The 243,793-nt window shown below is 46.3% G+C and overlaps 6 protein-coding genes and 1 long non-coding RNA gene across 18 annotated transcripts; 3 read left to right on the forward strand and 4 right to left on the reverse strand.

Moving 5' to 3' along the window:
- Positions 1–3,373: 3,373 nt before the first annotated feature.
- Positions 3,374–14,538, forward strand: LOC146767093 (uncharacterized). 2 transcript variants are annotated; one of them, XR_014956194.1, is made up of 3 exons: positions 3,374–7,481; positions 13,037–13,145; positions 14,165–14,538. It is a non-coding gene; the product is annotated as an uncharacterized LOC146767093 (long non-coding RNA). The 2 variants fall into 2 exon arrangements; XR_014956193.1 differs by having other exon boundaries at positions 3,374–13,145.
- A 36,396-nt stretch (positions 14,539–50,934) lies between these two features.
- Positions 50,935–62,640, reverse strand: OAT (ornithine aminotransferase). Of its 2 annotated transcripts, XM_085582938.1 has the most exons (11): positions 62,565–62,640; positions 62,219–62,273; positions 59,249–59,475; positions 58,540–58,764; positions 58,317–58,412; positions 56,538–56,665; positions 55,115–55,237; positions 54,352–54,480; positions 53,581–53,694; positions 52,719–52,863; positions 50,935–51,831 (listed from the first exon to the last, which is right to left on the reverse strand). In XM_085582938.1, exons 3-11 carry the CDS (start codon positions 59,445–59,447, stop codon positions 51,671–51,673), a joined length of 1,320 nt encoding a protein of 439 aa, XP_085439064.1. In that variant the 5' UTR covers positions 59,448–59,475; positions 62,219–62,273; positions 62,565–62,640; the 3' UTR covers positions 50,935–51,670. The 2 variants fall into 2 exon arrangements, with proteins under 2 accessions (XP_085439064.1, XP_085439063.1); XM_085582937.1 differs by lacking the exon at positions 62,219–62,273.
- Positions 62,641–75,447: 12,807 nt separating this feature from the next.
- On the reverse strand, positions 75,448–77,749 carry NKX1-2 (NK1 homeobox 2). The gene is made up of 2 exons (XM_085582939.1): positions 77,092–77,749; positions 75,448–76,160 (listed from the first exon to the last, which is right to left on the reverse strand). The coding sequence occupies exons 1-2, from the start codon at positions 77,597–77,599 to the stop codon at positions 75,592–75,594; spliced, it is 1,077 nt and encodes a 358-aa protein (XP_085439065.1). The 5' UTR covers positions 77,600–77,749; the 3' UTR covers positions 75,448–75,591.
- Positions 77,750–80,320: 2,571 nt separating this feature from the next.
- On the forward strand, positions 80,321–153,213 carry LHPP (phospholysine phosphohistidine inorganic pyrophosphate phosphatase). Of its 2 annotated transcripts, XR_014956196.1 has the most exons (8): positions 80,321–80,457; positions 91,505–91,692; positions 93,883–94,036; positions 96,320–96,383; positions 97,259–97,351; positions 102,645–102,736; positions 126,759–128,048; positions 152,492–153,213. XR_014956196.1 is itself a non-coding variant. In XM_021526364.2 (7 exons), exons 1-7 carry the CDS (start codon positions 80,330–80,332, stop codon positions 152,580–152,582), a joined length of 810 nt encoding a protein of 269 aa, XP_021382039.1. In that variant the 5' UTR covers positions 80,321–80,329; the 3' UTR covers positions 152,583–153,213. The 2 variants fall into 2 exon arrangements, 1 of the variants encoding a protein (XP_021382039.1); XM_021526364.2 differs by lacking the exon at positions 126,759–128,048.
- On the reverse strand, positions 82,679–201,257 carry FAM53B (family with sequence similarity 53 member B). Of its 8 annotated transcripts, none has more exons than XM_085582946.1 (5): positions 183,976–201,006; positions 180,882–180,933; positions 173,185–173,879; positions 121,312–121,455; positions 82,679–89,625 (listed from the first exon to the last, which is right to left on the reverse strand). In XM_085582946.1, exons 1-4 carry the CDS (start codon positions 184,042–184,044, stop codon positions 121,336–121,338), a joined length of 936 nt encoding a protein of 311 aa, XP_085439072.1. In that variant the 5' UTR covers positions 184,045–201,006; the 3' UTR covers positions 82,679–89,625; positions 121,312–121,335. The 8 variants fall into 8 exon arrangements, 7 of the variants coding, with proteins under 7 accessions (XP_085439072.1, XP_085439071.1, XP_085439070.1 ...); XR_014956195.1 differs by lacking the exon at positions 82,679–89,625 and adding an exon at positions 92,599–108,802 and having other exon boundaries at positions 109,625–121,455; XM_085582945.1 differs by lacking the exon at positions 82,679–89,625 and adding an exon at positions 92,599–118,754.
- Positions 201,258–208,192: 6,935 nt separating this feature from the next.
- Positions 208,193–216,696, reverse strand: EEF1AKMT2 (EEF1A lysine methyltransferase 2). Its single transcript, XM_021526380.3, has 6 exons — positions 216,627–216,696; positions 215,696–215,761; positions 215,049–215,163; positions 211,815–211,922; positions 210,783–210,999; positions 208,193–210,036 (listed from the first exon to the last, which is right to left on the reverse strand). The coding sequence occupies exons 1-6, from the start codon at positions 216,680–216,682 to the stop codon at positions 209,909–209,911; spliced, it is 690 nt and encodes a 229-aa protein (XP_021382055.1). The 5' UTR covers positions 216,683–216,696; the 3' UTR covers positions 208,193–209,908.
- A 3,417-nt stretch (positions 216,697–220,113) lies between these two features.
- ABRAXAS2 (abraxas 2, BRISC complex subunit) lies at positions 220,114–235,759 on the forward strand. 2 transcript variants are annotated; one of them, XM_085582941.1, is made up of 9 exons: positions 220,114–220,405; positions 222,043–222,133; positions 224,967–225,003; positions 226,596–226,662; positions 227,052–227,242; positions 227,817–227,936; positions 228,614–228,698; positions 230,239–230,353; positions 233,536–235,759. In XM_085582941.1, the coding sequence occupies exons 1-9, from the start codon at positions 220,379–220,381 to the stop codon at positions 234,003–234,005; spliced, it is 1,203 nt and encodes a 400-aa protein (XP_085439067.1). In that variant the 5' UTR covers positions 220,114–220,378; the 3' UTR covers positions 234,006–235,759. The 2 variants fall into 2 exon arrangements, with proteins under 2 accessions (XP_085439067.1, XP_021382034.1); XM_021526359.3 differs by having other exon boundaries at positions 220,114–220,214.
- Positions 235,760–243,793: the final 8,034 nt, after the last annotated feature.

Here is a 243,793-nt window from a genome sequence, read left to right on the forward strand (position 1 = left end):
CAGCTTTTAGTAGGTTCAGAGAGAGTGGAAGTCATTAAATATACACTGGTAGCGTAAAAAAAAGAGAAGATATGGGTGTGTGAGAAGTAACAAGGAAAAATAAAGAAGTAGGGAAGGGGAAGGGCTGGAATGGTTACTGAAAGCAACTAAAGGCTCTAAAGAAAAAACATGGGAAGTAATGACATGGAATAAAATGTAATTCCACCAGATGATGAGCAATAGGAAGTGTTTCCAACGTGAAAGTGTTGATGAAGGAGACTGTGGGCTTTTCAAGGCAAAGAAAATAATTTCTAGACAATAGACTGAGCCTCGGCAAGAAAAAAAAATTAAATAAATTCCCTGCTTCAGTGTTCATAAAGGATATGGAACAGATGCCAAGAGCAGATGTACAGTTTCAAAAAGAAAAAAAAAGAGAAACATTGCAGAAAATCATTGCTGTAACAGCTGATCAAGAAATAAAACAATCTCAGCAGTGGGGAAGAAAGCCAAAATTAAACAAAGATTCATCTCACTGTTCTGAAGACATCTAGAAAGGAAATATGAGCCTGGGTCACAAATGTTAAAACAGGGAAGCAAGGATAGACTAAAGGGATATTAAATAGGGATATTAAACTCAATGCCCCAGAGCCTCATCTTTCAACTCAGAGAGAATGAGAGGGAATGAGCCTTAACTTGTGGTTTTCTTATAAAGGGCTTGAGGTGTTATGACAATAGAAGCATCCCTTTAAAAAGAATAAAAACAAAAAAAAAGGGAAAAATAAGAATTTGTTCTTGTTTATTTCCTCTGAAACATCCATTTTGTGGCTCATGACTTTCTGGATCGTGTCTTCCCTCTACAGCATTAGATGTGGATCAAATACATCAGAAAATAATTGGTTTTTTTCCATTTTTGGCACATTCAAGCCACTGAGTGTTATGTTTTCAAAATGAAGAAGGACATTTTTCCCTTGTGTTCCCGTGCTTCACAGGATTTATAACAATAAATATGAGCTGGTAGCTGAGGGGAATTGTGCTTTGCAAAGTGGCTAGCACAAAAGTAAAGCATCACGGACTAAAATTAAACTTGGGGTTTGGGCTGGTTTCCAGCGGTGAGATCCAATTACTGGTGATGAAGGGAAGGGAGCAGAGTAAATCAGAACAAAATTATTCCTGCAGCCAGAAACCAGAGCTGGGCAAAACCTTCTGGATGAGGTGGGGCACAGGCTGAACATTTTGATTTAAGAAGGGAGCTGATGCAAAGGTTCTGGGGAAAACACTTTCCTGTCAAAAACCACTCAAACTAACAGGACTTTGCACTTCAGCTGAAGTTGAGTGGATTGTTTTGAATTTCCTTGGGAAGCAGCCAAAACACTTCAAGAAGTTACAGTAAATTCATAAACTTATCAAGAGAAAAATAAGGTGCGTTATGATATTTGCAGGGAAGGAAAATGTCAGCGCGTGAAAGGACTTGTGCAATTATCATATGCATTCAATTTATCTTTGAAAAATAAGTCAAAGGTTAAAACAGAGAATAGAGAAAATGTTGTGTCCTAGGTGCCAGGTGACATCTCTGAAAACCATGGGTTCCATGGGTGTGAGAATGTGTTTTGGCTGGTGGAGGACTTTGAAAAGATAATTACCACTGGTTTTCTTTTTCTCCTGTTATAATTTTGCAGTCAGAAAAGCACTGGGGCCACATTCTGCAGCCATTCCTATGTAGTATCACCAAAATTACTGGCAGTTTTCTTTGTGTGGATGCATGGCACAGGTGAAACTTCCTGCATTAGTAAGAAATTTGTGAAGAAAGGAGCCTCAGGAGGATTCAGGAGGTCTGAGACACTTGCACTAGCTACTGATGTTTTGTCATTTTGAACAAATAATGAAGATATTTTTCCCCATGTCAGAGACTGAGAAGTAGAAACCATTTACTGCAGAGGAGTATCTGCCCAGAGAAAGGATAACATCATGGCCACTTCAGTAAACAAATTTTGAAAGAAACTTGAGAGGGAATAAAAATAAGATTTAAGAGGGAGGGAGAGTTCCATCAAAGTGGGTACTATGTGGGAGGGAGTCGTGTTTGTCTTTTTGCTCAAAGTGCAATAACTCCCTATCATTTCCTGCACTTTATTAATAACTGCTCTTCTGTTTAAAAATATTTTAATCCCTTTCATAGCTGGAATGACTCACCAAGTCTTTTTTCATTGTTAAAGATGATTTCTTCCAGTCTCTCAGCCACCCGAACAGCGTCCCCAGGGAATAGCACGGTGCTAAACCAACACTATGTCTATTTTGTTCCCCTGGATCCAGTCTAATTATTCTCATTAAGCTTAACAGACAGCTAAACATCTATGGTTATTAAAAATAAAAGAGTCAGAAAGCAATGCTGTACTCTGAGCTGTAAAAGAGATGTGAATCTGTCAGAAACAGATTCACAGCAGAATTTGAGTCTGCTGGTTCTCAGAAACAAGAGGATTCCTGCTGCATCACATGGAGATGTGGTGCTGTTTTATACCCCAGGAATCACAGTTTTGCCTGGTTTTGCTCTCAGCACTCATGAATAGATAATCTTAGGGAGGCTTCATGCTTTTCCCAGCAAACTGTGCCGGGGGGCTCAGGCCAGACCCTCTACCCTGCTGCCCCAGCTGGAGTTGTGCCTCCAGCTCTGGGCTCCCCAGCACAGGAAGGACCTGCTGGAGTCGGTCCAGAGTTTGGAAACCACCAGGTTGATCAGAGGGATGGAGCAGCTCTGCCATGGGGAAAGGCTGGGAGAATTGGGATTGTTCAGCCTGGAAGGGAGAAACTTCAGGGTGACCTAATTGAGGCCTTCCAGTAGCTGAAGGAGCTGAAAACAAAGGTGGAGAGGCTTTGGACAAGGGTCTGGAGTGACAGGACAAGGGGAAATGGGTTCAAACTGCCAGAGGGCAGGGTTAGATGGGATTTTGGGAAGGAATTCCCAAAGGAGTTCCCTGTGAGGGTGGGGAGGCCCTGGCACAGCTGTGGGTGCCCCTGGATCCTGGCAGTGTCCAAGGCCAGGCTGGACAGGGCTTGGAGCAACCTGGGACAGGGGAAGGTGTCCCTGCCCATGGCAGGGGTGGCACTGGGTGACCTTTGAGGCCACTTCCAACCCAAACCATGCTGGGATTCTCTGCTCTGCCCCAAACATCCATTGTCCCAGGTTGCTCACCCAGTTCCACCCTCAAGGCTGGGGTGGAACTGGGTGACCTTTGAGGCCACTTCCAACTCAAACCATTCCAGGATTCTGTGGTGGATGGAGCCCAGCACAATTATTTAGAGCGGAGGCTTGGTCCCAGCTCATGTTCTCACCCTGGTTAGTTATTAACCCTTTTTTTGCCCTCCTGTGAGGGGTGTGGAGCTTGAGGAGAGGCTGCAGCTCCTGCCAGAGGACAGGGACTGCCAAAAGCCTGCAGCCAGGAGGGGAAGCTGGTCACAAATGGCACTTCCCAGCGATGGAAAATGTTGCTTTCCCCCAAGCTTTAATTGCTTTATTTCCATTCTCACCAGAGCGTGGTGCAGAGCTGTGCTGTCACACGCTGTCACACAGAGGAAGGGACCTGGCCACCACAGCTCCTCCCGCTGTGAGGTCTCCCAGTGAAACCAGAGATGCCTTCAAGTCACAAAGGTGATGTGGGGACACAGTTCTGGCTGCTGGGCTCATGCAGAGGTGCTGGTTAAGTGTAAAAGGGTGAGTTTATCATGCTACGTCAGACAGGGATATCTTAATTTAAAAGCAATTCTTTTTGCAGCATATTGAAGTTATTTTCCCACTTGTTGTCTGTGTCAGTGCTGTATGCAGAGAAAATTAGGCCTAGGGGATGGTGGCCCACCAGTTTTTTATTTGAAGTCTATGAGAAAGGAAAATGTGGTGGAGTCTCCATTTTTTGAGGTCTGTGTTCCAATGCATCAAGACAATAACTCCCTGAGAGATAGGCTATACTTCAAGTGTACTTTATGAGCTGAAGACAGAATTATTGACTTGGTTCCTTTAGCCTGTGTTGTGCAGGAGATCAAAGAAGGTGTTGGCAATTGTATTCTAGGAACCTGACCAATGTCACAAACCCAACATAAATAACCAGTGTGTGCCACCAAAGAAGTCACAAAGACGGTAAAAAAAAAAAAAGCGACACTGAGGAAAATGGAAATAATAGGATAAAAAATCTGACAGCTTTCCAAGTGAGAAATTTGTTTGAGAGTAATTATGTAAGAATACTATGCATAGTTTATTCCATGCCGGATCTCCTGGTGAGTGTATAAACATATTCATGCTGTTAATGTTTCCACTCAGAAGCAAATTGCCATTGCACTACTTAGAAATTTGTCAGCAGAGAGGTGGAAAAGGTGGGAATTAAGGTCCTGCTGCAGTAAAGACAGTCCCACTATGAGCAGTGAGCCAAGCTCAGGCACAACCCTGCAAGAAGGTGTTTGAGGGAAGATGTTTGCCTCAAATTGCTTGATCCCAGCAAGAGGGGCATTTCTCCCAGGAAGAAGAAGCTACCTGTCTTCCTCTCACCCAGAACCAAAGCCCTGGGAAAGCTTCTTCAGGGTATCAAACAATGGGGGTGTTCCTTCAAGTCTGAACATTCCTTCTATTCAAATCTGAACACAATGGACTTTATCTCCACTGGGCTCACTGGGGCCCTCGAATGTCAGATCTGTAACCCTGCAAAGCAGATCCTCATCACTCCCCATTGTTTTCCACCAGATGAAGATCTTCCATAGAAGCTGCATAAATAGGCCATTCATAAAAATATAAAAACATCTTGTACCAAGACAATAGCCCAACATCATCCCTGGTGAAGTTAGCAGAGTTAAACATGCAAAGAATTTCCCTCTCTCCTCCTGCTCCAGTGCAGAATTCCAGCCAGCACCATCTCTGCCTCATCTCCATTCCCACCACCACTTCATAAAAACTGGGAAGTAAAGATCAAGAGCAAAGGCTTTGGTTACCTGGAGAGCTCCTGTGCTCATGATGCAAATGGATTGTGATAATGGACACTAAAAGAGAGTCTATTATCTTGTCCTCTTTAAGAGGACTTCTTAGGAGATTTCTTTGATGTTTGCAAATTGGACAAGTTATTGATTTTGCTATTCATGATCCCATTTCTTTTTTTTTTTTCTTTTTTTTCCCTGCTTTCCTCTATGCTCCACATGCCCAGAGAGGAGGCAAATAACAAACTAGGACAGAAATGAGGGGTTAATTAATTTAATCCAAGAGTGGGTTTCCTCACACTATTGCCTGCATGGGAACATCTGTGTGTGCTTAGCCTTCCCTCTTCCTTCCACATGTGCCACTTGTATTTTGCTTTGTTGAAAAACTGAGGAAAAATTGAATTATTCAAGGCCTATTTTCAGCCTACATTTGATCACAGGAGAAGTTTCCTTCAGTCCTTGCTTGAAAAAAATGAAATGTGAGAAAGGTAAGAAGGATGTGGATGTAGCCCACTCTTTTACTCACACATTTCCAGGTTGTTTGCCTCTTTCTTGGACATATAATGTCTCATTTATTTATGCCACATCACCGAGAGCATCGTGGCAGCCCTCAGTGGTGATTTACTCACTGGCCACTTCTTCAGATCAGCGTCAGCCTTTACACAAAGCAGAAATGTTCCTTCCACCTGATTAGGCACCACTCAGGAGAGCAGTGGGAGGCCAGGGATTCTCTGGTTAAAAAGCTGATTAGCCTTCCCTAAAACAAACTTAAACTGAACCAGGGGTGAATGATCTAGAAAGTAACAAAGTGCATATAATTGGAGCAGAAATGGAACAAACTGTGCTCTTCCTTTTTGGCTTCCTTTCATGTTTTAATGAGAAGTGATAAGCACCATGTCTGATGTTATTGAAGGGCTTGAGTGGATGAGCCCCTTGTCTTGGGCCAGATGCTGCTATCCTTGACACCAACATAAACAAGAGCTTTCCCTGGGATGGATCCAAGGAGCAGAGCCCTGTCCTACATTGCAGCAGCCCAATTTTGAACCTTGAAAATCCCAGGCTTCTTTTCAGCCCTCCACATTGCAATGAGAACATCTGACCTCTCCGCTTAACCCTAAATTAAATTTGCCCTTGGTTTTCCTGGGCAGGAGAGTCAATTTACAAAACATTTGGAGCTGCTTGCTTCCCACCAGCATAAAGTTATGGGGAGGTCACCTCACAGCAGTGCCACGGAGCCCAGCCTTGTACATCTGCCCGTTGTCACACGTGGAGCTGCACATCAGCTGTGCTGAGGACAGAATTCACATGGTTTCTCCTTGGGGCAGCTTCTTATGCTCAAAGTGCACTGAGGCTGAAGGAGGATGCACAGGAATTCCTGCAGAAGTCTCTGGCTGAGTTGAAAAGGATGCACTGAAACGTGCTGCTGTAATGGGAATGTAATGAAAACTGTAATATCAGCACTGGTGAAATGATCCAGTTTTTTAATATCATGCTACAGATTGCTCTGCTGTCCTGTACCTTCATATTCTTGTGGGACAGCTTAAAAGAAATAAAGGTGCTGCACCAGAGATTTTTGGGGATCTGATAAAAATCAGTCTCTCATCAATATCCCTTAACTATGCAACTAGGGACAATATATTAATTTCCAAGTGGGGGGAAAAAAAAGAGGGTAAAAAGTCCTTTCCTGTGTTTAATCCTAAAATTATTTCCTGTAGATGCTGGATATTCTCCTTATGGCCCTGGAGGTGATTCAGTAAGAACATATTTGACTGTACTTTGAAGCTCTGTCCCCTCACCAAGCACACAGCTGTACAACATCCTACACGAGGCAAGAACGAGGATCTGACTTGGATTTGAATGACTTCTTGGTCCAAACAGGAATGAGGCTGAGCCAGCTCCCTTGCCTTGGTGTATTTTAGGAAGCTGATTTGGATTCTGGGGAGCTAAGCCAAGCCTTTGTCCCCCCTAATCTGCCCACTCTGAGTGAGGGGTAGCAGTGCCAGCCCTTAGAAATGTGCCAGTTGTGTTCCTAAATGCATTCAGATTTTCAGGCTGAAGGTGTGGGGACAGGCCAATCATTAATTCTCAGTTTAATTTCTTTTCCAGGGGTGTTGTGACCTCCTGCCCACGGAGGTTTGGGGCTGTGCAGCTGCGCAGGGCTGGGATGTCAACACTGGCATGCACAGCTGCCAGCATTGCTCAGAGGTCAGGCTCCCCAAATTGGGAGACAGTCCAAGAGGGGAAGGAAGAAACCTAAAGCTTGGAAAAAGGTGGGGGGAAGAAATGTCTGAAGCTTAAATGTTTGTGGCAGTTCCTAAACTATGGTGAGAGGTGCTCCTGTCTCTGCAATCCAGTTCAAAGCCAGGGTTCAACCAAGAGCCAGGCTTCATTCCCAACTCCACCCTCAGCTTCAGCAAGGCCAGACCAATTCTCCCAACACTTGACAAAGCAGATCTATCCCAGGGAAGAGTTTTTCCAGCATGCTGGGACAAAAATCTGGCAACGCCTCTGGACAGCTTCAGCTATCAAAACACTCTGGGGCCTCTCATTTATTGGTAAGATTTTCCAGTGATTCCTTGTTTCCTATGCTTTTCCTATGATTCCTTGTTTTCTCTTTATAGATTTTTGTCTTGCCTGTGAAATGACAAACCCTAAATGTGTTTGCTTTATTTCTGTCCTTTTAAAACTCTTCTTAAGAAGGGTAGCAAAGAGATGCAGGAGGATGGAAGAGGCTGTGGAGGGATCAGCTGCTGAGCCATGTCAGGGCCATGCAGGGATCCAGTGCCTATGGACCAGTCTAAAGCTTGGCTCCATCATTCAGGACACAGGCGAACATTTTTTTGGAGGCTGAGAGATATTGGGGTGTCCCTTTTGTGCTCCCTCTATCCCAGCTGATGCCATCCCAGCTCCATTTCACAGTGTAGGGCAGGAATTCCCTTCTCCCGCAGAGTTTAGGAGAGCATTAAAAGATTGCTTCGTGCCAACCCAGCTCCAAAAAGCAAGTGAAGGCTTTGAACAATTTGTGAGTGAGTGGTATTTTTATCTCTGTGGAAATGCTCAGACCTTCCAGCACAGGCTGTATTTCTGCATTAAGTCAAAGTGAATGATCTCATACCCTTGAATTAAATTACTGGGGACCATGTTGGTAAAGTTGGCTTTATATTGATGGTGTCACTTTATTGTCCCTGCTCTGTGGCTCCTTCCCTGTGTCAGCGTGGCAGTGAAAGTCCATTGTGGATGTTCCAGCATCCCTGTCACTTAATGCAACTGTCTCTGGTCTCACAGGATAGATGGCTCCATCCTAAACAGATTAACTCCTTCTGAGGAGCAACACAAAGGGGATTTGTTTATTTTTATTTATATTTTGGATATGCATGCAAACACACAGCTGTACAACAAGGCGATTTGTGTGCACATCAGGGAGAAAACAGACCCTGAAAAGTCCCTCCCCACATCCAAAGGCCTGCAGAGAGGATGAGCAGGAGGAACAATGAGAAGCTGAGCCCTGCCCTGGGATTGCATCAGGCTAAATAATATTTATCTCTGCTCATTAATCCACCAGGTTCGTGTGGAATAAGACACAGGTGACTCACTTGATGGGATTACTAACACTGTTAAAACTCTTAAACTTCTGGAAAGCTCCCAACACTAAACTCTCACTGAAGTTTCTTTTTTTATATGTACAAATATACAACAGCAAACAGGAAATTCTTGAAGATAGACTGGAGGCCTGTCCCTAGAATACAAGATGATATCACATGAATTTCTGTGTTTCAGCTTCATTTAATAACACCCAATTTTTCTAACCCGATGGCAAAATAATTTTTCTAAAACACCAGCAAATTTATTCTATTTTCTCCTAATAAAAATTGAGATGTCCTGATCAAGGGTTTGATGCAAAAGTGAAAGAAAGCTGTGATAATCTTTCCACTGACCTCAATAAGCTTGGATAGAGACCCTGAAATAAAAGTTAATGTGTATCAGGAGAAACAGTGAGCTGGAAGTGAAGCAACATAGATAAATCTATTGCCTAAAATTGCTGCAGGAATAGAATTTGTCTGATGTTTTAGAATGGTTGGATTCTAAAATACATTCTCTATGTGGTTAGAGCAAGCATTTTCCTTAAATGAAAAAAAATTGAGCCAGTCAGACCTCTCTGTTTGAATGCTGATGACATTTTTCATTTTTATGCCCTTCTCCAAAGTAGAAAAGCAAGAGATTTTGCTGAAGCGATAAGGGAATTTATACATTCACAACAGATCTGCACTATTATGACTCCAACATGTAATGCTGAGGCAATAAAATTTATGACTGTCTTCCTCAGTGCTTTAATGAGGCATTGCAAGGCTCACTGTATATTTGCAAATGTCTTAACAGATAATGATTTTAAAAAGTACTGGAGTACAGCTGCCAGCACAAATGGTCATAACACCAATTATCTTTGCAGGATTTAGTCATTATGTGGAATCAGAGGCAAAGCTGAATCACGGGCCAGTTTTCTCCTCCAGTTTGGGAGGGAAGTTAAGGGAATGTGTTTCCCCAGACCCATCTCCCATTAGCTTTCCTCTCCAGTGCTGGCATAATCCTAGCAATTAAACTGAGCCTCCTGATGAGACTTATTCTCTTTAATCCGGTTTGTTAGGGGCGTCAGCGGTTTCACTAATCCCCGTTTGGCACGCCTGCTTTTCCCAGCTCAGCCCTCCTTGGGACAGGAGCAGGGGAGCTCTGGGAGTGCCTGGCAAAGGGACGAGGGGCTGACACCCCACCCGAGCGGCTGATCCTAAATCCACAATCAGCTCAGAGTCAAGTGGCACCAGGGAGAGATGGGGAAGCGAGTGGATTGACAGAATTGGTTGTGGAAATGTATTCCTGGCAGAAAACTCTTCATTTCCATACATCTGTGGGGCTGGAAATGGCAAGAGAATGAGTGGGATCCTCATTGTCGCCTATCTCCAAGCTCCCCAAACTCTTCCATGGTTTTTGGAGTGAGTCTGTTCGTTTGGGAAGGAAATGGCAAACCATTAAAACCTTCCATCCCCTCTATTTCACTGCCAAGACATGGCCAAACCCACGGGCTTCTTTCAGGTTAGGCCAGTGTGTGGGGTTTGGAGCGTTCCAGAAAGATGCAATCATAGAATCATGGAATGGCTTGGGCTGGAAAGGACCTTAAAGATCATCTAGTTCCAAACCCCTGCCATGGACAGGGATGCCACCCACGAGATCAGCTTGCTCAGGGCCCCAAACAGCATCAGGATTTGATGCTAATTCCATTTCCCCTAAGTTCTGAATCAAACAATAGGGAGCAGCAACTTCTTTATTTCCCTTCAGAAGAAGGACGTGTGTGGCCCATTGACCTCTTCAACCTCCCCTGTCTGCTTTTAGAGTCAAGGGAGAGCCTTTTATGGGTCATTTTTCCCAGGTACCACACAAAGCCTTCCCCAAATACCTTACACTGTGCATCTCCATCCTCAGGGACCTCCAAGAGCAGCCCTTGGCAGAGGACTGGGTCAGCAGCTCCTGGATTTCACAGCACAGGCTCCTGGGGGGTTGGTGAGGAACCCAGGGCTGCTCTGCTGAGCAGTGACTCAGCTCCCCACCAGAAAGGCCAGGGCTTTACTCATAGGTCGTGATGAAGTCATTAATCCTGAATTTCCACCACGCTGGACTGCAGTTCGAGCAGCTCCCACGGCCTCAGAGTTTACTTAAGCAATTCCCCCTGGCTGCCATGGGTGAAGCCATGGAGAGATGTCCAGACACTGGTGTGCCCTGCACCCCTCCAGCACCCCCAGTTACTGCCCAGCTCTGAAGGACAAACCTTCCCCGTGCTTTCTTGTCTGCTCCCACACCTGACTGGCCAGACAAGGCAGAAATCTGTTTATTAATTTAGCTTCCAGGTCAGGCATGAAAGCAAAGGATGTGATGAGCTCACTGGCCTAATGTCCTTAGCTGCTTGGGTTGATTTAAGGTATGTGTTTTGGTAAGGTCCAGAGACCAATTTTTCCTGTCTAATAAAGCAGATAAATGAAAAGGAAACATTTGCCTCAAAATAGTTTGTGCAAATGCCCCTGGTTTTTCTCTCTGAAATAAATGAGATTTTTATTTTTGTCTCATGCACTTGGATGCATTTCATAGGGTCATAGAATAGTTTGGGTTGAAAGGGATCTTTAAAGGTTACCCAGTGCCACCCCCTCCCATGGGCAGGGACACCTTCTTCTATCCCAGGCTGTTCCAAGCCCCATCCAACCTGGCCTTGGACACTTCCAGGGATGGGGCAGCCACAGATTCTCTTCCATCCAGAGACAGAGCTTCATGTGGGGCTCTAAGCAGCAACATTTTGGTGATTTACTTTAGCTGGAAAATCCTGAAGACAAAAAAAATGATGCTGTGTGTTGCAATGTTGCCCTACAATTTCTTCTTAATCTCAATATTCCATAAATACATCCACCTTAGAATATGGTGCCACTGCAGGATGAAAATTGCCTTGAAATAAGTGCTGTATAAACCATGGAAGGCAGAGAAATTCCCAATCCAACCATTAAACATGAGAGGAAATGGTGACAAAACAGCCTGGCAGCTGCCTGCTCACACCTGAGAGCAAACAACACTTCTTGAAGTGAAGATCCCTCTGAAATGCCCATTTTGGAGCAGCATCCCATGAGCAGGTAGAATGTGAGCATTAATTTGTGGATTGCAACATCCACCGGGGTCACAGTGAAGACTCAGCTCTTTTATGCACTCACGTTGCTAAGAGCAAGGGTTGCTTTCATTTACCAACCCACAAATCCCATGTGTGGTATTATTTCCCTGTTTTTCAGGGCTAAGAAATGTGTCTATATAAAACCTCTCAGAAATATTGCTCTAAGGATTCTGTAATTCATTGTAACTCCCAGCTCTAATAACTACAAGGTGATTTTTCATAGATTTCTAAAATTGGCAGGCTAATATTTCTTGGATCAGTCAGAAAAGAAATACTGCTCTATCCTTTGCTTATCCTTTCCTCATCAACAAGTGTAATTACAAAACCATATTTCCCCAGCTCAGGATTTCAGGATTCCCTGTCAGAACCATTTTCCCATCCTCCAGGAGCCAATCTGAATTTTATTACGCCAGGGAAATGTCAACTGATTCATCTCCCATCCCTGATGGCCATACCTTCCACTCCTGCCTATCAGATATCTGTCACAGCTGGAATGGATGAAAAGAAGAGACATTCTCACAAACCTAAAACTGCAAGATATTCATACTGAGGAGAAAAAAAGGGGGATACAGAGGTTTCCATCCTCCCCAGAGAGAGTGGGACAGAGCAACCTCTGAGCTCTGGGGAGGGAACAGAGCATCAGCTTCAGAAAATAAATAAATAAATAAATAAATAAATAAAAATCCAAACACATTCTGCTTATGGAGGGATCTGTGTGGTACCATTTAGTGCTGTCATTTAATCAGCTCAGAGGTTTAACCTGCACTGGGAAACAGCCACCTCTGTGGAAGCCATGAGGAAGAAAAATGGCATTCCTAAGCCAAAAAGAGGAAGGCCCTTTCCACGAAAAGGTTATGGATGCTTTTAATTCCAAAGCCCCATGTGCCAGGGCTGCAATAATTGATGCTGGAACTTGACAAGCCAGATCAGTGATTAATGGTGAGTTTGCTAGTTTTGAACTAAGAGCTGCAGCAGAAGTTAAATCCATTTGTAGCCTGTCATAGGAGGGGTGTGCTTTTAAAAAGACAGGCAGAAAATTGGCAGGATGCTTTACAAGGAGTCTGGTGGAGGGAATGATTTTCTGCATCCTTTAATAACAGCTTAATTTCATTTAAGGCATGCCACATATTCAGGTTACCACAAGCACAGGGTGGCTTATCTGACAAGTGGTTGTGATGGATCTCCTGTATGTTAAACACTTTCCTTCAGGAAGTGTCAAAAACATGATGGATTTCCTTTTATCCCTGTGCCGTGGGGAGTTCTGTTGCAATTCCATGCACTTTGTCAGAATTAAAACAAAAATCCAGGCAGGCAGGAATGAGTAAAATGGAATGCAGGCAGTGTATGTCATTGCTTTTGGTGGGAAAGAAGGGGTGGCATGAATCTCACCTTTTAAAAGATCTTTACCCACAGGTGGAGCACCCCTTTGCCTGAATGGCAAGTGGTCTACAATTTCCAACCCTTCTCTCTGAATTGCTGGATGTGAAACCAAGGATCAGCCCTGAAATGTTGCTAATCCCAGGTATAAAGCAATCAAGAGTTAATCTTCAAGTTCTCACGCAGGGAAATTACCTTTTGTCAGCAGTGGGCTCCTGACTTGTGCACACAGGTCAGGATTTGACTCATTTGTGATGGTTCACACCAGAGATGCAGCAGTGAGAAATGTGGCAAATGTGTTCTGAACAGCAGCACCGTACTGGGATGGTGCCAATGGCATGTCCTCCTCAGGGATGGCTTTTTGGGAGCACCCTCTGCCCTCCCTGTGGTGCAGGAAGGTGCCACCATGGCATGGCAGTGGTGTTTTAAAGCAGTGACACAATTGTCACCGCTCACACTTTCACCATGTGAACCCAAAGTCAAGGTAATCAGAGCACAGATTCTCCTTCCCTGCAGGAATGAATGCCTGTTGCTGAAATATTTCCAACACAGTGAAAGGTTAATGTATGCATTGCCATGCATGTAATTAACACTTCTCCTCGTGTAGCATATCACCTTTTAAAATTAGCATTGCTTTTGTCCATTTGTGGCAGGAGCTGGCATTTCTGCTCATATCTTTAATTTACAGCGCTGCTTTTCTGTCCTCCACATGTACCTGCAGCTCATTTCTGAGCCTGAGCTGATTTCTCAGTCTGTGCCCAGCCCTGGGAGTGCAGGGAAGGATGGGGAGGATGCTCTGCTCGTGTTCCCTGTGCACCCACAGCTCCCAGGGCTTCCCTTCAGGCTTCCTGCCAGTCCTGCAGCAGCTCCTCTCTGCCAGTCCAGCCCCTTGTCAAAGCCCTGCATCACCCAGGGATGCTCCAACCCACCCTGCCCTGTCATAGTCGAGATGGTCACAGTGCAAAGCAGCACACTCCATTTTCAGAAGGCTTCCAACTGTTTTTATTCTAGCATGCACGCTTTTTATACATTCTTACAAAGCTCATAAGTTTACACCTTACTCACTGGTCACAAGAGACAAAGTGCTTATTGGAACAGGCAGCTGCAGGTTTCTCTTATTTATCTTTCTCTCCCTCTTGGTTTCTATGTCAACGACCTTGGCAGAAAATTCTTTCAGGGGTGAAGATGGATCCTCTGATCAAACTTCTCCCTGGCTCACAGAAGTCACTGTGAAACCTCTTCCACCCCGCCCCTGTGTCCCAGCTCCCAGCGCAGCTCCTCTTGTGACATTTTGACATTTTGGTTCACCTGCCGAGCTGATGACATTGCCAGAGCTCCCAGGGGATGCCAGCTGAGTGCTCTGCTGCAGCCTCAGCTTCTTCTGCAGTGATCAAGGCTTTACTAGACCCGGACTAGGAGCTGGCTCAGTTCGGGGCTGATGGAAACGTTCAGCCCATTTAACATCTGAAAGCTTCCACAGTGTTGGATGTAAGCCATGTTCGTTCTTGGTTTTTGGATTTTTTTATTAAGGTTGGCACTGAAAGTGTTTGAGATTATATTTGGTGGTTAGATTTAGATGTTTATTATTTTATATTTATATTATAATTGTGAGTTTTGTAGTATTTTACTAAAAAGTTATAAAATGGTTTTGTATTTATAAGAGTTTTTTTATCTCTGTAAGTTTATATCTATAAATATATATTATAAATATATATTATAATTATATATTATAAATATATATTATAATTCTATATAAATATATTTTATATAAAAATATATATGTATATTATATATTAAATATATGCCTATATATTTTTATATCATAAATATATTTCTATATTTATTATATATATTTACAGTATTATATATAAATAAAAATATATATATTCTCTATTGTATCTATATAATCTGTATTTATCTCTATCTCCTCCTACAACAAAATAAAAGTGAACAATATATAGGTATATATACAGTGAACAATATATAGATGTATATATATACCTATATCTTTTTATACCATAAATATATATTTATATATTTATTATATATTTATAGTATTTATATATAAATAAAAATATATATATTCTCTACTGTATCTATAATCTGTATTTATCTCTATCTCCACCTACAACAAAATAAACACTCCTCAACATATAACAACAATTCAAACACCTTAAAAAAATAAATTCAAAAAACTTCTAGAAACAACAAATCAAAAACTCAAAAATCCCCCCCATAACTCTCCATATAACTCTTCAACGAAACAATTCCACAAAAATAATAACAACAAAACTCACCAAAATACCATTCCTCCTCCTGCTATTCCCATCCCTGCATCGTCCTTCCCACCAGGGGCCATGAGTGCCCTGCCATGGGAGTTCTCTCCCTGCAGACAGGATGCACGACTCCCTTCCAAGCCCCTGAGGAGTTTCAAAGTCAAAATATTGGGAGAAAAAGCAAGGTAGAGGGTCTTATTCTGTTGTAGTTTTCTGAATTATTATTATATCGTAGGAAAAAAAATACAAAACCAAAAACAGAGGAGAAGGCTTTTAAAAGACCAAAAGAAATAAACATCAACTGAAATTTCTTTGCTCCAGTTGTCAGACTTGGAATTTTTAATATTTTTAACATATCCGAAATGCCTCTGGAAACCCAAAGGCCTTCTTGGGGTTTTTGTATTTCATTTTTGCTTGATGAAAAATGAGAAAAAGCCCATGTTTTTGTTTTTCCAGCCTAACACAAAAGTTCTCTAAACAAGGAGGAATATCCAGGTCAACAAAGCAGGAACAGGCTGCACCATGGAAAAATAAAACATCAGCTCTGTTTCCAGAGAGGTGAAGAATCAAAGGCCTTGTCCCTGCCAGGAATTTCTGTCTCCCAGAGAAACTCAACAAATTCAAAAATACCAGCAGAAAACTCTCCAAAATGGAGTTTTGTTCCCCATGGGAAAAGGGGATTTTACATCTCCTGCCTCTTGCAAAAACCCTCGAACTGAAAGCTGGACACATTTTCAGTGTGTCTCAGTGCTTTAGAAATCATTTTGCATTTTAGTCTCCCTTGCTCCCCTGCCACTGGAAGGGCTGAATTTTTGATTTATATTTCATAGGGGTAGGTGATGATACTTTAAGTCATCTTGGAAAGCTGTTAGTCCTGCAGGAACATAATCCTCTGCAAAAACTGCCTCTTCATGAGAGGCATTTGCAGGCTGGCTCCCACCAGCAGGGCTGGGATAAATCACAGCCAGTCATAAAATATCATTGGAAGGTTTGTTCTCTCACAAAATTGACTATCTTAAGGCAAAAATCCTTCAGCAGGTATTTTAGCCAGGGACTAAGGATACTTTATCCCACTTGAGTAATCCCATTCCCACTCATAAAAGTCCACATTATCTCAAAAGCAGCCCTCTGCATTTAGTCGTGCTTAGTCAGTAAAGCTCAGCCTATTTATTTTTGTTCTTCTGCTGAAAGTAGTCAATAAATTCAAATACATCATGAAAATTGCACCAAACCAAAACTATTTTTTAAAAAGTCATAATAATAAAGGGAATGTGGAAGGCTCCCAAGGATTCCTTAGGAAAATTCTTTCAAATTCATGTGCATTAAAAGAGCATTATTCCATTCCAGGCACACTGACAAAAACATGTTAGGAACTAGAGCTGGGAAAAGATATTTTGGATTTGGTAAATGGTGGCAGCTTTTTTTTTTTTCTTTTTCTTTTTTTTTCTTTTTTTTTTTCTAGTTCAGTATAGACCAACTTGTAAAAATCATTTTCATCAACTGCAGAACAACCCTGGCTGAATTATCAACAAAAAACAGGTAAAAAACAGCAACTTCCTTGGGAATTTGCAGTGAAAACGTCAGGCTAGTTCAGCAAACATATTTATTTTTGCTCTGCATATTGTTCTAAATTTCAGCAGTGGCCAGGGTGAGCATATTTATCTGAGGAGCTGATTCTGTCACTCTTCCTTGGCTGGCATCTAAGAAATTGCACATAATTACTGGAAAATACAAGGTGGGAAGCAACATTTTTTTCCTTGGATTGAAAACCTAAATCATGACACGTCCTTAGAACCACAGAATCATAAAATGGTTTGGGCTGGAAGGGACTTTAAAGATCATTTTGTTCCAATTCCCTGTTATGGGCAGGGACACCTTCCACCAACCCAGGTTGATCCAAGTCCTGTCCAATCTGGCCTTGGTATTGATCACTGGGAGGAAAGTCATGTAAACAAAAAAATCATGGCTCCAAAAATATGTTTTACCCCTTCTTTGCTCCACTTTGGCTGCTCATGTCCAGCTTTAAGTCCTGCTGCATCCCTCTGTGACTGTCAAACCTCCCAAATGCATCTTCCATTGATTTCCCTCTTTTTTGCTGGGTCCTATTTTATCCTTTTTATGAAGCTGGCAGCTGCAATAAAATATGCAAAGTCATTAAATTCTCAGGGCTGCTTTGAGCTCATGGAATTTGGCACAAAGGGCAGAACCTTTTCCATGATGGATGTACAGAAAATTATCCTTTCCAAAGCTGGACAGCTACAAGATGGGCAGAAAACCCCACCAGGCATCACTGAGGACCACAGGGCAGGGCAACCCCTCTTGTGGAGCAAGAACAGTTGAGAGCAGCAGGATTGTAAAGGACAGGAAGATGCAGGAGGTGGGGAAGCTCCAGCCTTTCTCACATGGCTTGTAAAAATAAATTCATAAATAAAAAATTGTCTCTGGGTGACCTCATTGGCCGTACTTTCATCTGGAGACACTGCAAATTGGGAACAACGAGGCACTTCAGCAAATTGGAAAAGTCACTGAAATAGAAAGAAGAGGGAAACTGTTTCAAGCAGAACATTGTTATTTTTGTCAAGTGTTTACCAAAATACAAGTGGAAAAATTATTTTGAAAATCCATCTCTGACATCACTCAAGGCTCAGTGAGGGCAAGGGGATGTGAAGTAGTTTCTGTGTAGATGTGATTTACTCTGTATTAGAGATGGATGTAGAGTGTCTGACTTCATCAGGTTAATTAATTATACACTAGCCCGAGTCAGATTAGGTAACTGCACTTCTAATTGATCAGCAGTCTTACCAGAAGGTGGATGCAAGCCAGATATTTTAAAATATCCCCACTATTCCACTCGCTTCCAAATAGATGTTTTAGCTTTGAATTTGAGGTCAGAGCAGCTCCCAACAAAGCAACAAGCACCAGTTCCTCAGTGTGGTGATGCCCTCTGGGCTATTTGAAGCACAGATGCATTAACAGGGTGAAACTTCTGCCTCAGCAAAGAGGGGCATCACTCTGAGGTAATTATGGATACATACCTTGAATGTCAGGGACTTGCCACAACAGATCAAGATTTGAGAGTGGGGTTTTTATAAATAACGTGGCACTTGGCACACTCCCACTGCAGCAGGAACGGGGCTGTCATGCAAACACGTCCTCACGGTGCCTTGGAGGATCTGCAGAGCAGCCTGGCTGCCACTGGCATGTCCTGCTTCTGGAGATGTGTTAACCAGCACTAAATTTGTTCTGATCCTATCCTGGCTGTGCTGTACCTAGACAAGAACTCTGGGTCAGGAGCTGCTCCATCATGGTTGGAACATATGGGCTCGAGCAGTGCCTGGCATCCTCAGTGGGAAATTGGAGGAACGAGCTGTAGTGACACTGCTTGCTAAATGCTGCAAGGAGATCACTGGAATTCGTTGCTATTTTCATATCCCTGTGACAGGGGAAACTCATTCAAGGCACTTTGAGAATGCAGCTGATGTGCTCTGAAGGCTGAGACAATACGGGCTGAGAGCAAAGGCCAAGAGCAAAATTCTTTCCGAGGAAGCTGAGCATGTGCTAGATATGCAGGGACCTTCTAAACCAGTGGGAAATGCAACTGCTGCAGAAATTCCCCTGCCACATACCCTCATTTCCAGTATTCAGAAGGTTTTGAAGCCAGCTTCTCCCAACCTCACCATTCTCCTCCCCTCTACATTTCAGCTTCTACAGCCAGCAAGAAAAAACGAAATGATTAAATATTTTGAAAAAGGACCAAAAAGAAGTGGCAGGAACTAAGGAGATTATCAACTCAGATAGAGAGCAATCCCCTTTAAAACGTCTGGCTTTGATATGCATCCCTCGAGGTACATTTAGGGCAGCTCCTGTTGAAATTGGTGGCAATTAGGCACTTAGGTACCTCGGTGGTACCCCGGCCTTCCCACTCCCCGGCAGTGAACAAAAGCTTTGGAGTGCAGCCCCTGCGGGAAGAATTCGTTTGGAAAAGGGAAATGGGTTTACAAGTTGTGAACTCAGACAAGGATATTCAAACAACAAAAACCTGGCCGACTCCTTTGTTGGGTCACAAAAGCCAGCCACCATTTGGCTGAAACCTTCGGGTTTTCTTCCACCGCAGCTCCTTAAATGAGCTTTTGGAAGGTCAATTTGCAAGAAGCAGATAAAACCAGCTGCCAGTAAGGAAATGCCATCTCGTAGTGGAGAAAGGACGTGTTGGGAAGTGAGTGCAGATGCTGGGGCTCAGCAGGACCAAAAAATGTCCCCACCATCAAGCAGGAGCTGAGTGAGGGCATGAAGCTCCTGCAGCAACTGTTCTGTGGGACAACCTGCCCGTGCCAGGGCTTCAAAAAAGCACAACAGAACCAAAAAGTTCTTTTCTAACACGAGCTTTTATTAAAGAAAAGCACAGACCACTTCTTGATGGATGCCTTCCTCTACTTCTCCCCCTTTCCTCAAAAAGACACATGGTTTGAGCTCTCTTTTTACTGCACAGCTTCTCCCAAAGACTTTCTTCCTCACCCAAAACCCTGCTGAAGATAGAGACAGGACTTGCAGAAGCAGAGGCTTTTCAAGAAAGTTTGAAGGAAAGTTCTGGCTGCATAAATGCTGAGAAGAATGTGAATATCTGCCTGCCTGTGTCTGAAAATTGAAAGAATGGGAAGGAACTGTTCAAGGTGTTTCAGGAGGTTATAAAAGGAAATAATGAGATGGGGTTTCAGAAAATGTTAAGGCTGAATATCAAAGGGAATTTTCTGACAGTGGGTGCTTCTAGTGGTTTCTTAAGGAAAAGTGATGGATGAGTTATCACTGAAGGCATGAAATGGAGGAGGCACATCAGTCAACACTGCAGCACTGGGCAGGGGTGGGCAGACCCATCTTCCTCCACCTCCCCTGAACACTTCTTACCAACAGTAATGTTACCCTAATGCAGGTCCCCAGCTAGCCAGGAGCAACTGAATTTTTGTCACACAAATGCAGAAGCTTGTGGAAATCTCATTGAAGTGTGTGATCCATGTTTAGCAAGGTTTCTGCTAAGTTCAGTTTACTAAAGTTTCTGAATCAGGTTATAGAGCTATTCCTTTCCAGATTTCATTTATATCAGCATCTTTAGCCTCCACTTAGAAAGTCCCATATTTCTCAGAAATCATGGGGGTTTTTTGCACAGGTTCAGCAATAAAATCACAGACCAGTTTTGAAGAATTCCAGGGATGGGGGCAGCCACAGCTTCTCTGGGCAACCTGTACAATTTTCCTTTTAAATGTAGCCCAGGGTAGGAGGAAAAGCAGGAAAATTAAAGTTTCTGCACTTGTCACATGTTTTACACACAAGATTTATGAACCACACCATCTGCACATGCACCAGCCCCAACCACATGAGAGCTGGATCCTCTCCAATAATCTGTTCCTGATTTAGCCAGTGACCTTGAAAATCATTAATCTGTGCATTAAAATCAATATAATAAATTTAAAATTTTTAGTACTTCACTGTCCTTTAAAGCTGTGATAGAGATGTTGGAAATTAAATTAAATTTGTAACAGATTTGATTCTGCACCAAACAAATTATGTTGAAACTAATGCCAAATTCCTGAATTAGGCATGTAACTTCTCTTTCAGAATTTGGGCCTTTACCTATGGACCTGAAATCAGATTTTGTCTCAGCCCTGTTATCAGAAGGGAGACCAGAGAGGTGCAGTTCTACTTTTAGTCTCTGCCACTACAGCTGGGACCTCCTATTGGTGATGCACTGTGCTGCAGGATTAGATGATAAATAAGACAGTAAAGCTTTTCTATCCCAGAAACAGAAGATAGATGCCCAGAGATGCTTGCAAGCATCCCTGTTCCTTATTTGAATGTTGAAACATCAGTTTCTAAATCAGTATCATTCAACTTGCTCAGAGAAAACTGGGTGCAAAGACAGGGCTGTGTGATAAAGTTGTGTCATATTGGCTCTCCAAAAACCTTTTTTTTCCAAAGCCTGTTACAATTGTTCTGGGTGTTGCATCTAATCCTGAAAGATCCCAGTGATTAAACATATGAATATCAAAAGAGGGATTACATTTACTGTAACTTCAGAGTCTTTTTCCTGTTCCCTCCAGGTGGATTTAGAAATGCTTTTTTTTGTTTCCATTCACTATAAGTTTTAATCTCCCCAGAAAACAAAAGCACACTTAAAAATTACTGAAATGGCAAAAATATTTCTCCTCCACACTGGTCACCAGTGGAATTCTTGACATTAAAGCAAAAGAGGGAATAATGTATTTAAGTCACTTTGTGGCAACAAAATACAAGTCTGATTAACCATATACTCTCCTCCAGCTGCTAGGAAAAATGTATAAAAACTTCAGTGCTGCCCATTAAAAGCTGGGTATTGCAATGAGCTGGAATGGCTTGGCTGTACACAGAGAGTGTAATGACTTGGCTAAAGTCAAAGAGCAAATCAAAATTACTCCCAGGACAAGGACGTGGGCATTCACATCTGTCCCTGTGTGTGCCTACAGAGGTGATGATGGAAAAGCAAATTCCTGCACCACTTCTTTCTAAAAGTGTCCTGAAAATGTTGTCATGCGTCACTACTTAGCACTTGTCCTGTTAGTAAATACGAATGTCAATGAAATGTTAATGTGGCATTTTACCACAATCAGGGCATTAATTTAATTATGTAAAGATCCTAATTAATTAGATTCTCTAATTGCTAAGTTTTTTGCTTCCTGTGGCTGTAATTATTAGTAGGATCTTCGCGCAATAGTTTCCATTCAAATATCTGTGTAAAGCCCCTGGACCTACAATGTTCTCCATCACCTAGTTAGTAAAGTGAATTACTTTCACTGACATCCATCATAGTTGGGGGTTGTCATTGCACCTGCTACTTTTGATTTTAAAAACCAACACTTAACCAGGTAGCCTGAACTAAGAGTATTCCTTGATTTTACAGAGCATCTTTATAAAGGGGAAAGCTTGCATGCATGATCCAAAATACATTTGAAAACAGTGTTTTTCTCTCTTTCTTGCTCCAAGCCACCTGCCCTGTGTGCTGGGAAAGTGGAACAGAAGACTTTGCTGGCCTGTTTATGGTAAATGGGCTCAAAACAAGAAGATCCTGAAAAGATTTCCAGGCTTGGTAGAGGACCATGTATTTTTGTGCTTCGAATTCAGCAGTGTGGGGATGTGTTTGTGTACATTAACCACGCCAAAAGTCCAGCAACAGAAGCTCCCATTGCCATCACTGCCAAGGCCATTCCAAATAAATTCCAAGTGCCATTCCCAATAAATTCCAAGTGCTCCCTACAGCAGCCAGAAGCACCATCCCAGGATAAAATGTTATTTTTTCTTTCACTTTAACAAACAGATACCCAGGACGGTGGAGGGCTGGCTTCCTGTGTTGTCAGAAAAATTCATTTCCAGCTGATGATGGCAGGGAGCAGAGACCTCTGTGATGACAAACATCCATTTTCCTTTGAGGAGCTCAGCACCACGGTGAGTTGAGGGAAGCTGGGAAGCAGCTGAAGTTTGGAGCTGGAGGGCTGAATGTCCACGGGGCAGTCAGGCACACAAATCCTGTGATCATAGATTGCTCAGCAGACAGGGAAGGGAACAGCAGGGACTGTCAGTCAGAAGCTGCTGTTTCTGTCTGTCTGTCCTGTGGGAGCTGAGGAAGTCCATCAGTGTCCTGGCTTGTAAGATCAGTATGTATTCTATTGCCATCTATTGGAGGTTGGGCAGTTTTCTTATCTCTTCCAAGAACAATGTCTCCCTCCAGGGAGATATCTTCTGTTAATGGACCATTAATGACTTATTGCATGACTGGTAAAGTTCCATCATCCCATGGTGAGATGCTCCACCCAGAGGGAGGAGCCAAGCATTCCTACCTGCATAAAATCAGCACTTTTTGGGACAACAGAGCAGCCTTTTGCTGGATTCCCAGAGAAGCAGCTTCTTCCCTGCTGGATCCCCAGAGGAAGACCATCTACTCCACCACCAGACCCTCAGAGAAAACTCCACCCTTCTACAGATCCCCACTTCAGCAGCATTTCACCTGCAATTCCAGGAGGAGCAGCCACCATTTAACTGGACTATTCCCAACAGCCTGACTCCTTAGGGTGTCAGGTTTCTGACTCTATCAGCAGTTTTGTTTGTACTAATTAATTTTTTTTTAAATTTTCATTTAGTTTTTTCCTAGCAAAGAACTGTTATTCCCATTCCCATATCTTTGCCTGAGAGCCTTTTAATTTTGAAATTGTGGCAATTTGGAGGGAGGGGGTTTATCTTTTCCATTTCACAGGAGGCTTTTGCCTTCCTTCACAGACTCCTGTCTTTTCAGACCAAGACAATCAGCACGCTGGAGCTCCTTGCAGGGGACACTGGGATGCAGTGGGGACACCGGGATCTGCAGAAGTGGGACCTGCACATCCTTTCTGCATGAAGAGACCACAGCCCCACAGGCCAGCAGCTCTGTTCCCACCACCTCCTTCTCATTTGTTTTCCCATTTTTTTTTCTTGTTCTTTCAGGTGGAAATGACTAACTCCTTCCAAAGGATGCTGGTGGAGAACAACTTATTTATGTCTCTTGCACAGCTGGCCTGAGCCTGTGCAGGAAATGCAGGTGATTTATCAGAGGCTGTTCACAAGCTTCCTGCACAGCTCAGGGGCTCTTCCCTTCTTTTATTTCCTCTCCTTTTTCACTCTTCCCTGTCTATGAAGGTTTGCAAATTCCTCTCCGAGGGTTCCAACCATGTTGCTGTAAAATTACTGATTCCTGTCATACCTAACAAAGTGCTCTGCCCCTTTCAATGCAATTTTTTTCCTGCATCTCTGTGTTTCCTCACATCTCTCCTGGTTCACAGCCCGCATCCTTCAGCAGTCACAACCACAGCTTTGAGCTAAAGGCAGTAGGAAACCACATGAACTGTGTGGTGATGAAATGAATTCAGTACGCACCATAAATCTCAAAAAAAGTCCAAAAAGCATCACTCAGCACATACTGCACGTATCCATTGTCACCAGGATCCCACAATCCTGAATTTAAATGTTTCCTTCTTGAACAAGGAACTGGGTGAATATTTTCCATATTGTAGGTAGCACAGATGTATTTGCAAATCACAGGGACAGCCCCAGGCTCAGCAGAGGGTGCCCTGATGGCACCTGCAGATGGTTTCTCACCTCATGCCATGGCCCAAATCATGGCACAAATGTCTGAGCTCATTTCCAGCAGTTCTTGCCCTCCTCAGCAAACCTCAGCTTTCCCCTCATTCCTTTCTCCTCCCACCAGCACCCTGCACTTTCTGAAACAATGCCCACCCTCAGTTTGGCATGCCCTTGAATTGCTAAGACGCCTGCTTCCAAAATTTTATTTTTCATGTTCCAAGAGATTGTCCAGCTCCCAGTAGTGTCACATTTCCCAGCACTAGCTGTTATCACAGAATACAGAATCATTTACCTTGGAAAAGATCTCTAAGATCATCAAGCCCAGCCATCCCCCAGCAGTGCCAAGGCCAGCACTGCCCCGTGTCCCCAAGGGCCACATCCACATGGATTTTAAATCCCTCCAGGGATGGGGGCTCCAACACTGCCCTGGGCAGCTGGGCCAGGGCTGGACAGCCCTTCCTGTGAAGAAATTTTAATGCCTGTTTAGAAACATCTAATTTCTCTCCAGCCATACACATTTACACAACACAGGCAGTGCTTTCTGCTATTTACATGCTTCCTGGCATCCTGTTAAAAAGGATGTTCATGTTTCAGTGGGACTCCTCCTGTCAGAACAATTCCCACATGCTCTGTATGGGTTATGGCTGTTCTGGAAGCAACAGGGCTCTGATGGTGGAGAGGGAAGTGTCACGTAATTTTGGAAGCACGTGGAGTGGAAGCACAATTCAAAATCTTTCTCCTATTAATATTTGATGTGTTGTTTTCTTTCATCTGTGCTGGAGAAATCAGAGGAGTTAAAAGAAGCAAAATTATTTCAACCCCCACTTTCCTGTCCTGAGGGACTATAAACACCATTTTTCTTCCTTGATGTAGCAAGTGAAGTCACTGACAGGTACTGCACTAGGGAGCAGAAACACTCTGTGCTTCTCAGTCTGCTGTAAAAGAAGGAAAAGCAAACCCAGGCAGGGTTTGCAGCTGGCTGGTGGCTCCCGTGCCTGCTGGTGACAGCTCACGTGTGAGCCAGGAAACAGCTGCACAGGAACGGGGCAGTGACACTTGTCAGGCTCCTGGTGACGCTGAACCTCAGGCCCAGCTGACTTGTTATTCTGCTCCCGTGTGCTTTGGCTTTTACACTCTCCCTTCTGGAGTTATTTGTTGGTTTTTAGCAGCTTATGGCTGAGTAGATCTGTGTGGAACGCCCAAGGACACAGCCACCTTCTCTTTCACTGCTGTGCACCCACTGCCATTCCACCCAGGGAAGGACCCAGGGATAAAGGTGGAGTTCTCCTGATCCTTCACATCCCACTCCGTGTCCTGTTGGAAGCCTGGATACTGAAAGCTTTGGGTTTTCTGTGCTGAAAAACACAAACCCTCAAGAGAACACTACATCTGACCTGAGGCTGCGGAGAAGGCTTCCAAAATCAAATAATAGACAAAAAAAACAACACATACCCATCAAGAGAAATACTTACACATGGTCATTCCACTGGCACTGGACTAAGGGGTTTCCTGGGAGCAGCAGTGGAAATGTGTCCTGCTTGCACTGCCATTTCCACAGGACATCTTCCCTCCCTGCAAAACTTGCTCAGAAAACAGGCCACACACATGTCAAGCTGCTGCCTGACTGAAATTGTGAGGAAAAAAGCTGATAGGCCAAGAAACCCTTATAATATATTGTAATTGGGAAATAATTAGCTTCTGATTGTAATGGTGTGAAGTATAACATCTGTATTGTCTCACCCTTCACATGAGACTGAAAATGGAATAATAGCTTTTAAAACTCCTCTCAGTTGCTCCATCTCTGAGTCAAAAAAGGCAATAATCCAACAGCAAACAGAATTTTTGATGGGTCTATCACTGTAAAGTTTCAGCTTTAATTGCATTGGGTTAAGTCAGCTTGTCTTGGCACCAGGTCACAAGGAAGGTGTTTTAAGTAACTGTGTCAGGTAATGATGAAATGATCACAAAAGTCTCCCATGACCAGCAATTTACAGAATGGTACTTTATTCTTAAGGGGAAAAAAATGGCAAATTTGTGCAAAATCATCAGGTAGGGCTTTGAATCTCAGACAAATCTGTGTTCAGTGCTAGAGGGTGGGAAATAAGCACTCCTGGGAAGTGGTGCTGCTGCTGCTCCCCTCGCTGGGTATCACCTCTGTAGCTCTTTTTCCTGGCAAAGCCTGTGCTGGAGGCATCTCTCAGGTGGAGACACAGGTTGGACCCTGTGTGGGAGAAACCTCAGAGCCTCCCAGACCTGCCAAGTGCCTCAGTGCTCCTCAGAGGAGCCCCTCTTTGCAGCACCAAAGTGCAATAAATTAGGTGAAAGACTGATTGGTGCAGCTAATGAAACCACTGCTCTGGAAATAGCAGGGCAGGCCATGGGCTGACTGCTGAATGGCTCCAGTGGGATCACAGGGACTGACACCAGAGCCCACAGACAGGCACAGAATACAAGTTTCATCTCTGGCAGCAATTCTGTTAATCCACATAAATATTTAATAAAATGAGCAAGCGAGAATGATATTTTCTTAAATGCATTTATCTCCTTACATGGGAAAAAAACCAGGATGGAGATTAAAAGGCCACATACTAATGGTAATTTTCTCCTATGCATTCTAGTTTGCCTGTGGCAAAAAAAAAACATTTATTCAGGGTGGGAAAGCACAGCAAAATGCAGGAAATATCCAGTGCAAATAAGACACCAAACGCTTCCAATTTAAATGCCCAGCTGGTTTCCGGCCATTTTTGTGGACACAGATCAACTGTGGAAAATATCCAGGAGAGATCTGTCCCTTCCTTTTCCCTACCTATGAGTGTCTTCATAATTCTGTGTTTGCAGAAATCGCTGGTGAGTTTTACAGCTGAATAAACTCAGGAGTCCCCTTAAAATGCTCCTCCCTGGGCTCAGAGGACTCTAGCTACCAGGGACACCACAGTCCCAAAGCATTTCCTATATTTTCCCATCTCCCTTCTCCCAGGAGGAAACTCCATGGATTTATCTCTCTTCTAGCCACAAAAAGCCCGGTTTGCTTTGATCACCAAAACCTGGCTGAGAATCATCCAGGGACGAGGCCTTGAGCTGGGAGAGTTCCTAGTTTTTTTGATTATGTTGGACATGTTTTCTCTTTTCTGCCTTTGGTTCATAATTGCTCATGGGAGGGGAGTGTGTGATCCCTTTGTAGTCTTTAGATAGCCAAAGCTGGACACAGTAGGCAATCCACACTGGATTCAATCCCAGCCCACAGCAGGGGCTTTGCAAGACAGTTTTATCTCAGAAAATAAGGGATTCATGCTTGACCTTCTCATGGCAGACAGAGTTCAAATACGAATCTCTCTGCAGATTAAGATAAAGACTTCGTTTAAACTGGTCTAAAGGACACATCCTCCTGCTAGAGTTTTCCCAGTAGGAGCAGGGGACTTGCCAGGAGAAAGTCTCCTTGCCAAGCTGCTTCTTCTTTGGTGACTGAAAGAACAGATTTAGCCATTCTCCATTAATGCAGACCAGTAATTAAAACCGTGTGACCCAAGTGTGATTACAATAACAAGGAGAACTGTGCTAAGCTTTTATACTTTATGACAGCAGAATCCTTCACTGAATCACGGGAATAACCATCCCCCTGCAAAGCTGGGAGTTAAGTGGGGAAGGCTTCAAAACCAGAGACAATGAGCTAAGAGGATGGGTTTATTTTAGGTGAGTTGTCTCTCAGTCTTTCTCCAGAAACCACAGGGATTGATGCTGCCCAAGCTCAGGTGGTGCTGCTGGACAGACAGACAAAGGATGTGACCCCCACTGGGCTCAGCTGTCCAGTCTCTAACCCACAGAGGGAACAGAATCACTGCAAATCACCATCTTTTCCTTCAAATTAGTTTTTCTTTTGGTCAGGAAAATCATCAAAGTTTTGTTTTGGCTTCTTCTTTCACTAAAAAAAAAAAAAAAATGCAGGCAGATGGGAGCATATGTGAGAGCATAAAAAAGGGCTGTCCTGCATCTTTGGAAAACAGACTCTTCCAAACCTCAGACCACACTTTCTTTGGGAATATATACTTTTTAAAAAGAGTTCATTATAGTCTTATCTCAGAAAGTAAGGGCAGCTAGATTACACACGTGAAACTCTGAAGATTCAAAGACTCAGTTTACACAGGTGTACCCCAATCCTCTGCCTAAACCCTGCTGAACTTTTAATGGCCCTGACACCCCCAGCCTCCCCCTGTAAAAAAAAGCCTTGGGTGTCTGCCTGCACACAGGGCAGGAAAGTGGGACTCTTCCAGGAAATTCTGTGTTTTCATTCCTCAAAAAATACCCCAACAACTGCCTTCAGCAGATTTTTGCTCCCTGCACCTCAAGTGGACACCCATGGGTGCCCAGCATGTGTCATGTGTCCAGCCTTGCACTGGGGTTGCCACCTAAGCTCCCAAACACGTCCCCCTGACTAGGAATGACAAGAACAACCATTGGAGTGTCATTTCCCCTGCACAAAAGTTCCTCTGCCTTCTTCCTCCCCCCCAAAAAAATGGAGCAGCCGTGCCTTTTTCAAACACAGCTCTCCACATATGGAATTGCCTTCTGGATCCTGTGGTGTGACTTCTCACTTGTGGATTTTTTCCATTGTCCTTGGCAGCTAGAGGAGTCAAATGCCAAGGGGTGGAAGATATTTTCTATAGCCACAGCATCTGGTTTCCTGGCTGGTTGCTGTGTCAGTCGTGCTGTTGACTGTGGAGATACCTCTGTTCCTGTTTGGTGTGTAAATCCATGCAGTTGATTCATCCCCATATGCTGTTTTCCTTTCTCTCTTTTCAACTGCTTTGAACATTTTTCCAGAAATTAATACTTCCTTGCATAGTTTCCACATGGTTTCAAGATGAGAGCTTTCCCTGGAATGGTTTTTCTCCTCATGTTGGGAAGGTTCTGGAGAAATCCTCCAAGTTCATCCACGGTCACATTAATGATATTGCTGAGAGTTTTCCCATGGCTTTATGACAGATGGTATTTGCTCTAAAAACAGCCATATTTTCTGTTAGTTCAGTGCTGCTCTGTACTGGTGGTTGTCTCCTTTGGAAAATTGTGCCTTCCACCCCAAATCACTTTTTATCTAAAACATTTGGAGTGTTGTTTTGTAGGAAGTGTATTAATTTGATTTGTTCTAATTACCAGGGGGTACAACAGGCTGGCTCTCAATGGAAGATAATTTAAAGACAGAGTTTTCATAAAACACAAGTTGGGACACAACTTAGACAGAAGAAATGCATAAAGCTATTGACAATAAAACTACTTTGTTTCCCTGAAGCAACCAAGGATCAGTAGGATCAGACTCAGCAATTTTGCTGGGGTTTAGTTGTTAATAAGTTTTGTATAAAACTAGATTCTCAGTGGCTATAAATCAATATATCTTTATTGAGTCAAGTGTAACCAGCCCAGAACCCAGCCCACTGCTTTCTCATCTATTTGAAAAAATATGTGAAGACAATGCTGGGAACAAAGAAAAGAGGGGGGAAAAAGTCTTTTGACAACATTAAAGTTCTGCTACCTGGCGAGCAGTTCAAAGACTGGCATTTTTTACCCATAAAAGAAAGCTGTCCTGCTGCTGCTGAGCTCAGCACTGCAGAGGGCACACAGGAAAAGCCAATTTCCCACCTGCTCCTGATTAAAATGAACATTTCTGCTCCTCTGCTAAAAAAGCAGCTGCACTCATGACACCAGGAGCACTGCCAAGCCAAAATCTGCAGTGGAGAGGGGGAAAGATGGGGAGATAGTGACAGGACAAGAGGGGATGGCTTTAAAACAAAGGATGGGAGATTTAGATTAGATATTGAGAAGAAATTCTCTCTTGTGAGGGCGGTGAGGCCCTGGCACAGGTTGCCCAGAGAAGCTGTGGCTGCCCCATCCCTGAAGTCTCCATGACCTGAAAGAAAGGAATAAGGAGATGTTAGACACCACAGTTCTCCAGCAGACAGGAATGAGCACATGTGAACTGAGAACATAAATTAATAAAAATCTCAGTATCTTTTTAATTATGGCCTGGGCCATGTATACTCCACAAATCAGTAGCTCTACAAAGCTGCACAACTCTTCAGCATTGCAATCTTTTCTGGTTTATACTATAACAGGGAAAATTCTTTTTTAGGGATTTTTTCTTAGGTTGTCTTTTTTTTTTTTACGTGATGTGGTTATGGGTTACAATACCTAGGAAATTAAGGTTTATGCTACAATGTCAATGTTACTTCAACTGCAGAGGAGAAGATTGCACAATCTCAGAAGACCATCTGGCAAGAAATTGTTTTTGAAAGACATAAAAGCCAAAAGATAGCACTGTTCATCAGCTTCACACCACCAGAAATCATCAGGTTTATCTTTGTACAGAGACCATCCGTGTCATCAGTCACATAATTTAGAGTGAGAAATATATAAAGATTCTGTTCAGTGGCAATTACAGTTATAAAGACCAATAGAGAAATCATTTGCTGTGCTGTCAGCTGTGGGATTATAGATTTCATGTGAGGTTTTAGTGACCTTAGGGCATTAAAAGTGATATCCTTCTCAGCACAGCAGATTGAAAAGTATTGATGAGAAAGTCAAGATGAGAGAACATCAGCTTGCTAAGGCATTCCTCTGCCTCTGCCCATTTACTGCTACATTAATCTTTCCTTGATCTATTAAATTCCATTTTCTTGGACGTTTATTCTGGGGACATGTAGGAAAGGAGCTGAACCTGTATCATCATGTCAGCTGGCACCCTAAAAGGACTCCAAAGCCATGAACCCAAAAGGATGGGAAATATTTCACGTGGCAGAGCAGGATGTGAGCTCTCCACCAACAAATGAGCGAGACTGTGACTTCCTTCTCCCCCAGTGGCATTGGCATCAAGGCCCTTAACTAAAACTGAAAGCATTTTCATTTTGCCAGGTCACAGAAGCACACCACAACCAATATTATCTTCACAGCAAAAATGATCCTGCACAGACGGAGTGAGGGGCTGTACTGACTTCATGAGGGTCAGCCGTCCATCTGCTCGTAGCTACTCTCTACAATGTTTATTCACATGAAATACTGAGCAAAGCATTCCAAATCAGGTGGACTCCCATCCTTGGAAGTGTTTCAGGCCAGACTGGATGGGGCTTGGAACCACCTGAGATTGTGGGAGGTGCCCCTGCCCGGGACAGGGGTGGAATGAGATGATCTCTAAGGTCCCTTCCAACCCTCTACTCTCTGCAAGGGTGTGCTGCAAAGACCTCCAAACAGAGAGTAAAAGGCACCAAAAAAAAAAAAAGAAGGCAGACCATAATTAGCACTTTACAAGCACTGAAGGAGAGCTGCCAACAGCTTCTTTCCAAGTTTTCTGGAGGAAAATCCAGGAGGGTGATGTTCAAGCAGATGCAGAGGAGAGTGTGGGTTTACCTGCTCTTGCACTGTAACTCTGATGGGAAATTAATTCACAGCTTTAAAAAAATTGCAGTTTCAGCATTAATTCTTGAAGAGATACTAATTGTCTTGGAGATATTCAGTCTGATTCTGTTGGTCATAAGCTTTTACTCCTTAATACCCCTCAAAATGTGCTCCTCAAGGCAGCAAGTTACCTGCCTTGCTGAGATGATGAGCTGTGACCATGAGTGGTCCCAGCAGGACTGAAGGACATTCTTTTCTGCACCTTGTCCCTGTCTGGAGGAACAGAACCTCCTCTTCTGCTCCTCATTACACCCCCCAAATCTGTGTGTGAGCTGCTCAGCCTGCACAGCTGCATTTCAGAGCAGAACCACTTCTCCACCAAGCTGCAGATGAGCTTAAACTCCCTGAGTCATAAAGCATCAGCAGAGGGAAAGGTGAAAAGAAACACTTGAAAATAAAACAGGCTTTCAGCTGGTTAGATTCCTTGGAATTTCATATTTAACAGAATGAAAATCTTATTTAATGTCTTTTTCAGCAGTGGCAATGCCCAGAATGCTTCATAACTTTGCTGCTCACAGACCCCACCGAATGCTAAGAGGATGGAAGGAGTGGCAGATTTGGCAGTGCTGGGTTAATGGCTGGACATCATGATTTTAAAAGCTTCTTCCAGCCTAAATTATTCTGATTCTATCCCTGCTGATCTTCACTTGCCCCATCCAACTCTCCAGCTGCACATCTGCAGCCCATTGGAGCAGCCTCTTCACTCTGTGGCTCAGGGAAAATTGTTCTAATTTAAGCCAGTGCTACTGGTAAAAGGATGAAGAAAAACACTGCAGTGTCCATAATCAAACTGGGATGACTTTGAAGGGGCTACAGGTGCAAATGGCAGCAGCCTCAAGCCCTCACAGCCCTCACCTCAGGCTGCAGGTGTGCATGGAAAAGGGTGGATGAACACAGCACTTAGAGGCCAAGAGGCACCTGCACTCAGCTAAAGTACTCAGTTAACCAGATTTACCTGGCTGTGCATCGAATTTCTTTTTCTTCCTTTGTGGTGCCTGATTTGTATTCCCCAGAAACAGTCACTCTTTAGGATTTAGAAAATAATCTGCATGTTCTGGAGAAAATCGCATTTTCGTTTTCATCTCTTTGTCTCCCCTGCTGTCAAAATCTTATTTTATGCCTTCCTCTTGCAATCCATTTTAACAATGGCAGTGGCACAGGTAATATTTCTCTGTGCTTGATGAACTGAGGGACACTTGCTTATATAACTGGGGGACAATGATTATGTCTGAGTCTTTGTGAAAGATTTGAAAGCATAAGGGGAAAATGCTGTATCTCACTGCTCTCACTTATCCTCACATAAAGAAAACAGCTCTGCAAACCAAAGTGTCTCATCCATATTCAAAGTTAAAATCAAATAAAACACCTCAACAGAGTGAGTCCAGCCTGCCAGGGCTGCCTCACCCAGGATTAGCAACTCTCCAAGTGGTATTGTACTCAATTTTCTTTATTCCAGTTAGGAAAGACAAAAAATTAATTCTCACCAGTGGGATTTTGGGTTAATGGATGTCTCAAAGCCCCTGGCTGTGACTCCTCCTGATCATTCATGATGTTTTTGGTGTAACACTTATATCTGTGCTAGAAGCAATGGGTCTAGCTGATAAAATACAATCCAAAAAGGAAATGCAGCCTTTCGCAATGTGACATGTACCTCAAAATCATTAAACTAAGACACAAAAGCACATGGCCTAAATCCATTTTCCATTATTTCTACACATAATTGTGTTTATCCTCAGAAACCAGCCTGTACAATGTACCTAGCAGAAAAAAAAAAAAAAACAGAGGAATGTCCATCATACATCACAAATGGCAGGGAGTTTTTATTCTACAATTTTGACTTACAATTCTCTCACTGCATCACTCCAGCTCACAAAGTTTTTAGCAGATTCCACCAGTGGGAGTAGTCATGATGCTGAGGAAGTTCCAGGGAAAGGATATGCATAACCAGCCCGATTTTTTCATTATTCACTGCACTTTTCTAAAAGCCTGAGAAGGAGAGAGATTCCAGGAATATTCTTGTGCAGTGAAATTACAGGGAAGGTCCTTGTTAAGGATAGTGATGGCAGTGGTGAATGAGCACTGATTGTTGTTACCTCTTATAATTTAAAAGATAGTTATTGCAGATGAATAATGCATGAGCTTGGAATCTCTTCCCCAGGCACTTGGAGACCTGAGTTGAGATGCACAGCACAGGCACATGACTGTGATTGCCTTCAGTGTGCTGCCTTATTGTTCTGAAACACAGCATAATGATCCCTCTTAAAGCATCAGTTTATAAAACTCACACCCACAGGAATGGGGAGGATTTGTAGAAATGAACCTCTCACAGCTCCTGTGCCTCAGAGCCAGGCTGGTCAGTGCTATCTGTTACAACCAGGAAACAGAATTTGGGTTTTTAGACAGAAATCATGTTCCTGCATCACCTCAAAGGCTGCTACGTGTCCTCTGCTGGCTTTCCAAAGGTAATGGGTTATTGATCGCTGCTGATCAGGCAAATGTGCCTCCTGATGAATATGCAGACACAACATCAGGAGTGCTCTGAGCATCACAATGCGTTCACAATGTTAGGCTGGGTTCCTCAGCCCAGTATTTTGGGCTTTTTTTAAATGCCTCTCTTTGCAATCTCAATTAAAACGGATTAATTTATACAACATCCAAGAAATCACTTAAAGCTCTTCAAAAATGCCATGTCAGCCCTGAAACCTTGCTCTGCTACTGCTCTTCTGGCAGATCTCTCCTTCAAAGGAGACACACCAGTGAGCCTGGGTGATGCCTTATTTCAAGGCACTGAGAAATTCAGCATCCCTCCCTCTTCCTGCATGAAAACCTCTGCAGAACAGGCAAAATCAAAGTGTCACCTAATTCCACTCTTAAACTTCTGGTCATGTGAGTGCTTCTCTGGACAATCTACCTTCTTTTCTCAGTGTTTCTTATTAAGGGACAGGGTTTTCATGGCTCACAGCAGCAGCATTCAGTGATGCTTCAGGTTTGTACTTAGGAAAGTGGCTCCTTTTTAAATAATGGAGACTATTCTCTGACTTAAAAGACCTTTTTCCTATGGGGAAGTATCAGGGGGAACTAGGAAGAACTATGGAACTTAAAGCACCAAGTGTTTTCACTGACAGAGCCTTGAGACAGCACTCCCAAAATGTTCTCTGTAGCTTGTTCAACACACAGGGAATTTTGGATAAATAGGATTTCTATTAGTGTCTCAATTATGAATAGAAGTCAGGCAACATTAAAAGCAGTTTCCCAGCTGTTTCAGCAAAACAATTTCTTTGTAAATAAGGTGAATGTTATGTCAAAACAGCTGTGAAAGTGACTTTATTGAGTCACTAGGCACAGATATCATGTAACTTACCCTTTAATCATTCTGCAACTTTGTAGATTTTGCTAACAAATAATATGTGACAGCAGGATATTTATGGATTCCTACAGATTGCAGTGAAATAAACCCTTAGAGAGCTTTGTGTTGCGTGTATTGTGGAATTGTTACATCTTTATTTTGGTACATTGCAATTTTAAATCTCTGAGGCATCCCCTCATTCACCACCAGGCCTGGCAGCCTCTTTGCATTCATGTCAAGGGAGGCTGTCAGGGAGCAGACACAAATCCTAACACGTGTCTTCTCTGAAAGAATTGACTTTTGCTGTGTTTCTTATTACTCTCCTCCCTGAAGGGTAGTGGAAGTCTTTTAGATTGAAAACAACATCGTTGTGCCATGTGTGGAGAAAGCAGAGCTGGCTTCAAAAGTGACTTTAGTGCAAACTGTGCTTCTGTTTAGGTGACAACAACAGCCTCCTTATAAGCTCTGTGTGGAGGGACTAGGGATGAGAGTGTGATTTGCACAGCAGTTAAACTGTGCCAGTCACAGTCCAAAACAAGCAGCTCAAAGCAGCAAGGACAAACCCCCTTGGTTTTGGCAGCGATATTTGGTGGGGGCACGTTCAGAAAGTCCTAAAATGGTTTTGGTTCAAAGGGAATTTCAAGTTCATCTCATTTCCACCCTCTGCCACAGGCAGGGATACCTTCCGCTAGACCACGTTGCTCTAAGCCTTGTCCAGGTTTTCCTGGGAAGCTCCCAAGGGAAGATGGTGACAAAAGCCATCACTGGTTTTTGTGGCTATGCCAGCAGCAAACTCCTCTCCTTCCCTAGGGTGTGTTAGGAGAGCTCCATGTCACCACAAGTGATACGAGGGTCTCAAGGATTCTGCAGGTCAACAGCAGCTCTGCTGCTTTTAAACAGAGCTATCCAGCATTTCTGCTCCCTGATCTGGGGGCCCTGAGACTGGTGTGCCTTGTTTGTACCCGTGCCATATTGATGTTAAAAGTTTGGAGGTGGTTGCTGTCAGCATTCCTGGAAAAATGGGAAAATATGGGGCCCTGGAGAAAAAGTAGATGGAAAATAATAAATAAACTTGTGAGAAGATTGCAGTGTGAAAGGCATCATGTTGTTCTTTGAAGGTCTGGGAACTGACTGAAACTTATTCAATAAATTTTTGACTAATTCATCAGTAGCTCTTCAAAATCAAGCTGTCCTTTGTTGTTGTTTTTTACTTAATAGTACTTTTTCATTCACTTCTTAGTGTCACAGCTTCCAGTGGGAATATTTTCCATTAGAAATTTGGTATTAATTGACTGTGGATATTCTTCAGCTGTTCCTAGTAAGACACCCATTGACTAAAGCTTTCATGGAAATGACCATCATGCATTTCAGCTAAGGGAAAAGTCTTGTGAAAGTGACACCAGTATTATTTAGTCAAAATAATTACTGACACTCTAGGAGGACATTGGAGTGCCAGTAATTATTTTGACTAAATAAACCACACTGTGTGAGGCACGATGTCCTGTAATAATAAAAACTTTATTCCTGATAAAATGTTATTTGTCAGTCCCCTGATTGTTATCCATGAGGTTTCTTTTCCAGTCAAATTAAGACATACAGCTCAAGCACTGCGTAGATTTGCCCAGGAAAAAAAATCAGGAAAACAGAAAGAGAAAAAAAGTCTCACTTACTCTTTAGCTGGCTGTGTGTTTCCTAGAAATCTTAAGGAAATTATTTTGATGCTGTGGCCTGGTAAAAGAGATCAGAGGAGGCCATGAAGATGCTCCAAAGGATGAAGCATCTCTGCTAGAAAGGCAGGCTGGGAAGTGCTCACCTGGAAAAGGATCCAGGGACACCACAGAGCCCCTTCCAGTGCCTAGAGGGGCTCCAAGAGAGCTCAAGAGGGGCTTTGGACAGAGGCTTTGGACAGGAGCTTTGGACAAGGGCTTTCAAAACTTATGTCACTGGCCTAAACCTGATCCCATCATCAGGCCACTGGCAGCAAAAATCAAACCAAGCCTTTTTTAACATCGAAGTCTCTTCCTGACTACTCATTTTTTACTGGCCTCATCAGCCATGAGCAATACTTGTGTTCACAACTGATTACACAGTTCTGCCAGCCCTGAGCAGAATGAGAGCGGGTTTTGAAGAGATCGAGCAACAATTGATAGATCAAGACTGGGAATAAGCCTTCTTTTATCTAGAAAAACTGTAATGGAAATAATTGGAAAAATGTAGTTTATTACTTTCCCAGAGGAGACGATTAGGGAACCTGAAGGCAAAGGCTGCTCTATGGAATGAATTACTTGAATTTTAACTGCAAATGTTGAGGCTCAAATGAAAAACCGTTTTAGACAGCAGGAGAGAGTTTGCCCTTTTTTTTTAAGTGTTTTTATTATTTGCAGTAAATATATTTGCATAATTTGTACATCCAAAATATCCCAACTGGGATTAATTATCCACTGTGTTAGACAACATACAAACACACAACAGAGCCAACCTCTGATCTGGGAGTCACAATCCAGCGCTCAGTTTCAGCAAACAACACTTGATAAGCCAAAGTGTTCATTCTCTTTTCTCTTTTTGCCCCCATTTATTAAAAAGGGCTCTTAGCCAAACCTTCAGTGGCCTTTTCAGAAGGCAGAAGAACAAGGAAATATTGTGCCCTTGTTAGTGCAGAGGGCTGGGGTTTGCAAATCAAAGCCAAGTCTCCATGCTCTGGAGCAGACTTTATGTCTGACAAGAAGCAGTTCAGACAACCTATTTGTAAAAGGGTAGCAGCACTCCCCACCCTCTTCAGGGCAGGCTGAGAGGGAAGGCATGAAGATTTGTAGAGAAATTCCTAAAAGAATTTAAAAGACTAATATTTTAGGATTTTGTCACCTGTGTTATATACAGTGCCTCTTGCTTTCTTTGGGATTCCTAAAGGAAAACCAACAAACTTTAAATTGCAATAGATTCTCTTCAGATTGCTTCACCATTGCCTCAGTAGCATTTGCAGCCCATCTTCAGTGAGGGCAAGGCTGACACAAACACATCAATCTATTTTTTTTTTTTTTTTTTTGCCCTGTAGGTCTGTAAATACCAACTACTCCCAGGCAGCTGGTGAGAAAGGAGTTGCTGCGTTGAGTCAGAACCTGCAAGCCCAGGCATTCAGCAGGAATGTTACAAATGTGTGCCAGCTACTGAGTTACGTGTTTTTGTCTGAGGTTAGGGTGGGGTACAGCTGGTTACCTGCTGGGGTAGCCCAAATTGTCTCCTTGGGAAGCAGAGACACTTTGGCCAAGGCAGCTGCAGTACACAAACCACTCAAGGATTCTGTGAGAGCCACGAAGAGCAGTGTTCAGCAGGTAGCACTGAGTTTCACAGTTCATCTGGTCATTTCTTAGAACACATTTATTACACCCCTACTCCAGATGATGAATTTTTACCATAAGGTTTCCCCCAGGAAAGGAAACCAAGACATGAGATCTGGGAAATGATAACAGAGGGTGCAGTCACAGCACATCCTAGGCCTGAGAGGATGCTGGGCTGAGTAATCTGTATATAAAGAAAAAAGGTCATTCTGAGGGATGATGTGCATGAAGTAAAAATGGTTTACGAATAGTAGAAATAAATAATCCTTGCAAACCACCGGAGGTGATACAAACCAGCTGAGATGAGCAGACAATGGTAAAAGCAGATTTTCCTCTAGAGACCCAAGAAACTGTAACCCCCTCCCTGCCATCCTATCCCAACCCTGTGATTTACACACAGCTCTAGCTCAGGAAAAAAAAATCTGCTGGGTTTTGGAAGTCTATAATAAAGGGCACATTTTTCCTACACGGAGGAAAAAGGTTTGTTTCAAAGCCTTTAAGCCTTATGTTGGGGTAAACTTTCCATAGGGCAAGTAATTCTAATCATATTTGGAATAAATTTGGTTTAAAAGAGAAGTATGATCTGGGGAAGAGTGTCAGGCAGTGGAATGTGAGTCAGTCTAACAGACTGCTTCTGATGTTCATTGCTTTATGAAAGCAACATGACCCCTTTGCCCTGTCAACCTAAACCCTATCCATTGTTCTAGAAAGTTCCCTGTCCCTCATCTCCAGGACCAGTCCCAGATCGAACCTTCTCCCCTCCCCTTACCCTGATTTGTGGCATCCCTGAAAACCACACCCTAAGAGTTGCTCATTGGTTGCATCGTTTTGTTCACCCTCTGTTTTTTAAAATGTTTTAAAGTGTTTAAAGAAAAACACTTTAAAAAAGCTTTACAAAGCTTTTAAAACGTGAAGTTTTAAAAGCCTTTGCAGAGTTGTACCCGAGGCTCTGCTTGCCTGTGTTCCCTTCTGCTCTCGTCTCTTGTGGACCCCACTGTCATCCTTCCCAATAAACCTGGTGGACTTCCCACGTCAAGAGAGCCTCTCCTGCCTCCTTCATCCCATCCTCGTTGCAGCTCCAGGGGTTCCCAGTGCTGGGCATTTGGCTCAGAGGTTCTGGCTCAGGGAATACTCTAATCTGGCCAGTTCCCCACTCTTGCCATTGCCCCCGGACCATCTTGGAGCTAGCCTGGGCTCCAGAGGACAGTGACAACTGATCACCACAGAGCAGAGCTGGCCGTGTCACAGTGGCCCCATTGACATCATCACCCTGGCCTAGCCCTTCAAACGTGGCTGCACATCAACAGCACCCTCAGAGGCCAGGACAGGATCCCAGAGCAGCATCTCACCCAAGGCTGCTCAAACACCAGAGTAAGTCTGAGCTCTGCTGCCTCTGGCACAGCTCACACACAGCTCACACACTCCTCTCCTCTCTTTTTAACTCAGGCTGGGTGCACAAGTGTCAAGAGGAGAAATGCCAGTAGAGCTGCGCAAGAGACGCTCCAGGAACTCACCATCAACCTCTTCTGGATCCAACAGGGCACAGACAGAAACTGTCCCCAAGGAAAAAGGTGACAGCAGAAGCCTCCCTCCCCACAGCTCCCTGTCACTGGCACAGGGGGTTCTGGGGTAGTCAATGAGGAGCCAGGAATGATGCCAGGCTGAGGCAGGAGCTCCCCAGCCCAGCTGGGCTCTGGGCACTTGCTGGGGCACCCAGGCCTGACCTGCTCTACCCTTCAGCCAGCACAGCACAGAACCAGCAGGGCCCTGGGGCTGATCCTGCTCAGACACTTGCCCAGCCCCACAAAGGTGCTCATGCCTGATGGGGACTTGCTCTGTCTCCAGAGTGCATGCTGTGCCACCAGAGCCAGGCGGACACCGACATCTGCGGGGACAAGAGAGTGAAGTTCAAGCTCTGTGTCCACATCTACTGCCAGGTAGGTGAATTCTCCTGGGGAATATTTACCTGGCAGTAGGTGTGGACACAGCATTCTAGGGCCCTGCCTTCCTGACCTAACAAGCTCCAGAACTTTCATGCCTTGCAGATCTTCGCCAGCGGGCTTTACCCACAAGAAGACACTGGAAAATTTCTTGTTGGGGACACCAGGCGTATCATCAAAGAGGCAGCCAAGAAGGTGGGGACAACCTGGCAGGAGCAGGCAGCTTTGCACCACGAGCTCATCCTGCTCCCCAGCAAAGAATCCCCAGGCCCAGCTCACACAGGAGCCTTGTGTGCAGGCGGCTCTGGGGGCTTGGAGTTGGCACTGCCCACATCCCACTCCCTGTCTGGAGATTCAGACTGGCCACAAAGCCCCAGCCCTGACACACAGGGGGCTACTCTGCTCTTTCCAGAGCTGCTTCATCTGCTGCAAGATGGGGGCCACCATCACCTGCTGTGGGACCGGCTGCGACCGCACCTTCCACCTGCCCTGTGCCCCACACGGCCAGTGTGTCACCCAGTACTTTGGGGCCTACAGGTGAGGGCTGCCCATCCTCACCTTGGAGCCCCCACGTTCATCTCCAAGCGCTTTCCACCCTGGAAGACACGCAAGGCAGGAGGCCATGGTTGCCAGCAACCTGGCACACGTGGGCAGAACCCACACAGGAGCTGGGGCTCCCTCACAGCTCCTGCTCCCACATTGCCAGCACAGCCGAAGGACTCCACACTTCCCTCTTCCCAGACCATCTCCTCATCTTCCTCACAGGTCCTTCTGCTGGGAGCACCGCCCACAGCAGGCACTGCAGCCACGTCCAAGCCAGGACAACACCTGCAGCATCTGCCTGGACACTGTGGAAAATAAAATCTCCTACAAAACCATGGGGTGCCCCGCGTGCCAGGATGCCCGCTTCCACCGGCACTGCATCCAGAGACTGGCTCTACACTCTGGCATCGGCTTCCGATGCCCGTGTTGCCTGAACCAAGACCCATTCATGATGGAAATGCTCATTGTGGGGATCCGACTCCCTAAGAGGTTGGGTTTTCTCCTCCCATCTCACAAGGCACAAGCACAGTGCCAGCCTAGGGACTGTCCCAGCAGGCCTGGCCACTTCTGGCCCATGCCTTTTGCCCCCAGCTCCATCGAGTTGCTGGAAACGGGACAGGCAGAGGAGCAGCTACTGATGGGATATGTCTGAGGAGGGCTCAGCCGGGCTCAACTCTTTCCCCTCTTTCTCTGGCAGACCCCCATCGTGGCAGAGTGACCAAGAGGTCGGACCCTCAGATCAGAGGCACGGCCGCTGCGATGCTACAACGTGCCTTTGTCCGGGAGGCAGGGAGCACGTGAAGGCAAATGGGTAAGCTGCCACAGCACCAATGCAGGGATCTAAAAGGGATCTGCTCCCCACAGGCTCAGCGATGTAGAACCAAGAACAAGGGTTCTGCCGTGGGCATGGCCATCCCTTGCTGTGTCCCTTTGTCCTCACAGCCTCCTTGCTCCTCCAGACCCTGGCAACTGTGGCTGTGCAGCTCCTGCACTGCTGAGGGCACCCACCAACTCTGCTCCTCTTTGGGGAACAGCACCTGCTCCTGGGAGTGCAGCACCTGTGCCGCCACGGACACTGGTAGGCATCGAAGCACTCAGGGCTGTGCAGTGCAGACAGGGGCCAAGATGGGCCTGACAGCAGGACCTGCAGCACATGGCTTGGCTCCAAGAGGGCTCTGGATAGCCCAGTGGCCTCTCTGGCCTGCAGCCTGGGGGCTGTCCTGACCACCTGCCCGCTGCCCCTCTCTGCAGGTTCTTCTGGAAAATCAGAGCTTGTGAGCACCAAAACTTCCAGCCAGAAACTGCTGACAACGTTCCAGAGCACGGTGCTCCTCAAGAGCAGCTCCTCCATCAGCCCTCAAGGGCAGGCCTTGAAGCAGCACTCCCCTGAGGAAGAAACAACATCGGGGACAAAGGACAGCCCTCCTGCCAAACCCCGCAGGGACGAGGACGAGCCAGCACGCAGTGCTGACACCTGCAAGCCCAGCACTTCCAGCCAGGTGGCATCACGGCTGTCCCAGGGCGAGTGTCCCGTCAAGAGCAGCAGCTCTTCCTCTTGCCCTCGGCAGGCCTTCAAACGGGGCTACCCAGAGGAAGACGATGACTCTGGGATATCATACGGCCCGCCCGCAAAACGCCGCAGGATTGACAATGGGCTGGCCCCCAGCACTTCCAGACAGGCAGGGTCGGGGCTGTCTGAGGCCACTCTGGCTGCCAACAGTCAAGCAGCACAACGGCCACGACGCCCATACAGGCCTCCATGGATCTTCCACGGATCCACCACGGACAGCCGCTCCCAGCCTGGGCCAATCCGCATGAGACACGTCTGGCGGCAACAGCGGCGGGCAAAGAAGCCCTACAGCCGGCCACAAAAAAACCAGCACAAATTGTCAGCCAGCCCAAAGCCCCCATCACCCTTAAGCAGCAAACACAGAGAGACAGATGGATAAACAGAGAGAGACAGGCAGAGTGATACATACACACGTTCATAGGTACATAGATACAGAGATGAGAAATTAAGACACAAGGAGAACCCCCGCATCTTTTCCAGCAGTTTTCCTCAGCCTTCTTTCAAGGCTCTCTTAGAGGAATGAACACAGATCTATGTCCTCCAGCTGGCACACTGGAAGGTGCTGCCAACCCTGGCTGCCCAGCACCATGGCCGTGCTCTCCAGGCCTTGCTGACCTTGAGAGGCTGCTGCTGTCAGTGGCCCTGCAGGGCAGTGCTGGCTCCTGTGCCACGTTCAGACCCCAGAGCTTGGCTGCACCCACAGCCTCTGCCTGGCCAGCAGCCCTGTCCAGGTCCCAGCACCCCACCATGTCCTGGGCACCATCAGCACCCCAGCCAGGCTGCTCTGGTCTACTACAGCAAATATCACAGTTGGTACAGGAGATGACAGGAAAAAGACTTGTGGGCTGAGACACTTCAATCAGCAAAAGAAATCACAACAAATCTTACAGATGATGAAAAGGCCACAACCAGCAACCCCGTTATAATGAACAAAGTTCCCAGTGCCACCGGGGTCACTGGAGGGGGGGGGGACACGGCCTTCTTGGTTCCCATGGCAACACTGGAACTGTTGCTATCTCTAGTTAAATACTGATATTGAAATGTCAATTAGCTAATTGCTCTGTTTGTTTTCTCTAAACTACCTGGAGATCACCTACCCCCACCCACACTGCCATTCTAGGACTAAGATGCAAATACGAAAACCCATGGAACCATGGGAGCGTGTTTTGGGGGATAAGGACACCCCTAAATGGAGCACAGAGGGGGCTGGACAGGTGCCGTATGCTGGCTGAGAAAGAGGAAAACACATCCCCCGATCGACGTTTGACCTGTCACCATAACCTACGGAAAACTAGACTAGAGTGGGCTGTGGAAAGCAGGAACAAAGAGACAAGATTTTCCTGGTGTTCCCACGAAGAAAGGAGAGGGGACAACTGCTGTGGGACTTCAGCAACAGACTCTGCATGCCTCCTGACCCTTTGGCTACCTGGAAAAGCTACAACAGCAGAGGTGAGCTCCGTGTCGGGTCCCCTGCCCAGCTAACCTTTTAATAAAGAGCTGAACATTAGTAAAGGCATAAGCCCTGTTCATTTCACCCATGAGTAGCAACTCCGAGAGCAGCAGCCACTGCCAGCATCTTCTTTCTTTTTTTGCAAAGCTTCTTCATCACTCTGTGCAACCTCAGCGAGCTGTGCTACCTTTTGTTGAGCTATGCCAGATTTTCGTGTTCTCATTGCTTATTCTTTACATAAATATTGATCACATCCCAGGTTTCTCTGAAACTGCAAGAACACATTCTCCAAAGATCCAAATTTTTGCTCTGTTGAGACAAGGGAGACCCTCAGGACTCTCTCAGGAAGCAGGGCAAGGCAGACACCAGTACTTCTCTAACAGTGCTGGATTTCACCCCAGGCCTTTTTCTCCCAATGAAACGAGGAAAGTTGTGCCACATCCGTTAGGAGACACCCAGACACCACCATGGTTGTTAGCCCTTTTTGTTTTAATTTTCTTGCTATTGGTTTAGCATGTGACCACCCACCAGTCTGCTGAAGAACAGCATAGGCAGAGGACTAGATTAAACCAAAATGTTCCTTCTCAAACCATTGTTGTGTCCATTACAAAGTGGTGACTTTCAGCTCAGAAAAAGCCACCCCCATCCACTCTGAGCACACTGTGTTCCCTGGCCTCCCACTCCCCATGAGGACCCTGAAAGCCCAAGGGGCCCTCCCTGCCAAGGATGAAGTTCATCCAGGTTGCCTCATGACAAGCTGTACCTCACACTTGTGGACATAAACAGTGGTACAGCTTAGCCCTGTTACATGACCCCACAAAGAGAAAAGCTGTCCAAAATTATATTCTTTCAGTAACTCCTTCACTAGCAAGAAGCAGCTGTGCTTGGAGAGGCCACTCTGTTGTCACCTATGTCTGTAATGATGCAGGTATGGACTGCTCTGAACCACACAACTAGGAATGTTCTGCTAAGTCTAAGTCCTGACCAAAGTCTGTGTGTTAAACATACTGAAATACATGTAAAAGTGTGGATTTTTTATCCCGAGTCTCTACAGTTGCTGCTGCAGACACCTGTGATGACAAAGCTGGCCAGTCCCTGTGGGACTCACCTTACCCTCATGATTAAAAAAGGGGAGTTTTTATCCTCAGAGAAGGCAGGAGCTACCACACCACAGCACTGGTGGCAGAAGTTGTGGAGCACAGGACAATCACTGAAGCTTTCATGGGTTTTGTGATTTCCTCAGTTTTCCCACCTCCCTCAGGGTGGAAATTAATGTTTCTGTCTTACTTACACATTATTCAGAAATGCTTTCAAAACACCAAGTAACTCGTATTTAATGATTTCTGATATTAAGGATAAAAGATTAAAAATTACTAAGGAATACTGGCAAATAGATGTTCTTGTCCCAACACCGATGCATGTAGGGAAGCACTCCTGGGCATCTTCTCCCTCAGTCATCTTAGGATGATTTCTGAAGGCAAATTATTTGAAGTCTCCCACCACATCCATGTGAGCCCAAGCTCCTTCAGCACAGCCCTAACTTCCAAATACTTCATTGACCAGGCATTGGCCATCTTGCCAGCAAGAGCCAGATGGAATTTACACCACTGTCATTCCTCCCAGGACAGCCACTTTGAGCCATGGTTTTACACCTTACACAAAACTAGCACAGCTCATCTGAGGGAGGGCAGCCTCAGTGTCTGCTGGAAATATCTATGGCAGACAGGGAACTGAGTGTTTAGAAGATAATTATTCCCCTTTCTCATTTGACAGCTTTTCCAAATGACTCTGTTAGTTTGAGGATGAGGTCTCCCATGTGTCAGACCCGGGGAACATCTGGGAGTTCATCCAAGGTCCAGGCCTTTGTTTGTTGTCTGCATTGTGCCAAGGGTCAATACTCTTGAGGGGCTTTCTCTGCAGCCTAAATCATAGCAGATTACTGGGATTTTATACAGGAATGAGTAGGATTTGCTCTCTACCCGTATTTGTTTGGACTAGTGCCGATAACAGCCTGGGGATTTTCCAGACAGCACCATCTCTGCTCAGATTTCTCCCAGCAAGCCCAAGCAGAGGGACAGAAAGCTGTGAGGGAAACAACAGCTGGAGAGGATTCCTGATGGTCACCTCTTATGTGCACCACAGTGCATTCAGCACGCAGGGCTGCCTCAAGGATGAAAAGTGAAGCTCAACAACTTAAATTGGAAATTAAAAACTAAGGAGTGTTCCAACCTGTGACCTAAGTCAGCTGCTTTTCCTCGAGCCCTGAGCAATGTGACTGCTGTAACTCCCCGTGTTCAGCAGGCAAAACAGAAAGGTTGGACTTGATGATCTCAGAGGTCTTTTACAACCTTAATGATTCCATGAAATCCTACCACTTTCGAGCATTTGGTGATCCTCACGACCCCTTACAAGCGGTGCTTGACACAGAAGCTTCGTGAGCTTCCCACCAGGGTACTACAAGGAATTTTTAATCTGAGAATATTTTCCCCTTGATTTTCCTTCTGTAGGAATGTTCAGCAAAACACCTCTTTTCACTGTGCAAATACAGCAGCTCCAAGTGGTTCAGCCTTTGCACTCAGGATGGAAACATGACAGGGAGGTCTGGGGAAAGCAGTTCACAAGTTTAAAGGTCTACTTGAAATTTTGTCTCAAATCTCCACCCTCTCATTTGCTCTACTTCAGTGATATGAGAAGGAAAGATCCTTTTTCCCTCTCTCAGCTGTCCCTACATCCCTGTCAGTCAGAATTGCTACACTACAGGTACAGAAATTATTCTAACGATCCCTTCACGATCAGCCACTGGAGTGCACAGCACAAGTTATGCACTGAGACAGCGCCCAGAGCCAAGGCTGAATCTTGTGTCACACCTTGGTGTTAGCAAAGCCCAAAAGCAAGCCCCCAGGAGTTCCCAAACTCCAAAAACTCTCCACTCAACTCTCAGTTTAAAGCCGAGCTTCTGGCTCCACCTGCTGCTGGAAGGCGGGAAAAGATGAAGAAGCAGCTGCAGACAAAACAAAACAAAACAAAAAATAATTAAAAAGAACAAAGAAATCACTAAGGCCTGCTTTTCTACTTAGCTCATCTTCCCAACATTGTTGTTAGAAGACAAAACAGAGATTGTTTTATGATGGAAAATTCTAACGGGTCCAAGATGTGCAGCTCTTCACCCGGTCATGACCACCAGGCACTTGGGTCCTATTAAAAATTACCAAAATAGATTACTTAACTTTAGAAAATACTGCCTAATAACACAAATTCATGGGTTTTGTAGCTGAAAAGAACCCAGGTCAAGGACAATGTCATAAGCATGATTCCTAAGATTACCAGCAGGAAGAAGGGGGAAAAAAGGGGGGAAAAGGATCCCCAAAACATTATCCCATCTTCCCCTGTACACTGTGTGGCTCTTGCCTCTCAGTGTTTCATGTGGTCCCCTTAAATCTTGGTTTGCATTTACCCACAAACAGTGAAATTTTTTCTTTTTACGCCAGTATATATATTTAACGATTTCATGCCAAAAGCCACACGCTTTTCCCTTGCCAAAGTGCACAGGTGCCAGCACAATTGAGCATTATTTCCATAAACAAAGCTCCCAGTGAAGCCAAGGGCTGCCCTGGGTGCCTCAGGAATGCTGCTTTGGCTCTGGGGTGCTTGGATTACCTCTGTGTGTTTGCACAGCACTGAAGGCAGGATCACTATTCATTTAGAAAAGCATTTTATATACCTGATTTAAAGAAGCATCACAAAAATATGTGCAAGTGCTAGGATGGAGACAGATTAAGCTTTTACAGCCAAGTTCTTATAGCAACATTTTGCAGATACATATTTGTGCCTTTAAAAAGTTTTATTGCTGTACAGCTCTTGCTAAAGAAAACTAAGCCCTTTGGATAGGCAATACAGAGTTCTTTCAAGTGGCATTTTAAAAATAAATGTCAATTACAGTAGAAAAAAAGTAATGGCATTTCCACACTTGAATCTCTACCTAATGCAAACTTAAAAAGAAATACACTAGGAAGGTTCAGAAAGGAAATCCTCTGAGATTGCACTTCTCAACTTTTCACAGCTTACAGTTATGATGCAAAAACCAAGCTCATTGCACATTCCAGCATGTGTATTACACTAATTTGTAAATTATTTTCAGTTTCACCCCCTTCAAGTTAAAATTTGCTCAGCACCAGCCTTTGGCTGAGCTACCTCCACTTGAGCAATCACTGGAACAAGTACAAACCCCAGAGCACTGGATTTCTGGCACTCAGCGGGTAAGTGCACTTTAGTTGTCTACATTTTTTTGGGATAAAAGCCCTGAAGACATTTCTAAGGCTAATTAAGATCCCAGACAACAAAAGCACAGGCAGATTTTACAAGCATGTTAGTTATACAAGCAGCAGAATTTGAGTTTGAGAGGTTTAGGCAGTGTCACTGACAACTGGCCAAATCCCAGTTTAAGATTGCCAGAAGACACAAAAACCACTTTCCATGATAAAGCAAACCCCAAAACAGACACAGCATTCACAGGGCAGATGAACTTTCTGATAGCCTATCATTTTGTCACTTTGCAGAGAAGAAGAAGAGTAGCTTTGACATTTCCTTTGGCCATCCAGCTCCACCTCCTAACTCACAAACAGCTGCCAAAATGGTTTTTAGTGTTTGTGAAGTGGAGGTTAGCTGCTGACAGGCTTAGTGTCTTACAGGAAGAAACCTCCTGTATGTGTCTTCACTTCTGAAATAACACATGTAATTTTGTACTTGTTCTGGCTTTGAACTGTAATAAACCAAACCATCAAAACCTTCTGTCTGCTCTAGCTCTAGTTCCAGACACACACCCAGGACCTTGATTACTTAAGAGGGCCAAAGAGCTTTCAGGTTAAAACAGAAAACTCAATTACCCCATCATTAAATAAAGGCAATTTAGGATGACTTGTCTTGGGAAAGGCTACACATACTCTGATTTTTATAAGCTTGCAAAAAAAATTGACTCATGAAGCAACCAAAAGACAAATTAAAAACTCAGAGATTCAACAATGGCGTGCTAAAGGAAAAGAAAAAATTCTCAAGTTGTGAAAAGTCTCAGCCTATTAAAACTGCAACCAGAAAGTGGGTTAGGTAAAATCTGAGCTAAAATTGATCATCAGCAGAGAAATATTCTCAGAGAGTACAAATGAGTAAAGTAAGTCACAGAATTTTGCATACAATTCTTGCTTGTTACACAAATAAAATAAAAACTGAGAAGGAACAGCTTCAAAGCTGTTCTTCAAAACAGCTTCAACCAAAAAATAATCCTCCACAATATTGGGCATGAACTACAGGCCAGCACCCAAATCATGTGAACTTGACTGGCTCTTCCAAGCTTTAGTGAGGGAATGGGGGAAGCAGGGAATTGCAGAACATCGAGGGCTCTAGAAAACGGCACCTCTCAGGGAAAACAAAGAGAATTTTAACCAGAAAAGGAGTAAGAGATGAAAAAGAACAACCACAAACTTTATGGATGGCTGTTGCACAGAAGGAAAATGTAATGCTCTGTGGCCTGAGGAGCACAATGGCAGGAAATCTGCTGACAGTGAGGACAGGGAAGCACTAAAACACAGACTGGAACCTTCTGCCCCACTGCCCCTTTTAGCAATTAGGCAAACAGTGGCAGAGCTGGGGCAAGGAACAGACCTGAGCATGTCCTTCATCCTTGCCAGCCTTATAGCTCTAAAAAAAGCCAATTTTTGTGCTGCCAGGGGTTTTGGAGGTTTACCTGTTGGGGCTCTGAAAGGTCTCCAGCAAGTGCTGTTTGCCCCGTGGTTTCTCTCAGGTATTTCTCTCCTTGCCCATAAGCCAAGCTTTCAGAAACCTCAAACTTCCCTGGCAACACCTCCCTGCATTTTTATCTTATTCCTAACATGAGGAAAACCACTCTGCCAAAAGCCAGTGTCCACAAAGGCGACAGGGAAGCCCTGCAGAAATCAATTTTATTGGAACACACGAGAAGTTCTCCCTGCAGGAGCCCTGAGGCTTTTGGAACATTCGGGGTGTACGCAGCTCCCTTTATCCCAAGCCCAAGCCCCAGTGCCCTCCTCTATCAGTTTCTTGGGCCTCTCCCTGGGGGTTCCCCTGTCAGGGGGAAACCCTCCTGGATTGGTTCTGTGTCAGGAAAAGGAGACACACAGGACTTTTTTGGTCTTCAGCTTCTTGTTTATTGTTATCTTATCTAAAGTTTTGCACGCCGTCTATACCAGACCCTGCATGCTGGAAAAGCATTGCAAAAATGGCCAACAAGCTCTTGTTACAAGGTCTTTTGAGACTAAGATATCGAATTAAGAAAGGACACCTAGATTATTTTCCCTTTTAACCCAGTAACTGATCCCTCAAAGCCCACAATGCAGACTTTTCTGCCCAATTACAAGACATCACCCAAACCCATGAAGAGGAAGAAAGAAGAAGGTGAAGAACCACCTGCCTCCGCCCTAAAACCTCCATCTTGTTCCCATCTACAACATACTAAAAGTCCCAAAAACCTAAATTTCTCACCCAGGTAACATGCCGTACTGCTCTCTATAATCTATTTCTAGATTCTTTTCCACATTTTTGTGGACTCTAGTCTATCTCAAAGTCTTGGAAGCTTTCATGAATGAGGGTCAAAGTCAGTGCTTTTCTGGGGGTCAGGTCCCCTCAGAGCAGAGAGAGAAATATTCCCTGTGCCCTTGGTTCCCCACACTCCTCCTTTCCCCATTGGCTGTGGTCCTGGTGCCTTCCAAATCCCAAAGGATTATTTACCCCTTCACAGTAGGAGCATGTGACTGTATTTAACCCCTATGCTCAGCAAAGGGAACATTTTGCCCTGTGTGATTAATCAGGGAGAAATTACAACTTCCAGGTTTCTAAGAAGTTTGCTCTTTTTTTGAAGACTCAGAGTATTTTCATTGCACATCAACGTGTATTTTTTTTTAATGCAAAATGTGTTTTAATATAAACATCCAGATAGAAAATTTTGTTACAGTGAAAACAGATCTAAATGTTCAGATTTGTTTTACAAGACTGCAAAGCCAAACACTTGAGACCAGGCTTGAAAAACAGCATCTCTTGTCATACAATCAAAATATTGTACATAGAGAACACAGCTCGATGCTTCTCGAGTCCACCAGCATAACACCCAGTTTGTCAAACCTTCAGCATTAGAAATTTTTTCAAGCTGCACATGAAAAACACAAATTCACCCACTATGGTAAGTGCTTCCATCCTACAGACATTTTGCTGAGAGGCAAAAGTTGCCAAATGCCATGTTTTGGAGAGTGATATGAGAGTGCAAGGCAACCTAAAATATATATATAATATATAAATCATGCTTTCAACTTTAGCCAAGACTTAGAACAATTAAGCATATTTCTACAGGTATCTCCCTAAAATATTCCAACTTAGTTGTTCAGTATATACAGAACTTTATTTCCAGGTATTTCAAGACTGGAAAGTCTTTAAAATCATTCTGTATTTTCTACAGAGCCATTATAATTTAAAGATACAGCTATGTTTTAATAGTCAAGTCCTCTTAGTAAAAGGAATGAGAGATGCTTGCTTCAAGAGCAGGCCTTCATCACACGCATTTCAGCACACCCCTTTGGACCAGTCAGCAGCCAGACTGTAAGAGCCATGACTTCAGAAAGACAGGATGGTCTTGTGGATGATTTCGATGGACTCTCTGATCTCATCCTCCTTGATGACGAGGGGCGGGGCCAGGCGGATGATGTCGCCGTGCGTGGGCTTGGCCAGGAGCCCGTTGTCGCGGAGCCGCAGACACACCTTCCAGGCATCGTAGTCTGCAACGGGAGGGAGAACATCAGCAGCACACCGAGAACATTCCCAGCACAGCAGAAGAGGTGTCACACCTGCAGCACGCGGTGCTGCTTGCCAGCTGGCAGAGGGGGGATGCAGGGCGTTCACAAAGGGAGATGTCGCTCCGAGCAGCTCTCCGGGATCCGCACAGAGTGACGCTGCTCCGGAGCTGTCCTTTGCCTCAGCACACTGAGTTCTGCTCCTTCACAGCTCGCTGCTTGTGTGGCATTCAGACTTTAAAATAAATTTTTAAAGGGGAACCATGTGAGGAGGAGGTAAGGGAACACGTGGACAGGACTTCAGACAAAGTTACGTTTATGTAACCTGGGTTTCAGCGCGTCATTGTGGAAAATGACGCCACCTTCCTGCAGCACTGTATCCCTTGATATTCAGATTTCTGATATAATTCAATATTATTCTGATATAATTTATCCCTAGAAACTTGTTCTCCATCATTAATTTTTTTCTTCTTTGTACCCTCCTGCATCATTGTACTATCCTGTATCTTCTGAAAACAACTAATCCCAGCCCATGCTCCCATAATCTAGCAGGAAGTGATGTTCCAGATGTAAACAGTTTTATTCCAAGGAGGAGAGATAAAAGTACTTGTTGTGAGGCAGGTTCCCCATCAGGCTTGAATGTTATCAAATCATAAAAGCGTTCAAATAATTTAAAAACAATTATTTGGCTTTTCTTCATTCAAAACCCTATTTTTAATGGCACACAGTAACTTAAATCAATTTTTGGTGGGTACTATGGTACTATAGCCATAATCTGAACACGAACATCTCGTCTACATGCCCCTACCTACAATTTAAGTTGAAAAATACTTCTCCATGCTGTGTTTGTGCAGCTGATTTTATTTCCTCACCTTTGGTTTCCCGAATTACGATTGCATTTAAGAGCCCTTTTCCTCTTACAGCAGTTACAATATTAGATGGAGTCTTCATGAGCTCGCTTCTTAGCAGATTACCCATTATTTCCGCATTTTTTGCCAGATTTTCTTCTTCAATTACCTAAAGAGAAGTCAGATCTACAATCAGCTGAAAGGCACTGCATTTGTTTTATTTACCATGGGGAAGGAAGGATAATGACACTGAACCTGCTGATTCACAAAAGCCACAGTGTCCCTGCACGGGCTGCAAGTCCCAGCAGGTTGGTATTGAGCCTTTACTCATTCATGTCTACAAGAAACAATAATGTCTTTGAAATTTTATTCTAAATTAACTGCTCTTTGTTTGCTGTTATTTGCAAGTAAACAGTAAACCTCTGAAGGCTCTGAGGTTTGCTGTGTGACCTGCATCAATACAGTCAATTAAGCAACCACAAAATAATTGAATTGCACCACCTGGACAGGACATTGTAGTTTCTGTTTGAGATCCATATCTGTTCTCAAGCTCACAGAGCAGCAGCTTCTGCTGATCTAGTAAAATAAACCGATTTCAAAGTCTCTTCATGAAATTAATGAAGGTATTTGGCCAAATTTACATTATTTCCTTGAAACTTCCCCTAGATGAATCTTGACATTTAAGACATTAAGATTATAACACAGGAAGTGGGCCACATTTCCAATAAAAATTGTTTTATGATCTACAGATAACCACTACAAAATTTCCATTCTTATTTAAAGCTGGATTTCTACTTTTAGCATGAAAAATAATACCATTTATTTAAGCAAAGATCATGAGACCCTTTTAAATTTTGATTCCAGATATCTAACATGACACACAAACCTCCAGTGCTGTCATTGCCACACGGCAAGCTAATGGATTTCCTCCATACGTGGATCCATGTTCACCAGGTTTAATGGTCAGCATGATTTCATCATCACACAGCACTGCTGAGACCTAAAATGGGAAGGACAGCAAATTCACATATTTAGAACAGGAAACTTTGATATATCTAAAGCAAACCTTCCCTCAGAGCTCAGGAAATTTTCAGCCTATGGTGATAAATTATATTTACGTTCCCTGCTCTGTATACAGAATAGCAGATCTGACAATCCCATAATTAATCCCTTAAATACACTCAGCTACAGTGGTAACACAACTTTCAATAACAGCTGAAGGGAATTTCTCCAAACTGAATATTATTTCAAGAGTTTAAGCTTCAATACTTGGTTTAACAACTCAGAAATCCTGTCAGTTGGCCAAAATAGTTCAAGGCATTGTAATTTCCAGCCTAATCAGCAGGAATTTAAGTCACTCCAAGAGGATAAAATCAGCCATGCAGGCATTCCAGACAAATGAAATAATGCCAGCTGTTCAGCTATAAAGGTAGTATTTGGTATTCCATTATTTTATTATGTCTCTCTCAAGTTGGACTGTCTGGTCATAAATCACAGTCTTGCAAACAACGATTTCCAAGTACAACAAACATCAGATTTATTGTTCTTCCAACTGGCAGATTTTCAGTGTTGATGACTAAGGAAAAAAAAGATTACTCAACAAATGTTTGAGTAATTTTATGTTACTTTAAATTATCGGTATTTCTTTAATACTCACAGGGTATAAGCCACCAGAAAGGGCCTTTCCAAGAAGAATTATATCAGGTCTCACATTTTCATGGTCAACAGCCAGCATTTTCCCTGTTCTGGCTAAACCAGTCTGTATTTCATCAGCAATAAACAGAACCTTTAAAGAGAAGAAAAATCCAAGCAGAACAGGGAATTACTTTCACTGTCATTCCTAACACAATTCTAATACAATTTTTGGAGGTATCACAGCAATAATGAAGATAACTTCATTAATAATACATCAGTGTCTTCCTTTGAAGATATGAAAATAATTGTGAGGAGCATTTACAAATTAGGAATCCGAATTCTATTGGAACAGAGACCCCTGATTTTTAAATCAGAGATCACTGATAACCATTTTCCTCAGTGTTTTATTCTGTGACCCACTATTGTTACTGATTCTTGGTAGCAGTTATGCACATCAGCAACAAAGGTCTTGGATAGCCATGGTAATTGGAAACTTATAATGTGGAAAAGAAATTAGAAGTTAAATTAATCTAAAATAAATCCAGTTGAAGAATAACAATTAGAAACTTAAATCAGTGACAATATTAAGAAATAGTGAAAAATCTGCACTGCTAAGAAGTACGTTTTAATGAGATATTACCAGGAAACACAGGAGGTATCCCTGCATTATTCCACAGAAAGAAAAGGGAATTATTAAACACCTTGCATAGAAGGGTGACCTTTACAGGTTACACCAGTAAACACAGTGTGCAGTGTTAAGTGTTAATTTTACACTGAATTCTCACGTTGTGTTTTGTGCAGAGGTCCCTCACTCCTGTGAGATAGCCTTTGTCAGGAACAATCACACCTGCTTCCCCTTGAATTGGTTCCACCATGAAAGCTGCCACGTTGGGGTCTTGAAGGGCCCGCTGCAACATTTGACACAGGGAGAGGAGAGACAAAAAGAAAAAGCTTTTACTCAGGTCAAATACAGAAAATACATGTAGCAGAACCTGATTCTAGCCCTGGTGCTCTTCCTCAAAGGGTGAGAACAGCATTCCTGTCAGGCAGCTCTCCCTGAGTGCCACTTCAGTTCCAATGCTGCGTCACCATTGGCAGTGTGAAATCAACTGCAGTGCTGGCTTGGGAAGGTACAAACCTTGCAAACTGCAAACCCAGTTTTAAACTGCAAAGCACTTTATCAAATCAGTTCATAAATCACCTCAGAAATACCTTCAGTTTCATATTACCCCATACAATACAAACAATTGCTAAACTCTTCCCTTAAACAAAAAAAAAAGGAATTGAGCCCCTCCAGAACAATTTTACCTTAAAGCGAAGTTCACAGGTGCATTCCTGCACTATCAAGTTCAAAAAGGTTTAAATAGAAGTTCATGAGGCACAAGAGATCTAATGATTCCCAGCAGGAATTTAGTACAGCTTTTCTCAGCTTTGCCCCATGAGCAGAATGAATTCAGCTCTAATAAAGGCATTAAATACTTGCAGGACTTTCACCATGGGCAGCCTGATGTAGGTTCAGACCTGAACAAGCTTTTCCACACTGCAGCTGTGGCCCACTGAGAGATCTTTGTGTCCCCTAACTCAAGTCCAAGGAGAAAAGCAGCTCTGTCCTATAATCCCTCAATCTCCAAAGCCCACTCACTTGTATGAAGCTGACCCAACAGGTACAGAGGTTTTTACTCACAGAAATGGTACCTAATCAAGGTCACCCCTCCTCACCTGCTTGACAGGATTAACCTCAGAAAACACAGGGAAATACTGGGAATCACTGGCATTTCAGGAGCTTGTGAAAGTGAAGCAGCAGCCTGGCATGGTTTTAAGGATGCTGTGGAACTGGTAGTAAATATTTACAACTGCAGTGAATTCTAGTCATAGAATCACAGGATGGTTTGGGTGGGGAGGGATCTTAAAGCTCATCCCATCCCACTTCTTGCCATGGGCAGGGACATTTCAACTAGATCAGGTGGCTGAGAAATCAAACAGATCATGTAGTTTTCCTTTCACATCCTAAAGCATAACTGAAAACCAAAACCAAAGCAGAATTTTCCCACATTTCCTATGCATAATTACAACACATTCCTTATATATATCTACTTACTTAATGTCAAACCACATGTTTCAAAGTATAAACTTCTGATTTTCCTTGCTATTTACCAAAGAGACATTGTAAAATTACTTCATACAAAAGAGCAAAAAATTGTCAAATACCTCAAGAGCTGGTAGATCATTGTATGGGATCACTTCAAATCCTGGCATGAAGGGTCCAAAGCCATCATAGCTGGATGGGTCAGTAGAACTGGAGATGGCAGACATTGTCCTGCCCCAGAAGTTGCCAGCTGGAAAAAAAAAAAAAAAAATAAAAGAGGGAAAAGAGGGAAATTGTTTCAAAACTGACCAAGAGCCAGAACACTTTAAAGGACATCACACTTTCCACTTGATGATGTATTTTAAGAGTTATTTAATAAGCTATTAGCATCTCCCTCCTAATTGTTAGCATTTTGCATTGATGCCATAAATACACTCTATTGCTATATCAAAAACCAAAATAAAATTATAATCTAAGACCTGACAACTATACAAAATAACTCCCTTCAGTTTTGTTAGTAGTCTGGAAAATTGAAAATAACTGTGATAACATTTTTTATTGATAATGTTCAGTTTTAATGCAATTATTACTTATAAAATGTAGGGGGGAAGATAAACACCATTCATAATTTACATCCTAAAAATAAAGCTGTCTGTAAGCCCAAATCAGAAAACATAATTCTGTGCATTTCAAAGTTACAGAAGAACCTATTTACATATCTAAAAATACTGTGATTTACACTATTTTATTTTGAAACATCAGTTAAAATGTCCAGGAGTCAACATGTCCATTACCAAGACAATCATATCCTCATTTTAATACTCAGTTAAAACAAGAGACTCTGACTAATCAATAATGAGGTGCTAATAAGACTAAAGAAGATTAAGGGTTCAGTGCCTTCACAGCTCACTGTCCAGCACAGAGGCTGTGTCAAGTTCTTTGAACTGATGTTCAAAGTAATTTCTTAGCTAACCAAAAGAGCTTTTTTTCTGCAAAAATGGGGAGCACATCCCCTTTGTCAAAATGAGAAAACACTTACTAAAAGTTCTCTGAAGTGCAAAATTAAAATATAGAGAAAAAATTAGAAAAAATTGTTCAAAGAATTCCCAGAAGAAATGAAAAGAAATTTTAAAAACATATTCATTTCCAGAAACCAAAAAGCAAAATTCAAGTGTGCATTGCAATTTATAAATGCTGCCTAATCACACTTATGGCTTTTATATGTACCAAAAGTTAAAAATAGTGCTTGCAGCTACAAAAAAAGGTCAGTCATTATTTAAATAATAAACTTTATTCTGGAAAGTTTTCTAAAATACAGAACCATTAAACAAAATTAGTATTGACAAAATTGCTTTATCTGTAACCAAAGAATACTAAATATAAGACTTTTTTTTAATTGTATGTGGTTTTTAATATTTTTTTTCTGCAAAAAGATCAGAAGTCTCTTCAGGGCCTGGTAACTTCTCCCTGTTACAAAGCCAAGCAGAGCAGGCAGGTAAAGGGAGGAAATATCCCACCAGGGAATCAGGGTTCATTATTTACTTTAGCAATGTTGCTTTTACTTTCATTATATGATCAAGGCTCCAGTATGGCTCTACTGGGTTAATGCCAGTTTCTGGAAGACCTGGAAAATGCAGGATAAAAGTCCTGGTGGGTGAAGCCAAGAGGGAAGCTCAACCCTGTTGTGCAATCTGTGAGAGGCGTGACACCAATCTGAAGAAATAACCCACAAAAAAGTTTTGTAGGAACAACAACTCAGGAATAAAAAGTACTGGACTTTAAGTGATTAAAAGAGCATGGAGGACTGAATGTTCTTTCTTTCCCTGTGACCTCAGGCTGCCTCCCAGTAACCCAGTGTTCAGATCCTCAAGTCCTCAACTCATAACACACACTTAACATACCTGCAAAAATTATTTTAGCTTTGTATTTTGGAATTCCTTTCACAGTGTAGGCCCATTTCCGTGCCAGTTTACAGGCAGTTTCTCCAGCTTCCACTCCTGAAACATAAAGCAGTAACATTATCACTCTTGCACATCAAACAGGCCATCTGTGCAGCAGAAAATGTTATACAGCCGTTGAATCTCAGAGACGAGAACTAAAATGGAAACAAAATATTTTCTTTACCTGTGTTCATTGGAAGAACTTTGTTGTAATTGAACATTTTGGTGACCAGCTCCTCATATTCCCCAAGGACATCGTTGTAGAATGCTCTGGATGTCAGGGTCAGTTTTTCAGACTGGGTTTTCAGAGCATCCACAATCTTTGGGTGACAGTGGCCTTGGTTGACTGCACTGTAAGCACTCAGAAAGTCAAAATACTTCCTACCTTCAACATCCCACAGGTAAACACCTGGGAAAACATACCTGTGGTCAGTACACAAAATAAAAGAAGACACAAGACCAAAAAAGGCTCCTCAAACATAATTAAAGACCAGAATAAATTTAAATTAAGTGATAATATATGAACAGCCCTCAAGGACTTAGAGTTCCAATGCACCATTTCCTGCTCACATTAATGTTAAACCTCTCCACACAAGGTAACAGAAGAAGTTGAGTTGCTTAAAATTTTTCTTGCTGAGTTATTTTAGAAATTATCAACCCTCCAAATCATTTTAGAGACATCACAATTTTTTCAGGTGCCTTTATGTATAATGATCCAGCTCTCTAATCAACAATTTGCTGACTTTGTTTCATCAATGATTTCAATCCCACCCAGAAAAAACCCCAACAAAGATTCAGAAATCAATAGGTCAAAATCATTCTGCTGCGTTCTCATTCACCTCCACAGACACACAACACCTACAACTTCCAGGAAAAAAACCTAAATAAAATACCTTTTCCTCTTTCCAGAGCAACAGGCAGTGGGTGATAGTTGTGAGCACCATATTTGGCCTCACGTTCAAAGATTAAATCCGAAGAGAGAGGCCTCTGAATGGTTTTTTTGGGAGCAACTGAGGTAGCAGAGCTCAGGGAGGAATGAAGACCTCGGCAGAGAACAGCAAGGTGCTGGGAGCGGGTTAGCTTGGAAAGCATGATGGACTTCAGGAATTCCGATACAGGTCTGGAGGGGAAAAAAAGAAAGAAAGTTAATAATTAGCACTAAGAACACTTCACAAGAAATGTCTGACACGATTGACGTGGTTTTACTGCCAGGATTACAGGTTCCTCAACTATTTTGCAATTGTGCCAAGAAAGCTTATATGAAGTATAAATTAACATAAATTAACATAAGTGGGATTAACATCGAACAAGTAATTTTTCTATTCTCTATACTTACAGAAACAGAAAACTAAACTGTGTGACTCAGCAAGTCTATTAACTAGTTACATAATTTTTCCTGTAAGTGTTCTTTTTTCACTACGCCTTAAATTCTGATTTACTAATATAAACTACAGTAAGAAAGTTAAGTTCATCAAATATCTTGATCTATTGAAATGCCCATTTTCTACCAGATTGTCATTAGACAAATCATGTCACAAACTTCCATGATATTGGCTATCCCTGGAAGCGTCTAAGGCCAGGTTGGATGGGGACAGTGGAAGGTGTCCCTGCCCACGGCAGGGGGTGGCACTGGATGAGCTTGAAGGTCCTTTTCAACCCAGACCATTCTGGAATTCTGTGATCAAAAAACAGATGTAAAATTAGGAATATATCAGATATTCATGATCACTATTCATGATCTGTATTCTCCCAGCTATTTCTCCTGAATACATAACCTTGTAGTTTCACCATTTATGGATAATCTGAGGGTTGGATCTCATGAGGAAATTGCACTTTGATTTCTTCTCTGTGCCTGCACCTCAGTCGATATAAAGATACTTCCCAGAGAGGAGGACGTGAGCTGGCACCTGAAAAGCTGTTTGAGGAAGCTCTTCCCACAGCAGGGAACAGCAGAGAGCCGGGAGTTCCCAAAGCTCAGGTTTCTGGTCTCACAGAACATCACACTGACAAACTGGCAAAAGGTTAAATCCCCAGAGGAGGATCACAGATCACAACAAATGCTCTGCTTATCAAATGCAGCCTCCCTGTAACACACTCCACAGCAGAGTGAAGAGCTGAGCACCTGGACACTGCTGCACCACCTAACAGAGGCAGACTGCAAAACCCACCCTAAATACCAACAGCAGGATGCAAGGATGGCTTACACAAGGGTGCTGTTATTTCAGGCTGCCTGCAGAAGACAGAAGCAGTAAATCATGGATTTACCCCTAATTTATTTTGGAAAAAATCCACACCCTGAATGTGCTGCCTTGAACAGAGAGGCATTTCGTTCAGCAGACTCCCCAGGTATTACATTTCTGCTCCTCACTTCTGACCAAAGCCAAAAGACTTTTCTCCATCTACCAAAATCCAAATGTTTAGGAAGTCAGTATTCTCCATTCCAGGAAGAGATGAATGCTGCACAACTCTGGGCATGTTACCAGCTGTTAAAGATTAGCCCTTTGTGGTAATACTTTTCAAGATTATTATTCAAGGATTTTGCAAAGAAAAAGACAAATACTTCTTTGTGCAAAAAAAGTTTTGCTGACTCAAAATTTCAACTTGCTCAACCCCTAAAATGTAATTGTTCTGTGACATCCTGGCCCCTGGCACACCTCCATGGCAGAGCAGCAAATCCTATCACAAGGCTCTAGATTTTGGAGATTTTCCAGACATTCCTGAAATGAAAGGTACAAAGAAGTTCAACTCTTATCTGCCCTGCATCAGAGGTACCTCTCTGCATGAAGGATCACAGATCCCCAGTTTGAGGTTCTTGCTTTACTTCTTGCATATTGGAAAATATCCATCAGATTTTTCTAAAAAATTCTTTTTCCTCCATGATGGGAATTGCCCTGCAAACTGTGCTAGTGAGGCCATATCACTTTAGCCAAGTGTGGAAGATTACATGGAGAAGAGCTGAGTAAAGCTGAGAATTACAGATGAATCTGGAGTTAAAAGGAGGGAGAAAATTTGGGGTTGATGATCAGCAGGACAAGGTGAACAGAAATTTCAGGAAAGAGGAGGGGCATAATAAGGAGAAAAACCCAAGCAAACAGAACGAAATAAAATCAAACTCATTACCAAGTGTGAGAAATATGATTGTGCACTAGAGCAGGCAGTAAAGGAATCAGAAGCCAGGAAATTAAACCAACAGGAAGAGGTCTTGCATCAGAATAGAAAACCACTCAAAACACAGCTGTAAAACAGCTGAACAGCTTTGCTCAGCTATTGAGCAAGATTATCCAGACAGGAGCCTGCAGACTGCACAGGTAAATTGAATGGCTGTATGAACCTGACACTGAAAAACACCCCAAGCTAAAGGCGGGGGGGTGTTGTCAAACACATGAAAACACTCAGGTTCACTTGATAGAGCAGAGCGCAATCGGTGCCTCACTGCAGCCTCTACCAGCTGAGTTAAAGGAGTGAACGCTCAAGGGGACAGGCAAGGGGGACATCAGTGTGGACATGCCAAGCTACCTGTGCAGAGCAGCACCGCAGCAGGAACGGCTCAGGACCTAGGCTGGCAGACAAGAACTGCAGAGTCACTGAGGCTGGAAAAGACCTCTGAGATCATCGAGTCCAATCTGTGCCAAATCCCCGCCTTGTCCCCAGCCCAGAGCACTCAGGGCCACATCCAGCCCTTCCTTGGACACCTCCAGGGATGGGGATCCCACGACCTCTCTGAGCAGCCTCTTCCAATGTCTAATCATCTTTCCAGGGAAGAGTTTTCTCCTGATATCCAACCTGAACCTCCTCTGGCACAGCTTGAGCCCGCTTCCTCTCGTCCTGTCACTCGTCCCCTGGGAAAAGAGCCCGATCCCTACCTGACTATAGTTCCCTTTCAGCGAGTCAGAAAGTATGAAGTCCCCTCTGGGCCTTCTTTTCTCCAACAAAAAAAAAAGAAAAAAAAAAAAATAAAGGAAAAGCAATAAACCCAGCGCTGAAATTTCAGATCCCGCTGGCCATCTCCCCTCCACGACCACGGTCAGAGACAGCGCCGAGGCGGGGACGTGGCATCGCGGGGCTGACACAGGCACAGAGGAGGGGAGGGACTGTCAGTGACAGCGCTCCCAGGGCCTTGCCGACGGGGGCGGTTGCGGCGGGACAGAAGCGGGGCCCGGTGGCGCGGAGAGGGGCAGAAATGGCCCGCGAGGGCCGGACGGGCCGTACCTGGTGCTGCGGGAGGAGCCGGAGCGCCGCAGGTGCCGGAGGTGCCGGAGCTGCTGCCGGTGCCGCGGCTCGCGGGAAGAGGCGGATGCGGCCGCGGGCCACTGCCGGCGCCCCCGCCCCGCCCCGCCCGCCTGACGTCACGGACACAGCGCCCTCCGATTGGCTGTCGGGGCTGATTGGCAGCCAACGCCCCCGCGCTGCGGCACCTCCCCTTGTGGCGGGGGCTCCCCATTGGCGGGCGGGCGCGTGCCAGGGCCCCACCCACTCGCGGCTCCCAGGGGCGGTGCCCCCGTCCCTCAGCGGCTCCCCGGCCCTCAGAGCGATGGCTCCGTTCTCCTTTCCTTCACCGCCCTCCCCTGTCCCTCACAGCGGCTCCCCGGCCCTCAGAGCGATGGCTCCGTTCTCCTTCACCGCCCTCCCCGTCCCTCACAGCGGCTCCCCGGCTCTCACAGCGAGGGTCCGGCCGTCACACCGGGTTCACTTTTGCTCAGACTGAGGGCTCCGACCGGCTCATCCCGTTCCCCCTTCCCTCACCACCTCCCCTTATCCCTCACACGGCATCCCCGTCCCTCCGACCGAGGGCTCGTCTCCGCCCTGCCGAATTAGCCTTGAGAGCAATCTTTGTGGCCGCACTCCCTGGGGGGAGGAACTCCTCCGCCTCCCGTCGCTGTCACCGCTCATCTGCACTCGTGGTCTCAAGGAAGTCACTGTAGAAAAGGGCGAGCACTGACAAAAAAATTGAGAGGAATTGGGAAAACATTCCTGGGAATAGGAAGTGTGGGAATAGGCGGTGGTATCTCTGCTGGCGGCTGCAGGTTCCCCAGGGATGTGATGACAAGCGCTCTGTGTGTGCTCAGCTCTGACCTTTCTCTTCCCAAGAGATGTGCATGAGCTTTTCCCCAGTCTTTTAAGATATAGCTATCAGAAAATAATTTTGAATAACAGCCAAGGATTCACTGAGGTTGCTAAGGAATTGCTCACGGAGCTCCTGTGCCAGGTGTTTTTGCCTACGCGCACCAACCTCCTCCCAGTCTGTCACGGTCCATCCATTGTCCCCGTGCCTTGCCCTTCCCTGCATGGAAGGGCATCGATGGAACCCCGAACTTCACGCTCTGCTGCCTTGGGAGAGAGGGAGGGAACGTGTGGAGAATGAGGGCTCGGAGTGCTCTGAGCAGGAGCTTTGAGCTGGGACCAGCAGGTGAGCAAGGGACAGGCTGGAACGAGCCAGCACAACCCTGACCTTTCCCCGAGCTAAATTACACCTGGAGAACATTTTGTAACCAGAAGATCTGGGCGTTTAAGGGGAACTGTGTGGTGTGTTTCATAAATACATTCTGGTTTTAGCAAAAAAAAAAAAAAAAAATCATAGACTAGTTTGGGCAGGAAAGGACCTTAAAACTCATCCAGGTCCATCTGCTACCATGGACAAGGACACCTTCCACTGTTTCAGGCTGCTCCAAGCCCCAGTGTCCAGCCTGGCCTTGGACACTTCCAGGGATCCAGGGCCAGCCACAGCTGCTCTGGGCACCCTGTGCCCTGTGCCAGGGTCTCCCCACCCTCCCAGGGAACAATTCCTTCCCAATATCCCATCTAACCCTGCCCTCTGGCAGTGGAAGCCATTCACTTGGATTTTGGTGTCCTGTTCCCCCCATGCCCTTTTCCCCAAGAACCTCTCCAGCTCTCTTAGAGCTCCTTTGGGCACTGGAAGGGGCTCTGACATGTTCTTGGAGTCTTCTCCAGGCTGAACAATTCAAATTCTCTCAGCCTTTAGTCACAGGAGAGGTGTTCCATCCTTGTAATCACTGCTGTGCCGTCCTCTGAGCCTGCTCCAGCACTCCAGTCACAAGAGCACAGTACAGAAGAAAACAAATAATATTTCACTTTATATTTTATCCACCTCACTAGGAAGAGCAACAAAAAAACAACCCAAAAAAAAAAAAAAAAAAAAAGGCAAACCAAAAAAACCCTGTCTTAGCAATGGTAACTTCTTAGTGCCTCTTGTTCTTTGTCCATAAATCGCCCTGACAAATTTATCAATGCTGGAAAAGAACGTATTTCTTCCACAAAGAAAGCATGGTATCCTAGTTGATACACAGAGAATTTGCATAGCTTCCCCACACTAAAGCAAGCAATTTGAAAATATTCCTGAACCTTGTCTAGATTGGCATATCTTCTAGCCAAATTGCTCAAACCTTGGACGTCAGGGAGCAGCACCGCTTATGCCTTTGGAGAACAATGCCCTCAGAGAAAATCTTCCCAATGTGCAGTCAGCTTGATGCAGCGAGGGCTGGGAGGAGAACAAATGATGTTGAGCTCTTTGTAAACACAGAGAGACTTAGGCTCAATTTGCCAATGCGTTTGTGTCTCCTACTAGCCCAATTCTGCCAGCAGGCAGTGCCCTGCATCTGCTGCCAAAGATGAGTTCATAAAGAACCAAAAGGTTGTGCCTTAGGTGCTAAATTACAAAATACATTTCAGAGTCATGACTGCTGAATGAATGCACAGTTGTACAGTGTCCAGTTTCTTAAGTCCAGAAGCAGTTGTTGTCTAGGAGCTATTGAAACCCTTTATTTTTAGTTGAAGTTACGATTTTTTGTGAAAAGCCTAAAATATTAAGGCTGAGAATAAGCAATACTCTCTGCTTTGAGTATTACACGTTGTCCCAGTTCATTCTGCTTCTTTACTCCATTCTGGTGAAATCCTGCATTGGGTTCTGCATCCAGCTTTGGGGTCCCCAGCATGGGAAGGACAAGAACCTCCTGGAACAAGTCCAGAGGAAGCCACCAACTTGATCAGAGGGATGGAGCAGCTCTGCTGTGAGGAAAGGCTGGGAGAATTGGGATTGTTCATCATGGAGAAGTTTTGGGGTGACCTAACTGAGGCCTTCCAGTGCCTGGGGGAGCTGACAAGAAAGATGGAGGACTTTGGACAAGGGCCTGGAGTGACAGAACAATGGGAATGGCTCCCCACTGCCAGAGGGCAGGGTTAGATGGGATTTTGGGAAGGAATTGTTCCCTGTGTGAGTGGACAGGCCCTGGCACAGGGTGCCCAGAGCAGCTGTGGCTGCCCCTGGATCCCTGGAAGTGTCCAAGGCCAGGTTGGACAGGACTTGGAGCAACCAGGGAGGTGGAAGATGTCCCTGACCACGGCAGAGGAGTTTGGAACTGGATGATCTTTAATATCCCTTCCAGCCCAAATCATGATTCTACAATCTCTGGTGTAAGGAAAAAATGAGTGAGTTTTTTGCATACTCACAGTTCTTAAATAGGCTTATAGGACATGGTCCAGGATTTACAATCCATGAGATCAGTGGGATTTTTCCAGGTAAGAAATGCTGCTTTAAGGTTAGATTGCTTTTTACTTTGGCATTTCATTAGCATCGCATTTTATTAATATAGATCTGTTATCTCAGGTCATGCTAATGATGTCTTCTACCTATTTAGCCACAGAAATAACATGCTGGGAGCTACATCGCTTTCATCTTTCATAGATTCAACTCAGGAGGTGCCTTTTACCTGCCTTTAAATGTTCTGAAGCTCATCTCCAAATTGGTTTAGATTCATCCAACCATGTTCTTTACACAATAAGCAGAAAAATATAGAAAGAACAAAACTTGTCCAAAGGATTAAGTAGCACCTATCATATTAGGGAAATACACATCTGAAAATGTAAAGAATGCAAACTAAAGGCAGTCAAGATCGATTGAAGTGCTGAATCTTGGGTTCAGCTCTGCCTCCTGGAGCTGGAGGCAAACTGCCTGAAGAGGCGATTTCAGAGGCCAGACATGTAGGAAAACAGCAGATTCCTGTCTGGAAGGAGGAGATTCAAAAACAAGCAAATAAACAAACAAGCAACCCTCAAGCAAGAAAAGACTTGCTTGCTTTTGGATTCTGTAAGGTCTGAAAGAAGAAGAAATAAAGACATAATGTGGAATGCACAGATACTATATGAAAAATGTACTTTTTAAAAACTGATAGGAAGTGTTTCTGAGATTAAAAATTATAAATATGAAATACTCTCAAACTGAAGTCTGATTAATAAAGACCTGAGACAAAGTGCCTTCAAAGTTCTGTTTAATTTAAACCTGATCAGTTTTATGTAGGATTAGTGTCATGGCTCACTTTCTTTCTTCCTTTGTTTTTGGTATTTATTATTAAGACACAGAAAATATCCACTTTTCTTCTTTAAACACTATTAAGCTGGAATTTTAAATAATTCCAATTGTGCACAGTAGCAGCTATTAATGTAAATCTTGGAGGAATTGCTCTCAGCTGGATGAAGTATTTTATGTGAATAAAAAAGGGAAAGAAGAAGCTTAATCTGTACTATTTAGTTACCTGTAGATACCTAAAAGACTCTGCATGACAGTAACCAAAATATGGAAAAGGGAATCCATAAAATGTTCACATTTTACAGTAATTCGCCCTGCAGAAAAGAGGAAAACTCTGACCTACTTGAAGAAAGAAGGTTATTTTATTCATTTTGCTAATCCAGAAAATACAATTTGACATGTAAGTAAACCATAAAGTTATAAGAAGGAACAAGTTAAGTCATGCCAGTTGTTAGGAGTAATTCCACAGCCCTGTCTCTGGCAGAAATGCTCATTGGAGTTGTTGGGAATTAGGCATGTGAGGAGACTGAGGAATTGCATCCCACTTATTGTGGTTATTTAGAGGCACAGTAAATAACAGGGAATCGTGCATCAGTTTGGCTGCACAAGCTCAGCGTGTGCCAGGGATTCACATGCTGCTCGTGGGAGCAGCTCAAGCGCTGGTGCTGAGGCAGGATTGCAGGACCCTCACTCGAGTTTAACACTGTCTTAGGAGTGCTGCAGGAAGCACCCAGCATTCCTCAAGAGCTGATGATTTGCCCCTTGGCAGCAGTGTTCAATTCCTCAATAGCATGGGACAGTTCCTCACCTCCGAGCACAGGCTGGATATGGAGTTCACCCAAGCCACGAGGCTCAAGGTGCAAGTTCATCATTAGCTAAAACCAGCACAATTCTGTCCAGCTGGCACAAGGACAGTCCCACCTCTCTTCCCACCCATAGCAAAGCCACAAGGACAAGCTTCACCCTTTCTCCTCCTGTTGAAACTAAGCTGCCACTCAACAAAAATTAAAAATAGGCACTTTTCTGAGCCAAAGGCAGGTTTGAAAGCAAACCTCACAGTTAGCATTGCTGGGGAACTCAACCTTCAGTCGCAGTCTGACAATGAAGGATACCAAGCTACTGGAAAGTGGCCAAAGGAAGCTGTGAAGATGGTGGAGAGTCTGGAGGGGAAACTGCACAAGTGGCAGCTGAGATCACTTGGTTTGTTCAGTCTGGAGAATGGGAGGGGAGTCCTTACAGCACTACAGCTTCCTCATGCTGGGCAGAGGAGGGACACGGATCCCTGCTCCCCGGGACGGGAATGGGGCTGGGCTGTGTCAGGGGAGGTTTGCACTGGCTATCAGGAGATTCTCCCCCAGAGGGGGCTGGGCCTGAACAGGCTCCCCGGGACAGTGGGCAGAGCCTCAGCCTGACAGAGCTCCAGGAGCATTTGGACAATGCTTAGGCACAGGGTGGGATTATGGGATTGTTCATAGTGTCTTATATAGAAAAATGGCTTTTCATGGCCCATGATTGTGTTATTCTGGTTGTTTGCTGACATTAAGACATATCTTGCAGGACAAGAAACCTTAGCCCTTCCTGCAGCACAGCTAGAATATTTCACAGTGCAGTGTCTCAGAGCAGGGCAGCAACAAATTGTAATGCACGCAGAGCAGATCTGCCTCTCAAGTCCACTTAGAGATTTCTCTTTTAGTTCATATCTTTCAAGATAGTTTGGCAAAGCATAGCACAGCCCCCTCAAAATAATGCTGTTTTATTGGATGGGTGCTAGTTAACCCAGCGTAAAGCACCACAAACAACCCTTAGAGCTGATATTCCTTTTGCAATATCAACCTTGAGCTACACTTCATACTTATCCTCCCTGATTTGTATGTTGGCTTATTTTACAAAGATTTCCATGATACTCTGTTAGATGACAACATGGATGACTGAATTACAGAATCAAAGGAATTTAAATTGCTATCTTCTCTCAGGCAGTGTTCCCCATGTTTGAACTTACACTGTCATTTTCCTCTGCAGCTCAACAATACCTACATCCAGAGCCTCCCACAAATGAAGGGAGATGTTTTATTTCTGTGTGAAACCTAAAGGTGAATTATAAGTGCTTTCATTTTTTGGACTTGTAGTTAATTTAATGAGCCTTTCTACACACATTTCTTGTGAGCATCACATTCCTTGGATATCATACAAGCAAAAAGACAAATTGGAGAGAGCTTGGGAAAAACAATTTTTTTTTCTGGCTTTCCCAAGACAGATTAAAAGAGCTGTATAAATGGCATTTTATAGCATAAAACTCACAAATGTTAAAATAAAATCCAAGGAAAATTGGAGTGATATTTGGTTTAAATTTCAGGTTTTCAAGTGCTTTGGATGTGACCTTGCTTCTTCCTTGAACTAATGTATTTTGATTTGGATCCTGAGGACCTTGTGCTTCTTAACTCACAATCTTCGTTCTTGGATTTTATCAGAACAATGATTTCTGGAAAACTCCTTTACATGCTCTCCTGACTTTGAAAATCTGACCCAGATGGCAGTTCTGAGAGCACACAGAAAACAAACATAAATACTTCTAACTGGATAATCAGAATAAATACCTTGTCAATTTGGTTAATCTCAGGACTGAGCACTGAACATCTGGATATGCTTTATCTCAGGAGCTGGGAAACTTCTCAAAATTCCAGCATGAACACGTCCCCACCGGCCCTGCTGTTGCAGAGTTTGACATTGCTGCCACCAGGATTGCCAACCTGGCTAAATGGTGAGCACTCAGCTCTGACCTCAGGGCTGCTGTGGTCAGACACTGAACAAGTTTTCACTTGGCATCATCGCTGAGGTGAAAGATCAGCAGGGTGACCTGTTGCATCACCTGCCACTTGGCATTACCCTGAGACCTCCTGCACTTCCCCAGTCAGGACTTTAAATGGTCTTTAGATTTTTCTAGAATATTAGATAATTGAGAAAATTAAAGGTTTTCTTGATACATCTTAGGACAAAGGAATTTGCTTTCAATCCAATGTTTCAAGACAATTTCTTTCATCATAACTCTTTTCAAAAATCACACACCTTGAAATATGGAAGTATTGAAAACATAGAGAAGGAAGGAATCTTCAGAAAGACCTTGACAGACATTATCTGCTCTTTAACTGTGATGTGACTGTTCCTTAGAAGAGACAAATAAACTGCTAAAGAATTTAATTCATTCTTAGCTCTCTGCAGCTCATCTATCAGAGTTCCCTGCCCATGACAGGGGCGTTGGAACTAGATGGTCTTTAAGGTCCTTTCCCACCCAAACTATTCTAGGATTCATCAGTTGCTCTTCTGGAGCAATTCCAGTGAAATGCAGCAAATCTTGAATTTACTGATGCTTGTGCTTTGCAGGGTAATTCCATGGAAGGACTGGGTGATAAGGGAAGTCATCAGTCCCGTTGCTACCCACAAACACCACGGGAGGTATCAGATGTTGGGACATCATCACAGAACTGACCTCACCTGAGAGGACAAGGTTTCAACTCACCCAACTCTCAGTTTGTTGTGTCAGGTTCTTAAAGACCTTAAAGACAGATACAAAACCTGACATTTTGCAAAGTTGATTAATTTCATATGTTGTCTCTTTTTTTAAATGAATGTTTACAACATCTTTCTTTAAACAATAGCAGTTGTTTATGATCAAAGCTACTATAGTAAATCAGCATGTGTAGAAAGGAGAAAAATCTTTTATTTGTATTGATCTTGTACATAGATCTGGTATTACTCAAGGTGGTTTCAATCTGTCAGAGGTTGCTCAGTGGGAAAGCACAGATCTTAAACACTGCTAAAATCCCTCTTCAGTGTTGCAGCCTGACTAAGCCCCACGGAATGCCACATTTTTAATTACATTTTTCCTGTAGCATTACAAATAACACAGAAAAAAACAATGATCAGCTTGAGAAAGAAGCCAGCTTGGGAACTCTTCAGTGTTTGAAGTGGAAAATCTAAGAGAAATGGAGTTTAATATTTGTGCTACCTTAGAAAGCAGTTGCAGTGTTGCTACAGGCTTCATGAATCACAGCCACCACAGAACAGCTCCTGTGAACATGGTAAAGATGCCAGCTAAGAGGATAAAGCAAACCTGTAACAAGCAGCTCATAAATTAGTTGTACACATCATTATCTTCCCAGAAAGTTTTTCTGAGTGCACTACCAGAAATGGGGCCCACAACATGAGTTTGCCATGACAACAAAGTGCTGTAAAGATCAAGGTGGCTTCAGCTGATACAGGGTCATACTGGCAAACAAAAACGGTGTTCAGTGATGCAAGAACATAATTATCAATTTTTCTTCAGGAGGATCTCACCCATCAAATATTTTGCTAGATATCTCGTCTGCCTGTGAGTTGTAAAGCTGCTGAAAATCAGACTTTGCTCCCATTCCTGAGACGTATTTGGGAGCACAGCAACACTTTTCATTCGTTCCTGAGTCACCAGAGAACGCTGCCATGTACCTCTCAACCTCTGCTGCCACCAGGAGGTGAGACTCGCATGCTCCACAGTGACCACAAAAATCAGTGATGGCATCTCTTCTGAGGGAGCTCCTGTTCTGCCAGAAGCAGGGATGTCCCTCAGACATTTTTGGATGTTCTGGGTCCAGGTCAGAAGCATTTGAGACCCTGGCAGGCAGCTGGAAACAGCTGTGATTTTGGGTTTGAGCCATGGAATGATTTACCAACCTTGCAGGAAGAACAAGAAATCACAAAAGTTTAGATGTTATAGTAGAAGTAGTCACAAAGTAAAGGGAAGAATTTTTGACTGCTGTACAGGGGGGTTTTAGTTTTGTACATGGGGGTCGGAAGTTTTAAGATGGATTTGGGATTTGGGCCTGTCTTCTCCTCCCTCTTTCTTCTTCCTTACCTCCATGTTCTTGGTGTTGTTGGCACTCACAGATTGGTTTAGAGTAGAAAGGCACCATTTAATATAGGTAATAGGCATTGGGGAAAAACTGTAAACATGTAACACGCAATGTACCATATAAAAGAGAGCAGCAGCCCTGGGTGAGGAGAGAAGAAGCAGTCGGGGTCAGAGAGGATGTCAGGGTGTGTGTGTGCCTCTGCCTGAGCTGTGAGCAAACCACAGCAGCCCCAGGAGAAAATCTTTTAGATAACTCACAATAAATTACCTTGAGACCGGACAACAGAGGACTGCTGGGTTTTTCTTTGGAAGCTCAGGTTGGAGGAGAGACTTTTCCACCACATGGATCCACCCCCAACCCAGGGTGAGCTCCAGCAGGAGAGTAGGAGACACCTGAGCTCTCTCTGCTCCTTGTCTTGGGTCGTCTCTGGCTCTCTCATGGTTCTATTTGTTCTCAGTGAGGAAGAATCCACAGGTGGAAAACGGGAGTCTGTTCTCACCTCAAGAACCTGTGTGTAGGTAGCACAAACCTTATTATATATCTTCTAATAATAATGAGAGAGAAAACAAGAGAGAGATTGCTAGGAAGGAAATAAACTTTAGTTTGATTTTCCAGTCATGTATTACACAAGAAATCCCATTGATTTCCTTCAAGAAAAATGCTTGGTCAATGACATTCCAATAAATACATTTTATCTTTTGTTCCTCCATTAATTTAAATTTATCTTGTTTTCTTCCAACTTTGCAAACTCAACTGCATGAATTGTAGATATTTTAATTCTTAAGTAGGGTTCTGAAATTCTGGTTAAATTAACATTTTTAACATCTCCCTGTTATGTCACAGTGTGCCTCCCTGTACTTGTTTCATTATCAGGTTAAATTAAGTCTGTTTCCAAAGTGATTTTGTGGTTCCTGGACTCAGAATTGGCAGTAGTTTAGGCAGTTTGACCCCGAGCTGCTGCTGCCTGCTCACTGCAGACACTGTCAGGTGCTGAATCACAGAATTGTTTGGGTTGGAAGGGGTCTTAAGGATCACCAAGTTCCAACTCCCTGTCATGGGCAGAGATGCCACCCACTAGACTAGGTTGCCCAGGAATGAGGGAGGCTCCTAACTTTCCTGTTCTCCCTTAAGCATTTGAATTCAATGCTCTTTTAATTTAATATAGATGCATTTTTTGCTTTTTACACTTAGGACTTACTCATGATTCCTTTTAACATCTATATTCAGCTGTGAGTAAAGTCAGTTTCTGTCTGTGCCTGAAAATATTGCACAAATCTTTATTCAGAATTGTTAGAGATAATGGATACTCAGTGGGGCATTTCTAGAAGTGTTACCAGTGCGAATGGCCTCATCTGGGCAACGCAAAGTTTGACTGCAATTGCTGTTCCCAGGGCTGCTTGAAACCTCAGCTGGAATAAGTGCCCAGCCACCACATCCCTAACAAGAATCATCCACCCAAGCAGCCCCCACTCAACAAAACAATGAGGGAAGGCTCTGTCCAAAGGGCTTGGAAGAATTTAGCCAGGAAAACTTTGGTGGCCTGGGATCAGAGCCACAAAATCTGCATTCCCATTGATGTGCATCCTCCTTCCAGTGCCATGCAAAGGTGCAAGTCATGCAAAATGGGGACTATGACTGCTATATTCTCTGGAAATAACTGTAAAACATCTTTTGGGAATCTGGGCTAGGAGTGACTAAAGAGATTGATAGCAAAAAGAAAGGCTAGACCATCTTGCATAGGAATCAATATTTCCTCTAAAGTTAATACAGTTTTGGCAAGGGTAAAATTGCTGGCAAAGCAGAGCCTTGAAAGGTTTATGAACAGCAAAGCCACATCTTGAAGGAAGAGACAATTTATACTATTTATTTTGACTTGTAACATTCCCTGTGGGTTTTTTTTGCTGTGATTTACACTTCTCGAGGAAAAGAAGTAACCGTATGACCATACCAGGGCACAAGCCTGTGTTTTACCAGAGATCTGGGAACACTGTGGATAACCAACCCTATCATGCTCTGGGAACCTCTTAGAGTGACAGCAAGGTGACATCAAGACCTGTTTTTTGTATGGACAGTGATGACAATCACAAATAGGAGGCCATGAATAGTCAAGAGGATTTAGGTCTAATTAGTGCTAACTTGAGGCAGAGAAGGTGGACTAGGCCAGCCTGCAGAAATGCCCTTCCCACCCTGCAGGGCTTGAGCTCTCAATTGCCCAGGAGTGGCCAGAAGTGGGCACAGTTTGCCAGCAGTGGTGGGACCTGATGGCTCAGGAATTTGGGAATACTGATTGCCTGGCCAGAAAGGAAGGCAACTCTGGATGCACCCTAAGCAGCTGGAATGTTCCCATCTTTTGCAACTCTAACTTAAATTAGGGTTAAAAAGTTACTTTAATTAACCTCCAAGTAAATGCATTCATACAGCAGCCATGACTTCCAAGCCCATGACCTGAGGTGAACTTTGTGTTCTGTTAATAGCTCTGCAAACCACTCTGGAGCCACTGGGTACCTCCTCTCCTGTGGAAAGACAGCCTCAGGTTGTTTCAGCAGGTCCAAGCTCAGGCTTGTGGCTCTCACACCCATGATGCCTGCAAAGCTGGAAGTCAGGAGGATGATTTTTGCAAGAGAGGGTTGTCCCATCACCCATCTCCTCGCAGCCAGCCCAGAGGAGATGAGGTGTCACCCTCAGTCACTGACATGCAACACAGGGACAATCAAGACCCACACCAGGTGGGCAAATAGTCCACAAAGCAGACAGTGCCTCATCCCAGTTAACATTAAAAACAATTAAACAGGGAATAATTTAAAAACCCTTTTTATTTAGACCAGCACAAGAGCTAGATAGGATTTATGAGCTAAGATTTTTGGTTGGAAAGACAGTGTGCACTTTAAAGCATTGTCAGAGACCGAGAGGATACAGTCTGGAATACTGTGTTGTAATAATTTGTAAAACTGCATGAGACAGATTTTTTTTTAAACCAATTACTTCCCCTCCTTTCAGGGACAGATGAGCCCCCAGCTAAAATTCCTTTTCATTCCAATGCTTGTAACGATGAAGATGAAATGTGATTTTCCTTCTAACAAATGCTCCAAAAAAGCAAAACCAGAAAAAGCATGTGTTTCTCTGTTATGGAAAATAGGTCTCAGCATGCTGGAAATTCTGTGTTTTACTTACTTTCTACCACAAATGCCCCATTTTTAAAGAAATGAATAATGTAATCACTTTCTCTGATTTATGTTTTCTTTTCTGCCTCATTTGGCACTAATGTTGTGTTATTACAAGAACAACTGGTCTCTGCAAAAAGAATGATCTTTAGACTTCTTTCCCAAAACCTGTGAAGACATTGGGACTGAACTGCAGAGAAAGGCAGAGAGGCCGTGGACATGAGCAGCAGTTGAACATTTTCCCACTGACCAGGCAGATTTCCTTCTTGTCTTGCATTTTCCTGCACTTTCCCAAACAAAGCTTTCTTCCAGCTAGGATGTCGAGAACGCGACTGGCAGTTTCAGAAACGACAACGAACCGTGGGTCAAACAGAGCTCAGGAGAGTCCCACGAGCACAGTCAGAGCCTGGGGACACCTTCACTGCCGAGCATCCCTGGGATCCGACACGGCCCCCTGCACCCTCATCAGCATCAGGATCGCAGCAGTGCTAACGAGTGCCACAGCTCCCGAGCCCCCGAGGCTTCAGACGTGTGCTGGCAAGCCGAACAGCAACGAGGAGCATCTTAACAATGAACTTGGAGAAGAATCTGCAGGGAATTAGTGTCAGGCATGTGTAAAGAGGGTTACTTTTCCCATCTCCAACACCTATAATTACATCTCAAAGGTGCTAATAAAATCCAGTGGTTATAGAGGATTTTTTTTTTCTCTCTGTGTCAAAGTTAAGCATGCTGCCGTGACGCCTAGGAAAAATCAACTTTCTTACACTTCAAATGGCCACGCAAGCAGCAAGAAGTGATGACGGTGTTCCCCGCTGGCTCAGAAGGGCTGAGGTGCGCTCCTGGCTCCCGGGGGCTGCCCCGGCGCTGCCGCCTCAGAGGTGCGGGGCGTAGAAAGGGCCGAGGTACGCGGGGCCCAGGAAGGGTGCGAAGGGGCCAGCGCCCAGCGGGAAGGGGGCGGCCGGCGGCACCAGCACGTTGGCGGCGGCGTAGGAAGGGAAAGTCTGGAAGGGCAGAGCGGCGGGGCCCGGCGGGCTGGGGCTGCCGCCGCTCGCCGCCGCCGCGGGGGATGCTGCGGGGGCCGCCCCGTCGGCGCCCGGGTGCTGCTTCTTCCACTTGGTGCGGCGGTTCTGGAACCAGATCTTCACCTGCGTCTCGGTGAGGCTGAGGGACAGCGCCAGGCTGAGGCGCTCGCAGACCGACAGGTACCGCGTGGCTCGGAACTTGTTCTCCAGGGCCACCAGCTGCTCGTAGGTGAAGGCGGTGCGCGCCCGCCGCGGCTTCCCGCAGCCCGGCTCCGGCCGCCGCCGCCGGGCGCTCCGCGGCGAGCCCGGCTCCTCCGGCCCGGGCGGGATCGCGGTCCCGGTCCCGTCCCCGCTCGGGTCCTCCTCGTCGCGCTCCTGCTCCGCGTCCTCGGCGCCGCTCTCCGCCGGGGCGTGCGCATCTAGGTGAGACCGCGGGGTTTATCAGGGGATAGCGCATCCTTCCTCTTGTTCCCCCTCCGAGCCCCGCGCTTCTGCTCCCACATCCCTCCCTCCCCTCGACATAAGGACAATCATTAAAAATAAAATAAAGGGCAGAAAAATTCCGCCCGTCGTGCGAGACACCCCCCCCGCCCCGCGCGTCCCCCGCTGTGCCACCGCATCCGCGGTGGGGAGGGGGGAGCCGTCGATATGGATTTCTTACCAATTAAAAAAGAAGTTATTAAAGTCCCCTTCTGAAGCGAAATAAATCCCCTCCCCCCCTCCCTATCCCTGCGCTAATGGAGTTTCAGATTTGCGAGGGCCAGATCGATAGATGTCATCTATTAAAGGTAAGTTTTAATCGAACAATATTAGGATCAGGCCGGGGGAAGGAGGTTTGAAGTGGGCACCTGCAAGCTGCGGGGAGGAGATAGGCGGGAGTCGGTAATAGGATATCGATCACCGGGAGCTAAGGCATCCTCCGGTGGGGACGGGCTGAGCAATTACTCAGCCGGCCGTCCCGCGGGCCGGGGCATCCGACCGCTGCCGCCCCGGGGAAAAGAGCGCCCGGGGGCTGGGGGAAAGAAACCCGTGCGGTGCCTCGGTAAGAGCCGCGGCCCGTCCGGCGCCGGGGTGGGGCGGCGGCGCGCCCTGATGTGCGCCCTCCTCCTCAGCATCCTCAGAGAATGCTCCGCACGCGCGGAGCCGGGCAGGGCACGCGGATATCGAGAACTTTCCCCTTTGCATCATCAAGACTTATAATCCGGTTCCAGCCCGCCTTTCCCTCGCTCCTGCGGGACCCCACGCGGGGAGCGCGTCCCGCCGGGCGCGGGGCCGGGGGTTCCCGTGTGCCGGCGGCTCCACCTGCGCGCCCCGCCAGCGCCGGCCGGAGAAACGCGAGCGCGTTCCTACCATGCGCCTCTAGTTTATTCCTCCCGCTGCCGGGAGCAGCAGCGTCCTTTCCTACTTCAACTCGTCCCAAACTTTTCTCCCGCTCGCCCGAGCGGGGGGCGCTGCCCCAGCTCCCCGAGGCCGGTTCGCGTCTTCTGCTGAATTTCTGGGGATCCAGGATGTCTAAGATGGAGAAGGAGATTTTATGATGGATGGGGGCCGCCTTGGCCCCGCGGTCCGGGCATTCCGGCATCCCACCCCACCCTCCGCGCTTCCCGGAGACCTGCTGGCTCCCAGCGCGGAGCCGGCGGAGCGCAGCGCCGGGCGCGGAGCCGGGCCGCTCCGGAGCCGCACGCTGGGCGCTGGCGGCGCGGAGTGAGCGGCGGGGAGGAGGGTCGGCCGGGGAGGCGGAGGGGCCGGCGGCGGGGTGGGGGCAGAGGAGGGGGCAGCGCAGCCATTGGCACGCCGCCCCCGCGCCCCCTCCCCGCCGCGCTGGCTCCGCGGGGGCGCAGCGGGCGCCTCCCTCCATCCCAGCCTCTCGGCGACGGGGCTTTCCCGTTACCCGCCCCGGGTTGGGCGGGGGGACGTGCAGAGGGGGCGGCCAGGAGCCCCTGGCACCGGAGCCGGGACCGCCGCCGGAGCAGGGATGCGGCTGCACCCGGCAGCCCGACGGCAGCCGGTGTCCCCCGGAGCCCGGAGAGCCACCGGCTGCACTGTCCCCTCGCCCTCCTCTGAGCCACCTGCAGCTGTCCCGATCCGTGCGGGTCCAGCGGGGTGAGCTTCGTGTTCAGAGGGACCCAGGGAGGAGGGGTGGCTCCTGCATCCCTCTCCTGCGCTGGGCGGGATCCAAGTTCCAAGCGCTCCCTGTGCCAGCAGCCACTGTTTGAGATGTGAAGCTACTGCCTGGTTCTCAGGGAGAAAGGAGCAGCTTTTCGTTTGGGAGCAGTTTGGGATCAGTGTAGATCAGGCTCTGGGCCACTCCTGCAACTCTCCCGTGGTGTTCAAACTGTTACCAGTTAGTAGGCAAGGAAACTGAGGCCTGCCTGTGCTGGAGGAGCTCCTGCTGAGTAATCCACTAACCAACCCTCCTTGTCTTGGGGGAAAACACTTTGTTGCCTGTTCACTAAAACTGGGACAAGGTAGGTGACAGCAGGCCAAGCCTCCCCACTCTGCACCAACCCTGTGACCACTTCTAGCCAGTCCTGCTTATTGAAAACGCATTTACAGTGTATTTCTGCACATCTGTATCTGTTCAGGGGGATGCTTTTCCCTCTCCTTGGCATTTCAGCGTTTGTTGGTGCCACAAATCATCAGGTAGATTGGGGAAAGGCACCCTTCAGCCGGGGAAAGCTGCCCTCAATAGGAATCTACTGCTCCACCTGCTTCTATTCCAATGGAGAGATGCAGAGCACAGTCCTCCTCCTCCTCCTCCTCTTCATAGCTGTCTCAGCCTCAGCAGAATTTGGCTCACAAATAATTCTTGGCAAACGTTTAAGATAAGGGGAGAGGAGGAAGATGAGATGATGATGTGCAAGGGTGATGTGATTAAAAGTAACTGCTAATTATCCAAGAGCCCATTTGGCACTGGCCTCTGGGGTAGAATACCACAAGAATGTAGAAAAGAAGGGAGCTCAGACCTGAGGAATTCACACCCACAAGCTACAGGTGGCTAAGGCTTAGTTTTGGGGATGTGGGAGGTGGTGAACCAGGAAAAAAAATCTGATATATTTGAGACTACAAATACTTCTGTTTGAGTTGTAGGGTTAGCAGGAGCTGAGAATATAAATTGCAGCGCTGAAATTAATCTGTGAACTACAAGACATTTTCAAATCTCACCAGTTTCACATGTATATACGCAACAACCTACAAACATGCATGCATGTGGAACGACACATACTCATGGATTAGTTCCAACGCTCTGAAGTTGGTCTGTTTCCCAGCTCAGGCATTAAAATTCAGCCCAAGTGCTGTCTTTAAATTGCTTTGATGCTAGGTGGGTTTCAACCCTGACCTGTCCTGACGGCAAGTGATGGCTGTAACAAGCTGTGGATCAATATTCATAGCGGGTGTCCTGGACTGATAACACTATCCAAGACAATGTTCGCTATCGCGGCAGACAGCTGAGATATTGTGCCATTAGTAATGTTGTTTTAAATAACCTGATCCTTTTCTGAGTCTATTTAATGAATTTCACAGTTTAGATATTATCTTTAGGGAGAAGCCAGAAGCTATTCCAGAAGCGGCGATGCAAATCAATGCTGCCAAGACTCCTCAGCTTTCCTTAAAACAAAATGGACTATAATTCCACCGCAGCTCCTTATACATTCTGGGAATCGTGCCATGCTATTGATGGCATTAGCGACGAGAAGATATTTGGGAGAAAACAATACTATCCGTAAAGCTGGAACACAGCTGATAACATCTTATCTGCGATTGTAAAATTCTTTGCAGGATGAGCCAGTGGGCTTTTTTCCCTTGGTTGTCACATGAATCACAGAACGGTTTGGATGGGAAGGGGCTTTAAAAATTTCACTCCGCTGCCGTGGGTGGGGATGCCACGCACTTAGGGCAGGTTGCTCCACACGCAGCTCGGCCTTGGCCGCTGCCAGGGCAGCTCCAGCGCGATGTGCCCGTGCCGCGGGGCGGGCACGGGGCGGAGCGGCGCCGGGACTGCATTTCCCGGGAGCACCGGGACTGCATTTCCCGGGAGCAGCACCGGGACTGCATTTCCCGGGGACACCGGGACTGCATTTCCCCGGAGCGGGGCCGGGACTGCAATTCCCGGGAGCACCGGGACTGCATTTCCCGGGGGCACCGGGACTGCATTTCCCGGGAGCGGGGCCAGGACTGCATTTCCCGGGAGCACCGGGACTGCATTTCCCCGGGGCACCGGGACTGCATTTCCCGGGAGCGGCGCCGGGACTGCATTTCCCCGGGGCACCGGGACTGCATTTCCCGGGAGCGGCACCGGGACTGCATTTCCCCGGGGCACCGGGACTGCATTTCCCGGGGGCACCGGGACTGCATTTCCCGGGGGCACCGGGACTGCATTTCCCCGGGCCCCGGGACTGCATTTCCCGGGAGCGGCACCGGGACTGCATTTCCCGGGAGCACCGGGACTGCATTTCCCGGGAGCGGCACCGGGACTGCATTTCCCGGGAGCACCGGGACTGCAATTCCCGGGAGCGGCACCGGGACTGCATTTCCCGGGGCCCCGGGACTGCATTTCCCGGCACGCCGGGCGCGGGGCGGGGCGGCGATGGCGGAGCGGGGCCGCGGCTGGGCCCGGGCCGTGCGGGGGCTGCTGCTCGATGTCAGCGGGGTCCTCTACGACAGCGGCGCCGGCGGCGGCGTCCCCATCGCCGGCTCGGCCGAGGCCGTGCGCAGGTGGGTGGGTGGGCAGAGGTGGCTCCGGTCGCCGCCCCGAGCGCTCGGTCAGTCCCGCTCACGGGACACGGGAGCTTTTGGGGGTTTTTATAGGGAGCGGAGCCCGCAGAGCTGATGGACGGAAGGGTCCGGGGAGATGCGGCGTGGTTCTGTGTTTGCTGGTGTCACTGCACGTGTGTGGGAAATCTGGCATTACCCCCTCGGCAATCATTTTTTAGCTATTACCCACACTGGTGTTTCTGTAAATTGATTAACTCTGCTGTCAAATTAGCTGGAACTTCTTGCAGGGCATTTGTAACCCTGCAGTGGAGAGTTTCTGTGCTGGGTTAATGATTGCGCAGCTTGGAAGTGACTCAAAAGCAAAGTGTGGTCTTGGTGAGTTATTCCCGGTGCCCACAGGTAGGGAATTCCTTCCCTTTTACCTGGGTGATGCTGTCCAGGTAACACGAGCTAAGTAACACTAACTTAACTAACTTGAATAAGTTAGGTTGACTTGCCAGTGTGTCTATATTGGCCCTTCTTGAGCAGAGGAGCAGGATGGGGCCAGGGGAAAGCAGTGGCCACAGGGACAACTTTGTTCAAAGACAAATATTGATTGTGTGGTGGTGAATTTCCAGAAGAGCCTTTTGGCTCTCTGTATGTTTCGTTCGCCCACTGTGGGAAATCCAGATCTATTTTACCTGGCAAGTGCTGGATGGGGCTTGGAGCAACCTGGGATAGTGGAATGTGTCCTTTTCCATTTCAGATCGGAGCTTTAATATTCCTTCCAGCCAAAACCATTGTGTGATTCCGTGCTGCTGCATGTACCCCATTTGCAATGTTTTAAATGTCTAAATTCTGAACCCCTGTGAAACACTGACAGCTCTGCTTGGTGAGCACCTCTGCAGCTTCTGTTCTCTGGGGCCACTCAGCACACACACACTTGGGACGAGTGCATTATTGAGCAGGAAAATATGCAGGAAGAAATATTGAGTTCAAGATAATTAATCATATGAGGTTAGTTAAATATGTGCCTAAATGTTGATGGAACCACCATGGAAAGGCGGGACTGGAGAAAATCCAAATGAAGTGATAATAACAGAACTCTTTGCTGCTTGCTTTTTCCCCCCCATAATTATGTCTTTGTTCATATTTCTTGAAACACACGTAGCATGCACAGAAGATGTTGTCAGATGGATCAGAGTTCCCAGTGCTGTCAGAGAGGAATATTTGAAGTAAGTTTAAGCCTTATTGAGGCTCTTGGCCGGTTTTTGTTGCTCACCTGGCAAGGAGAAGCTGCAGGTGCCAGGACTGCCAAGGGGAGAGCAGCATTCTCAGGGAGTTCAGTGAAACTAGGCAGAGGGAGAAGTTGCTTTTATTGAAATCCTGTGGCCTGTGATTCTCTCAGGAGATTGTGCATGTGCACAGCACAGCCTGGGACAGTCCAGATCATAGCCAAGGCCTCCAGGCATGGTCAAACCAAGGATAAATAACAACAACTGCACAATTACTGTCAGAGATCAGATCCTTCCTTTAGAAACCAGAACATATTCAATAATACCTGTGGTTCACCAGGTGCTTTTGATGTTATTTTTTTGCTTTTAAATTTTAAACTACATCTTTTGTCAGGTTGCAGGCTGTTGTTAAATAACCTTTGTCTCTGCATTTGCTGAAACCTCCTGCATGAAGGCAACTTAAACTGCAGTTTAACTTATAGTAATGTCAGAAATATGCTGATAGAACAACAGCAAAACTCTGGCCTTGGGCTAAATGTAGGAAAATTTTCACTGGAAGTTTGTGTAAGCTGTTTTTGCCTGTCCAGGAAGCCCTTGGCAGTGAATCTGATCTGTCTGCCTGTCTGGAAGGGCTGTGGTGGTCTTTGAGGAGGGTTTGGAGATGCAATCCAGCAAAAGGCTCTGGAATGCTGTGCAGGGAAAGCTGATCTCATCTGGGCAGGATTTGGTGAGCAGTGGAGAAACTGTGGATGTAGATGAAACAGTAGAAGGGAAAAAATGCCCCACCAAACCACTTTTTTCAGGTCATTCAATATAAGTGGTGAAGAATAATAATTTTCCTTGGGTAAAGTCAAGTAGCCTTATTTATCTGCCTATTAGGTTAGTAATTGTTCTGGCTCACACCATTTAAACTCTTTATTGACTCATTATCCTATTGCCAGTTGCTCATTAATATTTGTGCCTGTGTCACAGTACAGCTGGGTGGTTTCAAGCAGATGGATCAAAGCTAAAAGGAGCTCTTTTTTAATTAATTCTTCTTTTTTTTTTTTTAATCAATTAAAGAGCCATAATTGCAGATAGCAGGGAACCTTATAACTAATTCAAATTGCTGTGGTCCTCTGCTAAAGGAGCTGTCTAACATCTTTTAGTGCATATATATGTCCAACAGAAACCTTAAATCCCATTTTGATAACTCAGAGTAGAGATAAGGACTCTTACAACAGGACAGCTGACCTGTTCTTTTCAGACTGTCTTGCTACATCACCTCCCCATTACAGCAATTAACTTAGTGTAACAACATACAGTACACTCCAATAAAAATGATAAGTAAACATACTAATATGTCATTGGTCTCATGTGACTGAAGCTGTCTTGACCTCCTAAAACTACATTTGCTGCATTATTTCTCTTGTTTTCAGCTGAATTCTGCTGTGCAGTTGTGTGAGTTAGTGTTTGTGAAAGCATCAGCCTAATTTCTGCCAGCAGAATTTGGCCTGGTTTCTATTTGTGATGGCTGCTTCCCTCTTGTTTGTTTGTTTTTAGCCAGCACTACAGTCAGATGGAGCAGAAACATGGCCAGAGAAGCTGATGGACACTGGAACACCCTGAGCAAGGTGGCATTCACTGCTGTAGAGACCCTCCTGAGCAAGGCATCAATAATTGGTGTAAGCTGTGGTGAAACACTGAGTGTAGCAGCTGGGAATGCTTTGTTGAATGCTGATGTACCTGCAGCCCTGATAAATCTTACCTGTGAAATACTGAAGGATTCAGTGTACCCTGAGAGGGGTTGGTGGGTAGGAGGCTGAGAAGGTGAACCACAGGAGTGTTTGTTGAGCAGAGTTTGTGTCCTGTGCTCAAGGGATAAAGTGAATCTGGATCCCTGTTACTCATCCAGACTGTGGCAGCCAGGCACTCCTGTGCCAAAGGGTATTGGCACTCCTGGAGCCAGGAATGTCTCTAAATTCTCCAGGGGCTGTTGTTATCTTTAGGTGGGGATATTACAGCAGTGGATGGCTAAAAAAGCCAAAAGTGGCTCGATCAGATAATTTATCGCTTTAAAACTTTTAAGACATAATGTTTCTTGATTGTTTAACTTACTGTGGCATAACTTTGTTGCTTTGAAAAAGTTACATCAACCCCACCCATGTCTTTCCAGCGTGTGCAGTTCGCTGGCAGATGCTTTGGAGCAGATCAGAAGGCCCAGGGATGAGATCAGAAGGGCCATCGGTGACTTAAAGGCTTCTCCTGGAGCCAGCCCTAACAGAGCCTTAGTGCCGTGCTGTTATTGTCTTAATCGATTTACACAGCATTGACACGAGGTGAGCTAGCTGCTTTTTATCTTACAAATAGCAGGGAGCTGCTCCCTTACAAGACAGAAGGTGGTTAAACACCCATAAAAGATGCTCAGCCTGTGCTCTGGCATTTGCATTTACAGCTCTGTGCTGATAGTGTGGCCATTAGCATATCCATATGAAAAGCACACAGTAGCTGGAGGTTTACAACATCCTGTTGTTGGGCTGGGATAGTGCATCTGTTAGCACAGCTTTCTACAGAGCCCTTGAAAAGGGCAGCGGAAATCTGGGGAGCAGCTGGACAGTCCTGTTAAATAAAATACCTGGAGAGTCTAACAAGAAGAAGATTGTGAGGAGAACAAGGGAACTAGGACTGTAAAACAATTCAGGGTGTGGGGGTTTAGAGGAGTTGGGAGCTCTCAAAGAGCCTTTTGGAACTGTGCGTGCCACGAGGAGGAGATCTTTGTTGTCACAGCAGATAATGTGGCTTTAGCACAGGCTGTGCAGATGTTCAGAGTTCCAAGGTTTGCTGTGCCTTTGGGACATTTGATAGAAAAGGAGTTGTTCCTTCTAGAAAGAGACCTTCAAGTAAAGTATACAGACTCTTATGTAAATATCTGTTAATTTGTTTTTGTACTTGACTCTCTTTGCACTTTCTACCCAAAGAAACCCGGTGACCCAGGTGTCACTGCCCTCCTGAAGCAGCAGACACACAAAAAATGAAGTATTCTGTAGCTGTTCCTGGCAGAACCAGAAGGGGATCTAGGAATTGATCCTCAGCTGCACTCCAGTCTGTAACATCAGCTGTGGTCTCAGTTTTCTGAGAGCAGTGGGTGTTCCTAAACCATATTTGCTTTCCTAATCAGCAGTGTTCATTATTTCTTTAAAAATATTTGCATCCCTGAAGTTGTGGGTGCTCACCTGCTGTCTGCACAAATTGCATGAGTAAGTGCTTGCATTTTTAGATTTCACACATCCTTAACCTTTAGGGTCTCAGAAATAGAATTCCTTCTTTACAAACAGGTGCTCTTTCTGTGCAACCCTGTCAAAGATAACTCAGTTTTGAATGAGTTTTTAATGGAGCAATTAGCAGCCTCATAGAATCATGGAATAGTTTGGGTTGGAAGCAACCTTTAAGATCATGTATGTACCCCCCTTTTCTGCACAGAATAAAAGCTATTGGAGTATCATTCACTATGTTGTCCATAAAAATATTTTGCTTAATGCAAATAAATATATCCCAGACCTGTTCATGCTAACTGAATCCCTAAAGATCTGTTTTTGGCAGCTCCCAAAGTGGAGATTTACCAGCTATTTAAGGTCTGCCAGAGTTTACTTATTGAACCACTTGCAGTGTGGTTAAAGTCTTTTAGGTGTAATACATTAAACTGATTTGGTAGTCTGCACCTTAAATGCATCTTGTTACTGAACTTAATGGACCAGAGAGGTTTTTCTTGTATTCTGCTTTGTGCTTCCTTTTTGCAGATTCCCTTCAGAAACACATGTTATTTTTATTAAATACTCAATTCTAGATTTTGCTGTTGTGGCGTATTGCTGCCTACAAATTTGTTGTCTTCCCTGCTGTTCAGGGAGATGCATTATGATTTATGGTGTTGGATAATTTGTGCAGTAATTCTGGTATCCAGCTCTATTCAATGGTCTCTGTAGAGAATTCAGGATAAGATGGACTTTGTGTTTGTTTTAATGTTAAAACTTCCAGGATTTCCAGTTAAAACTTCCAGGATTTCTTTCTACCTCTGAAAAATTCTGTTATTAAAACACCTAAATAAAGGCATTGGTGGCTGTTTAAAGTTTGCTTTGAGCTACAATTTAGTGATTTTTTTTTTCAGTTTTTACTGTCAAACACTGTTGCAAAGTGGTGTTTCCAGACTCTTTACTCTTATAACTGTACCTTTCCTTTTATCACCCTTGCCCACCCTTAAGTAACATTGGCCTCTTCTTGTGGCTCCTTCATGTGTGTCTATTAATCTGCTTTTATTCATGTGCAAAGGTAATGCCCTCCTATTTTTTAATCCCTTTTGCAATCCCTCCTTTGGATTGCCTCCAAATTATCCCTTTCTATATTTAAAGAGAGGTGAGCCATATGGGACTGGAGAGGAAATTGTGCTGGGGAGGTGGCAGATGTAGAGATGAGTTTCAGGAATGCAGGAGGGACTGGGGCCAAAAAGTGCCGTGTGTAAGGATTTGTCAGGGCTACGTGGAGCAGAAAGTTGGATCCCCAGAGAATCAGGGCTTTAATGAGCCTGCCTGCACTCAGGAACCCTGACAAGACATCAGTGAAGGGAAACACCAGGAGGTCAGGGGGCAAAAGTGGCGTCAGAGATGTGACAGCAAGATTGAAGCAGTTTGGATGTGCTGTGATGGCAGAAATCAGAGGAACTGAAAGTTTTGGGCATTGGGAGAGAGAAGGAAAATCCTGGAGTTTAATCCTCTGATTCCATTGCACCTACCAGGTTAAAAAACACCAGAGAATCCAGTGTTTGCATGGAATTAGGAGAAGCTTGTACCATGTAAGGATGGGCAAAGGCACTTAACAGCCTCCTTCAGGCTTCTGAAATAATGACTTTGCCTGTTGTTATTGCAGAAGCTGAAATAGCCACTGGAATGGCAGGAATAGAGATTTTCAGAGAAAATGCAGCACATTTTTGCCAAAAAGACACTTTTTAAGCAGAGCAAATGTGCTTTCCTCCCACCAGGCATTTCCACAGCTGGACCCCAGAAGGTGTTATTGCTCTGAGCCAGTGCTGAGCCAGAAAATCCTTTTTGGATCCTCAGGTGTGTGTGGTGCTCCCAGGGAGGCTCTCCTGGGAAAAAACTTCAAGATCAGGAGAGGTTTTACCTGGAGTATTAGTAACCTGGCCCTTGCAGAGGCCACTAACATTAGCCCTGCCCAGGTGGGAGGATGGTGTTGCTGCACAAGTCCTGCTTTTACTTTTTGGTTTGGTTGCAGGTGCTGTTGGTTCCCTGTGTTTCAGACAAGGTATCAAAGAGGTTTACAATGAAGCACACTCGTATTTGTCCACTGATGCAAAAGAGTCAAATAGCAAAAGTGCATGCTTCCTTTTAAATTAAAAACCCCAAGGCACTCTGAAAGACCAAAAGCAGGATAAAAAGCCAGTTCTGGAAATCTCATGTAGCAGATTTCCAAACCCCTTTGAAGTTGTTTTGGACAGTCTCCAAGCTCAGGTTTGTTGCCTGTTCCAAGGTTTTGCTTTCTGCCCCACTGCCCATCTGCACAGGACCTCTGGCTGTGGGCTGGACTTTCCCCCTATTCCCATCTTAGGAAAAACCTTCACTGCAGAAGACAGTGGGAAAAAATGGGAAATCTGAAGTTTAGCCTTATACCTTTTCCTTAGCTGCTTCAGCCCCGTGCAGGATAATGTGAATTTAAGTTTGATGATTCCCAGTCCGGGTTCTAAGACCATTGCTTTTCCTATGGGTGTCACAACCTTTACATCATCTGAAAGAACAGGTTTTGTGTTTTATGTGCCCAAAGGCTGCCCATAAAGGTTGGCAAGGGCAGTTGGCTAAGTCTGCACAAGGTCAGTGAGGATGTCCAATAATTGTCCTAACACTTTACCTGTTATGGAGCAATAATGAGAGGTTTTTTTCATTATTTTCGGGTGAGTGAGCCTGGCAGATGCTGACAGGCAGCAGATGTGTAAAGTTCGAGGTGATTTGTAAGGGACTGGCTCATCTGACGCATGGTAATTGCATTGTGGGACATTGTCACTCAGCCCCGTGTCCTGCTCCAGCAGAACGAGGTAAAGGTCAGTTCAAAGAGCTGCTGAGGCACCAGGGGCAGCTCAGGGCTGAAATTAAACCCCTCACATCCACTTCTCCCCTGGGCAGGTGCTCACAGCATGCCCAGGGCCAGGTGGGTGCTCCAGGTGTAGATTTGGGGATCGTTTGGGTGACCAGGTGGTTGTTTGGATCTGGAGTGGGCTTAAATCCCTCCTCTGGTAAGGCAGGTGTGGTAGCTCAGTGCTCACCTCTTCACTTTTAATTTGGGGCTAGGAATTTCTTTTTTGTCACTTTTTCCTTCAGTGCCTGTGTGCTGTGGCAGCTCCCTGGCAGAGCAGGCCCTGGTGGCAGAGTGACACATGGCTGGAGGGGACAGTGGCCTCTCCATCTGCTCCCTGCTGCCAACTCTGTTCTGCCATCCCCTCCAAGAAGGGCTCTGACAAGTTTCTTTTGCCACTTCAGCTGAATTTGGCGTTTGTCACACCCTGGAGGGTCAGAAGCTGCTCTGCCTCGCTCAGGTGAAGCTCCCCTGTTCCTGCTCTCAGGGTATAAGCAGTGATGTTGGAAATTGAGTGGATTTGGTGGAAAAAGAGGATTTGTCTGATGCTGAGCCTGCTGATGGCCTCAAACTGAGGGAAGGCAGCCTTAGGATGTCCCAGGTACGTGGGCCGTGCTGGTCCCTGCAGCATGGGGAGCAGTGCTGCCTGTCCACGTGCTCTCATCAGCATCAATTTTCCTGGTGTTTGAGTGGGATCTTTATCACAGCCATGATGTGTGGAGGGCAGCTGAAGGCCTGATTGACTGGGTTTCCTGGGTGTGCCTGTGCTTCTGTAATGGACCTGCTGATAAATCTGTAATACGCCAGGGATCTCGATAAAACCTGTGTCTTGTATTTCATCTCCTGCTGCCTCATTCTTCTGCTCTTGCAGGTACCTAATCCCATGCTCCTTATCTCATAGGACATCACATCACAAATCTTGTTCTTTATTCTTCTCTTGACATCTCCACACCTGCCAGCAGTGGGAATTGCAGTGCTTTGCCTTGCTTTGCTGGAAGTGTGAGCAGTGGGTCAGTTCAGAGGCTGGAGGTTTCTCTTGAAGCTTTGCAGCCCTGCAGACTCACTGAGCAAAGCATCCCACTTGTGGGACACAGACCTTCAAGCCGCTTCTTTTAGTCTCTCCACGTGCAAAACCTGCCAGGCCAGGGATACTGAACGAGAGTTTTGCTGTAAATGTGATTAGAGGCAGGTTTTCCCCCATGTAGGTAAAAGCTCTCCCTAATTATTTAAGCTCTGAGTTAACAGTTGTTTGTTGGCCTGCAGTCTCTGCTCACATCCCTGTGCTGAGCATCCAGGGGTGGATTCATCCCAGTGTGTGAGATACTGAATGTACAGGTGAGCGTGGCTGTTCTGTGCAGGATTTGGCAGAGTTTACAGGGCTCTTTTCAGAGATGCTAATTGGGAAGGAAAAGGTGACTTTTCATTGGAAAGGTATTTTTGTAGCAACAAGTCTTCTCTAGAGTTTTGTGGATTTTTATTTCATTCAGTGTTCCAGGATATTTTTAAAAGTCCTTTTCATATGGCACCAGAGGACTCACAATTTTTTGTCCAGCCTGGCCTCTTTGTAGACCTGATCCTGAGCATTTCCTGAGCTCATTTGTTGGGGTGGTACTTGCTGGTGGCCACAAAGGCATGAACTAGTCTGGGATGTGTCCAGTCTCCTGCTTTGCTCCTTCCTTTCAGAAGTGTCACTCTGGTTTCCATCCAAAATGCTGAGAAAGAAGTAAAATTTGTAGAACAGGAAAACTGAATCTGTGCTTTCACCAAGCTGACCTGTGAGGGTGCTGCTTTGTCTGTGCAGGTCTGTGGTTGGTGTTGTCCCTGGATTCATTATGTTGACCTTTAGGAAGAGAAAAAGCAGATTCTAATTCAGCAAATGTCTGCTTCTAGGCAGTTGTGATTAATGGGATTTTTTTTTTTTTCATCTAAGAGTGTGCAGGGGGACTTTGCACTTAGAATAATTTTTTTTTACCCATGGCACACTCTATTAAAGTTTGTTGTGTATCCAAATTACACTGCTTTGCTTTTTAACTCCAGCTGAAGCCGTGTCTCAAATAACAGATGTGGAATATTGTCATCCCACTGTCACACCGATTGCTCATTGTTCTGAGAAGGTCACATCATAATTCATTAACAATAATTATTCCCTGGGTACACCCTGCACTTCTTCACTCAATTGCTCCATTAACTTGAGAGTGAATCTCACATTCAGTGCTCCAATCAATGAAGATATATTTATAATGTACAAGTGGGTGATATTAGTTACAATATATTAACTGCCTAATTTAAAAGAGAAAAGCTATCTTTATGAAGGGCAATTAACCACTAAGTGTAATTGATAATTCACATATCTATGATTAGGAAAGACAAATAATAAGAAAGAAATTGATCACCAGCATTATTAAAGAAGACACTGGTGTGCAGTTTTGATGAGCAGAAGGTGCTCTCTGGGTCAGGACCAGATTTCCAAGAATCCTTTGATGGAGAGTTCATCCTCAGATCTGTTGTCTCGAGGTGGCTTTGGTGTTTGCACCAACCAAGTGAGATCATCTTCCCTACAAAATGGACCCAGCATGTTTTGTTGTCTTGAGAATCAGTGCAGGGACTTCCTTAATAGGAAAGTCCTTTTCCATTTTAATGCAAAGAAGAGTCATAATATTTTATAAAAATTGATAAAACTGGTTCCAGATTTACCTAAGTATCTGAATCTACATGTGCTCAGGTCCTCAAAGATGATTTTGCACAAATTCACATGAAAACTGACAAAAAGTGGGCATTAGAGGAGCTGAGCGAAAGTCCCTCAGGCAAATGTTTATTTTTTATTAATTGTGGTACATTTTCAGTGCTTCTGATTTTCTGTGGCCACTTTGAAGTACATTGGGTCTCCAAACAGCTGACAGCTCATCCTTGGGGAAGAGGCTTTTTGGGGACATCCACAGCAGGTCACCAGCTTGGGAAACAGCTGCTCAGAGGCAGAGGGTTTGCAGGGGATTCACAGAGTGGTTTGGGCTGGAGGGGATCTAAAAGACCCCATTCCACCCCCTGCCATGGCAGGGACACCTTCCACTACCCCAGGTTGCTCCAAGCCTGGCCCAACCTGGCCTTGGATGCTTCAGGAATGAGGCAACAACGCAACTTTTGCAGAGTACCAGTCCACAGGAGCCATGTCCTTGGCTCTGGACACTCGTGGCCATGTTTTCTTCCCCTGAGAAGACTATTACCTGTAAATATTTATTAATGAATCAGTTCAAGTGCCATATTTTTTGGGATTATCCACCAAGTAACAGCACAGGTGTTTTATGAGAGATTTAATGATAAATTTGACTGGATCCACCCCAGTGTTGATAAAACATCATTGAACTAACTGGCAGCTGCAGTGCCCAGAGTCAGGATTTCAGGTGCATCCAGTCACAGCAAAGGATCCTGCTCCTGGTTCGGAATATCATCTTCACCTTTTCAGCAGAATTCACAGAATCACCAGGCTGGAAGAGACCTTCAAGATCATCAAGTCCAACCCGCCCCAACACCTCATGGTGTTGCCTCATCCAATCTTTTATCAAACACACCCAGGGGTGGTGACTCCACCACCTCCCTGGGCAGCCCATTCCAGAATTTTATCACCCTTTCCACGTAAAACTTTTTCCTGATATCCAACCCCTTGCCACGGCTCGAGTCTTGACGCGAGTCTCATTTCCTTCATCCGCTTATCTCCTCCACAGGATCAAAGCCTCTGGGCTGAAGCTGCAGCTCTGCACCAACGAGACGCAGGCGACGCGGGAGGATTTTGCGCGGAAGCTGTGGGCCATGGGCTTCGAGGTCTCGGCGGCCCAAGTGACGGCGCCGGCGCCGGCCGCCTGCCGCCTCCTGCGGGAGCGCGGCCTGAGGCCGCACCTGCTGGTGCACGATGGTGGGACAGCGCTGCGGGCACAGGGAGAGGGGGAAATGCTGTTTTACCCTTTGTTTTAGCATAGATGAGTGGGTGTCTTGGTTTGAAAAGACAGGAGTCTGTGAAGGAAGGCAAAAGCCTCCTGTGAAATGGAAAAGGTAAACCCCCTCCCTCCGAATTGGCGCAATTTTAAAAAGCTCTCGGGCAAAGATATGGGAATGGGAGTAACAGTTCTTTACTAGGAAAAAAACTAAATAAAAAAAAATTAAAAAATGTAATTAGTACAAACGAAACTAGTGATGGAGTCAGAAACCTGACACCCTGAGGAGTCACCCCAAGTGACGGCGCCTGAGGCCGCACCTGCTGGTGCACGATGGTGGGACAGCGCTGCAGGCACAGGGAGAGGGGGAAATGCTGTTTTACCCTTTGTTTTAGTATAGATGAGTGCGTGTCTTGGTTTGAAAAGACAGGAGTCTGTGAAGGAAGGCAAAAGCCTCCTGTGAAATGGAAAAGGTAAACCCCCTCCCTCCGAACTGGCGCAATTTTAAAAAGCTCTCGAGCAAAGATATGGGAATGGGAGTAACAGTTCTTTACTAGGAAAAAAACTAAATAAAAAAAAATTAAAAAATGTAATTAGTACAAACGAAACTAGTGATGGAGTCAGAAACCTGACACCCTGAGGAGTCACCCCAAGTGACGGCGCCTGAGGCCGCACCTGCTGGTGCACAATGGTGGGACAGCGCTGCGGGCACAGGGAGGGATGGGAAAATGCTGTTTTACCCTTTGTTTTAGCATAGATGAGTGGGTGTCTTGGTTTGAAAAGACAGGAGTCTGTGAAGGAAGGCAAAAGCCTCCTGTGAAATGGAAAAGGTAAACACCCTCCCTCCCAGTTGGCGCAATTTTAAAAAAGGCTCTCGGGCAAAGATATGGGAATGGGAGTAACAGTTTTTTACTAGGAGAAAAACTAAATAAAAATAATAATAATAATTTAAAAATTAGTACAAACGAAACTAGTGATGGAGTCAGAAACCTGACACCCTGAGGAGTCAGTGTTGGTAATATCCAGTTAAATGGTGGCTGCTCCTCCTGGAGGGGCAGATGAAATGCTGATGAAGTCGTGATCTCTAGAAGATCTCTAGAAGGGTGGAATCTTCTCTGAAGGTCTGATAGTAGTTGGGCCTGGTCTTCCTCTGGGAATTGAGCAAAGAGGGCTGCTTCTCTGGGAATCCAGCGAAATGGCTGACCAGTGTCTCAAAAATGCTGATTTTATGCAGGTAGGAATGCTTGGCTCCTCCCTCTGGGTGGAGCATCTCACCATGGGATGATGGAACTTTACCAGTCATGCAGTGAATCATTCAATGGCCCATTAACAGAAGATATCTCCCCTGAGGGAGACATTATTCTTGGAAAAGATAAGAAAACTGCCCCACCTCCAACAGATGGCAATAGAATACATGTTTATTTTACAAGCCAGGACAGTAGGTGTTTGAAGAGCACTTGATTCAGACCGAGATTTGTTTATTTTTTCATGTATTCTAATGAGTGAAAGGAAGCACCAATCTGGGGAAATGCTGTTGCTTCCATGGGGTCTGAAATGGTGAGGTGTTAGAACCCTGGATGCTGAGAGTTTCAGACTTTCTGTGCTGACAAGCACTGGCCCCCAGGAGAACTCTGCATTTGACCTGAGGCTGCGGTGAAGTCTTCCAAAATTGAATGGTAGAACTGGGATTGTGGGTGTGAAGTTTGAATAGAGGTGTGTGATATCACATGGTGGAAAACTTAGAATTTAAGGTTTTAGAATATAATATCGATATAAAGCAAGATGGAGGTTTTAGGGCAGTGGCTGGTCCTCCTTCACCTTCTTCTCCATGGGCTTTGGTGGTTTTGTGTAATTGGATAAAAAAGTTCACATTGCAGGGCATGGGTGATTGGTTATTGGGTTAAAAGAAAAATAAGTGTCATTTCTTCATTAGACAGTTTATCCTTAAAAAGCCTTGTAGAGAGAGAGACAGGGCTGCATTTTTAGTTTGTTAGAATGAAATGCTGCAGAACTCAGGGTTTGTGAGACTGACAGAGATAAGAATTAATAAATATCTCAGTCCCAACAAGAAATACCCTCTCACACATTTAATCCTGACCTTAGCAGAAAAAAGAAGCAAAGAATCCACAGTGAGGGATTTGTGGTTTTTTGGTTTTTGCCTCCTTCTGTAGATCTTGTCCCTGAATTTGCTGAGATCAATAAGACAAACCCAAACTGCGTGGTTCTTGGAGATGCAGCAGAAAACTTCACCTATGCAAACCTGAACGAGGCTTTCCGACTTCTGATTGGGATGGAGAAGCCTGTTTTGATCTCCCTTGGAAAAGGGTGAGTTAAGCTCTGTTTTTTCCTCAAGTCTCTGCATTTTTTAATGACATCTTCAATGGAGGCCAGAAATCAGTGTGGGCACTCCCAGTACCAACCCCTCAGTTTTTAATCTGTGTGCCTGGACTGAGAGTCTGATCTGATCAGGTGCCTGACAATGAAGAGGACTTCTGGTGCTTTAAGAGAGCCTCAAACCCTCCTAGGACTCGTGGAAAGTTTGGATTTTAATATGTGTGACCCCCAAGTGAGTGAGTATTTAGTATCTCAGAGGTGAGAACTGTTGGTTTAATTACTGCCTGTAGCCACATGTTCCTCTCTGAATATAAATTATTTTTCATAGTGAAAGAAACCCAAAATTTCCACAGGCCATGCTTGGGTAAAGGGCTGTTGGTGCAAGTTTGTGATGCAGTTTGATGCTTTTGAAATGGCAGATCAATTGTTTTGGTAGTTTTAATATTAGACAGCATTTTAAATTATTCTCTGTCCGTCAAGGGTAAATTTTGACCTCCTGTTTTCACACAGAGGAAAAGATCCAGTCAGGGAATTGGAATGTTTTCCTGCAAATAATGAATTTAGAGGTATTCTAAGATTTTAAACAGGATGTTATTAATTCCTGTGCTGAATAATGACAAACCCCAACAGGAATATCAGGAGTTATTCTTATCTGTTGTGTGATGCATGGGTTTAAAAGAGACTATGCATGTTTATCTTGGGGAAAGTGCAGTGACAACTTTGCTCAGTGGTTCAATAGACTGTAATGGGCATGAAACCCTTCTTAGTTTGTGGGTTATTGATCCAGCTGGGCAGAACTTATCAGTGAGAAGGAGCAGTTAAATTCATTGTGCTGCCTTACCTGACACTCTAATCCTCCAACAGGGGTGAAAAATCCTTACTGTTTCTCAGAAGGATAAGAAGAAAATGTTGAGCCAACAGGAGAATGGCTAATGCATAGAAAATAATCAAATTTTGTGTTATGTAATACCATATTTCAAAATTAAGTATAGAATCAACCTTTGCTTAGGATCTGTATTGTCATCAATGCAAAAATGCTTTGTACCCTGTACATGTAAAAGTATTTATTTGGTCATTCAGTGATAGAAACAGCTCTTTTTATTACTTCTTTGAAATATTGCTTTTTTGTTAAAAAATAAAGATTTTGGGATATTCAGAGCTCAGTTTTCAACAAGAGCATATTGTTTTTTAATGGCTGATCATTGAGGTAATGGGAATACAAGTGCTGAGTTCTCTGACTCAGAGAAGGAAGATTTTAAATTATAAGAACTGCTCTCCTGACTGGAGCAGCCTCATGGATGCAAAGGGCCATCTACAAAACCCAGCTTCATTTTCAACCTGCAGAACCAGCACAGCTGGGTGGACCTGAGCAAGGTGCCTTGGTCCAGCACCTTGGTTTTGGTAGAAGTTTTAGTTCATTCCATGGAAAACAAAAGTGTCAGAGTCACTGAAGCAGAATGCCCTGCTCCTGGAAATGGAGTGATTTACATTTAGCATCTGTTTTGGGCTGAGAGTGGGAATTGGCTTTGTAATTTCTTCTGTCATGCCACTGTCAGAAAATTAAGCTGTTTACGCCAGACTATAGAAGGTTAATGGCTGTTCTAGCAAAGGTCAAGTGGTCATTTTAAAGGAAGGCTATGCTGAATAATCGAAAATGGCAGAAGGATAAGGCATAAAATCTTAGCTGACTGCCCATCCTACCCTTTTTCCTGTCATATAGAAACCTGATTTTGCTCTGCCTGGAGCTTGGAAGACCTGCATGAATGTGAATTACTGTTCCAGAAAAATTCTCTAAAGAAACCTTCTAATTCCATGAGCTTCCTGGCAGTGGGAGCATTTTTAGAAAGAACAACACTCAGCTTGGAGGGTTTTTAGCCCTGATAAATAGGGTTTGGGAGGCTGAGGCAGCAGTGATGTCTGGGGTGTCCTTGCAGACACACTGAGGAGGGTTCCAGCTGCTGGGCCAGGGCTCTGTGTCACTGCAGTAATGCACAGCCCAGTCCATCCTGCTCTGAGCACACTGAAATCCCTTTGAACCACTGAAGCTGTTCCCAGATGGGCATCTGGGATCCTTTCCCCCTGCATTGCACAGTCCTGAGCCTGTCCTTTCCTTAACTCCTGCTGTTAAACCAAGACCTGGCATTTTCTGATTACTTGACTTTTTATGCAGCCATATGGACACCTATAAATGCCCAGAAATAATAAAATGTAGTTTCTTTGTCTTTAACTGCCAACGTTTTCATTTCATGGGAACTTTATCACTTTCATTTCCAGACGCTACTATAAAGAAACTGATGGTCTGAAACTTGATGTTGGAGCATATATGAAGGCATTAGAGGTATTTTATAGATGGAATTATGCTTACTCACCCTGTGCACCTTGTTACAAGAGTAACTGGCATAAATATGGGTCATCTTCTGCAATTACTCACCTTGATGGAGGGACTTTCCACACATTGAAACTCATTTGCTGCATTCTAAAGATGGGTGGATTAATTTCTTTTCTGCCTTTGTTCTTTTTTTTTAATTTGTTTTATTTAAACGGTGAGCTTTTCCCATTTTGATGCCTTTATTGCAAATGAGGCCCTTGAAAGGAGGAGTCAGACAAGAAAAAAGTGGAACACTGTGTGCAAGATGCTCAGGAAAACATGAAGGTCCATGTTACCTGTTAGGCTTTTGTCTAGGAACAAGCAAGAAACAATTTATTTCAGCATAGCACTGATATTTAGTTGCAGGAAAATGTAACTTGTAAACTCTGCTTTTTCAAATGCAACTTTTCAAAACCCAAATTTGAAATTGGATTTTTCACTTCAATCATTTAAATCATGCCTGGTGGTTGAAGAAATCCTCTATAGCTTTTAAAGGTTCTCCAGTACTTTTGATAGTTTTATATAAAGGATATTTGTTACATCTCTAAGAGAGATGACCCTAACAAAATGAGCAGTACTGGAACAGAGTTTGAAGTTTACTCAGTAATAGAGAATGTGAAAGATTTGTACCTTGAGGTGTTTCAAGAGCATTTCCTGTCCTGCCAGAAAACTTTAAACACTACTATTATCCAAATTCTCTGATATTCACCTTCACCTGCTAATCCATTGTGTTATTTAAGGGCAAAAATCAATAATCACAAAGGTTTTACAACTGGAGTTACGGAATTGAACAAATCCTTTTCCAGTCACCATTTTTTGTGTTTCTGTCTCTTTTTTTTCCCCAGTATGCTTGTGATGTGCAGGCTGAGGTGGTGGGGAAACCAGCAAAAAGTTTTTTTGAGTCAGCCCTGGCAGAACTGGGAGTTCCACCAGAGCAGGTAAGGTTGAGGTGCTGTGCCCACGGGCTGTGCCACATATTTGTGCCCACTGGTGCTTTTTTCCTGCTTTGCTGTAGTTTTGGAAAGTTTGTGACTTCTCTCAAAGGAGAATATGACCAGACTCAAAGCCTGGCAGAGGCAGAAAAGGTGCCCTAATGCCTGGTAGTCTGCTTGGAGACTGGTGGCTGCAGGGTGATGGAATTGATCCCAAAATGTCATTTATTTCCTGTGCTGCCACACTGACTACCTGTTTTTGGTTTTTTTTTTAGTAAAAGGGAAAGTCAGATGTAAAATATTTTATCATTTTGGTGAATAGGAAGCACTGACTGACCCCAAAACCCCCTCCTGTATTTCTGGCTTTCCAGAAACATGCTGAATGTGTGGTGCTTCCTCAGTACAGCCAATTTTCCCCCTCTCTGTAGTTGTTCCCAGCTCCTCTTTATTAATTTGTTGTTCTGTCACACAGGACATAGGGATGAGTATGAGAAGCCTCACAAACAGCAATGAATTACAGCACAATAATTCCATCAGGGGAGTTTGGGTGACATTATAAACAACAGGAGTGAAGTTTGGGGTGGCTTGTAGGTCCCTGGAGCCTGGAGATTAAATTATGGCCCTGTAATTCAGCATGTGCTTGGGTTTTCCTTTATTATAGAGTGGGGAGATGGAAAAGACCTAGTGGTCCATCTAATCCATCTCCTTCCCCATGCAGGAATGTTCCCTGCTCCACAGTTATTAATGTTTTGTCCACAGTAGTTTTCAGAGAGCCAAACAACTGTCAGTGCCCTGGGGATGGTGTTCAGCACAGTGGGTCTGGTGGGAAGGCAGCTCTTCCTGAGATTTATCAGGATATTTCCCTTTTAAACGGCATCTCCTTATTTCTAGTTTTAGTCTAGTTAACTACCAAAATAACTGCTTGGACATTTTCTCCATCCAGTTATCTCTAGATTTGCTATCCTTGCAGGAGTTTTTTTTTTTTTACTAAAGTTGTGTTTTAGTGCTGCTGCTTTTTTTCTGTGCTCCCTTCAGTCTGTCCATATCTCCCCAGGAATAAGACAGCCCAGTCTGGACTATCCCTGGGACATGTCAGGTGCAGAGCTGCTGTCTCTAAATCCTTGCCCCAGGAAACAAATCTGATGTAAAGCATCACCAGGCTGGCAAAAATGGGGTGAGCCTAGGGAGTGGTTCCCACCAGCTTCAGGAATATTTGTTTTGGGTATAGAAGAGCAGGAATAGTTCCCAGAAAAGATTATTTACTCATTCTCTGTTGTTTGCCATGTCTGTTACTCATGCCTCACTTTATATTTTGTCAGAGTTTTGGCTTTTTATCCATATTATTTCTTATGTTAAATGCCATCAATGTGTTGCAGCGATATGTCTAGTTTGTAGGTATAATATTTTATATTTGGAGAGTTTGGAAGTGAGGGGAGTGTGTTCTTAACCAAGGAGGAGTGCAGCAGACACCAGTGGATAATGGCACCAGTCACTCCATGCTTTCCACCATGGAAACCATAATCCACACTGCTGGAGTTAAAGCCTGGATTATAATTCACACATGTGTAGGAAGAACAAATTCCAAACAAGCAAACTGCTCTAATTCTGACATCTTTTCTTAACTTTTGAGTGCTTAACCTTGTGACTTTAATGTATTTTTGGAGAAGGCTTTGCAGGTTGGTTTAGTTCATGGTACACAGTAATAAAACCTCATTATTTTCAGTTTAAAACCTCAGTATAGTCACTTCAGTAAGTTCCTGTAAAGCACTGCTTTGTCTGTCTCCTGGATGAATTCTGCATTTGTAGAGACATGATAGGGGCTGGTTTTACTTTCCTTTGCTTTTACAAAATGTTTATTCCAATAATTTATTCCAACTGTGGAATGCATTTAATCCACACCATCATTAAACCATTTTAGATGAGCTGTGCTTTTGAAAACATACTACAATTTTCCTTCACTTGGCTTTTAATGAAAAATACCTTTTTAATAAAGCTGTCTCACCACAGTAATTCGAGACAGTGGCAATTCTGAAATTCCTCAAGCTGCTTTAATCAATAAAGTTATCACCAGTCATTTCCCTTGATAACTGCTTCTTACTGAGACCCTGACTTTGCCTTCTGCTGCTGAGATGTTTTCAGCCTGCACTTAGAATAAGAGGAACTCCCTAAAGTCCAATTTTCATTTTAACCTTTCCTCAATGGCCTAGAAATAACAGATTGCCAGTATTACTTTAATAGATTGGAAATTTAAACCTCTTAGATGTAACCAGAGCTATCTTACAATTCAGTGCTATGACAAAGAATAACACATCTTAAAGGTTACTGAAATGTCTAATTCACGTGTTTTAAGGCAGCTGTTAACAGTGGATGATTTTTACAGCTTTACAATAAAACCTAAATAATGTTAAGGTTCTGGTAGTTTTATATAATCATAAAAAGTTCTCTCTGTAGCAAATTATCCTTCTTTAATGGGAGTTATGGCAGGTCATACTGGAGTCCATAAACCACTGGTAGTTAAACAATTCCCTTTCCTGCCACCTGCAAGCCTCAGGTGGGAGTTAGTGGTGCATGAGAGCAGAGAGAGGTCACCCAGGGGTGGCACAGGGGACCTGCTCCTGGGCCAGTGTCCCCTCCTTGCCCACCAGCTACAACAGATCTTCCATCCCAAAATAAAACTTTCTGGCCCTGCACATTTGGAGTTCCTAAGGTAGAAACAAAATTAACAGTGATGTGGTATCCTGGGGCCTGGGATATTATTCCTTGGGTGAGGGAGGACAGGGAGAAAAGTAAACGTGTTGTGTTTCTTGTGTAAAGTGATTTAATAAGTCGAGGTTTGGTGTATAAGCTTTACTTCCTTATGGTCCTGCCACATTTAACTTGATGAAGGTTATTAAATCTATAGCAAGAAATTTGTTCAGGCATGAGTATGTCTGATTCTAGAAGTATTCTCTATGCTAAATATTCTAGTGGGGTTAGCACACTTTTTAGTTAATTTGTAGCCAATCTAAAAAAAAAAAGTAACTTTTGCAGAAGGATTGAACAGATTAGTGGTGTGATCCCTGTGTAAAATGTGACCAGGAATGGAGATCTTTTAATTCCTGCTTTCAGTGGCTATGTGACCTTTCAGTTTTATATCTTTCTCTCTCTTCTTACCATATTGCAGTCAGAGAGGAAGTTAAACCCAGGTTTGACAGGTAGAGTTTTTTTTATTTCCCTTGACAGCGCACCTTTTGACCTCTATCTTCTTGCCAATGATTTTTTTTAAATCCTAAATGATTTTGGAATAATTGCTCCTCCTTTAGTGATTATTGCCCTTCACTGATAGTAAATCTGTGAAATCCCTGGGGCCTGGAGCACATTTTTGTATGCGTGTGCCACAAGCTGGCCTGGACAGGCATCGCTGCTCAGCTGCAGCTGCACTTCCAGAGCTGCCAGAGTCTTGCAGGAAAACTTCCCTGGATGAGGTAAAATTCAGCCCTGGCAAGCAGCAGAGTGCTTGGTTGGAGAGGCTGCCCTGCTCTGCCCTTTTCCTTTGTCAGAGGAAATTCTTTTTAGGGTTATTAGGACACAGGACTGAAATTGTCTTTACATCCCGAATGTTGGGATTTGGGCTGAGCAAGGGCATGCAGGTGGTGCAGGTCTGTTCCCTCTCATCCTCAGGGAGGTGTTGGAAGGACTTTTGTAAGAAAAAAAATATAATTTCTTAAAGCCAATGGTTGAGAGTGATTAAATATCCTGCAGCAGCTTGGGGGGAATTGGTAATGGTGCTTGACTGGGGACGGTTTTGCCAGGTTCTTGCAGCTCTCCATGCAACAGTGGGGTTATTCTCTTTTCCTTATCCACATTTACATGCTTCATTTCCTAATTACTTAAATCTAACCCATCATTTTCTCCCCATTTCATGCTGAGTTGCTGGTTTGGAAGAGCACTAAGGAAAGGTGAACTATCTACAGGAGAAGCTGTCCCAGATTTACATGTTTGTAGCTCACTTTGGTTTACGAAACCTCTCAGAAAATTTAGGTTTATCCTGAGATTTCTTTTACATGCAATATAGTATGTGGGAGAAGATCCTGTTGCAATTAGATAATTCATAAAAATAGCTCTGGAGGTTTAGTATTTTTATTCTTTCTCAAGCAAAACAGAGCTGGGGAAGGGATGAAAATTCAGGCAGGAATGTCTAGAGCTGGGAAGTACCATGGTTGTGAAAGCCAGGCAGTTAAATTTATGAAGTTGATTTAAAAGATGAAAATAAAATAGTTAAAGATGCAGCTAATGCTGTATTAGACAAAAATTCAACTTTAATACAAAAGGTAAAAAAAATCTGATTGATAAACCACATTAGACTTTCAAACCTGAGCTCCCCCAGTTTTAGGTGCTGCCTCTGTTCTCTGCAGAATAATCCAGAGCACCTTTGGGAGGTGTAAAGCTGATTTTTTGGATCATTAATGGAAAACTGCTGTTTTGTGTATATAATGGGTTTTGTTGAAACTATAAAATGCCGTTCCCCCAATAATTTTAAATTTGAAGAATAGCATAAATACAGTAATTTTTAACACAGGATGATAAGCACTTGAAATTTTGGTGATGTGATTGTCAACAGAAAGGATCCCTTGGCTGATGCACTCTGATCTAATAAATATCTTTAACAGAGGCAGAAAGGTGTTCTGTGCACTCTTTTTATCAAGCACCAGACAAATCTTAGCACAACCAGTTACTTTTTTGCTAATCTACTCACTTTTGTTTATTAATATTGGCATATGCTTAAACTGATGGTAAGACAAACAGTGCTAGGCCTGTACACATTGTGTCATACTGTGCAAAAATTAATAAATTCCATTTTACAGTGACTTCCTAAATTTCTGTATCAACCTGGGAACACGTTGGGGATCAAGCTCTCAGTGATTACAGGCTTAAGCTTTTGACCAGCCTGTAGAACACCAGATTTAAGAAGTTAAGCTTAATTTAAGCTGCTTGGAGCGTAGCAGGAATGGATTGTTAGGAAAAGAAGAGGCCTAACTTCATAAAACTCACCATTTTCTTTCAGCTGTGCCCCAAATCCCTTTGATTTCTGTGATTGATTACAAATTGTACAGGTGTGTGCTGTGCCAGTGCACTGCTGGAGGAGCTCTGGCATGAATTACCCTCAGCGCAGGATGACTTTTAATCAATACCATGACAATATTCTCGTGTTTAATTTGTCCAGTGGCAGCATTAGACCTCAAATCAAGCTGTTTGTTATGTCAGGGGAGGGTGACAAATGGCAGAAATGAACTTTGGCTGTATTTCACTGCCCTGACAGGCCATCATGATCGGGGATGACATCGTGAATGATGTCGGGGGAGCGCAGCAGTGCGGGATGAGAGCGCTGCAGGTGCGGACGGGCAAGTACAGGTCAGTGCTCCCCCTGCACATCCAGGTCACAGCCACCAGGCCAGGCTTTTCCATGCCTTTTCCCCACCCTTTCCCCTTGCTGTCAATGTAGGTTTGCATTTGTTGTCCACCCAAGCACTTCCTTGTGCAGCACAGACTCGGGTGGATGGTGATATTTTCTTTTAGGAAAACACTGTGTGAAAATAGCAGGAAGGAGAGGACAGAGTATCTTTGATCCTTGAAGAAATACTTTCTGCTAAATTCCTGCTCTATTTTTTTTCATCACACCACATAGAACTGGTGTATTTCCTGGGGTTTGCTTATTTTTTTCCTGCTTCTGCATGAAAGTGTTGTACACTTGATACAAGACGTGTCTGAAACCTTTGGCAGGGTTGAGATTATAAAATTAGATTGTTGACTCAGCCATCCCTGTGGGTCATCTCTCACAACTTTAGGAAGGTCACCATATGTCTGCCCTTCCATCCAGACATATATTCAGCCCTGAGGTGTCTGAAACACAAGAGCTGCTTCCCCAGCTCTCACCTTCCCAGAGTGCAGGGTCCTGTAGGGTCACTCATGGCTCCAAATGCAAACCCTTCTTTGTGCAGCTGTCCCCAGGACCCTGTGCTCTCACTGAGCTGTCACAGGGCCAGCTGCTGAGGGGGACACAGAGTGCACCTCTAAACAGGACATGACCCAGTGCTCAGCAGGTTGGGTTTGAGGTCAGCTCAAGGTGACTTCAAATGCAGTGCAGAGATCTGTCCCTCCATTTGACATTCTGATCCCAACATCCAAAATCTCATTTTAACCCTCTCCCCTTACCCAGAACCATGCCACCTTGTAGTATGGTTCAGCCACACCCTTTGTCATCTGATGTCATTTGTATTGTCACAGTTTTTCTTCACTTTCAAATCCTGAGACTCTAAAAGAAAGATGCCCCTTTGGGGAGCGAATGCAGCACATGAAAATTATGCTTGCCATAAACTATCTGAAAAGTTATTTTGCTTGTTTTCAAGTCAATCTGTTCCTAAATTTTCCTTTCTAGTTTGTGTGAGGTGATAAAATAATACCCTGTGCCTTAATTCTAATGGACCAGTAGGTGATGGTTTCTGAGGAAAAAAAAGATACTGTGTTTTCTATAACTTTAAGATAGTACATCTAAAAATTAAATATGCATCTGATTAAAGCTTGGGAAATCCCAAAGATTAAAAAAGAAATTATATAGTCTGTGCTTTTAGGATTATTTGTCTGTAATCCCAGGAGCTGGACTTGATGATCCATGCAGATCCCTTCCAATTCAGGACTTTTGTGACTCTAATCCCATTAGGTTCCTAATGGAGAAAATAGGGATTCAGTGGTTGATTTTATTCTCGTATTAATGGGATCACTTTGCAAATCCACATTTTGTTGCTACAGAGATACAGGTGGCAGTGAAGAATGTGTCTTTGCACACAGAGGTGAATTAGGTTTTTGTTGCTGCTGACCAGAACTCTCCTGTCCCATGCTTTACCCATCATAAAATGCGCCCCAGGTGATGTTGCATCCACACTGCTCAAACAGCTGGCACAAATTCCATGTACACAAACACACATAAATATGTATAATCACATGCTAGAAAGGCATTTTCTTGTGTCAAGTTTGAGTCATGAATTCACAGCTGAAAGGGAGTAGCCAGCTGTCCTAGATGGGGAACAAAGATTGTGTTTCCCGTTTCAGTGTGTGGCTGGTGCTTTCTCAACTCAGGCACTATTGCAGAGCAGTGAAACAGAGATGAGTGTCTCTCTCAATTCCCCATCTGTCAGCAGCTGGGAGTAAAATGAAGTAACTCCTCTTTGCCAGGAGAGGTCAGAGGTGTATCTGTATTTTAAAGAATGACTTCTTTAGTATACTCAGAAAATCAAGGCCCATGGTAAGGAGAGACAGAAAATAAACAAGCAATGGGCAGGATAAGTTGAAAATAAACAAAATTCAATTATTTGGTGGTGAGGTTAGTTTAAAATCTGATAGATAAGATACACAAAGGTGCTGTTTTTGCCTTTAGCCTTTGATGACACAGAGTTCTGTGCTGCACCCGAGAACCTGTGGATGGCATCATTGGCTCGTGTGTCACTGTCAGCCACAGCCTGGGGCTTCCCCAGCATCCTGGGCTGTTTGTCCAAGAGTCTTGCAAAGCACAAAGCTCTCAGGGTTTTACTGCAGATGTGGGGGGATTACCCCAGGTTTCAATAACAGCACCACTGAATGGTTTGGGTTGGGGTTGTCCCCCTCCTTCCTCACCAGAGGATGTCCCCAGCTGGCATTGTCACCTCCAGTGCACAAAGGTGCTGGGGCAGCTTGCAGCTCTCCTGCTTTCAGGGCTCAATGCAGTTTACACAAACATTTTAGGGAAAGGTTCTTCCCCCAGAGGGTGCTGGGCACTGCCCAGGCCCCTCAGGGAATGGGCACAGCCCTGAGGCTGCCAGAGCTCCAGGAGGGTTTGGACAGTGCTTTCAGGGACAAGGTGGGATTGTTGGGGTGTCTGTGCAGAGCCAGGAGCTGGGCTGATGATCCCTGTGGGACCTTCCAGCTCAGGATACTCTGATTCTACAGTTCTGTGGTTTTTAAGGTCTGCTGCCCACCCAGTGCCCCCCCAGGTTATGCAGGGATGTGCCCTGGGGCTGCCACTTTCCCAGGCTCTCACCCTCCTGCAAAGTCTCTCCACTGTTGCCTGCTCCCAGCATGAGGTTCAAAATATGGATTAAACTTTCAGTTTTGCACCACCTTGCATGGAGTCCTGCAAGTTGGCTCCTTTGTCTTGCTTCTTTTGGATCTTTAAAATCAATTAAAATCTGTGCAGCCTGTTTCCTTCAGTATGACACACTTTGCCTCTTCCCCCTCCATCTCAAGTGTTGAACTCTTCCCCAGTAGCCAAAGCAGGCATGGCATAGATCAGTCCAAGAAAAGCCATAAATCCTCTTTGCAGCATGGGCTAAAACTTCTGCTGGCACAGATCAGGGCCAAAGTTGGGAAGGTGAGGGGATAAGTTTGGTGTCTTGGGGTGACCTGACACAGGGTGAAGAGCTTTGGCCAAGTCTAGCCTTGCCTAGGTGCAAATTCCAGATGCAAAGGGTCAGTCTGGGCTGCAGGTTTCTCCTCTCTGTTTGTCCCATGTCCAGGACAGATCAGGCCATTGCTGCAGGCTCCTGAGGGCTGGGAGATTTATCAGCATTGGAAAATGTGATGCCAGTTCCAGAATTTCTGTGCACACCTGGCCAACATCTTTCCCATCTAGGGAAGAATGTGTTCTTGTCTTCCAGCTCAGGGTATGTGCTAATTCCACTTCCAGCTAATTGGCCTTGACATCAAACCAATGATTCCCACAATAACTATTGATTCTGCAATGCTGTGTAATATCCTCATTCCTTTTTGTAGCCTGCAAGTTAGAGCAGGGAAAAATGACTTTGAGGCTTTTCCAAGTGTCTCCCTGTACCTCTGGAAACAGCTTCCAGGTGCATCAGATTGCAGCTGGATCTTGGCAGGGGGCAAGAATTGCTTCCCCTTTTCTCCTTGTTGTTATTTACAGGTCTTGATTTGTAAATAATGAACTTTCCATTGCTGGTGTGTGGCAGCAGCCAGGAATATTTATGGCAGTGCTGCCCACTGCCCCTGCTCACCTGTGAGCTCCGGGCTGGCTTTGGAATGTGGCAGTGTGGATTCATCCCCTCTCAGTGCCCACCTGGGGTTTCCTTGCTTTGATTTGGGATTTATCTGATGGCCATGGCTGATACTGACAGCAGAGTCAACATCCCTGAGCTGCCTCATTACAGACATCAAGGATTCCCCAGGGATGGAGGCCCTGAGAGCTGCCAGCTCCGCCACTCTTCTCCAGAACTGGGTCAAGTTACTTCATGTGTCCCTACTTTTTAATTATCCTCTGAGAATAATTACCCTGACTTCCTTAATAAAGTGGCTTGTGATCTGTTCCTCTTGCCTGATTAAAGAAAAACACACAGAATTTGTAGTAAATTGGCTTTCCAGGAGAGAAATCAAAACGTGACTATTACAAAAGTTGGGACAGAGAAGTCTTTTAGGCTGGCTAAGGATTGGGAAAAACAGATTGTGTCATTAAATGAAGTTGTGAAAGTATTCTTAAAAAGCATTCCACACGTGGATAAATTCACTGCTGTCACTGTGTAATTCAGTGAAACTCATGACAACTTCTGTGAAGGAATAGTCACCTCTTGCTGCTCTGCAGGGAAGGAGCATCCCTCCACCCTCCCTTTCTTGCTCCCTGTGTTACCATCCCTGCCAAGATGAACAATTTTATGAGTTTTTTCCCATCTCCTGGGTACCAGCAGTGTGAAAATGAGAACAAGCAGGCAGAGGCACTCCCTTTGTGCAGAAACACAACCAGAGGCATTCTGAGGGCCTCACATCCTGATAATGAAGCCTGTTTCAAGTATTAAGTGGAAAGAGTTCCAACCCATATTTGCACTGGGCAAAGTTGTATTATAATTCATGTTGGTTAATGTCTTAAGCAATGTTTATTGAAGCTGGTGTCAGTGAGTTGGTTGTGATAGCTGATAGCAGGCAGGCCCAAGGCATAGCCTCATCACCCTTTATTGCACATTCAAATTATGGTTTGCTCTGTCCATGAGAGGATATTCACATGTTTTTATCAATTTCTGGACCACAATTTGGTTGCCATAATATTTGAATCAGCTTTGTAGAGGAAGCTCAGAGTAAATCCTGCAGTGCCTTAGCTTGCACATCTGATCACAGCCTTCCACCTTCCCAGTACATTCCAGTGTCCAGACACAGAAATTACTAACTCATGCATGAATTTAATTATCTTCAGTCTAAAAGAGAAGTGTGAGTTTGAGGGGGGTTTATTAGCAAGTTATTTATTTATTGGTAGCATAATAAACCTTGAGGGAGCAGTGTGTGCTCAGGACACAGCCATGCTGTGTGCTCATGTGCTGCTCTGAAAAAAATTAGCCTGAATATCAGAAAAGAGATCAATCTGCAATGAGAGTAGGCTAAATAAAGGTGAGTGAGGAAAAGCAGTATTACTCAGGAGCCTGACAGTTCTGCTCTCTGCCTGTCCCATGACTGGCTTTTCCTCAGCAGCCCCACTGCAATCAGCTCTCTCATCTGCAGCCCTTGGGAGGGGAGGCAACGTGCACTCTGCAGAGCAGGCTGGCAGTGACCACATCAGCTGCAATTTTGCTTCCCCTCTTGCCTCACCTCCTCCCAGCTCATGCAGCAGCAGAGACAGCTCAGGTTTCTATTTCTCCTCTTCTGAAGCTGATAAAGGGCTGGAAGAGGAGGAGCTGGTGCCAGTTTCTGCTACCTGAAGTCAGAGGCAGAAGGACCTGGGGGGACACGTGGCTCAGCTGGTCTTGATGTATGGGATTAAAGCACTTCCAGGCCCTCTCTGACAGCATCCAAAGCTAATGGCCTTTCTTCTTTCATTCCCTTTTGCTCTGGTGCCTGAATGTCTTGGCAGGACGTGTTCTTCCAGCCTGGGCTGGCAGCCACCCTCCCTCCACAGCTCCTGCCCTGCCTGAGCTACACCAGAGCCCTTGGCAGCTGCTTGTCCAAAGTGTTTTCCTTTCCCTCCTCCCTGCAGATGCACAGTTCCTGAGCTGAGCTGCTGCTGGTGGCAGTTCAGGGCTTTTGCAGGCCTTCCACAGGCTGTGTCCATCTGCACAGCACCAGCACCTCTGACCCAAGCAGCACAGCCCAGGGTATGGTCCTCACTTCTTTTTATCCCACTTTTTATCCCTTTTCTCAGCACCTGCACAAGGCTGCAGTGAAACATTCCCCAGTGAAGGAGCCTTTCTCAACACTTGTCCCTTGCAGGACACTGAGCTCTGTTGGCTTGTCCAGCCTTTGACAGCATGGATGAATTCCATACCAATGGAAAACCACTTTATTTCTGTGAAAGTGCAGATGAGAAATGTGCTGTAGAAAGGGCACAGCTGGGACAGCTGCACAATTTGGGTTTCACTGGAGATTTCCTTTTTTTTAAAGCACAGGTTCCTCCTCTCTGCTTGTCTTTTCCTCCAGGCTCTTTGGTGCTGTGTGGAGTCCTCTCAGACTGCTCTGACAAAACCAAAGCAGAGAGAAGCAAATAAGAGAGAGACAGGCCAAGTCAGCTGCTGATGTAACTCCCTTGAAGCAAAGGGTTCAATATCTGAAATTTAATCTGGCTTGGGCCCTTGCTCATGCTGTAAACATGCTCAGGAGCAGAAGTGCCAGGACAGTGCCTTGTGCTGGCACCCTGCAAGCACAGAACACCTGAGCATTCCTGTTCTAATGCTGTTCTGTGTGCCCATGGATGGTCCCTGCAGGCTTAGCCACTGACATTTATTTTCTTTTCCTCTAGGGCTTGGTTCAGCCACCAAAGCCAGAGTTGGCTGCCTTCCACCCCTGGAAGTGTCCAGGGCCAGGTTAGACAGGGCTTGGAACAACCTGGGATAGTGGAAGGTGTCCCAGAAGGTGGAACTGGATGGGCTTTAAGGTCCCTTCCAACCCAAACCATTCTGTGATTCCAGCAGCTGCAGAGGGGCTGCAGATAGGTTTGGTTGGGGTGCAGGGGACAGGGGACAGGGGCTTCCAGGCTGCTCAGGACAAGGGAGCAGCAGACACAGGACCTGCTGCCCTCCAGCCTCTGCTGGGCTGCCTTCCACCCCCTTTGGGAGGCATGGTGGGACTCACAGAGTTAAAAACAAAGCACCCAGCAGTGCCAGCTCTAGGTCTGGGATGTGTGTGTGTGTGTGTGTGTGAGTGCTCTGTGCTGCAGCAGGGGTGTGAGAGGAGGGCTTGGGGTGCAGGGCAGCTCCCCGGGCTGCCAGCACTGCTCCTGCCTGAGTGCAGACAGTGACTCACATTCACACTTTGCCCCCAAACCATCCCAATTCTCACTTGTCTGTGGTTTTCTGTGGCTGTCAGCAGCGGGTTCCACCTGACCCTGCTGAGATGAGCTCAGGGGCTGGTGCTCTTGCTTGGGGTCTGCATCCTGTTGGGCCTCTGAATGCCACCCAAAAGCCTCCCTACAAAGCAGGGGTGAGTGTCTGTGAGGAGCAGAGAAGAGCCTGGCTGCTCTCTGTGTGGATCTGCTCATCTCAAAAGCTTTTCCTTACTCCACTGCTTTGTGTGCACAGAAACACATCACTTGCTTAAGTGGCCAAAGCACAGCACAGGCACTGGCTGATCAGGTGTGCAATTAGGGAAATTAGTGCAGTGACTCTGATGAGGAGCAGATGGGGGGCTCATCCTGGAGAAAAGGAAACTCAGGGGGGCCCTTCTTGCTCTGGAACTGCTTGGAAGGAGGGTGCAGCCAGGTGAGTGTCAGTCTCTTCTCTCAGGTGACAAGAGGAAATGACCTCAAGCTGTGCCATGAGGGGTTTAGATTGGATATTTGGGAAAATTTTTTCACAGAAAGGTTTGTCCAGTCGTGGCACAGCTGCCTAGGGCAGTGGTGGAGTCCTGACCCTGGAGGGATTTAAAAGCCATGTGGATGTGGCCCTTGGAGACATGGGTCAGTGGCACTAACAAGAATTTGGGGAGGCAGGGTGGGGTGATGGAGCTGTCAGGGCCAGGAGGGTTGGTGTGAGCTCACAGGCTGCAGCCACAGGGCCCTTCTCCATCCCCATTCCCAGTGCAGAATGGGGGGGAACATTTCTCACTGGGAATTTCCAGAGGGCAGGACACAGCCAGCAGACTTGTGGAATAACAAGAACTGTCCAGCTCAGCTGTTGGCTGCACAACAGAGTCCAGGGCTAAAAATAGGAGGATGTCTGACCCCAAAGTGAAGGATTTTCACTTGAAACCCAGCCTGGCACCCGCCCAGGGTGACATCATCCAGAGGGGAAGTTGGAATAGCTTCCAAACTTGTTGCTTTCCATAGAGAAGTGCTAAATGCATGTGTCAGCAGATAATCAAGCAGCACATTTGCTGTGGCCATGAATCGGGAGAGAGGGAAGGGGGAAGGAAGGACCTGAAGGATTGGAGCTGCACATTGGAAAGGAGTTTTGGGAGTTGTCTGTGTATAACTCAAGGATAGAGGATAAAGTCCCATTCAGGCTGAGTCTGTCCTGTGAAGATGACATTTTTCTTTCCTTTGAAGTGTGCTAAAAGTTACTGTACTGCTCTCAAGGTTCTGGCTGTGAAACCACCCAGTAGTATCTGGTGATATTGGCCACAACTGTGCACGATTTGGATTTGCAAGTGCTTGGATAGTGCTAGAGGTGGCCATGGAAGCATCTGAGATGGCCAGGTACTGGCTGACTCCCTTGGTTTCTGCTCTCTGATATTTGAAGCAGCTTTTCCCCAGGCTAACCTTCAGGGATTTGATCCAAATCTTTGCACACATGGCGTGGATGACCTTGCTGGTGTTGTTCTGTGCTTGAACACAGTTCCTCATGCTTCTGTGCTAAGTTGCCTTTACTTCTTTAGAAGTGACAGTGTGTATAAAATGTGGTGGCAGCTTTCCTCTGAAACTTGACGTCTTTTCCCTCTGGATGCTGCCAGGCAGCTCCTGTGCTCACCCTCTAACAAGGACACCTTTCCCTCGGTGCTGATGAGCACAAGCTGAAATTTGTAGCTCTTTTCAGATGATGAAAGCTGAGTGTGATAAGGGGAGTCTCCTCTGTCTTCCTTCTGCCTTTTAAATTCTCATTATGTATTTATAATGCTGTTACAGCAAGGATGCCTGGAGCACAACCATGGGCACTGTTTGGTCTCTGGGTCCCCAGTGAAGCTAAAAAAGCTGCTGTTGTTGTGTAAACACTGTGTCAAGAGCTGATTTCATGTGTGCTGCTGGGCATTTTCACCCAACTCTGATAATGAAAAGAGGAAAGGAGTTTTACCGTGTCAGTGTAGACATCTGAGAGGAAACCAATTTATTGTTTAGATACTGAGAATAGGGTTCAGCACACCAGCCCTTCCTTCTTGGGGTTTTGGCACGTTTAGATCATCACAGCAGTGAAACTGGCTGTCTGCTGGGAGATGACGTGGCTGTGGTTGCAGAGGTGCTTCCTTGGCTGAGCCCAGGCAGGGTCAGGACTTTACTTCCATGCCAGCATCAAATACATAGCCCAGACAGGAGCTTGACCAGTTTTTCCTCAATTTGCCCTTTTTCTGCATGAAAGCCTGAAGCCTGCCTGACCCAGGGATGAACCTCTGCTTGCAGCCAGACTGTGAAAGCTCTTAGCTTTTGATCTCTGGCACTCTTTATAAGGTACAGCCTAACTGGAGCAGCTGGGTGAGTGGCAGGGGCCTAAACCTGAGCAGCTGGGATAAATCTGGCACTCCAGGAGTGAATGGCAGCTCCAGCACAGACCCTTCATTCCACTGAGCATTAGTGGAGCTGACAGACGTGAGAGTGAGCACACACTGGACGAGCCAGCTCTCGTTCTTGCAGACGGAGCACTTTTATTTTTCCTTGCTGCTTGAGATGTTCTAGCAAACAGTCGACTTCCTTGTCATCCTTAAACTATGTGGAGAGGTGGGGAGTTGCCTTTTACCCAAGCAAATGGACTTCTGCTTTGAAAAGTCCCTTCCTGCAGTTTTTGGCATGACTGATCACTCTGCTCTCAACAGCCCCTGAGCTTTGTGATACAGTGGTTTTGTACAAAGCTGTATTTTCACGTGCCTAAGCTTTTAGAGTTCTTTGAAAACACATCCCTAGATGTCTTTCCTGTGGTTTTAAGGGAGAGTTGGAGATGGGCCTTGCCTGGGAGGAGGGAGTGGGCTCTGGGATTGTGAGACAGTGGCCAGAGGTGCTGGCAGATGCACAGCACTGGCCAGCACTGCTGCACATAGCACAAGTTGTCAAATCACATTCAGATAAAAATACTGCATATTCAAAGACCATTACAGCATGAATTGAACCATATTGTGCATTTACTCTGAGGAGCAGTGCTTGATGAAACCCATCCCCTTCCCTGTGCTGAATCCTTATTTCCCCATTGCACACTTGTGGGGGGACTCACAGAGCAACACCTTCCCCTCTGCAGTCGTCTCTGTTTTTCTGCCATGCCTTTCTGGTTGTTAAATACAAGCATTAATGCATTTATTCCTGGAGCAGAGCTTTGCAATCCTTCCCTGTGCACCCAGGGCTGAGAGGCACAGCTTAAAGCTGGCACTGGCCGCAGGGCTGGGTGCTCACGTGCTGGGTTTGAAAGGACTCGAGCATTTTGTGCAAACATATGTTGGAAATGCCACTCGTGACCGCCTCAGGGGCTCGGCCCTGCTGCAGATGGACTCCCAGCTGGCCCTGGGCAGGCACTCAGAAAATCCCAGTGCCCTGAGGAAAGCCTGGGAATCACAGTGGAGCAGTGTGGCAGGGCAGAGGGAGAATCCGCTCCTCTGCGGGGCAGCACTGACCTTTGTCATCACAAAAGCATCTCTGACTCCATCAGGCATCAGTGCTTCAGTCAGAGGTGCTGGAATCATCTGGGGGCTCCCAGAGGCTCTGCTGAGGTGGCTCTTCCCCCTCTCCTGGCTCCTGGGAGAGGAGTGAGAGGACAGGTTTTGGCTGAGGATGTGGAGGCCGGCTCCTGTTTATACAAAGTGGCTACAAAGACCTCAGTGGAAAGGGGAAAAAAAAAAAACCAAAAAACCCTGTCTGCATTTCAATCAGCCTAATTAAAGTGGCTTATTGCAGGGGCTGGCAGGCCCAAAGTGATTTGTGCAATTAATGCCTTTTGTGTTTGTCTGGTGGGTTTTTTTCTTACCTCACTCATTTATGGGACTATCACTATGTGTAATCTGTGGTTTTAAGGTTAGAAATAAGGGGCTGGATCCTCAGCTGCTACAAGGAGTAGAGTAAAGGGTGAGAGCTCTGCTGATTTACACCTGTGCTGCTCTGGATGCCTGGAAATAGCTTAGCAAGTGTAAAAGGGAAAAAAAAAAAGAGGTTTCTCCATCCATCTGGAACAAATTGCATCCATCAGGGGAAGGAGAGGCATTTGTGAGAGTGAACGCTTCATTTATCAGTGTATGAGCTATTGAAAAGCCTGGATGTAGCTGGGATAATTATAACCCAGATTAGTCTTCTTGGAATGGAAAAGTAACGACAATCCTAATTTTACCAAATCCTCTGAAATTTATTGCCTATTTGTTTAACACCCCAGACTCTTTCCTACAGCAGGGGACCTGGTAGATTTATGGAGGTGCATTTTGGTGATCTGAACACTTGGGAGTTCATCTGCATGGGCTGCTCTGGTTATTTTCACTGTCACCACTTGGAGGCCATGGGAATTGGGGATGCAGATGGGAGCACAGGGGAGGCACAGGCCAAACATCAGCTCCAGCCACTCCAAACATTCCCCTTGCACTGGCTCTGCAGGTGAGGAGGACCTGGCCAGCTTCAGCTGTGGGTGGGAAGGGAGGTTCCATGTTAGGAAGGGAACAAAGCTCCTTCCTTCCTCCCTTCAGGACCTGCCCATTTTTCTTTCCTGAATATTTGGGGTTTTTTTTCCCTGCATGTTTCCCCCATCCCTGGAAAGGCCAGGCTGAATGAGGTTTAGAGCAAGCTGGTCTAGTGGAAGGTGTCCCTGCTGGTGTCTGGGATTGGAACTGGATGGTTTTTAAGGTCCTTTCCAGTCCAAACCATTCCATGATTCTCCATCAGGAGAGGCAAGATGTATTCAGAAATTCCCCATGCAGGGAAGGTCAGAGTATCCAATATTTGGAAAGCTGACTGAAGTTACTCTGTGCCAAGCCAAGCACAAGAAGGAAAATCCCTTTGGGACAAAACAGGCTTTTTTAAGAACAGAGGTCATCCAAAATCTGTGAAAAGGCAGGTAAAGGAGCAGAGCTCTGGACCTGGAAGCTTCATTTGCTGCCATCATTTAATAAGAGAGGAAAATGCCTGGGCTGGGTTTCTGGGTTTTAATACTTGTTTCTGGTCTTTTTTGTAATAAGTTCATCACTTTTAAGCCTATCTGCATTTGTGGCTTTATGAGCTGTGCTGCCTTTTGGCTGAATATTTACTCTTTTCTTACCACAAAAGTCAATGTCTTTCCAGTGCAGCAGGAGCTGAAACACAGAGTCTTGATTTCCTATTCAAATATAAAGCTTTTAGGATTTTAGATTTCTTGCAAGCACTCACAAAACCCCAAACAACAAACCCTGAAAGATTAAAATAATTGTCCAAAAGACAGAAGGAAAATTTACTTTCCCTCCTTCTGAGTCAGGGGGTTTAATCTACTTTAAGGGGTTTGGTAGCATTTTAGGCCTTCATGCTTCAAGACATTTGTCAAATTCTCCCTAATAACATTCAAAAGGCCTTTTTCTTTCAGGGCACAAATTCTAATGTAAAATCTCTCACTTTTTCCTGAACCCCTGTCAGAAGCTGGCCACTGTTGAAGGTGGAGTGCACACTTAGCTCAGGCTGCCTGTCCGAGCTGGCCTGGAGGCTTTTTCCTGCTGCACCTTCCATGGGAGCACACAGGGAGCCTTGTCACCAGGAGTGCTGTGTTGTCACTGGGAAGGCCACCAGTTCAGATGGGATAGGTGATCAGGGGCACAGGAAGGGTTGGGATGTGTCTGGGGGGGTACCAAGAGGCTTCAGTGTCCTCGCTGCCACAGCAGTGTCTTCACAGTCCTGTGCTGCCATCCCTGTGCCTGACTCACATTTCTGCAGGCATCCAAGTCCTGAAAAGCTTGGGTGAGCTGCAGGGTGGTGTGGGGCTGGTGCTTTCTGAGGAAACATCAGTGCTTTGTTGTCAGAACTCAGAATGTCCCTCAGACATTTTTGGAGGTTCCAGGCCCTGGTCAGAAGCATTTGAGACCCTGTCAGGCAGCTGGAAACAGCTGTGATTTTGGGTTTGAGCCATGGAATGAGTTACCAACTTTGAAGGTGGAACAAGGAGTCACAAAAGTTTAGATATTATAGTAGAAGTAGTTACAAAGTAGAAGGAAGAATTTTTTTAGTATTGTATAAGGGGGTTTTAACACCTGTACAGGGGGGGTTTTACTTTGTACATGGGGGTCAGAAGTTTTAAGATGGAGGAATGTAGGCCGGTCCTGTCCTCCCTCTTTCTCCTTCCTTACCTCCATGTTCTTGGTGATGTTGGCACTCACAGATTAGTTTAGAGTAGAAAAGCACCATTTAATATAGGTAATAGGTAAAAACTATAAACATTTAACATGTAATGTACCATATAAAAGAGAGCAGCAGCCCTGGGTGAGGAGAGAAGAAGCAGTCGGAGTCAGAGAGGATGTCAGGGTGTGTGTGTGCCTCTGCCTGAGCTGTGAGCAAACCACAGCAGCCCCAGAAGAAAATCTTTTAGATAACTTGCAATAAACTGCCTTGAGACCGAACAACAGAGACTGCAGAGTTTTTCTTTGGAAGCTCAGGTTGGAGGAGAGACTTTTCCACCACACGGAGCCCCTGAACCAGGCTTGGGTTCTGAAACTTTGTCACCTGGAAGTTACAGAATGGTTGGCTTGAGTGAGGCAAAGGAAGGAATCTTTGCATGTGCTTGGGAAAACAGTGGGGCAGTAGCAAAAAATGAACCTCCCTTTGTCCAGAGCAGAGCAAGTCCCCTCAGTGCCAGCTCTGCTCCACGTTTAACCCTCCTGTTGGCAGATTGCTGGTCCTGGGAGCCAACAGCAGCTCCAAGGGTTAGGAAATCAAAGTGACTTCCTGAGGTCTTTTTATCTCGCAGGTTTCCTGCTGCAGCCTTGGCAAAAATGGTGCCAGTGAGGGCTGTGGCAGGGCTGTGGCTCGTGCTGCCAGCTGTGCAGCAGCTGTGCAGCAGGGAGTGTTGCCATCTGTGTGTGGCAGCCTTGCCAGGCTGGAGAGATGAGCAGGTCTGGTGCTTCCCTCCATCACTCCCAACAAAAACATCTTGCACCTTCCAAATCTTCCTGTTCTTTTTATTACTTTTAAAACATCACACCCCACAGTCACAAGAGGCAGGGCTCTTCCTGAAATCCTGACCTGGGATTGTTTTCAGCTGCAAAATGCTGTGGCAATATCCATGCTGTGTGTTGGGAGAGGATTTTCATGCCGTGTAAACGTGAGGTGTCTTAGAAGTTGCTCTTGGGAGGTTTTGGGAAGTGCATTACAGGAGATGTTAAATAGGGTGGTTGAGGAGGGTGGGATGGAGTAACTCCTTCACCTTCCATCAGTGCCTTGGACCTTCTGTTCCAGCTGCAGTGAGCATCATTCAGCTCCACGTGCCTCCTCCCACACCCTTGCATGGCCATTCCCAGGAGCTTTGTCCCTGCCAAAGCACAGCCTGTCACCAGGAGGAAAGGCCAATTAAAAGGAAGCAGTGAAGTCTGCCATATAAACATTTAAACCCTACCCAGGCTGAATAATAATGCAGAGTGTAGTTCCATACAGACAGATGCTTCCTGGATGGGAAGGAGCCACTGGATCTGCTGGGAATGGATAAACAGCTTTGCAGCTCCCAGTTTCTGCAGCTCAGGTCCCTGGTGTTGTCCCAGTGACTGTCCCTGCCTGGCTGCAGGTGGCTTAGGGAGGGGATTTTGTGAGCAGCCCAAATCCTGGTTGTTGAGGAATCTTGATGGAATTCTGTCCCAGCCCCAGCATGGGCTGTTCCTGCTGGCTTCAGGGAGGGTCATCACCAGTGCCAGCAGCTCCAGCTGCCTCCTGACACTGTCTGCCTGCTCTTAGACTTCCTAGACACAAAATTCACAGAATCACCAGGTTGGAGGAGATCTTCAAGATCATTGAGTCCAACCCAGCCCCAACCCCTCAACTCAACCCTGGCACACAGTGCCACATCCAGGCTTTGTTAAACACACCCAGGGAGATACCCTTCTCCTGGGAGCAGAAATCATCAGTGTGTGGCTCTGGAAAAAAATCAAAACCTTCCCTCAGTGCCCTCTGTGATGCTGGCATTGTGCCCTTCTGCCCTGCTTCCCAGACCACTCCTGCCCAGGGTGACACTGCTGAGGAGGGTCCCCCTTGCTGGTGGCTGAGCTGTTCCCACTCTGTCCCTGTTGGGTGGTGTGGGGACAGGCAGTGCTTCCCAGGAAAAGCTAGGCTCTTCTCAGAACCCCTCAGGAACAGGCTGTGTTCAGCCTCCTGAGCCACCTGGGCAATGGGAAAGGTGCAGGGAGGTGCTTGGGGGAAGAGCAAACCCAGCCAGTGCTGGTGGGGAGGAATTTGGGGCTGGGATCAGAGCGCTGAGCCAATCCCCCCCACACACAGCCAGGTAGGGTTTATCCAAGAGAGCAGCACTCACAGAAAAACAGACAGAAAAAGCTTTGCTGCTTGTTCCAGCTCACGTGCAGCTGTGTTTTCCAAAGGGAGAATTCCACACTCCTGTAGGAGTGGCTGGAGACAAACCCCATCCCTCAGCCCCCTCACAGAGCATCTTGTCCTGACAGCATAACAACCTCCCTCCTCCCAGGTGGCCATCCTCGGGAAAGGGGCTGATTGCCAAGTAAATCCAGGAGCTGCTGCCTTTATAGGAACCTCCTAGAGGATTGACAAGGCAGTAAAACAACAGTTTTCTATAGCAATTGCTCTGTGGGGAATTTGGTCAGATCGCTGCGTTGCAAATGTACAGAACAGCCTGCCTGTAGAAATCCTTGAGAGTGTGATAGGATTTAATCAATCCCATTTGTTTGGATGGAGAGGCAGCCCAGATCTCTGTGGCAGATGCCCAGGAAATGCTGGAGGCAACAAAACCTGTTAAACAGGGCTATGTGTGGCCCTGTGAACAGAATATACTGAATTTGCCTTTTTTTTGGACTCAGTCAACCCCTCCCTTTATTACACCTTAGGTGTGTCCAGTCTTCACTCATCCTGTCATTTTCCTCATTTTTTTCCCTTCTCCATCTCCTTACCTCAGACTCCTGTTTTTATTTATTTGTTTCTTTATATACAAAATGTGCCTTGATTCCCTCTTATGCTTCACTCTGTGCTGGGAGGCCACAAGAGGCAGGTGGATGTGGTGTTCTGCAGCCCTGCTCACTGTGGGACACAGGATGAACCTGCTGGGGGTCCTGCTGGGTTCCCAGGGATGCTGTGCTCTGTGATGTCCCTTCAGGAGAATGTGACATGCTGCAGAATGGAGAGGAGGTGAATGGAGTTACAAATTCCAAATATGATCCTAACAAGCTGTGTTGTTTTAAAGAGCTTTTATTTCCAGATAAGTGACTTTCTCAGGCTTTTTTTTTTTTTTTTCATTCCCTTTGAAAACTCTTGGTTCTGCTGCTTGTCCAAGCTGTGCACAAGTAACAAATAGTGATAAAGAACAACCTATTGGCACGGCAATGCAGGGGCCAGCTGGTTGGACTGTGTATTTATTGGACTGGAGATACTGGCAGCACAGAATTATGAAGATTTGCTGTTTAGGCTTCTCCTCTATCTGGTTTGGCCAGCTGTCCTTTCAAACAACAGGGAAGTTTCATGTAGTTACAGCAGAAAAGTTTATTCTCGTGGTTTATCCGAATTTCCTGACCACGCGCTGTCTGCCACCACCTTTACTTCTTCCCCGTGGCAGCCAATTCTTCCCCTCCCTTTGTTTGCTGGATCTTTTGTACAACAGAATGCAAGAGGAGCTTTCCAAAGGCTCAGCACTGTTGTAAAGGCACAGGAGGGCTCAGCACGGGGCTGATGCTCCCTGGAGCTGCCAGGCTGCTGGAGCAGCCAGGCCACGTGGCTGTCACTATGTTGTCAAGCTTGTTTTGGAAGATAGTGTGGGAGAAATGTCCTTTATCCTGAGATTGCTGGGTCTGCCATCCAAGGGGACACTCGTCAGCAATTTCCTATCTGCAAATCATAATTACTGAGACAGGGAGACAAACAACCCTGGGCCAGTCTTGGTCTTACCTGCTGTGGTTCTTAAAGAAAAGGCACAACCTCCTGTAAATAATCGCCCCAGGAAGGGAAATACAGCATTTAACATCTTTCTAAAATAGCTAGGACTCAAAAAGCACCAAAGTGTTGTCTCTTTGTCTTGCAGAATGTCTGCATAAGGCAAAATCCGGTGATTTTGGTTCTGTTAGAGGGGAAGCAGCCCCAGCACGAGTGAGATAAGCAGAGATCTGAACCTTGCTTTTCCTGGCATAAGCTGGTCTGGTGCTCTGAAAGGCACATGGGGGAGGAGGAAGGCTTAGGTGGTGCAGTGCAGTGTCTTGATGAAGACAGGCCCATCCTCATGGGGAAATCCCAGGGATTTCTGACACACCATCCAAATCTCTCTTCCTGTCATTTACAGGCAGCAGCCCAGCCTGGTGTGCTTTCAGTCTGGTACCTGCACTGGGCTCCAGCTGGAAATGGAGGAAGCTCTTCCTCCTTTAAAGAGCTGCTGTGTCCCTCCTCTCCACTCTTAAGAGTGCCATTATTTCCTGCAGATTAAACCTTACAGCATTCCTTGGGCTCTGCCTCCCTGCCAGCTTTTCCTGGGCATCTGTGGGCTCGCAGGACCAGCACACCTGGCGTGGAAATCCTCTGAAAACTTCTGCTGCTGCAAATCCCACTGCCCCCCTGGCTCCTGCAGAGCATCACTTTGGCCTGGCAGCCTTTCCAAGCCTGCATCCCACTTGCAGCATCCATCTTCATATGGGAACAAACCCTAATTTTGTGTCTCCAGCAGAGCAGCAGGTCCCAGGCCCTGGAGCCACCATTCCAGTAGATGGCATCAAAGACACCTCGTTCCTCTGCTGGATCCAAGGGCTGTTTTCCCACTCCCCACAGTCCCATTTCCCAGCAACTCTGGAGCAGATATTCCTGTAAGCAAAGCAAGCTCCTTGTGAAAAGTAAGCTGTGCATTGCTTTTCTTTGGCCTCACTGTTAAGTGGCATGTCCCATGTCACACACCAACGTGGTGCCCAGGTCTTCACCCAGCAGTGGGGACTGGGTGCTTTTTGCTTTTTGCTCATCTTTGGCCATTCAGCCACAATCTCACCTGAGAAATACATTGAAAAATTAATTATAGGCCTTCAGGTGCAGGTTTTGATGTCTGAATTTACTTTATATTCATATGTGTAATATTTGCATATGCAGTGCCTTGCATAGTAAGGAGATTTAATCTTCTTTTTTCTTTATTTATTTATAAACTGTGAAGAGACCTCATAGTTGCTGGAGGTCATTGATCTACCAGACATGAAGAAATCCCTCTTCTTGAGTCCAACCTGTAGGATTTCCCACAACCAGCAGGTCTAGCACGCCGCCAGACTTCAGCTGACACATCACACTGGAAAATCCAATCACTGCCACATCACATCTTTAAAACTTGATCACTGACTCACCATTATTTCTGATCTCTTTGGGAGTATTCCAAAATCAGGCTCCCTACATTAGCAGAAGGAGGTCAGGAGCAGTGAGTGAGTGCAGGAAGAGGGAACATCAGTGTAGTTTTTACTTTTAAACTTAGACCCCTGTGACTTTTAAATGTAATGATTGTGACATACCCTGCCCTTGGGAAGTGTATTCCAGCTGCCTCCCAGTGCTTGCATTAGCCAGTAGACTTAGCAGGATTTTATGGATCTATTTTCAATTAAAAGGAAATAGCTGGGATTTCTTCCCACTGGGTTCATCTTCTGCTTTATTTGTAAGTTCAAAAAGAAAAAAAAAATTACCCTTCCTTCTTTACCAGGCCATAGATACCACTTACCCTTTGGGCTGTACTCTTCAATCTTCATTTGCTAAAGGTGGCTTTGGCTTCTTCAGGCTGGGGCAGGCAGGATTTGGGCTGTAGGGTGAGGTTTGAGGGAGGCAGAGCGTGGCAGGCACACAGCAATGTCCATGGCTGGAGGTCCTGCAGGAAAAGTCTGTGAAATTGCAGCTGCTTGGTCTGTGCCAGGCAGATTTTGGATCATGTTCTGCAAAAACCTCGTGTGACAGAGAGATGTGACACAGAGCTTTGCTGGAGCTCCAGGAGAAAAGCAAATCTGCACAATGCATTTGTTTAATGGATTAGATCTGAAAACAGGATTAAGCCCTCCTCAGGGCTTTGAGGTGGCAAACACAAGGCTCAGCTGGGCCAGTGGATGCTCCTGTGGCACGGTCCCGTTGCAGTGCTGAAGGTGGTGTTGGCACTGGTGGCACCTTTCAGTGGGTGCTGCTGCCTTGGTGCGCCCTGGGGCTGTCAGGCTGATGGCCACAGGAGCAGCTGGGAGCCTCCAGCTGTGCCCCTGGCCTCCACCTCAGCTGGGAACAGCATCCTCCAGGATGAGCAGTCCATCAGTGCTGCTCCTCAAACATCCCCTCTGCAGGGTGGTGAGGGGGGGAATCATTGCAGATTTAACACGTGGCTTTTAAGGCACGAGCTTAGCCCAAAATGCTGGCAAATTTTACAATACCAGCAGCTGAAACTTTCACAGGGTGAAGCTGGACTGTGTTTTCTAGGTGGGATGTACCACTGTGCTGCCCAGGGTCAGGGAAAAGATTCCTACCCAGGAAAAACAATGAAAGCTGCCAGCACTGGTTATCCTGTGCCCTGGGAATGAGTGAGCAGAGCCTGAGGAACAAGTGTTGTGGGGAGAAGGGGATTAAGGGAATGAAGCTGAAAGAAAACCAGCAGTGCCTGGGGCCATTCAGGTGTTATCCTGGGTAGAAAGGCTGGAAAGCTGGGAAGAGTGAAAGGGGAGGTAGGAGGGACCTCTCCAGGTGACACTTTATAACTTGGAGGTTTATCAGGCACCTGAAGTCTACAAAAAATACAGTATTAGTAATTGTGCTGGGAAGGGACAGGGGGGTGTGGTCTCAGAATGCTGCTGTGCAGTGGCAAACCCTCTGTCCCAACATATTCCTTCCCATTTGTAGTTTCAGGAAGGTTTACACACTAAAACACCTCACTCAGCACTGGGGGACTTCAGGGATCAGTCCACAGCCCTTGGCTCTCCCATGCACTCCCAGGAGACAGGGAAAGTTTGGCCTTGCCTGCACTGAGGAACGAAGGAATAAATAATTAATTTTTCCTGCCCTATGCAATTCACCATTTATAGCAACAAAATCCTGCATTCTGGTTTTCAGAGAGCTGGGGACAGGGAGAGGGGGATCCTCTCCATCCCTGTTGTGGGGAGCCTTGTCCCAAACATGGGGCAAAGCCTGATGAGAAAAGATAAAATCAGCCTGTGTTCTACAAGCTGGAAGTTGTCCAACAGCAGCTCCAATTTGACTTATCCTTGTCTAGTTTCTATGTTGTTTCCAGATCCATCCATCCATATATATATATATATATAATATATATATATATATAAATATTTTTTATATATATCCTGAGCTTCACATATTTGGCCACTGCATTTGGGGAAGTCTGGAAAATTCATCTACTTGTTTCAGCAAAGGCAGCACATCTCCTGGCTGGAATGCTGGGCATTGAGAAGATGCTGCTTTTCAGCCTGATTTGAGCAATCTCCTTTACATTTCAGACTTTGCAGAGATCTGTGTGAAGGTTTCCTCTGTAGCTGTGCCAGGGAGGGGCAGGTGGTGACTCAGAGCCAGCTGGTTGGTGATGGGGTGTCAGGAGCACGGGGACATGTGAGGACAGAGCACAGGAGCCCAGGCACAGGGAAGGCCAGAACAACCTGGCAGCAGATGTGGGGGAGCTGCACTGACCCTACAGCTCCACTTCCCCAAAAACAGCACCATGGATGGCCAGGTCTGACCATGCCAGCCTGGCCTGGGCCAGCCCAGCTGAGCTGCTTGGGGAAAGGATGGGTGGCACTGTGGGGTTTGGGGTTTTGGGGCCAGCTGCTGCCTCTGAGCAGCCTCTACAAACTGAGTTTAGCTGCTCATGACACAAAATGCAGAGCTTGAGATGATTCATCATCTCCCCCCTCGTCACCTGCTGTGAAGGACAGGCACACAGCTAAAAGTTTTCTGTAAATGCTAATTAAAATGGACTTAGCTAATGAGTGATTGGTTTTTTGATTGCATTAAGATTCTAAGTGTAATGAATTTAACTGAAGTATGGATTACAATCTTGTTCTAATTAAAACAAAAATGTGTAACACACATTAGCACATATCAGAAGGAGTTTTAATGGTTGTTTGGGATCAAACTCTTGAAAATATTAATGTGTTGTCTAAAGCCTCCAGCACTTAATTAAATTCTTCATCTAAGTGGAATTCAGGTTACTTCAAAGGGCGCATCCATTCACCACTTTCTTCTGCTCTCAGAAATAGAGGGAATATAGATCTGAATTGTTGCTTCCATGCTACCCCTCCAGCTCTGGATCCTGACTTTCTCAGTCCCCTCCAACCCTGTGGCCTGTAGAAGAGAGGGGGAATTTGTAATTCTGAGCCTTTTGCATATCTAATTGCTGAGCAAGAGGTGCCATTTTCTGCCTTGCTTTGGGCACAGAGAGTAGGGGAGTAGGGTCAGGAGGTTGTTGTCACCTTGCAGTAGATGGACAGAGATTAAACACCACACTTTGCTGCCAGCAGCCACAGGGAAAGGAGTTCAGTGTTGCTGCAGCAGCACCAGGGAAAGCTGTGATCAGAAGAGTGGAACAGAGCTCAAGTTGAAATGTCAGAATCCAGGGGGTCAGGAAGGGCTCACAGCTCTTGTCTGGGCTGGGCTACAGCTCTGCCTCTCACCTTTGCAGCTCTAGAGGAACTGCACTTTAATCCAACTTTTGAGTGCCAGATGATGGAGGGATGGCAAACAGGGTGTTCTCCCAGGAAAGCACTGCATTTAATTTCTTCCACTCTTTTGGCAGCACCTGTTTCTGCACTTCTTTAAGACAAAACACAGCCTTTTCTTTTTCTCTGGATGCTGCCTGGGGCAGGAGAAAGGCATTTGCTGTAGGTGGTGCCTCCACCCAGCTCCTACCAGAAGTGACATGTTTGCAAAGCCAAAAAGTCACTGCTTCTGAGGCCTCTCCAACCACCAAAAACAAAGTATTTTTGAATATCTGTGATCCCTTTTCTCCCAGCTGTGACCTTCAGCTGTCTGCAGTACCCCTTCCTGTTTCTAAATCACCTGGAGGTCCTTGGGAGGGCACAGGGGAGATGCAAACTCACCTGTGAAGGGGAGCAGGATCCCAAAACTACAGGTGAGACATGGGAAGTTAAGGCATTGACAAGCTGGTGCATCATTTCTATGAATTTGGTGTCAGGGCTTGATTTTTGAGGGACAGCCGAGCAGATGTCAATGTTCCAGGTGCTCCCAGTATGGACAGGTCAGAGGCTGGTGGAAGGGATCTGCCCTCTATCCCCAAATGAAAGACAGATCCACAGGGAAAACTGGGAATGTGCAGCTGCCTCTTGCTCTCCTGGCCATGAGGAGCAGGGAAGAGGCTCTGAAAGAGCAGCCCTTGCTCCAGGGCAGGGCTGGGGAGGAAGATGTGTGAGCTCAGGAAGAGCGTGTGGTTATGAGTCAAGGTGTCACCAAGCAGCTTTGAGGTGACACTCAGACCAGAACCAAAGGTTTCCTGAAGTCAGAACATCTCATCTGGGTCACACTTGAAACAAACCAAGCTCAGCTCAGCCACACAGCAGCAGCTCACACCAGCTCAGGACTGAGGTGTGGCAGTTCTTGCAGCAAGTCTGACAGTGCAAACCCTTCTGGTCTGGGTGCCACAGCACCTCCAGTGACACATCTGTAACTGGGGCCATACAGCTCCCCTCACGCTGTGACATGGCAGCATATCACTGGTTTTATGGCTGCTCTGGTCACGTCTCCCTGCCCAAATCACTGCCTGAATGGTAAGTCTGGGATTGTCCCAAACCCCCCTGACACCACTCCACAGCTGCTGAGCCCTGCCATGGCAGTGGCACAACATCTGTGAGTTCTGCAGTTCCAGGATAATCTCATTTAGAGAGCCTTACTGGCCATGTTAACCCAGTCAGTAGCTGGTGTTTACTCAGTTTATCAAGTCCTTGACTGTGTGTGCCCTGCATTGATAGAGGGAGGAGATTTGACACTAGAATTTAGAGGTTGATTTAGGAGTCCTGCTTGCCTGATGTCCAAGTCTGTGGTATGAGTTTACAAGCAAGGCAGAGAGGTTTGGAGCCCAGTGAGGGCTGAATTGCAGCCATCACTTCTGCAAAGAGAAGTACCCAACCCACTGAGCAGAGAGGAGGAGTAGCACTGAGTGAGTAAACCTAATTATGTGCCAAAGAGGTTGCCAGGAGCTGGAGGGACAGAAGATGCTGGAAGGTGAACTCATGAGCATAAGATAATGTCACTCCTGTGGTAGCACAGAGGAGAGAACTTGCAGCCAGAAGAGGCCATGGCCAAATACCTCAGCACCCTGAGATGTCCAAACACCTCAGCACCCTGAAATAAAGTTAAGAAGAATGGGACAGGCCACCCAGGGCAGTGGTGGGGTCACCATCCCTGGAGGGATGTAAAAGATGTTCAGGTGGGGTTTGGCAGTGCTGGGGCTGGACTCTTTGAGGTCTTTTTCAACCTAAAATTGCTTCTGTGATTCTAAGGTGATTCAATCTAATTTCAGATAAAGACAGGACTTTGGGACATTGAGAAGCCCCAAATGGATGTGAGTTTGTGTCTGTGTGTGTGCAAACATGGCCATATAACCCTGGGGAGAACTGGGGAAGTTAGCAGGCACCTGAGAGCTGCAGCTGAACAGCCTGAATGTGATTTACTGAGAAAAAACTCCAGCTCTGTGTTCCTCCAAAAGCCACAGATTTTGCTCCTGAGCTTTCTGTGCCATTAATCTCGTTAGCGGCAGGATTTACATGTTGAGATGAGGAGAGGTAAAGTAGGGTTAAAAAAAAGATACCACAGATGCTATTTCATGAGCCCCAGCTAATTTTCATGCAATTCTGGTTTCAGATAAAGAGCCTTCCCTGGGTTTTTGTAGGAGAACAGCAATGCAGGCTATTCAAAGGGTGATAATACATGGCTCTTGTGGCTAAAGCCTCCTGCTTTCTGAACACACATCCTCCAGGAGCACAGCAGGGAGCAGGGATGTGCCTTCAACTACACTGCTGCCAGACTCAATCTCTTCCAATCTCTTGCTCTGCTCCAGCTTCGGGGCAGACAATGGGAGAAAAATTATTTAGAGTGAAGCCCTTGCTCACTAATTGCAATTTGTGCTGAGAAGCAAGCAGGAGCAGGCAAATTTATTTGGTGTTTTGGCTGTTTCAGGGAGTTGTGCTGAGCACTGAACCCTGCACAGATTCAGGAAGAGGCAAGATTAAGGTTTTGTTAAAGCAGGATAAATGCATTAGAGTTCCACTGAAAACAGAGGAGGTGAGTAACATCTTCAAGTGTTTAACAGAACTGCAGCCAACCACATATGGCTGTTTTCACAGATCCATAAACTAGATATTATAAAAAAGGAAAAGAAAAATAAAACAAAGGAAATCCACTTTAGCTGAGATAAACTGAACCTGGACACATGTGCAGACCCAAAAGAGCAAGAGGCACCTCACAAGGCTAAAATGAGCTCCTCGTTCCCAAGAGTGTCAAGTATGATCATCTGCAAAAAGGAATGCAAGCCAGTCATTCTTTTAGTAAAAGGGTGAAATGAAATGTTAGTTCTGAAAAGTTTACATAAAGTTAAGTGAGCAGGATAATCCAGGCTCTTACAACAAACCTCTCAGGCTTGACAATGAACTCAAGAGCTCTCTCCGTGTCTCCTGTATTGTGTCCCTAACTCATGACCAGCTAAACTCCCTCTGTAGAGGTTGGTTAGGAAAGACAGCAGCTGGTCCCAAAACCCCAAACCCCACAGTGCCACCCATCCTTTTCCCAAACAGTTGGATGGAGCTGTACAGGCATTGTGGTGGGCTGGACCAGCTCAGATCTCACCAGTGGTGCTTTGGTGGAAAGTGGAGCTGTAGGGCCAGTCCAGCTCCCCCACAGCTGCTGACAGGTTATCCTGGCCTTCTGCTGTGCCTGGGTTCTTGTGGCATCCTTTGTCCCCATTATGACCATGGTCCAGGTGGGATTTTCCTGCCCTGTGTGCAGCATCCTGGTGGGACAGCCGTGGTGAGGGAGTGTGGGGAAGCCGGAGCAGTGAGCCCTGTCCTGCTTCACAGGATGTTTTGGGTTGGAAGGGACCTTAAAGATCTTCTAATTCCACACCTTCCATAGCCCAGGCTGTGCCAGGGACACTCCCAGGGCTGTTGGGAGGGCAGGTCCAGGAAGGCAGCTCTGGCTGCTGGCCGAGCCGTGGCAGCAAGCTGTGCCCTTCTGCACTGGCAGCCCCGAGATCTTCTCCAAAATTGCTTTTCTGCAGATAATGATGAATAGTCCCTTTATGCAGAGTAACTGAGTAGTGCTGGTGTCACCTCCCTGAGAAAAATCAGCAGCCCTCCTCGAAGGGATGGAATTATGCTCCTTTGGCCATACACAGGCCACATAATTCACTGTAATTTTATTATCTCTGTGCACTCAGAACTACACCACATGGCTCTTCTGTAAGTGGTGAAGGTAAGAGGCTACACCAGCATGAATTTCCTTTAATAAGATTATACCATGATAATAGGCTTTGAAAATAATTCAGCTTCTAATGATTTTGTTCTTCCTTTCTTCAACACGATCAAGGGCAATATGCATTAAAGTTGTGGGGGCTTTCTTAATTATGGAGTAGTAAGTATATATTGTCTCTATCAGCTGTAATAGTCAAAGGAAATTTTTGGTTTTGTGGGAAAAACTTATTTGGTGTTGCCATTTTCAAGGCTCTCTGTGTAGGCATGTGCAGACCTATGACAAATTTCTGCAATATAGTTGTGGTGTTTTTGTGGGAAAAATCCAAGTGTTGAAACACAATGCAGCCAACCAAGCTGTCTGGAAGGGGATCAAACTTGTAATACTTTAATCTGATTAAAAAAAAAAAGAAGTAGTAGTAAAAATTATAAATGATTTCTTCATGCAGATGAGTTGCCTAACATCAGGCATTCAAATTAGGAAATGTTGGCTCGACTCCCCCGGGGCCTCAGTTTCCCTTTCAGTAAAACAAATGAAAGTCATTGGCACTTTCAGACCTGCCTCGCTGGGTTATCCCAGCTGGTTTGTATTGCACCCTGGGAGCACCGAGAGATTTGGTTCCCTGATGTTTGTAAAACTCTCTTTAAGATCTTTCAAGAAACTCTGCAAAGCCTCATTTTACCATTCCCAGAGGCAGTGCTGGGTAACGGCTGTCACCGGAGTTATTCCCAGTCCTTGGAGATTTTATCCACAATCCCAAAAGCTTCCAGCCCTCCATGCTGCAGCTGGCTTGACCTTCAGTGCTATCTGAACCTGCTCTGCCATGTGCCAGCCTCCCTCCAATCTCTGCTCTTGTGGATGAAACATGGCTCAGCGTGGCCCGTTCTGAACAATAGCTCCTCAGTTAAATCCATATCAGCATCGTTCCTGACACAAGTGGGGAGGGTGGAGGCCCGGAGCCACACATCTATTAATCAGGGCTGGGTGTCACTTTGCAATTCAGAGATGGTTTGTGCGGAAGGAAGCCGAGCTCTGCAATGAAAGAGTTTTGAGGTTTGCTCTGAAAAGGCTTCTCACCACTCGTGACGTGCTTCCCCAGCCCAAGGCTGGGTCTCTGTGGCTTGTGTAGAGAACCAGGAGGGCAGGATTCACACCAGCTGCTGAGTTGTGGTGAAATTTGTCCCTTCTTCAAGGACCTCCCTGCATCCAGCTGGGGAAGGAGGGAGACAGGTGTCCCTGCATCTCACAGACCTTTGGGGTTCCATAAAGAATGAGGATTTGCAGCAGATGGAGCTTGCTCTGCAGTTGTTTGATCTAAGGCTGCTCACCACTTGGGCATGGTGGTTTTCACTGGGACCTTGGGGTTTTCACCTGGGAATAGCAGCAGAAAACTGAATCCAGGTGGGATTTCAGGTTCAGGGTTGGAGGGAGAGCACCAGCCTTTCAAGGACTGCCTTGCTCTGCTGGCTGGAAGAAGGGTTGTGCAACCCAGCACTGCAAAAATCATCAGCTCCTGGGCTCTGCCTGCACTGGGTCTCTCCCTCCTTTTCCAGCAGAGGGGAAACAGCAGAATTTTCCCAGCTAGATGAGGCAGTGGAGTTGGAAAATGGGAAAGGATCAGGTGAGTTTTCCTCTGCGGTGGCAAAGGCCCTTTCCCACTGCTGTTAATCAGGAGGATTAAAGAGTGAGTTCTTCAGACACTCCTCAGCTGTCGACCCTGAGCTGAGCCCTTGGGTTAGGAGCTGACTTTTCATTTGGGACTGTCAGACTTGAAAGCTAAATCAGAGCCCAGATGGCTTAGAAAAGCCCAGAGAGCTCCAACCTGAGCACGGCTCTTGCCACGCACGTTCACATGTTCTTTCAACAGGCCGGGGCTGCTGTGCCAAGTGTGATTTCAGAGGAAGCTTGGAAAGAAAGTCCAGCCCCGTCTGTCATCCTTTTTTTTTTTCAGAGAACTTCTGGTGCCTTTGCCATGTGCAGAATAGCTGAGAGAAAGGATTTTTACAGAGCTCAGAGCTGGGCTTCTGTGCTTCCCTTCTTCCTAAGATGAGTTCTCTTCCTCCGTGAGTCACCCCATGGATGAGAACAAGAGATTTTTTAAGGAAAAGGAGACAAAATAGAAGCTGGCTCTTCAGAGCTGCTGTGCCATGGCCATTTGCTGGTGGATCTGGAAGCTTCTGTCATCTTTAGCCCAGGGAGTTCAATCCCAGGGCTGAATTGCTGCGGCGTGTTTGTGTTGGGCAGTGGCTGCCGGCCACCCCTGGCCCAAGGTGGGTGTGTGTCCCAGGAGAAGCAGTTTGCACATACACAAATACTCAGTGCCTGTGGGTGAGCTGCAGCCTGTGCCAGTCAGGCTGTTAAAAGTATTTCCTGGGGTTTGCTGCCAGGGCTGAGGAATTTGCTTTGTTAACACCTGAGGAGTCCAAATCTGTCCTGCTGTGCGGGCACCTGTGTCTGGCCACATCCCAGGGAGGTGTCTCTGCTCTGACATTGGTCTGGAAGGGGCTTTGGGGGCCTGGTGGCTGCTCCCTGCTCCTGCACGATGTTTTAGGACTCTAAACACTTCAAAAGTGGCTTTGTAGGTGTCCATGCAGTGTCTCAGCACCCAGTGTGGTATGCCAGGTAAGCACACCTTGGCTCTGAGCAAGCACCCCTGCCGCTGCTTCATGGAGCTGTGAGCTGGAAAACTTCTAATTAAAGCCAGATTATTGGTCTTTGCCCTTCTTGTCAGTGTTTTGATTTGGGGTTTTCTAAGTCCCTTTAAGATGTCTGGATAGATGATACCAAGGTTAATTTGTTTGTGATGGAAGCAATGTTTTCACATGGTGGCTAAATGTTGCTGGAAAAGAGCGGAATTAATAGCTGCTCACTTAATCCTGATTAAACTGGCAGCTGGGAGATATCGATCACTGTGTTCACAGCAAACTATCCCTCTCTAATGCTTAGGGTAAACAAGCCTGGGACTGTGGTTATCTTAACCCTTCCCACAGCCTCCTGCACTGGGCAGGACCTGAACCTGTGCATCCTCCTGCTCCCCAGCAGAAGGGCTTTTCCTGGGGTTAGCTCCCTGGGTATAGCCAGGCTGGCTTTGCCCCAAAATCTCCTGGGGTTGCAGAGCAGTCACCCAGGTCTGGCTGTTCCTGGGGAGCCCTCTCTGCCAGGGACCCTCGGTGGCCCCCACGCTCAGGCACTGCCATCACATGGGGTGCTTGGATCAGTGTTTCACAGAACCCAAAAAAGCTGCTCAGGAGGTTAGCAGCAACTGATTTCAGGAGTTCAAATAAAAAACAGGGCTTGGCCAGAGCGGGCACCAGCTTGGACCTGACCCCAGCTTTGCTGATGCTCCCGGATCCTGCCACTCCCATTGCTGTGGGTCATTTCTGACCCACGATTTCTGGGGACAGATGGCAGCATAAACCCTTGCTCACCTCTCAGCCCACCTGTCTGATCATGCTCTCACCCCCAAAGTCATAAACCAGCAGCAACTTTGAGGCTGCCAAGAGTGGGAAGGAGGCTCAGCAGCCCCAGCTTTCCTGCTCAGGCTTTATTACTCTCAGCAAAAACGTGTTCCACATTCGAGTCTCTGCATTCTTAATGCAGCCACTGCCAGGCTGGCTCCAAACAGCACCAATTGCTCTGGCTTGGGTCTGTCTTTGCTATTTCACAAGGTCATTGCATTTTTGCACCTCTGGCTGCTGCACTAGGGTTGACTTCTTGTTAACACAGACCAGGTCTGGAAATACCTAAAACTGTCTTCAGCCTCCCAGGGAATGAGGGGGACTCCTGGAGTGGATGGGGAGTAATATGACAAGGAACAGCTTTCCAGAGGCCACTCAGAAATGTGCATTTCTCAGGGAGATGCAGGGGCTCAGTTTTATCCTTGCTAGAAATTCCATTTAGAAGAGCACAATTCCTGTTGGAGGTACCGTAACTGTAACCAGTACTGGACCTGGCCCAGAATTAATGGCTCAGTACTTCTGGAAAAGATCAGTGTTTCTTGTGTGGATGTCAGATAAACTGTTTTTCCATGGGGTGAATAGGAGCTGAGGAAGGGAATTGACCTCCCTGATACCTTGGGCAGCATTGCTCCCAGAAAACAGCAGCTGGCTCCCCCCACCCTTGCTCTGCTTCTCCATCCTGGTGCTCTGCTCACCTCACACTTGATGGGATGAAGGTTCCTCACCCTCCCTGGTAGCCAAGGAAAGTATTTTCCCAAATGTCCCTCCTCAGGTGGCACACGACAGTCTTGCAGGATGTGCACTGTATGCTGTGAGGACAGGCACTGTTCCAGTCACTGTCTCTGGGCAAGCAGGCTCAGGCTTCCTGTTCTCTTTTTATCCCTGTTCCACAAAATGTTTGGTGCATCCACACAGTAGCTGACTTCCAGCCCACTCCTGTGTCTGTGGGCCCCAGCCTGGGTGATGGATTGCCCTTTACCAAGCGTTGTCTTGCTGACCACAGGGCCAGCTCATCCTCCTTGCATCCACATTTACGAGGTACAAAGCCATGGCAGATGAAACCCATCTGCTGCAGGTGAGTGGAGTTAAGCTGTTTTACAGCTGAGGGAGCAGGCATAAATCACAATGGGGAAATTGATGGAGTTCTGGCTTTATTGCAAGGGCTGATGCTCTCTTTTTCACACAGGCAGGAGCATTGCTGCTCCAAGCTTGTAGTTCAGTTGTACCTGCAGGCTTCAGTGCCCTTCCTGCACTCCCTGGGGTCGATGGCATCACTCAGCTCTCCTTTGGGCACAAACCTAACTCCCAGACACCACCGTGTTGGCAGAGGCTCATCCTGCCACTCCCCAGGGAACTTGACTCCTGCAAGTGACCCTTTAGCATATTTGCACTTGGATTTTCATCATTCCAGCCTGGGCACGTAGGGGTTCTCTCTGCTGGCTGCTCACCCTGGGGCCCACTCAGGACTGGCTGCAGCATTTTTGTGCTTTGTAGGATTTTTTTCAAGCCCCAGGGAGGTGCTGGGTGAGTGGTGGCAGCGTGTGAGGGCATCCAGAGGGATTTCACGCCTCACACTCATCAGAACCTCTGAGCCATCAACAAGAGGCTGCATTTTTTCCTCAACTCCTGCCAAACCTTAGTCCTTTCTTCCATCCTCCATATGCTGCCTTGTCGGCCTGAACAGCCATTTCTTAATCTAAGCCTGTCTGGGGAGAGCCAGTTAGTAAAACATCCTTAATTAACCTTGCTGGGTTCAGCCTGAAAGCAAACCAGAGCCACTGAGGTGCTGCTGTGCTGGTGCCAGCAGCTGTTCTCATTTGTAAGAGAGAAGACACAGGTGGTGTTTGCTCCTCAGAAGCAGGGATTGGATGTGCCTCCCAGTGCTGCTGGAACAGGTTGTGGATCTCCCAGTCCCCATCCCTTTTGTCTCCTTTGATTTGCAGGAGCCTTGCCGTGGCTCGTTGTGTCTCCTTCTCACTCGGTTAAAAGCTAAACCAGCTGAAGCTGCAGCACTGGAGGCAAAATTGTTTTCCTATTCAGAAGCAAGAAGGGTGGGAATTTGGGGTCATTCCTCAACAGCCCATTTCCCTTGAGTAGGAAAAGTGACTCTGTTCTTTGGGGTTACTTACCCCAGACAGCTTCCCTGTGGGAAATCTGATCCTTTTCCCCTCTTCTGGAACAGAAACAGGAACGGGAGATAGAAGGGTTTGGCCAAGTGGATTGTGATTTGGACAAATAAATGAACACATGGGTCAGTGGGCAGATAGGTGGTTATTTTAACATCTGAAGCAGAGAGAAATGCTCCCCTCTTTTATTATTATACCTGGAGACATGGAGCAGAAGAGTCTTGATTGTTTAAGCTAGGAAACTTTAAGGTAGCTGTTAATTCCAGTTTATGTTTGGAAAAATCTGGTGAAGCCACAGAGTGGATTCGTTCACAATAAATGAGACCTCAAGACAGTGGAAGGTGGTGGGTGAATTATCCATCAGATAGGACAATGTGGGACTCCAGAGCTTCCCTCTGGCTGCCCTGGCAGGTCTGGGACCCTGGCAGGGGTCAGGAACCCCCCTGGACAGAGCCCCCAGAGACACTGGCTGTGATCTCTGTCCATAGAAAAGAGTTTTCAATCTTACAGGATGAATTACCAGCTCTGAGTGTTTGATATGAGTAATAATTAAGTGTGGCACGGGTGCAAAAGTAAAATTTTAGGATTCTAGATAAGGGGTCCAAAGGGACAAGATGGAGGAAATTGGGTGTGCCTTGTCCTTTTTCTCCTTCTTCATGCCCTCCATGTCTCACTGTGGTGTTGGCATTTTTCTGTTGGTTCAGGCTGGGGACACACTGTCCAACGTAGGTGACAGATATTGGCACGTTCTTGTAAATGCAGCCCAGGGAGTTTCTGGTATTTAATGTTTGTCACATCCCACTGAGGGCAGAGCCCCACACGCTGCCCTGCAGGACAGAGCTGGGCAGGGCAGCAGAACATGTGAGAGATAAACAGAATAAACAACCTGGAAACCAGCACAGACCAATTCTGGCTTCTGCTTTGGCAGCGGGGCTGACAGACAGAGACTTTCTACAATCTCAGAATCATCAATACCTCAGATTCCGACAGAACAAGGCTTTTGAGGGAAATGAAGAAGCTCCTGCTATGATTGCTGAAGTCAGGGCATTATTTCTGTCTCTTTGACTCCCCTCCACTGTGCCTGGAGTGACATGTGCTTCGTGGTCCTCCAGAGAAAGCAGCTCGTCGCTCACGGTGACAGCGCGCTCGCGTTTCCCCTTCCTCGTCTCACAGCTCAGTCTCGCTGATATTATGACAGAACGTGTTCAGTGCACAGAACTATTAAAAATGTAGCTCATATGGTGCTGATGGGAGGCTGACATCTCCTGAATAATTTATTTTAACTGGAAAGATTTGTACCACTTAAGCGTTAGCGGGACTCTTCGTTTTAACTCTTCCCGAGGCGGCTGCTTGTTGCGATTCTCTTGTTTGGGCAAAAAGTGGCTCAGCCTGTTCAAGGCCAAAGCCACCTCCCCCAGGGACAGTCAGACTGCTGGCCGTGGTCCCTTGGAGGCTGGAGAACCCCAGATGAGCTCCAAAAGGAAGCTGGAGGTGTTGGAAGAAGCAGTCTCATTTGGATTGCCCCTGCCTTGGGAATAGCAAGCCTTTTCCAGTGTGGGGCATTGAAACAGGCTGCAGAATATTTACAGTAAGCAAGGAATGGCTGGCTGCCTTTAATTCCTGGCAGCAGCTCCCTTCCTTGGGGCAGTGAGTGTGAGTGCCTGCTCTGGGGAGTAGCTGCTGCCATCCCCCTTGTCCAGGGGGAAGGATCTGATGTGTTGCTGGGCCAGGGGTTTGCACAGAGCTTTTCCAGTCTTAACAATCCTGTGATTCCATGGGCATGGATGGAAGGAAGTCAGGGCCATTGCTTTTCTGTATACATTCTGTAGAAACTTTGTGCATTCTTGCACACAAGCCAACAACCTGAATTTCTAAATTTATTCTGTCAGAAATGCAATCACGAGTGGGGCTTATCAGTTGAATTCTTGGTATCAGTGTTAGAAAGACCAAGATCATTTCTGTGATGATCATCTAAGAAGGCTCCTCCTCTTTTTTATCATTACACATAGAGAGACAAATCCTGTTCTCAGCTGCAAGGAAGCAATTCCCACTGAATTCCCACTGAAAAGGAAGCTGCTCAGAGAGACCAGAGTTTATCCCATGGTTTATGTACAAATTTATCACTGAAATTGCTGTGCCCACACCCCATGGCTGCTTCAGCCCAGAGGGGCTCAATGCTGACTTACAAACAGCTCCTCCTCATTTTGTCTCACTCTTCTTCCTCTTGTTGCTGGTTGTGTTCCTTGCAGGGTTTATTTCACTGCCTTTCAGTCTTCCTTCAGGTTCTACCAAAACTGAGTTTAACACCTTAGGTAAGACACAGTCTGTCCTTAAGGGGTGCAAAATCCATGTTGGTGAGAGGGAATGGGAAGACAGAAATCCTGCTATTTCTGGTTTACACGTGAGGTCCTGCAATGTAGAAGGTCAAACTCTGAAGTTCTTCAAGTCAATGCCAGAATCCATTTATGGCTCCCAGCTGGCCAGGGCATCATCCCAAACAGTTTGTGGCTGATCCATTCTCTTTTTGGCCACAGATTCATCCATCACTCTGAATCTTCTCCCTGCCTAGTCTTACAGGGTCTGGAAACACCTCACTCTTCTGTATCTGTTTTTTCCCTAGTGAAGTTCTGAGGTGCTCACACAAAGAAGCAAGGTGTTGTTATTCTCATTTTTCATTTGTGGAAGCCAAGAAAGGCCAAGTGATGTACCCGAGGTCACACACCAGTGTCAGAAGCAAAAGTAGGTTCTCCATGTCCTCATTCCTTCCCAGCCTCTCTCATAAAACCAAAGAGCAATAAAGTGAAACAAAGGTTCATAGCAAGAAAAATTGGATTGGAGCCTGCAGCAGCTCAAGATCAACCATGGAGACCCTATGGCTCAGTACAAACCCTGGAGTTAATGAGCTCTGCAAAACCAATGTATTTGTACATACTAAAGTCCAAGAAAAAAATAAATCTTTATTAATTATCAGGACACGAACTAGTAGGAGAAAAGAGCCAGAGTCTTTAGGTCAGATTCATCTAAATCCATCAGCCAGTGAAAATTTATATTACGAATAAATACACCCTAGAAACTAGTTCAATAAATTTTTCCTATTGTAGCAAGTTGTCTTCATGCTTTATGTATCATTTTAAAGGAAGGTAATTGAATATAAATGTTCTCCATCTACAGAGAAATAGACATCCAAATGCATGTATGTATCTGTGAGTAGCTGTGTTTTGGGGATAGTGCTGCCATCTGTGTAGGGCATGCTGGACTGAGTCTGACTGACTTCAATAGCTCCTGGAGTGGAAACCAGCACTGATCTCCAACCTGGGGAAAATTCTCCTCAATTCCAGCTTCTCTGTGCATTAGCAATTACTTTCAAATGTTTGAAACTCAATAGCAGTTGCCAGAATCTGTGTTGCCTCCCAAGGAAAAACTCTTAATTTCTTCATGTTTAGAGGCCAAATATGTGGCTAAACTATGCTTGATGATAGCTGAGGTTTGGTTTTGGGCAGATTGTGAGTCCATGTACAGTTAGTGCCTGGAATATGCACACAGCTGGGACTGTGCTGGGGCTGTGTCTGTGGAAATGTAAAAATATTACCCTTAAAAATAAGTTAATCTTTCCCACATTTCCTGCTATGGTTAGAGGTGGTTTTCTCATTGTTTTGTTCTCAGCTGTCTCAGTGCTTTGAGTCCTCCTGCCCGAAAGTCTCTTCTTGCAGTCATTTCACAGCCTCATGTGTTATGTACACATGAAAAATGGTTGAGTAAGAGCTTTCCTGGTTTCATCCAGAAAAGAACTACGTGAAGTCACTAGAAAGCGACTTTGATGAAGAAAAGCTTGTATGTACTCATAAAATCAATCAGATATAACAGGCCTGGCTGTGAGCAGAAGTAAACTGGCCCATTTTAAGGCTTCGTGTTTTAATGCCTGGGTAATTCAAGTGCCCATTTGCACTCCACTGGCTCTGCCAGCTTCCCCCTGCCTGTTTTACAGCACAGGGTGCAGGCTCAGGGCCACATTAAGTTGTCAGATGCAGGAGGATGTTTCCTGCAGCCCTGGCCCTGCAGCAGCAAAGAATATTGCACTGCTTCAAAACTGCAAGGAGAGGGTTATAAAATTATCATGCCTGTAAATTCCAGCTGCAAACCATATGATTGCAAAGCCCTGCTCCCCGTCCTTGTTTAAAATGACTCTTTCCTAATCCTCCTCAACATCTGCCTGGACTGGAAGTGCAGTTTTCCTGTGCTCAGTCACACGCTCGGTGAACACCTTGTGCTGGGACTAAAAGGTCTTTTAAAAAAAAAAAAACAAAAAAAAAACAAAAAACAAACACTATGCAGCTGATGAAGTGTTTGCTTAGGATTAGGTGCCGTGGTTAATATAAGCATTAAAAAATGTCTCTGGCCACTGTCCTGTGTCACAGCGGCCTCATATTTCCTCTCCTCTGGAGACGGATGTACATCTGGTTTGGGTGGCTTTTGTCCTAGTCCCTGGCCACAGAAAGGAAAAGGAATACTGGGCTTCTAAGGATGGAAAGTTATGCAGCAGCGCTAAATATATCAGCATTTCTTGGACCCGAGCTCGGCGAGATGGGCTGGTCCAGCAGCACTTGTGCACGAGAGGCAAGGCTGCCCTTGGGCTGTGCTTGGAAACAGAGGAGCATCCACAAGGGAGAGCTGAGAGCAGGGCTGCCCCGGGGAAGCTGCGTCCCAAGGCAGGGCAGAGCCCCTGCGAGCCCTTGGATGTGTCTCCTCTTCCCCAGAGCGATCGAGTTACACGCCTTGAGCTTTGCCATAGTAGCAGAGGAAGGGGAGAGTACAAAGGTTATGGAAAACAAAACATTAATTTTCGGGACCAGCTGTGTTACAAGCAAACTGCAGCTTTATTTATACCCACAGCATCGTGTCCATAAATCAGGGCTGCTCTCCAGCAAGGCATTTAATGAGAACTATTAAATGATTTCATGATGTACTTATTGTTACCATCTGATAAAAAACAGTGCTCCCTCTGAGGACCAGGACTTTTCAGTTGTAGTTTTTGTGTGGGGGAGCCAAGCCCTCAGCAGATGAGTTCTCCAAACCTCTCTGGGCACGCCGTGTCGGGAGGATCCATCAGCTCAGCCTCCATGCAGATTTCAATCAGGGACATGGACTGTGGATGTGAGCAGCCCTTGGAGTTTATGTAACTCCTTTTGTAGAGCAAATACCTGATCTGATCTCTCCTCCACGTGCCAGGGCAAATCACAGCATTGCTGTGGAGGTGGGTGCTGCTCTCCCAGGACCCCAGCCCGTGGTGCACGAGGAATCACAGAATGGTCTGGGTTGCAAGGGACATTAAAGCTCATCTAATTCCAGCCCCCTGCCACGGGCTGGGACAATTTCCACTAGCCCAGGTTGCTCTGGCCTGGAGCAGGGCGTCAAGGAGCCCCACAGAGCCATGCACAGCCCCTGCCTGTCTCCCATCCTGTTCTTGGTGTTGGTGGGGTGGATCATGATCCAAAGGGATCATGCCAAGTGCACTGTGGCATCCTGGAGGCTCCCCGTGGCCCTGGGGCTTGCCCACACGTGGTGAGGGGGGCACAGGTCCATCTACAGCCTCTCCTGGACCTTCCCCCAGATTTTCAGGCTGGATCTGATGGCTGCACAGAGCCCTGCAAGGCTCCTTTGTCACAAGCATGCCCAAGCACTAAAATCACAGGGACGGCTAATTTATGTGAGAAGGTTTTCTGTGAATCACTGGGGAGGATGTTGTGCCCAGAGCCTTGCCCCTCTCCAAGTGCTTAATTGCTAATCAGAGGCTGGATTCAGCAGCTCCCATTCTCTGGCACTTTCTGTCTCCATCAATAACACTGGAGAGGCTCTTACTTTACAACAAAGATGTTTATCTTGCCCAAAAGTTGTGGGAAGCTGTAGGAGGCTGTCCTTTCTTACTGCAGAGCTCTAATGGGGTAAACAGTTGCTGTTACTTAGTTTCCAGCCAGATTTTCCTGAACTGGGGCTGGGATGAGGATTCCTTAATTAATCCTTAGGGAAAGTGGTTGGGACTCTGGCTTGTTCTGGGTTTGTATCTAACTAGCATCTCCCAGATGCAGACTAGTGAAACCCAGGTCCAAATGTCACCTTGCATTTCTGCATTCCTCAGATGGGTAATTTTTCTTCCTCCTTTAAGCCACCTGCCCCTTTCTCTGGCATGGAACTAGATGGTCTTTAAGGTCCCTTCCAACCCAAACCATTCCATGGTTCTCTGAATATTTTTTTTCCCCCCAAAAGAAGGAAGTGTCCTTTCCTGGGGAGGAAACAGCTCTGTGTGAGTGGCAGCATGGTTTAACATTAAAGCTAATTATTAAATTTAAATATAAACCATCATAAAACCTGCAGAGTATTGGATATGTGATGAGTTGCTCAAGCAACTTGTACCAAACACACACATGTGGTATTCTTAAATGTTCATTGCTTTCTCAGGACATGCCCATTTGCAGGAACTTCAGACAACTGCAGGCTGCCTTGCTGTTTTTCCATCCATGTGAGCATATGAAATGAGAGTGAGGTGCATAAACAGGTCTGGAGGAAGGTTTTCCATTAGCTGCAGGTAGTAATTTATGGTGGGAAAGCAACAGGCAGTTAAACTCTTTACATTGCTGAGCATTAATGTATAGTGCTGGAAGTTAGAACACTTCCTTTAATGTTTTACTTGATGAAGATGAAATCTCTTCCTTTATGATCTGCTAAAGCCCTGTCCACAAAAAGGCCTGGGTGGTTTGTTTCAAAAAAATTCCTTATTATATTTATGTATATGATACTTCTATAGCACACACCCCCCAAGCCACTGCTTCATTTTAGACTGAGAAAAAACATCAGAGGATTGATCAGCCCTCCACAGGTTGCTCTGTGCTGCTTTGAATGCAATTGGAAGGGGATTGGCTTATTGTTGGGTTGTTTTTAATTCCACAGACAAATATCTCCACCCTGAAATGCCTTTGGAATTTAGCAATATGTGCAGACCACAGTCTTGGCTGTCCCACCTTCAGTACAAAGTAGACCTTTGAAGTATTTTGAGTATTAGATTTTCTCAAAGGTATTGAGCATGGTATGTAAATAGATTTCATTTAAGCCAGGTTGGGTTACAGAAGCACAGCTAAAACCAGTATTATGGGCTGTTCATTCTACAAAGGATCAGTCTTCACTTGAAACTGATGCAAAGGGAGGAAACTGGTCTCAACCACAATGCTCAGATAAAAGCAAATACTGCAGATACCAAGAAGGTGAAGCAGTTACCATGCCACTGCTCTTGTTTTTTTGGGGTTTCTCCTCCTCTGTGCTAAAGCTGTTAAGTCTTTTTTTATTGATTTCATGGTTAAGAAATGTCCCAAGTTCAGTCTGATCCTAGGAAATGGGAAAACCTTGCCAGCTACACTGGAGGTGGAGAAACCTCTGGCCACCCCTTTCATTCCCAGCCCTCTTGGACACCTTGCACAGTTTGATCCTTGGCTTCTGGGTCTTGGAGCTCATGAAGAGCTGACTCAGAAACCATCTCAGCCCTACGAGGGTGAATGTGGCAGGGTTTGAAAGCAGCACTGGTGCCTGGTGGTGGTCTGAGTGTGCCAGGTGTGGTACAAACTCATCCTGCTGGATGATTTTGTGGTTCCAGGCTGTGGTTTGCACATGTGATAACAACCAACAATAAACTCCCATGAGAAATGTCCAGTCAGTCCCACAAAAACTAATTAAAAAAAGCTACTTGGAGGTGGTCATAGTATTAACCATTGTATTTATGAAGGTAGAAGGGACTGACAGAGAAAATGATGCTGGAGGATGTGCAAGTTAGCACAGGACACAGACCAAACCTGTGCAACTCCCTGAACTGAAACCAAGCATCCCAAACTCGGGTATTCATCACTCAATTGTTGCAAATTTGGGAATACCTCTTTGATAACATGCAAAATCCCTGTTAACATGGCTTGGTATTTGACAAAACTCTTGGAAGGCTTCAGCCAGGGGCTGGCTGTGAGCCTGCACTGAGCACACAGCGAGTGGGACACGCGAGCAGCCTCCTCCATCCGAGGAGCTGGAAGCCAGAGCTGGGAGGAAGCAGGTACAGACCTGGCCTGTTCTCTGTGTCCAGCCCAAGGGCTGGGTGCCAGGAGCGTGGGGATTTAATCCCTGCACTAACACTGTTAGTTCAGTGCACTTTCCCTAATCCATTCTTAAGCGCGAGCCTAGATGTGGTTTGACACCTTGGAAAATGAGCTCGCTGCCTTCCCTCAGCCCAGCGCTCCCTCCTGCGTCCTGCCGGGGTGGAGGAGAGCCAGGAGGAGGAGGAGGAGCCCGCAGCCATGCCTGCAGCCTGCCTGCAGCACTGCTGTTTCCAGGGCAGCAGTGCTGCCTGCTTCCTGCAGTGCCTCCAACGAGCCCTGGCATCCGTGGACCAAGCGCGGTCCAGCGAGCGCAGCTCGTCCTCGTCCTTTGCACAGCTTCCCACCTTTGGGAGTTTAATCTGCAGGGACATCCTGCCTTCCTCTGCAGGCCTGAGGTCCCCATTGCCAACTAAAGAATGAAAGGGATGCAGTGTGGGCTGGTCCATACAGAGCTGTATTGGTTTCTGCTGGATTTAGGGTCTCACGCCCCAGCGACCCCGTTCAGTATCCTGGAGCTGCAGGCACATGGCATGAAGTTTCCTTCATTACCTGCTCAACAGCTCAGCAAATCTGGGTTTTTTTCATCTGTGAAACAAAGCAAAAAGCAAACCTGATCAGCTCCATCACTTCATAGAATCATGGAATAGTTTGGATTGGAAGGGACCTTAAAACCCACCCAGTGCCACCCCCTGCCATGGGCAGGGACACCTTCCACTATCCCAGGTTGCTCCAAGCCCTGTCCAAGCCTCTTGAACACTTCTAGATATTGGTAAATATATCTCCCAAGCAAATGAATTTTAATTCCTTTGGCACTGTGATCATGGAAGGGAAGGCAGGCAAACATTCAGGCCATGCAGATTTCCAGAGAGAAGATTGTGAAGATCTCATTTACAGAGTTGCTTAAGCAAATGAGCAATAATTTGGAATAACTTTAGTAAATTTTCTGCTTTGGAAGGGGCAGGAGTTTGTGAGGAGCAGGGCTGAGTTATTTGGGTGGCTCTGCATGCTCAGGTGTCTCTGAGCACTTCCTGAGGGCATCAGTCATGCACTGACTCAAAGCCAAGGCAGAGCTCCTGGGGTTTAGCCCAAATATATATTCCCTTTTGTTATATCAGTTCAGCACGAGCACATTTGGAGGGTTCCTGACATCCTTGAGCGAGGTTGGATGTAATATTCCTATCTGGAATCTGATCTGGGAAAAGAAGTCAGACAGACCCCATGCCATTACCTTGTCCAGGCCGAACAATTTTGCAGACAAAAATATAAATTGTGCCTTAATTTTCCAGTGTAGGTGTTTTTTTGTCTTCCCACGTGAGCAGGGTTTTGGAGCAGGGTGGTGCTGGTTCCCAACACGTGTGTGAATTGGCTGTTCCTGCCCTTTGGAAGGAGAACTGGCTGCATGTCTGTCTGCTTGGGTTTCCTGGGAGTGGCACAGATAGCTCATAGTTTCATTCTCATTTAAAATTAAAACTGATTTAGTGAGCAGCATCTGGAGACAAGTATTATTCTCCTTAGGGTAGCTCAAATTCTTCTTTGGTGAGAAACAATCTTTTAAAGCTGTAACTTGGAGTGTCTTGTCTCAAGGGTTGCATTATCAATGCCAATCTGGCCTAATACTTTTTAAATCACACTTCTCTAAGCAGCATTTGAAACCTTAAATTAAGACTTCTTTCTTTTATAATCTGCAAAGCTCCCTTCTTGCTGGAATCTGCATCTGCCAGAGTTCTGTGACTTAAATCTCCGTGAGATGCTTTGCAAATGTAGAAGCCAGCATTCATTTTACACCTTTCATAGGGATTTTGTAAGTGATATATTAAAGGAAAGCAATGAAATATTCTCTTACACTAAGATCTTTAAAAGTATCTAACAGAGTAAGATGTCTAAGCACCACTGAGCTTTACATTCAACCCTTGAAATTAATCTTCCTCACTCCTGTGTAATATTAAATCTGATTAATAGCTAATGCATCAGCTCCATTTAAGATGCACATCTGTTTGTGTGTATGCACAAAGAAAATATTTATGTCCAAATTCTTTCTCAGGGGCGTTTAAAATTATTTTCTACTGAATTGAGTAAGGTCATCTGGCAAAGCCAAGCAGGTCATCAATAATTAATCCAAGCAGGCAGAGCTGAGTCTCAGGGTGCTTGCAAACACCCTGTTAGACTGGATAGTTTGGCAGAGCAGGGGCAATTCTCAGATTTTCTCAGAAAACAAGCAAATGTGCGTTTCACTTTTGAGGGGGAGAGGGAGGCTTTGCTTTGATTTGAAACAGCTGTGCTGTGCTTGCACTGCAGCACTTGGTGCATCCACATGTGCAGCCAGAGCTTCTGGTCCCCCAGTGTCCCCCAGGCCAGCCAGGGGGTCACTGCACTGACACCAACGTGCCTGGCATTCATGGCTCATTTCCACCCTGTGCTCACAGCCTGCAGGAGCACAAGGGCTTGGATTTATCTCACTAAACTTTTATGAAAAGTTTGATTCTTTACAGCTAACTCTGGCTGTCCAAGAACTGGCTCTGGGGTACGAGCTTGTCATCTGGTTTAAATAGAATCAGTAGGGAAAAGAATCATCTCTTCCAGAGGTTATTTCCTATCCAGTCTTGTTATCTAAGAAAGTGGGATGAACATGGGGTGAATAAGAAGGGGAAGAAAGCTGGTGAAGGGTCTGGAGCACGAGTCCCATGAGGAGCAGCTGAGGGAGCTGAGGGGTCTCAGCCTGGAGCAAAGGGGGATCAGGGGGACCTTGTGGCTCTGCACAGCTCCTGCCAGGAGGGGACAGCCGGGGGGTCGGGCTCTGCTCCAGGAACAGGGACAGGAGCAGAGGGAACGGCCTCAGGCTGGGCCAGGGGAGCTCAGGATGGACAGCAGCAGGAATTCCTCCATGGAAAGAGCTGCCCAAGACAGTGGTGGAGTCCCCTTGCCTGGAGGGACTTAAAGGAGCTGTAGATGTGTTACCTGGGGACACGGCTCAGTGCTGGCCTTGGCAGGGCTGGGGGGACAGTTGGACTCAGTGATCTCAGAGGCTTTTTTAACCAAAGTGATTCTGTGGTTCTGTGTGCACTTCCCCTTTCCCCTCTCCTGTGTGTCCTGAGCAGGAGGCTCCTGAAGAGGTTCAGGTGACCAGCCTTGGCACAGCATCTTGTTTTTGGACAGACAGCTCTGGCTGAAATGGCTCTGGGCCAGCCTGATGGGAAACCTCAGGTGACTGAGGATGAAAGTTCACCTCTGCAGTAGCAGAAGCATTTTGTGTTCTCAAATGTTTGTGTGTTTCCTCTGGCTGCTCTGGTTGGCCTGACAGAGTACACTGAACAAATATTACCAGGGCACTCCATCGCTGTGTGAGATGGATTGAAGTGGTTTCCATGGGGCTGAGGATGGCAGCCCCTGATGCAGTAACTCCAGCACCCACCACCCAGCATGGAGCCAGGCTTCTGAGCCATGATGGCTTCACCTTTGGATTCAGGGTTGGATGGCACCACAGCAGCTCAGAGCCCACAAGATACCTGGATTATGGGCAGAGAAGAAGGGAGCAGAGCCCCTCGAGGCAGAAGGGACTGATTGGGTGTCCCCCCACCCTGTGCCCACCGGGTTCCAGCTCTCCCTGCCCGTACCAGCTGTTCCCAGGACACGTGTGCAGCTGTTTTGGGATTAGCAGGCTGGGAACCGGTCCAAAAGCAGATCAGGCATGTGTGCTGCTCCCTCTCCTCCACCATAATGCTGGCATGCACACTTCTAATGCCTGGCCCCTGCTGAACTGCAAGATGAGAGAGCTCTGCAGTTTTGACAGGAAAATTGCTGCCCGGATGCTGGAACACCAGTGCCGTGCTTGTTTAAATATTTGTTCAGACCAGCTCGACTTTCCAGTGTGTCTTTCCATGAGGGATTTTGGAGGTAAGGGAAAGAAGTCAGCACTGATAAAATCTCATGCTCTGGTCTAATGAGATGAGAGCATTTAGCCAGGAGTACCCTCTGTCCCAACAGTAGCACTTCACATCACGTCGTCCCATCACCATCCTGCCTTCCTTCGTGCCTGCTTCTTACTCTATAGATGTGTGTGTATCCTCTGCACAGACTTCCAGGATTTTTAATCTCCAGAGTTTTTAATCTGGCATGTTCACACGTGCTGGGTTTCCTGAGAGAGAAAATAAATAGGGGTGGGTGGAGGAAAACAGCTGCCATCATCTGCTTCCTCAGCACTGTGTGCTCAGAGCGCAGGGTGCACTGCAGAAATGCCAGGAATTGGGGTTCCTCAAGGGTTAATTTGCAGCCACCACCAGTAAATGTCATGGAGAGGAGTATGGGAAATACTTGTGCTGACTCTCCCCCAAGCTTTTCATGTGAAACCATGGGATTTTGCTCCTGCCAGCCTCCAGCTCCTGGTCTGTTCTCTCACCTCTGGCCATTTAACTTCTTTATTTTGACAAAGTCCCACTTGCTCTCCCTGAACCTCTTCCTATCTGTGGTTGCAATCCCCATTTCCAACCTGGTCCTTGCTTCCCAAAGTGATGTCCTGCACCAGATCTTGGCAGTTTAAAAAGACCTGGTGGAAAACCAGATCAGAGTGCAGCAGGGACACCAAACACTCCTCATGTGTGACATTCATTCTCTAAACAGAGAGACATAATTCTGTCTCTCAAGATTTCTTAGAAAAACACAGAAAAAAAAACCCCCAACAATCTTTATCTCTACTCCTTTATTTTCCCCATGTAAAATATAGTAGAAAAGTTATTCATTTAAAGTAATTACTTAATTAAATTCTAGTTAAAGTTATTTAAGTTCAATAACCAATCCAATCCAGCTGTATCTCAGACTCTCAACAGTCACAAGTTTATTAATTAATTAAATACATTTAAAAATATATAAAATAATATATCTCTTTAAATAATATGTTAATATATTATTTAAAGATATATGTTATTTTATATATATTAATATAATATATTAGTTAAAGCTATATATTATTTTTATATTTTTATAATTTACTATATTAATATAATATAGTACAGTTTTAATACTCATGCACCTCTTTTAGCCCTACCAGTGCCCTCAGCACCCACTTCTAAGCAGTTATTTCTGGAGTTGTATATCTGAGGTCTTTGGTTAGAGCATCTCCATGCAGCCAACTGATTAGCAACTAACAAATTGCAATTAAACACTTCCAAGTACATTTTCAGCAGATGTATGTTTGAAAAGTACAAGTGTTCACCCCGAGGAAGTGCACTGAAATTCAGAAAAAAATAACCAAAAATCTGGGGAATGGCAACCTTCCAGTGCCTGAAGGGGCTGCAGGAGACCTGGAGAGGGAATTTGGATGTGGCATGCAGTGACAGAACAATGGGAACAGCTTCCCAGTGCCAGAGGGCAGGGCTGGATGGGATATTGGGAAGGAATTCCTCCCTGGGATGGTGGGCAGGCCCTGGCACAGGTGCCCAGAGCAGCTGTGGCTGCCCCTGGACTGGAAATGCCCATGGTACAGATAACTTTAAGGTCCTTTCTAACACAAACCATTCCATGATTCTTTGTTTTCTAGCATTTGGCAATTTAATTTAATTTTATCTTTAGGTAAACTATACAGAAGGATAACTCCCTATGCCCTCAGTCTTAGTGTTGTCCACGTGTTGAGATATATTATCCGGAGAAGTGTTGGCCTTAATCTGGTTTATTCTGCTCGGTTAAAACTGCAGCAGTTTAACATAAATGGGAACAATTAAGTCGCAAGCCCACAGATTTCCTTCAGGTGTAAGCAAACAATTTGGCTGCAATTTCCACCCGTTTGTGGATGCTTGAATGTAAATGAGTCACAATTAAACACAATTAGTGGTGTGTGAAGTTCTGGGAGGCAAGAGAGGAGCAGGGGAGGATGCTGGTTTGCTCTGCCACATGTTTGCTTTTCTTGGAGCTCTCCAAAATCCAGTCTTTTAACCACAGAACCCTCTCTTCCTATCCCAGGGATCTGTCCATGACATAAGAGGGTCCAGGTATGGGTTTCCAGGAGTTCTGGGGGCTGCTCCAGCCCTGGGTGCTGTTCCTGACTTTGGTGCAAATTTTTCTCTAATTGAATGATCAGGAAATGCACTTTACAACCATCCCTCAACTGTCCATGAGGGACCTGTCAGTCATTGTGATTTATCTGCTTTTCAGTGCCAAACTGATTAAATCGCATGTTTCACAAAAGAAAAAAAAAAAAGAGAGTTTCATTCATGGCACCAAGTCTAATTATTGCATCTTCCCAAAGCAACCAGCAAAGGTTACAGTGTCTGTTTGCATTCCTCATAAAGGAAACCTTGTTAAACTCAGTCTTGCATATTTTACAGCCGTGGTAAGAGCCCCTGAAGAATATGCTGTCAGGAGAAATGGTCTCAGGCTTTTTTATCTCATTTCATGGAGCAGGAGTTGGTGCTGTTTAATCAGGGGGTTGGTGGGAAGTCTGAATGGTGACACAGAGATGCCTTGGTCAAGCAGATTTATCCAAGTGGAAATCTGACCCACACAGTATAAGTGAACCTCCTTACCCTTGCAGAAGCTGATTTTTTTAAAATCAGCCCCCTTACAATTTGGTTTCATGCTTCCCCAGGAGGAAACCATCACTTTCTGACAGGCAGCAGTTCTGATCCTGGGGTTTCCCTGAGATCTGGAGCTTCTCTTCCCAAGTGAAGAGTCAAAATAGCAGAGCCAGTTTCCTGCTGCTTCCTGGTGTCTCCAGGTGCAGCACTGCTCTGAACTAAGCAGTTCAGTGGGGGCTGAGGGTCTGGCTCAGGGCACGAGGGGCCACAGAGCTGCTGCAGCCCTGACAGTGACAAATGGCCCTGGGAGAGGAGGATGCTCAGGCATCTCCTGAGGAGCACTTGGTGGACACGAGCCTCAGGACCATGTCTGAGCTGCATCATGTTAAAAATAGTTCATTTTGTCCATGTGCTCTGATGCTTTTCGGGTGGCTTTTCTCCTTCAGAACACGGTCCCCTAACATCACCCTGTGTCCCCATAAGGACCAGCAAGGACCACCCTGGATTCCAGAGGCATCCTGTGCTGAGCCACTCCTTTCCCTGATCCCTTTGTGTGCAAGCAAGTTGGCCACCAAAGGCAATGTAGAAGTGCCACATTTCACAGTGCCATGGCCAATTTGGGCTGGAAAATGGTGTGCACTTCCAGGCCGTGGTGCTCTGCCACTCCAAGGACTCTTGCTTTATGGAAGAGAGTGTTTCCCAAGGCTGTAGTTGATTTTTCACAAGCAAGTTTGTGCACTGGCCAGGAGTGCTGACAGCTCAGTGTTCAGCTGCAATATATAATTTTCTGTCATTTTGATTTATGCTCTTCTCTGCAACCAGACTCTTGTATGAGAAAAAAAATCGGATGGAGTCTGTCCTAAAGTTAGCTCAATGCTAACTTCTTCAACTGACCTAGCAAATTAGAGATATTTTTAGATTTTTTTTTAATTATTATTTATGTATGGAAAATAAAAGAAAGTATTAAAATACAACCTTCACTGTCAGTTTTGTGACCTGCAGTTGCCTTGGGATTGTTGTCGGAGAGAGAAGCTGAGCTGGACCCATGAGACCAAAATCTGCTCTTGGCTCCACCTGCACCCAGTGACCTTGTCCAGGGAGGCTCTGACCCATCAAAGCAATGCCCAGGACATCAGGGCAGAGCTCCAGAGCACTGCTTCACCTCAGGGCAACTTAAAACTCCCAGTGGCTGGTGTTTCTGTTAGGAAAAAGCCCAAATTCCCCAGAGGAGAGTCTGGTATAGAGCCATGGTCTCTGCTCCCTCTGGACAACAGAATCAGGGCTCATCCTCCAGCATCTTGGCTTTGCCCAGGGGTTTTATGGCACAGCTCTCTCTTTTGCCTCACTTCTGGCACCCAGATTTGGGCTCCTGAGTTATTTTGCTGCACTTGGAGCTTTGTTTCCTGGCATTAGAGTTTAGGGGTTATTGCTTGCAGTTCTCTTTCTTCGGATGCTTCAAGAGCAGCTCAGAGCCAGAGGGGGGAGCAAACCCATCCCTTGGCTGGTTTTGTGAGCCACAAAATGCCTGTGGGACAAAGGAAGGGGCCACATGAAACAGGAATTGCGGTGGCAGTGACAGGGACAAGAGCTGCACGCACACAGAGCCCAGGGAAGGGTGTTTGTTCCAGCTCTCTGCTTTCCTGCAGAGTTCAGACAACTTTATTTATTGTGTTTGAATAAACTTCAGTGGAGCCAGGAGTGTGATGTGATCCCACGGTATTTGGGCAAATGGGTAAAAATATCTTATTTCATATATATCTATACATATATACACACATATACATACACACTGCCCCTTTTCACAGGACACATTAAGTGTATGCAGGGCTTTTCCCTGATGACTGGCATTTAGCAGCTGAGTTACAGATGGATTTCTGTGCAATCAGCACAGATATTAATCACAAAATCCTTTTAATAGATCAAAGAGTGCTGTGTAATTGAAAATTTCTTGTAGAAGCATTCATTTCAAGCAGTTCTTACATTTTTCTCCTAATATGTAATCTAGGAATGAACATTTTTCAGGGTGTAGAATGCAAAGAGAAGTTTTGTTAGTTGCTTTATTTAGCTCTCCACTCAAATTAAGGATTAGTGGCAAGAAATTGATATTTTACTGTATGCCCAAAGTTATTTTTGTGTTCATCAAAGCCACTTGGTTAAATCAAGAGTGAGCAATAATTACCACTGCATGGATGGATACACACTGGATTTTTACTTGATTTATGTGTGGAGGTTTTTCTCCATCAGCAAACTCTTTTTCAGTTGAGAAAAACCTAAAAAAAATCATCATTATTATTCTCATTGCTCCCTGTAACAAGATGGAATTGGGATATCTAAAGACCCATCCACCCTTTAATAACATGCAGAGTTTGTTTCATGGAGCCTGGTGCTGGGCATGGCTTTGCAGGTGAAACAAGGAATGATGAATATCAGCTGCAAATACACAAATATTTTATTTTTCCTAGTTCATAGCATGATTTTGCAGCAAGCAGAGCCTCAAGCACACAGTGTGGGCTTCCAAAAGAGGCTGTGCCTTTGTGAGGAGCTCGTGGGCTTGGACATGAGGAGCACGGCTGAGAAAAGAGCAGGAAGGAAACAGCCCTGGGGAGCTTCAGTGCTGGGACAGAAGAAATGATTTGGTGCTTGTACAGACAAGTGCTCACCAAATCCTGCACATCATTAATAATAATAATAATCATCTCTCTGCCTCCCCTGCATCCGCTGGGAAATGCATCTTCCCCACGGAGAAGCTGTGCTAAATAAAGGTCTGCCCTTTCCAGGGAGCAGGAGAGGTGGGAGGTGGACATTTGGGCTCTCATCTCTCTCCCAAAGGAAGGTCATTAAGCATATAAAATACATATGTTTTCCCTCCAGCAGCTGGTGGGTTTCTCAGCCCAAGAGCCATAACAGGACCATGAGGTTTGGGAAATTTCTGCCTCCCACATCTGCCCCCCTGCCCACCAGCCGTGCTGCTAAATCAGCAAAATGGGATTGTGCAGCTGGGCCTCGTTAGGCCAGCGCTGCTAATTAAGTATTGGCAAAAAATGGCTTCAAGTCACCCTGCCTTGGGGTGGTGACTTGGAGGAGGGTGAGACTGAACCTTATTTTGGTGGTGTTTCAAACCACCACTGGTGGGTTTGCAAGAGATGGTGGTGCTGTAAAATTAAACCCTGGCAGAACCTTGCTCTTCACTGAAGCAGTGTGAAGACTTTCTGTGTCTCTAGGTTGAAAGGGAATAGTTCTTTTCCCTACCTATTTCTAGATAAAAACTATGGGAGAATAATTATTTGTAATTCTGTAGGGTGCCAGGCTTGCAGTGAGGTGTCCTTGCAGCCATCCCTGTCAAGTGCTGCTATTGCCTGGGTGAAGCAGTGCCATGTAAAATGCAGTGCATTGACTTGGATTAATTAACTAATTGGAAATTCTCTTCCAGTTGAGGCTGTGCAAAGTTTTGCCAAGCTCATTTGCACAAAGGACATAGGATCCACCTGGGCATGTGGGAAAGACCTGGGTGTGAGAGAAAGAAAGAGGAAAAACAAGGGAAGAGGGAGGAATGTGAGTCAGGAATGGTGTGGCCAGCAGGAGCAGGGAGCTCGTTCTGCCCCTGTACCTGGCACTGGTGAGGTTCCACCTCGAGTGCTGGGTCCAGCTCTGCCCCTCAGCTTGGGAAGGACCTTGAGAACATCCAGAGGGGACAACGAGGCTGGAGAGGGGCTGGGAACACAAACCCTGTGAGGAACCCCTGAGGGAGCTGGGGGTGCTCAGCCTGGAGAAAAGGAGACTTAGAGGTGACCTTGTCACTCTGCACAGCTCCTGGAAGGTGCCTGTGCCCAGCTGGGGTTGGGCTCTTTCTCCAGGAACTGACAGAACCAGAGCACACAGCCTCAGCTGCACCAAGGGAAATACAGGTTGGATATTAAGAAAAAGTTTTTTACAGAAAGAGTGATAAAGTTGTGGAATGGCTGCCCAGGGAGGTGGTGGAGTCACCATCCCTGGGTGTGTTTAACAAAGCCTGGATGTGGGACTGGGTGCCAGGGTTGAGTTGAGGTGTTGGGTTGGGTTGGACTCAATGATCTTGAGGGTCTCTTCCAATCTGGTCATCCTGTGAATATTCTGTGAACCTCAGGGGTGCTCCATTGGCACTGCCTGGGCTCTGTGAGCAGCAGCATGACCAGGGACATGGGGCCTGTTTGGGATCCTGCCCCTGCTCAGCTCTGCCCCTCTGTCTCCTTCCAGGCCATCCGATGAAAACCACCCTGAGGTGAAGCCTGATGCCTACGTGAACAACCTGGCTGAGGCTGTGGACATCATCCTCCAGGAGCTGTAAATCCCAGCAGGAGCAGGGATGAGCCCTCACCTGCAGCCCCTCCGTGGAACCACTTCATCCTCTCCCACCTCCATCTCACCTGAGTGAACCCAGCCCAGCCTTGTGCAGGGTGGTGGGCACCTGCCTTCCGAAATATTTCACCTGATGGTACTAAAATGTTCTACTGACCTCTCATCCAAGGGAGCACCAAAGCTGCTGTCCTCTGGAGAGCCTTGGATGTCCTGTCCTTGGTGCCTGTGAGGGGCCTCAGCCTCCTCTGGGAGATGCTGGGGGGCTGTTCCCCCTTTTTATCTTTGCTCACACTGGGGACCCAGCCTGAGGTGGGAATCAGGGAACCCAGGCACCCCATCATGAATGGATTTACCTGTTTAACCCCCATGTCCTGTGCCTTTTGGGGTGCCTGGGTGGGATGGGGCATGTCCTTGGGGGCTGATGGAGGCCACCAAGCTCCTGTGACTGCACAAAGCCCTGGGGAGGGGGACAGCCCCACATGCCTTGGCAAGGCAGGAGCTGTGGTTCTGCCAGGATCAGCCCATCTGGAGCAGCCCCAGGAGAGGGCACAGCAATCAGTAACACATTAGGGAATAACTGCACCATCCTGTCTGGAATAAAACCTATCCCTTGGATCTGGCCTGTTTTGTCATCGTGTTCAGTTGGATCAGCACTGGCAGGGCTGTTTACAGGACCTGAAATGCTTTTCCCTAACTGGAAAAGCTGGAAAAGGCCATGGGACTGATGGTCTTTGCCTTCTCTCTGCGAGGGGGTCTTATGAGCAGCCTGTGTGGGAGGGGGTGTGGGTTTCCTGATTAAAATCCTGGATGTGCAGTCCCTGAGCTGTAGGGGCTGAGTCAGACACAGCTCCAGCTGAAAATGGACTTTTCACAAGGGCATGTAGTGATAGAACAAGGGGGAATAGCTTCAAAAGGACAGGTTTAGATTGGATTTTGGGAAGAAATTGCTCCTTGTGAGGGTGGGGAGACCCTGGCACAGTTTGCCCAGAGAAGCTGTGGCTGCTTCATTCCTGGAAGTGCCCAAGGCCAGGTAGGATGGGGCTGGGAGCAGCCTGGGATAGTGGAAGGTGTCCCTGCCCATGGCAGGGATGGAGTAGGACGAGCTTTAAGGTCCCTTCAGCCCAAACCATTGTGGGATTCCAGGATTCTGTGCTCACTGAACATCCCCATGTGCCCTCTGAGAATCTGCTGCACCAGTTTCAGCTCCCACTGAGCCCCCTCCTGCTGCCAGGAGTGCTCAGCACATCCAGGGCCAGGAGAGGCATGAGATTTGCCTTTTTCCTGCTAATCAGAATAAGGATTTCTGAAAGGAGCTGCTCCCTGCCTCCAGGCACTGCAGCCCTTCCCCAGGGATTTTAGTTTCTCTGTCAGTTTTGCAGTGCAGCTGTTGCAGCACGTGTGGTAACACCTGGCCATGCTGCACCTGGCAAGAGCATGGAAGGGGCTCAAAATGGGTCAAAAAATGAAAAGATTAGGGGTTGTTCCTGCAAGTCCTCTTCCCACCCTCACTGACACATGGTAGTGTTTGCAAAGGTCACCTTTTAGAGGCTAAAGTCCCCTTTTAATCAACATATCAGCAGCTCTTTACCCCCTTGGGCTTTGGGCAAGACTTTAGGCTTTAACCTGCTTCAGATCTCCAGGGGACCATGGAAATCATGTAATTATGTTTGTGTTACATATATTTAATATATATATCCATACTCTCAGGTAGCATTTGCTGGCCACTGCATTCAGCCTGCAAGCAGGTCAAGGATAATTCCAGCTCTGTTTCCAGCAGTCCCAACAGCTGAAGATGACCCCAGTGACTGAAGGACACCAAAATGATGCTCTGTGTTTCTGGAGTTTTGGAACACTTGTTTTTCAGAGCTACCAGCTGGCCTTGGAGCTGCATAGCACCCCTTGGGGACAGCAGGGGAAAGGGGGCTGGGAATTAAGTTCTAACAAAATAAACTACATCTGGGAAAATGACCTTAGTGCAATTTTTTGGGTCTGTTTTTGCATCTTCTATCCTCTGGGTAGTGGTTCAGCCAAAGTGTATGGTACTGTCAGCATCCACACACATGGAAGGATGCTGTAAACCCTGGTCAAACGTTCAGGCTGTGATGGATTACTGAGAATTTCTTTTTAACCCCTAATTCTTCCCTTTTTTTTGTTCTATTATACTAAGCCTATCACTTCAATCTGATTAAGTTTAGGCAGATAAACATCCTGCCATCTGTCATGAAACCTTTTACATTGCCTGCTGGAGGAAGTGCAGCCGTTTTCCTTTTTGGGTTGCAAAGGCTGCAGGGAGATACTGCCCTGTTTCCCCAAGAATTTATTTAACACCCCTATGTGCCCTTGGCCTGCTGTGGGCTCTGAGTTTAGATTTGAATTTAAATTTTAAGAGGCAGGATATTATGTTTGTCCTTAAACACAAAGAAGGAGGTGCTACTTGGCACTTCAATTTGCATTTTGTTGTTTATGTCTTTGGCTGTGTTAAAGCCAAATGACAGGCAGGGGGTGGAGGAGGCATGGGGAGATGTCCCCCCACCATGGGGAGGGTTGCAGCATCTCTGTGTTTGCGTGAATATTATAAAATGTCCATTTTCTTGTGCAACCCATGGCTGGGACACCCTTCCTACACAGACACCCCTAGGGAGGGTCCTGTGTGAAGGCTTACCTAACCCCCACCCATTTTTTGGGACATCCCTTCCCAGCACCTATAGAGATGCCAAGGAGGTACAGCCAGGAGAGGAGAGGAAGGGTCTCCATCAAACTCCAACCCCATCAAACCCCAACCAGTGCCACAACCCCAAGGGTCAGCCATGTCCCCAACGCCCCCGGACCCCAGAGCCGCGCCCGGCCGCGGGGACGGCACAGAGCGGAGGGACGCGGCTTATTGAACCAGGAAGCTTTATTTACACAGTAAAAGTAACAAGCAATTTCCTGAGATTGAGCTGCTCTAGTGCAATCAAGTCATGGAGGGGGGCAGGAGCAGCCTCCTCGCCCGCCCGTGGAGGGGACACCTGGGGCAGCCCCTCCCGGGACACGCACGGCCCGCGGCGCTTGTGCAATTGCCAGCGAGACTTGGCTACTACAGGTCATAGCTTCAGAAGGCTTTGTTTTTATTCTTCTTCCCATCTTTCTGCTTGGTTTTGTTTTGTTTTTCATTTGGCCATCCTCTTCTTTTTCTTTCTTGAACACCGAACTCACACACGCTGCAAAGCACCGCTACAATCCTAGAACATCCTACGTCAGTCTGTTCGCCTGGGCAGCCAGGAGCTTCGAACAATGCACTTGAAACACAATTTTATTGGCCAAACAGGCTATGCTAGCACGTGGAAAAATTACAATCTATTTTACAAATGCTTCTTTTCGTTGGTTTCTTTTTTTTTTTTTTTAATGTACTCTTTCATAGGACAGGCTCAAAGAGCTACATCTGCAAAACACACAGCAAACTCCCGTGTGCCTGCTAAGACTTTCTGTGTTAAAATCCTATTTTTTTCAGGATGAAGAACCTTTTTTTTTTGCTGCTGCCACAGCTTTGGTGTCCTCCCAAAACAGCTGCTGCCCAGACTGGGTCACACCTTGGACAAGCCACTGAGTCCCTTCATAATAATGAACCTATTTTAGCTACCTAGCAAGGAATAACATCCCTTGTCTGCATATGACTTTAGTATCACATTCTGGCAGCCGGCAGGGGTTTGCCGGGGGATTTGGGGGCTCCCAAAGCATCTGTGTAATAGGTGAAGTCCTTTACAAACCAAGAGCAAGACCCTCAAGGGATGCCCTGCTCTTCCACTGCGTAGGGGACAGATCTCCTGACACCAGGGGAGCAACGCCACTTCTGACTTTACAATCAACAGGATGTCCCCTGAATCTGAGGCACATACTATATTATATTTATTATTTTTAATTATTTATATATATATTTATATATATATAAATCCACAAATGTTTTACCTCTACAGAGAGAGAGAGAGAGAAAAAAAAATTTTAAAGTAAGGCTTTCTTAAACTGAGAATAAGTACATGAAATCATACAAACCCAATGAGAAATACCCAACAGAACACCACTGTGGCCTCAAAACTGTCGCTAACTGTAGTCTGTGCCTACGCCAACGTGCCCAGTATAAGGCCATGACTCATTGGAGAAGCATTTTTAGTAAGGCAAACGGGTTGTGCTGAATGTAAACTGAATGCTACGGCTACGTCCAGGACAGCCGGGCCGTGGCCTGCTGGCCACCTTCCCGCTCTGGGGGGTCAGCATGGCACCAGGAGCAGCCCTTGGAAAGAAACAGAAGCCCTTAGGAATTCCAGCCCTGGGGATGCCCCCGTGAGAGCCCACCCGGAGCCAGACGTGGATTTGGGGGAATTTGCCCTTTGTTGCTCAGCTGAGGAGGGGCCTGTGGCCAGCAGGAGCTGTGTGCCCCGAGACCAGGACGTGTCAGTGGTGGGGAGGGATGGATGGAGCATCAGGAAGACTCAAAGCCAGGAACTTTGCTGTGAGGGTGCCACCGCAGGGGCACAGACAGAGGGGCAGCAGCCTGGGAAAACACTGGCGTGGCTGGACCCTCCACAACGGGAGGGATAAAAATTAACCCAGGATGTATTTTTTTATAAGTGATGCATAAAGTGACACTTTAAAAGAGCTGGAGGGTTCCCCAAAATGAAAAGACATCCCTGTCATCCCTTCCCTGAATATTTGGGGCTTGTCCTGCTTGCCTGGAGGGAGTGGACATGGCCACAGCCATCAGCAAAACCTCAGCAGTGTCAGGACAGGGGTAACAACAAATGGGTTCCACTGTGGTGGGAGGTGCCACACACGTCCCAAACCACTGCAGAAAAAAGTGCACTAATATAACCAGAAATGATGAATGAAACCTGTACCAGCAGCTCTCAGCCTTTCCGAGGTATGGACCCTCAAGGCATTGCCAGTGGTGCTGCTGAACCCCATTAAAAATGTCCTGTCTTCAGCTGCTCTTGGTATCATGGAGTTTTTTTTTTCCTTTCTCACATTTGCAAAGCTCAGGAAGTGACCCCTGAGCTTGAAGGAACCAGCAGAAGGAATCCAGAAGATGCTGGAAGCCATTTGTACAGTTTCCTAGAGCTTTAAACAAAATAATAAAAATAAAAACAGTGGGAGAAAAAAGAAATATGTGTCCTTCTAAACCTGTTAGCAAGTGGACAGCTTATTTTTAGCAAAGAGGATTCATGTCGTACAAACATAATGGTCACCACTTTATCTGTGCTTTAAAAAGGCACAGGAAGAGGAAAAGCTTTCAGTGCTGCTACCTGGATTTTCAGCCTTTTGCCAGCTGACTTTGTCAAGTAACCCCTCCACGACGTGCCTTGGGCAGGCAGCCCTTCACAGTAAAGCCAAAAAAAGAGGGTGGCAGCCGTGCCCTGGGTAGCAAAGTGGGCACAGCTGCTGGTAAATGGGTAAACAGCCCAGCCCTGCTCCAAACAGGGTGTTGGGAACCCAAGTGAGGGTGGCACAGAGCCTGAGTAGGGTTTTTTCCCCCAAAAGAGTTGAGAGAGGGGGACTGGGAAAGTAAAAAGAAGGGAAGGAAGGCATTTGAGCATCCCCGTTCAGCGCCCAGCAAGCGCTGCTGCGGGTGCCGCCCCACGTGGGCCAGGGATCTGTTTAATTCCTCATCAGGAAAAGGAAAACTAAAAATAAAGGAGTAAAAATCCAGCTCTTGCCATTATTGAATTTAAGCAAAACTTCACTTGTGATTTCCTCCTCATGGCACTGCCAGGGACGTGGGGAGCAAGGAGGGTGCTGGGGCCACACGGGATGTGGCCGGAGAAAAGGAACCGTGGCCACCCCGGCGGCCACCAGCCAGTGCTCATTTGCAAATCTCAATATTCTGCTTTTCCCCCCTTCCTCCAGTCCCAGGAGTGGTGGTTTCTCCTTGTGCACCCCTTTCTGAACTAGCACAGGTGGGACCTGCGGGAGCATGGCCAGCTCCATCAGCTCCACCCGTGTCCTGGCAAAAGCCGTTTACTCGTGGATTCTGAGTTTTTGGCGATCCCCGTGCCTGGTTTCCCTGTGGGACAGGCACTTCCCTCGGCCTGGCTGATCTCTGGCTACAGTAGTTACAAAGAATTTCAAGGTTTACACACGCATGCACACGAATTCCTCTAAATACCTGATGAAATTTTGGCAAAGCTGCTTCATCCCCTCCGGCTGGCAGAAGGGGAGCAATGACAGGATCCCACAAACTCGCTGGCAACCAGGAGCCCACCCTGGCTCTGCTGGCAGCCCCCAGCCCCCAGGGGGAGAAGAGCTGCTCCCTCCTCAGTTGTTTTCTATCTGCTCGATGTCTATCTCTCCATCCAGCTGGAAGAGGCTCTCGGTGCCCGGCCCGCCGCTCCGCCAGGCCGCCCTGTCCTCCTCCTTCCCGGCGCCCTCCTCCTCCTCCTCGCAGGACAGGTCATCCCTGCTGGCCCGGCGCTCATCGGGCCTGGCCCGCGGTGGCTCCGGGACCGGGGTGCAGGCGGGGGTCCTGCCCGGCATCACCTCGGGGGCCGCGGTCCACGCCTGGGGACCCGCCAGCCGCTGGGAGCCGTCCTCGGCCGTGGTGCTAAGGCAGCTGAGGCTGTTGAAAGTCTGGCGGTTCTGCAGAGGCAAAGGCAGAGAGGCAGCTGAGGAATGGCTGGTGGAATGCTGAAGTTGGAGTAGAAGTTGCGCCAGATGAGCTGGGAGTCTTCCCTATCCCAGACCTGAGCTCCCGCAGCCCAACAGAAAACAAGCAGAGCAGCAGGAGCACTCAGCAGGTCCCCAGGAGATGGACAGATGCTGCAACCCTCCACCCCCCATCCATGGCAGGTCCTGTGGCCTCGCTACCCCTGCAAAAGGCAAAAACATCAAAACCACCCCCAGCCTGCTCTGGATCGGTCCCATCACCATCTCCACCCCATGCATCACCCAGTTCCATGTCTGAGGCAGATCAGAGATCACCAAAAATGAATGAACATTTCCAACAACTCCCCTTATTAGCCAAGAGAAACTTCAGCACTTTCTTTAAGTCGCTGGAGCTTGTGTCCTGCTAAACCCTCCTCTGTGACGGCTCATGGCTGTTCCCTGAGTCTCCACGCCCGGTTACCTTGGCCAGAAACTTTATTTAGTTTATGTACTGTCACGTCTTCTAAACAGTTTCAAACCCTGAGAATGACAAGGAGCATGCAGGCATTCCAAACCCTCTGGAGCAGAGCACACAGAACATCCCAGAGAAGCAGCCCGGCCACGAGCGTGCTCACCTGCCAGGGAATGCCTTTAGCCCGGGTTGGTTTTTAAAATAACAAACTAAACCCTCATTACTGAGTGCCAAGGGAAATAACGAGGCCATGCCAGTGGCAGAGTGTGTGCTCTGAGCAGAGCGAGACTGAGGAGGATCTCAGCAGCTTGTGGAGCCTCTCATCAAGCCAGTGTGTGATGGAGTGTTCACGTCTCAGACATTTGGCCTGGACACATCCCATGGGATAGGCCTGAATGGGAATTCCACAAATCCCTGATAGGAAGGCAGCCCCTCACTAGCTAGAGATGTTCACCTGTTACTGGTCAGTTTTGGGTCCCTCATGACAAGAAAGAGGGGCTGGAGAGTGTCCAGAGGAAGGAATGGAGCCAGGGAAGGGTCTGGAGCACCGGGGTGGCTGAGGGAGCCAGGAGAACTTCAGTACCCAGCAGAGCACTGGTGACAGAGTGACAGGGCTGCTGCCTGGATCTGCTCTGGCTGGCCCAATTCAGGACCAAACACACAGCCTGAGACACAACCTCGCTCCAAAACATCCCCACTGGCATTCCTTGGGAATTAGGTACGTTGGCTTGAGGGTTTTTTCATTCAAATCCAGGTGAGCTGGGAGAAACTCCACCACAATAACTTACCCCAGGCTGTAAAGGAAGGAAGATCACCCATTTACAGAGCCCCTAAGGGAGATGCAGGGGCTCTGCATCACACCCCAATCAGTTCCTAACAAATCAAAGGGCCTTGTGCTGAGTTGGACCCACGGACCATTGCTCAGAGGCTTTGGGTGCTGCACTGCCCCATGCACAGTGAAAGGAGTCACTGCAGAGGCTGCCCTATCTAAGCAGAGGTTTCTGCTGCCCCAGGAGGAGCTGGCCACTGCCCAAGCTGGGGGAAGCTACATTTTGCACGTCCTTCAGTCTCTGAAACCTTCAAAAACCCACAAGCCCCAAGCCCGTGTGAAAAAAAGGGTATTTGTTCTCCAAGTATGCAACTGCACCCAGCCCTCACGTCATCCTGGGCATATTCTTCTTTAATCCCAGCTGTGCCTTTGCCTTCTGGGTGCTGAGCATGCAACAGCTTCAGGCAGAGAGCTGCACACTGTGGTTAATGGACAACTCATAATTACCACTGGAGAAGGCCCAAGGACATAGTAGAAATATTTTCTAAGCACTTCACAAAATTTGCAAGCATATTTCTAACAGTGATTTAGGCACTTGAAAAACCTAGGTCTCCTGAAAGTCAACAGCCCTCTCAGAAGTGCAAATCCCTTCTACAAACAAAACTCTGGCACTTCTGGGAATGTTAATTTTCCTCCTTCTTAATCGAGCTCATCTCCTGAATCAGGCACTTCCCAGGGTTTGGTACCCAGGTGTGGACAGGTTGGGCTGCTACAGGTGGGACAGAGCATCCTGAGAGGATGGGAGATGCTCTCCAGTGCTTCAGAGGAGATGAGTGATTCCTGTGGTGGTGAATGAAGGAGAATGCAGACTGGAGGGTAACTCAACAGGTCCCCAGCACATTCTTCCCATCCAAAAGAAAAGTGTTTCCAAGCTCGGACACGTCTCAGAGAACGGCCATGAAGTTACTTGACTTTCAGGGAAATTTTGCATCTTAGGGGACTGTGGCAAGGGAACCAAGTCAACAGGCTCCTTTTCCCTGCTCCAATCCACACATGCTGCAACCCTTGAGTCATTCCAGGGAATGCAAGAGGATGGAAAACCTCTTCTGACGGTCCCAGTGCTGCGGCAGCTGCTGGTGGAGCAAGGCCACGTGCAGAGGGTGCTGGTCAGGGACGCTCCCTATGAGGCAGGTTTGACAGCTCAGAAAGCAAGTTTTCACAGGCACTGGCTGCCACAAAATCCCACAGCTCACCTTGCAGCAGCTGGGCTCAGGAGGGTCCCCCCCAGGACGGTGATCACCAAGCCAGCATTCCACGGGCTGGCTTTGGAGCAGCAGTGGATCAGCCACCACCATCAATGCAGTGTCTGTCTGCAGCCCTTCCAGGGTTCTTTGCTCATGTTTTATTTATTGGGTGAATTATTGCACGTGCTGAGGTGCTGAGCTGGAGAAACCGGGTGTTCAAGTCCTCTACTGATGTCAGAAAAGAGCAGGTTTGGTGGCACAATGCGGAGCTTGTTCCCCCCTCCGAGCCTCTCCCCAACCTTGGCTTCCAGTGCCAGACAAAAAGGGGTATCAGGCACCTCAAGTCCTGTTGGTCTCAGGGAAACTGGGAATCCAACACAGATGGCTTTTGGGAGATGTTTCTGGCCATCCTGACTTCACCCAGCGAGCACCTGTAATGCACTTTACACCAAAACCACATTTACTGAGCACAAGGACCCGTTTTTGACCATTTGAGGTGCTGCCTTTTCTTCCCCCAACCCTTCCAAAACCATCTTAATTCAGCACGCTGCATAAAGCCCTCAGAGAGAAAATGCGGTGTTGCTAATGGAAGTACTTGAAAAATCATCTCAAAATATCCATAAATAAGAAATCCTTGGTCATTTGGAGTAAGCTGCAGGTTTGCTCCAGATCAAAGCCCTTCTTGCATGCTGGTGACCAAGCTCAGGCTACTTCTCCTTCCCACAGGGTCTCGTGATGCTCCACACTGTGCAAGGACCAAGGCTACCATCAGAGAAGGCTGCAGGAAGCGGCTGACCCCTCACATCCATCCTTTTCCTCAGGTTTTCCCTCCCCTTAGGCACGTGTCCCAACAGGGATGGGGCTGCACGGCCCCGACAGCAAGCTGGAGAAATCCCACAGCGACATTCCTCCTTCTGACTCTCCCCGTGGTGAAACACCCAGCTGTGAGCTCTTCCTCAAAACACATCCCTGCAAACGTGGTGGCTCTAGCAGAACCAACATCAGCAGGACTGTGATCCCTGTGGGCATCACGGCTTTTGCTCAAACGCTTTTATTTTTTTTTTTTCCCCCTCACCCTGCCAGGTGATTGCTGCAATTTTCCCAGGAAAGGTGTAACGCCACGAGCTGTCAGCAGCACTGGCCCTACCTCCCAAGCTGTCATCACCTCCTGTTAGCACACTGGGCTGCAGTTGCTTCAGAAAACTGAAAATAAGCCGGTGCCAGAAGGGAAGGGGGAAGCGGGCAGCGAGCTCCATGTGGGAATGATGAGCCTCTGCCAGCCCTCCCCAGCCAGCAAAGTCACCTCCACTGGGGGATTCTCTGCCTGGCTCAGGTTGAAACCACTCCCCGAGGCAAACATCTCCAGTAAAACACCTCCAGCCTGAGTTGTTATCTTTATATCGTTATATAGAAATGCTTTGGTTGTTCCATCACGGTAAATCCTGCCTGACATTTGTGCCAGGGAAAGCGCTCATCCGTGCTGCTGAGGAGGAGGGAGAGGTGCTTGAGACTGGAAAATGAGACTGGAAAACGGGTTTGAGTTGGTTTTTAAGCTCTGCAGAACTTCATTACGGCAGCTGCTGTGATTTGGGCTGTGCACACACACACACATCACTCAGGTTCAAAGCTCTGTGCTGCCTTTGAGGCACCCACAACCTTCTCCAACTCCATCTCCAGCCTGGTTTCCTGGTGGGTGGAGATGGAAGAAACACGAGGAGGGAGCTGCAGCAAGCATGGCTTAATCCTGAGGCTCCAGTTCTCCTCCTTATAACAAAGGAGCACCTCAGCAGCTTTGCCAGCAGGTCCAGGCCCTGGCACAAGCACATTCTCAGTGATGCCCCAGCCTCACCAGCACCTCCCTTGCTGCAATTTGGCCTCCCCAAAAAGAGGGAGACACAGCCGCCTTACCCCAAGGAGCACTGGTGACCACTGCCCCACATGGTTTCCAATATCAACATTGCCTCTGGGGAAGGTCAGGGGGCTTGCACCCACCCTGTCCTCCCACAAAAGGAGCTCTGAGGGATGAAGTGTTGGGAAAGAAATGCTGGAATACCTGAGGAAGGAAAACACAGGCAGTGATGGGGAGTGTGAAAAGCAAAAGCAGCCCGTGTGCCTGGTGCAGAGCAGAGCTGGGTCAGGCACAGTGTTGCCATGTCAGGGAGCTCAAACTCATCTGCTACTCTATTTTCTTTATAAATTTTATCTATGGAGGCATTGAGTGGTTCACAGGCAGCCCCACAGCCTCCACCAGGCCAAGGTGCTACAGAACGTGCCTGCAGCAGCATCCCAGAACAGGGGATGGCTCCCTGCCCTGCTCCTGGTGGGTACCACACCCCTGCCCTGGTTTTCAGGGTCTGCCTTCCCAGCTTTTCCCTCCTCATTCACTAAGAACATCTTTACTCAGCCCCAATCCTCATTTTGCAACAGGCACCAGTGCTTATTTGGTGCATTTAGCAGATAATTTTGCTTTTATTCTGTTTGGTGTGAAAACCAGCTATCACAAGCAGGCTCAGAAATGTCTGTTATCCCCCCAAGTCACTTCAGACCACAGTATTAAACAAACAAAACCAAAAAAGCAAGGAGGCTTTAAGTCATTAGTACTGATGCTGCCTTTGGAGCCTGTGGTGATAATTTGGGTTTACTCAGAGTTCTGCTCTCTCTTTGGAGTATGTCACTGCCTCAGTGACAGTGAGGATGTTCAGGGAGCAAAAGAAAAGTCTGTTGTGTGACCCACCAGTGGGAATCTCTCTGGTGCTGCAGAGCCCCAGGGCAAAGCTGGAGAGACAAATCCCAGGAATCCCAGAGAAATACAGCAATGCAGGGAATCAGAGAGTCACTCTGGGGCTCCACTGTCCCACCTGAGCTCAGCATCCCACAGCATCCCACACGTGGGGACCCAGCCCCAGCACAGCCTCCCAACCCATTCCTAGTCATGATAATAATTGGAGGAAACCCTCATTTCCTGCCAGAAACAAATATTTTCCCTAACAGACACCAAAACTCTTGCTATGAGCTGGAAAAATCCATTTGCTCCAACAGGTCATTAGTGATCACTGTATATTTATTTCTTTATTTACAGGTTGCCTTTGCCAGCCTTTCAGCTCTGCCTCCTCCTCTGCATCCTCTTGGGATCCAGACCCCTGGGGCACTGCAGGACCTCTCAGAGTCCTAGATACTGAGAATTTTAAACTTTCTATACTAGCAGACTCTAACCCCCAAGAAAAGACTACATCTGACCTAAAGCCATAGAGAAAACTTCCAAAAATAAGAACACTAAGATTACAAGTTCATAGAAGTATATATAGCATACTGTATAGTATACTATAGAAGTATATAGAAGTATATATAGTATAGAGAAGTATATATCACTAAAAAGAAAACTTAAAATTTTAAAATATAGTAATATATAAAAAACTAAAATAAAAATTTAAAACCAATAACTAATCCTTCTTCTTTACCTTCTTCTTCACCTTCTTCTTCATGAGTTTAAATAATATTTGATAATTAAACAAAAAATCCCCATTACAAACTTCAAATAATTAATTATTAAATTAAAAATAAAAATAATTTAAGTATCATTTATTAATTAAATAATTTAACCTTAAAGAAACTTATATAAAAATAGCTAACCATTTTTTAACTTATTAATAAAATACTATAAAACTCACAACTTCCAAATAAAAAATGAGAAACATCTAAACCTAAACACAAAATACCGTCTCTAACACTTCAATCCCAAACGTAACAAAAATTAAAAAGAAACCAAAAACCAACAGGGCTCCTCATGCCAACACACTCAGCACTGCCAGGAGTCCAGTGGGGACAGTGGCAGGGCTGCTCACCCACTGATGGTTTTTAATGCTGTGGGTTTCCGTGAAAAAGGGTGAACCTGAACATGACTTGTCCCCAGAGCTGCCAAAACTCCAGGATTTGGAGTGGCTCATCTTTAGGGAAATTCAGTGATTTGACTCATCCCAGGTTAGGATGAAACATCACTAATATGGAATTATTCTTTTTTTCTCAGCCCTACTCCATTTCTATACTTTATAATTTTCAGCACAGAAGTAACACTTCTGTTGTGCCACTGTGGGTCTCACTTCAGGGGCAAAATGATAAGGCAAGACCTTATAAAAATTAACACCAAACTTGATGTCACAGTTTCAGCAGCACTAGAAAGAGAATAGCAGCAAGTAAAGGGATAAAATCACATTGTGGATAACCAAAAATCCAGAGTGTGTGGCACCTGCACCCACTGCGCCCACCTACCCAAGACCTCCTGCAAATCCAATGCAGACTTGAAATACACCTCACTTTTCTGTCACAGCCTCAGCCTCGGGCTAACCCTGAGCATCTTTCTCTGGAAAGGAAAAATGAAGGGCCCTTATTTATTTATTTATTATTTATTTAGCAACATTTCCTGAAATGCTTTGGGAGATTTTTGCAAGGTAAGTGGTTCCAAGTAACTCCCAGTAGCTCCTATCTAACCCAGTAGCTCCTAGAGTGCTGGGCTTCTTTTGTAAACCATCATGAAAAATCCCTTTTGGCTTTTTTTGAGCCAAAATGCAACTTTTGAGCATGCTGACTCCTTCCAGGGTGAATCCCTGTGCTTTTTGGAGTCACAGAGCACACAAGCCTGGGGATGGGAGGGTTAATCAGCACGTGGTGAATCAGATGTGCATCCTCGGGATACAATTGGATTTTGTCCATGTTTGGGACAGACACTGCCCAGCTTTGTTTGTGTTCCCAGCCCTGTCCTCCCGTGTGAGTGCAGCACCCAACCCTGCATCCCTGGGCCTTGTGGTGGGATGGAGCTGGGAGCAGGGGATGGAGGATGGAGGCAGGAGCAGGAGATGCAGCCAGGAGCAGGGGATGGAATGGGATGGAACTGGGAGAGACCTTAGAGCCCTTTCCTGTGCCTGAAGGTGCTGCACTCGAGGGGCTTTAGACAAAGGAGTGACAGGATAAGGGGGCATTCCTTCATACCACCATAGGGCAGGGTTAGATGGGATTTTGGGAAGGAATTGTTCCCTGTGTGAGTAGGAAGGTCCCAGAGCAGCTGTGGCTGCCCCTGGATCCCTGGAAGTGCCCAAGGCCAGGTTGTGGACAGGGCTTGGAGCAGCCTGGATTAGTGGAAGGTGTCCCTGCCACCTTCAAACCAGTTCCTTTTGATCCTCACCCAAAGGCTTTTTCCCACCAAGCCACAAACTGACCTTTGCAGACTCTCATTCCTGTTTATTGAAAAAACACTGGGGCTTGGATGCTGGAATCTCTCTCAGAAGTTACATCAACAGCAAACTATTTCCTGGGATACGTATGGAATTTAAAACCTCCAGTTATTTTGCCTATCACTACATTTGGAAATATTTGTCACTGGCTCAAGAGGGTGCTGATGCCAACCCAGGTCACTGCCACCTCTCCTGCCCTCTCCAGCAAGCCTGAAAGGTGCCAAAATTTAAACAGAAAATCTTCTTGTGTGAAAATTAGGGATTTTTACCCCCCAAGAAAAAACTTGGGTGCTCAGAGAGGAAAGGTCCCTTCTCCCACCCTGCAGTTTGAAACTTCTTCCCACTCAGTGCCAAGGCCAGCCTGAAACATTTCAAACTGGTGGGCTGCTTACTTCAGCTCTGGGAGTGTACAAACTCCTGTGTGCATGGATCCTCATGGAAACTGCCAGCATTCCTAAATTTGGAAGGGAAAACAAGGCAGAGGGGCAGCCAGGCTCCCAACCATCACGAGCATTACACACTGCACTGTGTCTGGAGACCTTCTGGATCTCCAGCCCAGGCTGGAGCTGATTTTAACTCTGAAAACCACAAGAACCACACGTCCTTGTTCCAGGGGGATGCTCCTGTGATCCCTGGTGCAGATGACTCCATCCTCTGGAGGCACGTGCTCCTCGTAGGGCAGTGAAGTCACCCTGTGAAAGGCTCTGTCTGTCCAGGCAGCCAGGGAACAACGTCAATGGTCCCCTTGTGCCCAGACCCTTCCCACGACAGGCACAAAGTCCTCTCTGTAACTCACCCTCACCAGGCACACCCAGGGCTTCACCCTCACCACCTCCTCACTGTGCCCACTGCTGCCAGCACCCTCTCATCCACCCATCCCTCACAGGGAAGAAGTTATGAACCCATGAGCACAGGATGCTCTCCATAAACCATGGAGATGCAGAGCAAAATTGTATTTTAATTGCTTTATTTATTCTAGAGTAGCTACTCCCTGTCTCATATACTGCAAGACATTCTTTAATATAGAGCTTCACAGAGGAGAAATACTTTGACAGATACCTGGGAATCCTCAGTGTTCATGGGTACAAACTTTGTAGAAAATTAAATGGATATTAGAGAAAACTCAGGAGGAAAAGACCAGGAGTACAGCATTTGTTAGGACAGACGTAGCTCTTCAAACTGTAGCTTCTCTGAAGGCTCACAAAGGGACTAAAACCTTGAAGAACCATCAGAAATGGGGCACAAGAGCCACCTCCAAGCCTTGATTTGCTACCAATACACAGATCCTACAGTATCTCATCACATCTGACAATTCCTGTCAGCAGTGCAAAGCCTTACATGCCACTGAGGTATTTGTGACTTTCTTTTCATGGAAAGTTGTATTTTCAAACTCTACAGCACCACCCTCCATTTCCAGCCAGGGCTACTCCTGTCTGGGGTTTGTGCTGCAGGGAATATGGCTGGCTTGAACAAATACATATATACATTAAAAATTAGAAAAATAGAATGGTTTGACTTGGAAGGAACTTCAAAGACCATCACGTTCCAACCTCTGACTTGGGCAGGGACACTTTCCACCAGACCAGGCTGCTCCAAACTGTATCTAAACTGCCCTTGAACATTTACATATATTCTTATATATATATGTATATAAAAATAAATACAGATATAAAAATAAATTATCCATTAAAAAAAGCACATCTGTATAAAGGATGGCTGTGTTTAGAACCATCCTAACACAAATTGAAATCTCTCAGTGACCAGCACATCAAAATTTTAGACGGCAGGAAGCAGAATGGGGAAGAGATAGCGAGGGCTTGCGTGGCCACAGCTGGGGATTATTGCAAATTCCCACTGAGGGTGGCAGTCCCTGGTGTGAGGGACGTGTCATGTGTCCCCTGCAGCTGCCCAGAGCCTGTGTGAAGGAAGGCAATCTGCACACCCAACATCAGGGCTGGCCTATGGCTCAGCTTCCCGTCAATGACTCAGCCAAGCCACCAAACCCAATGTTTGTGCTGCCACGAGGTGTTTCGGCACACAATGCCTGAGATCCCAGGAAATGTTCACACCAGGATGTCAGAAAGCAGCAGATGTGGAGGTGGCACATGTCAAGCTCCTCTGGAGAAGAATCCACCACACCACGGGGGAGGAAAACCCAGCGGGTATCTCTCTACCACACAGCATCCCTGACAGAGTGTGATTTTATTTTAGAAAAATCCATCTTCTTACCTAATTCTTCTCCGAGTCACTTGCAAAGGGTAAAACCACTCATTCCTGCCAAAATCAGCCCAGCTGGGAGGACTTCTGGGGTCTAAGAAACCTCCTGTGACCTTTGTGACTCTTCTCATTTTAGATGCACCCACATCAGAAAAAGGAAAACCAGCTCTTTGGAAAACCTCCCAATTCATGGAAAAATCTGATCCCAACCATTTCTAATCCTGGCCTGCCACTACAGAGACAGTCCCTGGGGCTGTGAGGCCGAGAGCACTGATGCTGGGAAGGAGAGCAGGCTGTGAGGAGATTCATTACCACTCTGCCAGAACAGCTGCTGGATCAGGGAGGTGGGATGTGTCCTCCTCGGGCTTGTGCTTCACGTGGAAAGAAGGAATAACAGCTGAGGATGGAAAGCAAGCCCAAACCCTACACTGAAATGAGAGGATGGTTCCTGTCCTCATGTTAAGGAGGTCAGAAATGCCAGGCCAGGTACCCAAACTCTCCTTGATTGGGATGAAGATAGAAACCAGCTTCTTCCCACCTCACCTGTCTCCAGACTTGGGATAATTTAATGACACCTCATCGTCACCCGAGACCCCCCTGATCACTCCCAGTTTGAAGGCAAAGAGGCACAAGGCAAAGAGTTCATGTGCATTTAAAAGGAGCAGAAGGATTGTCGTGGTGCCTGTGGCTTTTTAAAATTGTTGCTATTTCAATGACAACCATCTGCAGGGTTTGGTTCCTGCCCAAAGTTGAAGCCTGTCTGGTTTGGTGCCATATGAGCAAATAATAAAGGGAGGGATATGGGCTCACCTTCCCTCTCTGGGCTATGGGAATTGCAGACAGAAGAGACACAACCAGGATTTTGAGGAATGAAAGGCAATATTTTCCTAAGTATTTTTCCTGCCAGCTTAACTTCAACATTTAGATTTCTCTCTTAATTAGCCCAGTTATGTAGCCATGTAATTGCTTCCAGGAGCAGTTCCCTCCCCTCCTGCCTGGCCTAAATATCCCTCCCGGTATAAAGAAAACATTTATTTCAGGTCAAATTATTTTTATTTTGATTATGGTACCAAGTTCCAGGCCTACAAACACACGTGGTTACCAGCACAAGTGAAAAATTAACCGATCTGCTGCCAGAGCCAGATGCTGATCCAGTACCCAGCATCTCAAAGCTCAGTTCCCACTTTGACAACAGCACCCAGGGACTCAGGGAAAGCTCCATGTCTCAGTTTCCCCACCTGAAAAGTGAATTCTTTGTGGATAACTGGAAAGTCCAGTCTGGACACTTTGGCTGAAGGTGTTTCTACCCCATATAAACCCAGACCTGAGCACATGTGCAGCCACAAAGACACTTGCCATGATTTCAGCTCTTATTCTGAAATCACCCAACTTTGCATCTCCCAGGCTGAAAGCATTAAAAGCAGCCTGTGGGATACCCAAATGTGCAAGGTTTTGTCGAGCACATTTATTCCCCACGAGGAATTAGTTGGTTTTCCTGGCATTCCCATCCTGGGGAGGGCTCTGACCATGCCCCACCAAAGGCAAGAATGCTCCCTGTGACTTGCCTCATCCTGCTCGTCCCTCTGTGCCAGTCCTCCCACGCCAAGAGCTGCCTGCCAGTGCTGCTATCCACAAGCCCTCAGCTCTGAAACCCTGGCCCTTGCACAGCTTTGCTTTCACAGAATCACGGGGTTGGAACAGACCTTCAAGACCATAGAGTCCAACCCCTCTCTTCCCACTCTGCTCCAGCCCTGCCTGCCCACACCCTGCACATTCCTGCCTTGGGGATTCACCCGCTGCCACGGGCACCTGAGCCTGGCTGGGTTTGCTGCCTGGAAACTCAAAATATCCATGGGAGCTGCTTGGACTGGATCCCACTGGGGAGTTCCTTAGTGATGCTGTTGTTGGTTGTTGGTTGTAGCAACGCCGGGCGTTGGGCAGCGGCTCCGGCCACCCAGCCTGGACCTGAGGGACAGGAGGGGCTGGGAGAGGGGGTGCCCACCTACATCAGGAGAGATGCTGCACCAAGCAACCCCTTCCCCATTCCCACAGAGCTTGTGCCACACAGCGTGGAGCTTCCAAGCCTTTCCTTGTGGTACCACTTCCCCCAGAGGATGAACCACCCCAACACTGAGCAATGCTGAGCGTTCAGGCACTGCTTTCTCACTTTGGAAGATGTTTTGATGTGGGGGACAGCAGCCAGAGAAAACACAACTATTCCTCAAGCTGAGGGTTTTCCAGGAACGTGGACTGAGCTGCTTTTTGACATCCAAGTGATTGGATTTTTTGCCATCCTTGGATCACCCACCCATATCAAAGCCGTGGCCATCCAAATTATAAACATGTGCCTGGCCTCAGCATCCACTGGAGGGAAAGGGAAGCTCCTGCTGACCCTCAGGATCTCCTAGGCCAAGCCCATTTCTTCAAACCAGCCAACAAAAATTGGACTGATGCAATGGAGAAGCTGCCTCAAAACATCCTCAGAGGGCAACAAAGATCTCTCCAGCCGGAGCCTGGACAGTCTCTTCCTTCCTTGTCCATCATACCAGACAATCACAGAATGGTCTGGACTGAAAGTGTCCCTAAAGCCCATCTCATTCCAGCCTCTGCCATGGACAGGAATGCCTTCCACTGGACCGAGTTGTCCCAAACCCCATCCAATGAGGCCTTGAACACTTCCAGGAAAGTGAAATAATGCTTGTCTGCTTGTACAGAGAGAATCGGGGGCAGTTGTGCTATTCCACCCTGTGACTAGTAAAATATAACAACATATGTATGTGGTTTTCAATGTCCATCCAGCTTATTATCTAATAAAATAAGCTTGGCATAATAATCACTGTTGTTGCTGTGATTTATGAAAAGACAAGAGCAATCCTCGTGTTTTTTGCCTGATCTCACCAAAATATGTGACTCCTTCACCCTTTTTATCCTCCAAGCTCCTCTAGAGGAGGAAAAGATGATCTCTTCCTCCAACAATACCACTGCACTCCTTCAAGCACCCTCTGCACTCCTTCAGCACAGAACACCATAAAATATCGTGTTCTTGTGAGGTGAAAATGCACACACAATATTGGATCTCACCCATATTGTGAATTTCTCCCTGCAGACAACATGGGGATGCCTTGCACCACACAGGCTTTGCTGGCCCCAGCACTACAAAAAACTTTTAGGGCAAACACTCCCAACACAGGTGACTCTGGGATGAAGCACAGCAGGTGATCACACGGAAATGAAACCACGGGGGAATTTTTAAGGCCAGCAGAAGGTGACAGCCCACCCTGGGAAGTGGCCAGGGCACCCCTGCTCCCACAATAAGAACCCTGGGGCCTTCACACCCCCCCCATTATCTCCATTCCACACTGAGCTGACGGTGACTTTGTGAGTGTAAATTATTGATGTGGGAAATGTCAAATCATAAAACTGCAGGAAATCTTATGAGTGTGGAAGGGAAACACTGTCCTTCAATGCAGCCTCTTGCTCTGTCTCTTGCTAATGTCCTGTCACCTGGTCTAGCAGGGAGAGGACCAAGGAGAAAAATCCTCCCTGATTTGTGTTTCAGGTCTGTTATCCGGCTCCGCTCAGCAGATCGAAGAGGGAGGCTGTGCTCTGTGTTTGCAACTGAAAATGAAACGTGATAACATCTCTAGAGTGGAAAATTACAGAGCCTAAGAGCAAGTAAAGCCTGTAGCAGTAAGAATTCTGCACCTGACAGAGCCAAGGCTGGGGGCCTTGGGGTGCTGCCTTCACCTCACCATGGCAGGTCCAAGGCTCCTCTGCCCTGAACTCAAAAATGTGGGGTTTAACACATTCCTCCTCAAAACCCATGCCAGGAGGAAATGACAACACAGAGCACTTGGTGTGCAAAAAAAAAAGCGTTGAGGAGATACACATGAATTTTCCAAAGAAATCCACTTGGAAGGGAACGGGTTATTCTGCCTGGACAGCAGGATGCGTTTCCCCATCACACCCGCATTACTCCTCATGCCTCACACCCACCTTGGGCGCGCTGAAGCCTCCTGAGCCATTGCAGGGACGGCCCCGCCGCCTCTTACCTGGGTCATCTTGGCGAGGTCCAGCGAGGGCCGCTGCTCCTGGACCTCGTCCGGCCTCCTCCGCTTGATTCCCACCTTTTTGTCGTTGAGCACGCAGGGCTGGGAGCGGCTGCGGGCCAGGCCGGCGGCGCGGCGGCCCAGCTCCGGCGTGGAGGCGGGCGTGCTGCTGGCCGAGGGCGCGCCGGACTCCGGGCACGAGAAGCGGTCGTGCGAGCAGGACAGGGACCTCTGAATGTCCACCCCATCTCCGCCGTGCCCTCCGGCTGCCGATTTCCTGGGCTGCCCGCCGCAGAGCGGGTTGGAGCGGGCGGGCAGGCTGAAGCTGGAGCTCCTCTGCATGGTGGCGAAGCCGTTGGAGTAGCGCTGCACGCTGCCGCCGCTGTAGCAGCGCCTCTTCTCCACCGGCGTCCACACCTTGGAGCCCAGGGGTCTCCAGGAGCTCCCGCAGCCCGACATCTCATCCGAGAAGGACAGCGAGCGGCACTGGCGCTTGCTGGGGGGCGCGGAGGGGTGGCCGTGGGGGTCGCTGAGGCTCAGGTCCTTGATCAGGTTGGTGACGGAGCAGGTGCCGGCCGCGTCCCTCGGCCAACGCGAGCCCTCCTCGCCCTTGTCCGACAGGCAGTCCCAGATGCTGGCGCCCGGCTGCTCGAGCTGGAGTGGACACTTCCTGCTGAGATCTCTCCATCTGTCATTTTCTGGTTCAGAAAGGAGAAAAGAAAGGGGGGAAAAAAAAAAAAAAACCACAACACACACGCACAGGCATTAGCGTTAATTAATTCTGCGACTCGCTTTCTACGTCCATAAACAAAAAGAGTAGCATATGGGACGTTTTCCAGTACAAATTAATTAACTCTTGGAATATGGTTTCCTGAACTACCAGCAGAGTGGGTTGCGTGGGGTGTAGATGGAGAGAGAGACAAAGTGACAGTCCCAGCAGGAGCAAAACTGCTAGAAGAAGATAAAAACATGCCTCTGAATATTCCAGGTTGCACCAGCTAAGGGGAATTCAGCGGTGTAAAATGTTGTGGCTATTGGTTATCTCTGTGCTAAATCACATCTCAGATGTGTGCGGTTTGTCCCGGGCTCCACAGCTGACAATTGCCCGAATTTACAGCTGAATTTAAAAAACATGGAATCACAGAATCGCTGAATCGTTGGAAAAGCCCTCTGGGATCAATCCAACCGTCAACCACTGCCAAGGCCACCACTAACCCATGTCCCCAAGGGCCACATCCACATGGCTTTTAAATACCTCCATGGATGGGGACTCCATCACTGCCCTGGGCAGCCTTTCCATTAAGAAATTGTCCCTAAAATCCAATCTTAACCTCCCTTGGTGCAACTTCAGGCAGTTTCCTCTTGTTTTATTACTTTTTTACATTGAAGGAGATCCCCACCTGGCTGCACCCTCCTGTCAGGGAGTTGTGCAGAGTGAGAAGGTGCCCCCTGAGCCTCTTTTTCTCCAGGCTGAGCCGCCTCATCTCCCTCAGCTGTTTTTATCAGACTTGTGCTCTAGACCCTTCCCCAGCTTCCCATGGACAGCCAAGGTGGAAGAGAGGATTAAGGAGGATGATCTCATTCCCACACACATCCCACTGACAGCAAAAGAAAGCAAAGCACCCTCAGGGCTGGGCTGCCCTGCAAAAGACGGGGCTCTCTGCAGATACACCTTCCACCCTCAGCAGGAAAACCATGGCAGGACAACCCCGCCAGCTGCCGCAGTGGAAAAAAGTCATCAGCCAACAGCCTCTCCCCAGCGCCTGTTTTTGTCGTTGGCTGCTGCAAACAGAGCCCAGCCGCGCTGGAGAACCGTCAGTGCCAAGTTTCACATGATTGTATCTAAACCAAGCAATATTTTGGGGGGCTTTTTGGGGTATTTCCACTCAGGCAACTGAAGGATGAATGAAAAGCCGTGCCCAGCCCGCAGCTGCAGGTACCAGCCTGGTAGGGAAGATGCAATGGTGCAGAACACATCTGACTAAGGTTTCAAGTCAGGAGGTCAGATTTGGGGCCCCTTGCACCACTCTTGGCTGATTTTCCCATTTCTCCCTTCTCCAGCTTCTGCCATAACAGCTCCAGCCATGAACAGCCTGGCTCTGCCCGCAATAACCGCACGGCATTTCAACTGTTGCTCTCCTCATTTTAATAAACACAATGAAAAGTGAGAAATCTGCTCTAGACAACTCCATCTATGTTTAGATCTTTATTATTTTTCCTCTGTACTATGCTGCCAGCAGAGAGATTTCTTGGGTCAGGTCAGCAGACAAAAGAAACAGAAATAGAAGCTGATTTTTCATGGCAAGCTGCCACGATCCTCTGGCCAGAGACTGTACAAAAGGCCTTGGTGAGGAGGATATGGGACACCTTCCTCTTTCACCCCTGCTTCAGCACAAACAGCTATAAATCTTCCAAACCTGGCAAAGAAAATGGTAAAAGCACCACTATCCCCAGCACCAGCTTGGGGTTATTTGCTTTTCCCCTCACACAATGTGAGCTGGCACAACCTGGCCCCTCTGAGTCCCCAGCCGTCATTGACCAGTCCCAAAATACCAGATAGCCCAGAAAATGGGTTTTCAGTGCAAGTAGGAAGCAGGTTGCCCTAAAAAAAAAAAACAAAAATGGAGTAGTCTAAAGGCCAAGGGTATAATTAAAGAACTCTGGAAAGCCTTATTGAGGAAAAGCAGTTGTCTTTCTGCTCAATTTTTAAAGACTAAGAGTCCCATCCTGTGCACTTTGATAACAATAATTGCACTGGAGCCATTAATTCTGCTGCAGTTAAACATGTATTAATTTTCTTAAACTACAAACCTCAGCCTGGTTTACTCTGAGGCAGCAATTTGTTCCAGGATGAAACCCACCACGAGAGCTCCTTGGTCTGAGAGTGAGCTGCCTGGCTGGAAAACTCTCCTGTGCCTATTGGAGAACAAAGGGGCAACCAGAGCACGCTGGAAGTGCAGCCTGAGGGGCTCTTGTCCTGCTTAAACAGGTCCTTTTTGGCTGTTAGTGTCTCTGGGTGAAACAGCATCTTAGTTCTGGATTTTGACTTAAAACTGCAAAAATCAACACCGAAGCCTTAACAAAACCCAGCTGTTCTCTCACGAAACCTTCGCCGCATCAAACAGACCCTCGTGGTGCTCGTGGACTGGAGTCACACCCCAAAACTGGGCAGATGGGCGTTGTCCCCCATCCCTGAGAGCTCTGCACTGCCCCACGGAGAACAGGATCCACCCTCAGAGCATCACAGCCAGGTTTCCAAAGGCTGAGCTCCAGGTTTGGCAGGAGCAACCCACGGACACATCAGGCACTTTGCAGCTCAGTGATGGCCCTGGGCTTTTTAAATGACTGCAGTGCTCCTCTGGTGACACAGTGTAAATTTTAATGACCACTCATAACCACAGAGAAGGGTGTAAAACCAAAACGCTGACACAACTTTAACTACAGTGACACAAATGTGCTGCTATAATATTTTTACAGTTCCTTTTTATACATAATGCATGATCCTTCTGCTCAAGTTTCCTCTACGTTCTTTTCCCATGAAATAATTTACATTAATACATAATTTATTATGGCAACTTGTAAAGCAATTAGAGGTTTCAATCAATTTTTCTTATCCTTTTTGGCAGATAAATTCTGTTTGGAACCTAACCCAAACATTTGTCTGTGCACAGGTGCACATCCAATTCCCTTTTTTTCCGTGTTGTTCAAGTGGAATTTTGGTCTCACAATTCCTGTGCACGGGGGAAAAGGCAGCCTGCATTTTCCACTGCCCCCTGTTTATGTTCAGGAGATAATTTCTAGGTGTGGAACACATTTAATGGTTGTAATTAGCTGATGGCAGCACCAGAGAGCTTTCCTAGTGCAGAAATGAGATCAAAATATGACGGGCAGAGCTGTGCTTCAACGGGAAATGAAAACAACAGCCCCAAAATCTACTCTGGAGATGAAACACACCTGTGGGCTGTGGGCTCTTTGTGCCAACAGCCTGCATGGGGGAGGGAAATCCCCAAACTTGACGTGAAACGTGCTCAGGTCTTCAGCGGGATCCTCTGGAGAGGTGTGCCTGCTCCAGCCACACCTCACCACAATTCTCCCAGCAGCTTTTTCTCTCTGCAGGGTGACTGTGTTTGAATGTGCACCAAGATGCTCTACACTGATGGCCTTTCCAAAACAAAAAACCCCAAAGTTCCAGAAAGCCCTGGTTCAGAAAGAGGAGGCATGCAAGCCTGGCAGGTGCTTTCAGGATGCATTCAAGGGCCATCACCCCATGAAGGGGTTCAAGGTCGGACTTGATGATCTCGGAGATCTTTTCCAGCCTTCATGATTCCATGAGCTGGCTTTCCTCCTGGTTTCTTGGCTTTCCTCTGTCACTCAAGGATGGTGAAAAGCCACTTCCAAGAAAGAGCTGTGCAACAGAGAGCCCAAGGCTGCAGCCCTGCCCTGGCACGCTCGGAACGCTGGTGCTGCCAGATGTGGTGGAGGGGTGATGTGAGAGTGCCAAAGGACAGAAAAGCTGACCTGAGTGCCCCATCCCTCACCCTGCTCTGCTCCAGCACCCTAGGAGGACAAACTCTGAGAGCCCTCCAAGGGAAAATGGAAATGATGGCTGCTTTGAAAAGAGCACTTCCCAGGGGATGGGTGCAGGATCTGTCCCCAGTGGGCTCAAAGCCATCCTCCTCCTCTTCTTCCTCCTGCCTTTTACAATCAGGGCCAGGACTGGGATCCTGTGTGTGCAAGCACCTTGCCACTGCCTCAATAAAACCCTGCCTGCAGCTTCCCTCAGAGATAATTTCTTGCTTACGCAGAGAGCAGGAGATCACGGCTGTCAGCACACGCCTCCTGAGCTTCTCTTACCAGGTCAGGCTGGACAGGGCTTGGAGCAGCCTGGGACACTGGATACCATGGCCAGAGGTGGAGGGAGATTACCTTTAATGTCCCTTCCAATTCAAACCATTCTGGGATTCTATTACTTTTGCCTTCCCGTATTGGAATTTTTCTGTCTTTGGCTGGATAGCAAAAGACATGGGCAGGGACACCTTCCACTCTCCAAGGTTGCTCCAAGCCCCATCCAGCCTGATTTTGAACATTTCCAGGGATAGGGCATCCGCAGCTGCTCTGGGCAGCCTGTGCCAGGCCCTCACCACCCTAATGCCACAGTTTTCTAACATGCCACCTTTTTCTAGCACAGATATTTTCACTGGGGACCTTCCATGGAGACTGCTGAGGAAGGAAAAGGGAAAAAAAAAGAGGAGGAAAAAAAAAACAAACAGCAAACTATCCATCAACAGGACAACTCTTACACTCCTGGGTATTTCAAGGACCCATCAAGGAGAAGGGAAAGCAGTAGTTGTCTAATTTATAGTTTTAGGTGTTTCACCTTTCATCTTCCTCAGGGAAAGGGCTATACAGAGATAAAACCCAATCTTTTTAATAATATTATCGTTTCACTGGCAGAAATATTTCTCACAAATTTAAAAGCCAAAAGATTATTTAGGTCATCCTGAGAATTGGACCTAACCATGCATCATCCAATATATCAAGCCTTTAAGAATGTTTACTCAATATACTGAGTTTGGTTACAATCTAGAATCCGTTTTCAGATTCTTGCAGATTCAGATTCTTTTCAGATTCTTTAATACCTTACAAGAAAAGCTCCAGGGTTTGGATGATGCTTTCCCTGGCAGAAGCTGGGCTTCCTTCTCCCCTGATGCTCCATGGCCACAGGGTCCAGAAATAAACTGCCTTCCTGCCCAAAGCTGCCCTCGCCCCAAAGGTATCAGAAAGATTATTTTCTAAGATTCTCTTTTGTCTAAAACCCCCCCAAAAAAAAAAAAAAAATCAGCCAACTTCCCTCCAAACCTCCCACATAGATAGGACTGTGAGTCTTTGCCTCATGTTGTCTGTGCTACCAGTCCAAACTTCACTGTGTTTATTTATCTCAGTGCTTTCCACTGACAGGGACTTGGCCCTTTGATATAAAATATTCCCCAAGTTTTGCATTTTAACAGTAATTTTATTAAAAATTCAAGCAAGTTTTCATCCTGGATTAGTCTGTGATTGTGGCCCGCATTTGGGGACATCAAGAAGAACACTCAGGGAAGATAATTAAAATGAAACCCAAGCCAAGCAATGCCTTCACATGAGGGAAGGACGGGCTCCTCTTGACTGGGCACAACAGAGACCACTGCAGGGCAAGCTGAGGTCAAGGAGGTGACATTCAGCTCCCTCAGAAGGAGGATAATTTGGCAGAAGGCTCTGTAAAAGCTCTTAAAGACAGGCTGCTCCTCAATTAGGCAGAGACTCTGCGTATCTGCTGAAGAGCCTGCCAGTGCCACAGCGCAAGCCAAAACCCATCTGATTTGGGTTCTTTGCTCCTCACTCACGTTTGAAAGGCAGGGGAGAGGGAATGGGCTGCCTCTGTCCATTCTTTACTATGAAGCTTGTGATTTTCATCTGGAAAAAACCACAAATGCTCTCCATGTCACCACACTGCCAATGGCTGGAGCTATCAGAGAGCTTGGGAGGCTTCTCCTGTCAGAGCATGTGCCCGGCTCTCATTAACGCTAATGAGAGCTGCGTCCACGAAGGAAAGGGGCAGCCTCTTTGTCTGGGGAGGATTGGCTTTCACAGCAAGGAGCTTAGCTCAAACTTGACCTACAATTTTAATTGGGTTTTGAGGCCTCGCCCAGCGATTGGCTCCCTGCTAGGAATGCCAAAGGGAACAACACAGCAGCACATCCTCTGGCACTATCAGTTTTTCAGGATCACCAGGCAAGGCACACCAATCCTCCATCCATTTTGGTGGCTGTTCAGCATAAAAACTGCTAGCAAGCTCTGACACAAAAGGTATCAAACATATTTTATCATGTGTGGCAAGCACATTTCTCCCCCTCTCAGGATTTTTCATAGAGGTGCACAGAGAGAAATGAAAGAGAAAACAATTTCTATTTCTGCTCCTTGTTTTTCCCATGTGGAATGTGCTTGGAGAATTGTTTACCTAGGGTGATTGCTTGGTTAGGTGAATCCTCTGGTGAGGATTGTTTGAGCCTGATGGCCAATCCAACCCACCTGGGGCTGGGCTCTCAGAGAGGGTCACAAGTTGTGTTAGAGTTAGATAAAGTAATATGTAGTTTTAGTATCTTCCTTTTTATATGGCATATTAATGTATTTTAGCATAGTTATAATAAAGAAATCATTCAGCCTTCTGAATTGAGTCAGACATTGTAATTTCTTCCCATTGGGTTTGCCTGCATTTACAATAATCATGATTACTGTCAACAGCAAAAATGGGACATTTTCCATATTGTCTGAGGCCCATCCAAGCACTCTGTGCCAGGGGTAGAACATCTCAGTGATAATGCTGTTATTTGCTGCTTGCACCATGAAAACAGTCAAGAACCACATTTGGGCTGGATTCTCAAACACAACCTCAGACTCCAAATGTTCATCAACTCAGCTGTAAGAGTAGCTCTAAAAACAAGCAGACGTATCGAAGGGGAGGGGAAAGGAGATGAGCAATTCAGTCAGCAATGGCAACAGGGCACAACAAGCATCATGTGGGGAGGAGAGTGGCGCAGGTGTGGTGGGGTGGGCTGCAGGGGAGTGGTTTTGGAGACATCCAAAAGTCAGGACATCTTCCCATCCATCACTGTGAGGAAGTGGGAGTGGAGGAAACACAGAGAGAAGTTTCTGTCACTTACCCATCACGCCACAGGAGAAGAGGGTAGATCCTTGACTCATCTTTGGAGTGTGCTGCAAACAACCAGAAAAACTATTCACTTCTCACAGACTCGACCTGGGCACCAGACACCACCCTGCCTCCAGCCTGGACAAAGCCTTCCACAGCCCTGGTCCATCTGGGGACAGACCCAGTCACCTTTCCTCAAGGAAATCAACTTTAAACTCTGTGCAGAGTCCTCATCCAGGCCTCAGCTTGCAGATCAAGGGTCCTGCAGCCAGCCCTTCCCTCAGGAAAGAGCTGCTGTGAGGTCCCCACCCTCAGATCCAAAACTCTGGTGAAATTAAAATGGGAGCTGCAATTCAGAGGTAATCCTGGATTGGGCAAGAAAGGAGCAAAAGTGGTATCTTGAACCTCATCCAAGCCCATTAAGGCCTCCCCATGAAGGTACAAAGCAGCTATTTAGCTTTTTCAAGTATATAATGAGTTTCTAAGACAAGGCATCTTCACCTCAGCACTTTTGAGGAGTCTCTGCTCAGATTGTGATGATTTACACTAAAAATAGGGGGAAACGCCACTACACGGGTACAAAATAATCCTGGTTGCTTTTCACACTCTTTTTTTCCTCAAGAATTTTCCTCTTGGCGGTGTAAAAGACACCATCAGACTTCTAAAAATGAGCATGGATGGGTTCACATATAATAAATCAATATGTTATCCACAGCTGCATGTCATTTCAGCTATGCCTGCAAAAACACACTTTCATACTAATTGTTCCTTTATTATCCCTAAAAATATCCATATTCTGGCTTCTGAAGTGTCTATCCTGGCAACACTATCCCATCTGACTGAGGCTTTACATCATCTGAGGGAAGCACCAGCACGGCCCCCACGTTCATCTGCACTGCCATAATTGTGTTTTATCTGGCATTAGGCCACTGCACTCACACCTTCCCTCCTGATCCATGTTTTACACGTGGCCTGCTCACATAAGTATGGAATCTCACAATGGTTTGGGCTGGGAAGGACCTTAAAGACATCCAGTTCCACCTGGGAAGGGACACCTTCAATGTGTCCAGGTTGCTCCAAGCCCCATCCAACTTGACCTTGGACACTTCCAGGGATGGGGCAGCCACAGCTTCTCTGTGCCTGAATCTCCAGTGCATCATGAGGACAACAACAACAATAATAATAACAATAACAACAGTAATGTACCAAATGATGGCACCTGAGCAATCCAATAAAGGCTCCCACTTCATACAAAGAATGCTGGAAACACTGAGTATAGAGGGATAGGGAGGCATAAAACAACTACAGGGTGTAGATGTGGAGAAGGTAAATAAGGGTCAGTCACCTTTGGGGCATGTGCCACTTTTCTAGGCAAGGTAAGGATATCTCCATCTGTGCAGCCCCACGTTATGATCCATCAGCAGAATTAACCAGGAGGCAGAGAGGACAGGCAGCTGTCCCCAAGGAGCAGCCGAAGTGGAGCAAAGATGGAAGTGGGACAAGCCCCAGAGAAGGCAGGGGCTGTGCCAGTGCACATCTGTGTGCCAGCCCCAGAGACCAGACACTGTCTGCAAAGGCAGGAGGGAGAGGAGCCTGGCACGTGTCCCATATCGAGTATAATTACCATTTTGTAAGAATTTTCTCCTCATACCAAATTGGGAGCTGAACCAAAGGAGCCCACTGGCTGTTGGCAGGAGATACTGCCCCAGTGCTCAGACATTTATTTCCTTTGGGTTTCGCTTTTTGGCCTTCCCCATGAAGTCAGCAGAAAAACTCTTGCTTTCTTTAGTGGCTCAGCCTCCTTGTGATTGTCTGCCCCAATTTAACAATCCAGGCAGCCCAGCAATTCACCTTGTGTCCCCAGGGCTGTCCCTGCACTCCTGACCCAGCCCCAGAGCTGTGGGAAGCTCTTGGCAAACACGTGAGGGAAAGTTTTGTGTTACAGCTCTGCACCTCTACCACCTGCCACCAGACACCCCGAGCACCCAGCCCTTCTCTTAGGAGTAGAAGAAATTACTCTCATCTGCCTCTCTACAGCCAGTTCCCCTTCTCCTGCCCCAAACCCTTCCCAGGGCACAGCTGGCACTGAAAGTTCAGCTTCCCACCCTGAGCAGCAGCCATGGGAGATGCTGACTCCCCAGCAGGAGCTAACTCTACAGCAAGAGTATTTTTTTAATGTATCAATACCCTTCCCAAATTTCACCCATTTAAGGCAGTATTTTCCACTGCCTCTAGCTTGCTCACCTTCTCCTCTGCCTTTCACTGCCAGGGCAGCCTGCCTTCACCCCAGCACACTGTGCTCTCTGCCTGGGAAGCCCAGCTGGACAGAAGAAGTCTGTCATCCTCAGCAAACCCAGGCATTTATATTTCTTTTATGCTCAGAATGCCCATTTTTGGCTTATCCTGACAGATGCTTCCTGCTGTGTTCCTGCATGCCCTTATCTGAGACTCTCAGAGAAATTGGTGGAGTTTCTTCTCAGACCATGCCCATCTCTCCAGGAGAACAGGGGGCAAATGGCCACAACCAGCCTTGCTCTGATGGCTCTCCATCACCCTGCACCTCCTTCTCATTTGCTCTGACCCTGCCTCCAGCTGTGTGTCCCCTACCACTGGTACACTCACCTCTCACAGCATCTTTTAGTTGGTTTGCCACCCCTAATTTGGTTTTTTTGTTGTTGTTGCCTGCTCATTCAGCATGTTGCATTTGCAGCTCTCCAGAATGCCAGAGAAATTAACTACTACAGCATTGCCCTTCACCATCTCCCACTTAATCTTGCTTCCCACTTGTTCATCCTCCTATTAATGATGAGCATCTGTTTGCTGTCAGTGAAGCAACTTCTCACCTGTGTTATTCACAGCATTGATTTGATTTTTTTTTTTGTACTGTTTATCCCATTTGGTGCTTACTGAAATCCACATATGCAAAAGCCACAGCACTCCAATCACTCACTAATCACCTCTCCTTGGATATTAATGCAGCTTTGTAGAAATCAATGCTACAAACCACCTAAAGATCCATCCCTGCAGGAAAGAAAACCCTTATTACAAAGCTACAGCAAAGTCCTTGGCAGTAAAACAGTTTTGAACAGAGGTTTCCCAAAGCTTACCAGCTCAGTCCTGCATGTTACGGAGTCAGCACCTTTGTTCTCCCGAGTTTTGGTTAAGATCATCACCATGGTAATGCAGTCCTGCCTCGGAGTCCATCAGGGTCCAGGCAAAGGGTGCTGGCAGCTGGGGGCTGGCAAAGCCCCTCTTTCAGTCCATGTTCCCCAGGAGAGGCTGAGCCCTGCCAGCTCCTGGGGGGATGTGCAGGGACAGCCCCGGGCTGTGGAAAGCTCCCTGCACAGAGAGAGAGAGAGAGGAACAGCTTTAGGGGACTTAGGGGAGGCTGGATGCACTGGGCAAGGGGCAAGCACTGCCCAAAAAAACAGCCTGCTGGTGGTTCCTTGAGGGTTGTGTTTATTTTATTATCTTAAACATTGTGGGTGTCCCTCTGCTCCCCATCAGCACAGGATGGGGCACTCCCAGGAGCTGGTGGAAGCACACAAGGCACACAGCATCATCCACAGGGACACAGGTATCTCAGTCAAATTAATAAAGTTTCCTCTGAATTTTCCATTTGAAGAGGGGACTTGCATCCCCTACATTGAAAATACAAAATACATTGAAAGAGGAGCTCATTAAAGCTCCAGGGTTGATCTCACAGAAACCCTTTGCCCCCCAGACCAGCTGGGAGCAGATGTCCAGCAGAAAAAGCCTCTCCAGCATCATTATGGCTGTGAAATCCCCTGGATACACCTATCCCACCCCAGTCATTCCATGATTCCCAATCTATGAAGAGCCCTTTAGGGAAAAACACAAGGCAAAGAGTTGCCTGCAAGGAGGGAAATCCTAAGGGCCACACCATGCCTCTTGATCTTCACCAATTTCTTAGGTAGTTTTAGGTAAGAAAAGCTAAGGGTGGACAACAAGGAGGCTCTTGAAATGAAAACTGCAAGCCAGCTCATGCAGCCCTGATCATGAGCCCTGCCTCACCTCCTGGCATCCTCCCCTACAGACTTATTCCCTTGTAAAGCAGACAGATTGCAGCTGAAATCTGATTACCAAAACCAGCGATTTCCCCAAATCGCTCCCCTAATCCTGTTTCTCTGTTTGCTGCTTTGGTTGTTAATGCAAACAACCAAACTCACCATTTGCACAATCCAAAGAGCACAAAACACCGATCTTGTACCATCCAGTCAAAGCCAATTGTGATGTTTAAGGATAATAGATGAAAATATTCCACTAAGTATTAACCCTTATTCTGAACTGATATTCTGGTTGCTCTTCCCAGCTCCTGAATCATCCTGTCCATGTTTACTTGGATTAGAGCTTGCAGTGGTGTTAAGAGTAGCTCATTTAAAGGCCAGCTGGCTGGTAAAGAAAAATCACCTTCTATTATTTTACGAGGACAAAGTTCATCCAGAGTGCAAAGCCAAGATTGGGAATCAATACATTTGCTGAAGATTTACTGTTCCCAAGGGTGCCTGGTCCAGTCTCCAGCTTTCTATGGGATATCAGTGGACTCATCATTTACAGTTTACTGGTAACTTCCTCATAAACCTCTGGGCAACCCAGCGACCAAATGAAAACTGTCAAATAGAAAAGTGAACATTTCAGAGTGTCAAAATTAACACATAATTTGTGAGAAGGATGAGATGGGATACTGGGAAGGAATTCTTGATTGTGAGGGTGGGCAGGCCCTGGCACAGGTGCCCACAACAGCTTGGAAGTGTCCAAGGCCAGGATGGGCATTGGGTTTTGGAGCCACCTGAGATAGTGGAAGTTGTCCATGGCAGGGTGTGGAATGAGATGGTCTTTAAGATGCATCCCCAACCACACCATTCTGTGATTCTGTGATTTCTATCTCTCACAATCTCAGCTGTCCCTGCCCCTGCACGGACAGGAGTGCTTGCTGCAGTGACAAACTCAGTGCTGGGAGGACGCTGGGGCACCGCTGGCACAGAGATCAAACAAGGATTCAGAGCAGCACGAAAGCACCGAGCACACTCACCAGGTATGATTTCTTCAGGAATAATTGCCCTCCCCTGAGGTGATGGTTAATGCTGCAGCAGCAGACCTGGGTGCACACCCAGGCAGGAGCAGCAGCAAGCACAGGCAGAGGCTCCCTGCCCCGGCCAGCCAGAATGCAGCACACACCATCACACCTCCCTGCTCCTCTGCAAGCCCTGCAATTAACACAGCCCTAATGACAGGCAACACAGCAAATTGCTGCCAAGCTGGCAGCCACCACCACCCCTCAACGCCGGGGCCGAGGCGCGCTTGCAGGTATCAGCAATTTGAACCACGGCTTGGTTGGGTTTTGGAGCCATCCCCATGGAGGAATTGCAATAAAAAGGGAAACTTTCCAGTGAAATGTGAGCTCTGGCTCCCCATCCTGCCTCCCAGGGCTCCTGACGCACGCTCCTGCCCTGTCACATCCTCTCCATGCAAACAAGTGCCATGGGACACAGACTGCAGGGCCAGCACAGACCCTATTGATGCTGAGGAGGAAACCACTGTGTATTTATAGACTGGATGCTTTCACACACACACATGCTAATAAAAAGATACTCTGCAGGGACCATTAATTACTTTAAGAAATGTATTTCCTCATTTGCAATCAGATAAAGGAACTATCTTCATCATGATGTCAAGGTTAAGTTTAGATTTGAGCCACGGCCACTGGGATTGACACAATCTCCTGAGCTTTATGAAAAGCCCCGAGAAACTCTAGTGCACAGAAATCCCCAAATTTTAGCAAACCCTACTTTCTGCGTGGTTCAAACCACAGACAAAGCAGAAGTCTTATGTGATCTTTGCAGTGGCAGAGGTGGGAAGAGGTTTCTCTCAGAGCTGCTTTCTAGACAGTATCACACCTATGGAGAGTTTGTCTTGGAAAAAAAATTAAGTGAAATGATCCAACTCTCATCCACAGGCTTGAAAGATGAACTCTGGGGAACAAACATGCTCCTTGTGAGGCACAAGCACAGCCTTAGAGCTGCTCATGGGGGATAAACAGCCCTTCCCTGCAGGGGGGTCTCACACATAACACAGCAGGCTCCAAGCCATGCCCTGCTCACCTGCTACACTGGACTGCATGGGAAAGACCTGAAGATTCAGCAAACTGTCTGCCAGATGCTCTGCCATGGCTGGAGGGAGCACGAGCAGTGACCAGTATCACACCTCCATGTAAATGATGAAAAACTTCCTCACAGAAAGGGTTACCAAGCCTGGAGGGATTTAAAAGCCCTGGAGGGATTTAAAAGCCCTGTGGATGTGGCACGTGGGGACATGGGTTAGTGGTGGCCTTGCCTGTGCTGGGGAAGCAGTTGGACTCCATAATCTCAGAGGTGTTTTCCAACCCTACCAACTCCATGACTCCATGGTCTGACCCCCAGAAATTACTCCTTGTGAAGAAAAGTGAGCACCAGCATCACACAGATTTCCACTAGCTGTGGGATCACCACCCCTCTGCACAGAAAACATTCAGCCCCTGTCCAGCTCAATAATCCATCTCCAGCCACACACACTGACATAAAACCTATTTACAGTGGAAAGGGCACCGGGAACGAGGAGCTGGAGCTGTGTTTTGCATACTGATACAGCTCGCAAGCAGAACAGTGAGAATTCTCTCAGAATATAAATCACCTGCCCCTGCTGAATTTTTCATGCTGATCAAAGAGAAGAAGCCATGACCCAAGCAGGACCCCACTCCCTGCCCCTGCCCCAGCACATTCCCTGTGCTGTGCTTGAAGAAAATGGCTGAGCAAGGAGCTACTGCAATTTCTGGAGTTTATTCAGGGCAGGTTAGACCCACGTGGCTGAACAACCAAAGCTAATCCTGTCAGATTATACTCTTTTCTGATCCAGAGATGGGGCAACTGAGAGGAGTTTTAAAAACTTTTATTTCATTTTCAGTCCCATGAGAAGGGTGAGACAATGCAGATGCAATAATTCACACCATCACAATCAGAAGCTATCTTCTAATTGCAGTACACTATAATGTAGTCCTACTACAAGTAAGTCTTACTACAATACAATTTTTATAGTTCTATTTCTCTAATCTAATTTACAAAGCCATCCTTCAAAACCTGTTTTTAGTTCAATTTTTCTCTTAATCTTAATGTCTGTCCTATTCTATAGTATTTCTAAATCAACATTTCTTATCTCAAAGTTCACATACAAATATACACTATGTAAAAACTTCTGTCAAATTGTTAAAATTTTCTACAAATCCATTTCTCACATAATCCCTCTGGACCAAACTCTGAGCATGATTCTAGGGCTTCACCACCATCCCACTCTCACCAGTGAAACAGTGAAATTCCCTCCACTGTGCACACCTTGATTTCTCCATGCAGTCACAGCACAGCTGCTCATCCCCTCCCAAACCCCACAGGGGGTTACAAAGAATTAGGGGGAAAAGCCAAAACTGGTGACTGTAATTGAAAATTGTGGGGTTTAAGGTTTTCTGCAAGCATAACATGGCAATATTCACCCAAAATAAAAATCATGCCTCTCTCCCAATCCTTCCACTTCTTAGAAGTGATTTGGGGCTACACTGAATCTCCTCATGGCACAGCCTGTCTCACCCTCAGGGCTTTGGACAATGCCCAGGAGTACATCTTCAATTCCTTGATTTATTGTGTTATGAATTTGGAAAAAATCCATGAAGTCTACCATTTGCATGTAGCTAAGTCAGGGTTTATTTCCTCACTCAGGCAATAATTTGTCTTCTGCAACAAGGCTGAGTAGGCTCAGCTCTGGGCAGTTTGTTACCTTTGCTTGAGTCTGTGTCATTAGAGAATATTGAGTTTATTTGTGGGGTAAAAACCTCCAATAAACGTGAAAGATGCCACTCAGGGCCCGAGAAGAAATCTTTACGCTCTGGAAATGCCCAATGGATTAATCCTGAGCACACAGGATCATGAGTCAGCACACGTGACTTCCAAAGGACAAAATTTCCACGGAGGCAGCTGCTTCAGGATTGTCCCCTGGGACTCTGTCGAGAGCAAAGAGCTGCCCCAGGATGCCCAGCCTTGGCAGGGGAAAGGCTGCAGCCCTGCCCACGACACCCTGAGCCTGCAGTCATTCCTCCTGCTCCACAGGGTCTTCCCCAGCTGCTGGAAGGACAAACAGGATCCAGGACACCACGGCTCTCACACGGTGTCCCACTCCTGCCCAGCTCCTGCCTGGCAAAATCTCGTGCTGCCCCATGCTCCAGGCACTCAGAGACTACCAGCCAAAGAAAAGCAACAAGGAAATGTTCTCCTCTGCCTCCTGCTTGCATCCAGACTGGAATTCTCCAGGGCTAACAAGACAAGGACACCCTTTCAGCACTAATTGCCTCCGTGCAACCTAGCAAAGGGGGATGCAGTGTGAAGTGATTGTGGCTCCACAGGTCTGCACAGCTTCAGGAGCCACAATCACCTCAGTGCCTGTGAGCAGCAGCTCCACACAGGAACACAGATTGTCACCAGCACAGCCCAGAGCTCACCTGTCCTGCCAGTGCAGGACAGCCTGGATGGAGCCAACATCTACAGCCAGTAAACCCATAGGCAGAAGGAGCTGGAGGTTTCCCATGACAGCACCCATCCCATGGGGCCACGTTAGGAACCAAAAATGCCACGTGCAGCCACCACGGATGGCCACATGCAAGCTGGCTCCTGGAGCCTGAGATAAGCCTCACTACCAGGAACCACAGCCACTCCACAGCCATAAATGAATTACCAAGCAAATAAAACTCTATGATTTCAATCCCATCCCCTGCTCCACGTGCCTGGGCACTGCCTCAGCCTGACACCAAAGTCACACAAGGCAGAGAGTCCCCTGCACTCCAAGCCCCAAAACACACATCCAAACACCCCCAAATCTCTAGGCAGAGCCTCGAGTCCAAGCTCATGCCCAGATCTACATGCTTGGGTTGAGCCTCGACTGCAGGCAAGCTCTCACAACAAAAGGAATAAGGAATTAAGGAGAATTACACACCATCTACTTGGGTAAAAGGTTTATTGCCCCCGTGCTCTTAGGGAATAGGAGTGGCAGGGGAATGAGTCCTGTACACACCAGCAGCGGAAGGACTGAAAGGACAGGGCAGGGGCAGAGGTGCTTTGTCTCAACATCTTTAGCTCGAAGGAAATGGTGCTGGCAGTGACTTTGCCTTTTCCTCCCTGGCAACTGAAAAGGAAAAGAAGAAAGCAAAATTAGTCATCGCAAACCAGCGACCAGCAGGGGAGAGGAGCCAGCGAGGAGCCGTGGGAAGCGGCAGGACAGGGGGAATGGATCAAACTGAAAGAGAGGAGCTTTGATTAGATATTAGGAAAAAATTCTTCCCTGTGAGGGTGGTGAGGCTCCAGCACAGGTTACCCAGAGAAGTTGTGGCTGCCCCATCCCTGGAAGTGTGGGCCATGCAGACAGAGCCAACAGCATGACCCCAGTCCCAATGACCACAGAAATTACACATTTTCTGTGAGCAAACCTGCAGTCATTGCCTATTCCACTCATTAGGGGAGTGCTTCTACCTTTGAGTAGTATTTCCATGGAAGTATTGTCCCTGGAATGGTTGTCCCTGGAGCAGAGCAGCTGAAGCAGCAGCAGCAGCAGTCCAGCCTGCTGGTCCAACAAACCATCTCACCTTTCTGTGGGTTTCCTCTGCTGCCCCAGTTGTGAGATTTATTACAAGAATTTGCAGTGGTCTGTGAGACACTGTGAGTGTTGGCCACCCTCCCAAAAGCTGAGGAATTGCTGAATTGAGAATTGCTTTGGCTGCTTAATCTCAAAAACTAGGGATGCTGAACAAGGCAGCACAGTCTGGGTTTACTTTTAATTACTGCTCAGAGCATGCTGCTCTAGTAAACAGACACAAAAAAACAATTCTTGTTCCTTCCTTATATTCTTTTCCCATGTACAGCCTGAGATGTCTGAGCTGAAGACAGCCCCACCACGCTGCTTTTACTGACTCACTTCCCAGCATAAACAACTTCAAACAGCCCGTGAACCCCTCAGAGTACCTGTCTTTATAAAACAACCTCCATCTGCTCACAGGCACGTAATAATGCTCCCAGGGTTAGAATCACTGAGTGGTTTGGCTTGGAAGGGAGCTTAAATCTCATCTCATTCCAAGCCCCTGCCATGGGCAGGGACACCTTCCCTGTGTCCAGGTTGTTCCAAGCCCTGTCCAAACTTGCCCTGGACACTTCCAGGGATGGGGCAGCCACAGCTTCTCTGGTCAGCCTGTGTCAGTGCCTCACCACCTTCAGTTAGGGGAATTCTCAGCCAGCCCAGGTTTCCTTGCTGACTCTAGAGCTCTCAGGGTCCCTGTGAGAAGCAAATCCTGGAGATGCAAAGTGAGTTCAGCGCTGCTCATCAGTGACCACTAAAAACCCACCCAGATGAAGCAGGAGCAGCATCTGGGACATCTCACTCTGTAACTGGGGAACACTTGCCAAGACCCACAACACCATCATCGCTGTCAGAGCCAGTTTGGATGCTGCCTGTAAGTCAGATTTCTCCCCTCTGCAAGGCTGAGATGGCAAACAGGTAGAGGTTGGCAGCCCTTATGGACACGCCTGGATTTAAAGCAGGAAAATCCTGGATGTATGGATCAACTGCCAGACTCCACGTTATCTTCTACCACCTGCCCTTTATGGAGAAATACTTTAAGACTGCAGAACCCTCACGTGAAGCCCAGCAAAATGATCCCTTAGAACCTTCCAAAAATTGAAATTATCTCCCTGAACTCAGCAGGCAGTATTAAAAGAATTTCAGATGCCTTCAGTGGATGGTATCTGTGCCCACACGTGTGCCTGCTGTCTCCTGCACACCCCACACTGTTTGCATTGGACCCAAGCACTTTGGCTCTTGGGCAGGCTCTGGGGGTTCATTCCTCAGCTGAGAAATGGCTTTCAAAGAGCTCCTGGGCTCCTGAAAGACGAACCTGGAGCCTTTATTAACCCTCCTAGTGACCAAAAGGCACTTTTCCCTGCTGTTTGTCCACATGTTGCCACCAACACCAGCAGGGGAAGGCACAGTGGAGGGAGGGAAGGAGCCCTCCAGGGCCAGGAAACCTTTGCCCACACTGCCACTTCCATGTCCCCATCCATTCCCGAGCCCTGCATCTTCCATAAATCTCTTTTAAGGCACGAGCAGCCAAACATCTGTGAGTTGTCTGAACGAGCGTGAATTTGGCAGGCTGAAGAGCGAACTCGCCTCACCCCACAGCCTCCGTGCTCCTTGTTTTCCTCAGGTTCATCAAATACACAACAATCTGTGAGCAGAACACGGCTCCTGCATGCAGGAGCTGCCAAGGACCCGGGTTTGGTGGCTCTGGTGGAGATGGGGGAACGTGTGACGATCACAGGGGGGCTCTTCTTGGTGCAGCAGGGCAAGGAGAGGACGGGCTGCACCCACCCTGCCTCCACCACGCAGCAAAGGTTGTCTCTGATGTCAGGGCCAACCCGGAGGTGATTTTGGGAAGCTCCAAGGGGGACAGAGCAGAGTGTGGGACAAGCAGGAGATGCCAGCCAAGGAGCATCATCCCAAGTGGGATGACTGTGCTGCATCCAGATGGAGAAACCAGGCTCTGCCAGGGTTATTCTCATCCTGGGCAGGGGGCATCCCTGATCCTGAGGAAACTGGGGGTTCCCACTGCTGCTGGGCAGCACTGGGCCCAGGCATGCAGTGCAGGCACTGCCAACACCCAGCCACAGGCAGACTGGGCTGCTGCTGTGATGGGGAGCAGCACTGGAGGCTTCGCCTTCCCTCAAAGGAAGTCTTTGGCTACGAGGGAGAAGTCAAAGCAAACACCCACTCACGGTGTTTACCCACCAAAATCAAAGCCAAAGCAGCACTGAAACATGCCCGACAGCATTTCCACAGAGTCATTCATGGAGAGCTTGGACTTGGCTTTTAGAGGGTGTTTTTAATATTGCAGGGAGATGCTTGTGAGGCTGGAATAATACGGAATCTGTTGCTGTAACACACTCTGGGCTTCCTGCGAGGTGTCAGCAGCACGTAGAGCCCAAACCTTCTGCAGGTTTGGCTCCATCAGGGGTCCCTGAGGGCCAGCAGGGAGATGCTTCCCATGGGGAACAGCTCCAGCGAGCCCGAGGTACCACTGCCCCAAAGCAAGGTGCCCACCAGGGCACTGCCCAGCCGGAGAAGTAATGCCCACACAGGACAATTTTCCCAGAACTGGGATGTTTTGTCCTCAGAGATGCCCCTCTGAGGGCAGGATGAGCTCCACTGTAGCTTAGCAGCCATAAAGCCCAGATTTTGCAGCCCGTTTCAGAGGTGAGGAAAACTTAAAAAAAAGTAAGTGGAAATGCAAACAGCCCCTGGTTTTATTTGGGCTGGCAGGAACACAGTTCTGTCCTTCACTCCTCGAGCTCATTTATGTAATAAAGGGGGAAAAAGAAATTTAAAATCTGCATTTTCCACCCTATAGGTCTCCATCTCTGGATAGCCTCCCTATATCCCTCTTTCTCTCATGCCAAGGGTGAATATCAGGAGAGAAACAGATTCCTTTGTGCCACAGAAAGGGGAAGCCCAATGGACAGATGGGTTGGCCCCAGCACCAGCGTGGTGTGAACCACAAAGCCCACTCCTGAAACAGCATCCCGAGGAGAACTGACCTAAATGCTGCATCCCATCCCTGCTCCAAAGCTGCCAGCAAGGGAACCACGCCAGGTATTTTGTCAGTGCACAAACATGAATGATTGCCCAGGACAAATAGGGCAGCAAAAACGTCCGCCTTCATCACATGGAAAAAACATGTATCAACTTGCAACCCTAATGAGCGAAGGAATTAATGAATCCTGGAATTTGTAAACCATGATGAAGTCCCTAAAATAAGGCCAGCACCTTAAATGAATGAGACTGCTAGTTAAACAGTAGGTTCTGTTAGAAAACAAGATACAGGAGATTTTATAGATATTAAGGACAATAAGAAGTCGCACTGACAACAACAGAAAGGATGGTAGAATCATTAGTTAGGATGCAGAAAAGGAAGAAATAGACAATATAAACATTACTGTCCTGAGCAGAAAGGAAAATGACACAATCACATTTGTCAGGAGTAACCTGGGATGATATTAAACAGCAGGCACTAAATATAGATCCTTCTTAAACAACAGCTCCAAATAAATGTACACCTTTTATTTTATGAGATCATGCCAAAAAATCTTCTGAGCCATCACCACGGAGGGTCCCTGAGGACAGGCACAAGCCTGGTAAATGTGGTGGGTGAGACCTGGAGCCCAACAAGGCTCTGGTTTCAGTGCAAGGTCAGGGAGTCAGGAATCACAATTACAACACCAAGGAAAGAGCTCTCCCCTCACCTGAAGCCTTTGTGCAGGTGAAAGGGAGCACTGGTATAAAACACCTCATTAAAGTGGATGCCAGCTCCTGATAACCCTTTACTGGCACATCTCAAACAGACCTGCAGGTAACTGGTGACACTGGCTGCAGCAGAAACTACACTGCCACCCTATGCCATCCAATATTCCTGGCAGTAATTGGGAAGGAAACAGGAAAACCTCTGTAAGTGACTCGAGACCAGCAAAGTGCTAAATACAGAGAACAGCCTGGTGACACAGAATGGAGAGAAGCAACCAGCACAGCTGGTTACAGAAATGTTAATATACACCCTAAAAAATTAATTGCTTAAAAGACACTCACCTCAAAGGCAGGGGCAGGAGCCCCGGCTCCTGCATGGTGCAGCAGATTACCCAGGCATGCAGGGGTGTGTCCACAGGCTGGATAAATTTGGGGTCTCCAGGAGGAGAAGGGATGGTACAGCCTCAGTGCTCTGCATTCCACATCACATGCAGGCACCTGGAGCCTCTTCCCACCTCTAACCAAGGTCTGGAGGGCACTCCAGGAGTAACTGGGGGGCTTCAAGCCACAGGTACAGTACAAGACAGGGGGAACACGGAGTGGCAACTGCTGAGGATGACCTGGCTGCCTCAGAGAGGGCAGGAGAAGCTGAGCAGGTCCCTCGGAAGGAGCAGAGCAGCAGTGGGACACGTCCCAGCACTGCAGGAAGATGGAGCTATGCAGATCCAGAGCAAGGGCAAAGGGCAATTTTTTCCTGAACAACACAGACAATAATCATTGCAATTAACTACAGCATCACAAATGACTGCACGGGGCTCTCAGCCAGCGCTACAGCTTTATGTGTGCACTGGGAGCCCTTCTAAAAGACACTGAACCATAGAATCATGAGGTTGGAAAAGAGCTTTAGGATCACTGAGTCCATGCTCTAGCAAGAATTAACTCAGAAAATTGCTAAAAATGGTGATCCACAGAGCAGGCCCCAAAGCAGGGCTCTGCTGGGTCACTGCCCTATGCCCCCAGGGAGCTGCTGCACCCCGTGGCCAGCAGCCCCATGTCCAGGTGGGCTGTGCAGGGCTCAGGAGGGTCAGGAGGGTGGGATGACAGCAGCTCCTCCACAGGCTGGCCTGGCTCTCGTCCAGCTCCTCTGGAAGCTGCCACCTTTCTGGTGTATCATGGGGTTCACAAGGCAAGCACAGGGAGGGCATGCACAGCACAGCAGAGCTGGAACTTTTTTTTTTTTTTAAATTAAGTTTCAAATACGTACATCTGAAACCTCCACGGGAAAAGTAGTTCAAGTAGTTTCTACCAACAACACAAATCATGCACAACCGACAATGTGGGTGAGAGTTTCTAAATGAAACATTTGCATTTTGGCAATGTACATCTTCATGAATGATGCTTTCACTCTGGGAAGTACCATCCATTGCACTGTATTTCATTTATAGCACAAAGGACAGTCCAGCAATCACAGAATGGCCTGGACTGGAAGGGACCTTAAAGAACATCTAATTCTAACCCCCTGCCAAGGCCAGGGACAAATTCCACCATACCAGGTTGCTCCAAGCCCTGTCCAACCTGGCCTTGAACACTTCCAGAGATCCAGGGGCAGCCACAACTTTTCTAGGTCTTTTATTTTTTTCTGTTTTTCTGAGTTAACAGAGAGTCAACAAACCCAAAAATGGATGTTTCTAATGCTTTCTGTATCTTTATAATTATAATTATAAACACTTCAGCTTTGGTACACAATTGTAGCTTTTGGCACCTAGTTCATAATATTAAAACTTGTCCTTTTGAAAATATTATACAATATTCATTTGTACCATCTGGGACAAAAAATAAAAAACACAACAAAAAAAAAAAAAAAACCAAACAAACAAAAAAAAAAAAAAAAAAAAAAAAAAAAAAAACCCCAAAAAAAAACCCAAAGCACTTTGTAACTGGCATAATAATATATGCACTTGAAGTAATTTCATAGCATTGACAACTATTGCCCAGCACACCAGAAGGCAGTAAGGTTAAGGCAGTCACAGAAACACAAAAATCACAGTTATTGTGACTTTCCCACATCACTTGAAATGAGAAATGGCCAGCTCCACCTGGCCTAACTGTGCTGCCAGGCTGTCCTAACCAGAGAAGACCAGTTGTCTCATTAATTCCTTTTCCTTATAATTACCATTTCACATTGGTGCAGAACAGTGATGGTGGCACTTGCACAACTGGGGCAGACAAGCACAAAGGCTTGTCTGGGGTCAATGCCAGAGTCATCATAGGGTAAAGGACCAAAAAAAAATCTTAAAGGCAAAAAAGTAACACACTTTAACCCATCCCCTTGGCTTTAGGAGCAGGATGAGGGGTGAGTCTCTTGACCTCCTGGTCCAGAGAAGTCGCTGAGACCAAAACAAGTCACTGCCACACCTGGGCAGCCAAATCCTTCTGCACCACCACCTCCCCAAGCCCTGCTTCTCCTCAGCCATCCAAAGGACTCCTGGTCCTTCCTTTCGAGGGCTGGTTTGGAGCAGAGAGAAGGAGAGCAGGTTTTCCAGCTGCTGGATCAGAGCTTGCCAGATCCCATTTTTTACAAACCCTGGGAGATGTGAGGATTTGTAAGCACAAAGCGGCCACGAAGTCAAACTCCTCTTTCACCACGGTCCCACACCTACCGCACAGCCAGCCCCGAGCCCTGGCTGCTGAAAGCAAAAGCCATAGCCAGGAGCCACAAATACAAGGAATGATGTAGCCCAAGGGATGCTTCAAATGGACTACAGAGGAGTGACACCAATGATGCTGCTATATTTAATCCTCTAAAAGCAAAAACCATGACCAAGAGTCCCTTGGGTACACTTTTAGGGGGGAGGTACAGAAACTCAACGCACCAGAACAGATTTTTTGCACTCACTCAACCAGTTCTTAAAATATTACTCAAATGAAGTGATTACTGAGCCAAACTGGCCTGGTACTTCCCACCCATCCATGCAGGGACCCACAGCAAGCAGTGTTGGGAGCAGCCACGCTTCACACAGGGTTTGGTGTTGCTCCTCCATGTCAGCCTAATGCAGTTTACTCCTCCCTGCATTTCAAAGAAACTTCTAATATACCAAACCTTATTTATCTTACACAGCATATCTCAAATGCATAAGATGCAATATCACACATATCCAACACCACAGGCTACAAAACTCACGGATAAACCACCTGAAGCCAGGAGAAATTCTGGCTGGGATTTAACTGCACCACCACATTTAATTTACAATCTCCACCTCACCTGTTGGTGACTAAAGACCCACAAATCCACAGCCTGTACTGAGATGCACCATCCCAGCAAGACTTCAGGAACACCCTCTTGCTTGGGAATTTTTGTTTCCCTAAAGGCAGCCAACTCCGAAAAGTTCGGAAAAACAAACCAGCCCATGGATCTGCTCCCTCCAGCTCCCTGTGGCAGAGCCACGTTCTGCATTGCTGCTCTACAGAAATAGCTGGGTCATGGGCAGCCAGGCTGCCACTGCGGAGCGTGACCTTGGAGAAGAACTTTTCCACAGCTACAACACGGCCACGGCTCGTGGGGAGACTTGTGGGCAGCACCAGAGCTCCAGGGCTCAGCTCTGCCCGTGTCCTGGCCTCTTCCAAGGAATTCACAGAAGTCTCGTCCCTACAGAAAGTGGTGGCACTCACCCCATGACATGCTGGGGATCAGGGACAGGAGCTTCCCCGGGAGGAGCAGGCTGGCAGGCACAGAGGAGTGGCACGGTGGAAAATTCCCTCCTCTTCACCCGGTGAGTTTATATTTAGCTCTCTGACTGTTGTTTTGGTGATATTTTTGCCCAGCCCCACAGGGACCCCTGCAATGGGAGCTGTGGCTCCCACCACACGTGAGACCCACGGCAGTCACAGCCCTCTGCTGCTCGGCAGACCTGCTTTTGTTTTTTAGTTTTGTTTCCCCTAGTCAGCAGGCTTGCTTCCTCTTCCTCCTCCTCCTGTTTTGGGAGAGAAAGAAGCAGAAAACCTCAGCCAAGAAGAGAGTTCCAAAAGGAGCTGCAGAGGAGCAACGTCCCAGATCATCTGCTGCTCTGGTCCCCCATGGCCAGGGGAATAAAACTTGTTTTTCTGAAGGTATTTTCACTCTAGGAGAGAGTTTTGGTGAGTGCAGATGTGACACAAAGGCTCTGCCTGCCCTGTCCCTCCCCTGGGATGTGGGAAGGAGACTTAACCCAGCTCTCCAAACAGCTATGAGCATCTCTGGCACCTTGCCCTGTCCCAGCCCGTTGGTCCAAAGTCTGCCCTGCCACAGATTAATGTTCATTAGTACTATTTCCCAGCAACATCATTTGGCAAACCACGTGACACGGGAGGGGGAAGGGAACAGAACCAAAATCACCCTTTCAGCTTGGGGTGTCCTCTTTTCCATCTGAGCTTTTACAAGGCAAGTGCAAACCACCTCCATCCTGACAAAAAAAAAAAAAAAGAAAAACTCTATGCAACTTTGTAAGAAAGAAAGAAAAACGGAAGAAGAGTCACAAACCACACAGCTTCCATTTGAGAAATCAGAAATCAACCAGCAGTAATAAATAGACAAGTGGGATTAAGCTCATCCCCTTCCCCACCCATCAGGACACAGCCCATGGTGTCAGTTCTGCACACAAATACAGGTGTTTTGGCAAAAAGTTGTGTATCTTGTTCTGCCTATACTTTTGCTGAAAGCGAAGCAAGCCTTTGCTACTACTAGAAAAAAAATATTCCATATAATTAACCAATGCAGATTTGGGGATTTTTATTGGTATATGTTTGCCTATTTGCATGTGTACATATTTATTCACATGTATTTATTTATGCGGGTATCCATAACTGGAAATTAACCTACATTGGTGCTGGCTCTGTCCCACAGTCTGCTTGATCTCCATATACAAAAAACTGGATCTCACTCACACAAATCAATTATCCACTGAACTGATTTGCACAGATTTTCTATGCAAAGCTTTGCATTTACAGCAAAAGGCCATCTGCTTTCTATAACCACTGTGGTTCCTGGACACCTCGGCCCTGTGCAGAGCTGGAAGTCACAGAAGTTTCCCTCCCTCCTCTGGGCTGAAGGTGGAAGTGGGGAAGTCTGGAGCCAGGGATCCAGCAGCAAAGCCAGCACGCGTGGCCGTGCTCCACGTGGCTGTGCTTGGCAGGGTGTCCTTCCCTCCTCTGAAGTGGAGAGAAGGAAGCAATTCCACGGCAGGTTGTTTTGGCTGGGTTTTTTCCTCCACTTTTGGAGGCAAGGAGGCTCAGTGCTTCTCCCAGTAAAGTGCCTCCAGCCCTAATCCTGCCCCACTGAGCAGGGCCGTGCCAGAGCTGGATGTGACACACCCGCTGCCACAAGCATCCTTCAGGCTCCACAGGATTCTCAAAAATGAAGAAATAAATGAGAAGCTCACTTCAAACCTGCACCAAGCCATGAGAGAGAGGTACAGACAGAGCAAACCGCTCCGAAATTCAGGTTTTTTTACTATCACTCTAATTAATCTGTTTCATGACCCACCCCAAATATTTTCTCTAGAAACATTATCTACACTGTTTTGGGGTTTCTTTATTTCTTTTTCCAGCCCTCAGCCAAGCCCTGGTAAATATTTCTGCCCACGACAGAGGCAGGCCAAGGGAATCTGTGCTTTGTGATGGCAGCAGCATCTCCTGCGCTTGGAAATACCCAACACTGGGCAGAGACGCTCACAGCCCTCCGTGTTTTTACTGGATTATCGCGAAACACTGCTACCTCTGCAATTTGCAAGTAGTTTTTAATCTGTCAAAACAGACTTTTAGTATTGCTTGAGGATTCAAAAGGAAAATATGCACATCTGGTTTCAATCGCCAACTGAAGTTTTGTCTATCAGCCTATTTCATAACAAATTACGCTCACTTTTCACTCCAGAGGATTTCCTAAGGAGGGGATGAGCTGCCAAGGTACACCAGCGTCTGTGGAGACCGCACGGCACCGAGAGGCAGCGGCACAACTCAGCGATAGGCACCGCGCTGTAGCAAACTCTCTCTGCGTCAAGTAAATTAAAATTATTGAGGAAAAGCCCCTTAGCCGTGAAATCTCTGCATACAGCTGTACGTGAAACCTTCACGTACCTGAGAACCCGATCAACCTGACGTCACCGAACGGAGAAACAAGACTTACAGGCTTTCTAGGACAACCCCCCTTCCAGGGCACTTCACACTGCGAGGCGCTGCCGTGTCCCATCGCAGCAGCGTCGGGGGCTGGAGCCCGCGGGGACCGGCCTGTCCCCCTGTCCTGCTGCTGCCCCGAGTACCTCACACGTGCCAGGAGCGCAATGCGAGGCACGGCACGCTGGGGAGTGTGCGCTGGCCCAGGGTGAGCCGGAGAGCATCTCTGGAGGATGCTCAGCTGCATCCCCCGTGAGACCCCAAACCCCGGGAGTGCTGCACCGAGCCCGGCGGCGCCCGACTTCCAGCCCCCCGGAGCTGCACTCTCGGCCCGGAGAAAGGAAAGCACGTGTTGATCCTTTCGCAGGAAATAATTCCAGCGGCAGAGGCAGAGGACTCGGAGCGGGTGAGGACCGCTCGCTGCCCGCTCGCCAAACTCCGGAGAGCCGCCCATCCCCGCACGTCGGGCTCAGCATCCCGCACCCCCCCGCCGCTCCGGACACACATCCCACCGCTCCACGCTCCCTCCGGCTCCCCCGCCGTGCCCCCCGCTCACCCCGGGGCACAAAGGCGGACATCCCCAGCCCGCTCCGCGGGGATGCGGTGGCGCCGGGGGTACCACCCTCCTACCCCATCCCTTCCGAGCCGCCCCGTCCCCGGGCAGGGCGCACCGCCGCCCTTTGTCCGCTCCCCCCCGGCACCCCCCGGGGCTGCAGGGCCGCGCTGCGCTCCGAGCATCGCTTACCGAGCGCTTCGGGCGGTGGCGGCGGAGCGGCCCGGCCGGGCCGGCTGTGGGCGCCGCTCCGACCGCGCTCCGCTGCCGCCGCCGCCGCCGTGCTGCGGGCGGGGCGGGCGGAGGGAGGGAGCGAGGAGGAGGAGGAGGAGGAGGAGGAGAAGAAGGAGGAGGAGGAGGAGGAAATGTGCTTGTCACTTCCTGAGCGGAGCCAGCGCCGGCAGAGCCCGGCCCGCACCTGCGGAGCGCCCGCCCCGGGGACCCGCGCGGCGGAGCGCTCGCTGCGAGGGGAGGCGGGGGACACCATCGGCTGCCGGCCCGAATGGGCATGCCGGGGTTAAACATCGCCAGAAAGAGCGTGTGTGAGCGGGGAAAAGCCCGATGATAATCAAAAAGGGGGATTCGGGCAGCGGTGAGGCGCTGCCCGACGGGGAGCCGCGGGCTGAGCCGGCAGCGCTGCCGCGGCCGCAGCGCCCGCACACGGCCCCGCAGCCCGCGATGCTGCGGGCGCGGCTCGCGTGGGGCTCCGCCGCCCGTTCGGAGGCCGAGAGTGACTCCTGGTGGCACGGCCGGCCCGGGGAGGAGCAGGAGAACTGGACTCGCCAGCATTCATCGAAGGGTCCCCGGAAGAAGAGGCGCTAAAGTTTGGCACATCACAGAATGATACCATGCGCCCCTGCACTCACCAGTGAATAAAAATCCCCGCTCCTTAATTTTTCTCAGTTTTTCATGGAATTACTGACTGGTTTGGGTTGGAAAGGACCTTTAAAGATCATGTAGTTCCACATCCCTGCCATGGGCAGGGACACCTTCCACTATCCCAGGCTGCTCCAAGCCCCATCCAACCTGGCCTTGGACACTTCCAGAGATCCAGGGGCAACCACAGCTTCTCTGGGCACCCTGTGCCAGGGCCTCCCCACCCTCACAGGGAACAATTCCTTCCCAATATCCCATCCAACCCCGCTTTCTGTCCGTTTGAAGCTGTTCCCCCTTGTCCTGTCAGTCCTAAGTCCCTCTTCATGTCCCTTGAAGCCTGTTTGGGAAGGAGCCGTGGGTCCTCTGCAGTAGTGGGAGGTACATCTGCTTGGCTTCACGTGGGAACGGCCTTTAGCAGCGCCGAGCTCTCGGTGACATTTTCCATCCACCCAGGCTGCGCCACGCACAGCATGCGGGCTCCTTCCGAGAGCGAGCGTAACGAGCGAACAAGGAAACTACATGACAGCTAAAAGGAAGATTTAGGACTCATTACAAAACAGAGCCCAAACATTAATCTTAAACATATGCGAGCAGACAGCACAGATGCCATCAGGAATGAATCTGGGGCTGAATTTCATCCACCCAGCTGGATGGCCGGGCACGGTGCTGGGGATGGCATGTAGGGACAAGCAGGGGACAAGTAGGGGACAAAGTAAGGGCATGAATGGCAAGAGAGGCTGTAGCTGTGAGTTCAGCACTGCTCTGGGTGTCCTGCCCTGCTGCTGCACTGCCCAGGACCACAAAACACTGTCGAAGAAGACTTGTCAGTATTTATGCAGTGAAGAAGTAAGATGGAAACAAGCAGAAGTAGCAGGCAGATATTTAACAAAGGAGCAGCTCCCACCAACGCAGTGAGGGCTGATCTCAACAAAAGTGGCTCCATGCTCAGTATACATAAAATTAAGCGGGAGTGGCCAGTCTGAGTGGGTGATGAACAGGGAGAAGGGTTTGATGATGTGAAGGGGCTTTTGCATCATGTTCCTCCACCTCATTCAGTATTTGCTTTTCTTATCACGTGTTGAGACTGGTAGCAATAAAACACTTGCTAACTCCTTTTCCAGAACTTCGGGGATCAAGTCTGAAAATGTTTTTTTATGGTTTCCCAGTGGAATATTTCAGCAATAAAGCTCAGAGTGTAATTGAATCCATTCCCCTGGCAGCCTTGGGCTCCAAGACTCAAGCAGAAAGTTGTTTTCTGTCTGCTTCTGCAGCTCGCTCCAAACCCAGCATTTTCTGCCTCTCATCCTCTGTGCTTCCCAACAGATGAGCTGGCTGTGGAGAATTCCCAGCACGTGTGAAAGCCTGTTGCTGAAGCACAAACCTGTTTTCCACAGAAGGTATTTTCAGTAATGGTGTTCAAGTAACTAGCTGCCCATAGGCCCTTGTTCTGGATAGTGCTTTTTCCCTTTGTCAGAAAGGGGGAAAAGAAAAGAAATAACTCAAACTTTAAATAACTGGCCAGGAGAGTTTAGTCTTCATGGACAGAAAATTCATTCAGTTCATCTGTGAGCTGATTTAATTTGTGGTTTTGTCTCAGATGTCAGTGCCTTTGCTACCCACTGACTGGGAGCCTTCCTGATGGGGATGGAAACCGTGGATAGGAAAAAATCTAATGCCCCCCACGGTTCTTCTGAAGCAAATCTGGGGTCCGAGCCATCAAGACATGTCAGTGTAGCAGTGCTAAGCCCTGTGGATAGACAGCACTTCCTTCACTCCCAGTACACAGGATCTGGCTGCAGTTACAGCCTTCTTTCCATGCAGCCTTTCCAACGCTTCACTGTCTGCTCCAGTTTGTTGCTATTCATGTCATATGCACCAAGGTTACCAATAACTTCAGAAGTTTGTCCCTTCCACAAGGGCTCTGCGCTGTCCTGAGCACCTGAGCCATCCCGGTTATTTATGGGTCTGCTTCTTATTTATCCTTCTGCCTCTCCTACCAGGCAAAGCACACAGGTGAGGGGCTTGCCCAGGGCCAGACTCGGTGTCACAGACACAGGATGATGTTCCAGTCACCCAGCTGTGCTTACAGGGACATGTTGGCTGCACCAAAGGTCTCCAGGAACACAAAATGGAGACCAGCTTCAGAGCCACCCTCCAGTTTCACGGGAAATCCTCAAATTCACAAAATCCTTATAACAGCAAGCATTTTTAACAAATATTTCACGCCCAAAGAATGAGCGTATCTCTGTAATATCATCAATATGCTCCATGTCAGAAAGTACCTGAATCACAGATGCCCTAAGCAGGTGAAGAATTGCTGTGCAGAGGGCTGAGATGAGGAGTGTAGTTCTGACTACATTTGGCATACAATGGGATTTCCACCAAACTTAAAAATCCCTCTTTTATGTCACAGGCCATTTGCTGCACACATGTAGCAGCTTTGTGTTTGCTGCCTCCCTCCCGCCTTGGCAGAGGGTGTGACACCTGATCTGGGCGCCCCAGACTGGGAGCAATGGAAACATTGATGGATAAAATAAATAGGGCATGAAATACATATGGGAGCCTGAATGTGCTCATCACTTTGTCAGCCACATTTGGGTCTGAATTGGGTTAAGATAAGCCCAGAGTTATTTGTCCATCATCCACAAAGCCCGAGCCAGCTGCAGACATGCCCCAAAGCATCACCCTACCTTGGATAAGCAGCAGTGCAGCACCCATGGAGTTGAGGAGCCCTGGGGTAAGGCAGCAGCCAGCAAGGCTAATTACTACTGAAAATTGGGGTGAAAAGATCCTTCTGCTTGAATTTCAGTTCTCAGCCCTATCAACAGCTAAAATTTCTTGATATAAGCACACTCTCCTCACCTCCACGTGACCTGTGACACTGTCCATGCATACCTGGCTGCTGCAGTGACTGTGCCGAGGTTTGTGTCTGCTCCCTCACCGGGCTCTGTTAGCTCTGGTTCTCCAGCACGGGCTCATGCACTTGTGATTACCCAGAATTTATGTGTTACCTGGCAGCAGCTGGTTTGCCTGACAGCGCTCAGCTTAATTTCCAGTAACACAGAAATGGGCTCATTTCAAGCTATACTGTTACCTAACAAATGGAAATTAAGCCACAGGTTGGCTTTTCCCTTATTTGTGTTAAACAAAACACGCCAGTGTTCCTTTCCCTCCTTTGTCTGGAGGCTATAACACCTCATCCCCTTTCACTGAAAGCCCTTGGTAGACATTAATTGCTCCCCAATTTAGCTGCTGCCACAAGGGTTAGGTCATGCTCAACCTACTTGCAGCCAAAGCATGGGATAGAGCCGTGCACCACCCGTTCAGCCGAGCAGGTAACGCTGTGCAGGGCAGCCTCCCCCTCCTCTCATCCCAGGAAAGGCAGCAAGCAACAGGAATTCAAAGGCAGATCTCCATACGGCTTTGCAAAGCCCTGGCCCAATTATTTCCTTTGTGCTCTCCACGTATTTTACAGGAGATGATTCCATACGTTAAAAGGCTTGGAGGGCCTATAAAATAAAGCAGTTATTGTTGCAGCAAGCCATGTTCTCCACCTCTCAGCATGCTAAGATCAGGGAAGCTACTCTAGTGCCAAAACACTGAAAATTTTGCTGTATGCTGCTAAATACCATGCTTAAAGATTTCATCTGGAATGAAATAACACACAGTTTGGCAGTCTTATAGCAGACACCCTGGCTCACAGAAGAACAGGCATAGCAGAGTATATGCACAGGCAGATTTTCCTCACAATGGCTACAGTGCTGCCAGTGCATTCCTGGAATGTAGAAATACACTGTCAGCGATGAAGAGAAGCATGCTGTGCCTAATGCACCAGAAAAGCTATTCAAGAACTCGTCCTTACATAAAAATAACTCCAAAGAGGCTGTGTCAGCTCAGCTGTGTAGCTTTGCAGGTATCTGTTTGCCGTGCCCTGCACACCTGGGTACAAACCCAATAGTTCTGAGTGAGGAATTTCAGTTCATCCCCTCATTTGCCCATTCATTTGACTCTTTGGGCTCACAGATTTTCACAGCCAGTGCAGAACTGAAATAATTCCAATACAAATTGTATGAGAGAACATTGTTTACCCAAGAGCTGTGTGGTGGGACATGCACGTCCCCACCCAGGGTATAATGATATCTGAAAGCTCCTTTTTAACATTGGTTGGAAAAGTACAAATTAAACAAACAAAATGCCACAACCCTGAATCTCCTTTGTTATAGATGTTAAACACCTCAAATCCTATGATACAATCAAGGCAGCTGGCTCTTCCCAGATTCCAGAAATGGTGTTGCAACCGTGGGTTTGAACTCAAGAAGGTGAGCCCATAATGCCAACAGCAATTTCAGCCTCAGTAATGCTTTGCAGTGATGCTCTCAATAATGATTTGCAGGAATATTCTCCTGGTGGTACAGAGAGCCTGTAATCACACGCTGCATCACTGCTGGCCCTGTCTGGAAAAGCAGCTGCCATAATTCTGTTGGTGTTTCTGATGTAACCCAACAGCTCTTAAAAAACAGTTGTAACTCCCAGAAATTCTTCATGTTACATCACAAAATTATACTGAGTTTCAAGAACAGAATATTCATTTCACATCTCCTAAGTCTTAAAAAAAAATTAAATTAAAAAATCAACTTTTAGAAAAACAGCCTATGCACAGCACTGCAGGCCAGGCTAGGGTTTGGAGTAACTTGGTTTAGTGGAAGGTGTCCCTGCCCATGGCAGGGGATTGGAATGAGATGGTTTTTAAAGTCCATTCCAACCCAAATAATTCTGGGATTTTTTAACTATTCCTGCTCCTTAAGGGCCATCAAATGAACATGCCTCTCTTGCAGATAACAAGCTAGCCACCAAAAGGGAAGTCAAGAAGTGAGGAAACATTATCCTTCCCTCTGAATTTTCTGTGTCCATTCAGTTGTGCCATGATTTTCATGTCTGGTATTTCTCACTTTTTAATCTCTATAAAAATGATTATAGGAGTACTTATTTCAAGAAAGTACTGTGATGCTGAAAGGGCAAAGGCTCTCTGTCTTGAGAACTCATTTACCTCACACTCTATCAGAGTCCCATGTGTAGAAACTCTCCTAGAACAGACATCTCAAATCAATAATTATTTAATTAATATCACTTGTTCACCTCTCTCAGATATTTCATCCTGAAATATCAGTTCTGTGATAAGCCCCATAAAGTTCCAGTGTAAAATGCTGCAAGCTCTTTCAGTAGCACAAACCCTGCAATAAATTCAATGGCCTTTCCAGGTAAATGTCTCAAAAGAGAATCCCTAAACACAGTTTTCTTGGCAATGGGAGGCATCAGAAGCCAGGTTTGAGTTGTACCAGCACAGATGTTGCTGGAGGTGCTTTGTCTGGGCTCAGGCACTAAAACCAATCCTCAATCTTCCAGGAATAAAAGGTCAGTCCTGAGAGAATTTCATCCTTCAGCATGCTGTCAGTGAACCAGGGAACACAAACCCTTTCTGTTCTGCCCACGTTCTATGCAAAACCATTCCAGGAAGGTTTGCCAGCTCTGCAGCATCATCCAGCCTAAACTCAGTCCTGCAGGAACAGCCTGTGGGCTCAGCCACCTCTGGGATCCATGGAAGATGCTCATTTTACTACCCACAAACCTCATATTTGACAGTGAAATCACAGACAGAGTTTTCAGATAGCAAAACAATAAGAGTGAAACGTGTTTCAAATGCTGCATTTATTCTCCTGCATTTAGTCTCGGGTTGCAGCTGGAACCAAGAGTCACACAAGTGGGTAGTCATGAAGGTTCCAGCCTTCAGGAACCATCATGGAGCATTCCCCCAACTTCCAGCAAGGACTTGCTCCTCCTAAATCACTGCTTATCCCATTGCCTCTTTCCCCATTTTTTTTTTCATTGAAATGCATCAACATTTAGAGATCACACCAAGATGAAATCAAGGACAGCCTTGGACAAGTCATTTCCAAATCCTCGTAGCCAAAAATACCCCCCTGCCTAAGTCAGTATTTGAGCAGCTTCCTAGACTCCATTATCCAGAAAATGCCAGATTTCCAACAAGAGCAGATTTTAAACAGTAAGCTTTTGGTTACCATTGCCTTAAAATAAAGCTCCTAAAACATGTTTTACAAGCATTTTTCTGCTCTCCAGTGACACCTGGAAGTGCTTGGGACTGAAGGAATATGCAAAATACAGATCAGATGCAGAAGTCAGTTTTTCAGACAATTTTAAGAAGCTTATTTTTCAGCTTTACAAGTTATATAAAAATAGTACCCAGAGAACAAAAACTAATAATAATGAATTCTTGTGAAGAGGATATGCCCTGACCCTTCCATATCTTGCGGAGTGGGAATCTACGGTTAAATCCCAACTAATTGATTAAAAGAAAATCCATGACAGTACTGATTTTATTTTCATCACATGATTAAATACACATCATGCCTTCATTAGCAACAATTACAGATGGGAATAAAACAGATGCCCAAAACACATCCTGCCAGAGTCCTTGAAAATTAAAATTTCCTTGTATTTACTCTACCTGATGCCAAAAATGTCACAAGCTTTTTACTGAGGCTGTTATCAGTGGTGTACTTTGAATCCTTTGTACTACTATGCTAAAAAACTCCTCTGTTTGGATTCCCAGTTACATTCCAGCTGGCTGCTGGGCAGGGGCAGAACACAGGACCACAACAGTTACCCAAATTGTAACAAGCCCTTGCTTTTGGCACTCAGGTTAGAGCCCAAGTCTGACCAAATATGCAAAGAATCATTGTGGGACTGAATTTTTTCAGCACTGCTGATAAATCATTCTCCCAGTTGAATATATTTCATTCTGCAAAAAAAGATGCAGCATTAAGATTCCTGCCTTGGAAACATCAACAGATGGATCACAGAGGGAGGACTCACCACTGTGCAAAATAATGCCTTGATTCCTATCCTGGGAAAGGACTGGAAGTATTTATTGACCCTTAAAGATCTCCTGAGCCCTGGGAACGAGGAGAAGCATGGAAAGTAGGAGAAGCAATTCCCTGATAAGCAAACATGACCTTGCCTGTGAAACAAAACCTGATTGCCTAAGAGGGCCTCCTTGATGTTTGAAAGAACAAGTTTATTGTCACCTGCAAATGTGTTTGTCGAGGCATGAAGAAATCTCATTTTCCTGCCTTTCAGGCAACAGCAATATTCTGAGATTACAAAACAGAAGAAATGAAGGCAATGAAATTTAGCAAAAGGATTACACACCAAAGTTTAAAAAATACATATTAAAAAAAAAAAAAAAGGAGCATAGAATGGATAGTTATGATTTTAATTATTTTGGATTTATGCAGTTAAAATCCATCCTGAGAAATTCACTGGAAAACTTCTTGTCATTGTGGCTCTAAAGACATTCCCATATAGCAGGTTAATAATGAAGGAGGCATATGTCACACACCAGAGGCTGCAACATCATACCTTTATGTATTCATGAGATCAGGGAAAGGAACTGACCAGGCATGAATACACTCAGGAAAGGGAGACTTAAAAGCACTCCCTCTGTGGGAAAAGAGCTGAGCTACTTCAGAGTAGACACACTTATGCTCAGTCTGAGAACCTTGGAAAATCTGAATTTAAAGTACCAACTGGTCCTTTTTAAAAGTGCTGTGGATTTTGTATTAATTTCCCTCCCTAACAGCTACCTCGTGTTCATTAAAGATCCAGCACTTACATTGCAAAAGCTTGTTCCCTATTCCACTGCACAACAAAGAAATGAGATTTTTGCTTTGTAGGATACCTTTACTTCTATAGGTCACTGCTTACCAGCACAGAAAATAAATATCAAATAATCTTTATGTTTCAAACACAAATACCACTCAGTTATATTGGTCTCTGTATTTAGCACATCTGATTTTCCTCTCTCTTACAAACTTGCAGCTTCCCTGAAACAAGTGAGGTTGTAGCAAGGACACAATTTATGGGCAAATTATGCAAAGCTGAAATGTTTCTAGGACAATGTTTTATAGTCCCTTAGAGCTCCATACATAGTATTTGACTGTGCACTCAAAAAGCATTTATTTACACACGTGTCTGAGGTTTTCCGTCAGGTTTAAAGTTCAGACTTTTCTCATTTAATCTAATTTGTCCAAGATGGATGGCCTCACTTTTTTCCTTTGGAAAACCAATGCTGTTACACTGTTTCCAATTCTTCCTCCAAAGCAAAACTTGGGTGTTGGCAGCTCCTCCAGAATTTCAAATCCTGCCAGACAGAAATTGAAATGCTTTTATTAGAAGGAAGTTGTTTTATTCGCCTCTTGGATAACCCTTTGCAAACTATTCTTTATTCGTCTGGAAAACTTGCAAGTCAGTTAATCTGTGAGTTTACAGGACTGTATTGTTACACTGCACCACTGAGTTATACAGCTGAAACTCTTCCATGGATAATAAAAATCCTAGCTGGCTGACTTGCACAAATTAATGGCAGAAAAGATGAGAACTTGCCAGTAATTTTGGTTCCCCAGAAGGGATGGTTGTTTCAGATCCACACTGAGTTTCAAGCCTCAGGGATGAGATTCAGGAGCTGACTGGCATGTAAAAAAACCTCCTAGATGGATCAAAAGTGATAGAAAACATCACAGACTTGCCAGTTCCCCTAAACGTGGGTAACAATGTTACCCCAAAATCGGAGCAACCAAAGGGTGAACTGGGTCTAGTAATCAAGGACCCAAAAAGTATCAGCCAGCCACACACACTTTCCCAGGGTAATTAGACTGACATTCCCAACCTCCAAAGTGTAAGGAACTCCATCCTCCCTCAGCACTGGCAAACACAGGAGTAGTAATTCCCGAGGAAAACAGAGGGAAGACAGGCTGGAGCATTTACTAATCGCTTCACCTCCTCCAATCCTGATCTGGGAAAGTCAATATGCTAACACACACATTAAAATTCCCTCAACCCTTCCTTCAGCAACCCCACGTTGGCAGAGGGCTCTGTCCAGCTGCCTACCTTCTCTGAACTCGTTCAGCAGCTCCTCCTTGGTCCAGTTGCAAGAGGTGATGAGGAAGAAGCCCTCTGGTTTCAGCACCCTGCCCAGGGATGCCACGTACAGCTTCCGCTTCCCCGCCGCGTCGCTGGGGTCGAGGCTTATGGCATCAAAAGTCCCCTTGTCAATGCAAATGTCAAAGCCTGACAGCTCAGCTGAGGGTGCCAGGAAGTCTTCTACCTAAACCAGAAGTCTGCAGCTGTGAGAACAATCTTCTACTCCTGAATCTTTAATGCAAAGCAAGACTTTAGGATACAAAGCTTCAGTCCTGACAATGGGTGTGCTCAGGGAGGGGTAACTCACAGTGCCATGGCAGCTTCTTTCTTCTCTACACATTGTGTGATGATCTATTTGCTGTAATCTAAAGCTCAAACTAACACACCTGAAGCTCATTCTTTAACACATTATTTGTACTTTGATCCCTGCCATGTGCCAAGCACTGCACAAATGCAGGAGAACAGACAGAGCCTGCCACAAAGAGATTTTACAGCTGACACACAGGAGCAGAGACATCACACAGGAGGGTAGAACAGCACAGCAGAGAGCTCAGGAGGACAACCAGCCACAGAATCCCAGCGTGGTTGAGGCTGGAAGGGGCCTTTGGAGGTCATCTGCTCCTACCCCTGCTCCAACAAGGCCTCTCAACCTTCCTGCTGCTCAGCTCATGGTAGGCATTCTATCACTTAAGGATTTCCTCCTCTACCTCAAGTCTGAAATTCAGAATGTAGCAGCTAAAATAGAGAACTTGCCACTTGGTAAACCACTACCCTGTTCCAAGCAGGGAAATTCTTCTTAGCCTTAATGACTGTTACAAACGAAATAAAGACCAAAAATCTTCCCATAAATAGATTTATTTGGGTAGAGTTCTCTCACAAATCAATCTCAAAAGACACCATTCGTTTAGTACACTGAGTACATCTGAATATCAATTAGCTCTTTTAATCTTGGGCTCAATTGCTTTCTATTTCCTCAATTACCTTTCTCTCAAGACTTACCTTTAATTTAATGTTAGACATCCCTTCTTTCTCTCTTACTTTTTCTGAAAGCTGTATTGCAGAAGGTGAATAATCAATCCCTGTGAGATTCATGTAGCCAGACTTTGCCTAGACAGAAGCAGAGAATCTAAATCAGTGTGCTAGCAATTGTTTTTATCCAGGCAGCACATTCCCTACCTATAATCCATCTAATCTCTCCTCTTAATAACAGGGAAAAAAAGACAACCTTTTACTCATTTTTATACCTGTGGCCATTACAAGAGCTCAATAGCTGAATGAGCTGAAATAACTTTATTCTGCCTAAAAAGCCTCACCAAAAGGACTGCTGACTGAAAGCTGGTTCACGTAAAGTGGAAAACTGAGCACAACTGGGAAAACTAACACCCTGGAGGAGAACAGGCTCTCTTATCTGCACCAAAAGTAACTTAGAAACCAGGAATTTTCAGTGATGACATGTGACAGATGCTTCAAAATAAGGGAAAAAAACCCTCTCTGACACGTACCATTGGAGATTTAGCAATTATTTAGTTCATAAACCACTTTAAGAGCCAGAAGATGTAATAGATTGCACCAGGACAGAAATCCACTGCAAAATCGTACATTTTTTCTAATTATTCATGCTAATGTCTATTTGAATACAACTATTTGCATGCTGCCATGTGTCTATATCAGCAATTTTCAGGCAGGTTATGCACCACATGTAATAGCACACAGAGAGTTTGTTAATCTAAGTTTGTTGGAGATAAGGATAACTCAGTTTAGGGAACTCAGTGTGATCCCAGCAGCCCTTTGGCAAAGCAGGTGGGCTCCTGGCATCAGCTGGAGCTGGGCACGTGGGAGGGGAGCAGGGACACACATCCTTGCTCTGAGGTAGAGGCTGAAGGGACCAGCTTGGGAAAGAAGGCATAAGCTCAGGGTATCCCATGTGTTTGGCAAGATCCAAACCTGATGGAAGAGCCCTGATGCTCTGGCCAGCTGCAGGCTGTCACAGCAGAGACAGGGAGGAGGCTGGGGTTTGGAAAAACACATGGAGTGCTGTTAAGCAACCAGCTGCCTGTCTGCTTGTTCCAGAGGCTGACACCCCAGGAAAACGATGAGGAGTTTCCACAACTGTCCTTCCTCCTTGCAGCAGCCCCTCAGGCCTGTGCTCAGTGCTAACCAGCTGTTCTGAGCTGAGGGCTAACTGCAGCTGAACACAAAGACACTGTTGTTTGCATGGGATGCAGAACATTTATTGCTCAGGCTCCTGCCCACGTTCCTCCCCGGAGCAAAGCAGGCTTCCTCAGATGCCTGTGCTGAAGGTTTGGGGGTGGAGGAGTAGTTCCCACAACAGCTCCTCTGTTTGCAAAGGAAAGGCTTGAGTCACTTCAGGGAGTTCCCATTCACTCCTCTGTTCTTGGGGGCAGAGAAGGAAGGTTTAAGAGATAAACAACATTAAATGCTGCAAAACCTGTAGGGCCTGACTGTGACAGGAAGGGATCCTTCACTTGTGCCAAACGTGACCACGCTGCACCCTGCAGCTGGCCTGCTGCCCTGGAGGTGGTTTTACAGCACTCTGCTGCTGCTGCTGCTTGAAGCAGCAGATTGAAGAGCAGAAGGAGTTTGGAACATTATCAGCTCTGAGCCGGGTTTAGGGCTGACACCCCCACTTGGTGAATACTCTCCACTTCAGAGATTATTCAATCTTCAATATTGGTGGCTCCCACATTACTTATAAAAATAAGAGGAAGGCCAAAGCTTTCTGTGACAGCAAGGTTTCCTCAGAAGAGCTGGAATTTTTGGAAGGCAAAAGAATTATGTCACGAATCCAAGCTTCCAGATCCCTGAAGTTCACAGGGGTAGGACTACAGCCTACTAAAGATATAAAGACAGCAAGGGGTGCCAGTTATATGATATTTATGTACTTTCAAGTAGCTCCCTTGCAGAGAGCTGCTACTAATGTCCTCTATGACTGACTTTTTTCCACTATTGCCATTTCTATCCCATGATGGAGTCCAACTCCAGTGGCAGAACAGCCCAATGGTAGCTGCCAAAAGAATTCCAACTTGATTTCCAAGCCTTGCAGCTAACACACAAAAAATTCCTTTCACATCAACTAAGCAAAATCCTGAATTATTCAGCAAAAATAAACAAGGTAATTTTTGAAGCCACTTTTCAAGAGGGAACTGGACTGGCAATTTCCTATGAAAGAAACCACAGTACTGTGAGGAGCTTAATGTAAGGGAGGAGGGTGCTCTCACAAGAGTTAATAGTTTTAAAAGCTATCAAGCTGTCATTTTCCCATTACAGTATGAAAAATCAGTTCCCATTTGCAACTGGAGTAAGTATAAAATGGAAGTCTTACAAATAAGATTTTTCTGTTGGGTATTTCAACGATGATAGAGCTATCACTGCTCTCAACAATCACCATTATCAGGCTAATTTCTCTTAGTGAGATGAGCAATTTCTGCTTTTGGTGACATAAATTCTCCTGTGCTGTGGTGTAGCAGCCAGTCTCCATAAAGGCTTTAAAGTCTTCTAAAATCAAAGTCCACATTAAAAAAAAATTCCACTTCAAACCAGACTTTGGCTTTCAGTACTTCCAATTCCTACAGGAACTAATGGAGCCAAAGGGGAATGCAAAACAACAGAGGCTATGACAATTTGACAGCCCCTTTCTTACCAACTCCCCTGCAGTATTATATCCAAAAAAAATCAATCAAAATCAGGAAAAAAAAATACTGGAACTCCTGAACATCTTGTGCACAACAAAAATATCAGAACACTTAGAGCACACCTGATCAGATTTCCCACCCAGACACAAATGGACGCTTCTTTAAAAGAAGTGTTAATAAATTTTACATTACTTACATAAAGGCCCTTGGGTTTACCTACTTTTTTATATCAACAATGAGTGTTATTATCAGAACTGAGTGCAGAGAAAGAGTCTGGCTTTGTACATGAAGGTACTTTGTGAATTAATCAACTTAATTTCCTTATCTGGGGGAGTTTAAACAACACAGGGAAAAAATGCAGTTTTAAATGTGGGGAAACAGGAAGGTAAAGGTAAAACAAGGGATGCTCAGGCTGATTGATTTAGAGTAATACTTCAAATTTTGAAGCCTGAAGTATTGACACTTTTGGTGTTTCACACAGGTCACAGCTCCCCATGACTACCAGTGCCACTTGTGAGAACTGTATTTAAAATCCTCTGATTCTGTATAAAAAAATACACAAACTTTGCAAAATACCAACCAATTCAACCAGTAAAACACCGTTGCCAGTCCCAATGTCAAGCACAGAGCTGTCAAGGGGGACCTTGTGCTTTTCCAACCACCTGATTATGCGCACCATGCTTTCTTCTCCAAACCTGGAAAAAACAAGGGCTCAGGTAATTAAACCAAAAAAAAAAAAAAATGTGCAAAAGGTACAGCAAGTTTATGTCATCATTCACTCTCTCCAGCTTTTGCAAAGCCCTTTTTACTGTTACTAAAGGAAAAGCTGCCATAGCTCATATTTCATGTTTGCTTTGTTCAGATGAAAATTAATCCTGCAGCCTTAAAATTCACTGAAACACCAACTCTGGCAGGTGAAAACATCCATATATTAAAAAAGGAAGCAGCAAGGGCAACTTGTGTAGTTAAACCTGAGCTCAGGGATAAAAAGCACATTTGCCAGCAACATACAGCTCAATTACCAGCTCAATTTCTGTGTAATGACACTTGTCCAAGTGCAGCTGAGCAATCTTCACTGTGAAATTGGGCCAGAGAGGAACTGCTGGTTTCAATGGTAAAACTCCCCATCATTTTGTCAGCAACTCGTTGAATTGCCGGCTGTGGTTTTGCAATGTCTTTTATGGTAAAGAAATGACAGAAACACTCTGCAGAAGTTATTTTGTTTACCAGATTTCCCCGGTATCTCCAATGTCTTGAAAAGTTTGCAGTTCTCTTTCATACGCAGCATCCCAGCTGGAGTTGGGGGGAGAAAGAAAGGAGAGGATATCATAATTAATACTGGGAAATATTTAGGTTAAAAAGGGATGGGAAGAAAAAATGAAAGATAGATTTAGGCTAGGTATTTGGAAGAAATTGACTGTGAGGGTGGTGAGGCATTGGTCCTTAGCATAAGAACATGAACATGTGGGAGAGAGTCCAGGGAATGCCTGGAGATGCTCCAAAGGCTGAATCCAGGCTGGGAGAGCGATGGGTGCATTCACCTGGAGAAAAGGCTCTGGGGAGACCTTAGAGCCCCTTCCAGGACCTAAAGGGTCTCCAGGAGAGCTGGAGAGGGACTTGGGACACGGGATGGATGGACAGGACACAGGGAATGGCTTTAAGCTGGAAGTGGGTTGATTTAGATGGGATTTTAGGAAGGAATTGTTCCCTGGGAGGGTGTAAGGCCTTGGGACGGGGTGCCCAGAGCAGCTGTGGCTGCCCCTGGATCCCTGGCGGTGCCCAAGACCAGGATGGACAGGGTTTGGAGCAGCTGGGACAGCGGGAGGTGTCCCAGAAATGGCACCAGATGGGATTTAAGGTCCCTTCCAACCCAAACCATGGAATGAAAAGCGAAACCATTCTACGCTCTGCGCAGCACTGCCGCTCTGCAGAACCACAGCTTCTCTAAGCAAATAAACAACACATTAAACCAGAGACCGCTTTGCGTTGAGACCTTAAAGACCTTTAATCTCCACTCCCCGCGCCGTGGGCAGGGCCACCTCCCTCAGCGGGGCGGCTCCGAGCCCCGGCACCCACGGCTCCCTCACTGCCCCGTGTCCCCCTCACAGCCCCGTGTCCCCGGCACCCACGGCTCCCCTCACTGCCCCCCGGCACTCACTGCTCCCTGGTGCCCAGCACCGAGGGGCTGAAGGGCTCGTCCGCGGGCAGCGCCATGCCCGGCCCGCCCCGGAACCAGCGAGCGCTGCGGGCGGAGCCGCGCTCGGCGCTGCGGCCATGCCCGGCCCGCCGTGCTTTCTGATGTTTCCTAACCCGTTCCAATGTGAAAAGTGTTCCAACGTGTTCTAATGTGAAAAACAATGTGAAAAATGCGTATTTTGTGACTGTCTTTTCGCAAATGTTACCATGAACGTTATATGTGCAATGTTGGCTCGGCGATGCGGCCGTGAGGGGAGCGCTGCCCGCTGCCCAACCCGCCGTGCTTTCTGATGTTTCCTAACCCGCTCCAATGTGAAAAGTGTTCCAACGTGTTCTAATGTGAAAAACAATGCGAAAAATGCGTATCTTATGATTGGCTTTTCGCAAATGTTACAATGAACGTTATATGTGCAATGTTGGCTCGGCGATGCGGCCGTGAGGGGAGCGCTGCCCGCTGCCCAACCCGCCGTGCTTTCTGATGTTTCCTAACCCGCTCCAATGTGAAAAGTGTTCCAACGTGTTCTAATGTGAAAAACAATGTGAAAAATGCATATTTTGTGACTGGCTTTTCGCAAATGTTACAATGAACGTTATATGTGCAATGTTGGCTCGGCGATGCGGCCGTGAGGGGAGCGCTGCCCGCTGCCCAACCCGCCGTGCTTTCTGATGTTTCCTAACCCGTTCCAATGTGAAAAGTGTTCCAACGTGTTCTAATGTGAAAAACAATGTGAAAAATGCGTATTTTGTGACTGGCTTTCCGCAAATGTTACAATGAACGTTATATGTGCAATGTTGGCTCGGCGATGCGGCCGTGAGGGGAGCGCTGCCCGCTGCCCAACCCGCCGTGCTTTCTGATGTTTCCTAACCCGTTCCAATGTGAAAAGTGTTCCAACGTGTTCTAATGTGAAAAACAATGTGAAAAATGCGTATCTTATGATTGGCTTTTCGCAAATGTTACAATGAACGTTATATGTGCAATGTTGGAAAGTGATGCTGCATTAATCCTCTTAAGTAGCGTGTTAAATGTAGCTATAGGTTGCAACGTAATGCTAAAATAGAAACCCTGTGTAGATTTTTTTTTATAGAAGTAATATAGAAATAGAAATTCTGTATAGAATTTTTTACTAGCTCAAGCAAGAGATGAGATAATCAAGAAACTTCACAGAGATGGCAGCGAAGGGGGCCCATAAAAAGTTACAGCCTCCTTACCAGAAAAGACATTCTTCCACCTTCTCTCCATCTTTTTAGAACCAACAAGGTTAAAGAGAAGAAGTTGAGAAAAACCCAGAAAATTTCTTAATTTGCAAGGAATTTATGCATCATGTGTGAGATATATGAATATGCAACAGGCTATTGCTTTTAAGGTTATTCCTTTGTTCACAAGGGATGCTTTTCGTGACATAATGTCCAAGAGCATCCAGACATCCGTAATTCTTTTGCTTTTTTTATTATCTTGTAATTATCCTAACTCTCAATTTTATTACTCTAATTGCATTACTGTTTTTATAACCATTTTATTATTATTAAACTTTTAAAATTTTTAAAAGCCATGTGATTGGCATTTTCCACAATACCAATCACTTGTGGATTTTTTTTTTAATCTTAAAAGTTTATTAGTAGTGAAATAGTTATAAAAAAATAGTAATAAAATTAGAGTAATAAAAATTTGGACAATGAGGATTAGGACACTATAAGACAATAAAAAGCAAAGAATTACGGATGTCCGGATGTTTTTGGGCATTAAGCTGCCAAAAATATGCCTTGTGAACAAAGGAATAACCCTTAAAAGCAATAGCCTATTGCATATATTCATATATCTCATACATGATGCATAAATTCCTTGCAAATTAAGATTTTTTCTGGGTTTTGGTCAACTTCTTCCCCTTAATCCTGGTGGTTCCATAAAGATGGAGAAAAGATGGAAGAATGTTTGTTTTTTCCAATAAGGAGGCTGTAACTTCAGGTTTCGTTGCTGTTATCTCTGTGTGAAGAGTTTCTTGTTTATCTTATCCCCCTTTCTTGAGCTAGTAAAAAAATATCTTACATGGCAGAGTTTCTATTTTAACATTATGTTATAACCTAAAACTATATTTAACACACTACTTTAAAAGGATTAATACAGTATTACAAAATAACCCTCCATAATACATATAGTATTCAATTTAATATTTGTGAAGAGCCAATCATAGAATGTGCATTTTTCACATTTCCTAATCCCTGCTGTCACCTAAAATCCCATCCTGGCAGTGTCCAAGGCTTGGATGGGGCGTGGAGCCACCTGGTCTGTGCAAGGTGCTGCTGCCCATGGCAGGGGCTGTAATAAATGGCCCTGGAGGTCCCTTCCAGTTCAAACTACACCGTGATTCCATGAACATTTAAAATAACTGTTTATTCTTTTCGATATTTATTCGTTGCAAATGTCACAGATGTTATTGCTCTTAGAAGGTTTATTGCAAGGTGTTTTGCTAAGAACATGAGAGTGATAAACAGCGCTGCTGCACAGTTGCCTCCTGTACAGCTCCGTGTGTGTGAACCACAGCATTTCTTCCCAATATCCATCCCTGTCCTCTGGCAGTGGGAGCCATTCCCTGTGTCCTGTCCCTCCATACCGTGTTCCCAGTCGCTCTCCAGCTCTCCTGGAGCTCCTTCTGGCCCGGGAAGGGCTCTGAGCTCTCCTTGGAGCTTCTCCTCTCCAGGTGAGCCTCCCCAGCTCTCCAGCCTGTCCCAGAGCAGAGGGCTCCATCTCCCTCATCGCCTTGGTGGCCTCCTCTGGACCAGCTCCAGAACATCAATGTTCCTCACGATGAGACAGACATTGAGGGTCTGGAGATGGGAAGGGGCTGGGAACTCCTGAGGAAGCTGAGGGGGCTCAGCCTGGAGCAAAGGGGGATCAGGGGGACCTTGTGGCTCTGCACAGCTCCTGCCAGGAGGGGACAGCCGGGGGGTTGGGCTCTGCTCCAGGAACAGGGACAGGAGCAGAGGGAACAGCCCCAGGCTGGCCAGGGGAGCTCAGGGTGGACAGCAGGAGGAATGACCTCGCAGAAGAGATTGTTGAAGGTTGGAAAGGGCGAGGAGTCTCCACCCCTGGAGGTGTCCAAGGAACCCCTGGACGTGTCACTCAGTGCTCTGGGCTGGGTGACAATTTGGTGATCAGCCACAGGCTGGGCTCGATGGGCTCGGGGGTCTGTCCCAAACTCAGTGGTCCAACTGCTCCCACAGCGTCCCACCCTTCCCAGGCTCGGGGGTCTGTCCCAAACTCAATGGTCCAACTGCTCCCACAGTTTCCCACCCTTCCCGGGCTCAGGGGTCTGTCCCAAACTCAATGGTCCAACTGCTCCCATAGTTTCCCACCCTTCCCACGCGGGTACCCCCTGCCCCGCCGGGACTACACTCCCCATGACGCCCCGCGGCGCCGCCGGAAGCGGGCGTGCGTCCGGCGCGCGTGCGCCGTGGCGGCGGCGGCGGCGGTGTGTCCGTCATGGCGGCGTCCATCTCCGGCTACACCTTCAGCTCCGTGTGCTACTGCAGCGCCAACAGCAGCGCCGACCACGTACGTGTCTCCCGCCGCCGCCGCCTCGGGCCCGCGGGGCTCCCTCACGCTGCACCGCGGCCGGCGGCTGCGCTGCGGAGCTTCCAGGCCGCGCCGCCGCCGGTGGGGCCCGGCCGCGGGTCACAGCAGGCGGGGGCGGCCCCTGACGGACACAGCGGGGCGGGATGTGGGGTCTCCGAGCGGGATGTGGGGTGTGTGAGCGGGATGTGGGGTGTGTGAGCGGGCTGTGGGGTGTGTGAGCGGGCTGTGGGGTGTGTGAGCGGGCTGTGGGGTGTTCGAGCGGGATGTGGGGTGTGTGAGCGGGCTGTGGGGTGTCCGAGCGGGATGTGGGGTGTGTGAGCGGGGTGTGGGGTGTCCGAGCGGGATGTGGGGTGTGTGAGCGGGGTGTGGGGTGTGTGAGCGGGATGTGGGGTGTGTGAGCGGGGTGTGGGGTGTTCGAGCGGGCTGTGGGGTGTGTGAGCGGGCTGTGGGGTGTGTGAGTGGGCTGTGGGGTGTTCGAGCGGGCTGTGGGGTGTTCGAGCGGGTTGTGGGGTGTGTGAGCGGGCTGTGGGGTGTTCGAGCGGGCTGTGGGGTGTGTGAGCGGGATGTGGGGCGTCCGGGCGGCTCTCCGCGGGATGTGGGGTGTCCGCCGTGCGGGATGCCGCGGATGCTCCGCGGGGTACCCGGGATATGGGCTGCCCGGTTTGCTCCTTCCCGGGTAGGATGTGGGGTGCCCGGGGTGCTTCTCCCGCAGTGTGGGGTCTCCAGGAAGCTGCTCCCGGGATGTGGGGTGTCTGGGTGGGGTGTGGGGTGTCGGAGCGGGATGTGGGATCCGCGGAACGCTGCCCCCGGGATGTGGGGTAACAGGGGTGCCCCCCTTGGGGTGTCCAGACTGTTCCCTGGCATGTGGGGTGCTCCCCGCGGGGTGTTTGGGATGTGGGGTGCCCGGAGTGCTCCCCTCGATGTGTCTGGGATCTTCCCCAGGATGTGGGGTACCAGGGGTACTCCCTGCAGGATGTCCGGGCTGTTCTCCGGGATTTGGGGTACCTGGGCGGGGTGTGGGGTGCCTGGGCGGGGTGTGGGGTGCCGGGGTGCTCCCCGCGGGGTGTCCGGGCTGTTCCCCGGGGTGTGGGGTGCCGGGGTGCTCCCGCGGGGTGGGGCTCCCGCAGGACCGGGCTGTGGGAGGGGAACGCTGCTGTAGAAGCTCCGTGAGCGCTTTTCCCGCGGGCGCGGTGCAGAGCCGGGCTGCTCCCGTGCTGCTCGGTTTTTTGTTGGCACGTTTTTAGCCTGAGCTTGCTCTTTTCCTCTGCACCTTGTGCCAAAACTTCCTGATTCCAGCTCAATCTCCTTTTTCGTTTTGGGTAGGGATGGAGAATAAATGAATGCACCTTGAAATTGCCTTACTTTAAATTGCCTTCTGGGTTTTGCAACCCCTGGCGTTGGTCAGGGTCCAGCCCAGTGTCCACACTAAACTTTGTCTGAGTCCCTGCAGGTTTGAGCTCCTCTTCCCTTGGCTTTGCTGGAGCAGAGCAGCATCGTACTCAGGCTTCCTTCTTTTCCCCTGAATCTGGGGCTGGGGCAGAGCCTTTCCTTTTGTGATGTGTTTGCCTTGTGCGGGTTTTGTGTAGAGTGTTCTTTCTGGACAGCCCATCCCTGTAGTTACAAAAGGATGCTGGCAAAGCAAAAAATCAGCTTTGGTAAAACCTCGGGGCAGTTTCTACCCAGTGCAGCTCAGATGTGTCTTTCAAACTTCATCTTTGATTCAGTTTGAAGCTAAGAAAATTATAGTAAACAACTGCATATAGTGGATTTTTTTTCTATTTTTAATCTGTTTCTTTTAAAATTGCAGGAAGGATTTCTGCTGGGAGAGGTGAGACAAGAAGAGACTTTCAGCATTAGTGATTCACAGATCAGCAACACTGAATTTCTACAAGTGATAGGTAAGTGATGTAACTTTGAGTTGTTCTGAAACAGGCACTGCTCAGGTTTCATGTTTTCAGGAGGTTTCATGGAGAATTGCTTCTCGTGTGGGAGCAACACAGGGGTGTGTCAGACTTCCAGGATCATGTTTGCCACAGTTTCTGTGTGTTTGTGCTTGTGATGTGAAGAAAAAAAGCAAATCTTTGCAAGTTACAGAGGTGTCATGTGCCTCCTTTTATGGAGGAAAGATTATTTATTGAATATATTCGTCTGTGGGGAATTTCCTGCCTGATACAGTTGCCTAAATACAGCATGTGCTCAAAATGAGATTAATTCATTGCTTGATTTGCTGGTACTGAAAGGGGCAGATTTTCACCAGCAGCTTTGGATTGATGGTTGAGAGTTGGTGATATCACAGACTGTCACAGCAGGACTGGACAAGGAATATTTGTCAATTTGTTGATAAGCACAAGTTCTGTACAGCTGATGTGTTGTGAAAACTGAGCAAAGATCCAAGCTCTTGCTGTTAAGTGTTGGTTGAAGGAGATTTTTTTAGACATGAGTGAGAAGCTGTTGCATGTTTGGTTTATAGAAAATAGGAAAGCCCTGAAAGAAACTGCCCTTTTGTTTCTAGATATATAACCAGCTGTTAAAATAGATTTAAACCTCCTTAAATACCTGGCTTTGTGACTGTGATCCCAGATAACAAAACAGGGCATGCATAAAGCTCAGTGAAAACACAAACAGCTCTGGATTGATTCTCAGATTCTCACAAAGCAGGTGATCTGTGAACATGTGCAGTGGTACCTTGTTACATCCCAGGAGATTTCCCACCTTGCAGTGGTGATGGTTTTATGCTCTGGGCTCCAGAGGGTTCAGTAGTTTCCTGTCCTGGTTATTCCTAAGAGAACATGGGTGGTAAATTGACTGGCAAGTGTCAGTTATGAGCCAAATTACAGAAGATAAAGACATAGCATTTTTTGTGTTTGCATATAATCACTATCAGGGTGTTGTTGATGGCTCTGTGTGTTCAGACAAAACTGACAGAGCCAGTCATTGTTAGGTTTTTAAATTAGAACTTACTCTTCAGTGGTCACTGATCTTGGTTATTGTTGGCAGTGATGTCACCACCTGCAGCCTTGGCCTGGTTTCCTAAACCAAGTGTTTGTGGTGTTAAAAATTGCTTTTTTTAAATCACCCCTTTGTCACATTATTAGTTGCAGTGACTTTGTGAGAATGGAAATCACCCACTCCTGAAGACCTGCTGGATAATTTTTTTTTTTTTGCCATTTTTACTTCAATATTTGTTCATCAAAGTTAACTCTTGGACTGCCAGTTCAGCTCACAAGATTGACAGTTTTGTGGCACTGTTGTCACAGATGACTTTTCACTTTCTTTTGTGTCTCCTTAGTTGTGGTGTTCAAATATATGTGTGTGTACATAGTGTGTGTACTAGTTACATATATATATATTTAAATAAGGCAGTGTGTAAACCTTAAATTTAAAATGTTGGCTGCTTCCTGGGGTCTGAGCAGGAGGATTCTTGTTTCCCGTTTCAAAACACAAAGTTTATGTGGCAACCTTATCACCCAAGAACGTTGCAGCAGTCAATGTATTTGCTGGAAGGAATTGGGCTAAGCTGGAATAATTGTACTTACAGGCTTTGTTAGCAGATTGTTTCCACAGATGCCTGCATGATGGTGTGAAAATATTAGAGTTGATACAATTTTATATCAAATAAAGGAGTCAGTAATTTTACCAGCAGCTCCTGAGGAGTTCTTGCCAGTGAGAATGTGCAGTTTGTCAGGCAGGGTGCCTGGAATGGATGCTCAGGGCCTTGTTTTGATAGACACCAAATGTGCTGAGATGTGGATGGTGCTGGCTCCTGCTCTTGGGAGCTGTGATCCATCCTGGTGCCTCGAGCAGCAGCTGGGGAATCACTGCAGGGAATCACTGAGCAAAGTTCCTGCTGAGCTCCAGTGGGGCTCTGCTGCTGGAGCTGGAAATATTTGTGCTGTGTGGTCACAGAATCCCAGAGTGGTTTGGGTTGGAAGGGACCTTAAACCCCGTCTTGTTCCATCTCCTGCCATGGGCAGGGACACCTTCCGCTACACCAGGTTGTTCCAAGCCCCTGAAAAATAAGTTATGCTTGGTGTTAGAAAGACAATGTAAAATTGGATTTTTACTCTTTTCTCACTCTCCTGTGAGATTGCCGATATGTTACAACCTTTGCTGATTAAATAAGCATCTTAGCATGTATCGCAACTTTTTAAATGAAAAAACATTGCCCTGATTTTTAATATTTTGTATAACAGAATTATAAAGTGATGCTAAATGTTTTAAAATATCTTTTAACCCCGTTTCTCATTAGCGATTCTGTTTGCCTTGCCTCTTTAAACACTACAATATATAATATTTCAGTGATTCCCTTCCCCATCCCTTTTTATTCCTTACTGCTGTAATAAACAATGCATATGGATGCGAGTAAGCTGTTGTGGAAATGTGTAGGAAAAAAGAAAACAAATCAGAAATGCCTTTGTGAGAAGTTTGTAACTATCAAATAGTATCAAAAGTGTGTATTTGAGGCTCAGATAAATCTCTGCATCTGAGCAAGTGCTTATTGAAATATTTTTCTATGTAAAAGGTGAAATTATGAAGTGAAGGCAGTTTTCTTTGTATGGTGCTGTGTCATCAAGTGTTGAGACAGCAAGGGCAGTGTGTGGTCTGACATGGAAGTTTCTTGCTCAGTAGCTCTGCTGTGGAAAGTTCATGCAAGATATGCCACTGTAATTTCTTTTTGCCTGGAGCAGTTGGACACATGTCACTTTTTTGTTTGTTTGTTTGTTGTTGCAGAAATCCATAACCATGAGCCTTGTTCAAAACTCTTTAGGTAAGCTTCTTTTGTTGTCTTGCTGTGGTGGCTGCAGAATATAAAAATAGGGAGCTCCCTGCAATATATTAGCATTTCAAATGTCCTACAATGTTGGTTTTACAGAAACACACTGGCACCAACCATGACAATCAAAGTAGGAGTTTACAGTTGTATTGTAGCTTGGAAGAGGTTTATTTCTCAATCTCTTTGGTTTTCCATCTTGTGTAGCTGCTGGAGGTAGGGCAGCAGTCAGGTGAGCTCATATCACTCTGATGATGAGGATGAATGTCAAAATCAGTTTAAATTGTTGTAGTCTGGGCCTGGTGGGTCACAGCATCCCCTGTGTGTCCCAACCCTGGTAACCTGCTGGGTTTACAAGTTGGTTTGTGCTTAGTGGTACCAACCTGCACCAACTAATTGTTGTACAGTTTTCAGCTTTCTAGTATTTTTGCCTTCTGATCTTCTGAACTCCAGAATTTAAATTAAATATGGGGCTAATATATTCTATTTAACAGCTTCCATCTATTTACATGTAGATTTTCTCCATAGTCTTCACTTGTTACAGTGTTGGCTTCTAAAGTGCTGTCTAGAATTCCTTTTGAGAAGGAATTCCCAATTAATCTCCTCTCATCTTGAGAGATTTCCAGCCAATTAAGAAGACACAGTAGCTTAGACATGATTGACACTGGTTGCATTAAAGAGAAAAGCTGCAGTCAGTCACTTGCTGGCTGATAATTACAGAGAGGGTATTCTTAAACCAGGGATTTATATGCTGCAGGCTCCACACATGGAGATAAGGCACAGTCAGAGGAAGAGTTGATTATCCACCAGGATTATAAATAAATATTGCAAACATGAATTGAAAAATTTGTGCATAGTGTCTCAAATTTGTCATTAGTTGTAGTCTGAGATTTCCCAACAACTTACACCTTGAAGCAAATGGTATTTCCACCTATATTTACCAGCCAAGCACTGAGCTCAGATTTGGTGGTTTTCTACCCCACCCCCAAAAAGTTGAAGTCACAGATCTCTAAACTTAAGTGTTTTCCTGCACTGCTTTAGGTGTTAGTGTTAGCTCTTGAAAGAGAACAAGGAGGAATCTATTTTCAAATGTTTTTCCTTTTGTCATGCACTCTGATCTACCTGAATCCTTAACCCCATTTACATAGGTAGATTTATAAATTCCTAAATATTTCATGTCCACAAAATAACATGTCAGGGTTTGGGTTCAGCTGTAGAAGCAGAACCAATTAGAAAAGACCATGATACTTTGAATTATTTCTGACTCTTTTGGCTTCAAGGATCCAGCCATGTGAGTGCAATGGCAGGATTGGATCTCAAGAAATTGATTTAGAGTTGCATTTAAAATGACCCTGCTTTCATTTCTTCTGGGCTGGTAGGCTTCTGATTATCAAAGCAGGGTTTTACAGAATGCTGGTTAAAATCAAATTGCACAGTGCATTTCTGTTGGTAAAAGTAAGGCTCTGAAATTGCTTTGTATTGTCTAGAATGCCATCTTCTTGTAGAACACTCAAAGTATAAATTATTTACTTTATGTACAATACGTGTGTATAAACTGTGTACCTACATTTCTCTCCTTTTTGTTCAAGCTTTTATGACTATGCAGGCAAAGTTAATGAGGAGAGTTTGGACAGGATTCTCAAAGACAGAAGAAAAGTAAGTTTTCTATCTTTTCCTCCTATTGTAGGCATTAGAAGGACTGGGTTTGGAAAACAAATGGAAAAAAAAAAGGTAGCTAACTAGAATAAATACTTTCCTTCACAAATTTGGTTTGTTTTGATCCAGAGCTTATCCTGTACAGTAATTACTGGATTTGTGGTGCTTAGATTAAACTGGAAGCAGTGTCTAATTTCCCTGAAGAAATGCAAAGGATTTAAAGATCTCCAAAAGGGTAGGGTTCTATGGACCATCTCAAACTCCGATCATGAGGAATTCAGTTTGTTTCGTTGTCCTAAAGCTTTTGGGTAATGGTGGTACCACAATATCAGCCCCTTTATTCTCAGAAGGTAAATCTGTGGGTTTTTCCTGATGTCCTTTGATTACAGAACGTTATTGGATGGTACAGATTTAGGAGAAACACTCAGCAGCAGATGTCATACAGAGAGCACATCATTCATAAGCAGCTGACACACATCCTTGGAGTGCCTGACCTCGTCTTCCTTCTCTTCAGCTTCATTTCCACTGCAAATAACTCAACACATGCTTTAGAATATGTGCTTTTTAGACCAAACAGAAGGTAAGCAAACTCTGTCAATGAACCAGTCCTCATTCTTTGTTCTGCTTTTTGCTGCTATTCTTTAAACTATTTAGGAGTTTGTACAATTACACTTAAAGAAAGCTTTGTGTTTGTCCAGTGATGTCTTGGGGTACTTATTAATGATGACAGGTTTGGTTTTATTTTGTTGGGGGTTTTTTGTGCAAGTAATTTACAAATTAAAATTCGGGTGACAAAAAATCTTTTCAAACTCTAAATCATCAGACAAAAAAAACCTTAATTTTTTTTTATTTTATTTTAAGAGACATCAGATGTCACTACCATGTTTCTTCTAGTGGATCTGAATATATCTCTGGTAGTTTGTACATTGTAAAGGTTCTTGGAGGTGTAGAGGTAGCTCTATATTAAGGGTTTGTGATCCTGCATTTATTTTGAACACAACTTACAATATTCAGCTACTTTTATAACAAACCTAATGCGGAAGTTTTAAAATTAGATGAGTTCTGATCATCAGAGGGATGGGATAATATCAAGGCTTTTGTAAAGAATCTTTTTCAAATGAATTAAAAAAAATCTTTCTGAACTTTTTCTGCAGGTATAATCAAAGGGTGTCACTTACTATTCCTAATCTAGGCAACACTAGTCAACAGGAATACAAAGTTTCTTCAGTGCCAAATACTTCTCAGAATTATGCCAAAGTTATTAAGGAACACGGGTAAGGACTTTTCCTTTTTAAATGAAGTAGTCATCAAGCTCTACTCTCTGTACCTCACAGAGAATTCCACAAATGTGCACGTTGAGTAGCAGAAAACCAGTTCTGGAGGAGAATGGTCAGTTCCCAGTGTGCTTTTTTCCTGGATATAACTGGATCTTTTAGAAGAGCCAAGGGAACTTGGTGAACTTTTCAGAAAAGCAGAGTTGGTGTGGCCAGTCCATGCTGGGATCCTTCTGGCTGGAAGCTTCTGACTTGATTTCCACCCACCTCCCCAAGGAATTCTGTGTGCACTTGAACTCTGCCTCAGAAGCATTGAATTCTTGATGGTTTTCTTGAGTATTTTCAATTAAATGCCATAAATTCAAAGTAGCTTTTCTGGCTGTTAACAATGAAATTATACAAGCTTAAAGATTTTGGCAGAAATTTAATCTCATTCAAATGAGACTTTATTGTTCAAGAAGGAATTTTGGTATTTAATACGCTGCTGTCCAAATTTTTGTTTATGACAGTATGGTACATTTTTAGCAAGATACTATTGCTAAAATAGCATATTTAGCAATAAGATACATTTTAAAAATACCGTGATAGACTGCTTAACAGGAATTCAAAGACAGCATGAGCTAGAAACCTGTATTGTCCTTTCTCTCTAACGATTTCTGCTTTGTTTTCATTTTTAGTACTGATTTTTTTGACAAAGATGGAGTGATGAAGGACATCAGGGCTATCTATCAGGTTTATAATGCACTTCAGGAAAAAGTACAGGTAACATCCTTTACTCTGTATTGGTCTGTATATATGTGACATCTTTTATTCATCCTTTGGTTTAAGCAGCAGTGGAGGAGATGGAGATTTTTAGAGCTCATAGGCAGTTATCATGAACTGTAGGAAAATAAGACTGACATTAAAATTAAATGCTTCCGTTTTTATTTAATGTGAGCATTTGCAGTGGCTTCTGTGAAAGTGGTTGGTACAAATAGCACAATTTTTTTTTTTTTTGGAAGTAAATGATTTAATACTTAGTGATTTATGGGAGATGTTAGTAATTTTTAAGGGTTTGCAGTGAAGAGAAGCCCTGCTGAAGGCTGTAGGGATTTGCAGAGGTATAAAAATGACTCCTGGCTCTGGGTATAGAGCATGAGCAGAGCACCATCTGTTAGTTAAAACTTGTGAACATTTTGTGTGGAGCATGAGTGAATCCTGCTCCAAAAGTGCCAAAGCATCTGAAAAAGCCTGGAGTGTCAGCTCTGCTCATTGTGAGCTTGTCAGTTCACAGCTTGTCCTGTGTGAAGAGCAGTGGAGCCCTGCTGCCCGGGGAGCTCACAGCTGCTAATTGTGCTGGAGTCACAGCTTGTTCCCAGGCTTGCCCTTACATCTGCCCTGGGGGCATTGGTGTCTCCGCTCCAGCTCAGCTCTGCTGCTTGGCTCCTGAGCAGGGAACAAAGAGAAATCCCTCCAACCATCCCCTGCACCTGCCTGCACTGGGCGAGCTGCTCTTTCTCACTGGCAGGTTGCACCTTCCAACCTCCTTTGGACAGTGGGTAAGGCAGACACTTCCAGGCAGCTTCAGGGAATAGGAACATTTCTCTTGAGAGCTGTATCCATTAGCTATTGGCATTGCTCTGTAATGCTGTCCTTGCCAGGAGCACGACTGTCCTCTGTGCTCCTGCTGTTGTTTCAATTGCTGTCTGGAAAAATGGAAATGGGCTTCTTTAGCCTGGAGAAAAGGAGCCCGAGGGGAGACATTGTTGCTCTCCTCCAAGTGACAGGAGGAGAAGAAACCACCTCAGGTTGCACCAGGGGAGGTTTAGGTTGGAGATTAGGAACAGTTTTTTCCCTGAGAGAGCTGTCAGGCATTGGTACAGGCTGTTCAGGACAGTGGTGGAATCAGCATCCCTGGGGGTGATCATGTCCAATATTTAATTTCATAAAATCACAATGCTTTGGGTGGGAAGGGACCTTAAAGCTCATCTCATTCCACCCCTGCCATGGCAGAGACACCTTCCACTGTCCCAGGCTGCTCCAAGCCTCATCCATCCTGAACATTTCCAGGGATGGGACACTAACCAACTTGGGATCTTACTACAGATCTTCTGTCATGATGCATTATTTGGAAATGCTTTTCCTATAATGGAGCAACAGCCAATAAAGAAAACAATCTTTGAGTATTTCTGCTGCAGTTAAATCCTGCTTTTAGTTTTGTGCTTCAATGGCTTCTTGTTTGGTAGTAGTTTTATTAATGTTGTCCTGAAACTATTTCCTACATTTTGGCCCAATCTTAGCATACCTTACATTTTTCTCCCAGGCAGTATGTATAGATGTAGAAAAAAGTGAACGTGTTGTTGAATCTTTTCAAGCTGATGTAAACAAGTTAAAAAGGCAAATTGCACAAAAGAAGAACGAAAAAGAACAAGAAATAAGTAAGTTGCCCTTTATTTACCTTTTTTTTTTATTCAGAAGCAGGTGCTGTGAGGGGAAAATGTTTTGTGGAATTAAAGTAATTGTTTACTCATGGGAAAAAAACATCCCAGTGGGAAGGGAAATATGATGGATTTGTGTTGAATGACACCTGAGCTGTGAAAGTGTGTGTTGCAAGTATTTCTGCTGGAATCATCCAGTGTTAGCAAGCTTAAAATATAGGAGAGACAACACTGTAAAGAAAGAATGAGCGAGTCAGTTCTGGAAATAACACAGAAAAAGATCAGTTGGAAAAAAAAATTGAAAAAAAAAAAGCTAAATACTGGAGAGATTCTTTTTGATGTAGAGAAATAAGGTTCTGTGCTCACAGGCCAGGAGCTATCCATGGTTTTATAAAGTCTTTATTCCCACTCCCATTTGCTGACTTAGTGATAAAGATGTTTAGCATGAAATACCACTTCTCAGTGTTGAAGTAAATCTTTGTAGGTGTTGTTCATCTTATTTCGTTGCTCCATAATTTCCTGAGTCAGTGAGGATTGCTGTGTGAGCACATTTGGCTGATTGCCACACTGTCCCTCCTTCCTAAAAACTGAGTGTGGCCTCAGGAGACTTTGGTTAGCAGCAGATAAGTTTTGTGAAGCACTTGGCCCCTTCCAAAGAGGCATTGCTGATCTAATTGAATTTGTGAGTGCAAGGGAAGACTGAAGATAGAGAGTGGAGCAGAGAATAGGTAAATAGGAAGCAAAATAAAAACCTAAATAATTCATAAGCAAATTACACATTTCAGTAAACACTGCCTCTTTTTAGCCATGTCTTAAAATGACAAGCAAATAATGACATTTTTTCATTTTAGCTACGAGGTGTTTTTTATTATTTCTGTATCCTGTTAGCTAAAGCAGTGTGTGACAAAAAGATGGTTTAGGTGGGTGAACACCCTGAACTCTGCAGTGACTGGTATTTTAATTTTCTCCAGGCAACAAGGTACTGTTATCACATGGGCATTTTAGTGCACAGTTTGATCTGTCAGCACAAGTTCTTCTTTTTCTGAACCTCAAAGATAAGGTGACAGAGCCAGGATTAGCCCAGGACCATTTGAAAGGTGGAAGTAAATGAGTCACTGCTGTTTCCTGCAGAAGTAGGCAGGGAGCTGCTACTATGGGGAAGCAGAGGTGGGTATTTAATGTGACTGGAGCTGATCCCAGCACAGATGGGAAAAGCTGGGGGAGGAGGAGGAAGAGCAGTCAGTGCTCAACTCTGGGTACTACCAGGGAGATGCAAATGCTGGACTGAGAATTCATGCCAGAGCAGAGAATCATGTGAGAGGGCTGAAACAAGAAAACATGCAGCTTGGAGCTCTGCAGTATTTTTAGATGTGAGTAGTTAATTACTGAATCTGGCCTTCTGTTCCCTCACTTGCTCAATGCTGGGAGAATTTCCTTGGTTTTAGTGAGGAAAAGGGAGAGTTTGATTCCAATTCTTGTGAGAGTGTTGTATGAGAGCTTGGTGTTCCTACAAACCTTGGGTTAACAGGTTATGACTTAAGTACTCCATTATGAAAGGCAGTTGAGACTTTAGGTGCCAGATCAGTGAAATAGTTCTGTAGCAGGATGTTCCAGGCTTTGGTGAGTGCTGTGCACTTCCCAGATGCCAGGAAATCTCCCACTGCAGTTCTCCTGTTGTGCCTCAGAAATGGAGAGCTGTTATGTAGCCACTTGAGGAAATGTGCTCTTTTTATTCCCAAGAGACATCTCAGTGGCTTGGTTAAAGGAACTCTCACCCTCCATGTGGGGTTTCTGCCATTGTGTCCCTCACCTTACACATCCCCAGTGTCAATTCTGGAAGGTTGTTGGTTCATAACCCCTTAGGAACCAGTCAGAAACTTCAGTCTCTGCCAGTGCTTAACAAAACTTCCTGCCAGGAAGTCTTTCCTTGTGATTACTGTGCAGTACTCAAATGTACCTTTCTACAGCAACCTCTTAGGCACATTTCAGAATAAAATGCTTTCTTCAGTTTTCCCTACTAATCCCAGTTATTCCAGCCTTTCCTCTTAGGTCATGATAATTAGATCTCTGACGAGTCCTTGTGTTTTGTAGGGTTTCTCCAGTTTTCCCTATTTTTTAGACTGTGGTGTTCATAGTTGCATATATTCTGGTTATATTGTTAAAAACTAAATTAAATGATACATACCTGTATCTCCACAGCTGAGCACACCTCATGCATATTGATTTATAGTTTACATAAATCAAGTTTCTTTTCTGCAGAAGGATGCAAGTGTTCCTCATTTTGCTGCTTTTGCAGTTCATTATTCCTGTGCACGTCTTCCTCAAATTATTTTCCAAATCAGCTCATTTAAGATGATTTTCACATTCCTGTTCTGAAACCCTGCTACACCCCAGCTGTAATTCCATCATTTAGATGTTTAATGTGAGTGCAGTTATTAAAATAATAATTTGAGGGAATAAGACAGGGTGATTTCTTTGCAGGTATTATGAGATTGTCCCCTAGCACAAGGGGCATTGAAAGAAAAAGTACAAAGTGATACTTTTAAGGTACAATATCAAATATCAATTATGGATGAGTAGTGAGTTGAGTTTTACTGAATAAGACACAGATAGAGAGGAACAGGCAGGCTGAGCCCTAACACAGGTGCTTTTTGATGTGAGAAGGAGCTGAAAAATACAGAGAAAAGATGAGATGGAAACAGCAACAGGCTGTGGAAACATCCTGTAGCTGTGTTTTTTGGGAACTTAAACTGGAGGAAATGATCTGTACAGGATGACCGTGCACATGAAAGTGTAGCATGTTTGCACTTGGATAGTTTATTTGCTTTCTGATTCATTTTGGGTTTGAAATGGGATCACTGGGATAATTAAGCTGTGCTGATCCTGATGAGGTTCAGGCTGCACTGCTAAATTTAGGGGAGTTTGTTGTGCTCAAAGAGTAGGATGTGACGGTCAGGGGTAGTGTGTTGTTGACTCTGTAAGCCTAAAATCAGAGGTATGAAAGGTGAGTAGAGCAGACTGAGAGGACAGGATCCAGTGCTGGAGCTGGAAAGCAGTGCCAGGGATGAGCATTTGATAACAAGCAGAAAGAAAGAAGAGAGGGCAGGCAAGGTGGTCGCAGCTCAGGTACGTGGAGCACTTTGCCAGAAAGCATTAAGTACCTGCTGTTCTTTGCTTTGCAGGAATGCAGCAGGCAATTTTAAGCAGGCAAATGCCAACAGATAACGTGGAGCCCATGTTTGTTCCCCGAATGTCCTACACTGGGTTTGCTGTGGAAGGCTGCACACTTGAAGATTCCGACGTCTCAGATCCTCCCCCGCCGTACTCGGATTTCAACACAAGCACTCAAGACAGTTCTGGCAGCCCCGGGCTCCTGGAGAGCAGCAGCATCTTCATGCCTCGGCCTCAGGCTGTTGGTTCTTCCAGTTATGTTTCCACAAGTGCAGGATTGAAATATTCTGGCAATGGAGCATCCATGCCATCCTCCCAAAGAGCGCTCGCTGACAATGTTGACGAATCAGAAGACAGTGATTATGAGAATTTGCTTGAACCCACAGAGTCCTCTGACAGTGAATACTCACAGACAAGGGAGTCACGACCTTCTGCACATCCCGATGGTGATTCCAGGAACACTCAAACTTCTCAGATTTGATAGGGGGGAAAACAGAAAAAAATCCACGTGACGCTGTTTTTTCATAATTGTTACCGAGAGATTTTGGGGATTTAACCCGGAGGAAATGAACTACACAGGATTACTGTGCACACGAAATGTAGAAGACTTGCACTAGATGGTTTATTCACCTTGTGATACATTTTGCAAGTTTTATAATGGAATCATTAGGATAATCAAGTTGTACTAATACTGATGAGGTTCATGGATGTACTGGTAAATTTAGGCAAAATGAAATTTATAGAGATCTTGTAGCTTTTGTTGCCATATTTTCTTTAAGACAATAAATTGGGATGTAGTAACTAAGCACAGTTAGTCTACAGATAATGTTCTCAAATCAAAACTTACCTCTTGCACTATCATGCCTTGAATTTTAATTTTTGAAAGGGAATAATAAATATATCAGCCGCCTTCCGAATAGCTTTCTATGGTAAGCCAAATTGGCCTTTGCAAGCAAAGAAATTTTGATAATTCTGAGAAGCCTGGTTGCGAAAGATGTGGTCAACCTCCTTCTGTGGGCATGCCCTCATCAGAGGAGGGGTTTGGTTCGACCTTTTTTACAAACAGAATGTGTCTCACTTCAACTGATGGTTGCCTTTTTTTCTGTAAAGGATGCTGGGGGGGGTGGGATGCCTGGTAAATCATCCAGATGAATGTCATAAATAGAATTATTCTGGTTTCACTAGGTTTACAATGACTTTACGCCACACTAGCCTCATTTATTGTCTCATGTGTTCTTTTAGCATAAATATGAAGTGCACATACAGGAGTAAATGACCGACAGAAGTAGTAAATTCCATCATCATTGGACTTTGGAGTCTGCAAATTGCAAACATCAGAGACTGCTACTTGCATTTTATTTGCATCTGAGTATTGGATTTATGCTTCTAGATGAGTTATTTTATGTGATAAATAGGGGATAGGGTAGGAGAAGATTGTTTGGAGAGTCCCCTGGGTTTATTACCTCTTTTCCTCTGGATGAAACATGTAAATGATTACTTTAATTTGAATTACAGCTCTTGACAGAAAACTGCCATTTGGGATAAATGAAGTGTGGTATATTTAGAGAATTTCATGTTTGGATGCACTTACTTTTATTTAAATACTGCTTGTATGCTAACATTGCCCAAAATATGTGAAATTGTGCCACTAAGAAGTTTGTATTATTGGACTTTATCCCTGATGTGTAAATGAGAAAATACACATTTTAAGATGAGGTTATCTGCAGCATTTATCACTTTGTGGTATCAATAGCCACTTCCTTGGTTTACACCCAGAACAGCAAAGCAGTTGCTTAAAAATTTTAAATATCTCAGATTTACCCACTGAAATTTTCATCTTCTGTGAATGAAAGTCTGTTCATTATCCTCTCCTTACTTGTACTAAATTAAGCAAAATAATAGTGGAAAAAAATGAGATGTTAAAATTGCCACTCTTCTACCGAGTTGTTCCATCTTTAAACATCAAGTTTTCTGGTTTTAACTATTTTACATTGTTCTCATTAGCCTTAACTGGATGGATTTTTGTCTTGGAGTGTTGCAATCCCTGGAACAGAGACCTTGCTGTGGAGTCACCACCTGTGAGCACCCGTGGCTCAGGTGTGGACGTGTCGATGCTGGAATCAGAACTGACAGGTTGGCAGCCACCCTCTTCATTTTTATTCTGCACAGAAACCTGCAAAATGTACATCTCTGAGAAAGCAGTTAAATGTGACAATAAAATCTTATTTAATCCTATCTTAGATTTTAATGCTTGTCAGGTGCCACGTTGGTGGAGGCGCTCACTGGGGAGCAGAAGTGCAGCTCAGGAGTGGTTTGTTCAGGCTGCTCTGCTTGGGGGACTGAGGGGATGTGGCAGAGGGAGTATTCCATGCCTGACACATATTTATACAAGATCCTTGAATTCTGGGGTTATTTAACAAAAAATGTTAAAAGTTCTGCTTGGTTTTCCATGCACCATGTAGGTGGGACAGGTGTGTCATCGTGCCCTCCAGCCAGTGCCTACCTGCAGGTATTTTCATTCACCAGAACTGCTGACTCATAAGAACAAAGAATTTGGCTTTTTTTTTTTTTTTTTAATGTAGGTAATATTCTGGGAAAAATGCACCTGCTTAGACTTTGCAATTTTCATGACAATCCTGTTAAAAGCAGCAATGGTGGGTTGAGATCTGTCAGCTTTAATCCTGAATTGTGGAGTTTCACACCTGTGAAACACCAGGGTTCCAGCCTGACTCCTGGACAGACCCTGTTGGTGATTCCCAGGAACAGGGCCTGTAGCTCAGTTCTCCCTCTAACAGGAAGGCAGCACTGAGGAAAAGCTACTGAAAATTGCCTTCTGTGTCCTTCTGTTCCAAATCCTGGTACAATGAAATATTTCCTGGTACAATGAAATATTTTCTGGTTGATTGTGGGAAACCTGTAACTGCTGTTTCATTTATTCCCCCTCTGACTGTTGAAAGTAAGAACAGGGATGCACCATATGGGAAGCCTCAGTGAATTAGAACTATCACATATGCTTACAAAAGGAAGCATCATCAAATATTTCTGAAATTAGCTTGGATTGACACTCTGGGAGTCTCCAAGTCCTGTCTTTGCTTATGGGATGGAACATGTTGGCAGAAAGACTTGTGAGCATTGTTCATTTTGGCATATTCATGACTGTGCAGGTTTGGAGTTCATATCTCACATCTCTGGGGTTATTTCACTGCCTCTGACATGACCCGAGTTAAAATGTAAAGAGAAGCTGTTACTGTTGGTGTAGCATCAAGATAAGATAAGATAAGCAAACTGATAAAACTCCTATTAAGTGGGAAGATGTTTCTGAGTACTCTGAATATAACTAGAATCAGTCTGAAACTTTTCTTTTTTTTTTTTTTTTGGTACTTCAAGGTTTATTTTAAGGGGTTTTTTGTTCCGTTTATTTTTTTTATAACAGGCTTGCTTTGCTTGGTTCTTCCATGGTTCTGCCTCTGAGCAGTCTGCAGAGCAGCTAAAAAGGTGTTGGTTTCTGGCTTCCTTTGAGGTGACTCTTCCTCTGGCTTTCTCTTTTTTCTCCAATATCTATGGTTTCACACCTGCATTTCTCTGTCATGTTAGATTCGTGGGGCTATTTGTATGTACCTTTATAATGCTGCTTCTGTAGCTTACAGATTTGGGAAGAAAACAGAATTTAATTAAAGTTTCATTAGTAAACTGATAAGTACTTGGGCACCTTCCAGTGAAGGTGAAGGGACTCCTTCACGTCACTTCACTTCCAGTGAAGGTGAAGGGACTCCCAAGAGAGCTGGAGAGGGACTTTGGGCAAGGGCCTGGAGGGACAGGCACAGAGAATGGTTTTAGGCTGAAGGAGGGAAGATTTAAGTGGGATATTGGGAAGGAATTGTTCCCTGGGAGGGTGCTGAGCCCTGGCACAGGTGCCCAGAGCAGCTCTGCCTGCCCCTGGATCCCTGGCAGTGCCCAAGGCCAGGCTGGATGGGGCTTGGAGCAGCCTGGGACAGTGGAAGGTGTCCCTGCCATGGCAGGGGTGGCACTGGGTGGGATTTAAGGTTCCTTCCAACCCCAACCATTCTGGGATTCTGTGAGCTGTCCCAGCCTGTGGTCAGGACAGTGACAGGAGTATCCCAAATTCCCATTTGTCCCCCTGGGGAGCTCCTGCAGAGCTCTCACTACTACACTGTCACACCTCATGGAACCAAGAGCAAGAATGCTCACATTGTTGACTCCTGGGTTTTCTTGCTTTTCTTCCTTACCTATAAATAACCTTATGTTGTGTAGCAGCATCTTGGCTGAAGTTCCTAAAAGACAAAAAGAAAAAAAAAAAAGATATTCCTTTGCTGTGAACAAAATTACCTGGATTCCCCTCTGGGAACGGCCGCTGTTGTTCCCACTGGTGGGAGCAGAGAGGCTTCAAAGGCAGGGAGAGCAGGAGTTCAGGAGACCTCACTTTACCAGAGCTCCAGCCTGGGAGATTGTTACTCCTTATTCTGAGAGAATTTCAGGCTCAACCTCCCAGGGCAAGCCCTGCAGATGAAGCTGATGTCAGAGCAGGTCAGCCAGATCCAGTAAGAGCTCCTTCAGGAAGGAAGGATCATCACAATCCCATCAGCTCGTGCTGTGGGTGGGTCAGGAGTAAATCCAGCAGCAGGCTGTGTGCCAGTGGAAATCTAGGAGGTTTTTCCACCTAGAAAAGTATTTTTTTTCTCTTTCTGACCTTTAAATAAGATGGTAACTTACACATGCTTGTCTTTTCCCTAGGCATCATCCAGAGAAAACAAAACACCTTATTGCCTTTTCCAGGCTTATTAGGGAGAGCTGCCTGCTGAGCTCTGCAGAAGGAGCTCAAGGCCACCAAGGCTGGGGAAGCTGCTGCTCTGCACCCCTCCAGGTCACTGCAGGGGTTGCATGAATTATTTCCAGCTCTCCTGAGATCCTGTTGTTCCCTGCTCCAGGCTCTGCCAGCACCAGGGCTCTCAGTACTCACCTGGTATCAAAGAGAAGAGTTGGTTGTTCCCCTCATGTGGATTCGTGTGCCATGTATTTATTTCCTCTGGCTTCATTAGAGAAGGTGTTGGAAGAGAAATCTAAAAATCCACAAGAGGCAAGTCAGTAATAAACACACAGGTGTTTTGAAATTCTTCCATTATAAGCAATACTTTTTTAAGACTTTTACCTAAGTTGTTTTCCTGCTCAACATTTTCTTTGGGTAAACGTGGCTTTTTTTTCCAAAGGAGGAAAAATAGTACTGCTAAAAGTTTTTCCTTCAGAAGGCCCATTTCTACCATGGGGATTGTTCCAACAATTCTTTTGGTGGCAGTCTGTGATTTTTAACACATTTTCAAGAGCGAGAGGCTGCTGTAGCTGTGATCAGGGATCATTGGCAGTCTGTAATATTAATAATGAATAGCCAATTTTAGCCATAAATGGAGTCATCTTAAATAAAATGTTCCTACTCAGCACTTAGGGAAAAGTCCTTTAAACGGGATGGTATCACCCAAATGCTGTGGCTGTTACTTTTTAGCCTGAGCAGCCAGAGTTCCCAGCTGAGGGGTAGCACAGAAGGCACTGCTTGGTGCTCAGCAAAGTTTTATCTTAAACCTGTAGAGAGGTTTGGATCATAGGATATGAAATGTTTAAAGGTCACTGCCTGCAACAGTGCAAGGTTTTGGCATGCAGGAAGGCGAGTGCTCTGCCTTCCTGACAAGTAGTTGTCACTTGTTAACAATAACCCTTAATGCAGGGATGTTAAATTTAATCCATCCTGGACCCCTGGAAGAGCTGTAAGCTGAACATCCCATGAGTGCATCAGCCATGCAAAGTGGGAATTTTAATTCCCACAGCACTGCAGCCTTGGTTTCAGCAGGTGCTGTTGAGCAGGTCCCTCCTTTCCCTCTGACATGGGAAGCTCTGGGCTGCACTTTGCACCCCTGGAGGACGTGGTGCAGTGCCAGAACACGTGAGGAATGTGATATCCCTGCTCCTGAGGGCAGGTGGGTGCTGCAGGGAGCCCCAGGAATCCACGGGACGTTATTTGAACAGGGAGCACAGGATGGAATTGCAGACAGCTGCTCCAGCAGTGGCACAGCTGCACACGGGATCTGCCTGCTCTGTGCAAACAGGATTAGGGAGAGGATGGAGAACACTCCTACTCCCTTCAGCAAGGACTCCTCGGGCTCTTCTAATCCCAGATCCTGCCTTGAATCTCAAAGTGCCCTACAATAAATCCCTTAACAGGGATTGAGAAGAACGTCTGAGCAGAGGAACAAGGGACTGAGCTCCTGGGAGTGCCCACCCCTGCACAGAGCCCACACTGCTCATCAGGGCTCCAGCATCATTCCTCAGCTGGAGAAATGCTGCTAGGGTGGGATGAGGGATGTGCCAGTTATCCTTACAAATGCCTGATCCAGGTATTTTGCTGGGATTAAGGCTGTTACTTTAGCAGCAGGTTTCTTACCTGTTCCTGGTGGCTGAGGGGGCTTTGCTCTTACTCTGCCATTTTTCCATGGTTGTGGATTGTCCAGACCCAGGTGAATTGTTGGCTTTGGCACATTTAAAGGATCTTAACCCAGAACACCAACCACAGTGCCTTTCCCTATTGTGGATGCATGAAGCCCAGTGCTGCTGTTCCCATTTTTAACTGCTCTCCTACAGGTTGCTACCAGGGAATGTTTGCTTTCTGTTGATTTTGCACAAAAATCCTTAAATCAATCCTCTTATACACATTGAGACCACCCCCCAAAATGTATAAATTATCCATGCCTTGCTGCTGGAAGAGCAGGGAGTTTGCAAGGATAAGGGACCAGGAAAAGACATTGAGGCTTTAGCAGGGAGTCAGTGAGCACTGCTGTGAAAAATCACCCTGTTAATTCTGGCAGCTCCCCCTGAGCTGTTCACCCATGGAACAGAGAAGCTGGGGAACTTCTCAGTTCATTTATCAAAGCACTTGCAATTCAAAGCAGGTGAAGCACTAAAAAAATATCGAGCAGTGAGAGATCATTTCCCCACTTGTGTGGCTGCTCTGTGTGCCATCGATGGGGACAGCGGCTGGGACTCATCCTGGGCATTTCTTCTGTGCTGATGTTCCCCAGGAAGGAGATTGATTTTTGCCAGGCTTAAAAAACAGCCTTGGCCTTCAGTGTTGTGGGAAGGGTAATTTCAAACCCAGTGTTTGTTGATGGTGTGGAATTAACCCCCAGGCTTTCCATGGACTTGTCTCCCTCAGATTGTGGTTTCCAGAGCCCAGGAGCTCCCAGTGGCAGACCCAGTCCTGCAGTGAGTACCTATCTGAATCTGAGGTATTGCTGATTCTGAGATTGTAAAAAATCTGTCTTTCTGCCCTGCTGCCAAAGCAGAAGCCATAGTTGGTCTGTGCTGGTTTCCAGGTTGTTTATTCTGTTTATCTCTCACATGTTCTGCTGCCCTGCCCAGCTCTGTCCTGCAGGGCAGCGTGTGGGGCTCTGCCCTCAGTGGGATGTGACAAACATTAAATACCAGAAACTCCCTGGGCTGCATTTACAATAACGTGCCAATATCTGTCACCTACGTTGGACAGTGTGTCCCCAGCCTGAACCAACAGAAAAATGCCAACACCACAGTGAGACATGGAGGGCATGAAGAAGGAGAAAAAGGACAAGGCACACCCAATTTCCTCCATCTAGTGCCCTTTGGACCCCTCATCTAGAATCCTAAAATTTTACTTTTGCACCCATGCCACACTTAATTATTACTGATATCAAACACTCAGAGCTGGTAATTGATCCTGTAAGATTGAAAACTCTTTTCCATGGACAGAGATCACAGCCAGTGTCTCTGGGGGCTCTGTCCAGGGGGTTCCTGACCCCTGCCAAGGTCCCAGGGCAGCCAGAGGGAAGCCCTTGATTCCCACAAGTCCCTTAATGGGGACTCCCTTAATGAGCCCCTTAACTCCAGCTGCAGTGAGCAGGGCAGGTGAGGCAGAGCTGTGGCATTGCTTTGCTCTGCAGTTGGACTGGCACAGGGTACAGCCTGTATCCCAGGAATCCACCTTTGTCACACCCAGCATTGCAGGGAGAGCTGAGTGATTCCCTTTATCTGGCTGTCCTAGAAACTCCACTGCAGCTCATTTCATCCTGGCCCTTGGGAATCACATCTGAGAATTCCCTTCTCAGCGAGGGAACCGGGTCGGGGCCGAGCCCCTGGTAACCAGCACTTCTCAGCACGTGGCTTCTCTACTGGGCTGCAACAGAATTTTCTCTGTTTCATGGTTCATGTCGTTGTCATTAAGCACAACTTAATGATTTGATTTTTCCATTTCACGGTTAGGTTTGATTTGAGGGCACTACAAAGTCAGATGGGGCAGCCACAGCTTTTCTGAGCCACCAGGGCCTCCCCCTCTGGGCCGTTCCCTCGTGGGGCCCTGCAGCAAACAGCCAGACCCTCCACTGCTCTGCCTCAATTTCCTTTATTCCTACTGCTTTTGGCAATGCTTTTTAATACCTTTGGATAATTCTTACCTGTAACTGCACAGTCATTGTGGGGGGGAATGATAATCACCACGTCTCTGATTTGAACACCCCGTGCTTTTCCCTTTTCCAGAAATACCCGTGCAGACTGACACCTGCTATTGTGCTGAGGCTCTTTTTGCTTCAGCAAACTTCTCTGCAGATATTTAATCCACTCTTCTTTTTTTTTTTTTCAGCTGCAGTTACAAAAGGCACTGACTTACGTCTTTCAGAGTTGTCATTTCAAAAATGGATTCAGAATAACAACAACAAAAAAAAAAAGAGGGTTTTTTTTTTTCAGGGGAAGGTGAGAGAATGCAAAAACCCTGAAGTCAAGCACAACTTTTTACAGGTTCTGGAAGAGGAGATCTGTAATTTTATCATCCCTTCAGAATCCTATCTCAGTTTTAGGCAAGGATCACACCTTGAGGAAAACCAAGCAGTGTTTGGGAAGAGCTGGTGCTGCACTGGGGCAGAGGAAAGGCACGGGAGAGTTCCACCAGAAATGGAATTGCAGGGGAGCTGGGATGTCAGGGAGCGCCTGCAGGAGAAGCCTGGGAGCTGGCAGGGGACACAGAGCCACCCGTGGGACACTGTGGCACACCGTGACACGCTGTGACACACCATGAGACACCGTGGGACACCGTGGAACACTGTGGCACGCTGTGACACACCATGAGACACCGTGGGACACCGTGGAACACTGTGGCACGCTGTGACACACCATGGGACACCGTGGGACACCGTGGAACACTGTGGCACACTGTGACACACCGTGGGACACCGTGGAACACTGTGGCACACCGTGACACACTTTGGCACAACCTGACACACCCTGACACACCATGGCACACCGTGACACACCCTGACACACTGTAGCACACCATGGCACACCGTGGCTCACCCTGACACACCATGGCACATTTTGGCACACCGTGGCACACCCTGACACACCGTGACACACCATGGCACACCTTAGCACACGGTGGCACATTTTGGCACACCGTGACACACCCTGACACACCCTGACCCACCGTAGCACACCATGACACATCATGACACACCCTGACACACCATGGCACACCGTGGCACATTTTGGCACACCATGGCACACCTTAGCACACCATGGCACACCATGACACACCATGGCACACCATGGCACACCGTGACACACCATGGCACAGCCTGTCCCACCGTAGCCGCCCGCCCGGCGCAGGCTCTGCCAGCCGCCCTGCTGGAAGTGCCACGTGCCGGTTGCCATCTGTAGGGCACTGCCTGACCTGCCCCGCGTCAGTGCCAGCCTGCCCTGCCAGCTGCTGTCTGCAGCACGGCTTTGGCTGCCTGCCCTCGGGGGAGGCTGCAGCCTGCCAGCATCTTCCTGAAAACCCACTCGGCACAAGGAATGAGGGTTTTGAAAAGGTGTTTTAAAGTATTAATGTCCTTGGTTTGCTTAAAAATCTCTGCTGAAGGGTTTGTGTTGTTTTCCAGGTTTCTGTGTTGTTTTCTAGATTTTAATTAAATCTTCAGAGAACACTCAGTGGCAGCAAAAGTATTTGAAGCCCAGGGAATGGGATCAGTCTGAAGAGACCAAGACTGAAGGTCAGCTGCTGGGACAAGGTAAGGTGCCCACGTCACTTGGCTTGTGTCTGACGACAGACACACGGACATTTGTTCTCAGAGTGTGACCTGGGACTTTCTGATTCCTTGGCAAGGACGATGGATGAGCTCCTGAGTCCTTGGGCAGCTTCACTCATCTCTTCTTGGAGCTCCTGATCTTTAACGGGCTGAGCCACGC

This window comes from Lonchura striata, chromosome 6 (assembly GCF_050655825.1).
Source record: "Lonchura striata isolate lonStrDom1 chromosome 6, ASM5065582v1, whole genome shotgun sequence".
In the NCBI taxonomy this organism is placed as follows: Eukaryota; Metazoa; Chordata; class Aves; order Passeriformes; family Estrildidae; genus Lonchura; species Lonchura striata.

Excerpts from the sequence above, each read along its gene's own strand:
- OAT (XM_085582937.1), bottom strand. The coding sequence starts at position 59,447 with ATGCTTTCCAAGCTAACCCGCTCCCAGCACCTTGCTGTTCTCTGCCGA. Across the intron at positions 56,666-58,316 it reads AGCTAAAATAATTTTTGCAG|CTGGCAACTTCTGGGGCAGG; the intron begins GTATGTTAAGTG and ends TTTTTTTTCCAG. Across the intron at positions 55,238-56,537 it reads ATGATCTACCAGCTCTTGAG|CGGGCCCTTCAAGACCCCAA; the intron begins GTATTTGACAAT and ends CAAATGTTGCAG.
- NKX1-2 (XM_085582939.1), bottom strand. The coding sequence starts at position 77,599 with ATGGAGGGAGGCGCCCGCTGCGCCCCCGCGGAGCCAGCGCGGCGGGGA. Across the intron at positions 76,161-77,091 it reads GAATAAACTAGAGGCGCATG|ATGCGCACGCCCCGGCGGAG; the intron begins GTAGGAACGCGC and ends GGTCTCACCTAG.
- LHPP (XM_021526364.2), top strand. The coding sequence starts at position 80,330 with ATGGCGGAGCGGGGCCGCGGCTGGGCCCGGGCCGTGCGGGGGCTGCTG. Across the intron at positions 96,384-97,258 it reads CATATATGAAGGCATTAGAG|TATGCTTGTGATGTGCAGGC; the intron begins GTATTTTATAGA and ends TTTTTTCCCCAG. Across the intron at positions 97,352-102,644 it reads TGGGAGTTCCACCAGAGCAG|GCCATCATGATCGGGGATGA; the intron begins GTAAGGTTGAGG and ends CTGCCCTGACAG.
- FAM53B (XM_021526360.2), bottom strand. The coding sequence starts at position 184,044 with ATGGTGATGATCTTAACCAAAACTCGGGAGAACAAAGGTGCTGACTCC. Across the intron at positions 173,880-180,881 it reads CTTCTCCTGTGGCGTGATGG|AAAATGACAGATGGAGAGAT; the intron begins GTAAGTGACAGA and ends TTTCTGAACCAG. Across the intron at positions 159,200-173,184 it reads ACCTCGCCAAGATGACCCAG|AACCGCCAGACTTTCAACAG; the intron begins GTAAGAGGCGGC and ends TTGCCTCTGCAG.
- EEF1AKMT2 (XM_021526380.3), bottom strand. The coding sequence starts at position 216,682 with ATGGCGCTGCCCGCGGACGAGCCCTTCAGCCCCTCGGTGCTGGGCACC. Across the intron at positions 215,164-215,695 it reads GGAGATACCGGGGAAATCTG|GTTTGGAGAAGAAAGCATGG; the intron begins GTAAACAAAATA and ends TGTTTTTTCCAG. Across the intron at positions 210,037-210,782 it reads GCTGAACGAGTTCAGAGAAG|GATTTGAAATTCTGGAGGAG; the intron begins GTAGGCAGCTGG and ends TCTGTCTGGCAG.
- ABRAXAS2 (XM_021526359.3), top strand. The coding sequence starts at position 220,143 with ATGGCGGCGTCCATCTCCGGCTACACCTTCAGCTCCGTGTGCTACTGC. Across the intron at positions 222,134-224,966 it reads TGAATTTCTACAAGTGATAG|AAATCCATAACCATGAGCCT; the intron begins GTAAGTGATGTA and ends TTGTTGTTGCAG. Across the intron at positions 230,354-233,535 it reads CGAAAAAGAACAAGAAATAA|GAATGCAGCAGGCAATTTTA; the intron begins GTAAGTTGCCCT and ends TTTGCTTTGCAG.